The sequence below is a fragment of the Dendrobates tinctorius genome, unplaced genomic scaffold (genome assembly GCF_039654945.1).
Source record: "Dendrobates tinctorius isolate UK_male_01 unplaced genomic scaffold, ASM3965494v1 ptg000332l, whole genome shotgun sequence".
Taxonomy (NCBI): domain Eukaryota; kingdom Metazoa; phylum Chordata; class Amphibia; order Anura; family Dendrobatidae; genus Dendrobates; species Dendrobates tinctorius.
The window spans coordinates 2093159-2381516 of NW_027361998.1; the positions used below are offsets into that span (position 1 = coordinate 2093159).

The 288358-nt window shown below is 46.0% G+C and overlaps 2 protein-coding genes across 3 annotated transcripts; one reads left to right on the top strand and one right to left on the bottom strand.

Annotated features, from left to right (window-relative positions):
• Positions 1-5866: 5866 nt before the first annotated feature.
• Positions 5867-142240, top strand: EFR3B (EFR3 homolog B). 2 transcript variants are annotated; one of them, XM_073561921.1, is made up of 24 exons: positions 5867-5937; positions 61898-61971; positions 63882-64009; positions 77356-77506; positions 79423-79544; positions 83287-83436; positions 88383-88526; positions 91008-91142; positions 91312-91390; positions 99846-99981; positions 100248-100409; positions 103608-103719; positions 103956-104007; positions 106902-107074; positions 114820-114895; positions 116229-116390; positions 116642-116773; positions 119063-119130; positions 125670-125797; positions 128870-128961; positions 129724-129772; positions 129960-130066; positions 130475-130524; positions 132047-142240. In XM_073561921.1, exons 1-24 carry the CDS (start codon positions 5931-5933, stop codon positions 132150-132152), a joined length of 2595 nt encoding a protein of 864 aa, XP_073418022.1. In that variant the 5' UTR covers positions 5867-5930; the 3' UTR covers positions 132153-142240. The 2 variants fall into 2 exon arrangements, with proteins under 2 accessions (XP_073418022.1, XP_073418023.1); XM_073561922.1 differs by lacking the exon at positions 88383-88526.
• Positions 142241-249794: 107554 nt separating this feature from the next.
• POMC (proopiomelanocortin) lies at positions 249795-258253 on the bottom strand. Its single transcript, XM_073561923.1, has 3 exons — positions 258164-258253; positions 252036-252179; positions 249795-250774 (listed from the first exon to the last, which is right to left on the bottom strand). Exons 2-3 carry the CDS (start codon positions 252162-252164, stop codon positions 250121-250123), a joined length of 783 nt encoding a protein of 260 aa, XP_073418024.1. The 5' UTR covers positions 252165-252179; positions 258164-258253; the 3' UTR covers positions 249795-250120.
• Positions 258254-288358: the final 30105 nt, after the last annotated feature.

A 288358-nucleotide genomic window follows, 5' to 3' on the forward strand; every position in this document is an offset into this window, starting at 1 on the left:
CCTGGGCATCTCCTGTATATAATTATATATGTACAGCTGGTATAACCTGGGCATCTCCTGTATATAATTATATATGTACAGCCGGTATAACCTGGGCATCTCCTGTATATAATTATATATGTACAGCTGGTATAACCTGGGCATCTCCTGTATATAATTATATATGTACAGCTGGTATAACCTGGGCATCTCCTGTATATAATTATATATGTACAGATGGTATATAGCATATACAGTATATCCTTGTATATAGTGATATGGACATGCTGCTATAACCTGGGCATTTCCTGCTGTGTCCTAACACTTAGTACACACTGTCCCGGCACCAGGGGACGCCTCTTCCTTCTGGACCGGAGGTCTCTGTACTTCCCGGCTTTGTGTGTGAAATCTCACTGAAAACAAGGAGATAGTTTGCGAATCTCTCCAGAAGTCTCCAAACTAATAACGTTGAAATAATTGGCTTCTGCTCAACTTGCAAAAGGATGATCTGGTGCCATGTAGTAGGGCTGAGAACAGAGCGCTTACATAGGACTGCTGGGGGAAACCTGATAACTTTTTTAATAAATGTTTAAACGGGGGGCAAGTGGGGGACTTTGGTCACAACACAGGTCACACGGCGAAAGCTCACTGCAGGTGAATTGTGCCACTGTGTGACCCCCTAGGGGACCGCAACCATGGAAAGTAACTGACAGAAAGTTGGGCCCAGTCGGAGTTTGTACAACTTGCTCGTTGTAGTTCCTTGACGTCGCACACTGACCGACAACCTGCGTTACGTTACAATGTGGCAACGGAACATAGTTTTTGGTATCTGTAACTTTTTGTATTTTTGTGGATTTCCTTCCATGCGGCTGTGTAAGGGTTTTTTTTCTAAGTGCTTTTAAGTTTGATCGCTTTTTATTGCATTTTTTTTTAGAGAAGTGTGGCACCCGAAAAACGTCAATTCCAGGTTCAACTTTTTTTTTCTTCTCAGCGTTTTTAATTTACAGTTTCAATCATTTGACATTTTTATATATTGGCCTTTTTTTTAAACAAAACAATTCAAATAGTTTTTTTTAATGGGGAGACGCTGTACTTTGTGAGATATATTACAACACATGAAGAAAAAATCTAGGGAAAGGTGACTGACCCTACTCTACCACTGACTGACCCTACTCTACCGCTGACTGATCCTACTCTACCGCTGACTGACCCTACTCTACCGCTGACTGGCACTACTCTACCGCTGACTGGCACTACTCTACCGCTGACTGGCCCTACTCTACCGCTGACTGACCCTACTCTACCGCTGACTGATCCTACTCTACCGCTGACTGACCCTACTCTACCGCTGACTGGCCCTACTCTACCGCTGACTGACCCTACTCTACCGCTGACTGGCCCTACTCTACCGCTGACTGGCCCTACTCTACCGCTGACTGACCCTACTCTACCGCTGACTGATCCTACTCTACCGCTGACTGACCCTACTCTACCGCTGACTGGCACTACTCTACCGCTGACTGGCCCTACTCTACCGCTGACTGGCCCTACTCTACCGCTGACTGACCCTACTCTACCGCTGACTGACCCTACTCTACCGCTGACTGACCCTACTCTACCGCTGACTGGCACTACTCTACCGCTGACTGGCACTACTCTACCGCTGACTGGCCCTACTCTACCGCTGACTGACCCTACTCTACCGCTGACTGATCCTGTTCTACCGCTGACTGACCCTACTCTACCGCTGACTGACCCTCCTCTACCGCTGACTGACCCTCCTCTACCGCTGACTGACCCTACTCTACCGCTGACTGATCCTACTCTACCGCTGACTGACCCTACTCTACCGCTGACTGATCCTACTCTACCGCTGACTGATCCTACTCTACCGCTGACTGACCCTACTCTACCGCTGACTGACCCTACTCTACCGCTGACTGGCCCTACTCTACCGCTGACTGATCCTACTCTACCGCTGACTGACCCTCCTCTACCGCTGACTGACCCTACTCTACCGCTGACTGACCCTACTCTACCGCTGACTGACCCTACTCTACCGCTGACTGACCCTACTCTACCGCTGACTGATCCTGCTCTACCGCTGACTGATCCTGCTCTACCGCTGACTGATCCTGCTCTACCGCTGACTGATCCTGCTCTACCGCTGACTGACCCTGCTCTACCGCTGACTGACCCTGCTCTACCGCTGACTGATCCTGCTCTACCGCTGACTGATCCTGCTCTACCGCTGACTGACCCTGCTCTACCGCTGACTGATCCTACTCTACCGCTGACTGATCCTACTCTACCGCTGACTGATCCTGCTCTACCGCTGACTGGCCCTGCTCTACCGCTGACTGGCCCTGCTCTACCGCTGACTGGCCCTGCTCTACCGCTGACTGATCCTACTCTACCGCTGACTGACCCTACTCTACCGCTGTCTGGCCCTACTCTACCGCTGACTGACCCTACTCTACCGCTGACTGACCCTACTCTACCGCTGACTGACCCTACTCTACCGCTGACTGATCCTACTCTACCGCTGACTGACCCTACTCTACCGCTGACTGACCCTACTCTACCGCTGACTGACCCTACTCTACCGCTGACTGGCCCTACTCTACCGCTGACTGATCCTGTTCTACCGCTGACTGACCCTACTCTACCGCTGACTGACCCTACTCTACCGCTGACTGACCCTACTCTACCGCTGACTGACCCTACTCTACCGCTGACTGATCCTGTTCTACCGCTGACTGACCCTACTCTACCGCTGACTGACCCTACTCTACCGCTGACTGACCCTACTCTACCGCTGACTGATCCTACTCTACCGCTGACTGATCCTACTCTACCGCTGACTGACCCTACTCTACCGCTGACTGACCCTACTCTACCGCTGACTGGCCCTACTCTACCGCTGACTGATCCTGTTCTACCGCTGACTGACCCTACTCTACCGCTGACTGACCCTACTCTACCGCTGACTGACCCTACTCTACCGCTGACTGGCCCTACTCTACCGCTGACTGATCCTGTTCTACCGCTGACTGACCCTACTCTACCGCTGACTGACCCTACTCTACCGCTGACTGGCACTACTCTACCGCTGACTGACCCTACTCTACCGCTGACTGACCCTACTCTACCGCTGACTGACCCTACTCTACCGCTGACTGACCCTACTCTACCGCTGACTGATCCTGTTCTACCGCTGACTGACCCTACTCTACCGCTGACTGACCCTACTCTACCGCTGACTGACCCTACTCTACCGCTGACTGACCCTACTCTACCGCTGACTGACCCTACTCTACCGCTGACTGATCCTGTTCTACCGCTGACTGACCCTACTCTACCGCTGACTGGCACTACTCTACCGCTGACTGACCCTGCTCTACCGCTGACTGACCCTACTCTACCGCTGACTGACCCTACTCTACCGCTGACTGACCCTACCGCTGACTGATCCTGTTCTACCGCTGACTGACCCTACTCTACCGCTGACTGACCCTACTCTACCGCTGACTGACCCTACTCTACCGCTGACTGGCCCTACTCTACCGCTGACTGATCCTGTTCTACCGCTGACTGACCCTACTCTACCGCTGACTGACCCTACTCTACCGCTGACTGGCACTACTCTACCGCTGACTGACCCTACTCTACCGCTGACTGACCCTACTCTACCGCTGACTGACCCTACTCTACCGCTGACTGATCCTACTCTACCGCTGACTGGCACTACTCTACCGCTGACTGGCACTACTCTACCGCTGACTGGCCCTACTCTACCGCTGACTGACCCTACTCTACCGCTGACTGACCCTACTCTACCGCTGACTGACCCTACTCTACCGCTGACTGACCCTACTCTACCGCTGACTGATCCTGTTCTACCGCTGACTGACCCTACTCTACCGCTGACTGGCACTACTCTACCGCTGACTGACCCTGCTCTACCGCTGACTGACCCTACTCTACCGCTGACTGACCCTACTCTACCGCTGACTGACCCTACCGCTGACTGATCCTGTTCTACCGCTGACTGACCCTACTCTACCGCTGACTGACCCTACTCTACCGCTGACTGGCCCTACTCTACCGCTGACTGATCCTGTTCTACCGCTGACTGACCCTACTCTACCGCTGACTGACCCTACTCTACCGCTGACTGGCACTACTCTACCGCTGACTGACCCTACTCTACCGCTGACTGACCCTACTCTACCGCTGACTGACCCTACTCTACCGCTGACTGACCCTACTCTACCGCTGACTGATCCTACTCTACCGCTGACTGGCACTACTCTACCGCTGACTGGCACTACTCTACCGCTGACTGGCCCTACTCTACCGCTGACTGACCCTACTCTACCGCTGACTGACCCTACTCTACCGCTGACTGATCCTGTTCTACCGCTGACTGACCCTACTCTACCGCTGACTGACCCTACTCTACCGCTGACTGATCCTACTCTACCGCTGACTGACCCTACTCTACCGCTGACTGACCCTACTCTACCGCTGACTGATCCTGTTCTACCGCTGACTGACCCTACTCTACCGCTGACTGGCACTACTCTACCGCTGACTGACCCTGCTCTACCGCTGACTGACCCTACTCTACCGCTGACTGACCCTACTCTACCGCTGACTGACCCTACCGCTGACTGATCCTGTTCTACCGCTGACTGACCCTACTCTACCGCTGACTGACCCTACTCTACCGCTGACTGGCCCTACTCTACCGCTGACTGATCCTGTTCTACCGCTGACTGACCCTACTCTACCGCTGACTGACCCTACTCTACCGCTGACTGGCACTACTCTACCGCTGACTGACCCTACTCTACCGCTGACTGACCCTACTCTACCGCTGACTGACCCTACTCTACCGCTGACTGATCCTGTTCTACCGCTGACTGACCCTACTCTACCGCTGACTGACCCTACTCTACCGCTGACTGACCCTACTCTACCGCTGACTGACCCTACTCTACCGCTGACTGATCCTGTTCTACCGCTGACTGACCCTACTCTACCGCTGACTGGCACTACTCTACCGCTGACTGACCCTACTCTACCGCTGACTGACCCTACTCTACCGCTGACTGATCCTACTCTACCGCTGACTGACCCTACTCTACCGCTGACTGACCCTACTCTACCGCTGACTGATCCTGTTCTACCGCTGACTGACCCTACTCTACCGCTGACTGGCACTACTCTACCGCTGACTGACCCTACTCTACCGCTGACTGACCCTACTCTACCGCTGACTGGCACTACTCTACCGCTGACTGGCCCTACTCTACCGCTGACTGACCCTACTCTACCGCTGACTGATCCTACTCTACCGCTGACTGATCCTACTCTACCGCTGACTGACCCTACTCTACCGCTGACTGATCCTGTTCTACCGCTGACTGGCACTACTCTACCGCTGACTGACCCTACTCTACCGCTGACTGACCCTACTCTACCGCTGACTGACCCTACTCTACCGCTGACTGACCCTACCTTGCTGTGGAGGCTGGAGTGCCGCATGTATGAGAGGCGCACACATCTGGTCCGCAGCGATGGTCGTCTGCCCAATAAAGGTCCCGTGGACGGCGCCTGGTGACCGCTGTGCTCCGGACCTCACAGCGCAGAGCGGTCACTGCGGGAAGCACATGGCGCCCCCTGCAGGAGGAGACGGGCTGTGCAGTCGGTGCCGAGGATGAGGCTCCTCCAGCCTCTCACCTCCCGGCTGCAGGGGGCGGGGGAGCTGATAGAGCAGCGCTGAGGCATGATGGGAGCGGAGAGATTTGCATAGAGCCCTCCCCCTCCCCGGGATAGGACCTGACTGAGGCTCTCCAGCCCCCTCCACTCATCCCAGCCCCCTCCCTGCTGCTGCTGAGCCGAGGAGGAGACACCGACAGCAGCAGCGGCGGCACAAAGCAGCGATGTATGGTAAGAACCGGGCACTGCCCCCCAGACACAGCCGGAACCCAAATATAGGGCACCCCACATGCACCTGTACAGTGTGACACCCTCCAGTGCAGCCCCCCACAACATGTCATCTGTACAGTGTGACACCCCTCCAGTGCAGCCCCCCACTGCATGTCACCTGTACAGTGTGACACCCTCCAGTGCAGCCCCTCACTGCATGTCACCTGTACAGTGTGACACCCCTCCAGTGCAGCCCCCCACTGCATGTCACCTGTACAGTGTGACACCCTCCAGTGCAGCCCCCCACTGCATGTCACCTGTACAGTGTGACACCCCTCCAGTGCAGCCCCTCACTGCATGTCACCTGTACAGTGTGACACCCTCCAGTGCAGCCCCCCACAACATGTCATCTGTACAGTGTGACACCCTCCAGTGCAGCCCCCCACTGCATGTCACCTGTACAGTGTGACACCCTCCAGTGCAGCCCCCCACTGCATGTCACCTGTACAGTGTGACACCCCTCCAGTGCAGCCCCCCACTGCATGTCACCTGTACAGTGTGACACCCCTCCAGTGCAGCCCCTCACTGCTTGTCACCTGTACAGTGTGACACCCTCCAGTGCAGCCCCCCACTGCATGTCACCTGTACTGTGTGACACCCTCCAGTGCAGCCCCCCACTGCATGTCACCTGTACAGTGTGACACCCCTCCAGTGCAGCCCCCCACTGCATGTCACCTGTACTGTGTGACACCCTCCAGTGCAGCCCCCCACTGCATGTCACCTGTACAGTGTGACACCCCTCCAGTGCAGCCCCTCACTGCTTGTCACCTGTACAGTGTGACACCCCTCCAGTGCAGCCCCCCACTGCATGTCACCTGTACAGTGTGACACCCTCCAGTGCAGCCCCCCACTGCATGTCACCTGTACAGTGTGACACCCCTCCAGTGCAGCCCCCCACTGCATGTCACCTGTACAGTGTGACACCCTCCAGTGCAGCCCCTCACTGCTTGTCACCTGTACAGTGTGACACCCTCCAGTGCAGCCCCCCACAACATGTCATCTGTACAGTGTGACACCCTCCAGTGCAGCCCCGCACTGCATGTCACCTGTACAATAACACCCCTCCAGTGCAGCCCCCCACTGCTTGTCACCTGTACAGTGTGACACCCCTCCAGTGCAGCCCCCTAACAGCATGTCACCTGTATAGTGTGACACCCCTCCAGTGCAGCCCCTCACTGCATGTCACGTGTATAGTATGACTCCCTCCAGTGCAGCCCCCTAACAGCATGTCACCTGTACAGTGTGACACCCCTCCACTCGGCAGTGACCTTTCACCTTCACATGGATGTGTCACCTGCGGGACTCTGTATCTTCATGTCTCTGTACATTGTCAGCTTTGGGGGGTCCCTGAGTGGTGAGTGGGGCCGGGGACTCCCATCTGCTCTGTGTCTGCTCCTCACTGACGTCATCACTGTGATAAGATCAATGAGATTTACAGGGGAAGCTATTGGCTGATCATCCCATGATTGTACTACCACCCTCATCATCCTCTTCATCAGTATCTACCCCGGCTGGGTCCTCCGGCTGTGTCCTTGTATGTCCCAGTGTCAGCTCAGCGCTGGGGTTCCATGTAGTGTCGGTCCGGGTGGCGTCATCCTGGACCGCGCAGGGATTAGGACTGAGATGCCTAATTATGGTGACATTGATTGACGCAGCGGCCAGTTCACATCATTCGATTTGCCGCTCGCCTTCTCTTACTGACATACAGATGTAGCAGAGCTGAGTCTGTCATTGGGTGCCATTCTTTTTTTGTTGTTGTTGAGATCTATAAGGTGTTGTTTTGGAATTTCCCTTTAAGAAAGAGTTAGCCATCAAATTCAGTGCTGCTACCTCTGTTCTACTACCTTTGCTCTGCTGCCTCTGCTCTGCTACCTCTGCTGTCTCTGCTCTGCTGCCTCTGCTCTGCTACATCTGCTGTCTCTGCTCTGCTACCTCTGCTGTCTCTGCTCTGCTACTTCTGCTCTGCTGCCTCTGCTGCCTCTGCTCTGCTACCTCTGCTGTCTCTGCTCTGCTACCTCTGCTCTGCTACCTCTGCTCTGCTGCCTCTGCTCTGCTACCTCTGCTGCCTCTGCTCTGCTACCTCTGCTCTGCTGCCTCTGCTCTGCTACCTCTGCTACCTCTGCTCTGCTGTCTCTGCTCTGCTGCCTCTGCTCTGTTACGTCTGCTCTGCTGTCTCTGCTATACTGTCTCTGCTGTTACCTCTGCTCTGCTACCTCTGCTCTGCTGTCTCTGCTCTGCTGCCACTGCTGTGTTACGTCTGCTCTGCTGTCTCTGCTATACTGTCTCTGCTGTTACCTCTGCTCTGCTGCCTCTGCTGTCTCTGCTCTGCTGTCTCTGCTATACTGTCTCTGCTGTTACCTCTGCTCTGCTGTCTCTGCTCTGCTGTCTCTACTATACTGTCTCTGCTGTTACCTCTGCTATACTGTCTCTGCTCTGCTGTCTCTGCTCTGCTGTGCTTAGATACTTTTTTTATTGGTCTTGTTTTGATACTTGGATATTCTATGACACAAGGAGATGATACAAAGTAATCGCCGTGTTCTATTTAACCCCTTGTTGTCTGAAGAGCTGACAATTTGATTCACATTGACGGGAAAGCGTCATAACTAGGTGCAGTTCTCCCGTCTGCACAGGATTATATCACACCCTGTCCTGTGCTCGAATCCAGGAGTTTACAATTTAATTTTTAGTTAACGATGCACAGACCACGCGGATAGAGTCAATGGCGCACAATGACAAACTTCAAAAATTGTGCCCTCTTTCAGATTAACTAAATACAAAACCTGACACAGGATTGACCTATGCTTGTGTGCCCCACCCCCGAGGATCCAATTCTTTGGAACTATAGAGCTTACAATCCAATTACTTGTTTCCAGTAGTTACACTGTAAACGGCATGATGAAGATCGTGCCTGGAGGAAAGCCAATGCTGTAACAATATTTTAAAAAACGGCCCCCTTTCAAATTCACATAAAGTACCAACTAATTCAACATGGCCCAATTCTTTTGTCCGGCCCCCAAGGACCAGGTTTTCTTTATCCATATTTCTTGTAATCTTATTTTGGTTACTTATAGACAGACCACATTCCTATGAACTTTTATAGACCTGGGTGAGGGCTTAGCAAAATAGGCTCCTAACCCTCCATTTCCAAAGGTTGTTCATCCCCGCCCCCAAGGATCATGTTTTCTTGACCCATGGTTCATATAATATAATTTTTAGTTACTAATATACAGGACAGATGAAGATGCAGGTGAAAGTGGCACAAACATTTAAAATAGGGCCCAATCCTACTGCTGCTTTCTCCACCCCAATGTCATCCAATAACAAGGTTGACTGGACCCGCCCCCGAGGAGCCTGCAATCTTATTTTTATTTACTCATACGCAGAGCAGAACACTATGGACAAGTGGGGAGGAGGTTATATCAAAATGTGTCCTAAACACTATCCGTGCCCCAAAGGGCTTAATTTCATGGCAATTGAAATTGTAGCTACTTTTTATGTCTGATCCCATGACCAGAGGAAAAAAGGGGGGAAATGTCATAAATGCTTACTGACCAGCCCTTCCCTCTAGACAATATAGGGCCTCTTCTACGGCACATGCCACTTATATGAAAACAACCTGAGGTTTAGATCTTCCAGTATCATGAATAGAACACTAGACTGATAGTAATGACTGACACCAAGACAAAGAAGAGCTGGAGGGGAAGGGTGGGTGTGACACGCCGGCACAATGCAAGTCTACCTGTACCTGCTCTATGCAATAATGTTTGTTTGTGTGTTAAATTTTGGTTTATTGAATATATTTCTAGGTGTAGAATGCCGGGTATGAGCCGTGCCGGCCTGTCCGCTGCCATCACCACACAATCTATACCGGCTGCACTGGTGACGGGGACCTTTGGATTATGACAGTGTCCTGCACTCAGCAGGGGGGAGTGTGTGAACAATGGCCGGTTGTGCTGAGAAACAGGAATTGGAAATGTTTTGACATAGGGAATTATGGGGAAGTAACGGAGAGTTTACTAATACAAGAAGGAAAGTCCAGAAACGGCGGCCACATATGTAGCGGAGCAGCACCGAAATGTCATTCCCTGAGAGTACGGTATCACTAACACATGGGATCAGTAATGTAATGTATGCACACTGTGACTGCACCAGCAGAATTGTGAGTGCAGCTCTGGAGTATAATATAGGATGTAACTCAGGATCAGTAATGTAATGTATGTACACAGTGACTGCCCCAGCAGAATAGTGAGTGCAGCTCTGGAGTATAATACAGGATGTAACTCAGGATCAGTAATGTAATGTATGTACACAGTGACTGCACCAGCAGAATAGTGAGTGCAGCTCTGGAGTATAATACAGGATGTAACTCAGGATCAGTAATGTAATGTATGTACACAGTGACTGCACCAGCAGAATAGTGAGTGCAGTTCTGGGGTATAATACAGAATGTAACTCAGGATCAGTAATGTAATGTATGTACACAGTGACTGCACCAGCAGAATAGTGAGTGCAGCTCTGGGGTATAATACAGGATGTAACTCAGGATCAGTAATGTATGTACACAGTGACTGCACCAGCAGAATAGTGAGTGCAGTTCTGGGGTATAATACAGAATGTAACTCAGGATCAGTAATGTAATGTATGTACACAGTGACTGCACCAGCAGAATAGTGAGTGCAGCTCTGGGGTATAATACAGGATGTAACTCAGGATCAGTAATGTATGTACACAGTGACTGCACCAGCAGAATAGTGAGTGCAGCTCTGGAGTATAATACAGAATGTAACTCAGGATCAGTAATGTAATGTATGTACACAGTGACTGCACCAGCAGAATAGTGAGTGCAGCTCTGGGATATAATACAGGAGGTAACTCAGGATCAGTAATGTAATGTATGTACACAGTGACTGCACCAGCAGAATAGTGAGTGCAGCTCTAGAGTATAATACAGGATGTAACTCAGGATCAGTAATGTAATGTATGTACACAGTGACTGCACCAGCAGAATAGTGAGTGCAGCTCTGGGATATAATACAGGATGTAACTCAGGATCAGTAATGTAATGTATGTACACAGTGACTGCACCAGCAGGATAGTGAGTGCAGCTCTGGACACACCCAGGAAGAGAAGGAGCGTCGCAGCTGAGCGTCTGCAGGCTGGGGTTTTGCTAAGCTCCTGGGAAGGGAGGTTTTTTTTTCCTGCAAGGACTTTCCATCTGCCCCCTTCCCAGGAAAGAGGACTCTACCTGGGACTGAGCGCCGGGGCTGGGCCCCTGGCTCCCACCCCCTGGCAAGCCAGCTGGGGGTGGGGGGCCTCATCCACCATCAGGAGGCCCAAGGCACAGCCAGTCCCAGGGATGGGGAAAAAGCGGACCCCAGGGGGCCGTAAGGCTCCAGGGTCCGGGACCCCTGAAGTGAAGGCTGTGGCGGGCCCTTCCCCCGGAGGTGCAGCAGCCGGCAGAGGTGAGGCGGGGCCCCCCCTTAACATCTGGGGCTCCAAGGCTGCGGGAGAGCCGGCTACCACCTACGCCTCCCGCATCCATGCCCACCTCTCCGAATATGAGGAGGCCGGGAAGCAGCTGAGGAGACTTCGGGGGGAGTTGGAGGGAGCCAGGACAATATCTAAAAGCAGGCTCCGTACCTCAAAGAAAGCGGAGGTCGCCGCCACAGTCCAGCGGCTGGAAGAAGAGATTCGGGCCCTGGAGGGCCGCCGAAGTGTCATCATGGCCGGCAGCGGCCCCTTCCAGGAGAAGCTGCGGAACGAGGACCGGTTCAGGGCCATGGCTGGTGGGTTTCCTGGGGGGTCAGGAGGCCCCACTCAGGTGGAGGAAAGTGAGGAGAAGGAAGAGCAAGATGGCGCCCACACCACACCCGGGCCACCTCCACCTGAAGACCTGACGGACACCAGCAGGAGTCAGGTAACATGCAGCAGGATAGCCCCTGAGCAATTGGCCCTCCCGCTGGACTCCAGTAACGCGGAGGAAAGCGGGAGCGAGGGGGAGGATGGAGGGAGCGGGAGTAATACCGAGGGGGGCTGCCTCATCCTCAGGCAAGTGTGGCAGATGGAATCCCCAGCACGGTTTGGCACGCTGTTTGGGGATGAAGTCTGCCCGGAGGAAGAGGCAACCGGGAGGAGGAGAAACAGGAGGCGCAGGCGTAAGGCCTCTGAAGGCGTGGAGGAACAACTGGTTTTTGCTCCTCTTCCCGGGGCCCCTCTGTCCCGCTGTGTGCAACGCGCTACCCACCCCGGCTCGGGCCCTGTGGTGGGTCCGCAGCGAGGGAGCGGGGAGAGAGATGACTGTTGTGACCTGACTGTCGCATCTGGTGACAGTTCAGACCAGGGCAGTGACATGGAGGTCGGTGCTGGTTGTCGTGTTGGTGGTGGTGTCCGGGCTCAGCCCTCGGTGGCAGGGGGGGCTGGCCTGGCACCAGGTAAAGTTGGTACAGCCAGGGCCGCACCTCCGGCGGCGAGTGCTGGGGCTTCTGGGCCCCCCACGTACAGATCCGCTAAGTCTGGATCGCTAGTGGGGGTTCAGAAGTCTAGGAAGGGCGAGCAAAAAATCAAACAACAACTGAAGTGGTGCAGGGAGCTGGTCGCTCCCATGGCGGCGCCCGTGGTAAGAGCGGGTTCTCCGGCACGTCGACCCAAAAGGGGGTCCATGCGGGGGGCTCCGCCGCCACTGGGCGACGAGGGGGAGTGGCCGGCCCTGCCCGTGGCAAGTGGTGGGCACGGAGTGGCGGCGGTGGTCTGCGAGGGGGGCGGGGCCTCCCCGAGTGTTGCCCGGCCTGCAAAGGCTGTGGCATGCGGGGGGGGGCATGTCCTCCTCGGCCGCTGTCCCGCTCGCTACGTCCGCGTCACCTGGGGGGGCGTGGCCTCGCAAGGGGTCACTGCTCTGCCCGTGGTGGCCGTGACTGGCGGGGGGGGCATGGCCACGGCAGGCCCGCTGCCCTCTGTCCCACCCACCCTCCCAAGCAGTGCAAGTAAGCTGCCCTCAAAAGCTGGCGGGGGGTTGTCGGGGTCCCCAGCCCACCTACCTTCATCTGAGGGTGCGGGGACTCTGGCGCCCCCTGGCAAGCCGGCAGAGGGAGTGAAGAAGGATGCAGGGCAGGGAGCTGTGCCAGAGGCCGTCCCTGCCCAGAGCAAGGAAATCAAAAGAAACTCTGAAAAAGGAAAAAAAATGGTGCTGGAGAAACCAGGAGCTGCTGCTGCTCCCAGGCACAGCCAGGGAAATGTGCAGTATGTCATCAGCGCTGAGGCACTTAAAGGGGCAGCAGCACTCTTAGCCAGTAAGGGCAATCATGGAGCACCTGGCCAGCTAGGGCCCCCAGCAGGTGGGAGGGAAAATTGTGGCAAAGGAACTGTTAATGCTGATGTAAATAAAAATGTAAATATAAATAAAATTGGTGCTGAGGAGTGCCTGAGTGAATGTGAGAGCGGGGTGACTGATATTTTTGAGGAGTTGTTTGTGGACGTGAATGGGGATGTGAGTGACATGGATGAGGGAGTGAATGTGGCTGAAAGTGCTGGAGTGAATGCTGGGGTGAGTGGGAATAATAGAGTGAATGGGAGAGTGAGTGGGAGGACGAATGGGGGTGCAGGCACAAGTGGTGGTGGGAGGGCTGGCCCATCTGCCCCCCGGCCGCGAGACCCCAACGTAACTATGCGGGGGCCGCGGCTGGGGGTCAGGGTGGTCCTGGGGGGGTCTCCTCGCCTCCGGGCTCCAGGGACGGCGCTTTGCACCACCGTTTCCTGGAGGCCCTTAAAAGGGGAGAAAGGTCGGTAACAGTAGAGGGGAGGACAGTGGACCTGTCTTTCTGGATAGAGAGACACGGCCTTGCTGCCTTCCAAAATCAAAGGGAGGGAGGGACTGTTTGGTCTCTCCCCACAGCTGGGCAGGGGCTGCCAAGAAGGAATGTGGTCCGTCTTAGGTGGGGGGGCAATGAAGCTTCTCCACCCAGGAGCAAGGTGGTGGAGCTCCTCCTTAAGATGGGCTTCGGGGCGAATGACATCTTTGCCCTGATACATCCTTCGGCGTCCCGCTTCTTTGATGTCAGTTTCGTGCAGCCAGAGGGGCTTGAGCTCTTCTGGTCGAACTACGAGCTGGTGCGAGAAGAGCCCGGATGGCGAGACTTCGTTGCGCAAGCGGTGTCTCGCCAAAATTTCGTCAAGCGAGTGACCGTGGTGACTTGTAACGAGTCGCTCGCAGGCGTGGACATAATGACGTGGCTTTCTCGTTACGGGGAAGTCACCGAGGTCCCAAAAAAGAACAGGGACGAATTTGGCATCTGGTCGGGGGGCTGGACCTTCATGGTAAAGCTGAAGGTTTCCGGCGGCATGGTCACCCACATCCCTTCCTCGGCGTTCTTGGGGAGGGACAGGATCCTGGTCTTCTACCAGGGGCAACCGAAGGTCTGCCACAAGTGTGGTGACCCCACCCACTTCAGCGCCAGCTGCAAGGTGCAGAAGTGTGCGTTGTGTGGTGGGGTAGGCCACCTGGCCGCCTTGTGCAAAGACATTCGGTGCCACCTGTGTGGTGACCTAGGTCACCCGCTCAGCCGCTGCCCTCGCTCTTTCTCCAATACCGCTGCAGGCCCGGTGGGGGGAGACCGTGAGGGGGCAACCTCTGGCGGTGCTTCTGCCGTGGCAGGTGGTGGCGGAGGGGGAAGGGCTGAGGGGCCGGTGAGGAAGGGCAATGCTAAGGCAAGGGGCCCCACGTATGAGCGGAGGCAAGAAAAACGCCATGGAGGCAAGGGGCAGGTGGAGCCTCGGGAAACTGGGGTGATGCCTGCCCCTCCCTCTAGGCCCGTGGCAAAAGCCTCTGAGGCCCTGGGGGAGAGTGCGGTGAGTGAGGAGATCAGGAGGATGGAGAGAGAGGAGAAAGCGGCTGACTCAGACGACTCCTCTCGTTATGAAAGTGTCGACGAGGATGTCAGGGGGCAGCCTACAGCATCAGGTGGCAAGCGTGCCAACCGTAAATCGGGAGGGAAGAGGGCTGACAAGTCTTCAAAGTCTCCCCCGCCCCCGACCACAAGAGTGCATACGGAAGGGCCCGCTGACCCCCCTCTGATCAGACTCTCCAACCGGTTCAGCACCCTCGGAGGTTCAGATGATGATCCGCAGGACGAGGGTGCTGGGCCGGGGGTAACACCGGAGGGTCCTTCGGGGGATGGTGGAGTCCGTCCCTCAGGGGGCACTGTTCCTCCTGAGGGGGGGACAGGCTTGGAACCCGGGCGCGAGGACACTGGGGGGGGAGGGATGGACACGTCGGGGGCTTCCCTAAAAAGGAAGGTGTCTGACCCCTCCCCAGGAGGAGGTGATAGCGGGGCAGGGAAGAAACTGGCCATCCAACTCGATCACCCATGATGGCTGAACTCGCCCCGTTGACGCTGGCGTCCATTAATGTCGCCAGCATTAAGTCAGATGCAGCTCGCTTCACGGCCTTTGATTTTTTCTCCCGGATTGAGGCAGAAATTTTATTTTTGCAAGAGACCAGACTAACGGACATGGGGGCCATCTTTAAAGCACGGAGGGAGTGGAGGTGCGGGCCCTCATACTGGTCTCTTGCGGCTGAGCCGTATAGCGGGGTGGCAGTCCTTTTTAAGACTGCAGATGTTGAATGCCGACGGGTTACTGAGTTGGAAATGGGGAGGTGCCTGATCCTAGATGTCTTCATGAGGGGACAAGAGCTCCGGCTCATTAATATCTACGGCCCACAGTCCAAGTGGGACCGTAAATGTCTCTTCCTGAGGATAAAGCCCTTTCTTTTTACGAGCCGACAGGTGGTCTTCGGTGGGGACTTCAACACCGTTACGAGGTCCCGTGACCGGGGGGGTCCCGGAGACCGCCTGGCTTATGACAGCGTCGCGCTTAATAGCATAGCTAGTGAAGCTCGCCTGGTGGATGTCCACATCCGGCACACCCCAGGCCACGGGGGTTTCACCTTACATAGGGGTAGCAGTAGGTCTAGAATAGAAAGGTTTTTTTTGAAGGAGGACGCCATCTTTTCTGCTGTGTCCGCCGTTGAGGTGGAGTTCTCCGATCACTGTTTAATTTTCTTTTCTCTGAATGTTGCAGAGACTCCTCGGATGGGAAGAGGGCTGTGGAAGCTCAATTCGTCCCTGCTGGAAGAAGCGGAGGTGAGACAATCCTTCGAGGATTTTCTTCAGAGCCAGGTACCGCTGTTGGATCTCTGTAGTAGTAAGTCAGAGTGGTGGGAGATCTTCAAAAAGCGGGTGGCGGGGTTCTTCCGTCAGCTCTCGAACCTCAGAAATCTGAACAGGCACCGCTTGTATCAGGCTCTGGGGAGGAAACTCGAGCAGCTTGTCTTGACTGGAGGTGACCGTGAGGAAATCTCCAGAGTGAAATCTTTGCTCAAGAGGTGCCAGTATGATAGACACACATCTTTAGTTTTTGAGAGGGACTTCGGGAAGTACCGCTCGCCCAACCCTTACAGAAACTGTAAGATGTCAGTGAATTGTAAGATGGTGACAGGACTGATTGACAGTACCGGGTCCCTGAACAGATCCAAATCAGGGATCCTGGAGGTGGTCAGATCCTTCTACTCACGCCTCTTGGAAAAGAAGGATCTGGATCGGGATAGGATGTCGGCTTTCCTGGCTGAAACCGTCCCTGAGCCAGGGGGTGATCCCTCTCTTGGTGTTTTGGCAGAAGAAATTAGGGAGGAGGAAGTGAGACTGGCCATTGATGGGCTTCGGCCCAAGAAATCGCCAGGTCCGGATGGCTTAACATCCGAGTTCTATAAGACTTTTAGGGACTCCTTGGTCCCCCTCTTGACAGGGGTATTTAATGAGTGTCTCTCCTCAGGCACTCTTCCCGACTCAATGAGGAAGTCAGCCCTAATTATTCTGTCAAAGGGCAAAGACCCGTCCCGTATCGAGAATTGGCGTCCCATAGCGCTTCTCGATACGGACCGGAAGGTTCTGGCCAAAGTGCTGTTTAATCGGCTGGTGAAGTTTGCACCCCGGCTCCTTTCAGGGGCCCAGCATTGCTCTGTTCCAGGCCGCAGTACTTTTAGTGCTGTGCTCGGTGTCCGGGAGGCAGTGGAGCAGGGTAGGGCAGGCCACTGGAAGGGGTACTTGCTGTCGTTAGACCAAGCGAAAGCCTTTGACCGGGTCAACCATGAGTACCTCTGGTCCGTCCTTTTGAGGTATGGTCTGCCTGGGAGGTTTGTAAAATGGTTAGAGATCTTGTACCAAGGGGCTGAGACTTTTCCGCTGGTGAACGGATGGTCAGGTCGCCCTTTTGAGGTGGGTTCTGGGGTCCGTCAGGGCTGTCTGCTGAGCCCGCTTTTATACGTGTTCGCGATCGATCCCTTCCTAAGGAGGGTAGATCGTGGGCCGTTGGCTGGAGTCGGGATGGACCAGGTGGGCTCTGGGTCCTCTCTGAGGGTGGTGGCGTACGCCGATGATGTTTCCCTTTTCGTGTCCTCGAGGGGGGAGGCGGGTTGGGTCATGTCAGAGGTAGTGCGCTACTCGGAGGCATCCGGGTCCATGATCAACCGGGATAAGTGTGAAAGTCTCTGGCTGGGAGGGGGAGATCCTAGTTTTGATCTCCCGGACACCCTTCCAGGGCCCCAGGCCACCGCTAAAATTCTAGGCATCGAATTTGGCCCCGGGGACTACCCCCAGCAAAATTGGGAGGGCAGACTTAAGATCGCCGCCCAAAAGGTGGACCAATGGAAGGGTTGGTCTTTGTCCCTAAGGGAAAGGGTTGCCCTGGCTAAAGGCTTTCTGCTTCCCTTGTTAATTTACCTAGGCAGCGTGTGCATCTTGCCAGAACCTCTCTGGACACGGGTCTATAGCCTGTTCTTCCAGCTGTTATGGGGGAATAGGCTCAACCTAATCAAGAGAGAGGTCACATACCGCACGAGGAGACTAGGTGGGTTGGGTATGGTCAACCCGGTAGTGTTCTTAGTGAACACCTTTCTTAAAGCCAACATTTCCAACCTCTGGCTAGAGAGGGCTCCTCCGTGGGTAGTCTCCTGCAAGGGTTGGCTTCGGCCCTACTTCCAGGAATGGGAGACAGGAGGGCAAGTGAAGGACCTCCGCACACCTCATGGGCATCTCCCGGCTTATGCTACCCCGGTTCTGAAGGTGATCCTCCGGTGGGGTCTGGGAATGTGGGAAATCAGGACCATGTCGCGGCAATGCCTTGACAGGAGGGTTCTGTTGACCCATTTCCAGAAGCCCCTGGCCCTTAAGGATTGCCCAGGCTGGGATCTGGAGGTGGGGCTCGGGCTTTTAAATTCTAAGCGGATCCCCACGAAGTTTTGGGACTTGACCTGGCGCTGCTTCCACGGGAGGCTGTATGTAAAGGATAACCTGAAGTGCAGGAAATCCGATGATCGGGGTTGTCCCCGTGAGGAGTGTGGCGACGTGTTGGAAAGCATGGAGCACTTCCTGCTTCAGTGTCCCTTTAATACAGAGGTTTACAACAGGGTGGGGGCTTCCATACGTTGGCCGCGGCTGGCGTCCCTCTCCTATGCCGAGTGGGCCTATGGAGCGTTCAGAACTCTGGGTGGCCGAGACCGGGGCACTTTATTCCTAGTCAGTGTAGTGGTTAGGTTCTACATTTGGAATGCACGGTGCTTAGTTTCGACGCGGCAGAAAGCCCTCCCAAGGGAAGAGGTGGTTAGTAACATCCTGGGTGACCTGGTGAAGGTGCGTTCTTTGGAGTTCGAAAGGTTGGGTGTGAGGAGGGCCTCTTGGCTTTGGAGGGGCCTTTCCTTTTAAAAACGCACTCTAGGGAGAGCTAGATTTTGTGTGAATGTGGGTAGGGACAGCATAAGGTGGTGTGGGTGGTGCGGGACAGAAGTAGGGGCAGATAGGGACAGGGAGGGACAGGCACTGAGGGACAGATAGAGTTAGTTATGATAAGGTAGGTAGAGTAGGGGCAGGTAAGGACAGATAGGGACAGTTTCTTTAGGGACAGAAGTAGGGACAGTCTTAGTCGTTGAGGGACAGGGTGAATGTGTTAGTGAGGGACGGGGCCTCGAGAACTCCTTTTTCCTGGTGGTGGGCTACTGCATGGCACACCTAGATTTTTGTTTTGAGATAGAGAAATAATGGATATTGGGCTTGCAGGCACTGAACTTGGGCCTGTAAGTAAAGGTTTGTGGTGTGGTAATATTCGGTAAAGCAAATGATGTAATGACATTGCATTGTAATATTGTATTGTAATATGTATTGTAGTGTATGTATTGTAGTATGTGTTGTTATTCTTTTCCGTAGTCAGAGGTGCATGGGGGGCGTAGTGAGGTTGGGAGGGGGGTGAATGGGGGGGTGAGAGCGGGAAAAAAAAGTAAAAGGACCCTAAACCAAGGGGAAAGTGGCGAATGGATATACCATATACCATGGACCATGGAAATTATGGAAAATGGACCATTTTTGAGCACATCGGGGGCAAATGGGTGAGGGTTTTGCTTGTGGGCATAAACTTTCGTGCTCATCAGGCCTAGACGTGATAAGGCCATGGACATTTATGGACCTGTGGTGTGGGTGGTGGGAAAAATAATAAAAAAAAAAAAATATATGTATGTATAGAGGTGTTAAGCTGGTGTAGGTAATTTTGCCAAAAAAGAATTGGCTAGGTTTATTTAAGGCAGCATGGGCCAAGAATATTATTTTTGTTTTCCTGTATATAGGTATGGGTGGAAGTGTGAATGGGGGTGAAAGATTAAAAACTGTTTTTCATTATTTTATGGGAAAAGTTTTCTGTTGGAAAGTTCCTGCTGGGGGTCCCCTAAGCTGAAAAGTTTGGGGACTATAACAAGTTGCGGTTTTGCACAAGCTTCTGTATGTCCTAAGTGTATGATTAATATGTGTATTTTGGTTTATGTTTTCTTTTCTGGAATGTTGTGTTGTATTGTTTTTGATATTTTATAATAAAAGAGATACAGGATGTAACTCAGGATCAGTAATGTATGTACACAGTGACTGCACCAGCAGAATAGTGAGTGCAGCTCTGGAGTATAATACAGGAAATAACTCAGGATCAGTAATGTAATGTATGTACACAGTGACTCCACCAGCAGAATAGTGAGTGCAGCTCTGGGGTATAATACAGGATGTAACTCAGGATTATTAATGTAATGTATGTACACAGTGACTGCACCAGCAGAATAGTGAGTGCAGCTCTGGAGTATAATACAGGATGTAACTCAGGATCAGTAATGTAATGTATGTACACAGTGACTCCACCAGCAGAATAGTGAGTGCAGCTCTGGAGTATAATACAGGATGTAACTCAGGATCAGTAATGTATGTACACAGTGACTGCACCAGCAGAATAGTGAGTGCAGCTCTGGGGTATAATACAGGATATAACTCAGGATCAGTAATGTAATGTATGTACACAGTGACTGCACCAGCAGAATAGTGAGTGCAGCTCTGGAGTATAATACAGGATATAACTCAGGATCAGTAATGTAATGTATGTACACAGTGACTCCACCAGCAGAATAGTGAGTGCAGCTCTGGGGTATAATACATGATGTAAATCAGGATTAGTAATGTAATGTATATACACAATGACTGCACCAGCAGAATAGTGAGTGCAGCTCTGGAGTATAATACAGGATGTAACTCAGGATCAGTACAGGGTCAGTAATGTAATGTGTGTGCACAGTGACACCTCTGTGTGCGCCTCACCACAACTCCTATTCCTGCCTCTGCTGGAGAAACATTTGTGGCATAGAGAACGCCACGGCTCGTCATGAATTTTGACTCTCTGCGATTGCCATGCCCCCCTTGTTACACAGACGTTTTGCGATGCTCTTAACATGTTTTCAAAAGTGGATGCGATTAGCAAATGAGGTTTAGCGGGATTTAAACATTGGGACTTTTTTGAAAAAGTTGTAGACTCGCTCCAGTAGGGGGCGACGTAAAAAAATGGAGTAAAGTTTCTAGAGTTATGTGTATTATCTGAAAACGTACCAATTTTATTATTATCGGGTGATGCTTTTTATAACTTTTGTGCCATTTATTCGCAGAGGAAAGAGAAGTTAGTGTGGATTTCTCCACAATGCAGATAAGTTACCTGCTGCTTCCATTCCTATTGCTCAATCGCTGCATATGACGTCCAAAAAGAGCTATTTGGTGCCTAACAATTAGGAGTCTACATCTGCGTGATTTACGTAAGAAGGGATCTTTTGGTTAATTAATAGACTAAATCTTTCTGTATGAGTTTGTAATCTGACCTTTTTGTATCTTTTTGTTCTTCAGAACTTTCGTTAATTCTTTAATGTTAAACAAAAATTTGATATTTGTAAACAATTCTGACCTGATACGTCATCGATATATCCATCCGCAGGTGATGTAGGGTTTTCATCAGTAATGGATGATTGGAGGAAGCCATGAATAATATATATATATATATATATCAGGTGAATGTGGTGACTTAGTGGCGGCCATTGCATTGACAGAGCAATAAAGATCCATCTCCACAGCCCGTAGATCAGGGACAGGTTATTGGGAACGGCCGCTCTGGGGGTTCATTTTGCGGCAAAGTCTAATTGACCCATGCGCAAACCTCATGCAAAGGAACTACAAGTTCCAGCAGTATGTATGGCTAGACACAATGCCTTTGATTTGGACTCAATGTTTTGAGCTCATTTAATGCATTCACAGGGTTAATACGTCTGGCAGCACATAATTCAGATACTGTGACTGTACCAGAGAGTGTGTGGGCTGCCGGCCTGTCATCATCTACTGGGGATATATCTGCCAGGGACAGAGCACTGCTGAGCTGTGTATCTAATCCTCTCCTGTGTGATACTGACTGCTGAGCCGTGTATCTAATCCTCTCCTGTGTGATACTGACTGCTGAGCCGTGTATCTAATCCTCTCCTGTGTGATACTGACTGCTGAGCCGTGTATCTAATCCTCTCCTGTGTGATACTGTCTGCTGAGCCGTGTATCTAATCCTCTCCTGTGTGATACTGTCTGCTGAGCTGTGTATCTAATCCTCTCCTGTGTGATACTGTCTGCTGAGCCGTGTATCTAATCCTCTCCTGCGTGATACTGTCTGCTGAGCCGTGTATCTAATCCTCTCCTGCGTGATACTGACTGCTGAGCCGTGTATCTAATCCTCTCCTGTGTGATACTGACTGCTGAGCCGTGTATCTAATCCTCTCCTGTGTGATACTAACTGCTGAGCCGTGTATCTAAACCTATCCTGTGTGATACTGACTGCTGAGCCGTGTATCTAATCCTATCCTGTGTGATACTGTCTTCAGAGCCGTGTATCTAATCCTCTCCTGTGTGATACTGACTCCTGAGCCGTGTATCTAATCCTCTCCTGTGTGATACTGACTGCTGAGCCGTGTATCTAATCCTATCCTGTGTGATACTGACTGCTGAGCCTTGTATCTAAACCTATCCTGTGTGATACTGACAGCTGAGCCGTGTATCTAATCCTATCCTGTGTGATACTGACTGCTGAGCCGTGTATCTAAACCTATCCTGTGTGATACTGTCTGCTGTGCCGTGTATCTAATCCTCTCCTGTGTGATACTGACTGCTGAGCCGTGTATCTAATCCTATCCTGTGTGATACTGACTGCTGAGCCGTGTATCTAAACCTATCCTGTGTGATACTGACTGCTGAGCCGTGTATCTAATCCTATCCTGTGTGATACTGACTGCTGAGCCGTGTATCTAATCCTCTCCTGTGTGATACTGACTGCTGAGCCGTGTATCTAATACTATCCTGTGTGATACTGACTGCTGAGCCGTGTATCTAATCCTATCCTGTGTGATACTGACTGCTGAGCCGTGTATCTAATCCTATCCTGTGTGATACTGACTGCTGAGCCGTGTATCTAATCCTATCCTGTGTGATACTGACTGCTGAGCCGTGTATCTAATCCTATCCTGTGTGATATCATCTGCTGAGCTGTGTATCTAATCCTCTCCTGTGTGATACTGACTGCTGAGCCGTTTATCTAATCCTATCCTGTGTGATACTGACAGCTGAGCCATGTATCTAATCCTATCCTGTGTGATAGTGACTGCTGAGCCATGTATCTAATCCTATCCTGTGTGATACTGTCTGCTGAGCCGTATTTCTAATCCTATCCTGTGTGATACTGACTGCTGAGCCGTGTACCTAATCCTCTCCTTTGTGATACTGACTGCTGAGCCGTGTATCTAATCCTATCCTGTGTGATACTGACTGCTGAGCCATGTATCTAATCCTATCCTGTGTGATACTGAGTGCTGAGCCGTGTATCTAATCCTATCCTGTGTGATACTGACTGCTGAGCCGTGTATCTAATCCTATCCTGTGTGATACTGACTGCTGAGCGGTGTATCTAATCCTATCCTGTGTGATACTGACTGCTGAGCCGTGTATCTAATCCTATCCTGTAGATACGGTCTGCTGAGCCGTATTTCTAATCCTATCCTGTGTGATACTGACAGCTGAGCCGTGTATCTAATCCTATCCTGTGTGATACTGACTGCTGAGCCTTGTATCTAAACCTATCCTGTGTGATACTGACAGCTGAGCCGTGTAATCCTATCCTGTGTGATACTGACTGCTGAGCCGTGTATCTAAACCTATCCTGTGTGATACTGTCAGCTGAGCCGTGTATCTAATCCTATCCTGTGTGATACTGTCTGCTGAGCCGTGTATCTAATCCTCTCCTGTGTGATACTGACTGCTGAGCCGTGTATCTAATCCTATCCTGTGTGATACTGACTGCTGAGCCGTGTATCTAATCCTCTCCTGTGTGATACTGACTGCTGAGCCGTGTATCTAATCCTCTCCTGTGTGATACTGACTGCTGAGCCGTGTATCTAATCCTATCCTGTGTGATACTGACTGCTGAGCCGTGTATCTAATCCTATCCTGTGTGATACTGACTGCTGAGCCGTGTATCTAATCCTATCCTGTGTGATATCATCTGCTGAGCTGTGTATCTAATCCTCTCCTGTGTGATACTGACTGCTGAGCCGTTTATCTAATCCTATCCTGTAGATACTGTCTGCTGAGCCGTATTTCTAATCCTATCCTGTGTGATACTGACTGCTGAGCCGTGTATCTAATCCTATCCTGTGTGATACTGACTGCTGAGCCATGTATCTAATCCTATCCTGTGTGATACTGACTACTGAGCCATGTATCTAATCTTATCCTGTGTGATACTGACTGCTGAGCCGTGTATCTAATCCTATCCTGTGTGATACTGACTGCTGAGCGGTGTATCTAATCCTATCCTGTGTGATACTGACTGCTGAGCCGTGTATCTAATCCTATCCTGTGTGATACTGACCGCTGAGCCGTGTATCTAATCCTATCCTGTGTGATACTGTCTGCTGAGCCGTGTATCTAATCCTATCCTGTGTGATACTGACTGCTGAGCCGTGTATCTAATCCTATCCTGTGTGATACTCTCTGCTGAGCCGTGTATCTAATCCTATCCTGTGAGATACTGTCTGCTGAGCTGTGTATCTAATCCTATCCTGTGTGATACTGACTGCTGAGCTGTGTATCTAATCCTATCCTGTGTGATACTGACTGCTGAGCTGTGTATCTAATCCTATCCTGTGTGATACTGACTGCCGAGCCGTGTATCTAATCCTATCCTGTGTGATACTGACTGCTGAGCCGTGTATCTAATCCTATCCTGTGTGATACTGACTGCTGAGCCGTGTATCTAATCCTATCCTGTGTGATACTGACTGCTGAGCCGTGTATCTAATCCTATCCTGTGTGATACTGACTGCTTAGCCGTGTATCTAATCCTCTCCTGTGTGATTCTGACTGCTGAGCTGTGTATCTAATCCTCTCCTGTGTGATACTGTCTGCTGAGCTGTGTATCTAATCCTATCCTGTGTGATACTGACTGCTGAGCCGTGTATCTAATCCTATCCTGTGTGATACTGACTGCTGAGCCGTGTATCTAATCCTCTCCTGTGTGATACTGTCTAATGAGCCGTGTATCTAATCCTCTCCTGTGTGATACTGACTGCTGAGCCGTGTATCTAATCTTATCCTGTGTGATACTGACTGCTGAGCCGTGTATCTAATCCTATCCTGTGTGATACTGACTGCTGAGCTGTGTATCTAATCCTATCCTGTGTGATACTGGCTGCTGAGCCGTGTATCTAATCCTATACTGTGTGATACTGCCTGCTGAGCTGTTTATCTAATCCTATCCTGTGTGATACTGTCTGCTGAGCTGTGTATCTATTCCTATCCTGTGTGATACTGACTGCTGAGCCGTGTATCTAATCCTATCCTGTGTGATACTGACTGCTGAGCTGTGTATCTAATCCTATCCTGTGTGATACTGACTGCTGAGCCGTGTATCTAATCCTATCCTGTGTGATACTGCCTGCTGAGCTGTTTATCTAATCCTATCCTGTGTGATACTGACTGCTGAGCTGTGTATCTAATCCCATCCTGTGTGATACTGACTGCTGACCCGCGTATCTAATCCCATCTTGTGTGATACTGTCTGCTGAGCTGTGTATCTAATCCCATCCTGTGGGATACTGTCTGCTGAGCTGTGTATCTAATCCCATCCTGTGTGATACTGACTGCTGAGCTGTGTATCTAATCCTGTCCTGTGTGATACTGACTGCTGAGCCGTGTACCTAATCCTATCCTGTGTGATACTGACTGCTGAGCCGTGTATCTAATCCTCTCCTGTGTGATACTGACTGCTGAGCCGTGTATCTAATCCTATCCTGTGTGATACTGACTGCTGAGCCGTGTATCTAATCCTCTCCTGTGTGATACTGACTGCTGAGTCGTGTATCTAATCCTATCCTGTGTGATACTGACTGCTGAGCCGTGTACCTAATCCCATCCTGTGTGATGCTGTATACGCCGTTCTTAATTCTCTGTTCAGGGGCACCCTTCTTGTGTGGGGCCATTTCCTTGAGTCCCCTTTGCCTTCTGGCCCTGCGCGCTGTCGTTCCTCTCGTCTTTGGCTGCGGCCCCTGTGGCCCCTGCGGCCCGCTCCTCTGATTATCCCTCATCAGATTATGGGCACAGAATCGCTCTAATTGTTCCCACTCTGGATTTATAATGAGACAGTTGCTGCGGGTCCGGTCACCGAGGGGTAAATAACGCTTTCCGGCGGCGTGTGACTGATCCACTTTATGTTTTAAACAAGCAGTCCCATGCAAAACTACAAAGCTGAGCGTTCGGTTGATCTCTCCCTGCAGCTGAGGGTGATAAGCGGCTGCCAGTACTGTACTGTTCTTACCGTTCACAGACATTTCCATCAATCCCTATTTGCTCATACACTAAGAATATCTCCAGGATCTTTGCTTGCTGTCAGTGAATAGAATATTGTTTTTATTCCAAGATTAAAATCCTGATCAGGGCGAAGATTTTGTTGCATTGTATCCAGAAGTGACGATCAGTGTCGTAGCTAAAGTCCGATGTGCTCCGCTGCAAAATTTGGACCTTGTCTCCCACCTCCATGTTGGTCAGATGTATTGGCCCGTTTAGCGTTCTAGATCCCATAAGTGTTCACCCCCCCATATAGTAATGACTCCCATCCCAGTATAATGTTCCCCATCCTGACACCTCACTGTAATAATGTCCTTCATCTTAGTCACATTTCTGGTATAGTGTCCCCCATCCTGATCCCTCTCCGGTAATAATGCCCCGTCCCGGGACCCTTCTTGGAATAATGTCCCCATCCGCGGCTCCTTCTTGGTATAATGTCCCCATCCGCGGCTCCTTCTTGGTATAATGTCCCCATCCGGGGCTCCTTCTTGGTATAATGTCCCCATCCGGGGCTCCTTCTTGGTATTATGTCCCCATCCGGGGCCCCTTCTTGGTATAATGTCCCCATCCCGGGCTCCTTCTTGGTATAATGTCCTCCATCCTGTGCCCTTTCCTGGTATAATGTCCCCATCCTGAGCCCCTTCTTGGTATATTGTCCCCATCCCGGGCTCCTTCTTGGTATAATGTCCCCATCCTGGCCTTTTTTCCTGTACTAACGACCACAATTTTAGGTTCTGTCCTTTAATCATTTCTCCCATCCTGGCCTCTTTGAATATTAATGTCTCCCATCTTGGGCCCCTTCCTGGTATAATGTTATTCACCCTGATCCCTTTCCAGTAATAGTATCCCCCCTCCCATTCCAACACATTTAAAAAAAAAAGAACAATAAATGATCCTTCTTACTTTCCTCTGCACCAGTTCACGCGCGCCGGCTTTTATACATGTGGCGCAGGAGCAGTCAGCTGATATCGGCTTACCTAGCACGTTGCATGATGCCCGTGACTAGCCAGAGAGCTATGCTGTATGTGTTACTAGATGTGTGCCCGATGCTGTCGCATCGGGAGGGCAGTAACATCACGACGGGGGCAGCTTTGTGGCGCTGGGGGTGGCAGCCCACCCACTTCTGTGCAGTCACAACCGGCAGTAAAGATGGTGTTTTGCGGCCTGTGCTGGAGATGGTGTGTGGCGCCACCAGAGGGCGGCCGCACCCGGTCTCCAGCACAGCCCTCAAGCCGCGGTCTTTCCTGCCGGCTGTGACTGCACGGAGGTGGGTGGGCAGGCAGCGGCGGGATCTGGCACGTGTAGTCAGGCGGTGGGTCCTGGCGGGGGTCCGGCGGCGGCATCCCTCTCATTACACCCTCTCATTACACCCTCTCATTACACCCTCTCATTACACCCTCTCATTACACCCCCTCATTATACCCCCTCATTACACCCCCTCAATTACACCCTCTCATTACTCCCCCTTCATTACACCCCCTCATTATACCCCCTTCATTACTCTCCCCTCATTATACCCCCTTCATTACTCTCCCCTCATTATACCCCCTTCTTTACACCCCCTCATTATACCCCCTCATTATACCCCTCATTATACCCCCTCATTATACCCCTTCTTTTCACCCCCTCATTATACCCCCTTCTTTACACCCCCTCATTATACCCCCTCATTATACCCCTCATTATACCCCCTCATTATACCCCTTCTTTTCACCCCCTCATTACACCCCCTTCATTACACCCCCTCATTATACCCCTCTCGTTATTTTCCCTCGTTACACCCCTTTCACAGCCTCATGATCGCAGCGGCAGCCTGGATCTGAGCGGCAGCTGGGATCCCAGCGGCGGTCGGGATTTCAGCGGCAGCCTGGATCTGAGCGGCAGCTGGGATCCCAGCGGCGGTCGGGATTTCAGTGGTGGCCTGGATCTGAGCGGCAGCTGGGATCCCAGCGGCGGTCGGGATTTCAGCGGCAGCCTGGATCTGAGCGGCAGCTGGGATCCCAGCGGCGGTCGGGATTTCAGCGGCAGCCTGGATCTGAGCGGCAGCTGGGATCCCAGCGGCGGTCGGGATTTCAGTGGTGGCCTGGATCTGAGCGGCAGCTGGGATCCCAGCGGCGGTCGGGATTTCAGCGGCAGCCTGGATCTGAGCGGCAGCTGGGATCCCAGCGGCGGTCGGGATTTCAGCGGCAGCCTGGATCTGAGCGGCAGCTGGGATCCCAGCGGCGGTCGGGATTTCAGTGGTGGCCTGGATCTGAGCGGCAGCTGGGATCCCAGCGGTGTTTGGGATTGCAGCTGCGTCCTGGATCTGAGCGGCATCACTTGGGTGTTCCAAAATGGCGGTCGGCGTACTCCCGGTCGGCGCGGTGGATTGTGGGATTCGGGGACATCCAGACGGAAGTGGATGACGGACAATTTAAGGCAATTATATATATACATATAGATATGGCAGTTGCACATTGTGATTAGTATACCCCTCCCAATGAGATTGCTCCATGTCAGGTGACACTGAATGGGAGTGTCTAGGTTACATTGGTGTCACTTGTTTAGTATCCCTATGAATGATTGCCCCTGCTGCTTATATACTATACTAAATGAATACAGATTGTAATCTCTGATACTTGCTTATTATCTTTAATATTTGTACCTGTATTATTATAAGGCGCGAGTTTGTGCTTTGAATAATTAAAAAGAGTGTCATAGGTCAGAGTGGACTTGATTTGTCATTTCTAGAATGGAAACTGAGCTGGTATCTAGGAGATTTCATGAGTGTCACTTGCTTATTATCTCTACTAATCATTGCCTTTTGCTGATTGCATTTGATCTAGTTTCTCTCTGAATGTTGAGTGCCCTATGCAGTAAGACAAACCTCGATCAATGTTGTCAATGACATTTGATACTGAGCTGGTATTTATATTACTGTAGTTATTGCTTATTATCTCTATTAATGATTACCACTGCTAATCTAGTTTTTTTCTATAAACATAGTATATATTAAATTAAATATCTCATAACGATTTTTTTTCATCAACTGAAAAGAATGTAAAGTTATTAATAGCTCATTTTTAAAAAAAATATTTTAAGTTTTTGTAATCGTATAAAATATGAAAAATTATTTAAATAGTTTTAATATCTTCAATTTTTAAACACTAGGGGGAGAAGCTGCTAATATTTACCATGAAAACCTATTATAATGCGAGCTCACATTACGACTGTAGTAAATGTGGGCGGGGTCTGCTCACATGTCTGATGTCGCTACTCCCCTCCCCTTCTGGGTGTTTCCAAAAGAGTAACGGAAAATGAAGTTTAGGGACACGTTCTCTTTAAAGAGTAAGAAAATGATGACGTCAGAGTCATTTGCTTATTATCTTTATTGATCATTCTCATTGCTTAATGTCTACATCTGTTTTTGTCAATGAAAAGGACACGCCTTATTTAGTAATCCTCACATATACACGATGTAATCAATATCATATGATATTGAGCTGGTATCTAGAAGATTAGCATTAGTGTCTCTTGCTTATTATCTATTTTGATGATTTCCTCTGCTGTGTACGGTATAAATTTAGTTTTTCTACAAATAAAAGCTGTCATCTCTCACGTGTAGTACTGGGTTGGTATCTTGAAGCTGAAATTTCTGTCACTTGCTTATAATCACTACTGATAATTATCAGCCTTAACCCTTCTGATTTATAAGGGTATTTTGCACCCCTTAGTTACGAATGGCGCACCGTTATGAGTTACTTAGACATATGTTGTCATTTCTAGAAAGTAGACTTATGGTATTAGGAGTATCTTGGAAAAGATAATGCTGTCACTTGCTAATTATCATTTGCCACTGATAATTATATTGTGTACTTCTAGTTTGTCTATGAAGATAACATGGATAATTTAGTGAAGCAAAGCTGATTGTTTTTTGGCAATGTCTTCTTGAGAATAGATATATTATTCTCCATTACTATCACTTGCTTATTATCCATTTTTTTTATTTTGATTCTTCGGATTATAAAAATATTTGTACTTGGGTTTTCATTTCTAGTCCATAGACCTGCAGTATTGAGGCTACTCTAAAAATGACTTTACTATCACTGATTATCGATTTTTGGTTATGATTATTTACATAGCTATCAAGTAATCATTGAGATGGTATATAGAAGGGGACATTACTGTCACTTGATTATTATCTTTATTATTGTCCCACCAACTTGTCACATTGGCTTATGTAAATCGAGCTTATCTATGAACACAGCATGCATCACCTAGTTAAAAAAAAAAAAAATATATCACTGCGTCAGCCTGCCTTTTTGGAGCACAGAAATGTAATACTCCATGACTGTCACATGCTAATTATCCCTATTATCATTTGTCAGTAATGATCTATCTGATTTTTTTAAAGCATTATGCATCTTCAATCAGTGAGTTCTTTGTTGCATTAGACATGTGTTGTCTTTTCTAAAATGTAGACCATTAGCATTGTACGTGGATGTATCTTGAAGTTAACTTCTTTACTGTCACTTGCTAACTATCAATTTCCACTTTTGATTGTTTACATGAAACCTAAAAATAATACAAAATATTGAGTCAAACAAACATGCAGATTGTGACTCATTGACGTGCGGCACTAAGGCGGTCATTGCTGTCACTTGCTCATTGTCTCTATTATTGATTGTCACCTTGTCACTTATGCTTATATACCATAAGTAAAGTTTGTCTATGAAGATAGGATGCATCATTTAGTAAAACAAAGCTTACTTGGTTGGGTGTCCTTTTTTGAAGAATAGAGATATGATACTCCATTACTGTCACTTGCTCATTATCCCTATTAATCATTAACTGCTCCGGTTTATAGATAACTTGCATTGTTTAGTAAAACAGGGCAGATATTTATATGGAATATTCTATGGCTTACACCCTCTGCACTGTCACATGCCCTATTTTCCCTTTTCTGAAAGGAACATATGTAGATCATGCAATGGTACAAGATTACAGCTGTCATTACGAGATAGTGGCTTCTGCTGGATTAGACAGTAAGAAGCTTAATTTGGAGTGATTTGCTTTGATTTGTCAGATTATCGACCAACACCAGACTTTTAATCCCCATACTCTTGTTAAAAAGCTCCTCTTCTTTTGGTTTTCCTGGCCGTTTTGTGGGTGATTCATAGAATCATAGAATGGTAGAGTTGGAAGGGACCTCCTGGGCCATCTGGTCCAACCCCCTGCTCAAAGCAGGATTCGCTAAATCATCCCAGTCAGATGTCTGTCCAGCCTCTGTTTGAAGACTTCCATTGAAGGAGAACTCACCAGGCTGCTTAGTGTTTACTGCATCAGGGGCAGGAAAAGTGACTGATACCAGGGAACAATAGATTGCATTCAACTAAATGATAAAACAGAGAGGATGAACTGCTGGGTTATTGGCCTGAAGTATTACACACTAACCACTATGAGTAACATTAACCCACTAAACACCAGGGATGAGAACCAAATTAATCATTATCCCATTAGATAGCAATAATATTATTTATTAATTTATTATAATTAAGCCAGTGATTATTTTTTAGAAGCAATGGACCGTCAAGGATAATATTAAACCTACTGGTATACCAGGGTTTTATTAAACCACTAGAAATGGTTACTGAATATTGTTTAACCACTAGAACCACCAGCACTGTTTATTGGACCACCAGGGATAATATTGAACCACCAGAACACCAGTAATGGTTACTTTACCAGCAGCGATTAGTATTAACTTACTGCATCACCACTGGACCATCAGGGATAATAATAAACCACTCAACCACCAGCACTGGTTATTGGACCAGCAGGGATATTATAGAACCACTGGATATTTTTGGACCAACAGGACCAATAAGAATGAGTTCTAGATATTCTTAAGCCACTCACTGGACCACCAGGACAAGTCTGTGGGCCACCGGTGATAGTTTTATTGCAGAAGACCACTGAAAGCGCCAGGAACAGTTACTGGACCATCAAGTATGATATTAAGCCAATTTACCACCGGTTATTGGACTAGCAGGGATATCATCAAACTGTACTACCAGGACTAGTATTATACTACTGGCCCCACGGGAATGGTCACTGGATCACAAGAATAGTTACTGAGCTAGCAGGGATATTCTAAAACCAGTGGACCACCAGTAATCATTACTAGACCACCAGCAATAGTATTAAACCAGGGGCCCACTGGGAAGAGTTAGTGGCCAACAAGTTAGTAATAAAGTACAAGACCTCCAGAAATAGACAATGGACCACCAATAATAGTGTTAAACCATAAGGACACAAGGACGACACTGAATCTCCGGGCATAATAAGAATAATAATCTACTAAACCACCTAGATAGTTACTAAACCACCAGACCACCTGGGATAGTTACTAAGCCACCAGACCACCTGGGATAGTTACTAAGCCACCAGACCACCTGGGATAGTTACTAAGCCACCAGACCACCTGGGATAGTTACTAAACCCCCAGACCACCTGGGATAGTTACTAAACCCCCAGACCACCTGGGATAGTTACTAAACCCCCAGACCACCTGGGATAGTTACTAAACCCCCAGACCACCTGGGATAGTTACTATACCACTAGATCACCTGGGTTAGTTTCTAAACCATTAGACCACCTGGGATAGTTACTATACCACTAGATCACCTGGGATAGTTACTAAACTATTATACAACCTGGGTTCGATTCTAAATCGATTCAATTTCTCTAATAGAGAAAAAGACCAGCACATCCAAGCTAGTGTGAACAGGTACCAACCAAAAAAAGCATATAACTTGAAAAACGATAACGGTTGCACCATGATTTACCAAGAATGATTACACTAGAACATTAGACACATCAGGACAGGGACCCAACTTTTGAAGGAGGCCTTGACAAGGCAGTTGGGCTCACATATATTCGCCAATCTAAGCCCTGAGTTCCTTCCTTTTTAGTGTATTTTTCATAGCAAGTCTGCAGATGAATATTTCATATATACATTATTTAGCGTTTTATTTTTTTTTCCTTTTTTATGGCAGAAATGCAGTTTCAATGTTCTAGAGTAATCAGGAGAAAGATTTGTGTTGATGATTTCTTGCCTGGATACAAGTGTAGCAAACCCTCAGCTGTGAGGCCCCCTTTACACCCCCATCCTTCCCGGTAGGATCACACCCGCTGTCATACAAGTGTTTATACAATGTGGGGCAATCTTTGAATGGCTGACCGGTGGAGTTTGGATGGTTTTTCTGGAAGGTCTCCAGGAGTGAGGCTTCTGGGATCTGCGGCTCAGGCCCTGGCACATTGCTCCAGGTGGATGAAGCTTAATGTGCTGCCCGGCTCCTGCAGGCGCTCCATCCATGTGTATGCCTGCTGCTGGCACTACATACAGGATAATGGGTTTCCTGCCCCTGGGATGAGCGGTATATAATGTGCAGAAATTTCCATGTTGCTGCCTCGTACAAAGGGTTAATCATGTGCTGAGCTGAGGCCTCTGCTGTGATATATTCGGGGGCCGGCTGTACACATTAGTCATAAAGAGCCGCCTCGTGCAGGGCTTGTGGATGTGCTGCCAAAGACCATACAGTCACATGCTGCCAGTCCTGGAACTTGTAGTACTACAGGGTCCATGAGAGGTCCGACAGCAAGTGAGGATTAGGCCGGCATCACACTAGGGAGAAATACGGACGAGCGAGAGGCGCAAAAGCAACGCGTTGCACTCGGACCAATGTTAATCTATGGGGCAGCTCCCCGTATATTTCTCAGCCGTATTTAATGGGCTGAGAAAATGGCAGCATGCTGCGATTGTCAGCATATTCCTCCAAAAATACACCAATGCAAGTCTATGGGGGCGAGAAAAATACGGACCAGACGTGTGACTTGCGAGAAATACGCACCGGTGTCCTTTAACAAAAGCCGGCAATTCATTTTGCGATACAGTGAAATCACACTGACAGGTTTAATAAGGAATAGAAAGAATAGATATAAACGCATACAATATATATATTATACCTATCAAGAAAAATAGGCAGCACTCCAAATCTCCAAATTAAATGTGAAAAAAGTGGATACTTTACTGATCCTCAGGTGGCGACCCGTCTTTATAAAAAAAAAAAAAAAAAAAAAAGCAACAATTTACCTCATACCTCTCCGCTGTTCAGTCAGGTCCCCCCGCTACATTCAATCAGAAGGGGTTAACTAGTTTACAATGGGGACTGGTGCTAATGCGACCAGCCCCACTGTAAACCACTCCCGAATGAATTAATTCATCTCTGCGCGGCCTCGCCGGCTGACCGGAGATGAACTAATAAGCATGGGAAAGTTTCTGAACTTTTTCCCACGCTCATCAGCGCACCTCCGGTCAGCCAGGGGACTACGCGCAGCCTCACTGACGTCAGCGGAGCCCGTACATTGAGATGTTAAGTCTGTATGTCTGTACATGGAGTCGATGCGTAGAGCCCGTGCGTTGGTGTGGTGTGCCCGTATAAGTCACGTGCATATGGCTGATGAGGGCAGATATTCTTGTACGGGCGCTGTACATTGCTGTGATACCACAAGTGGTCACCATATTGAGTGTCATAAGGACTGATTTGCTTGTTCGGACAGGTTTCGTGCGGTATGCCCTGGTGCGCTGGTGGTCGGACACCGTTCCCATGCTGGTATGTGGCAGTGAGTGGGTTAATGCCCTTCCCCCCACGTGTGATTGCAGATGTGGGATGTTGGCCCCCAGTTTACATGCGGCAGTCGTGGAGCAGAGACGAGTGACTCAGAAATGCGTGTAATCTGCGGATTGTGACTGCTCGGAAAGCAAGATGACCGCCACCCTGCTCCTCGTTACTCGTGAACTCGCCGGGTGGCATCGGGTGCAGGTCCCAGGACCTCAGCCCCCTGTATCACCTCAGACACACCAATGATCAGTGACTCCAGCCCACCTACATTGTCCGATGTAGTCTGTGGTAGTCTGAACTCCACCTCCTGACGCACCAGGACCACTGCGGACCGCGATTGGCTGCAGTGGTCAGGTGACTTGACCAGCGGGTCATTGAATGACTCAAATAATGCTGATTGCTGCAGCGGTTCTGCTGCTGGTGAAGCGGTGACGTGTTTGCTTCCTACGTCTACAGAGCAGCTCTGGATCCAGGTTTGTGCCCCGGTAATTTGTTTGTTTTACACATCCAAACCACTAAGGAAACATTGTTTTTTTTGCACAGACAATCCCTTTAAGAAGATTTTCATCTTTAAGTCTCCTCTTTGGCCTTGTTTATCAAAAACTGTCTTTGTTACCCATAGCAACCAATCAGAGCGCAGCTTTCATTTTACCAGAGCTGTTTAACACAAGAAAGCTGCACTTTGATTGGTTGCCATGGGGAGCAAGGAGGTCTTAATAGGAGGAGGAGACTTCTGAAAGCAGTGTAAAAGCTAAACCAATCACAGCACAGCTTTCATTCTATAGTCTGCTCTTGAAAAATGAAAGCTGTGCTGTGATTGGTCGCTAGGGGCAAAAATGACTTGTTTTAGGCCATTTTCATCCATTTGCCCCATTCTCTCCATCTTGCCTTGATTCCTGCCCTGATGTTTTCTTCTGTAGACCAGAGATGCAGCCACAACTCCCGTCAGACAATGGCCGCTCCCCCATGAACGCCTCGCTGGTGTTTTCTACCCTAACGCACAGTCTTTCATTACCATTTGATACTTATTGATGAGCGGCCTCTGATTTAATGTCTGCACCAGGCTGAGCGCTGCTCTGAGGGTAATTTGATCCAAAGCATCTGCCCTGAGAAGGTCGTAAACATCATCAATGTCTGATTTTATGTGACATTTTTGCTCCTTCTTTGCACACTCGCTATCGCTCAGTGAGATTGGATGGAGACGTCTGTGATCAGCAATTGACACATGAATATCCTTTGCTCTACACCCTCCATTGTGGATCTTTCAGGAGGTTTAGGGTTGTTGCCCTGCTGGAAGGTGAACCTACGCCCCGATTACAAGTCTTTTTCAACCTCTAACAGGTTTTCCTCCAGGATTGCCCTGTATTTAGCAACATCCATCCTCCCATGAACTCTGATCAATTTCCCTGCATCTGCTAAAGAAAAGCCTCCATCATGCATGACTGTGGGGATGGTGTTTTAAGGGTGATGTTCAGTGTTAGTTAATTGCCACACACAGAATTTTACATTTAGCCCCAAAAGTTCTCCTTTGGTCTCATAATGACCAGAGCATCTTCTTCCACATGGCATTTAGGAGACCCAGAAAGCATGTGGAATAAAGAGCTGTGGTCAGATGAGACCAAAGTAAAACTTTTTGGGACGAACGCTATGTGTGGCAGAAAACTAACACTGCCCATCACCTTGAAAACACCATCCCCACAGTCACACATGGTGGTGTCTGCATCATGCAAACATTGAATTTGTGAAATTTGAACAGCATTGCTGCTTTATAGAAGATACCTGTAAAATGAAGGTACCTTTTGTGATGGGACCCTAAATCTAATCATTATCAATCACACCACTCCCAAGCTAAAAGATACAAATGTTAAGGGGTTGTTTGGTACTTTTGTAATGATGGTCTATTCTTAGAATAGGTCGTCAGTGTCAGATTGTTGGGTTGTGACACTCGGCACCCCCACCAATCACCACCGGTAGACAACATACTTTTAGTGCCACTAACCTGCCCTACTCACAGATGCCAATGAGCACTGGGGTTTCCGTTTCATTGCTGCAACTTAATATGAGAGATGTGATGATGATGATTCCGCCATATGTATAAGGCTCCCATCAGAGCGACTGCCTGATGACTGGAATGAGTTTTTTTTGGGTCTCTGCCATAAAAGTATGTTAGGGACATCTAAAAAAGTTCATCACCCCTACTCCTAGAAATGGCACCCAGGTAGTCTGAAGGCGACCGCTGCAGTTTTATAGAGGAAAGCACGCCGGGTTGACTGGAGTAAATCCAGGGCAGATCCTGACACTTCCCATAAGTGACCAGTGTCATTCTAACTTCCATCCACGTCGGTCATCAGACGTGAAGTGCAAGACGAGCGAATGTGTAATATTTTCTATTTACAGCTCATATCGCTTCCTCTTATGGTTTTATGGTTTGATACCTGGCTCTTTATGAAGAGGAAATTGGTCACTTGAGCTGTTACTGCTCCATTACACAACCTTGTGTCACATCTCGTTATGTGCTACTAATTCCTGGTAAAGTGGCCACATGAGCACCCCTGATCCTCCAAGGAGAGAACGCCGTGATGCTATATTATACTTATGCTATGAGACTTATACCGTAACATTGTGACAACTGCTTATTCCTGGGATGGATGGAGACTACTATAATAATGCAATCTATGTTCAAGAATACAACTACAACTGCTATAATACTGCCCCCTATGTACAAGAAAATAACTACTATAATACTGCCCCTATGTACAAGAATATAACTGCTATAATACTGCCCCCTATGTACAAGAATATAACTACTATAATACTGCCCCCTATGTACAAGAATATAACTACTATAATACTGCTCCTATGTACAAGAATATAACTACTATAATACTGCCCCTATGTACAAGAATATAACTACTATAATACTGCCCCCTATGTACAAGAATATAACTACTATAATACTGCCCCCTATGTACAAGAATATAACTACTATAATACTGCCCCTATATACAAGAATATAACTACTATAATACTGCCCCTATGTACAAGAATATAACTACTATAATACTGCCCCCTATGTACAAGAATATAACTACTATAATACTGCCCCCTATGTACAAGAATATAACTACTATAATACTGCCCCCTATGTACAAGAATATAACTACTATAATACTGCCCCTATATACAAGAATATAACTACTATAATACTGCCCCTATGTACAAGAATATAACTACTATAATACTGCCCCCTATGTACAAGAATATAACTACTATAATACTGCCCCCTATGTACAAGAATATAGCTACTATAATACTGCCCCCTATGTACAAGAATATAACTACTATAATACTGCCCCCTATGTACAAGAATATAACTACTATAATACTGCCCCCTATGTACAAGAATATAACTACTATAATACTGCCCCCTATGTACAAGAATATAGCTACTATAATACTGCCCCCTATGTACAAGAATATAGCTACTATAATACTGCCCCTATGTACAAGAATATAACTACTATAATACTGCCCCTATGTACAAGAATATAACTACTATAATACTGCCCCTATGTACAAGAATATAACTACTATAATACTGCCCCTATGTACAAGAATATAGCTACTATAATACTGCTCCAATGTACAAGAATATAACTATTATAATACTGCCCCTATGTACAAGAATATAACTACTATAATACTGCCCCCTATGTACAAGAATATAACTACTATAATACTGCTCCTATGTACAAGAATATAACTACTATAATACTGCCCCCTATGTACAAGAATATAACTACTATAATACTGCCCTTATGTACAAGAATATAACTACTATAATACTGCTCCTATGTATAAGAATATAACTACTATAATACTGCCCCTATGTACAAGAATATAACTACTATAATACTGCCCCCTATATACAAGAATATAACTACTATAATACTGCTCCTGTGTACAAGAATATAACTACTATAATACTGCTCCTATGTATAAGAATATAACTACTATAATACTGCCCCTATGTACAAGAATATAACTACTATAATACTGCCCCCTATATACAAGAGTATAACTACTATAATACTGCTCCTATGTATAAGAATATAACTACTATAATACTGCTCCTGTGTACAAGAATATAACTACTATAATACTGCTCCTATGTACAAGAATATAACTACTATAATACTGCTCCTATGTACAAGAATATAACTACTATAATACTGCCCCCTATGTACAAGAATATAACTACTATAATACTGCCCCTATGTACAAGAATATAACTACTATAATACTGCTCCTATGTATAAGAATATAACTACTATAATACTGCTCCTGTGTACAAGAATATAACTACTATAATACTGCCCCCTATATACAAGAATATAACTATTATAATACTGCTCCTGTGTACAATAATATAACTACTATAATACTGCCCCCTATATACAAGAATATAACTACTATAATACTGCTCCTGTGTACAAGAATATAACTACTATAATACTGCCCCCTATATACAAGAATATAACTACTATAATACTGCTCCTGTGTACAAGAATATAACTACTATAATACTGCCCCTATGTACAAGAATATAACTACTATAATACTGCTCCTGTGTACAAGAATATAACTACTATAATACTGCCCCCTATGTACAAGAATATAACTACTATAATACTGCTCCTGTGTACAAGAATATAACTACTATAATACTGCCCCCTATATACAAGAATATAACTACTATAATACTGCTCCTGTGTACAAGAATATAACTACTATAATACTGCTCCTATGTACAAGAATATAACTACTATAATACTGCCCCCTATATACAAGAATATAACTACTATAATACTGCTCCTGTGTACAAGAATATAACTACTATAATACTGCCCCCTATGTACAAGAATATAACTACTATAATACTGCTCCTGTGTACAAGAATATAACTACTATAATACTGCCCCCTATATACAAGAATATAACTACTATAATACTGCTCCTGTGTACAAGAATATAACTACTATAATACTGCCCCTATGTACAAGAATATAACTACTATAATACTGCCCCCTATGTACAAGAATATAACTACTATAATACTGCTCCTGTGTACAAGAATATAACTACTATAATACTGTCCCCTATGTATAAGAATATAACTACTATAACACTGCTCCTATGTATAAGAATATAACTACTATAACACTGCCCCCTATATACAAGAATATAACTACTATAATACTGCCCCCTATGTACAAGAATATAACTACTATAATACTGCCCCTATGTACAAGAATATAACTACTATAATACTGCTCCTATGTATAAGAATATAACTACTATAATACTGCTCCTGTGTACAAGAATATAACTACTATAATACTGCCCCCTATATACAAGAATATAACTATTATAATACTGCTCCTGTGTACAATAATATAACTACTATAATACTGCCCCCTATATACAAGAATATAACTACTATAATACTGCTCCTGTGTACAAGAATATAACTACTATAATACTGCCCCTATGTACAAGAATATAACTACTATAATACTGCCCCCTATATACAAGAATATAACTACTATAATACTGCTCCTGTGTACAAGAATATAACTACTATAATACTGCCCCTATGTACAAGAATATAACTACTATAATACTGCTCCTGTGTACAAGAATTTAACTACTATAATACTGCCCCCTATGTACAAGAATATAACTACTATAATACTGCTCCTGTGTACAAGAATATAACTACTATAATACTGCCCCCTATATACAAGAATATAACTACTATAATACTGCTCCTGTGTACAAGAATATAACTACTATAATACTGCTCCTGTGTACAAGAATATAACTACTATAATACTGCTCCTATGTACAAGAATATAACTACTATAATACTGCCCCCTATATACAAGAATATAACTACTATAATACTGCTCCTGTGTACAAGAATATAACTACTATAATACTGCCCCCTATGTACAAGAATATAACTACTATAATACTGCTCCTGTGTACAAGAATATAACTACTATAATACTGCCCCCTATATACAAGAATATAACTACTATAATACTGCTCCTGTGTACAAGAATATAACTACTATAATACTGCCCCTATGTACAAGAATATAACTACTATAATACTGCCCCCTATGTACAAGAATATAACTACTATAATACTGCTCCTGTGTACAAGAATATAACTACTATAATACTGTCCCCTATGTATAAGAATATAACTACTATAACACTGCTCCTATGTATAAGAATATAACTACTATAACACTGCCCCGCCTAATAAGTCTGTCCCCTCTCTCCTTGGTGGAGGCCTGACATTAGAGCTTGTCTGTATAGATTTTCCATATGTTCACATCTGCTGGTTCTATATATCCGTCCCGCCTTGTCTGTCTGTGTATATTTTTCTCTTTCCTCCTCTTCCTCTGATGATGAATTCTCTTCATCACGTCCCGTTTCTGACTCATCCAATCAGATCTTTGGATAATTAGGCTTCAGATATTTAATTATACGTGATACTAGTGACTGTGGCGTTTCTGCCTCCTATACTTCTTCCTCTGAAGCCAGGCACTGCGGGTATGTAGACCCCATGGTGACATCAGGGGACGGTGCCAGCTCTGTCGGTGCTGAGTTGCTGCCGAGCTGTTCAGACCCCTGAGAGCTCGTACACATCAGCTGACGTTCACTGTTTTGCTGCTGAATGCACCAGACGCGCCCACCTGGCACCACCGCACGTGCTGGCATTTTTTTTTAGTGTTTTTTTTTTTTTAATCCGTCACATTCTTGTGCTGAATGTATTCAGCACAATTATTGTTATTGTTGAGAGGCTTTGTTACTGGAAGCAGACAGATGGTCCATTGTTTGTCTGGTAAGTCACAGTGGGGACACATGTCCCCATATTTAAGCAAAATAAAAAAATGGTTTTAAAAAACCTTTCCAGTTTTGGCCAATGTCTCATTGATCTCAAATCAACTGCAATATCCTGTACTCATCCTGAGTTACATCCTGTATTATACTCCAGAGTGGCACTCACTATTCTGCTGGTGCAGTCACTGTGTACATACATTACATTACTGATCCTGAGTTACATCCTGTATTACAGTATACCCCAGAGCTGCACTCACTATTCTGCTGGTGCAGTCACTGTGTACATACATTACATTACTGATCCTGAGTTACATCCTGTATTATACCCCAGAGCTGCACTCACTATTCTGCTGGTGCAGTCACTGTGTACATACATTACATTACTGATCCTGAGTTACATCCTGTATTATACCCCAGAGCTGCACTCACTATTCTGCTGGTGGAGTCACTGTGTACATACATTACTGATCCTGAGTTACATCCTGTATTATACTCCAGAGCTGCACTAACTATTCTGCTGGTGCAGTCACTGTGTACATACTACATTACTGATCCTGAGTTACATCCTGTATTATTCCTCAGAGCTGCACTCAGTATTCTGCTGGTGCAGTCACTGTGTACTTACATTACATTACTGATCCTGAGTTACATCCTGTATTATACTCCAGAGCTGCACTCACTATTCTGCTGGTGGAGTCACTGTGTACATACATTACATTACTGATCCTGAGTTACATCCTGTATTATACCCCAGAGCTGCACTAACTATTCTGCTGGTGGAGTCACTGTGTACATACTGTACATTACATTACTGATCCTGAGTTACATCCTGTATTATACTCCAGAGCTGCACTCACTATTCTGCTGGTGCAGTCACTGTGTACATACATTACATTACTGATCCTGAGTTACATCCTGTATTATTCCTCAGAGTTGCACTCAGTATTCTGCTGGTGCAGTCACTGTGTACATACATTACATTACTGATCCTGAGTTACATCCTGTATTATACTCCAGAGCTGCACTCACTATTCTGCTGGTGCAGTCACTGTGTACTTACATTACATTACTGATCCTGAGTTACATCCTGTATTATACTCCAGAGCTGCACTCACTATTCTGCTGGTGGAGTCACTGTGTACATACATTACATTACTGATCCTGAGTTACATCCTGTATTATACCCCAGAGCTGCACTCACTATTCTGCCGGTGCAGTCACTGTGTACATACATTACTGATCCTGAGTTACATTCTGTATTATTCCCCAGAGCTGCACTCAGTATTCTGCTGGTGCAGTCACTGTGTACAGTGTACATATATTACATTACTGATCCTGAGTTACATCCTGTAATACTCCAGAGCTGCACTCACTCTTCTGCTGGTGCAGTCACTGTGTACATACATTACTGATCCTGAGTTACATTCTGTATTATTCCCCAGAGCTGCACTAACTATTCTGCTGGTGGAGTCACTGTGTACATACTGTACATTACATTACTGATCCTGAGTTACATCCTGTATTATACTCCAGAGCTGCACTCACTATTCTGCTGGTGGAGTCACTGTGTACATACATTACATTACTGATCCTGAGTTACATCCTGTATTATACCCCAGAGCTGCACTCACTATTCTGCCGGTGCAGTCACTGTGTACATACATTACTGATCCTGAGTTACATTCTGTATTATTCCCCAGAGCTGCACTCAGTATTCTGCTGGTGCAGTCACTGTGTACAGTGTACATATATTACATTACTGATCCTGAGTTACATCCTGTATTATACTCCAGAGCTGCACTCACTCTTCTGCTGGTGCAGTCACTGTGTACATACATTACTGATCCTGAGTTACATTCTGTATTATTCCCCAGAGCTGCACTCACTATTCTGCTGGTGGAGTCACTGTGTACATACCGTACATTACATTACTGATCCTGAGTTACATCCTGTATTATACTCCAGAGCTGCACTCACTATTCTGCTGGTGCAGTCACTGTGTACATACATTACATTACTGATCCTGAGTTATATCCTGTATTATACTCCAGAGCTGCACTCACTATTCTGCTGGTGCAGTCACTGTGTACATACATTACTGATCCTGAGTTACATCCTGTATTATTCCTCAGAGTTGCACTCAGTATTCTGCTGGTGCAGTCACTGTGTACATTACTGATCCTGAGTTACATTCTGTATTATTCCCCAGAGCTGCACTCACTATTCTGCTGGTGCAGTCACTGTGTACATACATTACTGATCCTGAGTTACATTTTGTATTATTCCCCAGAGCTGCACTCACTATTCTGCTGGTGGAGTCACTGTGTACATACCGTACATTACATTACTGATCCTGAGTTACATCCTGTATTATACTCCAGAGCTGCACTCACTCTTCTGCTGGTGCAGTCACTGTGTACATACATTACATTACTGATCCTGAGTTATATCCTGTATTATACTCCAGAGCTGCACTCACTATTCTGCTGGTGCAGTCACTGTGTACATACATTACTGATCCTGAGTTACATCCTGTATTATTCCTCAGAGTTGCACTCAGTATTCTGCTGGTGCAGTCACTGTGTACATACATTACATTACTGATCCTGAGTTACATCCTGTATTATACTCCAGAGCTGCACTCACTATTCTGCTGGTGCAGTCACTGTGTACATACATTACATTACTGATCCTGAGTTACATCCTGTATTATACCCCAGAGCTGCACTCACTATTCTGCCGGTGCAGTCACTGTGTACATACATTACTGATCCTGAGTTACATTCTGTATTATTCCCCAGAGCTGCACTCAGTATTCTGCTGGTGCAGTCACTGTGTACATACATTACTGATCCTGAGTTACATTCTGTATTATTCCCCAGAGCTGCACTCACTATTCTGCTGGTGCAGTCACTGTGTACTTACATTACATTAGTGATCCTGAGTTACATCCTGTATTATACCCCAGAGCTGCACTCACTATTCTGCTGGTGCAGTCACTGTGTACATACATTACTGATCCTGAGTTACATTCTGTATTATTCCCCAGAGCTGCACTCAGTATTCTGCTGGTGCAGTCACTGTGTACAGTGTACATATATTACATTACTGATCCTGAGTTACATCCTGTATTATACTCCAGAGCTGCACTCACTATTCTGCTGGTGCAGTCACTGTGTACATACATTACATTACTGATCCTGAGTTACATGCTGTATTATACTCCAGAGCTGCACTCACTATTCTGCTGGTGCAGTCACTGTGTACATACATTGCATTACTGATCCTGAGTTACATCCTGTATTGTACTTCAGAGCTGCACTCACTATTCTGCTGGTGCAGTCACTGTGTACATACATTGCATTACTGATCCTGAGTTACATCCTGTATTATACTCCAGAGCTGCACTCACTATTCTGCTGGTGCAGTCACTGTGTACATACATTACATTACTGATCCTGAGTTACATGCTGTATTATACTCCAGAGCTGCACTCACTATTCTGCTGGTGCAGTCACTGTGTACATACATTGCATTACTGATCCTGAGTTACATCCTGTATTGTACTTCAGAGCTGCACTCACTATTCTGCTGGTGCAGTCACTGTGTACATACATTGCATTACTGATCCTGAGTTACATCCTGTATTATACTCCAGAGCTGCACTCACTATTCTGCTGGTGCAGTCACTGTGTACATACATTACATTATTGATCCTGAGTTACATCCTGTATTATACTCCAGAGCTGCACTCACTATTCTGCTGGTGCAGTCACTGTGTACATACATTACATTACTGATCCTGAGTTACCTCCTGTATTATACCCCAGAGCTGCACTCACTATTCTGCTGGTGAGTCATGTGTCTACATACATTACACACGGTTTCTGGTCCTTCTTGTGGATGGTAGTAGAGCAGCCACCGTTTCATTTTTTTTTTTAAGTCACGAGTACATGTGAAATTAGAAATAGTAATATTGTTTATCAGAGAAATCTCCTTTCCTTCCCTCCTGTACTGAATTATTCATTCTCAAAATTCTAAATTAAGGGGTACAATGTGACATTAGTGAATAAGACGTTCCCTTTACTGAGATAGGAGATGGGAGTTGGTGCTCGTGAAGTTCTATGGAGAAGTGTAACTTGTCTCAGGAGAGTATGTAGCAGAATGTCTGTCTCCAGCTCCTTCATAGAACTGTACCAGCCCCAGCCTTCCTCTGCGGCCTCAGTAATGGGAGTTTCTGTCTTCACTGAATATGGACTGAGAATGATCCAGATTTCTCTGCTGAGATTTGTGACTTAGTTTCTTATTTTCATGTTTACGACTCATTTATGAAATAATAAGTGATCGCAGCATTTTGGATATTTCCTATAAATCTGTTCTCCGCTCACTGAATGCGGCTCCTGATCCAAGTCCCTTCCCCCGGACTGGCCGGAGAGCTTTCCATCCGCTGACAGTGACCTAAATCTCACTAAAAGGTTTATAAGCATCGAAATAATATGAAAGAGCAAAACCCGGTCACATGGGCCCCTGACCCTAAAATACCTGTAGTCACCAGCCTGTGCCCCTAACTACTACCACCAGCATGCTGTAAGTAGTTGCACCCCAGTTGCTGCGCTATGGCTTTCAGAACCTTAATTCTGCACAGCTGTAAGAAGCAGCGCAGAGCATTTAAGGAAAGAAGTGTGATATTGTCGGTGTCATGAGAATGATATCACTGTTGTCCAGGCTGACAAGTGAGAGGTCACAGACTGAAGTGGTTTCCAAGCAGCACAGAGTATTACAGGAGCGCGCTAAACGAAAGGGATGAAGTAGAGTGACAGGCGCAGGGTCAGCAGCAGCACAGAGTATTTGAGAAGAGTGTGAAGATGGTAGGAGAGGTTGTAGACTGAGCGTTGTATAGCTGAAGCTGACGGAGTCACCCAGCAGCACAGAGTATTTGAGAAGAGTGTGAAGATGGTGTGAGAGGTTGTAGACTGGGCGTTCTATAGCTGACGGAGTCAACCAGCAGCACAGAGTATTTGAGAAGAGTGTGAAGATGGTGTGAGAGGTTGTAGACTGAGCGTTCTAGAGCTGACGGAGTCACCCAGCAGCACAGCGTATTAGAGAAGAGTGTGAAGATGGTGTGAGAGGTTGTAGACTGGGCGTTCTATAGCTGACGGAGTCACACAGCAGCACAGAGTATTAGAGAACTGTGTGAAGATGGTGTGAGAGGTTGTAGACTGAGCGTTTTACATCTGACGGAGTCACCCAGCAGCACAGCGTATTAGAGAAGACTGTGAAGATGGTGTGAGAGGTTGTAGACTGGGCGTTCTATAGCTGACGGAGTCACCCAGCAGCACAGAGTATTAGAGAACTGTGTGAAGATGGTGTGAGAGGTGGAAGACTGAGCGTTTTACATCTGACGGAGTCACCCAGCAGCACAGCGTATTAGAGAAGAGTGTGAAGATGGTGTGAGAGGTTGTAGACTGGGCGTTCTATAGCTGACGGAGTCACACAGCAGCACAGAGTATTAGAGACGAGTGTGAAGATGGTAGGAGAGGTTGTAGACTGAGCGTTCTACAGCTGACGGAGTCACACAGCAGCACAGAGTATTAGAGAAGAGTGTGAAGATCGTGTGAGAGGTTGTAGACTGGGCTGTTGTGAGTTCATTTTTCCCTTCACCATTGAGGTCTGATGAACTCCCTCCTCTGGTGAAGGAAGGTAGTGAGGCTGATTACCAAACACCTGGACAGCTAGATGATGACTGGGTGGCTGGAATTGAGGACTGGATATAAGGCTGCCGACGCCCTTCTTCCTGGCTGGTGATTTTCCTGCTGGATTCTTGGAGACCAGTCTGATTCCTGCAACTCTAAGCTAAGTTTTTCTGCTCTGCTTTGTAATCTTCAGTTTTGTTTTTGTTTTGCCTTGTTTTTTGGGAGTTCTGCCATCCCCGGCCGGGGGTGAGCTGAATTCCATTTTTGTCTCTGATCTGTTGATCTTTTGCTCTGTCTTCAGAATATACCTGAGTGCTGATATAGTCTTTTGAAGCCTAGCGACTTCAGGGCCTGTTTTTCCTATCAGTCGGTTGGCTCATTTTGATAGGGTTTTTGCGGATGGCAGACAGCAGTTTTCCTATCCTGTCCTATGTAGTTAGCTTGGGCCCCAACATTTGCTCAACCTATCTTTCTATCTCTGTTAGTGTTTTCATCTTGCTTCCCCGTCATTATATGTTGGGGGCTGCCTATTGCTTTGGGGTCTGCTCTGAGGCAGTTTAGTTTTTCCCCTTTCTGTCTTTAGGCTATGTAGTTCTCCAGCTGTGATTGAGGGGTCTAGGGCACCGTAGGAACCTCCCACGGCTACTGCTAGTTGTTGTGGATAGGTTCAGGGGTCTGCAATCCGATAGCTGCCAACCTCTCTGATTTTTCTGGACTTAGCTGGTATTTTTTGTTTTTTCCTCCTTCGGTGACTCATCATAACAGAATCACCAGCCATACCGCAGATCCTAGGGTACTAAATAGCAGGAGAGAATTGTAAAAAAAAAAAAATATCTCTGAGGCCGTAGGGGGAATTTTTCTCTCAATGGAGATGAAGCAATTGACTGATAGTGTGCAGCAGCTCGCTGCTGAAGTGCGGGGAATTTCCGCCTATCTTGCTCATTCACATGCTGCTGAACCAAAGATTCCCACTCCTGATGTGTTTTTTGGGGATCGGTCTAAATTCTTGAATTTCAAGAATAATTGTAAATTATTTTTTGCCTTGAAGCCTAACTCGTCGGGGAACTCTGCGCAGCAGGTTAAAATTGTCATCTCTTTGCTGCGCGGCGATCCCCAGGATTGGGCGTTTTCTTTGAAACCTGATGATCCTATTCTGAATAATGTGAACGCATTTTTTCAGGTCTTGGGGTTGTTGTATGATGAACCTAATGCTATTGTTCAGGCTGAAAAGACCCTGTTGGCATTAAGCCAGGGTCGGGATTCGGCAGAGTTGTACTGTCAAAAATTCCGAAAGTGGGCGGTCCTTACTACCTGGAATGATGGTGCCTTGGCTGCCCTCTTTCGGAAGGGTTTGTCAGAAACTGTAAAAGATACTATGGTGGGATTTCCTGTTCCCTCTGGTCTCGACGATTCTATGTCATTAGCCATTCAGGTGGATCGGCGTTTACGTGAACGCAAAACTACACGAGAGATGTTGCCACCTGTTGAACAAATGTCTGAACCTATGCAATGTGATACAGTTTTGTCTACGGCGCAACATCAGGAGTTCACTTCTGCTCCGGTTTTGCGGCAACCTGATGTCTCACTCCCGTTTCAGGTGGAGGTGGACGCTTCTGAGATTGGTGCAGGAGCGGTGTTGTCCCAAAAAGATCCTGTGACATCTAAAATGAATCCTTGTGCTTTCTTTTCCCGAAAGTTCTCCCCATCCGAACGTAACTATAATGTGGGGAATCAGGAACTGTTGGCCATGAAATGGGCATTTGAGGAGTGGAGACATTGGTTGGAGGGAGCGAAACACCAAGTCGTGGTCCTTACTGACCACAAGAATTTGATTTACCTGGAGTCGGCCAAGCGCTTGAATCTTAGACAGGCTAGGTGGGCCTTGTTTTTCACACTTTTTGATTTTGTGGTCTCTTTTCTTCCAGGCACTAAGAATGTCAAGGCTGATGCCCTCTCTAGGAGTTTCCTTGCTGATTCTCCTGTTGTGACTAAGCCTGCTACCATCTTAGGCGAGGGGGTAGTTCTTTCTGCCATCTCGCCCGATTTGAGACGTGCTCTGGAAGAGTTTCAAGAGGACGAACCTGAGCGCTGTCCCAGTGGAAAGTTGTATGTTCCTGACCAGTGGAGGAAGAGAGTGATGTCTGAAGTTCATTGCTCTGCATTGGCTGGTCATCCAGGTATTTTTGGTACTAGAGATCTGGTGAGTCGGTCTTTTTGGTGGCCCGCCTTGTCTCATGATGTCAGGAATTTTGTGCAGTCCTGTGGGACTTGCTCCCGGTCTAAACCTTGTTCTCGCTCTAGTGGCTTGTTGATGCCTTTGCCGGTGCCCAGGAGGCCATGGACCCATATTTCAATGGATTTTATCTCTGATATGCCTGTCTCTCAGAGAATGACTGTTATTTGGGTGATTTGTGATAGATTCTCTAAGATGGTCCATCTTGTACCACTCCCTAAGTTGCCATCTTCCTCTGAGTTGGTGCCCTTGTTTTTGCAACAGGTGGTTCGCTTGCACGGGATTCCTGAGAACATTGTATCTGACAGAGGAGTTCAGTTTGTGTCTAGATTTTGGAGGACTTTCTGTTCCAAGCTGGGAATTCAGTTGTCCTTCTCCTCTGCGTTTCACCCTCAGACCAATGGGCAGACGGAGAGAACAAACCAGACTTTGGAGTCGTATTTGAGATGTTTTATTTCTGCCGATCAGGATGATTGGGTTTCATTTTTGCCCTTGGCCGAATTTGCTTTAAATAATAGAGCTAGTTCTGCCACTTTGATGTCACCTTTTTTTGTAACTTTGGTTTTCACCCTCGATTTTCTTCAGGGCAGGTGGAGCCTTCTGCCTGCCCAGGTGTTGACACTGTGGTGGAGAGAATGCACCAGATCTGGGACCAAGTAGTGGATAAGTTGTCTCTCTCCCAGGAAAAGGCCCAGCGGTTTTCCAACCGGCGTAGGATCGTTGGTCCCCAGTTTAAGGTGGGTGATATGGTTTGGTTGTCATCAAAAAATATCGCTATGAAGGTGGCTTCTCCTAAGTTTAAGCCTAGATTTATTGGACCTTACAAGATTTTGGAGATTATTAATCCGGTCTCTTTTCGGTTGGCTCTTCCTGTCACATTTAAAATTCATAATGTGTTTCATAAGTCCTTGTTGAAGAGGTTTGTTGAACCAGTAGTTCCTGTGGTGGCACCTCCTGAGCCTATATTGGTTGAAGGTAACATGGAATATGAGGTAGAGAAGATACTGGATTCCCGTCTGGCTAGACGGAGGCTCCAGTATTTGGTTAAGTGGAAGGGTTATGGTCAGGAGGATAATTCCTGGGTCTCTGCCTCTGATATTCATGCCGAAAGATTGGTGCGTGCCTTTCATCGGGCTCACCCGGATCGCCCTGGTGGCATGGATGAGGGTTCGGTGACCCCTCCTCAAGGTGGAGGTACTGTTGTGAGTTCATTTGTTCATTTTTCCCTTCACCATTGAGGTCTGATGAACTCCCTCCTCTGGTGAAGGAAGGTAGTGAGGCTGATTACCAAACACCTGGGCAGCTAGATGATGACTGGGTGGCTGGAATTGAGGACTGGATATAAGGCTGCCGACGCCCTTCTTCCTGGCTGGTGATTTTCCTGCTGGATTCTTGGAGACCAGTCTGATTCCTGCATCTCTAAGCTAAGTTTTTCTGCTCTGCTTTGTAATCTTCAGTTTTGTTTTTGTTTTGCCTTGTTTTTTGGGAGTTCTGCCATCCCCGGCCTGGGGTGAGCTGAATTCCATTTTTGTCTCTGATCTGTTGATCTTTTGCTCTGTCTTCAGAATATACCTGAGTGCTGATATAGTCTTTTGAAGCCTAGCGACTTCAGGGCCTGTTTTTCCTATCAGTCGGTTGGCTCATTTTGATAGGGTTTTTGCGGATGGCAGACAGCAGCTTTCCTATCCTGTCCTATGTAGTTAGCTTGGGCCCCATCATTTGCTCAACCTATCTTTCTATCTGTGTTAGTGTTTTCATCTTGCTTCACCGTCATTATATGTTGGGGGCTGCCTATTGCTTTGGGGTCTGCTCTGGGACAGTTTAGTTTTTCCCCTTTCTGTCTTTAGGCTATGTAGTTCTCCGGCTGTGATTGAGGGGTCTAGGGCACCGTAGGAACCCCCCACGGCTACTGCTAGTTGTTGTGGATAGGTTCAGGGGTCTGCAATCCGATAGCTGCCAACCTCTCTGGTTTTTCTGGACTTAGCTGGTATTTTGTTTTTTCCTCCTTCGGTGACTCATCATAACACTGGGCATTCTAGAGCTGACAGAGTCACACAGCAGCACAGAGTATTAGAGAAGAGTGTGAAGATGGTGTGAGAGGTTGTAGACTGGGCGTTCTAGAGCTGACGGAGTCACACAGCAGCACAGAGTATTAGAGAAGAGTGTGAAGATGGTGTGAGAGGTTGTAGACTGGGCGTTCTAGAGCTGACGGAGTCACACAGCAGCACAGAGTATTAGAGAAGAGTGTGAAGATGGTAGGAGAGGTTGTAGACTGGGCTTTCTAGAGCTGACGGAGTCACACAGCAGCACAGAGTATTAGAGAAGAGTGTGAAGATGGTAGGAGAGGTTGTAGACTGAGCGTTCTACAGCTGACGGAGTCACACAGCAGCACAGAGTATTAGAGAAGAGTGTGAAGATGGTGTGAGAGGTTGTAGACTGGGCGTTCTAGAGCTGACGGAGTCACACAGCAGCACAGAGTATTAGAGAAGAGTGTGAAGATGGTAGGAGAGGTTGTAGACTGAGCGTTCTAGAGCTGACGGAGTCACACAGCAGCACAGAGTATTAGAGAAGAGTGTGAAGATGGTAGGAGAGGTTGTAGACTGGGCGTTCTAGAGCTGATGGAGTCACACAGCAGCACAGAGTATTAGAGAAGAGTGTGAAGATTGTAGGAGAGGTTGTAGACTGAGCGTTCTAGAGCTGACGGAGTCACACAGCAGCACAGAGTATTTTAGAATAGTGTGAAGATGGTGTGAGAGGTTGTAGACTGAGCGTTCTAGAGCTGACGGAGTCACAGCAGCACAAAGTATTTAAGAAGAGTGTGAAGATGGTGTGGGAGGTTGTAGTCTGAGCGTTCTAGAGCTGACGGAGTCACAGCAGCACAAAGTATTTAAGAAGAGTGTGAAGATGGTGTGAGAGGTTGTAGACTGAGCGTTCTAGAGCTGACGGAGTCACCCAGCAGCACAGCGTATTAGAGAACTGTGTGAAGATGGTGTGAGAGGTTGTAGACTGAGCGTTCTACAGCTGACGGAGTCACACAGCAGCACAGAGTATTAGAGAAGAGTGTGAAGATGGTAGGAGAGGTTGTAGACTGAGCGTTCTAGAGCTGACGGAGTCACACAGCAGCACAGAGTATTTTAGAATAGTGTGAAGATGGTGTGAGAGGTTGTAGACTGAGCGTTCTAGAGCTGACGGAGTCACAGCAGCACAGAGTATTAGAGAAGAGTGTGAAGATGGTGTGAGAGGTTGTAGATTGGGTGTTCTATGGCTGACGGAGTCACATCAGCACAGAGTATTTGAGATGAGTGTGATGATGGTAGGAGAGGTTGTAGACTGGGCGTTCTATAGCTGACGGAGTCATAGAACAGCACAGAGTATTTGAGAAGAGTGTGAAGATGGTGTGAGAGGTTGTAGACTGGGTGTTCTATAGCTGACGGAGTCACACAGCAGCACAGAGTATTTCAGGAGAACAAGCGCCAAACAAAAAAAGCATATAAACAACAAATAGTAAACTTACTATATGTTGTTTAAAATTTATCGGAGGTGACAGATGCAGAGCTGGTGTTAGGAGCGGGGAGCACAGCAGCACACAGGGGTCTGACTTGGTATTTGGTTTAATAATAATAATCTTTATTTTTATATAGCGCTAACATATTCCGCAGCGCTTTACAATTTGCACACATTTTCATCACTGTCCCCGATGGGGCGCACAATCTAAATTCCCTATCAGTATGTCTTTGGAGTGTGGGAGGAAACCGGAGTGCCCGGAGGAAACCCACGCAAACACGGGGAGAACATACAGACTCCTTGCAGATGTTGTCCTTGGTGGGATTCGAACCCAGGACCCCAGCGCTGCAAGGCTGCAGCGCTAACCACTGAGCCACCGTGCTGCCCTAGTTTTTTGATGTGGAAGCAGAAATGTGGCGCTGAGTCTGCGTCACTTCGCCAGGTTTTCTGTCCCTGCCCTGCAGTGTTTGTTCCGCCACGGATTGCTGACTCCTCTGGTCCGCTCTCCTCTATGGAGCCAAAATAGCGATATAAGAGACATAGCGCGAGGTTCTTAAAGGGGTATGCGGAAAATAAACACATTGCCTGCCCCTGGATTCAGCGTGATCGCGGGGGCCTTTAATATGGATCGATATGTGCTGCTGGCAGTCGTCATATAGTGATACTCCCACAACCTACTGACACTTTGTTTTTGTTCCTCAGATCTCTGCTTGCTGTCAGTGAATGTGCACATAGGTGATTATTAGTGATGTCTTCAGCCCAACTGTAAACTGATAATCTGAAAACATTTCTACAACTTCAAAAAAATTATTATTTTTTTCTTCACAGACGGGAAAAAATATTGCCTTTTGTTTGTACTGATGACTGACAACGCCGAGCAATGGTGTCCAGTGTGGATATCGGTCGCACAAATCTCTCCGCATCTCGGAGGTTTTGTTACAATGTATCCGTCTCGAATCCGGAACACAGGGAAATGGATACAATTGTAGCAATCTCTGGGCTGTATCAGACCTGTACAAGTTGTAATACCAAAAAGGAAGGACGTGATATAAAATACATATGAATCCCCTAAAATTTAATATAATAATCTTGAGCAATATTAAAAAAAGAGACAAATATATATAACGGGTTATGTATAAAAATCTACGACCAACCAGGAAAATAAAAGAGTGATAACCACTCAAAAATGAGTGAATGAGAAGGTGGTCCCGGGAGAGGTGCGGACGCACGCCCCGACGCGCGTTTCGGAAGATCCTGGTCCCGGTCACTTTTTATTTACAGTATTTTGTGTTTTCATGTAGTTTTTATGTCTTATGTGTGGTGGACCTTTTTATAGCACTTCTTTTTGCCAATACTTCAAATAAAGGATTTTTTTGAATCAGTCAGATTTCCCTGTCTGTATATTTATCCATTTATTTAATTATTTATAAATGTATTTTATTCCTCAGTTTTTTCTTAAACCATCTCCCAGTTTTTAGGTTCACTGTACAAGTTGTGAAGTAAAGGAAGTTGCTATTCACTGACGGAAAGCAGAGATCTTGTTGAGAAATTCATTATACAAAATTGAAACATGTGAATGTCATAAGAGGGTCCAAAGGGAATATTGTACTAATGAATCCACAGAAAGGGCCATGATGTCCAATAATGGAGTCCAACACATTGGACCGCCTCCGAAATGTAAGCCAGAGGGGAGAACAGCTTGCAGAGCGCCCCCAGGTGGAGGCATATAGCACTGTGATGGGGGCCGTCTATTGGGGTTATGGACGTCCTCTTATGCTCCGCATTGATGCAATGATACAGGATCGGCTGAAGGCCGCCGCAGGGACGTATCTTCACCGTGTGTGCGGATAGACCCCACAAGATGTGACCGATCACACGTCCCTGGAATGCACTAGGTAACATACACTCACGGCCCAAAGTGTTATACACAGGTTTATTTCCTGTGTGTGTATTGGAACGACACAAAAAAACAGACAAAAATAAGGCAAATTGGACATAATCTCACTTAAAACCCCAAAAAGGGCCGGACAAGATTGTTGGGACTCTCCTTAATATTTGGTTGCACACCCTTTGGAATAAATAACTGCAATCATTCGCTTCCTATAACCATCCACAAGCTTCTTTCACCTCTCAGCTGGAATTTTGGACTCTTCTTTTGTAAATTGCTCCCGGTTTCCTATTTCGTCTTCTCCCAACAGCATTTGTAAGATCTCTCCACAGGTGATCAATGGGATTTAGATCCAGACTTATTGCTGACACTCCAGAACTCTCCAGCACTTTGTTTCCATCCATTTCTAGGGGCTTCTTGTAGTATGTTTGGGGTCATTGTCCTGCTGGAAGACCCATGAGTTAGAACAGAAGCGCAGCTTTCTGACACTACTTTGGGACCCAAAATCCTTTGGTAATCTTTAGATTTCAAGATGCCTTGCACACAGTCAAGGCATCCAGTGCTAGAGGCAGCAAAACAACCCCAGAACATATTTGAGCCTCCACCTTATTTGACTGTAGGTACTGTGTTCTATTCTTTGTAGGCCACATTCCATTTTCAGTAATCAGTAGAATGATGCGCTATACCAAAAACTCTTATCTGGTCTCATCTGCCCACAAGATGCTTTCCCAGTACACTTTTGGCTTACTCATGTACATTTTGGCAGTCTGCAGTCTAGCTTTTCATGTCTGTGTCAACAGTGGGGTCCTCCTCAGTCTTCTGCCATAGCATTTCATTCACATGTGGATGGATAGTTCGTGCTGACAGTGACGCGCCCTGAGCCTGCAGGACAGCTTGAATTTCATTGGACCTTGATTGGGGCTGCTTATCCACCATCCAAACTATTCTGCATTGCAACCCTTCATCAATTTTTCTCTGCCGTCCACATCCAGGGAGGTTAGATACAGTGCCATGGGCTGTAAACTTCTTGATTATGGTATGCTGCACTTTGTGGACAAAGGAACAACAAATTCTCTGGAGATGGACTTGTAACCTTGAAATTGTTGATATTTATCAACAATTTTGTTTGTCAAGTCCTCAGACAGTTCTCTTCTTCTCTTTCTGTTCTCCACGCGTAGTGTGGCACACACAGACACACAATGCAAAGACTGAGTCAGCTTCTCTCCCTTTGTATCTGGTTTCAGGTGTGATTTTCGTATTTCCCACACCTGTTACTTGCCATACGTGAGTTTGAACGAGCATCACTTGCTTGGAACAAGGTTGTTTACCCACAATTTTTTGAAAGATGCCAACAATTTTGGCTGTCACTTTTTGGGGGTTTTGTGTGAAATTATGTCCAGTTTTCCTTTTTTCCCCCTCAGTTTTTTTTTTGTGTTTTTCCAATACACACAAAGTAAATACTCATGTGTAACTGCATTAATTCTTTGGAAGAAATATTTAATTTTCCGGAACAATTGCAAGGATGCCAACACTTTCAGCCATGACTGCATGGTCAGGTGGTCATTATATTCTACAGCCAGCCATGGGAAGGAACAGGTTACGATTTTGGTGGAGATGTCGGTGCTCCGATTTTGGAACATTTTGATTCCTCTGTGTTCTAGTAGGCGATGACTCACAGCCGGACTCGGGCATTGTGCGACACTCCGCACTGGAGATAACACACATTTATACCCGCTGATCACAGCTCCAGCCGCCTGCAGAGACAGCAATGACGGCTAATTATAATACTATCTCTGCTACCAGTGACATTCACGCCCCGGTCTCTGCACAAAAGACCATGTGCCACTGTATCAGGGGGAGAACATTATTAGCGCCATTAACCCTGAGCATTCCAATATAAAATCCCCCCACCCCACACACTAATAGGGACAAAGTTACAGAAGCGTCCACAGTGTGCACTCAGCAGTTGCCCAAAACAGCGCGTCATCCTCAGATCCCCCATAACAGTGCGTCATCCACAGCTCCTCATAACAGTGCGTCATCCACAGATCCCCCATAACAGTGCGTCATCCACAGCTCCTCATAACAGTGCGTCATCCACAGATCCCCATAGCAGTGCATCATCCACAGCTTCCCCATAAACAGTGCATCATCCACGGATCCCCATAACAATGCATCATCCACGGATCCCCATAACAGTGCATCATCCACAGATCCCCCATAGTGCATCATCCACACATCCCCCATAACAGTGCGTCATCCACACATCCCCCATAACAGTGCGTCATCCACACATCCCCCATAACAGTGCGTCATCCACAGATCCCCATAACAGTGCGTCATCCACAGATCCCCATAACAGTGCGTCATCCACAGATCCCCATAACAGTGCGTCATCCACAGATCCCCATAACAGTGCGTCATCCACACATCCCCCATAACAGTGCATCACCCACAGATCCCCATAACAGTGCGTCATCCACAGATCCCCCATAACAGTGCATCATCCACAGATCCCCCATAACAGCGCGTCATCCACAGATCCCCATAACAGTGCATCATCCACAGATCCCCCATAACAGTGCATCATCCACAGATCCCCATAACAGCGCATCATCCACAGATCCCCCATAACAGCGCATCATCCACAGATCCCCATAACAGTGCGTCATCCACACATCCCCCATAACAGTGCAGCACCCACAGATCCCCATAACAGTGCGTCATCCACAGATCCCCATAACAGTGCATCATCCACAGATCCCCATAACAGTGCGTCATCCACAGATCCCCCATAAACAGTGCATCATCCACGGATCCCCATAACAGTGCATCATCCACGGATCCCCATAACAGTGCATCATGCACAGATCCCCCATAACAGTGCATCATCCACGGATCCCCATAACAGTGCATCATCCACAGATCCCCATAACAGTGCGTCATCCACACATCCCCCATAACAGTGCGTCATCCACACATCCCCCATAACAGTGCGTCATCCACAGATCCCCATAACATTGCATCATCCACAGATCCCCATAACAGTGCTTCATCCACACATCCCCCATAACAGTGCGTCATCCACAGATCCCCATAACAGTGCATCATCTACAGATCCCCATAACAGTGCGTCATCCACAGATCCCCATAACAGTGTGTCATCCACAGATCCCCATAACAGTGCGTCATCCACACATCCCCCATAACAGTGCATCATCCACGGATCCCCATAACAGTGCATCATCCACAGATCCCCATAACAGTGCATCATCCACACATCCCCCATAACAGTGCATCATCCACAGATCCCCATAACAGTGCGTCATCCACACATCCCCCATAACAGTGCATCATCCACAGATCCCCATAACAGTGCATCATCCACAGATCCCCATAACAGTGCGTCATCCACAGATCCCCATAACAGTGTGTCATCCACAGATCCCCGTAACAGTGCATCATCCACAGATCCCCATACCAGTTCGTCACCCACACATCCCCCATAACAGTGCATCACCCACAGATCCCCATAACAGTGCATCATCCACAGATCCCCATAACAGTGCATCATCCACAGATCCCCATAACAGTGTGTCATCCACAGATCCCCCATAACAGTGCATCACCCACAGATCCCCATAACAGTGCATCACCCACAGATCCCCATAACAGTGCATCATCCACAGATCCCCATAACAGTGCATCATCCACACATCCCCCATAACAGTGCATCACCCACAGATCCCCATAACAGTGCATCATCCACAGATCCCCCATAACAGTGCATCATCCACAGATCCCCCATAACAGTGCATCATCCACAGATCCCCCATAACAGTGCATCATCCACAGATCCCCCATAACAGTGCATCATCCACAGATCCCCCATAATAGTGCGTCCTCCACAGATCCCCGATAACAGCGCGTCATCCACAGATCCCCCATAACAGTGCGTCATTCACAGATCCCCCATAACAGTGCGTCACCCACAGATCCACCATAACAGCGCGTCATCCACAGATCCCCATAACAGTGCATCATCCACAGATCCCCCATAACAGTGCGTCACCCACAGATCCACCATAACAGCGCATAATCCACAGATCCACCATAACAGTGCGTCCTCCACAGATCCCCCATAACAGCGCATCATCCACAGATCCCCCATAACAGCGCGTCATCCACAGATCCCCATAACAGTGCATCATCCACAGATCCCCCATAAAAGTGCATCATCCACAGATCCCCATAACAGCGCATCATCCACAGATCCCCCATAACAGCGCATCATCCACAGATCCCCCATAACAGCACGTCATCCACAGATCACCCATAACAGTGCATCATCCACAGATCCCCCATAACAGTGCATCATCCACAGATCCCCATAACAGCGCATCATCCACAGATCCCCCATAACAGTGCGTCCTCCACAGATCCCCGATAACAGCGCATCATCCACAGATCCCCATAACAGTGCATCATCCACAGATCCCCATAACAGCGCATCATCCACAGATCCCCCATAACAGTGCATCATCCACAGATTCCCCATAACAGTGCATCATCAACAGATCCCCCATAACAGTGCATCATCCACAGATCCCCCATAACAGTGCATCATCCACAGATCCCCCATAACAGCGCATCATCCACAGATCCACCATAACAGTGCATCATCCACAGATCCCCCATAACAGTGCATCATCCACAGATCCCCATAACAGTGCATCATCCACAGATCCCCCATAACAGTGCATCATCCACAGATCCCCATAACAGTGCATCATCCACAGATCCCCCATAACAGTGCATCATCCACAGATCCCCCATAACAGCGCGTCATCCACAGATCCCCCATAACAGTGCGTCCTCCACAGATCCCCCATAACAGTGCATCATCCGCAGATCCCCATAAATCATAATTATCAGTGGCCGGCTGCTCTTTACACTTTCACAGTTTAATAGTCTTGGCTATGATTGTAGTAGTGAACATCGGCATAGCTAGTGGTGATTATTGCAGTCTTGCCTTGGCCATAGCCATGGCTGTATTCATGGTTGCTGCTGTGAAATGACCAATGCTCACAGTCGGCTATGGTCATAGTTATGGACAGCGTTGATGTGGTTGGATAGCATTGTAGTCATGGTCATAGTTCCAGTTCTATTCATGGTTGTAGCCATAATTCTAGCTCTAGTCAGGGTTGTAGTCGTAGTCAGGGTTCTAGCTCCAGTCATGGTTGTGGTCGTAGTCAGGGTTCTAGCTCCGGTCATGGTTGTGGTTGTAGTCAGGGTTCTAGCTCCGGTCATGGTTGTGGTCGTAGTCAGGGTTCTAGCTCCAGTCATGGTTGTGGTCGTAGTCAGGGTTCTAGCTCCGGTCATGGTTGTGGTTGTAGTCAGGGTTCTAGCTCCGGTCATGGTTGTGGTCGTAGTCAGGGTTCTAGCTCCGGTCATGGTTGTGGTCGTAGTCAGGGTTCTAGCTCCGGTCATGGATGTGGTCGTAGTCAGGGTTCTAGCTCCGGTCATGGTTGTGGTCGTAGTCAGGGTTCTAGCTCCAGTCATGGTTGTAGTCGTAGTCAGGGTTCTAGCTCCGGTCATGGTTGTGGTTGTAGTCAGGGTTCTAGCTCCGGTCATGGTTGTGGTCGTAGTCAGGGTTCTAGCTCCGGTCATGGTTGTGGTCGTAGTCAGGGTTCTAGCTCCGGTCATGGATGTGGTCGTAGTCAGGGTTCTAGCTCCGGTCATGGTTGTGGTTGTAGTCAGGGTTCTAGCTCCGGTCATGGTTGTAGTCAGGGTTCTAGCTCCGGTCATGGTTGTGGTCGTAGTCAGGGTTCTAGCTCCGGTCATGGTAGTGGTCGTAGTCAGGGTTCTAGCTCCGGTCATGGTTGTGGTCGTTGTCAGGGTTCTAGCTCCGGTCATGGTTGTATTCATGGTCATAGTTCCAGCTCCAGTCATGGTTGTGGTCGTAGTCAGGGTTCTAGCTCCAGTCATGGTTGTGATCGTAGTCAGGGTTCTAGCTCCGGTCATGGTTGTGGTCGTAGTCAGGGTTCTAGCTCCGGTCATGGTTGTGGTCGTAGTCAGGGTTTTAGCTCCGGTCATGGTTGTCGTAGTCAGGGTTTTAGGTCCGGTCATGGTTGTGGTCGTAGTCAGGGTTCTAGGCTCCGGTCATGGTTGTGGTCGTAGTCAGGGTTCCAACTCCGGTCATAGTTGTGGTCGTAGTCAGGGTTCTAGCGCCGGTTGTGGTTGTAGTCAGGGTTCTAGCTCAGTTATGGTTATACTCATAGCGGAGGGAAGTCCATGTTCGTGTGGCTATAGTGCTACTATGAACCATGTGCACTATATATTTTTTATATATATATATTTTTATATATTTTCCTTTTTGATAAATTAATATTTTGTGACACTGTCTGTCATAGATGTATATATTTTTGGTTACTTTCTGAATTTGTCATATTGTTTGTTATAGTACACTGAGGAAGGTCTTTATTGTGGGCTGCATTAAAACTTTATCTACTCATCATCCAGTTTTGCGTGCCAAGTCTATTCTCCTCACTATGGGTCCACTGTTGCCGGCAGCTCACCCGCGGAGGCGGACATGCGGCACGTCTCTCCAGACCGCAGCATGTCAATTTCTCTTGCAGAGACGCGCGTCACCTTAGATTGTGTTGGATGCGGTGAATCCGCACGGTGCAGTGATCATTACTCTACTCCATAATGCACCTAATTTCCGTAATTTTAATGTCTGTGTTTTCTCTTCAGGCCTGTGCTGCTGTGGAGCGCTGCGTCCTCGCTACAAGAGACTTGTGGACAATATCTTCCCGGAGGATTCAGAGGTGAGAGTTAAGGGTAATTTATGTATTTTTATGTTGATTTCCCCTTATGGTAGCAAACAGCACCACTCTTGTCACATGGCTTGTGTCTGACAGCACCACTCTTGTCACATGACTTGTGTCTGACAGCACCACTCTTGTCACATGGGTTGTGTCTGACAGCACCCCTCTTGTCACATGAGTTGTCTGACAGCACCCCTCTTGTCACATGGGTTGTATCTGCAGCGCCACTCTTGTCACATGGGTCGTGTCTGACAGCACCACTCTTGTCACATGGGTCGTGTCTGACAGCTCCACTCTTGTCACATGGGTTGTGTCTGACAGCGCCACTCTTGTCACATGGGTTGTATCTGACAGCGCCACTCTTGTCACATGGGTCGTGTCTGACAGCACCACTCTTGTCACATGGGTCGTGTCTGACAGCTCCACTCTTGTCACATGGGTTGTGTCTGACAGCGCCACTCTTGTCACATGGGTTGTGTCTGACAGCGCCACTCTTGTCACATGGGTTGTGTCTGATAGCGCCACTCTTGTCACATGGGTTGTGTCTGACAGCGCCACTCTTGTCACATGGGTTGTGTCTGACAGCGCCACTCTTGTCACATGGGTCGTGTCTGACAGAACCCCTCTTGTCACATGGGTTGTGTCTGACAGCACCACTCTTGTCACATGGGTCGTGTCTGACAAAACCCCTCTTGTCACATGAGTTGTCTGACAGCACCCCTCTTGTCACATGGGTTGTATCTGACAGCGCCACTCTTGTCACATGGGTCGTGTCTGACAGCACCACTCTTGTCACATGGGTTGTGTCTGACAGCACCCCTCTTGTCACATGAGTTGTGTCTGACAGCACCCCTCTTGTCACATGAGTTGTGTCTGACAGCACCACTCTTGTCACATGAGTTGTGTCTGACAGCACCCCTCTTGTCACATGAGTTGTGTCTGACAGCGCCACTCTTGTCACATGGGTCGTGTCTGACAGCACCACTCTTGTCACATGGGTTGTGTCTGACAGCACCCCTCTTGTCACATGAGTTGTGTCTGACAGCACCCCTCTTGTCACATGAGTTGTGTCTGACAGCACCACTCTTGTCACCTGGGTCGTGTCTGTAATGTAGCTGAATTCACTAGAATGTGGCTGGTCTACAGTTACCAGACACAACCTGTATACATGAGTGGCGCTGTTCTTTGAAATAAGATAGCAGACACTTATATTATTGCCTGCTGATAAATCCCGGCTGCTTCTCTTGGGTTGGAGGACGTGACTGAGACATCTGTGAGAGATTTTGTCACTGGTGACATTGCAAGGTCAGAGGAGAAAAACCTTCATACAGTCAATGCCAGGAGCTAAGCACAAATCCGCTGAGTGAGCTCCAGAGATCCAGGCCGCAGGGAAATCACTGCACGAAAGGGAAAAGAGCTAAATGATCTAATAGGGAAAGAGGAGTGAGCTAATAGTCACGGCGGCAGCAGCTGCTGTAACATACTGCACTATATGGTATTACATAACATTACATTATAATATGAGATACAGCTTTCATATTACTAGTGTAAGAAATGACTGAGGTCTGTTGTCTCTTTGTGTCGGATGAGTGTTTCGGATGTGATGTACACACAGAGGATCGTTCGTAGAAATACATGACTATTACAGTACGTTCCCGTCTTACCAAAATACTGGGTGCATGGGGACCTATGTATGTACCAGGAGCCTTAGGAAGAAAATATCCTATACCTCTAAATCAAGTGTCAATTGTATCTTTGAGAGAAGTTTGTCACATAAGGCACCAAGGATTTCATAAGTTCCTTATGGAATGTAATTAGACCCATGGAATATATAAGGCTTTTATACTCTTTATCGTGTGCAAATGTTTATATTGTATTAGTCTGTAATTGTATATATTGTGACCTTACAGGATGGTCTGGTCAAAGCAAACATGGAAAAGTTGACCTTCTACGCACTTTCAGCCCCGGAGAAATTGGATCGTATTGGTGCCTACCTCTCGGAACGACTGAGTCGAGATGTGTCCAGGCACCGCTATGGGTACGACAACCGTCCTTGACATTTTTGCACTGTAGTTAAGAACTGCATATTGACTGCAGGTGCATGTTTCGAAATCATATGGGGGCCACATTACCCAAGAGTGTATGTAACTTAGAGGAAGCCCGCGTGGATGCTATAGGGGAGGGGAACAGCCCAGTCATGATTTTCACTTCAAATAGAGTGAATGTTAATGATGGGTGAGAGGCAGATTCTAGCTTCCAGGAATGTAAGATTTCGATTTGATCTTTCTCAAGGGATTATTCTGCTGAATGTCAGTGCACAGAAAATGGCGCAGTAATAATGTGTAATAACAGGTAAAAGCATTCTAGTCCCACTACCTTCAGGAGGAGGAGGAGATGTACCTGTTATTCTCTATAGTTTAACAAGGCAATTATCAGTCATCCGCAGCAGATACTATATATGTGACAAGAACTACATAATCTGTACTTAGAGATATCGATGTGGTATCTGCAGTGTTATATAGGACAGTTACTCCTGACTGCACTGCCGTCTGTGGGAGGCAGAAACACTAACAGTGACTCTTTACTGCACTGTTATCTATGGAAGGCAGAAACACTAACAGTGACCCCTGGCTACACTGCTCTCTTTAGGAGGTGGAAACACTAACCGGGACAAATGGCTGCACTGTTATCTATGAGAGCCAGTGACAATAACAGTGACCACTGACTGCACTGTTATCTATGGGAAGCAGAAACACTAACAGTGACCCCTGGCTACACTGCTCTCTTTAGGAGGTGGAAACACTAACCGGGACAAATGGCTGCACTGTTATCTATGAGAGCCAGTGACACTAACAGTGACCATTGACTGCACTGTTATCTATGGGAAGCAGAAACACTAACAGTGACCTCTGGCTACACTGCTCTCTTTAGGAGGAGGAAACACTAACAGTGATCCCTGGCTGCACTGCTCTCTGGGGGATTCAGAAGCACAGTGACTCCTGGCTGCACTGCTCTCTGGGGGATTGAGAAGCACAGTGACTCCTGGCTGCACGGCTCTCTGGGGGAGGCAGAAACACTAACAGTGACCCCTGGCTGCACTGCTCTCTTTAGGTGGTAGAAACAACCGAGAAAAATGGCTGCACTGTTATCTATGAGAGCCAGAGACACTAACAGTGACCCCTGGCTGCACTACTTTCTGTGGGAGGCAGAAACACTAACAGTAACCCCTGGCAGCACTGCACTCTATAGGAGGAGGAAGCACTGACCTGGAAAAATGGCTGGACTGTTACCTATGAGAGGCAGAAACATTAACAGTGACCCCTGAGTGCACTGTTATCTATGAGAGGCAGAAACACTAACAGTAACCTCTGATTGCACTGTTATCTATGGGAGGCAGAAACACTAATAGTGACCCCTGTCTGCACTGTTATCTATTGGAGGCAGAAACATTAACAGTGACCCCTGTCTCCACTGTTATCTATAGGAGTCAGAAACACTAACAGTGACCCCTGTCTGCATTGTTATCTATGGGAGGCAGAAACTCTAACAGTGACCCCTGTCTGCACTGTTATCTATAGGAGTCAGAAACACTAACAGTGACCCCTGTCTCCAATGTTATGTATGGGAGGCAGAAACACTAGCAGTGACCCCAGTCTGCATTGTTATCTATGGGAGGCAGAAACACTAACAGTGACCCCTGTCTGCACTGTTCTCTATGGGAGGCAGAAACACTAACAGTGACCCCTGTCTCCAATGTTATGTATGGCAGGCAGAAACACTAGCAGTGACCCCTGTCTGCATTGTTGTCTATGGGAGGCAGAAACACTAACAGTGACCCCTGTCTCCACTGTTATCTATAGGAGTCAGAAACATTAACAGTGACCCCTGTCTCCACTGTTATCTATAGGAGTCAGAAACACTAACAGTGACCCCTGTCTCCAATGTTATCTATAGGAGTCAGAAACACTAACAGTGACCCCTGTCTGCACTGTTATCTATGGGAGGCAGAAACACTAACAGTGACCCCTGTCTGCACTGTTATCTATGGGAGGCAGAAACACTAACAGTGACCCCTGTCTGCATTGTTATCTATGGGAGGCAGAAACACTAACAGTGACCCTTGTCTGCACTGTTATCTATGGCAGGCAGAAACACTAGCAATGACCCCTGTCTGCACTGTTATCTATGGCAGGCAGAAACACTAGCAATGACCCCTGTCTGCACTGTTATCTATGGGAGGCAGAAACACTAGCAGTGACCCCCTGTCTGCACTGTTATGTATGGGAGGCAGAAACACTAACAGTGACCCCTGTCTGCACTGTTATCTATGGGAGGCAGAAACACTAGCAGTGACCCCTGTCTGCACTGTTATCTATGGGAGGCAGAAACACTAACAGTGACCCCTGTCTGCACTGTTATCTGTGGGAGGCAGAAATGCTAGCAGTGACCCCTGTCTGCATTGTTATCTATGGGAGGCAGAAACACAAGCAGTGACCCCTGTCTGCATTGTTATCTATGGGAGGCAGAAACACTAACAGTGACCCCTGTCTGAACTGTTATCTATGGGAGGCAGAAACACTAGCAGTGACCCCTGTCTGCATTGTTATCTATGGGAGGCAGAAACACTAACAGTGACCCCTGTCTCCACTGTTATCTATAGGAGTCAGAAACACTAGCAGTGACCCCTGTCTCCACTGTTATCTATAGGAGTCAGAAACACTAACAGTGACCCCTGTCTGCACTGTTATCTATAGGACGCAGAAACACTAACAGTGACCCCTGTCTCCAATGTTATCTACGGGAGGCAGAAGCACTAACAGTGACCCCTGTCTGCACTGTTATCTATAGGAGTCAGAAGCACTAACAGTGACCCCTGTCTCCACTGTTATCTATAGGAGTCAGAAACACTAACAGTGACCCCTGTCTCCACTGTTATCTATAGGAGTCAGAAACACTAACAGTGACCCCTGTCTCCACTGTTATCTATAGGAGTCAGAAACACTAACAGTGACCCCTGTCTCCACTGTTATCTATAGGAGTCAGAAACACTAACAGTGACCCCTGTCTCCAATGTTATGTATGGGAGGCAGAAACACTAGCAGTGACCCCTGTCTGCATTGTTATCTATGGGAGGCAGAAACACTAACAGTGACCCCTGTCTGCACTGTTATCTATGGGAGGCACAAACACTAACAGTGACCCATGTCTGCACTGTTATCTATGGGAGGCAGAAACACTAACAGTGACCCCTGTCTCCACTGTTATCTATAGGAGTCAGAAACACTAACAGTGACCCCTGTCTGCACTGTTATCTATGGCAGGCAGAAACACTAGCAGTGACCCCTGTCTGCATTGTTACCTATGGAAGGCAGAAACACTAACAGTGACCCCTGTCTCCACTGTTATCTATAGGAGTCAGAAACATTAACGGTGACCCCTGTCTCCACTGTTATCTATAGGAGTCAGAAACATTAACAGTGACCCCTGTCTCCACTGTTATCTATAGGAGTCAAAAACACTAACAGTGACCCCTGTCTGCACTGTTATCTATGGGAGGCAGAAACACTAACAGTGACCCCTGTCTGCACTGTTATCTATGGGAGGCAGAAACACTAACAATGACCCCTGTCTGCATTGTTATCTATAGGAGGCAGAAACACTAACAGTGACCCCTGTCTGCACTGTTATCTTTGGGAGGCAGAAACCCTAGCAGTGACCCCTGTCTGCACTATTATCTATGGGAGGCAGAAACACTAACAGTGACCCCTGTCTGCACTGTTATCTATGGGAGGCAGAAACACTAGCAGTGACCCCTGTCTGCATTGTTATCTATAGGAGGCAGAAACACTAACAGTGACCCCTGTCTGCACTGTTATCTTTGGGAGGCAGAAACCCTAGCAGTGACCCCTGTCTGCACTATTATCTATGGGAGGCAGAAACACTAACAGTGACCCCTGTCTGCACTGTTATCTATGGGAGGCAGAAACACTAGCAGCGACCCCCTGTCTGCACTGTTATGTATGGGAGGCAGAAACACTAACAGTGACCCCTGTCTCCACTGTTATCTATAGGAGTCAGAAACATTAACAGTGACCCCTGTCTCCACTGTTATCTATAGGAGTCAGAAACACTAACAGTGACCCCTGTCTGCACTGTTATCTATGGGAGGCAGAAACACTAACAGTGACCCCTGTCTGCACTGTTATCTATGGGAGGCAGAAACACTAACAGTGACCCCTGTCTGCATTGTTATCTATAGGAGGCAGAAACACTAACAGTGACCCCTGTCTGCACTGTTATCTTTGGGAGGGAGAAACCCTAGCAGTGACCCCTGTCTGCACTATTATCTATGGGAGGCAGAAACACTAACAGTGACCCTTGTCTGCACTGTTATCTATGGGAGGCAGAAACACTAGCAGTGACCCCCTGTCTGCACTGTTATGTATGGGAGGCAGAAACACTAACAGTGACCCCTGTCTGCACTGTTATCTATGGGAGGCAGAAACACTAGCAGTGACCCCTGTCTGCATTGTTATCTATGGGAGGCAGAAACACTAGCAGTGACCCCTGTCTGCACTGTTATCTTTGGGAGGCAGAAACCCTAGCAGTGACCCCTGTCTGCACTATTATCTATGGGAGGCAGAAACACTAACAGTGACCCCTGTCTGCACTGTTATCTATGGGAGGCAGAAACACTAGCAGTGACCCCTGTCTGCATTGTTATCTATAGGAGGCAGAAACACTTCCCCTGACAAAGCTGCATGTGCTGCAGCGATACGCGTGGGGTATGGTTCTGGGCAGGGCGCCCACTTATCTGATCCTTTCTACGGTCTCTAGCCTGCTGAGGTTTTGTTTACATTGTTCAGCTTGTTCATCCTGGGGTATTATCCCATTATAGGGATGTATATGTGTTGATCTGGTCATTCTTGGACATTACCCTATTATAGGGTTTTTTTAGCACCCTGGGGATTATTTAGGTGGCTTATTATGGCCCATATATCCATATTAGTTTGTTGAGATGGATTCATGCTTTATTTGCTGAATAGTGTTAGGACCTTATGGTCCCTATGAGCCCAACAGTAGGGTATAGGTGTATTCCGTGGTTGGATTAGTTGTGATATGCAATTATATTACACATGATTTTGTGCCCTATTCTTTATTATTGTATATTGTGGGATGTCTCTGTGTGTGTTTTTTAATGTTTTTATGTATAACTCTTTTGCATTAATAAACTTCTAAATATTATATGGGGATAGTGTGCGTTATTATGCAGTGGTGCTTTTTCTTTTTTCTTTTGTGTCAGTGTTTATTCCACTGTAGCGGCACCTACCCTCTATACATTGTACAATATATTGCACAGATTGTGCGCCCCGGCCTTGTTTTTTGTTAGCAGAAACACTAACAGTGACCCCTGTCTGCACTGTTATCTGTGGGAGGCAGAAATGCTAGCAGTGACCCCTGTCTGCATTGTTATCTATGGGAGGCAGAAACGCAAGCAGTGACCCCTGTCTGCATTGTTATCTATGGGAGGCAGAAACACTAACAGTGACCCCTGTCTGAACTGTTATCTATGGGAGGCAGAAACACTAGCAGTGACCCCTGTCTGCATTGTTATCTATGGGAGGCAGAAACACTAACAGTGACCCCTGTCTCCACTGTTATCTATAGGAGTCAGAAACACTAGCAGTGACCCCTGTCTCCACTGTTATCTATAGGAGTCAGAAACACTAACAGTGACCCCTGTCTGCACTGTTATCTATAGGACGCAGAAACACTAACAGTGACCCCTGTCTCCAATGTTATCTACGGGAGGCAGAAGCACTAACAGTGACCTCTGTCTGCACTGTTATCTATAGGAGTCAGAAGCACTAACAGTGACCCCTGTCTCCACTGTTATCTATAGGAGTCAGAAACACTAACAGTGACCCCTGTCTCCACTGTTATCTATAGGAGTCAGAAACACTAACAGTGACCCCTGTCTCCACTGTTATCTATAGGAGTCAGAAACACTAACAGTGACCCCTGTCTCCAATGTTATGTATGGGAGGCAGAAACACTAGCAGTGACCCCTGTCTGCATTGTTATCTATGGGAGGCAGAAACACTAACAGTGACCCCTGTCTGCACTGTTATCTATGGGAGGCACAAACACTAACAGTGACCCATGTCTGCACTGTTATCTATGGGAGGCAGAAACACTAACAGTGACCCCTGTCTCCACTGTTATCTATAGGAGTCAGAAACACTAACAGTGACCCCTGTCTGCATTGTTATCTATGGCAGGCAGAAACACTAGCAGTGACCCCTGTCTGCATTGTTATCTATGGAAGGCAGAAACACTAACAGTGACCCCTGTCTCCACTGTTATCTATAGGAGTCAGAAACATTAACAGTGACCCCTGTCTCCACTGTTATCTATAGGAGTCAAAAACACTAACAGTGACCCCTGTCTGCACTGTTATCTATGGGAGGCAGAAACACTAACAGTGACCCCTGTCTGCACTGTTATCTATGGGAGGCAGAAACACTAACAGTGACCCCTGTCTGCATTGTTATCTATAGGAGGCAGAAACACTAACAGTGACCCCTGTCTGCACTGTTATCTTTGGGAGGCAGAAACCCTAGCAGTGACCCCTGTCTGCACTATTATCTATGGGAGGCAGAAACACTAACAGTGACCCCTGTCTGCACTGTTATCTATGGGAGGCAGAAACACTAGCAGTGACCCCTGTCTGCATTGTTATCTATAGGAGGCAGAAACACTAACAGTGACCCCTGTCTGCACTGTTATCTTTGGGAGGCAGAAACCCTAGCAGTGACCCCTGTCTGCACTATTATCTATGGGAGGCAGAAACACTAACAGTGACCCCTGTCTGCACTGTTATCTATGGGAGGCAGAAACACTAGCAGTGACCCCCTGTCTGCACTGTTATGTATGGGAGGCAGAAACACTAACAGTGACCCCTGTCTCCACTGTTATCTATAGGAGTCAGAAACATTAACAGTGACCCCTGTCTCCACTGTTATCTATAGGAGTCAGAAACACTAACAGTGACCCCTGTCTGCACTGTTATCTATGGGAGGCAGAAACACTAACAGTGACCCCTGTCTGCACTGTTATCTATGGGAGGCAGAAACACTAACAGTGACCCCTGTCTGCATTGTTATCTATAGGAGGCAGAAACACTAACAGTGACCCCTGTCTGCACTGTTATCTTTGGGAGGGAGAAACCCTAGCAGTGACCCCTGTCTGCACTATTATCTATGGGAGGCAGAAACACTAACAGTGACCCCTGTCTGCACTGTTATCTATGGGAGGCAGAAACACTAGCAGTGACCCCCTGTCTGCACTGTTATGTATGGGAGGCAGAAACACTAACAGTGACCCCTGTCTGCACTGTTATCTATGGGAGGCAGAAACACTAGCAGTGACCCCTGTCTGCATTGTTATCTATGGGAGGCAAAAACACTAACAGTGACCCCTGTCTGCACTGTTATCTATGGGAGGCAGAAACACTAGCAGTGACCCCTGTCTGCATTGTTATCTATGGGAGGCAGAAACACTAACAGTGACCCCTGTCTCCCCTGTTATCTATAGGAGTCAGAAACACTAACAGTGACCCCTGTCTGCACTGTTATCTATAGGACGCAGAAACACTAGCAGTGACCCCTGTCTACACTGTTATGTATGGGAGGCAGAAACACTAGCAGTGACCCCTGTCTGCACTGTTATCTATGGGAGGCAGAAACACTAGCAGTGACCCCTGTCTGCACTGTTATCTATAGGAGGCAGAAACACTAGCAGTGACCCCCTGTCTGCACTGTTATGTATGGGAGGCAGAAACACTAACAGTGACCCCTGTCTGCACTGTTATCTATGGGAGGCAGAAACACTAGCAGTGACCCCTGTCTGCATTGTTATCTATGGGAGGCAGAAACACTAGCAGTGACCCCTGTCTGCATTGTTATCTATGGGAGGCAGAAACACTAACAGTGACCCCTGTCTCCACTGTTATCTATAGGAGTCAGAAACACTAACAGTGACCCCTGTCTGCACTGTTATCTATGGGAGGCAGAAACACTAACAGTGACCCCTGTCTGCACTGTTATCTATGGGAGGCAGAAACACTAACAGTGACCCCTGTCTGCACTGTTATCTATGGGAGGCAGAAACACTAACAGTGACCCCTGTCTGCACTGTTATCTATGGGAGGCAGAAACCCTAGCAGTGACCCCTGTCTGCACTGTTATCTATGGGAGGCAGAAACACTAACAGTGACCCCTGTCTGCACTGTTATCTATGGGAGGCAGAAACACTAGCAGTGACCCCCTGTCTGCACTGTTATTTATGGGAGGCAGAAACACTAACAGTGACCCCTGTCTGCACTGTTATCTATGGGAGGCAGAAACACTAGCAGTGACCGCTGTCTGCATTGTTATCTATGGGAGGCAGAAACACTAGCAGTGACCCCTGTCTCCAATGTTATCTATGGGAGGCAGAAACACTAACAGTGACCCCTGTCTGCACTGTTATCTATAGGAGTCAGAAGCACTAACAGTGACCCAGGTCTCCACTGGTATCTATAGGAGTCAGAAACACTAACAGTGACCCCTGTCTCCACTGTTATCTATAGGAGTCAGAAGCACTAACAGTGACCCAGGTCTCCACTGTTATCTATAGGAGTCAGAAACACTAACAGTGACCCCTGTCTCCACTGTTATCTATAGGAGTCAGAAACACTAACAGTGACCCCTGTCTCCACTGTTATCTTTAGGAGCCAGAAGCACTAACAGTGACCCCTGTCTCCACTGTTATCTATGGGAGTCAGAAGCACTAACAGTGACCCCTGTCTCCACTGTTATCTATAGGAGTCAGAAACACTAACAGTGACCCCTGTCTGCACTGTTATCTATGGGAGGCAGAAACACTAGCAGTGACCCCTGTCTGCACTGTTATCTATGGGAAGCAGAAACACTAACAGTGACCCCGGTCTCCAATGTTATCTATGGGAGTCAGAAGCACTAACAGTGACCCCTGTCTCCAATGTTATCTATGGGAGTCAGAAACACTAGCAGTGACCCCTGTCTGCACTGTTATCTATGGGAGGCAGAAACACTAGCAGTGACCCCTGTCTGCACTGTTATCTATGGGAAGCAGAAACACTAACAGTGACCCCTGTCTGCACTGTTATCTATGGGAGGCAGAAACACTAACAGTGACCCCTGTCTCCACTGTTATCTATAGGAGTCAGAAACACTAACAGTGACCCCTGTCTCCAATGTTATCTATGGGAAGCAGAAACACTAACAGTGACCCCTGTCTGCACTGTTATCTATAGGAGTCAGAAACACTAACAGTGACCCCTGTCTCCACTGTTATCTATAGGAGTCAGAAACACTAACAGTGACCCCTGTCTCCAATGTTATCTATGGGATTCAGAAGCACTAACAGTGACCCCTGTCTCCACTGTTATCTATAGGAGTCAGAAACACTAACAGTGACCCCTGTCTGCACTGTTATCTATGGGAGTCAGAAACACTAACAGTGACCCCTGTCTCCACAGATATCTATAGGAGTCAGAAACACTAACAGTGAGCCCTGTCTCCAGTGTTATCTATGGGAGTCAGAAGCACTAACAGTGACCCCTGTCTCCACTGTTATCTATAGGAGTCAGAAACACTAACAGTGACCCCTGTCTGCACTGTTATCTATGGGAGTCAGAAACACTAACAGTGACCCCTGTCTCCAATGTTATCTATGGGAGTCAGAAACACTAACAGTGACCCCTGTCTCCACTGTTATCTATAGGAGTCAGAAACACTAACAGTGACCCCTGTCTCCAATGTTATCTATGGGATTCAGAAACACTAACAGTGACCCCTGTCTCCACTGTTATCTATAGGAGTCAGAAACACTAACAGTGACCCCTGTCTCCAATGTTATCTATAGGAGTCAGAAACACTAACAGTGACCCCTGTCTCCAATGTTATCTATGGGAGTCAGAAACACTAACAGTGACCCCTGTCTCCACTGTTATCTATAGGAGTCAGAAACACTAACAGTGACCCCTGTCTCCAATGTTATCTATAGGAGTCAGAAACACTAACAGTGACCCCTGTCTCCAATATTATGTATAGGAGGATTCTTTCTCTTTGGGAAGACCCAAATAACACGCCAGCCTGGAGACAGCCCTACTTGTGGTGCATGTCCCAGTTTTTGGAAGCCCACCATACCCTGGAGAGGGAGTCTCATCACCTCCTAACAGTTAACCCTTTTCCCTCCTCTCCTCCTTTCCCCTTAGTCTCTGTTTCGGCCCCTCGGCCTCGTGCCCAGCTCATACTCATTATTATACCCCTATGTAGCCCGTGTGATAATCTCCAGGCGTGCATCTCTGTTTCCTCCCCCCTTGTGAATCCTGTGCCATGCCAGTTCTACATCCCTAGATTTAATGCTTCCTACTTAATAAATGGCCTCCCATCAGCTGTGCCGTCCTAATGCCCTCAGATTGTGGATTAGTGCGGGAATCCCGGGCTCGGCGGGCACATCTGCTCCGCAGCTCATCCACACCAGCCTGCCCTCCGCTGCTGCTCTCTGCATTTTTGGGAAGAGAACCCAGCGGCATTCGAGGTGTCCTGTCCGTGCCCTGCGCCCAGATCTGCCACAGTCCGGGAAGATGAGTTGCTGGTGCAGGTACTTGTTCACACACTACACCGTCCCTCATTGCAGACAGTGCGGAGTACAAGCCGCAGCCAGGGGTGCGGAGAGCGAATGGGCAAAAGTGCGGGGAGGAGGAATAGGGACCGGGAGAGAGGATTACACTACTGTGTATGTATGGGGGATCACAACTGAACTCCTGGTGTTTCCTCCCTCTACTAATGTACCTATACCCGACATTGCCATTTCTGTGTGTGGTTCCACTATTACTCCCCAGCAACATGCCCGCTGTCTTGGGGTCATACTTGATTCCGAGCTTTCCTTTGCCCCCCACATTCGATCACTGGCTCGCTCTTGTCATCTGCACCTCAAAAACATTTCTAGAATTCGACCTTTTCTTACTTTTGACTCTGCAAAAACTCTTACTGTTTCTCTTATTCATTCTCGTCTCGACTATTGTAACTCTCTTCTAATCGGTCTCCCTCTTACCAAACTCTCCCCTCTCCAATCTGTCTTGAATGCTGCAGCCAGGATCATATTCCTCGCCAATCGTTACACCGATGCCTCTACCTTGTGCCAGTCATTACACTGGCTACCCATCCACTCCAGAATCCAGTATAAACTTATTACCCTCACCCACAAAGCCCTCCATGGCTCAGCACCACCCTACATCTCCTCCCTTGTTTCAGTATACCACCCTACCCGCGCCCTCCGTTCTGCTGATGACCTGAGGTTAGCATCCTCAATAGTCAGAACCTCCCACTCCCGTCTCCAAGACTTTACACGTGCTGTGCCAATTCTTTGGAATGCACTTCCCAGGTCAATACGATTAGTCCCCAATCCCCACAATTTTAAGCGTGCCCTGAAAATGCATTTATTCAGACTGGCCACCCGCCTCAACACATTAACCTAATCTATCCCTGTGTGGCACAGCCAAAAGTTTTACCATAACCAGGTTCCCCGCATCATGTTCCCACATGCTTTATGCATCCATTAGCCCTCTGTGTCTGTACTGTTACATACCTAACATTATGGCTGGTCCATACAATCAGGGCAACTGTTACCACCCACCTTTCGTGTCTCCTCTTTCCTCATAGACTGTAAGCTTGCGAGCAGGGCCCTCACTCCTCTTGGTATCTGTTATGATCTATGTGATTATTGTTATGCTGTAATGTCTATTGTCTGTACAAGTCCCCTCTGAAATGTAAAGTGCTGCAGAATATGTCGGCGCTATAGAAATAAAATTTATTATTATTATTATTATCACTGAGCATGATGTTGCAGAGCAGAGAGTATATGTGAAGAATATCACCTGCAGTCCCATGTAACGCCACAGATAACACAGTGATAACGCTCTGAGTGCAGATAATGTAGTAGATGTCACCTGCAGTCCTATGTAACACCACAGGCAATACAGTGATCACTATCTGAGTTGCATCACTTCACACTCTAGTCACATCAAGAGCTGCATATAAGAAACAAGACACCACAGCTTCTTTACTGGATCAGTAATGTAATGTATGTACACAGTGACTGCACCAGCAGAATAGTGAGTGCAGCTCTGGGGTATAATACAGGATGTAACTCAGGATCAGTAATGTAATGTATGTACACAGTGACTGCACCAGCAGAATAGTGAGTGCAGCTCTGGAATATAATACAGGATGTAACTCAGGATTAGTAATGTATGTACACAGTGACTGCACCAGCAGAATAGTGAGTGCAGCTCTGGAGTATAATACAGGATGTAACTCAGGATCAGTAATGTATGTACACAGTGACTGCACCAGCAGAATAGTGAGTGCAGCTCTGGAGTATAATACAGGATGTAACTCAGGATCAGTAATGTAATGTGTGTACACAGTGACTGCACCAGCAGAATAGTGAGTGCAGCTCTGGAGTATAATACAGGATGTAACTCCGGATCAGTAATGTATGTACACAGTGACTGCACCAGCAGAATAGTGAGTGCAGCTCTGGTATGAAACAGAATATAACTTAGGATCAGTAATGTAATGTATGTACACAGTGACTGCACCAGCAGAATAGTGAGTGCAGCTCTGGAGTATAATACAGGATGTAACTCAGGATCAGTAATGTAATATATGTACACATTGACTGCACCAGCAGAATAGTGAGTGCAGCTCTGGAGTATAATACAGGATGTAACTCAGGATCAGTAATGTGTGTACACAGTGACTGCACCAGCAGAATAGTGAGTGCAGCTCTGGGGTGTAATACAGGATGTAACTCAGGATCAGTAATGTAATGTATGTGCACAGTGACTGCACCAGCAGAATAGTGAGTGCAGCTCTGGAGTATAATACAGGATGTAACTCAGGATCAGTAATGTAATGTATGTACACAGTGACTGCACCAGCAGAATAGTGAGTGCAGCTCTGGAGTATAATACAGGATGTAACTCAGGATCAGTAATGTAATGTATGTACACAGTGACTGCACCAGCAGAATAGTGAGTGCAGCTCTGGGGTATAATACAGGAGGTAACTCAGGATCAGTAATGTAATGTATGTACACAGTGACTGCACCAGCAGAACAGTGAGTGCAGCTCTGGAGTATAATACAGGATGTAACTCAGGATCAGTAATGTAACGTATGTACACAGTGACTGCACCAGCAGAATAGTGAGTGCAGCTCTGGGGTATAATACAGGATGTAATTCAAGATCACTATTTTGCCTCTTCTCATCTTCCACCTTTCCTTTCTTAGTTATGTCTGCATCGCCATGGAGGCTCTTGACCAGCTCTTGATGGCCTGTCATTGCCAAAGTATTAACCTGTTTGTGGAGAGTTTTCTGAAGATGGTAGCCAAACTCCTCGAATCAGAGAAGCCAAATCTCCAGATCCTGGGGACTAATTCTGTGAGTACGTGGCCATGTGCTGTCTGTGTGATCACCCACCGGTGGAGCTGGGGGGAGAAGAGCAGCCGCTAGACCTCCGCAACATCTAATTTTAAGTGAATTGTATCCTGTCAACATTAAAGTCTTCGGCCTCAATAGGCTTAGATGCCCCAAGATACCAGATACTGACGTACCTAACACTAGATACACTGGTCTATATAGTATATACAGATACAGAGCTCAGCGGACAGTATCACGTATGATGGAATTAGATACACTCTCAACTTGTCTGCAATATATGAGGATATTCTAGAATTAAAGGCTCCTCCATTTTTTATGTGCCTCCTCTGTATATGCCCCTCCCCTTTATGTGCCCCTCTTCCCTATATGCCAATCCCCTTTATATGCAGCCCCTCTTTCTATGCCTCTCCCCTTTATATGCTTCTCTTTCTATATCTCTCCCCTTTATGTGCTCCTCCTATCTCTATGCCTGTCCCCTTTATATGTCCTCCTCTCTCTATGCCCCTCCCCTTTATGTGCTCCTCTATGCCCCTCCCCTTCATGTGCTCCTCCTCTCTCGATGCCCCTCCCCTTTATGTGCTCCTCCTCTCTCCATGCCCCTCTCCTTTATGTGGTCCTCTATGCCCCTCCCCTTCATGTGCTCCTCTCTCTATGCCCCTCTCCTTTATGTGCTCCTCTATGCCCCTCCCCTTCATGTGCTCCTCCTCTCTATGCTCCTCTCTTTTATGTGCTCCTCTATGCCCCTCCCCTTCATGTGCTCCTCTCTCTATGCCCCTCCCCTTTTATGTGCTCCTCCTCCTCTCTCTATGCCCCTCCTCTTTATTTGTCCCTCATCTCTCTATGCCCCTCTACTTTGTGGTCCTTCTTTCTCTATGCCCCTCCCCTTTATGAGTACCTCCTCTCTATGCTCCTCCTCTATGCGCTTCTCCTTCATGTGCTTCTCTATGCCCCTCCCCTTTATGTGCTTCTCCTCTATGCTCCTCTCCTTTGTGTCCCTCCTCTTTATGCTCCTCCCCTTTATGTGCTCCTCCTCTATATGCCTCTTCTTTGTGCTCCTCCTCCTCTATGCTCCTCGCCTTTGTGTCCTTCTCTATCTATGCCCCTCCCCTTCATGTGCTCCTCCTTTCTCAATGCCCCTCCCCTTTATGAGTCCCTCCTCTCTATGCTCCTCTATGCTCTGCTCCTCCCCTTTATGTGCTTCTCCTCTATGCGCCTCTCCTTCATGTGCTCCTCCTCTCTCTATGCCCCTCCCCTTTATGAGTCCCTCCTTTCTATGCTCCGCTCCTCCCCTTTATGTGCTTCTCCTCTATGCGCCTCTCCTTCATGTGCCCCTCCTCTCTCTATGCCCCTCCCTTTTTGTTCTTCTCCTCTGTGCTCCTCTCCTTTGTGTCCCTCCTCTCTATACTGCTCCCCTTTATGTGCTCCTCCTCTATACGCCTCTCCTTTGTGCTCCTCCTCCTCTATACCCCTCCCCTTTATGTACTCCTCCTCTCTATGCTCCTCCCCTTTGTGTCCTCTCTCTATGCACCTTCTCTCTGCCCCTCCCCTTTATGTGCTCCTCCCCTCAGTCTGTGGTTGGACGTTTCTGGAGAATCTCCCGTTTCTCTGCGGGGCATCAGTCACCCCTGTCCTCAGTCCTCTCTCCATGCTCTGCTTTACTGTGTTGTACACAGCAGCCAATCTGAAGAGCTGGCCCTGCAGTGTAAAGCATGAGGGAGGGACGGAGTCGCAGACGATGGATCTCTGGCATCAATCTCTTATTGTACAAGGCTGTTATTTCTCCGGACATTTGACACATTGCTCTGCACATTAAAGACTGAGTTGATGCAGAAGTTAATAACTTTTTTTTCCTTACATGTACAGTTCTCTCGGCCGTTGTGCGTCTGTAAATGTGGAGTTGTTATTTTATCCCTAAGTTTGTCAAGTTTGCCAACATCGAGGAGGACACGCCGTCCTACCACCGCAGCTACGACTTCTTTGTGTCCCGCTTCAGCGAGATGTGCCACTCCAGCTACGAAGATATGGAGATCCGGACAAAGTAAGTGCCGGGGCGGGCCATGTCTGATCCCCGCCTCGCAGTCCGGTGCCGACGGTGTGACGGCTGCTCAACGACCGGTCCATGTGGACTGATGGTGTCCAGTGTATGTGCCCGGGGGTCACAGGGTGGGATGTTACATGTCCTGGTGTCCAGTGGTCTATAGTCACAAGCTTTAGGGTCCAGGTCCAGCCGTCCGTCTCTCTATGGGGATAGAAAGCAGGGTGGAGGCCCAAATACTGAGCCTCAGGCCGTGTCACACGTCCCGTGTTTTTCTCGACAGCACACTGACCCACACATCAGTGCGACCCCGAGCAGCCCCCAATCTCATGTGCTGTATGGATCCAACTCAACTGTTAGGGTACCGTTACACTTAGGGATGCACCAGCGATCCCGACAACGATATGGATCGCTGGTGCATCGCTAAGTGGTCGCTAGTGAGCTGCCACACAGGCAGATCTCACCGGCGACATCGCAGGGGTCGGGGGTCGCTACTTACCTGTCAGACGCGGCGATCCTGACGTCCTCCCGTCCGTGTCCGCTCGTCGGCGCCACAGGAAGCCCAACAGGAAGCGCCCGACGAGAAATGGTCCAGGACGTTCTCGCGCGATCAGCGATAACCAGCGGGGAGTCGGTCGGAGGTAAGTATCAGACATAGCGATATCGCTATGTGTAACGGGCCCTTTACACTCTACCGGGGTCCGCTAGACTCGGGGGAAACTCAGAAGACAACAGCAGTGATTGTTCTCAGATTCCAGAGCAGATTTATGCGTTTTTAACAGATACATCGTTGTGAATCAATTGATAGAACAGTTCAGATAGTTCCATGCTCTAAAGAGAACATGGAGGAGAAAACTGTGGCAGCAAGTAGGATAGAAAGTAGCTGACTCCTGAGAAGTAAAACCGATGGTGTGAACACAGCCCAAGGCTCAGACATGCAGAATTTGGGTGTCAAAATGTCTCATATTCATGGGTGAATTAACCATTCCTCAGAGTGTGGTGGATTCTATTATCTATATATTATCTATCTATTATACACTCACTGGCCACTTTATTAGGTACACCATGCTAGTAAGGGGTTGGACCCCCTTTTGCCTTCAGAACTGCCTCAATTCTTCGTGGTAGAGATTCAACAAGGTGCTGGAAGCATTCCTCAGAGATTTTGGACCATATTGACATGATGGCATCACACAGTTGGCGCAGATTTGTCGGCTGCACATCCCTGATGCGAATCTCCCGTTCCACCACATCCCAAAGATGCTCTATTGGATTGAGATCTGGTGACTGAGGAGGCCATTTGAGTACAGTGAACTCATTGTCATGTTCAAGAAACCAATCTGAGATGATTGGAGCTTTATGACATGGCGCATTATCCTGCTGAAAGTAGCCATCAGATGTTGGGTACATTGTGGTCATAAAGGGATGGACATGGTCAGCAACAATACTCAGGTAGGCTGTGGCGTTGCAACGATGCTCAATTGGTACCAAGGGGCCCAAAGAGTGCCCAGAAAAAATTCCCCACACCATGACACCACCACCACCAGCCTGAACCGTTGATACAAGGCTGGATGGATCCATGCTTTCATGTTGTTTACGCCAAATTCTGACCCTACCATCCGAATGTCGCAGTAGAAATCGAGACTCATCAGACCAGGCAACGTTTTTCCAATCTTCTACTGTCCAATTTCGATGAGCTTGTGCAAATTGTAGCCTCAGTTTCCTGTTCTTAGCTGAGAGGAGTGGTACCCAGTGTGGTCTTCTGCTGCTGTAGCCCATCTGCCTCAAAGTTTGACGCACTGTGCGTTCAGAGATGCTCTTCTGCCTACCTTGGTTGTAACGGGTGGCAATTTGAGTCACTGTTGCCTTTCTATCAGCTCGAACCAGTCTGCCCATTCTCCTCTGACCTCTGGCATCAACAAGGCATTTCCGGCCACAGAACTGCCGCTCACTGGATTTTTTTTCTTTTTCGGACCATTCTCTGTAAACCCTAGAGATGGTTGTGCGTGAAAATCCCAGTAGATCAGCAGTTTCTGAAATACTCAGACCAGCCCTTCTGGCACCAACAATCATGCCACGTTCAAAGGCACTCAAATCACCTTTCTTCCCCATACTGATGCTCGGTTTGAACTGCAGGAGATTGTCTTGACCATGTCTACATGCCTAAATGCACTGAGTTGCCGCCATGTGATTGGCTGATTAGAAATTAAGTCTTAACACACAGTTGGACAGGTGTACCTAATAAAGTGGCCAGTGAGTGTATATTTATCTATCTATCTATTATCTATCTATCTATTTATTTATCTATTATCTATCTATTATCTGTATCTACAATCCATGCCTAAACGACTGCAGATGGTGATAAAATGTAAGGGTGACATGACAAAATACTAATTGTAATAAAATATCCACAATAAAACACTTGAATCCACTTGAATATTAAGATTTTGTGGTTTCATTGAACTTGTAAAGATTTTTTTTGCCGGCACTGTATCTCTATTTTCTATCTATTATCTATCTATCTATTATCTATCAATCATCTATCTATTATCTATCTATTATCTATCTATAATCTGTCTATTATTTATCTATATATCTATTATCTATCTATCCATCTATTATCCATCTATCTATTATCTTTCTATTATCTATCTATTATCTGGCTATTATCTATTTATTGTCATGATCCAGGTTGGATCATGACAGATTTTGCACAAGTAACCTTTTTTTTTCCTTTAAGCTGTTTGCTTAAAGTTAGTTTTGCCCCCGGTGGCCATTAGGGTCATTACACTGTGGTTGTTTTACTTCTAGTTTTGCCCCCGGTGGCCGTTAGGGTCATTGCACTCTGGTAACTTTAGTTTAGTTGCCCCCGGTGGCCGTTAGGGTCATTGCACTCTGGTTACTTTAGTTTAGTTGCCCCCCGGTGGCCGCTAGTGTTATTGCACGTAATAATGAAGCAGGTGTGATTCCCTGGCTGCTACCTATAAAGTAGTAGCAGGTGGTTTCACGCACTGTTGGTGATATTGCTCATTTCCAACCAAGTCTGGTGAAGGAAGGAACTACAGAGAGGAGTTCCTGGCAGCTCAGGGGAGCTCTGGTGTAATAGCTTCAGGCGGAAGCTGAATTCAGGTGTTGAGCTTCAGGGGTGAAGCTGAACTTTGGTGTCGTACTCTGTTGCTGGGAGCAATAGTAACAGAGCAAAGCTAAGTGGTGTTTTTCCCTGTTTGTTACTTTCCTTGTGTGTGTATTAGTGCAGCGGTGGGATTAGTTTCTGCACCGTCCAATTGACTAGAAAGGGATAGGTGCAGGGCGAGCTAGGGATTTGAGATATCCAGCTCGTCGCCAGGAGCGGAACCTGCCTAGGGATCGTCAGGAGTGTAGGGACACTGACTTAGGGGAGTGCAGGAGGTCTCCACGTCCCCGTTCCCTATTACAGGGCCCTCCATTGTAACTGTTTCCCCGGTGTTTCCCTTAACTCTGTTTAAATTCGCCCTGCTGGAGGCGGTGTATCCAGGGTCACGGGTGTTATAGAAATTCGCCCTGCTGGAGGCTGTGTATCCAGTCACACGTGACATTACATTTATTATCTATCTATCATCTATTATCTGTCTGTTATCTATCTATCTATCTATCTATCTATCTATCTATCTATCTATGTATCTATCTATCTATCTTCCCTGTGACCCGACCTGTAATACGTGATCTTTCACGTATTATTTAATCTCTCTTATATTCTTATTCCTTCAAGCATCCGGATGGCAGGAATTAAAGGTCTTCAGGGAGTTGTCAGGAAAACGGTTAACGATGAGCTTCAGGCCAATATCTGGGAGCCTCAACACATGGACAAGATTGTTCCTTCCTTACTGTATAACCTCCAGCACGCGGAAGCCATAGAGAGGTAATGCATGACACCAGCTGGGGACGTAGCGTAGCCATCACTGCCGCACTGTAACACACAAGCCTGATACGTACACCCCGTTCTTCCATAGGACACCTACAGGGATATGATGAAAGGCGCAGGTTACACGCTGACATCCTCCGTCTATTGCCTTCTCTATAGTCTATAGTTATCTCGTGATGGCTTTACGGAGCTCCTTCCTGGCATTGACCTCTAGGCTTGATCAGATCACAGATTTTGCCATCTTTAATGATATTTGTACCTATTATTTTCTATTATTTTTTTTTTTTAACAACCTACACCCATGTACCCCTTTTGCTGCACTTGTCCTGTGATAATTATGGGTTACATCGTGTCTTTTCCCCATTTACATCCACATCTGTTTCCAGATTTTTGGTGGCCACTGCTTGGAATCAGGACTTTCTGAGGAGTCACACCAATGTCAGGTTCGGCATATCTCAGAAAATACGATGCTCATTACTCCTCATTTTGGAAGATAGTGTTGTTTTATATACACAGTACGGACCAAAAGTTTGGACACACCTCATTCAAAGAGTTTTCTTTATTCTCATGACTATGAAAATTGTAGATTCACTCTGAAGGCATCAAAACTATGAATTAACACATGTGGAATTATATAATTAACAAAAAACTTTGAAAGTGTCCCCAAGTGCAGTGGCAAAAACCATCAAGTGCTACAAAGAAACTGTCTCACATGAGGACCGCCCCAGGAAAGGAAGACCAAGAGTCACCTCTGCTGCGGAGGATAAGTTCATCCGAGTCACCAGCCTCAGAAATCGCAGGTTAACAGCAGCTCAGATTAGAGACCAGGTCAATGCCACACAGAGTTCTAGCAGCAGACACATCTCTGCAACAACTGTTAAGAGGAGACTTTGTGCAGCAGGCCTTCATGGTAAAATAGCTGCTAGGAAACCACTGCTAAGGACAGGCAACAAGCAGGAGAGACTTGTTTGGGCTAAAGAACACAAGGAATGGACATTAGACCAGTGGAAATCAGTGCTTTGGTCTGATAAGTCCAAATTTGAGATCTTTGGTTCCAACCACCGTGTCTTTGTGCGACACAGAAAAGGTGAACGGATGGACTCTACATGCCTGGTTCCCACCGTGAAGCATGGAGGAGGAGGTGTGATGGTGCTTTGCTGGTGACACTGTTGGGGATTTATTCAAAATTGAAGGCATACTGAACCAGCATGGCTACCACAGCATCTTGCAGCGGCATGCTATTCCATCCGGTTTGCATTTAGTTGGACCATCATTTATTTTTCAACAGGACAATGACCCCAAACACACCTCCAGGCTGTGTAAGGGCTATTTGACCAAGAAGGAGAGTGATGGGGTGCTACGCCAGATGACCAGGCCTAGTCACCAGACCTGAACCCAATCGAGATGGTTTGGGGTGAGCTGGACCGCAGAGTGAAGGCAAAAGGGCCAACAAGTGCTAAGCATCTCTGGGAACTCCTTCAAGACTGTTGGAAGACCATTTCCGGTGACTACCTCTTGAAGCTCATCAAGAGAATGCCAAGAGTGTGCAAAGCAGTAATCAAAGCAAACTGTGGCTACTTTGAAGAACCTAGAATATAAGACATATGTTCAGTTGTTTCACACTTTTTTGTTAATTATATAATTCCACATGTGATAATTCATAGTTTTGATGCCTTCAGAGTGAATCTACAATTTTCATAGTCATGAAAATAAAGAAAACTCTTTGAATGAGAAGGTGTGTCCAAACTTTTGGTCTGTACTGTATCTACTTTGTGCAGAACCTGAACCAGCAGCTAGCTGTAGGGCAAATGAAACCGTCAGGTCCTACAATGAAACATCGTACGTTATGTCTTTTTGTAGACATTGAACCAGCAGAGGACTAAAATAAGAAGTAAAATTCTGTAGGTCCCATAATGAAACCTATCATAGGATAGTGTGTGCAGACACTGAATCAGCAGACAGCTATAGTACAATGAAACTGCCATTTACACAACAAAGTCGATTACAGTTAGTTTTGCATAGACGCTGAACCAGAAAGGGAGTCCTATGCTAAAAATGCAGGGTATGCTTTACGCAGACACTGAACCAGCAGGCTACTGAGGGCATGTGAAGTCCTGCAGTCACCACAATAAAAACATTAGATTATACTATATGCAGACATTCAACCAGCAGAGAACGAATGCGAGAAGTAAAATATTGCCGAACCAGATCAGAGTATAATTTGTGCAGACACTGAACCAGAAGGGGATCAAAATGTAAAATCCTGCAGTTCCTGTGCTGAACGATGTCAGACTACAGTATGCTTTTTGCAGACATTGACTCAGCAAGCTACTGTGGGGAATGTGAAGTCCTGCAGTCCCTACAACAAAACACATTAGATTTTGCAGACACTGAACCGGCATGGGAATAAATAAAAAAGTAAAATATTTCAGTTTCTATGATGAACCATGTGACACTGAACCAGCAGAAAAGGGGATAAGGGATGTGAAATCTGTGCGTTACAGATTCATATATGGTCACATACTGTACATGAGCAGCATGCTTTGTGTGCAGACACTGAAGCAGCAGGAGAAAAATAGGAGGTGTTAAATCTGTGCATTACAGATGTACAGTTAGGTCCATATATATTTGGACAGACAACATTTTTCTAATTTTGGTTCTAGACATTACCACAATGAATTTTAAACAAAACAATTCAGATGCAGTTGAAGTTCAGACTTTCAGCTTTCATTTGAGGGGATCCACATTAAAATTGGATGAAGGGTTTAGGAGTTTCAGCTCTTTAACATGTGCCACCCTGTTTTTAAAGGGACCAAAAGTAATTGGACAGATTAAATAATTGTAAATAAAATGTTCATTTCTAGTACTTGGTTGAAAACCCTTTGTTGGCAATGACTGCCTGAAGTCTTGAACTCATGGACATCACCAGACGCTGTGTTTCCTCCTTTTTGAAGCTCTGCCAGGCCTTCACTGCGGTGGTTTTCAGTTGCTGTTTGTTTGTGGGCCTTTCTGTCTGAAGTTTAGTCTTTAACAAGTGAAATGCATGCTCAATTGGGTTGAGATCAGGTGACTGACTTGGCCATTCAAGAATATTCAACTTCTTTGCTTTAATAAACTCCTGGGTTGCTTTGGCTTTATGTTTTGGGTCATTGTCCATCTGTAGTATGAAACGACGACCAATCAGTTTGGCTGCATTTGGCTGGATCTGAGCACACAGTCTGGCTCTGAATACCTCAGAATTCTTTCGGCTGCTTCTGTCCTGTGTCACATCATCAATAAACACTAGTGACCCAGTGCCACTGGCAGCCATGCATGCCCAAGCCATCACACTGCCTCCACCATGCTTTACAGATGATGTGATATGCTTTGGATCAGGAGCTGTACCACGCCTTCGCCATACTTTTCTCTTTCCATCATTCTGGTAGAGGTTGATCTTGGTTTCATCTGTCCAAAGAATGTTCTTCCAGAACTGTGCTGGCTTTTTTAGATGTTTTTTAGCAAAGTCCAGTCTGGCCTTTTGATTCTTGATGCTTATGAGTGGCTTGCACCGTGCAGTGAGCCCTCTGTATTTACTTTCATGCAGTCTTCTCTTTATGGTAGATTTGGATATTGATACGCCGACCTCCTGGAGAGTGTTGGTCACTTGGTTGGCTGTTGTGAAGGGGTTTCTCTTCACCATGGAGACTATTCTGCGATCATCCACCACTGTTGTCTTCCGTGGGCGCCCAGGTCTTTTTGCATTGATGAGTTCACCAGTGCTTTCTTTCTTTCTCAGGATGTACCAAACTGTAGATTTTGCCACTCCTAATGTTGTAGCAATTTCTCGGATGGGTTTTTTCTGTTTTTGCAGCTTAAGGATGGCTTGTTTCACCTGCATGGAGAGCTCCTTTGACCGCATGCTTCCTTCACAGCAAAACTTTCCAAATGCAAGCACCACACCTCAAATCAACTCCAGGCCTTTTATCTGCTTAATTGAGAATGATATAAGGAAGGGATTGCCCACACCTGTCCATGAAATAGCCTTGGAGTCAATTGTCCAATTACTTTTGGTCCCTTTAAAAACAGGGTGGCACATGTTAAGGAGCTGAAACTCCTAAACCCTTCATCCAATTTTAATGTGGATACCCTCAAATGAAAGCTGAAAGTCTGAACTTCAACTGCATCTGAATTGTTTTGTTTAAAATTCATTGTGGTAATGTCTAGAACCAAAATTAGAAAAATGTTGTCTCTGTCCAAATATATATGGACCTAACTGTATATGGGGTCACATACATGAGCGTGCTTTGTGCAGACACTGAAGCAGCAGGAGAACAAAAAGGGGTGTGAAATCTGAGCTTTACAGATGCATACATGGTCACATACATGAGTTTGGTTTTGCAGACACTGAAGCAGCAGGAGAATGATAAGGGATGTGGAATCTGTGCATTACAGATGCATACATGGTCACATACATGATTGTGCTTTGTGCAGACACTGAAGCAGCAGGAGACTAATAGGAGGTGTTAAATCTGTGCATTACAGATGCATACATGGTCACATACATGAGCGTGCTTCGTGCAGACACTGATGCAGCAGGGGTCTGCAGAGACATGCGCCATTACCACGCACGTTCTGCTACAAAGCTCTAGAGGAAGCATGCACAATAGCGTGCGCAGCTCTGGATGTGACTGGAGCATAAGGCCAGATGTAACTCATGATCAGGACAAGGTGGGTAAAGCAAAATACTTGTAAATGACACGGAGCGGATCGTGGAGACCGTCAGTACTAATACTCTGTGCTGTTTTGTTTTGACCTGACCCTGGTCTCAGCTGCTCAGGTACTGACCAGCCCATATGTTCTGCCTTCCGCTATTCCTCCGCACTCTTTGCTCTCATTCTTGTCTTTTTTGCTTCTGCTTGTTCGGCCTCTCTTCTTCTGTACATGTTTATTTCTTGCATCCGTAGCCCTTCTGTGTATATGAACCTGTGTGCCTTACCTGTCTCATCCTTCACCATTGTCCTGGGTGAAGCTAAGACCTGGCAGCCACAGAGTACTGGAGGGATTATCCTGAAAGGAAAAGGGGCTGTCCAAGGTGGAAAAGTCTTGAGGTACGTCCTCAGGTCCTCAGGACTGTCTTGTGTACGTCTCCATTTTTGGGGGTCATCGTTGGTGTGTTCCTTTTAGTTTCTCTTGGTACATTTTGGCTTTGGATTCTGCTGTAGACCCATTCTTGGTCTTGTTTCTTCACACACTTGTAAGCTGACCATACGCTTAAGATCGAAGTCTTCCATCAAGGCGAATTGAACCATTTTTTTTTGTCAATTGTGGCTTTGAGTTCTTATGCAAAAGTTGCTGGACTCACAGATGTTGCCTTCCTTGCACTTGTCAGGTCGTAAACATACGTGATGGGATGCAAAAGAATTAAGGCTATTGCCTAGTGTGATCCGTCAAATGCCACACTCATGGCCAGCCTCAGCAGCCACAGTGAGAGGATATAGGAATGTCATATTGTTCACGGAGTTTGACCTATTGTCTTTTTCCCGCTGAGATCAAGGCAGGTCGAAAGTGATTTTGTCATGCTCTGCTCCTCAAGAACGAGGGGATAAGTGGCACATCACAATATAACCAAAGGTCTACCCCAAGAACCATGCAAAGAGGCCATATGAACCATGGATCATGCCGAAAGGCCAAATGAAATGTATGAAGAAAGGACGTGACAAAGAGGTCCATAGACCATGCAAAGAGACCATATTCAGACAAAGACTTCCCCAAACACAATGCAAAGAGGCCACATGAAGAGGTCTGCTCCATGGACCATGCCAATAAGCCAATTGAGATAAAAGGTCTGCTCTATTCACTGTATGAAGAGAGGACATGGCAAAGAGGTCTGGTCCATGAACTATGATAAGAAACGACACGAAGACAAGAACTGCTCCAAACACAGTGTGGATGAGGAACACAAAGAAGAGGTCTTCTCCATCTCCAAGCACTTTGTGGATGAGGAACACAAAGAAGCGGTCTTCTCCATCTCCAAGCACTTTGTGGATGAGGAACACAAAGAAGAGGTCTGCTCCAAGCACTGTGTGGAAGAGGAACACAAAGAAGAGGTCTGCTCCAAGCACTGTGTGGATGAGGAACACAAAGAAGAGGTCTGCTCCAAGCACTGTGTGGATGATGAACACAAAGAAGAGGTCTGCTCCAAGCACTGTGTGGATGATGAACACAAGAGGTCTGCTCCAAGCACTGTGTGGATGAGGGACACGAAGAAGAGGTCTGCTCCAAGCACTGTGTGGATGAGGGACACGAAGAAGAGGTCTGCTCCAAGAACTATGCCCACATGAAGAGGAGACCATGGCCATCCCTATATTCTGAAGTAATGACTACTTTGATAGATATGAAGGATTCTGCTAAGACTAGGACATAGTACTGGGATTATTTTGGGGGTCGCTGTCCGTAAAAATATCTATCTTGTGACCGGTCATCCATACAATCCGCCTTCTACCTATGTGTATGGTCAGCTTACGATTGATCACCTTCTGCTTTGGATGATTGTTTGGTGCTCCTTTTGCCTTCCTGCCATCTTATTTCCTTAATCTCCTTCCTTCTCTTACTGACATATTATTGCATAAAAATTCCCCTCAAATTTCCCTTTTCCTGTTTCATTTCCATTTTCTTTGTATCTCTAGAACCTTTCAGAAGTCCTTGAGTCCTCCTCATCCGTCAAGTTCTCAAAATTCTTGGTAGCCACTTCTTGGTTTGCGAGAGCGGTCGTCGGCTTAGAATTTTGATCTGCTTTACAGATGAGAATGAGGAACTTTTGAACACCCGAGTGTTCAGTCTTGCCTGGAATCCCCCCCCCACCGGGGGTCTGCACCCACTGTGCACCCCCAGGAGGTGCTTACCCCATTGCTGCTGTCCTCCTTTCCTGCATCAAAAGCATGGAAACAAAATGCCGACCATCATCTTGCTCCATGTCTTAGCCTAATTACCTGCTCTGTAGGTTACAGGAATGTCTCCCGGACCCCCGCAGAGCCAGTAATTGGCCGCATGAAAAATGAAAGAGCAATTCTGCCATCCAGTGAAGTTCAAAGTGCATGATCTGCGCCACGAGATGGAGGGGCCGAGATCAAAAACGGGGGGGGGTATAAAGGTTGTCGGCTAATGTGGAAGGCAAACAAATGGTCCGAAAGAACCCCAGAAAAAGGGTGTACGGGATTACGTCTCGTGGCCCTTAGTCAGCCCTGCCCAAGAGATTGCACTGATTTTAGGGGGTCCCAATAATCACTGAAGGTGATCTCTATATTCCGTAACTATGGAGGCATCTGCACCCCTTTAAATTGGCAGGATCTGACTTAAGACTTAAGGTGGACCTTGAACAAAGCCTCTCTTCCTTGTGCTGCAGTCATACGCTTGTGGAATTGCCCTTTAAGTCCATATGTGCATTTATGCCAACATGCTGCATGGTGCCAACCATCGAAAAGCATATATATATAAAAATTAAAAAAAATAATAAAAAAACAACGCTGGATTATTGGGAGTTCACAGCGACACCTACCTAGCGGTGATGATTTTTCTTTCGATACTTTTAGTCGCTCGCCATCTCCACTGCAGAATGCGGATAAAGAGAAGGAAATCCCGGCAGAACTGGCCGAGCGATGTCTTAGGGAGCTGCTGGGTCGGGCGGCTTATGGGAACATCAAGAATGCCATTAAACCCGTCCTTATGTGAGTATGCCGCGACTTATTCATCACCTGGAGATTCAGCCCAGTGCGTCCAAACCCCCTCCCCGACCGCAGCCTTAGTGTCCGGCACAACATGATGACGCGTCGGGGGTCTGACTCTTCATTACAGCATGACGCGTCGGGGGTCTGACTCTTCATTTCTATTTTACAGGCACCTTGATAACCATTCCCTGTGGGAGCCCAAGGTGTTTGCCATACAATGTTTTAAGATCATCATGTATTCAATACAGGTGAGAATCGGGTGGCATTAGCGCTAACAGAAGGAGTACGGGATTCAAAGGGTTAAATGTCATTTAAAATTTTAAGTATTCTTCTAAATTATTATTATTTTTTTTAAATAAAGATTTATTGTTAAAAAGTGGAGACCTCTAGCTAGCACAGGTGTAAGGCTTGTTAAAGTATCACGTCTCTCCTGTAACCTAATCATTTCCGCCAATCATGTTTAAAGGGATTTTTCTCCCACAAAAAAAGTTCATTATAATTAATAGATCTAGGAATAATAATAACTTCCACAACTGGATGTGATTAAATAAAATGTTCCTTTGCTGAGATAATCTTATAAATGTGCCCCTGCTGTGTACTATGTTATGGTCGTGCCTGACCATACAGGAACATGGTCTGATCATACCACAACTACTGGGCTGGGGGGGGGGGTGAGAAAAAATATACAGACATTAAAGCATAGATAATTCTTTCTTTGAAATAAAACTTTGCTTAAAAATAGGCAGAGAAATGTCTAGCCTCACAAAAAGAATCAGCTGTGTTCCCCTGTAATGTTAGAGTACTCACCTGCCCAGGAGCTGGGATCAGACCATGTGATGTTTGGTCAAACGCGACCATAACACAGTACACAGCAGGGGCACATTTATAAGATTATCTCAGCACAGGAACATTTTATTTAATCACATTCAGTTGTGGAAGTTATTATTATTTGAAGATCTACTGTTTAAAGTGAATTTTTGTTCTTGACAAAACCCCTTTAAGTATTCATATTTGTATTTTACTAACGGCTACAATACCGCCTCCTATATAAAAGGGAAAGACTACTATATTACTGCCACTTACCGTAGGTACAAGTACACAGTTATAATACTGCCCCTATTTACAAGAATATAATTACGGTAAATATTGCTCCCTATGGGCAAGAATATAACTACTATAATACTGTCCCCTATGTACAAGAATATAACTACTATAATACTGCTCCTATGTACAAGAATATAACTACTATAATACTGCCCCCTATGTACAAGAATATAACTACTATAATACTGCCTCCTATGTGCAAGAATATAACTACTATAATACTGCTCCTATGAACAAGAATATTACTACTATAATACTGCTCCTATGTGCAAATATATAACTACTTTAATACTTCTATGTACAAGAATATAACTACTATAATACTGCTCCTATGTACAAGAATATAACTACGATAATACTGCCCCTATGTACAAGAATATAACTACTATAATACTGCTCCTATGTACAAGAATATAACTACTATAATACTGCTCCTATGTACAAGAATATAACTACTATAATACTGCTCCCTATGTACAAGAATATAACTACTATAATACTGCTCCTATGTACAAGAATATAACTACTATAATACTGCCCCTATGTACAATAATATAACTTCTATAATACTGCCACTATATAAAAGAATATAACTACTATAATACTGCTCCCTATGTACAAGAATATAACTACTATAATACTGCCCCTATGTACAATAATATAACTTCTATAATACTGCCACTATATAAAAGAATATAACTACTATAATACTGCTCCCTATGTACAAGAATATAACTACTATTATACTGCCCCTATATACAAGAATATAACTACTATAATACTGCTCCCTTTGTACAAGAATATAACTACTATAATACTGCTCCTATATACAAGAATATAACTACTATAATACTGCCCCTATGTACAAGAATATAACTTCTATAATACTGCCACTATATAAAAGAATATAACTACTATAATACTGCTCCCTATGTACAAGAATATAACTACTATAATACTGCTGCCTATATACAAGAATATATCTACTATAATACTGCCCCTATGTACAAGAATATAACTTCTATAATACTGCCACTATATAAAAGAATATAACTACTATAATACTGCTCCCTATGTACAAGAATATAACTACTATAATACTGCCCCTATATACAAGAATATAACTACTATAATACTGCTCATATGTACAAGAATATAACTACTATAATACTGCTCCTATGTACAAGAATATAACTACTATAATACTGCCCCTATGTACAAGAATATAACTACTATAATACTGCTCCCTATGTACAAGAAAATAACTACTATAATATTGCCCCCTATGTACAAGAATATAACTACTATAATACTGCCTCCTATGTACAAGAATACAAGAATATAACTACTATAATACTGCTCCCTATGTACAAGAATATAACTACTATAATATTGCCCCCTATGTACAAGAATATAACTACTATAATAGTACAAGAATATAACTACTATAATACTGCTCCTATGTACAAGAATATAACTGCTATAATACTGTCCCCTATGTACAAGAATGTAACTACTATAATACTGCCCCTATGTACAAGAATATAACTACTATAATACTGCTCCCTATGTACAAGAATATAACTACTATAATATTGCCCCCTATGTACAAGAATATAGCTACTATAATACTGCTCCCTATGTACAAGAATATAACTACTATAATACTGCTCCCTATGTACAAGAATATAACTTCTATAATACTGCCACTATATAAAATAATATAACTACTATAATACTGCTCCTATGTACAAGAATATAACTACTATAATACTGCTCCTATGTACAAGAATATAACTACTATAATACTGCCCCTATGTACAAGAATATAACTACTATAATACTGCTCCCTATGTACAAGAAAATAACTACTATAATATTGCCCCCTATGTACAAGAATATAACTACTATAATACTGCCTCCTATGTACAAGAATACAAGAATATAACTACTATAATACTGCTCCCTATGTACAAGAATATAACTACTATAATATTGCCCCCTATGTACAAGAATATAACTACTATAATAGTGCCTCCTATGTACAAGAATATAACTACTATAATACTGCTCCTATGTACAAGAATATAACTGCTATAATACTGTCCCCTATGTACAAGAATGTAACTACTATAATACTGCCCCTATGTACAAGAATGTAACTACTATAATACTGCCCCTATGTACAAGAATATAACTACTATAATACTGCTCCCTATGTACAAGAATATAACTACTATAATATTGCCCCCTATGTACAAGAATATAACTACTATAATACTTCCCTATGTACAAGAATATAGCTACTATAATACTGCTCCCTGTGTACAAGAATATAACTACTATAATACTGCCTCCTATGTACAAGAATATAACTACGATAATACTGCTCCCTATGTACAAGAATATAACTACTATAATACTGCTCCTTATCTACAAGAATATAACTACTATAATACTGCTCCATATGTACAAGAATATAACTACTATAATACTGCTCCCTATGTACAAGAATATAACTACTATAATACTGCGCCCTATGTACAAGAATATAACTACTATAATACTGCGCCCTATGTACAAGAATATAACTACTATAATACTGCCCCTATGTACAAGAATATAACTACTATAATACTGCCCCTATGTACAAGAATATTACTACTATAGTACTGCTCCCTATGTACAAGAATATAACTACTATAATATTACCCCTATGTACAAGAATATAACTACTGTAATACTGCCCCTATGTACAAGAATATAACTAGTATAATACTGCTCCTATGTACAAGAATATAACTACTATAACACTGCCTCCTAGCTGTGAGGTTGTGTGTTTGTAGCTCTCCTGATGTCTGGAGCAAGCCCAGGGGGAGGCCACCCTGGGCGGGGTAACTCCCCAAGCAAGGCCCAGGCTTCTAGGCCTACACTTGGAAGTAACACTCAAGTTGTGTCTAAGGCGGATGCAAGTCCCAAAGTTGTTTCTGAGGGAAAGAAAGCTCAGAATGGAAGTAGCAGCAGCAGCAAGAAAGATGAAGCTGTGAAAGTGCAAAAAGTAACGGAACAAGGAAAAGCCATGGCTGTGGGTAAGAAAGTTCCAGTTAAGCAGTCGGCCAGCCAAGGCAAGCAGAGTGAAGGACAACTAGGAGAAATCCAAAAGAAATCTACTGGTGAGAAGCTGAATGGAGGAAAGCAGCCTGCAGCTCAGGAGGTGCCATCACCATCTTCAGGTGTGCAGCTGACTCCCAGCAGACAGAGGAGAACCTCACTGGAGAGACAGACGCTCCAGGAGAACCTGCAGCAGAAGCATGTGGTGGCCAGCATGGCGAGCTCTGGGCGCACAAGGTCGCAGTCAGGTGGCAGCAGTAAAAGTGCTGTGGAGCCTGGAACCACGAAAGCAGTGGTGGTGAAAGTTAAGGAGACGTCTGGTTTCAAGCATCCAGGGACTTTGCTGAAAGCAGGATCCCAGGAGGAGACGCCATGTGCACCTGAGCTTCAGGTCGCAGAGGAGATCCCAGGACTGGTCAAGAGGCTCGGGGAGTTACAGCAGCACAAAGACTTGCTGCAGAAGCAAATAGAAATGGGCTATAAGGTAAAGGCTGCTAATCCTGGTGGGGATCACACCTTTTGTGATCAGACTCTGAACATGCTTGGTATACAGCTGGCAAAAGTGATAACGGACATGGACTGTGTCCTAGAGAAGATGGGGCCCCTGGCAGAGACTTATAGGAACCAGGAACTGTTTATGTCACACAAGCAGGACTCTGCAGGTTCCAGCTCAGACATTGTCCCAGGTGAGCCCCAGAAGCCGGTGCGGCCAGTGCTGCAGCCTGCAAGTTTCTGCTTCCAAAAGGGTCAAATACTGCAGCCGCAGCAGCCTGCGGCAGACCCCAAGCAGCAGCATGTTATGCAGATTCCAGCAGGTGTACCACAAGTCTCAGAATGCCCAGCAGAGCAGCCTGCAGCAGATTCCAAGCAGCAGCATGGACTGCACTTTCCAGCAGAGGGACTACAAGTCTCAGAATGCCAAGCACAACAGTTGGGAAGTGGACATGTGCCGGTCATTACTGATGGTGCCCAGCAGGGCTCTGATGCTGGAGATAACCGCACTGTATCTGGGGGGTCGGGGGCTTGGGGGAGCACAGTATCTTTGGTGGACGCTGCACAGTCTGATAATGACATTGATGCTGATGATAACAATGTGCATGATAATGTCTGTGATTTCCCCCCTTTAATTTCGAGCACACAAGGTGTGGCTGCCCCTTCTGCTGCAGACCTTCACCCCGTCAGTCAACCCAATGTGACCCCGCACGGTCCCCCCAGTAATGCCTGGAGTCGTGGTGCTCCGTCCTTTACCTCTGGTACCAATTATACAGGCCAGGCGTTTAAACGGAGAAACGTCGTGCGTTTCCGGCACAGAGGTGCCAAGGAGGACCTGCCGGACAGGAGGTTTGTCGTCAGGGAGCTCTTGTGCCACCAGATGGCGTTTGTGCCAGTCAGCATCCTGGCAGTGATTAATCTTCCAGACAGGCAGGGCTATGATGTCAGCTTTAAGCTCATGTCTGACCTGGACAGATTCTGGTCTAGTTTCCCCAAGTTTAGAGACACGGAGGGCTGGAGTAAGTTCTGCTTTATTCCTATCTCTAAGCCAGATACTGTCACCGTAAATGTCATCTTCTGGAATGAGTCTGTTCCCCCGCAGGACATTGTGGTGTGGCTCTGGAGGCATTGTGACCTGGTCTCGGACCTCACCAAAAGCAGAGACAGCGATGGTATCTGGACGGGAGGGTGGCGGGTTTTGGTGAAACTGCGCCAATGCAATAACGTCACTGCCCATTTACCCAACTCCTTCTTTATTGGGAGGGAGAGGGGTGTGTGTTTCTATCCTGGGCAGCCTCGTAAGTGCTTTAAATGTGGCAAGGCAGGTCACCTGGCAAATACCTGTACTGTGGTGAAGTGCAGCCTGTGTGGGGAGGTCGGCCATCTAGCTGCAGACTGCCAGAACATCAGGTGCAACCTCTGTGGGAAGATCGGTCACCCTCACAGGGACTGTCCAGACGCCTGGCACAATATCTTTAAGGACTTTCCTGACGAGGACTTGGTGGCAGGGGCAGAGATTCTGGAGGAGGCAGCTTTACTGTCAGGGGAAATACTGACCAGACCAGAGGTCCACCAGGGGTCTACTCAGCTAACACCAGAGCAGCAGGGTTCAGAGAGAGAACAGGGGAGTATGGAGGTTGTACCTCAGGGGCAGCGGTCACAGGAGGGCATTACTTCAGTGCTACCATCTGTGTCTGAAGGGTATAGCAATAATCAGAAAAGGAAGAAAAAGGACAAGGCCTCCCGTAAACCTGAGGGGTATGACACTGGCCAAGGAGCCGGGAAGAAATTCCAGAGTTCTGCAGGTGTAATGGTCGTATCTAACAGGTTTGATGTTCTGTCTGAGTCTGACGGCAATTTTGAAGATGACCTTAAGAGAATTGACGCAGAGTGTGATAGGGACGTAGAGGACTGTCCTCCGCCAAAGCGGAAGCCCTTACCTGAGGGCACTCGGGTAGAGTCTGAGATGGAGACCGGTGGTGAACAGAATAACTCCGACTCAGATCTGTGACGCTGTGAACCAGATAATGTCCAAACTCAGATAGGGAAAATCATTAGGAGAAATTAGGAAATGTTAAGATAGGGAAGGATGAGTCACTGGGTAGGAACATGATGAGCTCTGTTTGCAAAGTGTTTTTTTTTTTTTTCTCTCCTCAAACTAGGAGTATGGACTCAAAGTTAATTTGATGTATAAACTAGATATGTAATGAATGTATGTACAATCCTAGTGAATTCAGTTTTGAATTATTGGAGGAATGTTATTTGTATTTGTTTGGTTTTTACAATAAAAATTGCCCCCTGTGTACAAGAATATAACTACTATAATACTGCTCCTATATACAAGAATATAACTACTATAATACTGCTCCTATGTACAAGAATATAACTACTATAATACTGCCCCCTATGTACAAGAATATAACTACTATAATACTGCTCCCTATGTACAAGAATATAACTACTATAATACTGCCCCTATGTACAAGAATATAACTGCTATAATACTGTCCCCTATGTACAAGAATATAACTACTATAATACTGCTCCTATGTACAAGAATATAACTACTATAATACTGCTCCCTATGTACAAGAATATAACTACTATAATACTGCTCCTATGTACAAGAATATAACTACTATAATACTGCCCCTATGTACAAGAATATAACTACTATAATACTGCTCCCTATGTACAAGAATATAACTACTATAATACTGCTCCTATGTACAAGAATATAACTACTATAATACTGCCACTATGTACAAGAATATAACTACTATAATACTCCCCCTATATACAAGAATATAACTACTATAATACTGCCCCTATGTACAAGAATATAACTACTATAATACTGCTCCTATGTACAAGAATATAACTACTATAATACTGCTCCTATGTACAAGAATATAACTACTATAATACTGCCCCCTATATACAAGAATATAACTACTATAATACTGCCCCTATGTACAAGAATATAACTACTATAATTCTGCTCCTATGTACAAGAATATAACTACTATAATACTGCCCCCTATGTACAAGAATATAACTACTATAATACTGCCCCCTATGTACAAGTATATAACTACTATAATACTGCCCCTATGTACAAGAATATAACTACTATAATACTGCTCCCTATGTACAAGAATATAACTACTATAATACTGCCCCTATGTACAAGAATATAGCTATTATAATACTGCTCCTATGTATAAGAATATAACTACTATAATACTGCTCCTATGTACAAGAATATAACTACTATAATACTGCCCCCTATGTACAAGAATATAACTACTATAATGCTGCCCCTATGTACAAGAATATAACTACTATAATACTGCTCCTATGTACAAGAATATAACTACTATAATACTGCCCCTATGTACAAGAATATAACTACTGTAATACTGCTCCCTATGTACAAGAATATAACTACTATAATACTGCCCCATGTACAAGAATATAACTACTATAATACTGCTCCTATGTACAAGAATATAACTACTATAATACTGCCCCTATGTACAAGAATATAACTACTATAATACTGCTCCTATGTACAAGAATATAACTACTATAATACTGCCCCCTATGTACAAGAATATAACTACTATAATACTGCCCCCTATATACAAGAATATAACTACTATAATACTGCCCCCTATATACAAGAATGTAACTACTATAATACTGCTCCCTATGTACAAGAATATAACTACTATAATACTGCTCCTATATACAAGAATATAACTACTATAATACTGCTCCTATGTACAAGAATATAACTACTATAATACTGCTCCTATGTACAAGAATATAACTACTATAATACTGCCCCATGTACAAGAATATAACTACTATAATACTGCTCCTATGTACAAGAATATAACTACTATAATACTGCCCCTATGTATAGAAGTATGACGTTTTCAGCCCCGGCTCTTGTACAATATTGATTATGTGTGTCCGTATATCACACAGCCGCAGCATTCTCACCTGGTGATACAGCAATTATTGAGCCACCTTGATGCCAACAGTAAAAGTGCTGCCACTGTCCGGGCTGGAATTGTTGAGGTTCTATCTGAAGCTGCTGTAATTGCAGCCACTGGTTCTGTGGGTATGTATTTCAGTTTTTCGGTATTTCGGTTTTTTAGTATTTCGGTATTTTGGTATTTCAGCATTTTTTTATTTTTTTTTAGTATTTCAGTATTAATATTTCAGTATTAGTATTTCGGTATTTTAGTGTTTCAGTATTTCAATATTTCAGTATTTCCGTGTGTGTAGTGATGGAGCAGGGTTACACCTGTCCGTTGGTCCTTTCTTTTGCTGAATGTTCTCAGCCTCACACGTAGCTCTCACTGCTCGTCTCTTTGTTGTGTGCAGGCCCCACCGTGCTGGAGGTGTTTAACACGTTGCTCAGGCAGCTCCGGCTCAGTATTGACTATGAGCTGACCGGCACCTACGACTCATCGGTCAACATCGGGACTAAGATTATCAAAGAGCACGAGGAGAGGATGTTCCAGGAAGCTGTCATCAAGACCATAGGTGACTGACCTCTAGTCTGCTCATCATGTGACTGACATCTAGACCGCCTGTACATAATGTGACTGACCTCTAGTCTACCTGTATATCATGTGAATGACCTCTACTCTACCTGTACGCCGTATGACTGACCTCTACTCTGCCTGTACATCATGTGACTGACCTCTAGTCTACCTGTACATCATGTGACTGACCTCTAGTCTATCTGTACATCATGTGACTGAACTCTATTCTACCTGTACATCATGTGACTGACCTCTAGTCTATCTGTACATCATGTGACTGAACTCTATTCTACCTGTACATCATGTGACTGACCTCTAGTCTATCTGTACATCATGTGGCTGACCTCTAGTCTACTTGTACATCATGTGACTGACCTCTAGTTTACCTGTACATCATGTGACTGACCTCTAGTCTATCTGTACATCATGTGACTGAACTCTATTCTACCTGTACATCATGTGACTGACCTCTAGTCTATCTGTACATCATGTGGCTGACCTCTAGTCTATCTGTACATCATGTGACTGACCTCTAGTCTATCTGTACATCATGTGGCTGACCTCTAGTCTACTTGTACATCATGTGACTGACCTCTAGTCTATCTGTACATCATGTGACTGAACTCTATTCTACCTGTACATCATGTGACTGACCTCTAGTCTATCTGTACATCATGTGGCTGACCTCTAGTCTATCTGTACATCATGTGACTGACCTCTAGTCTATCTGTACATCATGTGGCTGACCTCTAGTCTACCTGTACATCATGTGACTCACCTTTAGTTTACCTGTACATCATGTGCCTGACCTCTAGTTGGCCTGCTCATCATGTGACTGACCTCTAGTCTACCTGTACACCATATGACTGACCTCTAGTCTACCTGTACATCACGTGACTGACCTCTTCTCTGCCTGTACATTGTTACTGACCTCTAGTCTCCCTGTACATTGTTACTGACCTCTAGTCTACCTGTACATCATGTGACTCACCTCTAGTCTATCTGTACATCATGTGACTGACCTCTAGTCTACCTGTACACCATGTGACTGACCTCTAGTCTACCTGTACATCATGTGACTGACCTCTAGTCTACCTGTACATCATGTGACTGACCTCTAGTCTACCTGTACATCATGTGACTGACCTCTAGTCTACCTGTACATCATGTGACTGACCTCTAGTCTATCTGTACATCATGTGGCTGACCTCTAGTCTACTTGTACATCATGTGACTGACCTCTAGTCTATCTGTACATCATGTGGCTGACCTCTAGTCTATCTGTACATCATGTGGCTGACCTCTAGTCTACCTGTACATCATGTGACTCACCTTTAGTTTACCTGTACATCATGTGCCTGACCTCTAGTTGGCCTGCTCATCATGTGACTGACCTCTAGTCTACCTGTACACCATATGACTGACCTCTAGTCTACCTGTACATCACGTGACTGACCTCTTCTCTGCCTGTACATTGTTACTGACCTCTAGTCTCCCTGTACATTGTTACTGACCTCTAGTCTACCTGTACATCATGTGACTCACCTCTAGTCTATCTGTACATCATGTGACTGACCTCTAGTCTACCTGTACACCATGTGACTGACCTCTAGTCTACCTGTACATCATGTGACTGACCTCTAGTCTACCTGTACATCATGTGACTGACCTCTAGTCTACCTGTACATCATGTGACTGACCTCTAGTCTACCTGTACATCATGTGACTGACCTCTAGTCTATCTGTACATCATGTGGCTGACCTCTAGTCTACTTGTACATCATGTGACTGACCTCTAGTCTATCTGTACATCATGTGGCTGACCTCTAGTCTATCTGTACATCATGTGGCTGACCTCTAGTCTACCTGTACATCATGTGACTCACCTTTAGTTTACCTGTACATCATGGGCCTGACCTCTAGTTGGCCTGCTCATCATGTGACTGACCTCTAGTCTACCTGTACACCATATGACTGACCTCTAGTCTACCTGTACATCACGTGACTGACCTCTTCTCTGCCTGTACATTGTTACTGACCTCTAGTCTCCCTGTACATTGTTACTGACCTCTAGTCTACCTGTACATCATGTGACTCACCTCTAGTCTATCTGTACATCATGTGACTGACCTCTAGTCTACCTGTACACCATGTGACTGACCTCTAGTCTACCTGTACATCATGTGACTGACCTCTAGTCTACCTGTACATCATGTGACTGACCTCTAGTCTACCTGTACATCATGTGACTGACCTCTAGTCTACCTGTACATCATGTGACTGACCTCTAGTCTATCTGTACATCATGTGGCTGACCTCTAGTCTACTTGTACATCATGTGACTGACCTCTAGTCTATCTGTACATCATGTGGCTGACCTCTAGTCTATCTGTACATCATGTGGCTGACCTCTAGTCTACCTGTACATCATGTGACTCACCTTTAGTTTACCTGTACATCATGTGCCTGACCTCTAGTTGGCCTGCTCATCATGTGACTGACCTCTAGTCTACCTGTACACCATATGACTGACCTCTAGTCTACCTGTACATCACGTGACTGACCTCTTCTCTGCCTGTACATTGTTACTGACCTCTAGTCTCCCTGTACATTGTTACTGACCTCTAGTCTCCCTGTACATTGTTACTGACCTCTAGTCTACCTGTACATCATGTGACTCACCTCTAGTCTATCTGTACATCATCTGACTGACCTCTAGTCTACCTGTACACCATGTGACTGACCTCTAGTCTGCCTGCACATTATGTGACTGATCTCTAGTCTGCCTGCACATTATGTTACTGACCTCTAGTCTGCCTGCATATTATGTGACTTACTTCTAGTTTACCTGTACATCATGTGACAGACCTCTCGTCTACCTGTACATAATGTGACTGACCTCTGGTTTATGTGTACATCGTGCCACTGACCTCTAGTTGGCCTGCTCATCATTTGACTGACCTCTGGTCCACCTGTACACCGTGTGACTGACCTCTAGTCTATCTGTACATCATGTGACTGACCTCTAGTCTGCCTATATATATCTACTATATTTTTGCAGAAAACCGGACCGGTTTATAAAATGAGTGTCCAGCAGGGGGCAGCAGATACACATCTACAAGTAGATTCATGATCGCTCATTGATCGCCATCTTTCTTTTGGAACCATCTGATATTAGTTGTGTGATGTGTTGCAGGATCATTCGCCAGCACGCTGCCTGCGTACCAGAGGTCAGAGGTCATGCTGTTTATTATGGGAAAAGTGCCACTTCCTTCAATGCATTATCCGATGGAGCCTGGAAGACCGGGGTAAGGAATGGGGATGACCCCCGACCTGTGCAGCAGGGTATCGAAAACTGCGCTGCCCATTATAGTGCCAGTTACTATAATAGTGATAATGGTCACATAGTAGTGCCAGAAACTGTGAAGCCCTTTGTGCCCAGGTGTCCTCGGCCTCTGCATACAGTGCTTTATAGAATATATTTTTTTAAATTTTTTTTTGGTGCAAACTACGGTAACTTTTATTCGTCTTATTACCTACTCAGGGAAAACAGGAACCGTCTGATCCAGATCATGCTGCTGAAATCTCTGCTGCAGGTACTGACTTCCACTCTCATCTTATTAGTTATTGCCAGGTACCCACCAGCTGTAGAGCATCTGCCATTGCTAGAAATTTCGGCAGGTGGGTTTATTCCATACTGCCCCCGTATTCTTATTCCTAGGTCCCCCATGTGGCAGCAGATCACTATATGACACAGTATAATTCTGTTATTTACCCAGTTTATTATCAGGCCATTAACACCAGTTCCTGTCCACGCACATTTTTTACTTTAAAGTGATCTGTTTTTTTCTCACTAGAATATTCATATATTTTTTGCATCTTTATGGGGTGTAATTTTTGTTATTTTCATACATTATTTTGTATTTTTTTATGACCACAAAGTACCACTGAAATACATTTGAAAACGTATTCCTCTTTCTGTAACAATTATTTTTTTTATATATCAGACATGTCTTCTTTCCGACGAGGGCCGGCGTACTAACAGCAATTTGGATTGGCGGCATGTTTTTCTTTTAAATTGATTTAATTATTTATTTAGTTTATATATTTTCATTTTATTTTACATATTGTGCCTCTCATGGGGTCAGAAGAAACCTTTGGTGGCATTCTAACATTTAAATACTTAAAAAAATATATATATATTTCCCCTGTAACTGGGGCTATTGTATTGGCCCCAGTTACAGTTGAAATGCATAGCAGAGCTGACTGGGTCTCTTGAGACTTGGCAGTTTCAAAAATCAGCTTCTCTCCATGTCTGACAGCCATTTCATTCCAGTGTCAGTTGAATTCCCACCAAAGCACACTGAATTCTACTTAATGTGCTTCTGATTAGGTGATCACCTGAACCAAATCTTATTTAACGAAGGAAAGTATAAAAACCCTGGTGTGGTGTTCACAATCCTCTTGCAATAGGACAAGCTGGATGGCAAAACAAGTGCTAGTAATATCCCAAAAGTAATAGGAATGAAAAAACAACTTTTAACCATGACAAAGGAGTTGAAAAGAAAAGTCTTGAGTGAGGAAAAGAAGGGCTCAATTCTGGCTTTTCTAGCAGAGGGATACAGTGAGCGTCATGTTGCCTCCATCCTTAAAATTTCTAAGATGGCAGTCCATTACAACAAGGTCAAGCAGCAGACATTGGGGACAACAACGCTACAGACCGGCAGAGGATGAAAATGACTCTCCACTGACCGGGATGACCGTCATCTTATTTGAGTGTCACTCAGCAACCGCAGGATGGCATCAAGTGACCTACAAAAGGAATGGCAAATGGCAGCTGGAGTGAAGTGCACGGCAAGAACAGTTCGTAACAGGCTCCTACAGGCAGGGCTCAAGTCATGTAAAGCTAGAAAAAAGCCTTTCATCAATGAGAAACAAAGGAGAGCCAGGGTGATGTTTGCCAAAGACCATAAGGATTGGACCATAGAGGACTGGAGTAAGGTAATCTTCTCTGAGGAGTCTAATTTTCAGCTTTGCCCAACACCTGGCCATCTAATGGTTAGACGGAGACCTGGAGAGGTGTACAAGCCACAGTGTCATGTACCCACTGTGAAATTTGGTGGAGGATCGGTGATGATCTGGGGATGCTTCAGCAAGGCTGGAATTGGGCAGATTAATATTTGCGAAGGACGTATGAATCAAGTCGCATACAAGGTTATCCTGGAAAAACAGCTGATTCCTTCTGCTCACACAATGTTCTCCCTCTCTGAGGACTAGTTTTTCCAGCAGGACAATGCGCCATGCCACACAGCTAGGTCAATCAATGTGTGGATGAAGGACCACCACATCAAATCCCTGTCATGGGCAGCTCACTCTCCAGACCTGAACCCCATTGAAAACCTTTGGAATTTAATCAAGAGGACGATGGATAGTCACAAGCCATCAAACAAAGAAGAACTTACATTATTGTACCAGGAGCGGCATAAGGTCACCCAAAAGCCGTGTGACAGACTGGTGGAAAGCAGCCAAGACGCAGGAAAGCTGGGATTAACAATCATGGTTATTCCACAAAATATTGATTTCTGAACTCTTCCTGAGTTAAAACATTAGTATTGTTGTTTCTAAATGGTTATGAACTTGTTTTCTTAGCATTATTTGAGGTCTACAAGCACTCTGCATTTTTTTGTTCTTTTGACCATTTCTCATTTTCTGAAAATAAATACAAAATTTACTGCTTGGAAATTTCGGAGACATGTTGTCAGTAGTTTATAGGATAAAAGAGCAATTTACATTTTACTCAAAAATATAAAGAGAAAAATCAGACAAACTGAACATTGTGCAATGGTCTCTTAATTTTTGCCAGAGCTGTATACTGCGTATGTTTCTTAGGCTATGTGCACACGCTGCGGTTTTTGCTGCGGTTCCGCTGCGGTTTTGGCCCTGCGGAACCGCAGCCGTTCCGCAGACATGGTACAGTATCATGTAACCCTATGGGTTTTTAAAAACCGCTGTGCTCACGCTGCGGTTTTTTCCGCGCGGTTTTGCTGCGGTTTATAAACCGCAGCATGTCAACTGTTTGTGCGGATTCTGCTGCGGTTTCACACATTTAACATAGTAGAGGTGTGAAACCGCAGGCCAATCCGCAGGAAAACCGCAGGTCACTTTACCTGCGGTTCCGCGGAGAAAAACCCGCAGGTGATTCCGCCGTGTGTGCACATAGCCTTACTGTGTAGACAGTGATCAGGAAGGTAGAGACTGTTACAAACAGTCCCTGCCTTCTCTCTATTGGGAGCTCAGCTGTGTCTTGACAGCCGACTCCCCACTCACTGTAGGGTATAACGCGGCCCGGACGTTTAAGCTCCTTGGGCAGTCTGCAAGTAGTTTAGTATGGCATTGCTATGTAATTACAATATGGTGGTAGTTTTTTAGATTCACAATTTCTGGGGTATTCTCTGACAACCTCTCTCTTTTGCCTCTGTAACTTTACCAGGTGTCCTTGGGATTCCAGTGCAGTAATATGTTGACTGCCTTACCCAGCTCCTTTTTGGATCCCCTTCTTTCCTCCACCTTGATGGAAGATGCTGAATTAAGATTGTTTGTTTTGGAGATTCTCGTCTCATTGATTGATCGCCATGATAGCAGACACAAATTTTCCACCATCAGGTACCTCAGGGGCGGGTCTATAACAACCGACCATATATGGTCATGATTATATCCTGATTGTCATAGCGATATTATGGTTAGATTAGTATGTGAATATGATGTTTCTATTAGGTGGATCCAAATACTGCTTTATTTGTTATGAAGGATCACAAGTTCATGTCTCTCTAGTGGGATCAAATTCTAAAATTCAAACAAGATCAATAAAATTAGCAGAAAATGAAGTTCAAAGTAAAAAAAAAATGTATAAACAGACTACAAGATAGGGCACATGGGTGCAAGAGGCAATCCCTCTAATCTGTTTATCTTCTTGATAGCTTGATTAGTTTTAGCCTTTGTTACAGGAACTTTTTTTAAGCCCCGCCTCCCAGGAGCCGTAACACATTTAACTAGCAATGGACCCTTTCTGAGGGGAATTAGAGTGTTCAATATGCAATTACTTTTATTCTTCCACTCAGTACAATTAAGACAATAACAATTTATTTTCTCTTAGTAATTTTCAAAAACACTTAAAAATAAAAATCATTGTTGCATCACTCGGTTCTGGGAGTCACAACACTTATTTTCCTAATAGTTTCATTTTTAATAATCAGATTTTTTTGCAGCTCCAGGGGACCGCAATGGGGTGTGGCCTGTGCCCCATCTTATGCAAATTTACACATGAGGATGGGATCCGGGCCGCCTCCTGGTTCCTTGGAGCTAGCAATTTGGATTTTCCTTTTATTTTCCTGTCGAAGTCCCTGTGGTGTTAGATCTTGAGGTTACACTGCTCTGAATCTGGATATACGTCAGTTTGTCATTTTTATTGGTCCCTTTTGGGATACATTTGACTTTTACGTTTTCAGTTTTTGCTAATTTTTGGGGGGGACATGGGCTGTGGGGCAAGGTGGGATCCAAATAGACTAAAAGAAAACTTTGGATGTTTTTTTTCACACCATTCACCGTATATTTTTTGTGGGTCTGAACTCAACACAAACATATTTTTTTTGCTTTTTTTTAACATTTTATTAACCCCTTCACGACCTTTGACGCCACGTAGGCGTCATGAAAAGTCGTTCCAGAACGACCCATGACGCCTATGTGGCGTCATGACTTTAAAGCCCCCCCTGCGGGTCGGGTGACCGGGGTCACTGAAAGGTCACCCGACCCGCAGATACAGGGGGCTTTGTTCTTCGCCACAGGGGGCGTGGCTTCGCCCCCACGTGGATACGATCGCTCTGATTGGCTGTTAAAAGTGAAACAGCCAATCAGAGCGATAGTAATATTTCATCAATGAAAATTGATGAAATATTACAATCCAGCCATGGCCGATGCTGCTGTAGCATCGGACATGGCTGGAAACACCGATTCCACCCCCCCCACCGGCGATCGCCCCCCCCCCGCAACTGAATGACAGCGGCGATCTGCCGCCGCTGTCATCATCTGCCCCCCTCCCATTCCCTCTGCTCCCCGCCAGCTTCCGATAACCCCCTCACCCCATCTCACCTCCCCCGGCACCTTCTAAGTCCCCCTGTCGCTCCCGGTGTCCGGCGGGTCCGGTTCATGGGCGCCGCCATCTTGAAAATGGCGGGCGCATGCACAGTGCGCCCGCCCGAATCTGCCGGCTGCAGATTCCATTCTTTCATTTTGATCACTCTCACAGTGATCAAAATGAAAGAAAAAGTAAATAAACCCCTCGATTATCACCCCCATAGGTAGGCACAACTAATAAAGTAAAGAAAATATTTTTATTTTTATTTTTCCATTAGGGTTAGGGTTGAAAAGAGGGTTAGGGTTAGGGTTGAAAAGAGGGTTAGGGTTGGAAAGAGGGTTAGGGTTGGAAAGAGGGTTAGGGTTAGGGTTGGAAAGAGGGTTAGGGTTGGAAAGAGGGTTAGGGTTAGGGTTGGAAAGAGGGTTAGGATTGGAAAGAGGGTTAGGGTTGGAAAGAGGGTTAGGGTTGGAAAGAGGGTTAGGGTTGGAATTAGGGTTAGGGTTGGAATTAGGGTTAGAATTAGGGTTAGGTTTGTGGTTAGGGATGTGTTAGGGTTAGGGCTGTGGTTAGGGGTGTGTTGGGGTTAGGGTTGGAGTTAGAATTGAGGGGTTTCCACTGTTTAGGCATATTAGGGGGTCTCCAAACACGACATGGTGCAACCATTGATTCCAGCCAATTTTGCGTTCAAAAAGTCAAATGGTGCACCCTCCCTTCCAAGCCATGACATGTGTCCAAACAGTGGTTTACCCCAACATATGGGGTATCAGCGTACTCAGGAAAAATTGCACAACAACTTTTGGGGACTAATTTCCCGTGTTACCCTTGGGAAAATAAAAAATTGGGGGCTAAAAAATTATTTTTGTGGAAAAAAATTATTTTTTCATTTTCACATCTCTGCATTATAAACTTCTGTGAATCACTTGGGGGTTCAAAGTGCTCACAACACATCTTACATACGTTCCTTGGAAGGTCTAGTTTCCAAAATGGGGTCACTTGTGGGGGGTTTCCACTGTTTAGGCACATCAGGGGCTCTGCAAACGTAATTACGACCGCAGACTATTCCATCAAAGTCTGCATTTCAAAACGTCACTACTTCCATTCCGAGCCCTGACGTGTGCCCAAACAATGATTCCCCCCCACATATGGGGTACCAGCATACTCAGGACAAACTGGACAACAACTTTTGGGGTCCAATTTCTCCTGTTACCCTTGTGAAAATAAAAAAATGCGAGCTAAAAAATCATTTTTTTGAGGAAAATTTTTTTTATTTTCATGGCTCTGCGTTATAATCTTCTGTGAAGCACTTGGGGGTTCAGTGTGCTCACTACACATCTAGGCAACTTCCTTATGGGGTATAGTTTCCAAAATGGGGTCACTTGTGGGGGGTTTCAACAGTTTAGGTACATCAAGGGCTCTGCAAATGTAACATGACGCCCGCAGACCATGCCATCAAAGTCAGCATTTCAAAATGTCACTACTTCCCTTCCGAGCCCTGACGTGTGCCCAAACAGTGGTTCACCCCCCCACATATGGGGTATCAGCGTACTCAGGACAAATTGCACAACAACTTTTGGGGACTAATTTCCTGTGTTACCCTTGGGAAAATAAAAAATTGGGGGCTAAAAAATTATTTTTGTGGAAAAAAATTATTTTTTCATTTTCACGTCTCTGCATTATAAACTTCTGTGAAGCACTTGGGGGGTTCAAAGTGCTCACAACACATCTTACATACGTTCCTTGGAAGGTCTAGTTTCCAAAATGGGGTCACTTGTGGGGGGTTTCCACTGTTTAGGCACATCAGGGGCTCTGCAAACGTAATTACGAATGCAGACTATTCCATCAAAGTCTGCATTTCAAAACGTCACTACTTCCATTCCGAGCCCTGACGTGTGCCCAAACAATGATTCCCCCCCACATATGGGGTACCAGCATACTCAGGACAAACTGGACAACAACTTTTGGGGTCCAATTTCTCCTGTTACCCTTGTGAAAATAAAAAATTGCGAGCTAAAAAATCATTTTTTTGAGTAAAATTTTTTTTTTTATTTTCATGGCTCTGCGTTATAATCTTCTGTGAAGCACTTGGGGGTTCAGTGTGCTCACTACACATCTAGGCAACTTCCTTATGGGGTATAGTTTCCAAAATGGGGTCACTTGTGGGGGGTTTCAACAGTTTAGGTACATCAAGGGCTCTGCAAATGTAACATGACGCCCGCAGACCATGCCATCAAAGTCAGCATTTCAAAATGTCACTACTTCCCTTCCGAGCCCTGACGTGTGCCCAAACAGTGGTTCCCCCCAACATATGGGGTATCAGCGTACTCAGGACAAATTGTACAACAACTTTTGGGGTCCAATTCATCCTGTTACTGTTGTGAAAAAAAATTGCGGGCTAAAAATCTTTTTTTTTTTTGAGGAAAAAAAATGATTTTTTATTTTCACGGCTCTGCGTTATAAACTTCTGTGAAGCACTTGGGGGTTCAAGGTGCTCACCACACATCTAGATAAGTTCCTTGGGGGGTCTAGTTTCCAAAATGGGGTCACTTGTGGGGGGTTTCTACTGTTTAGGCACACAGGGGCTCTGCAAATGTAACATGACACCCTCAGACCATGCCATCAAAGTCAGCATTTCAAAATGTCACTACCTCCCTGCTGAGCCCTGACGTGTGCCCAAACAGTGGTCCCCCCCCCCACATATGGGGTACCAGTGTACTCAGGACTAACTGTACAACAACTTTTGGGGTCCAATTTATCCTGGTACCCCTGTGAAAATAAAAAATTGCAGACTAAAAATATTTTTTTTAAGAAAAAAAAATATTTTTTATTTTCACGGCTCTGCGTTATAAACTTCTGTGAAGCACCTGGGGGTTCAAAGTGCTCACTATGCATCTAGATAAGTTCCTTAGGGGGTCTAGTTTCCATACTGTGGTCATTTGTGGGGGAGCTCCAAAGTTTAGGCACACAGGGGCTCTCCAAACACGACATGGTGTCCGCTAACGATTGGAGCTAATTTTCATTTCAAAAAGTCAAATGGCACTCCTTCCCTTCTGAGCCCTGCCGTGTACCCAAACAGTGCCCCCCCCCACATATGGGGTACCACCGTACTCAGGACAAACTGGACAACAACTTTTGGGGTCCAATTTCTGCTGTTACCCTTGTGAAAATAAAAAATAGCGTGCTAAAAAATCTTTTTTGAGGAAAAAAAATGATTTTTTATTTTCACTGCTCTACGTTATAAACTTTTGTGAAGCACTTGGGGGTTCAAAGTGCTCACTACACATCTAGATAAGTTCCTTAAGGGGTCTAGTTTCCAAAATGGTGTCACTTGTGGGGGAGCTCCAATGTTTAGGTACACAGGGGCTCTCCAAACGCGACATGGTGTCCGATAACGATTGGAGCGAATTTTCCATTCAAAAAGTCAAATAGCGCTCCTTCACTTACGGACGCTGCCGTGCGCCCAAAGAGTGGTTTATGACCACATATAAGGAATTGGTGTACTCAGGAGAAATTACTCAACACATTTTAGGATCCATTTTATCCTGTTGCCCATGTGAAAATGAAAAAACTGAGACCAAAAGAAAATTTTTGTGAAAAAAAAGTACTTTTTTTTTTTACCGATCAATTTGTGAAGCACCTGTGGGGTTCAAAGTGATCACTATGCATGTAGATAAATTCCTTGGGGCGTCTAGTTTCCAAAATGGGGTCACTTGGGGGGAATCTCCAGTGCTTAGGCGCACAGCGACTCTCCAAACGCGACATGGCAAGCGCTAAATATTCCAGCATATTTTCCATTCAAAAAGTCAAATGTGCTCCTTCCCTTCCGAGCCCTGCCGTGCGCCCAAACAGTGGTTTATGACCACATATGAGGTATCAGTGTACTCAGGCGAAATTGCCCAACAAATTTTAGGATCCATTTTATCCTGTAGCCCATGTGAAAATGAAAAAAATTAATGATAAAAGAAAATTTGTGGTGCAAAAAATAAAATGTCCATTTTTTCCTTCCACGTTGCTTTAGTTCCTGTGAAGCACCTGAAGGGTTAATAATCTCCTAGAATATAGTTTTGAGTAGCTTGAGGGGTGCAGTTTTTAGAATGGTGTCACTTTTGGGTATTTTCTGCCATATAGACCCCTCAAAGTGACTTCAAATGTGAGGTGGTCCCTAAAAAAAATGGTTTTGTAAATATTGTTGTAAAAATGAGAAATCGCTGGTCAACTTTTAACCCTTATAAATTCCTAACAAAAAAAAAAATTGTTTCCAAAATTGTGCTGATGTAAAGTAGACATGTGGGAAATGTTATTTAGTAACTATTTTGTGTCACATCACTCTCTGGTTTAACAGAATAAAAATTCAAAATTTGAAAATTGCGAAATTTTCAAAATTTTCGCCAAATTTCTGTTTTTTTCACAAATAAACGCAAAAATTATCGACCTAAGTTTACCACTAACATGAAGCCCAAGATGTCACGAAAAAACAGTCTCAGAATCGCTAAGATGCGTTGAAGTGTTCCAGAGTTATTACCTCATAAAGGGACACTGGTCAGAATTGCAAAAAATGGCCAGGTCATTAAGGTCAAAATAGGCTGGGTCATGAAGGGGTTAAACATTTTTTTTTTTGTAGCACTATTAGGAATGTGAGCATGCATGCTATAATTTCATCAAAGAGAAGCTGATGGGGTGATGGTTAGTCCACTCCTTCTGTCTAACCACTTAGTTGCCTTGGTCACCTTTTGACTGCTGCGTCTAAAGGGTTTATTAGACAAGATTGGAGTTATCTCTGATCCCGGTCATTGCAGGAAGAGGGAAATCTGTGATATACACTCACTGGCCACTTTATTAGGTACACCTGTCCAACTGTGTGTTAAGACTTAATTTCTAATCAGCCAATCACATGGCGGCAACTCAGTGCATTTAGGCATGTAGACATGGTCAAGACAATCTCCTGCAGTTCAAACCGAGCATCAGTATGGGGAAGAAAGGTGATTTGAGTGCCTTTGAACGTGGCATGATTGTTGGTGCCAGAAGGGCTGGTCTGAGAATTTCAGAAACTGCTGATCTACTGGGATTTTCACGCACAACCATCTCTAGGGTTTACAGAGAATGGTCCGAAAAAGAAAAAAAATCCAGTGAGCGGCAGTTCTGTGGCCGGAAATGCCATGTTGATGCCAGAGGTCAGAGGAGAATGGGCATACTGGTTCGAGCTGATAGAAAGGCAACAGTGACTCAAATTGCCACCCGTTACAACCAAGGTAGGCAGAAGAGCATCTCTGAACGCACAGTGCGTCGAACTTTGAGGCAGATGGGCTACAGCAGCAGAAGACCACACTGGGTACCACTCCTCTCAGCTAAGAACAGGAAACTGAGGCTAAAATTTGCACAAGCTCATCGAAATTGGACAGTAGAAGATTGGAAAAACGTTGCCTGGTCTGATGAGTCTCGATTTCTGCTGCGACATTCGGATGGTAGGGTCAGAATTTGGCGTAAACAACATGAAAGCATGGATCCATCCTGCCTTGTATCAACGGTTCAGGCTGGTGGTGGTGGTGTCATGGTGTGGGGAATTTTTTCTGGGCACTCTTTGGGCCCCTTGGTACCAATTGAGCATCGTTGCAACGCCACAGCCTACCTGAGTATTGTTGCTGACCATGTCCATCCCTTTATGACCACAATGTACCCAACATCTGATGGCTACTTTCAGCAGGATAATGCGCCATGTCATAAAGCTCGAATCATCTCAGATTGGTTTCTTGAACATGACAATGAGTTTACTGTACTCAAATGGCCTCCTCAGTCACCAGATCTCAATCCAATAGAGCATCTTTGGGATGTGGTGGAACGGGAGATTCGCATCAGGGATGTGCAGCCGACAAATCTGCGCCAACTGTGTGATGCCATCATGTCAATATGGTCCAAAATCTCTGAGGAATGCTTCCAGCACCTTGTTGAATCTCTGCCACGAAGAATTGAGGCAGTTCTGAAGGCAAAAGGGGGTCCAACCCCTTACTAGCATGGTGTACCTAATAAAGTGGCCAGTGAGTGTACAGATACTCTGTGATAGACAGCCTCCTCTGCGTGAGTGGTACATAGCCATGTCAATCATTGATTGGGACCGCCCACTGGACTCCTAAGCCCAGAGAAAGCATGGCTGAAAGTCAGTTATACCGTATGTTCTCCCAGACATCTACATATCAATCTGTTGCCAACACGTAAGACTCCGTGTGATAATTGTATGTATTTTACGTGTCCACTTTGCTGACGTTCTGCGTTGTTCTGCTTCTAGTACTGTTCCGGACATCGCTGTTTTGAAGCTCAAAGTGGACAAGTGTTCCAGACAAGACACTCTCTTCATGAAGAAGGTATGCTCAACTTCTGATAATGTTTTCCTGGATTTTAAAAAAGTTTCTTCTGAAAACGGCGCCACACGTGTCTAAAGGTGGTGTCCGGTATTACAATTTTGCCCTAGCCGACTCATAAGCAACATGCCGCTGTCTTGGGGTCGTACTTGACTCCGAGCTTTCGTTTGCACCCCACATTCGATCACTGGCTCGCTCTTGTAATCTGCACCTCAAAAATATTTCTAGAATTCGACCTTTTCTTACTTTTTACTCCGCAAAAACTCTTACTGTTTCTCTTATTCATTCTCGTCTTGAGTATTGTAACTCTCTTCTAATCGGTCTCCCTCTTACCAAACTCTCCCCCCTCCAATCTGTCTTGAATGCTGCAGCCAGGATCATATTCCTCGCCAATCGTTACACCGATGCCTCTACCTTGTGCCAGTCATTACACTGGCTACCCATCCACTCCAGAATTCAGTATAAACTTATTACCATCACCCACAAAGCCCTCCATAGCTCAGCACCACCCTACATCTCCTCCCTTGTTTCAGTATACCATCCTACCCGCGCCCTCCATTCTGCTGATGACCTGAGGTTAGCATCCTCAATAATCAGAACCTCCCACTCCCGTCTCCAAGACTTTACACGTGCTGCGCCAATTCTTTGGAATGCACTTCCCAGGTCAATACGATTAGTCCCCAATCCCCACAATTTTAAGCGTGCCCTGAAAATGCATTTATTCAGACTGGCCACCCGCCTCAACACATTAACCTAATCTATCCCTGTGTGGCACAGCCAAAAGTTTTACCATAACCAGATTTCCCGCATCATGTTCCCACATGCTTTATGCATCCATTAGCCCTCTGTGTCTGTACTGTTACACACTTAACATTATGGCTGGTCCATACAATCAGGGCAACTGTTACCACCCACCTTTCGTGTCTCCCCTTTTTCCTCGTAGATTGTAAGCTTGCGAGCAGGGCCCTCATTCCTCTTGGTATTTGTTATAATCTACTGTATGTGATTATTGTTATGCTGTAATGTCTATTGTCTGTACAAATCCCCTCTGAAATGTAAAGTGCTGCGGAATATGTCGGCGCTATAAAAATAAAATTTATTATTATTATAAGGAGACACCAACCTAATCAGTCACTCCAAATGTGATGTGTAGAGTTCTGCTGATTTCCTGTTAGCTCTCAGGATCTCAGCCTAACATTTTACGTCTCTCCTTGGTGTTTTTGTATCGTCAGCTGGCTGATACTGATAAACTACATACCAGGCAGTACAGGGGTTCTGGAGACCCTTCTATAAGACATCTGGTCTCTTCCCATGATTCTTTGCTTTCACCCTCCAGCACTCTCAGCAGTTTTATCGGCACATCTACCTGAGCTGCAATGACTCGTGCAACGTCCAGGCCCACTACGAGGCTCTGTACGCCCTGCTGGTGATGATCAGCATTGAACTGGCCAACGAAGAAGTGGTGGTGGATCTCATCCGACTGGTCTTAGCCGTGCAGGTAAGAATGCCGCCTGACCAATCTACCATTAAGACCCTAGGGGACAGCGGTCACCCGATTTGGTAAATCGACAGTGTTAGCTGTCCTGGGAAGACGATGATGATATTGTAATACGAGTTTTCCTTCATTGTGCCATTTCATATGATGAGTAAAGTTTTCAAAAAGTTTTCAAAAAGTTAGAAATTCCTATTTGAGCTTTTCAGCCTCGTAAATGACTGTGTGACTGTGTTTATGGACTGATTTATTTGCAGGATTTGGCTGTGAATAACGAGGACAATCTTCCGGCTTACAATCGCTGTGCTCTGCATGCCTTGTGTGCCGCCTACCTGAACCTGATCAGCCAGCTCACCACCGTACCCGCATTCTGCCAACACATCCACGAGGTGAGAGCCGGAGCGACGCCACGTTCACACTGTACTGCGCTCTTATTCCATGGCTGCTTTTGTTATTGGGGCTGATATTTTCAGACCATAAAAATACCCAGATAGTAATGAGCAGCGGCACAATTCCCAAATGCCCATGTAACTCTACAACAGAAAGAGATTGGGGGCAGAAACATGAGGAAGGGGGGGTGTATGCTCTGGTGGGGAAGATCTGAGGGGTCCACAAATCTAATTTTTATACAGTTTTCCCCCTAATTTAATCTCATTCACAGTGCCTACATAATACTCAAATTATCGAACTAATAGGTAATACTACCATAGAGGCCTACATAGTACAAAGAAAGAGTAATACTGCTATATACACATAATACCTCCATATAGTGACACAGTAACACTGCTTTATACCGCTCACATAATACCTCCATATAGTGACACAGTAATACTGCTATATACATCTCACAAAATACCTCCATATAGTGACACAATAATACTGCTATATACCGCTCACATAATACCTCCATATAGTGACACAATAATACTGCTATATACATCTCACACAATACCTCCATATAGTGACACAATAATACTGCTATATACATCTCACACAATACCTCCATATAGTGACAATAATACTGCTATATAAATCTCACACAATACCTCCATATAGTGACACAATAATACTGCTATATACATCTCAGATAATACCTCCATATAGTGACACAGTAATACTGATATATACATCTCACATAATACTTCCATATAGTGACACAATAATACTGCTATATACCGCTCACATAATACCTCCATATAGTGACACAGTAATACTGCTATATACATCTCACATATTACCTCCACATAATGACAGTAATACTGCTATATAAATCTCACACAATACCTCCATATAGTGACACAGTAATACTGCTATATACATCTCACATAATACCTCTATATGGTGACACAGTAATACTGCTATATACATCTCACACAATACCTCCATATAGTGACACAATAATACTGCTATATACATCTCACATAATACCTTGATATAGTGACACAGTAATACTGCTATATACATCTCACACAATACCTCCATATAGTGACACAGTAATACTGCTATATACATCTCACACAATACCTCCATATAGTGACACAGTAATACTGCTATATACATCTCACATAATACCTCGATATAGTGACACAGTAATACTGCTATATACATCTCACACAATACCTCCATATAGTGACACAGTAATACTGCTATATACATCTCACATAATACCTCGATATAGTGACACAGTAATACTGCTATATACATCTCACACAGTACCTCCATATAGTGACACAGTAATACTGCTATATACATCTCACACAATACCTCCATATGGTGACACAATAATACTGCTATATACATCTCACATAATACCTCGATATAGTGACACAGTAATAGTGCTATATACATCTCACATAATACCTCCATATAGTGACACAGTAATACTGCTATATACATGTCACGGGGTCCTTCTCCGGTATCACACAATCAACAGAGCGAGGGAAGTGTGAACAATCCCAAGACCTTTATTATAGGCAAAATTAGAAGGTCCATAAACAATCCACCACACTGAGGATACAATAGTCCAGAACACGAATGCAGTTCAGTAACAGGATAAAATGTCCAGGGAGATGAGAGTCCAATAATCCAGCAGCCAGAGGATAAAATGGGTCCATACTCTTCCCTTTCTCTCTGACGTGCTGTGTGATGTGATGAGATGAAATGTGGTCTCTCTGTCTCAGGGTCTTTTATACCCCAGAAAGGTAAGCTATTTTTAGAATTACCCAGTGTCCTTCAGTACACCCTCACATTCTGTTCCCTCTTTAGAAGTCAACAAACTAGTTTCATAATACAATGCACATTTAGTATATCAATACACCTCAATAGACAAAGATAAACACACATTATGTATAGTCAGGCTGCAGACAGTAAGTGAGCTAATTCAATTATCAGCCTTTTGGAAGGTAATTGAGACTCTAGACAATATGGGGAATACACAAAATGATACAAGGCAACAAGAAAACATTATGAAAATCAGTGAAATAGAAATATATACAAAATGATATCCACATAGCCTATCACACCATCACAATACATCTCACATAATACCTCCATATAGTGACACAATAATACTGCTATTTACCGCTCACATACCTCCATGTAGAGACAGTAATACTGCTATATACCGCTCACATAATACCTCCATATATTACTGATAACTTTCCCATCTCTTGTCGTAGGTGATAGAAATGAGAAAAAAAGAAGGCGCCTATCTCCTTCCGGAAGACGTCTTCGTGGAGAAGCCCAGGTGACTTTATAAACATGACTTGACAACCAGTATGGTCATGGTGCAAGCTCCACATGTGGTTGTCACAGACAAGAAAACACCTGGCTGCATTTGTTTCCAGAAATGATGCCTCTCTTATTCACAGGTTGTGTCGGGTGTTGCAGCCCAGATCAATTCATTATTATGAAGCTGAGCTGCAGTACCAGACATGGCCTACGGATCAGAATGGTGCTGTTTCTCCAGCACGAGGCACAGAGGGCCTCAATGATATCCTGTTCCCAGTGAATGGTCCGTCGGCTTTGTCCTGATCAGTCAGGATCGTGTGGGGGACACGTTTTCCTCCCCGGTCTTGATGACGTCGCTCTTTTTTGGCCATTGTTTGCAGGCAGCCATTGTTTTACGTATGGATGCGGCCACAGACTGACTCATCCTCTGTCCACTTATCAGGAGAGCCATAATGTCTGATAATGGCCACTTCCCACTCCTCCCTCCTGCAGCACTTAGCGTTCTCCACCTATCACATTCCGCATGGAGAGCCGGCACTAACAGCAGCACACAGTGCAGAGGACACATAATAAAGTCACCCCGGACTACCGCGACCAGCAGGGAGGGAAATAAACTTTTTTAAAAATAATTTTGTGTCCAGTAAGCAAAGTTGTGAAACCCGTTATTGGGGGATCTGCTTCCGCCCCTACTTTTCCCCACTGTATTTGCTGCCCTCAGCTGCACTGAGATCAGCACGTACTCATTTGGAGTACAAATGATGGAAGTGATGGGTCAGCACCTGTATCCTCCTCTGTATGTTCTACTTCTCAGAACAACCTCCTGTAGCAGCTTCTACCCAGAGTCAGAGGAACACAGGAGCTGAGTGTCATTGGCAGGGTGCCCCTCTACAGGGTGTCATTGGCAGAGTGCCCCTCTACAGGGTGTCATTGGCAGAGTGCCCCTCTGCAGGGTGTCATTGGCAGAGTGCCCCTGTACAGGGTGTCATTGGCAGAGTGCCCCTGTACAGGGTGTCATTGGCAGAGTGCCCCTGTACAGGGTGTCATTGGCAGAGTGCCCCTCTGCAGGGTGTCATTGGCAGAGTGCCCCTGTACAGGGTGTCATTGGCAGTGTGCCACTCTACAGGGTGTCATTGGCAGTGTGCCCCTCTACAGGGTGTCATTGGCAGTGTGCCCCTCTACAGGGTGTCATTGGCAGTGTTCCCCTGTACAGGGTGTCATTGGCAGAGTGCCCCTGTACAGGGTGTCATTGGCAGAGTGCCCCTGTACAGGGTGTCATTGGCAGAGTGCCCCTGTACAGGGTGTCATTGGCAGAGTGCCCCTGTACAGGGTGTCATTGGCAGAGTGCCCCTGTACAGGGTGTCATTGGCAGAGTGCCCCTGTACAGGGTGTCATTGGCAGAGTGCCCCTGTACAGGGTGTCATTGGCAGAGTGCCCCTGTACAGGGTGTCATTGGCAGAGTGCCCCTGTACAGGGTGTCATTGGCAGAGTGCCCCTGTACAGGGTGTCATTGGCAGAGTGCCCCTGTACAGGGTGTCATTGGCAGTGTGCCCCTGTACAGGGTGTCATTGGCAGTGTGCCCCTGTACAGGGTGTCATTGGCAGAGTGCCCCTGTACAGGGTGTCATTGGCAGAGTGCCCCTGTACAGGGTGTCATTGGCAGAGTGCCCCTGTACAGGGTGTCATTGGCAGAGTGCCCCTGTACAGGGTGTCATTGGCAGAGTGCCCCTGTACAGGGTGTCATTGGCAGAGTGCCCCTGTACAGGGTGTCATTGGCAGAGTGCCCCTGTACAGGGTGTCATTGGCAGAGTGCCCCTGTACAGGGTGTCATTGGCAGAGTGCCCCTGTACAGGGTGTCATTGGCAGAGTGCCCCTGTACAGGGTGTCATTGGCAGAGTGCCCCTGTACAGGGTGTCATTGGCAGTGTGCCCCTGTACAGGGTGTCATTGGCAGTGTGCCCCTGTACAGGGTGTCATTGGCAGTGTGCCCCTGTACAGGGTGTCATTGGCAGAGTGCCCCTGTACAGGGTGTCATTGGCAGAGTGCCCCTGTACAGGGTGTCATTGGCAGAGTGCCCCTGTACAGGGTGTCATTGGCAGAGTGCCCCTGTACAGGGTGTCATTGGCAGAGTGCCCCTGTACAGGGTGTCATTGGCAGAGTGCCCCTGTACAGGGCGTCATTGGCAGAGTGCCCCTGTACAGGGCGTCATAGGCAGAGTGCCCCTGTACAGGGCGTCATAGGCAGAGTGCCCCTGTACAGGGCGTCATTGGCAGAGTGCCCCTCTACAGGGCGTCATTGGCAGAGTGCCCCTCTACAGGGCGTCATTGGCAGAGTGCCCCTCTACAGGGCGTCATTGGCAGAGTGCCCCTGTACAGGGCGTCATTGGCAGAGTGCCCCTGTACAGGGCGTCATTGGCAGAGTGCCCCTCTACAGGGTGTCATTGGCAGAGTGCCCCTGTACAGGGTGTCATTGGCAGAGTGCCCCTGTACAGGGTGTCATTGGCAGAGTGCCCCTGTACAGGGTGTCATTGGCAGAGTGCCCCTGTACAGGGTGTCATTGGCAGAGTGCCCCTGTACAGGGTGTCATTGGCAGAGTGCCCCTGTACAGGGTGTCATTGGCAGAGTGCCCCTGTACAGGGTGTCATTGGCAGTGTGCCCCTGTACAGGGTGTCATTGGCAGTGTTCCCCTGTACAGGGTGTCATTGGCAGTGTGCCCCTGTACAGGGTGTCATTGGCAGTGTGCCCCTGTACAGGGTGTCATTGGCAGAGTGCCCCTGTACAGGGTGTCATTGGCAGAGTGCCCCTGTACAGGGTGTCATTGGCAGAGTGCCCCTGTACAGGGTGTCATTGGCAGAGTGCCCCTGTACAGGGTGTCATTGGCAGAGTGCCCCTGTACAGGGCGTCATTGGCAGAGTGCCCCTGTACAGGGCGTCATTGGCAGAGTGCCCCTCTACAGGGCGTCATTGGCAGAGTGCCCCTCTACAGGGCGTCATTGGCAGAGTGCCCCTCTACAGGGCGTCATTGGCAGAGTGCCCCTCTACAGGGCGTCATTGGCAGAGTGCCCCTGTACAGGGCGTCATTGGCAGAGTGCCCCTGTACAGGGCGTCATTGGCAGAGTGCCCCTGTACAGGGTGTCATTGGCAGAGTGCCCCTGTACAGGGTGTCATTGGCAGAGTGCCCCTCTACAGGGTGTCATTGGCAGAGTGCCCCTCTACAGGGTGTCATTGGCAGAGTGCCCCTCTACAGGGTGTCATTGGCAGAGTGCCCCTCTACAGGGTGTCATTGGCAAGTTGCCCCTGTACAGGGTGCCATTGGCAGAGTGCCCCTCTACAGGGTGCCATTGGCAGAGTGCCCCCCTTACACGGTGTCAGCCGTAGAGCGCCCCCTTACACAGTGTCAGTCGCAGAGTGCCCCCCTTACACGATGTCAGCTGTAGATTGCCCCCTTCACATGATGATTGTCACTCTCCACTCCTTATTTTCGTGTAGCTCTCTTGTGTGATCTATTATTTCCAGATCTTCAATTTATTGCAGAATTCTTATTCCATTGTATCCTGTGATTAGAAATGAGCGAACCCGAACTGGAAAGTTCTTGGTTCGTACCGAACTTCTAGTGTCTGGTACCCGATCCCAAACATGAACCACTTACTATATGTCCGGTTTCCTGTTCGGGTTCATCATCCTAATAAAGCTTGTTGAAAGGCTACACTGCAGCCAATCAAAATCAAAAGCCTTTAAGACTGTGGGCACTTATGGCTCAATCACAGCCATGTCAAGTATTAGCATGGCTGTGATTGGCTGGCGTATAGCGTGACCCAGCCAGACTGTGTAAAATCAATAATTAGAAAAAACACAGACTTCTCCATCTATTTTAAAACCAGCCAAGGGAAAGCTGACAGCTGTGAGGTGGTGTTATTCTGGGAAGGGGCCAATATCCCTAAAGGTTCACAGTCTATTAATATCAGCTTACAGCTGCATGCTTTCCATACAGGTCCTCAACCTATTAAAAACTTGTCACAGCTGTCTGCATAGGTTTAACTGGTTATTAAATGCGAGGAGGGAAATTACAGGGGTGCCTCCTCTATATTTAATAACCAGCAAAAGCTATGCAGACCACTGCTGGCTGATATTAATAGGTTGGGAAGGGGCCGTGGACATTTGCCCTCAGCCAGACTAATAACGTGAGCCCTCCATTACATGCGCCATTTCTGGTGTTAGCAACGACTCTTCTTGCTTGCGCTGGGGTAATGGTTTTGGGGTTTATGTCAGCTTTTTTATGTTCGCTGACATCAAGCCCAAGGGTTAGAAATGGAGAGGAGTCTGAGACAACCCCATTACTAACCCCGTAGTAAAAAGTAAGAAAGACTCACAAGTCCATTAATTGATCAAAACACTCCCCGACAAATCCCCTTTTACCAATAAATTAAGAAAAAATTAAAAATTAAAGTCATCCTCACCTGTCTGCCGATAATCCATAATGCTGATATTCCACAATGAGCCCCAACTCTGCAACATCCAGATGCAGTGCTGAGCAATGACATTAGCAATGTGACCGCTCAGCACGAGTAGTCGGAGCTCACTGAAAGTAATGTGTGAATCCAGCTGCTGCGACGACCGCTGACGTCACTAAGGTTATCGTAGTTCCTAGCCAATGAACTGTGGTAACCTTGCTGTAGTCACTGCTTGCAGCGTGAGAAATTTCCCCCTTCCCAGAATAATAACACCAGCCCCAGCTGTCTGCTTTCCCTCAGCTGGTTTTTAAAAATAGGGAGACCCCACATCATTTTTTTTGCGACCTTCTTTTTAATAACCAGTAAAGGCCACGCAGACAGCTGTGAGCTGTTATTAATAGTTTGGAAACCTTTATGGATATTGGCCTCTTCCCAGAATAATAACATCAGCTCACAGCTGTCACGTGGACCCGTCCTGTGTGACACGACCCGCAGGCCGGTAACTAAGACAACAAGACAAGGCACGTATAACTGTCCTGTGTGATACGACCCGCAGGCCGGTAACTAAGACAACAAGACACGGGGGAAGGGGAAGCAGTTACAATGGTGGGCCCTGCGATAGGGAACGGGGACGTGGAGACCTCCTGCACTCCCCTGAGTCAGTGTCCCTCACACTCCTAACGTTCCCTATACAAGCTCCTCACCGAGCCGGATACCTGTCACTCTAGCACACCCTACACCTATCCCTTGCTAGGAAGCTGGGTGGTGCAGGCACTGACCCCACCACTGTACTAATACACACCAGGGAAAAATACAAACAGGGGAAACACCAAAACACTTATCTTGCTCTGCTGCAGCACCAGGCAGCAGAGTGCATCACCGGATTAACTTTTCACAGAGGCTCGACACCTCAGAGCCAGCTGCCACCTTAACCATCTCACTCTGCTGCGGACACCGGGCAGACAGAGTTCACACCAGTTCCAGCAGTGGCTCCAACCTTCAAGCCAGCTGCTAACTTCACCAGGTTTCTGCAGTGGCTTCACACCTCAGCCATCTGCTCCCTTCACCGTGGTTGGAATCCCCAAAAGACTCTATCACCAAAATCTGCTCATAGACCATGTGACCCTATATAGAAAAAGGGAATGGTCAAATGATCAGGGGCCAAAAGCTGCTATAATCCCAGTGACCACCGGGGCAAAAGGCAAAGCAAAGAAAACATCAAGTGCAATGACTCTAACGGCCACCGGGGGCAAAACTAGAACTAAAGACACCACCGTGCAATAATCCTAATGGCCACTGGGGGCAAAACCAACCCTGGGCAAACAGCTCAAAGAAGAAAAAGGTTACTTATTCCAAAACCTGTCATAATCCAGCATGGATCATGACAACAGCTGTCTGCTTTTCTTACTAATGTAAATTAAAGGGGTTTTCCCCACAAGCAAAAGTTCATTTTATTCTCTAGATCTTGGAATGAAAATAAGTTCCACAATAGGAAGGGATTAAAAAAAAATCTTCCTGTACTGAGATAATCCTATGCAGGGGCCTCTGCTGTGCACTGTGTAATGGTCGTGTACGACCATACAGGAGCATGATCTGATCATACCACAGCTCCTGGGCAGGGGAGCAATCAAAAAGAAGTATAATTTAAGGGATTAAGTCATTTTTCAATCTAAATTTGTTTGCAGGGCAATTGTCCTGCTCTTACCCCCATTTTGTTCCCTTTTGGAGCCCCTTCGCCCGTAGTACGACCATTTTACAGTATCAAAGTTCTGGGCCCCATTGACTTGTATTGGGTTCAGGGTCAAGGTCAGACCCGAACTGAACTTTTAACTGTATATTCGTCGAACCTGCCGAATCCGAACATCCACGAGGTCCGCCCATCACTATGATGACTTTCAGCTGCAGAAAGGTACAATGTTGTTTCCCACAGTGGCCTGCAGATGGCGTTGCACTGACTTTTCATCTACTGGCTGCAGTATGGAAAACAATAGGATGCTCTATTCTGATGTGTCGGTCGCAGCAGAGAAAACGTCGGACGTCTTTAGCTGCATTTACGATGCAAATTTCACATGTTACTTAAGGAAATAAAGAAGTGTAACTTTGTCCTGTAGGTGGTCGAAGAGCGTGGATCACATCAGCACCGAGCTGCTCTTCCTGCAGAGCAAAGTCAGCGAAGTGCTGGGGGGAAGCGGTTACAATTCGGACAGGCTGAGCACTCCCTATGTTCCCCAGCTGACAGGTACGTCGCGTTTGCCATCACTGGGGTCCCTACATTAAATATCAGCTATTGATGATTTTAAGGAGTTTTCCATATTCATTTTTCCTTTTAAATATATGTCTTTGTGATTAGAATATATATATATTTTTTGTAATGGGGATTCAAAGTTTTACATGTTTACAGTTTTTTTTTTTTTTTTCTGCACATTCAACTTTGGTGTGGTCATAAATGAGTTGAGAGGAAAAAGGACAGATGTGACGACACAGCATTTTATCTTAATTATCCAGACATCTATTTTCAGTAAGCCAGGAGGCATAGACTGTTATCTATATGTTGACTTCTGTATTTATGTTTTTCTTTATTCGTTCGGTCAAGAGTCTGAAATATTGACTCTTCTTGTAAGTTAAATTGATATTTGTCAATTGACGAATGGTTGTTATTTGCCTCTTATATCAGCTCTTACAGTTTATTGTACTGTTATCTTTGGAAAACAGTGATGCAGGGTCACTGAACAATAATGTTTGATGATATGTTGATTACACATTATACCAGGCCATGCAGTTTGTTGACTTGCAAACATTAAACTATAAATAATCAAACAATGCGAGTTAATCTCATCCTCCCTTCCCCTTGACCTGTGAATGATGGATTGTTGAACAGTTGTGAACTATAAAAAAGGGAATATGCCTCTGTAAAAGGATATCCAAGACATCCAGAGATCCAAAGAACCAGAGACTCTTTACAAAACCACAGCATGAACACTCTACAAGATAGAAGCCAAGACATCATGGCTCCATCACAAGGGACACAGATTTCACTTTCTACAGGATGTCAGTCTAGGGGACAGCTTAGACGTTTGGATAATTAAGATAAAATGCTGTGTTGTCACAACAGATAAAATAAAAAAACTCCCCATCACATCGTCCAAGCGATTTCGCTGACAGATTCTAAGTTGACTCATTCTTCAGCCACCAATAGACTATACAAGGCAAACAGTGCACAATTTTTAAGACACCTGACTGCAAAAATGATGAGTAAAAAAAATTGTCCCCAAAGTCTGACAACCCCTTTAATCTTGTAGCAGCCGTAGGGGTCACAAATAGTGATGAGCAAACCCGAACATTGACTTTTCCCGGAAGTCTGTGTTACTGTTTGGGTTCGGCAGACCGAAAAAAGCTTGTTGAAAGACTGCAGCGTAGCCAATCAACAACCCTTTCCTGTGTGGTCACTTCCAGCTCAATTATAGCCATGTCAAGTATTGGCATGGCTGTGATTGGCCAGTGAACCATGTAAATTAAAAAACTATACAAAAAAGTGGGGTCTCCCCTATTGATAGCTCACAGGTAAAGATGGTAGCTGCGGGCTGCAGTGCTCAGCTGTCTGCTTTATCTTGGCTGGTTATCAAAAATAAAGGGATCCCAATGTCGTTTTTTTAAATTATTAAAATAATTAAAAAAATCCCCCAATTTTTGATAACTAGGCAAGCTAAAGCAGACAGCTGGGGGCTGGTATTCTCAGACTGGGAAGGGGCCAAGGATATTGGGTTGATGTTACCTTTGTAATGTTAGCTGACATCAAGCCCAGGGGTTAGTAATAGAGAGGCTTCTATCAGGCACCCCCATTACTAACCCCATAGTCAAATGTAAAAAAGACACACAGAATTATTAACACTTGGGTTTGGTATCAGCGACACAAAACAGCTGACATCAACCCCAAAACCATTACCCCTCCCAATGCACCAAGGCAAGTGGAAGTGCGGAGACTAAGCGCCAGAATTGGTACATCTAATGTATGCGGCATTTTTGAATTTTTGGGGCCACTGAGGGCTGGTGTTTTTAGTCTAGGAGGGGGTCAATATTCATAGTCCCTTCCCAGCCTATTAATATCATCCTGCAATTGTCTGTTTAGCCTTTGCTGATTATTAAATATAGGGGAGACCTCACATCATTGTTTTGGTGGTCCCCCTGTTTTAATAACCAGTAAAACCTATGCAGACAGCTGTGACATGTTTTTAATAAGTTGGGAACCTGTATGGATATTAGACCCTTCCCAGAATAAGAACACAATCCCCAGCTGTCTGCTTTCCCTCAGCTGGTTAGTAAAAATATTTTGTTATTTTCTTTATTTCCTAAGTACATGTACAGTAAGCTACAGACGCACTGCACTAATTATATATCTCACAAACATATTTATTACTATGGACAGGCGCCAGCTGGTGAATACTCTCATCAGCATCACCTGCTGTCAGTGAGACCAAAGTGGCGCTGATGAGAGTAATAGTAATCAGCTGACACCTGACTGGCTGTGACCTTGTCACACCTACTGGCTCACAGCTGTCACCTGTGTGACAGCATGGGAACCACAGCATTGTCACCGGCGGTAACGTTGTTAAGGTTAACGCCAATCAGAGGCAGTGTTTCCCTTGTATTCACACACATGACAGCGTTGGAACCTCCGGATATTCGGACCCTCCATTCATTTGAATGGGGTCCGAGTTTGGGTACCGTTATAAAACCCGATCCAAACTTTTTTGTAAAGTTCGGCCGAACCCTTCAGACCTGAACATCCACGAGTCCACCCATACCTAGTCAGAAAGTTTCTGCTCTCTTTTGCCACAGCTCGCATTTTTCCCATAATTCCTCCTCAATGTTCCTGTTTTTTAAAAGTCTCACAAACTTTGGAAATCCCTTCTTTGCACCCTCTGGTGATAGTCCAGGAAGTTACACGTAATGTAAAAATGTCTATGAACAACAGCAGTAGTCACCGTGCAGTGCAGGGAATCTTGGGAAGAAATGGAAACTGTAAAAGTAAAGGTCCCTTTATATGTTACGTAAGATCTGAGCCCCTGATATGACACCCACTCCACAGCTCTGCCTCTTCTATACATCCTCTATGAGGGTGGAAGTTCACGCCAAGTTTTTTTTTTCTTCTGTTAACCCTTTGTCTCCCATCCGCGTGTGTTCTTGCCATCCATTAATCCCATCCAGCTGCCATCACTCTCTATACGACGTCACCTTCACATTTGCGTCCTTTCATACTCTCCTCTTGAGACGACATCAAGGACGCACATTTATATCATCCATTGTATCCTAGATGAAGACCGTTTGTCTAAAAGGAAGAGCATCGGGGAGACAATATCTCTGCAGGTGGAAGTGGAGTCCAGGAACAGCCCGGAGAAGGAGGAGGTGCGGCCATTGATGTGGAGCATTACAATGCACGTAGACGGATGAGGAGAGATAATGGCTAAGTGGAGGCCGTCTGTAATAATATAGAGACAGCCATTACATTACATAAGAGCAACTTCACTGGCGTTAAAGCAGCACGTGTCCATGTTCATCTACCCCTATGAGCTTTCTTATAGGTGCTCCTACCACCAGCCACCACTAGAGGGAGCTCACTGGGTTCCGGTGAACTCAATAGTAAATAGTAGTGTAGTGAGCTCCCCCTAGTGGTGACTAATTAAATTTAGTAAATTACTCTCCTGTGCTGTAATACTCTGTGCTGTTGAAGGCCTTGCTCCATCATCTATTTAACTCCTAGTTTTTGAACTCTCCCCCCCTCAAGAAAAGCACACTCCCATGCTGAAATTCTCTGTGCTGCTTCGGACTATTTTCCTCCTACCATGTAACTCCCACAAAATGAGCGCTCTCCTCTGCTGAAATACTATGTGCTGTTGAGGACTATTCTCCTCCCACTAAATAACTCCTACCCTATAACCTCCCATAACATCAGGGCTCTCCTGAAATACTCTGTGCTGTAAGTCTCTGGCCCCCAGCTCGTGACCTTCCCCCATTCCCCTCCCAGTCTTTATCAGCATTATTATATACGGGGACAGGTCACTGTCTCCTGTATGATGAGCTCATTCTGCTCCTGAAATACTCTGTTCTGCTGTGACATGAACCCTTAGATAACAAATGTCATATTCTGTCTTTTTATTTTTTTTTTAGAAAGCTCCAGCAGAAGAGATAACATTTGAAACTTTGAAAAAAGCAATAGGTAAGAGTCAGTGCAGCTTGTGGACGTGCGCTCGAAGGTTTCATTCACTGACAGCAGGCACATAAGACGTGATCAGTAAACCTGCATGATTTCTGTAATACAATCTTCCGCCACTGGGGGCGCTGCAGGAAAACTGAACGCTGTCAGCTAACACTTCTCCATGTTCCCCCCCCCCCCCCCCGTGCAGTGGACAGTGTAGCGGTGGAGGAGCAGGAGCGCGAGCGGCGGCGGCAGGTGGTGGAGAAGTTCCAGAAGGCTCCGTTTGAGGAGATCGCTGCACATTGTGGGGCCAGGGTAAGGAATCTTCTTCAGAAAGGTCAACCTGGTTATTCCAAAAAAATTTTTTCTAGCTTTTTTTTCACTGCTTTCCCCATTGAAGAATACAGTGTTGTATGTTTGGATGCCACCATTTTGGGTTCATCTTATGGATTGAAGTGTTTCCGAATCTGTGACAGAGAAAGCCCCCACCTACGTGTAAGACAAAGACCCTGCAATGGCCGGGATCAGAGGTCTCTCCAATCCTGAGCACTACACAGCTGGCACCTGCCGCGGATGGCACAGCTCCTGTGCCCGCACCCTGCCCCCATTCTGTGTCCGATATCCCCCCAATCCTTCATATATTGCTGCAGGCTATAATGTCACTGGATGGCGTCACTACTCACACGGCCGCTCACCTCTCTCCTGTGTTCTCTGATTTCCCAGGCATCTCTGTTACAGAGCAAACTGAACCAGATCTTTGAGCTGACAATACGGTGAGTGATTGTGTGACACTTCATCGATCGATCAATATTTCCATCCATCTATTGATTTATTATCTGTTTACCTGTTAAGAAGAATACTACTCCTAGGATCTAGGGAATCATCGCATAGACCGCAGTGAAACCTGTGCTCACAATTAGTGTTTCTGCCTCCCCTACTGCAGATCCAAAACCTGTGCTCACTATTAGTGTTTCTGCCTCTCCTACTGCAGATCCAAAACCTGTGCTCACTATTAGTGTTTCTGCCTCCCCTTCTGCAGATCCAAAACCTGTGCTCACTATTAGTGTTTCTGCCTCCCCTACTGCAGATCCAAAACCTGTGCTCACTATTAGTGTTTCTGCCTCCCCTACTGCAGATCCAAAACCTGTACTTACAATTAGTGTTTAAACCTCCCATACTACAGATTCAAAACCTGTGCTCACTATTAGTGTTTCTGCCTCCCCTACTGCAGATCCAAAACCTGTGCTCACTATTAGTGTTTCTGCCTCCCCTACTGCAGATCCAAAACCTGTGCTCACTATTAGTGTTTAAACCTCCCATACTACAGATTCAAAACCTGTGCTTACGATTAGTGTTTCTGCCTCCCGTCCTGCAGATTCAAAACCTGTGCTTACGATTAGTGTTTCTGCCTCCCGTCCTGCAGATTCAAAACCTGTGCTTACGATTAGTGTTTCTGCCTCCCGTCCTGCAGATTCAAAACCTGTGCTCACTATTAGTGTTTAAACCTCCCATACTACAGATTCAAAACCTGTGCTTACGATTAGTGTTTCTGCCTCCCGTCCTGCAGATTCAAAACCTGTGCTTACGATTAGTGTTTCTGCCTCCGGTCCTGCAGATTCAAAACCTGTGCTTACGATTAGTGTTTCTGCCTCCCGTCCTGCAGATTCAAAACCTGTGCTTACGATTAGTGTTTCTGCCTCCCGTCCTGCAGATTCAAAACCTGTGCTTACGATTAGTGTTTCTGCCTCCGGTCCTGCAGATTCAAAACCTGTGCTCACTATTAGTGTTTCTGCCTCCCCTACTGCAGATCCAAAACCTTTGCTCACTATTAGTGTTTCTGCCTTCCACACTGCAGAACCAAAACTTGTATCTCAGCAGAGAAAAATTATAGATCAAAAACAAAATAAGGGTTAAAAACAAAATGCTGAATACTGCAGAGACATTGCCATAGGTCAGAAAGCCTTTGGACATCACAGTGGGGTGTCCGCCAATCCTCCTGACCTTCCTCTATGAAACATAATGGACAGGCTTTCTGGAGGAGTGGTCCCGTTCTGGTGGACTTGAGGCACACTTGTGACACAGGGACGGTCAATCATCTGAGTACCTATTATGGCATTTTGTCCTGCAGATAATGGCCACATCTTTATATTTTTAGTCTTTAAATTTACCTTTTGGAACCAATAAAATATCAATATCCACACCAGCCTCTTGCAAAACTTCCACAGAATCTATAGAGTTTTTTTCTATCCTTCTGTCTTATATACAAACCCGCCATATCCCTCTTCTGTTTTACAGTCCTCCACCAAGTCCCTCCGGTACCATCACAGCTGCATACGGCCAGTCCCAAAACCACTCCATCCCTGTGTACGAGATGAAATTCCCAGATCTGTGCGTCTACTGATCTCCAACTCGCCAGCCACAAGCTACTACGTGTCCTGCTCTACAGCATGTTCCTCGCTCTCCGAGTGACCTGCAGTACCGAGACTCTCCACCGGGGTCACCCTTTTCTTCCAGCCGCACCTCGTGCCAGGTCATGTCCGGATATTACGTTCTGTTTGCACTAAACCCTATGGATGTCCTCTCCGTGCGTTATGCTGCATCGTTCTTACATGACTTCCTGTACAGACAGAGAGATTTACAATTATTGTCGAGAGAATCCCTTTAAATGTTCCCGTGGGTCATCCCAGTGTGTGCGCCGCCACCTCCGTCATGGTCCAGTCATGTCTTATTCCTTATCTATGGATGCAGGTATGGTACCACAAGGCCCGGTCCCAGGTGGGCGCTCGGACTGACCAAGGTTCGGTGGAGCGGTAGAGACTGGAGAAGTTGAGTCCAACTTTATTCGGTCGTCCATGACAGCACCACCTGAGAGGGGATCCGCCCTTTAGGAACAGGAAACCTACAGATACAAAAAGGGTGGCACCTCTCCCACGCATCAGTTTGGTTTCCTGTTCCTAGAGGACAGGACTCTCTACAGATCGTCCATCATGGAGTCGTCGTTTGAGTACCCAGGCTGGCTGACCGACCCAGGTAGCGAGGGGGTCTCCTACCTCGGTCAGTGCGGGGTCCCTGGAAGCGCCACGGTGGGGCCGGGTAGGTCACCACGGCAGTGGACGGAGCAGGTGGAGCAGGGGTCCGGTGGATGCCGTCTCCAAAACGCCAGCACCTGGTATGTATGCCCCGGTCCTGCTGCGATTCCCCAGGCCCGGTCCTCCCGGTCGGTGCTGGCCCCTGGCGGACTCATGGCGGCGTGCGCGGGGGGGCTGGGTGGCATTCCGGGCAGGAGGCGCTGCGCGGCTCCTTCGCGCGCGCTCCCGCAGGGCTCTGATGAGCGGCAGAAGTGACGCGGCGGAAGGGGCGGAGCGATAGCACCGAAACCGGAAGTCGGGTGCCGGCCGGCCTCCGGCGCACGCCGCACGTGCATGCCCGTCCGGGGGTCGCGCGGCGACCCGGGTAGCGCAAGGGGGGCCGGAGCATGGGGGAGGGAACGCGAAAGGCCGGGTGGGTGGTGCTATGGCAGGATACCTGCTGACCCGGACACCAGGAGGCCATATAAGGCAGATGGGGACGCCGCTGGGGTGCTTCTGAAGGCCCCAGCAATGGATACAACGGAAGCCCCCTTAGACCAGCAGGACGAGGCGCAGGAACGCCCGCAAAAACAGGCCACGACAAAACCGCATGCGAGTGGCCAGCAGAAAAAACAGACGAACTAGCGACCAGAGCCGCGAAAGTTCCTCCAGAAAGGACCCCCCTGCCTCCCTCCGTGATCCGGTACCTGCTTCATCTGCATGGGTAAGAGATCTCCGTGAATGTACCCTGATGCAGTGTTCCCTTATGTTTTTTTCCAGGGGAAGAAGGCTACGGGAAAACAGAAGCACAGGGAATGTGCCCTCTGTAGTTCCCCCCTCCCAGATGGCAACCCTAAAAAATTATGCCAACCATGCATTCGGCCAACGGTAGGGCTTATTAAAGACAGGGAGTCCAGGGGTAGATTGTCAGGCCCTTATACTCTCCCCCGTTTATGCAGGTAGCGGAAGAGACACCTGACTTCACTTCAAACCTGAGAGAGATGATCAGGGCAGAAATGAAAGTCTTACCTCAAAGAGAACCTTCTAGAAGAAGAGAGGCTAGTGGTTCAGGCTCGGAGACCTCAGTCGCCCCTAGGAAAGGTGACAACTCCTCGGACTCCTCGGCCTCCTCGTCGTCTTCCTCGGATGAAGACTCTAGCCGGTTCTGCTTCCCCTTAGACCAGATGGACAGATTAGTGAAAGCAATACGGTCCACCATGGGGGTAGCGGACAAAAAACGGGAACTCTCAGCACAGGGCATAATGTTCGGGGGTCTAGACCCCAAAAAACGCAGAGCTTTTCCATTAAACGATAAGGTTCAGAGCCTAATTGACAGAGAATGGAAGAGACCGGAAAAAAGGGGCACCATGCCACCAGCCTTTAAGCGGAGATACCCCTTTGATAACCCGGTAGTAAACAGATGGGATAAAGCCCCGAAACTAGACGCAGCAGTAGCCAAAGCATCTAAAAAATCCGCCATACCATTTGACGATATGGCCTCCTTGAAAGATCCGCTAGATAAAAAAGCGGATTCTTTTCTTAAAGGGACATGGGAGATGTCAGCAGGCGCGTTAAGACCAGCGGTAGCTGCCACCTGTACAGCCAGATCCATGATGGTCTGGCTAGATCAGCTGGATTCCGAGCTAAAAGACGGAGCTTCAAGATCATCTATTCGGAAAAGTTTGCCGATCATTCAGAATGCCGCGGCGTTTTTAGCCGATGCTTCTGCAGACTCTGCAAGAATGGCGGCTAAAGCCGTGGGTCTGTCTAATGCAGCGCGAAGAGCGCTCTGGTTAAAATGCTGGCCAGGAGATATTCAAGCCCGGTCCCGTCTCTGTTCCATTCCCTGCGAGGGGGAGTACCTATTCGGCCCCGTCTTGGACGAATTGTTAGAGAAAGCTGGAGATGACAAAAAGAAATTTCCCAGTCTCCCGAACCCCTCTTACAGACGTCCCTTTACCAGGAAAGGTTTTTTCCGGAGAAGGCCGTCCAGAGATCAGGGCAGATGGGATGAGAAAAAAAGGAAAGGTACAGGATTCATGTTTGGAGGGGGGCGCCAGGAAGGTCCAGCTCGGGATACAAAAAAGCCGCCCCAATGACTAGTTGCCCCGGTAGGAGGGAGACTAGCTGCCTTCTACCCATCCTGGTCTCTGATCTCTAATAGCAGCTGGATATTGGGGATAATAGCCGTGGGACTACGACTAGAGTTTTCTAGGGTTCCCCTTGATCAATTTAAAGTCACCCCACTCAGGTCGTCTGCTTCAGAACAAGCTGCCCTGGAGGCCGAGGTTCATGACCTGTGCGCCAAGAAAGTCCTGATAGAGGTTCCAGAGGGAGAATGGGGGAAGGGATTCTACTCCCCTCTGTTCCTGGTCCGCAAACCAGACAGCTCCTTTAGGACAATAATAAACCTTAAGGCCCTCAACAAGTTTTTGGTCATACGTCCTTTTAAAATGGAAACAATTAAATCTGCAATAAAATTGCTGTTCCAAAACTGCTTTATGGTGGTGTTAGATCTAAAAGACGCATACTACCATATACCCATCCATGCAGGCCATCAGCGGTTTCTCAGAGTGGCGGTTCAGTTGGATGGGTCAATTCGACATTTCCAATATGCGGCCCTCCCTTTTGGAGTGGCAGTCGCTCCCCGAGTGTTTACTAAAGTAATAGCGGAGGTCATGGCCCATCTACGTGAATCGAACATTCTGGTGATCCCTTACCTGGACGATTTTCTTATTGTAGGCAAAACGGCGAATCACTGTTTACAACAGCTACAAAAGGCAATGTCTGCCCTAGAACGGTTAGGATGGTTGCTGAACGTCAAAAAGTCTCGGTTGCAACCAATGAAAGTCCAACAATTCTTGGGCCTAACCCTGGATTCTGAAAAACAGGAATGCCGTCTGCCTCCGGAGAAGCTTTGCCTCCATTATCAAATCCTGAACGCCTCCAATAACCCCACAGGAAACCCTCAGGAAAGCCATGTCCCTTCTAGGCTCTCTTTCGGCCTGTATCCCGGCAGTCCAGTGGGCCCAGTTTCTTGCAAGGAAACTACAGAGCGAGGTCTTATTACATCAAAAAGTCCTTGGGGGTTACTTGGAGGGTCAGCTAACCTTGTCCCGTAACACAAGGGAATCCCTAGAGTGGTGGTTGGACAAGGATAACTTGTCTAAAGGGGTGCCCTGGGAGTATAACGTAAGCCGCATAGTCACCACGGATGCTAGTCCTTACGGTTGGGGAGCTCATATGGGTGAAATATTAGTCCAGGACCAATGGCAACATGATCAGTTAGGAATGTCATCTAACCTAAAAGAATTGACAGCAGTAGAACAGGCGGCTAAAAAGCTCCTTGTGTATCTACAGGGCCATCACGTGCGAGTGTTCTCCGACAATCAGGTCACCGTGGCATATATCAATCACCAAGGCGGGACCCGTTCCAGACCCCTGATGATTGTAGCAGAGCTGTTGTTCCATCTAGCAGAACAATACTTTCGATCTTTAACCGCGTTGCATATAAAAGGAAGAGACAACATCACGGCAGACTTTTTAAGCCGCAATCAGCTAAAGCAAGGGGAATGGTCCCTAAACACCTCCATATTCAATCTGATTGTTCAAAAGTGGGGATATCCAGAGGTAGACCTCTTCGCCACCAGAGACAACAGGCAATTGAAACAATTCTGCTCCCTGAATCCCAGAGAGAATCCTCTGGCGGTAGATGCCTTCCTGATAAAGTGGGACTTCAAACTAGCCTATGCCTTCCCTCCCCTATCTCTCCTACCCCTGGTGATGAGGAAAATCAGGAAAGACAGAGCGAGGGTTATAGTCATCGCTCCATTTTGGCCCAGGAGAGCATGGTTCTCATGCCTCAGGACCATGTCGGTGTTCGATCCTTGGGTTCTGCCGGACATCCCGGATCTCCTGTCCCAGGGCCCAGTCTTCCATCCTCAGGTGGCTGGCCTTCATCTGACGGCGTGGAGTTTGAACGGTCATTATTAGAAGAGAAGGGCTTCTCCGCAGACCTAATTAACACCCTACTTAAGAGTAGGAAAATCATTACCACAAAAATTTGTCAGAATTTGGAAAAAATTCCTTCAAGACTCAGGAGTAGTCGCTGGGGATTCAGCGCCTATAATGCAGATATTAGAGTTCCTACAAAAAGGTCTGGACATGGGGCTCTCTACTAGTACCCTTAAAGTACAAGTGTCAGCCTTGGGGGCCCTGTTTAGCTGTAACATCGCTGGTAATTATTGGGTAAGCAGGTTCATTAAGGCGGCAGGTAGATCCAGGCCAATAATGAAGGATAGGTTCATGCCGTGGGACTTGAACCTAGTCCTCACTGCTATGACAGAGACCCCATTCGAACCTATCTCGTCGGCTTCCCTAAAAAACCTGTCCCTCAAGGTAGCCTTCCTGGTAGCTCTGACATCAGCTCGCAGAATAAGCGATATCCAGGCTTTATCTAGGTGTCCTCCTTATTTACAGTTCAAAGAGGATAGGGTAATACTTAGACCTGATCCAGCGTACTTGCCAAAGGTAGTTTCTAGTTTCCATAGGACACAGGAAATAGTTCTTCCATCCTTCCTCCCTAACCCAACCAACGAGAAGGAAAATAAACTACACACCCTGGATGTCAGGAGAGGCCTCATAGAATATCTGACAGTCACCGATCCCTGGAAGAAAGATAATGCCCTATTTATCTCTCATCAAGGCCCCAGAAAAGGTTGTAGAGCATCAAAAAATACACTAGCCAGATGGATTAGAGAGGCGATTTCAATAGCATACACCTCAAAGGGCAGGTCGCCACCCGGGAAGCTGAGGGCGCATTCCACCAGGGCCATGGCGACCTCATGGGCCGAAAGATCAGAAGTCTCCATTGACCAGATATGTAAGGCGGCTACTTGGTCCTCTCCGAGCACCTTTTATAGTCATTATAGGCTAGACCTGGGTGCTTCCACAGACCTCGCTTTTGGTATAAGGGTGCTGCAGGCTGTAGTCCCTCCCTAAAGCTGATATTACTCTCTGTAAATCTCTCAGGTGGTGCTGTCATGGACGACCGAATAAAGTCTTAGTTACTCACCGGTTAACGGTATTTTTCGGAGTCCATGACAGCACCCGTATATTCCCTCCCTTTAGTTTAATTGGGGTGTGCACGTCTATTTCTTGTATATGCTCACTGGTGATAAACATTTATAATTGTAAAGAATACTGTACATAAATCATGCATTAACCTTGGAAGTCCTCTTGTGCTCTGTAATCCAACTGATGCGTGGGAGAGGTGCCACCCTTTTTGTATCTGTAGGTTTCCTGTTCCTAAAGGGCGGATCCCCTCTCAGGTGGTGCTGTCATGGACTCCGAAAAATACCGTTAACCGGTGAGTAACTAAGACTTTCCAGAAGTTGCGTTAGTTGCTCGTCTCATTAGCTGGAGATACATTGTCTTCCAGCGTTCTGCAGCTGAAAAGACGGCGATGAATGGGAAAGTTTGTCAGGAACCGTGGGCGGCTCATTCCCGGCGGCGGATGAATGCACTGTATAAGAATAGGAAAACTCAGCCGGCCTTGGAGAAAGTTCTCGGCACTCGTTATATCCATCTCCTGACACCAAGTCACACACAGTCCTGACGGGAGAAACGGCACGAGTACTATAGGGGACCGTAGGTGGCAAATAAAGGGAAAAGGGTTCAAATATAAAGTGTATAGGTAGGTAAAACTTGGGACCACGGGGTGCCATAACTAATGAGAAGTAGGGCCACCATCAGCATCAAGTTGTTGGACTGGGCTCCTTAGGGGTCAGCATTGGGCATGATTCACCTCTAGAGAAAACTGTGGTCGTCTTTCCTTTCGAAAAGTGTCTTTTTATAGAGTTTAAGCCACCCCTTTAATTATGGCAAGTGGGCGGGGCTAGGTAGTTGTCCTATTACGGCATATGTATTACATATACATAGTAATGTAGCGTAATATACTTAGATATAGTCATCTGGTACTGATCATGATCATTTACAGCTTATATTATACCCCCAGAGCTGTATTCATAATTCTGCAGAGCATTCTCGGCTTTTTTGCATGTTTTGTATCCTGGGAAGTGTTGTTGTTTTTTTTTTTTTTTTACAGTGACCTGATATAGGAAAAAACAACTATCTGCACCCCGCATTAATGTTTTCTCAACACAAGGCGTAATAGTACGTGGTGTATCGGAGGCGAGTGTGTGGAGCGGGCTCAGTAGCTGCATTACAGAGCCAGCAACACCTCCCCCTGAAAAAGCAGTGACCAGAGCTAGCTCGGATCACTGCTGTTTAACCCCTTGAATGCTGCTGTCAATCTCCGCAGCTCTTAGGGAGTACCATCGGCTTCCATAGGACCTTCCTTTTCCCCATGTACTGCAATACTGTAGCATAGAACAAGAGACCAGACAAATTTCCTAAAATAAAGATCTCAGAAAATGGTGATAAAAACTGGGGGGTTTTTTCTCACAAATTCCATGTTTTTTTTTTCAATTAAATGAAAAAACAAACAAAAAACCCCATATATGTTTAGTATCACTGTAATCGTACTGACCTGGAGAATCCTGTTTCCCAGTCATTTTTACCGTAAAATGAATGCTGTAAAAAAAAAGAAAAAAAAAATCACAAAAAAAGTCATTGTCCTGGTGAAAGGTGAACCTAAGCACAGTCTCAAGTGTTTTGCAGTCTTTAACAGGTTCTCCTCCAGGATTCCCCTGTATTTCGCTCCATCCATCTTTCCATCATCCCTGCCCCTGCTGAAGAAAAGCCTACCCACAGCAGGATGCTGCCACCACCATGTGTGATGGTGGGGATGGTCTTTTCAGGGTGATGTACAGTGTTCATTTTTAATTTAGCCCAAAAAGTTCCCCTTTGGTCTCATCTGACCAGAGCACCTTCTTCCACATGCTCGCTGTGTCCCCTACATGGCTTTTTGCAAACCTCAAATGGGACTTCTTATGGCTGGCTTTCAACAATGGCTTCTTCTTTCCACTCTTCCATAAAGGGCAGATTTGTGAAGTATATGACTAATAGTTGTCATGTGGACAGATTCTCCCACCTGAGCTGTGGATCTCTGCATCTCCTCTACTGTGACCATGGGCCTCTTGGCTGCTTCTCTAATTAGTGCTCTCCATGCTTGGGATGTCAGTTTAGGTGGACGGCCATGTCTTGGTAGGTTTGCAGTTGTGCCATACTCCTTCCATTATTGGATGATGGATTTAACAGTGCTCCGTGAGATGTTCAGAGCTTCAGCTATTTTTTTTTAGCCAAATATTGCTTTACTCTTTTCCACAACTTTATCCCTGACATGTCTGGTGGGCTCTTTTCCATGATGTTGTTTGATCTCTAAGGTTCTCAAAGAAACCTCTGAGGCCTTCACAGAACAGCTGTAGTTATACTGAGAAGAAATTTAACCCCTTGCCGTTACATTCACTGAAAATTGAGTGTGGTGGCAAGGGGTTAAAGCAGGTCAGCTAGGTAAGCATTTATGTCCACAAGCTTGCTGATTGTTTGCATTAATATCCAGCAGATTTTTGAATGCAGCTTTGGAGTAAATACAGTAAATCTGTAGAAGGTAGGTAATTTCATGTATTTTGAAAGTGATGGCACCAGCAGAATAGTGAGTGCAGCTCTGGAGTATAATACAGGAGGTAACTCAGGATCAGTAATGTAATGTATGTACACAGTGAGTGCACCAGCAGAATAGTGAGTGCAGCTCTGGGGTATAATACAGGATGTAACTCAGGATCAGTAATGTAATGTATGTACACAGTGACTCCACCAGCAGAATAGTGAGTGCAGCTCTGGGGTATAATACAGGCTGTAACTCAGGATCAGTAATGTAATGTATGTACACAGTGAGTGCACCAGCAGAATAGTGAGTGCAGCTCTGGGGTATAATACAGGATGTAACTCAGGATCAGTAATGTAATGTGTGTACACAGTGACTGCACCAGCATAATAGTGAGTGCAGCTCTGGGGTATAATACAGGTTGTAACTCAGGATCAGTAATGTAATGTATGTACACAGTGAGTGCACCAGCAGAATAGTGAGTGCAGCTCTGGGGTATAATACAGGATGTAACTCAGGATCAGTAATGTAATGTATGTACACGGTGACTGCACCAGCAGAATCGTGAGCGCAGCTCTGGAGTATAATACAGGATGTAACTCAGGATCAGTAATGTAATGTATGTACACAGTGACTGCACCAGCAGAACAGTGAGTGCAGCTCTGGAGTATAATACAGGATGTATCTCAGGATCAGTAATGTAATGTATGTACACAGTGACTGCACAAGCAGAATAGTGAGTGCAGCTCTGGAGTATAATACAGGATGAATATCAATGAAACATGAGCAATGTAAGATATTTACACACTGACACCACTTTGTACATAATTTCTATGTATATATGAAGTAACTCACTGAAAATTACGGACAAGGCATTCCTATTCATTGTCTGACATTGGTGCTGAAGGGGGAAGCAGTTTGTTTCCAGTAAAGGCCACGCTCATTCTCTGTATAGCGCCCACTTGAATAGGGATCATATAATGTTCTGAATTTAAGGGGTTGTGGCCTCAGGACGGTCCTTGTCTCTCAGGAGCAGGTGTAGGCATCCGTTGAGCTCCTGGGCGGCAGATCGGTTTCGGCTTCTGTAGTGAAGATGCGGTGTATGAGTAGTCGGTGGATGACTATGACACAAACCAATCGAATAGGCAACCGGTGATTTTAATACAAAGTCTAAAGAAACTAAGAAAACAATAGTAATTCAATTTTGTAGTTATAAACAACAGTAAAAGTTTTCGCAAATGGAGTCCCACGCCATAAAAAAGTGACCAAAGTAAGTCTCAGGGACGCGGTTTTAGACACGGACACTGGCCTTGTGACTTACACGATTATTTTTCAATTTTCGTATGTTCCCCAGTTGCCAAAAATCAGGGACGGTAAAGAAGAAAGATAGAATGGGGGGGGGGGGAGAGAAGAAAGGGGTCACCGTGCCTCTGATTTGGTGCTTCAGAGACTTGGCTCCTCCTACTGGACTCCAGTTCAAAGAGTCTATGACTATCTTGGATATTCTCAGCTGCAGACCCAGGATGGACTTTAGAGGGTCCATGATATCTGAAAACTTCCCCTCTAATTTTTGTCTTCACCCCATTTGATAAATATATGTATTCTGTGTTTGTGTGGTCCCATATAACACGAGATGCGTCTGCCATGGAGGAGCGATGTATCACCATGTTCGTGATAAGTGTGTGGCCTCCTCCGTTGTTGTCCCCTCCTGGTGTCACGTGTTCCACCCTGTAGATATGGATCCTTGTGAATACATGCCGCTCCACCTGCGGACGACGTGTACACCGACTGGAGACCAATGTACATTCTTTGTAACTTGTGCTCAATAAAGTTTTGTGTTGGGCTCCTGAAGAAGGCTCTGTCTGCTGTCCATTCTTTATCATAAATGAGCCACACATCCTGCTTGTCTCCAAATGCACAAAATATGTGACCCCCCATCATAAAGGAAAATTAAAATCCATAAGACAGCTCCAGAAGAGCTAACACTTCAACCTCCTGTAAAATAGGACTTCTAATAGGGAGGAAGAAAACTAATTATAACTGGAGGAGAGCTGACACTTCAACCTCCTTTGAAGAAGAGGCCCCCTGCAGTGACCAGGTAATTAAACAAAAGGTAAGATCTAATCTGGGAACCAGATACCAAAATGGGAATTCGTTTACTTAGAGGCATCAGCTTCCTTAGATCTAAGGATTTCTGTTAGCCCGACCGGTGCCAGTGGTTATATATGAATATTGAAGTTTTGCATCAATCCGATAATTATGGGGGATAGGTTTTCGGTGTCATATCGAAGATATGAAGATAACAATATCTACCGCCTGAGACCTTCAAGGGCGGAGATACCCTGTATTTTAGGGATCTCATAAAATTCTGAAGGGCCGAGCACATTCCACAATCAGCCCCCACATGAGCTCTTCAAGGGGAGGTATGTGGGCGTAACTTTGATCTAATAAAAAAAAAACGAAATTGGGTTTGGGTCATTGTACATTCTGTAAGTCATACGTTCGTTGTGAGAGTGGTCCACTTTCCCAATCAGAGTGCTTCCCTCTGGAACGCTAAGAGCCATTCTTGCTACATCATGTTTAGTACTTTTTATTTCGTTATTCCTTTTTATTTATACCGTATTGTTTTGTTCTCATTTTGTAACATCTTTTTATATTTTTTATAAATACTGCCTGTCTTTCTGGATTTAATATATAACTTTTCCTAGTTCTGTTCCTCTTGCTCTGTAAACCGCACCCCGGAAGCCATACGCTCCTGTAATGGATGTCCAATCAACATGTATAAACGATTGGTGGTGGCAGCTAGTATTTTCTTCTTGTTATTGTGGATTTGGCAGGGACCTTACGGGGGTATATACATATATTCGATGCGTTGGAATCGGAGGTGTGTTCACCATACACTTACAGTTAGTTCCCCAATAACTGACTTAGTAGTGGAAGCCGCTGCGGACACGTCCGTCACTCAGTCAATTATGTCCTGATGTTGGAGGCAGAGGAGTTGCATTCCGTTGACAAACTGGTAGGATCTGTGTGATCTCCCCAGTGTCATTTGTGACATACTGGTAACAGTGGTGGAATCTGCATGACCCCAGCCCCCTGACTTTGTTCCCTTGCCACTCCTCCTTGGTGACTGCCCCTGTCCTCCATCACTCTTTCTAGATACATTTGCATAAAGTCACGGATTTTGTAGGATTTTTGAGGATTTTGTAGGATTATAGTTGGGTGTAAGAGTAACCAGTTTTAACAAGAAGGTGATGATGATCATTATTTTCATACAGGAGTTGAAACAAAGTTATTACCTGAAACAGAAACAGCTGTGTAGGAGTCTTAAATTGGGTAAGGAACAGACAAACTTTGCTACACAGATGAGGTTGTGGAAGACAATTTTATGTCACAGGTAATAAACTATGTCAAGACTGAGAACAGTAACAAGACACAAGGTAGTTATAATGCATCAGCAAGGTTTCTCCTGGGCAAAGATTTCACAGCAGACTGAGTTTTCAAGATGCACTGATATTTTGAAGACGTACATAGAAATGGGCAACATTGAGGACCATAGATGCAGTGGTTGGCCAAAGAAACAGATCATGTTACTTCCCTTTAAAATTGGAAGATGTCCAGCAGAGCCATCAGCTCAGAACTGGCAGCAATCAGTGGGATTTTGTGCATAATTTATATGTATATATGAATCAAGTCACTGAAAATTAGGGGCAAGGCATTGCTATTCAATATCTGAGACTAGATCTAATAGATTCCAATCAGTGGGATCAGCTATACCCATCTTCGATTCGGAGGCTTCTGGCCAGACGAGGACTTAATGGAAGAAATGTGGCCAAAAATCAAACCTCAACGTGGAAACCAGACAAGTGATCCATCTATACACAAAACCATAGGAACTGCAGCGCAGAAACATGTCAGCAGATCTCAGGACTGAGGAGTCATAATGTGAAATATTCAGCTGTAACAGAAGCAGGTTGTTCCCCGGAGGTTGGAGAGCGGCACAATCATGAGGGTCTGCAGGAGCAGTGACGCACTGTGGAGGGTCCTGCAAGGTTGTTGCTGCATTTCATCAAATTGAGGTTAGGATTTGCTCAGGATTAATGGTGTCCTCAGTGCTGAGAAATCCCGGCAGATCCATCATGTAATATCAGGAGGCGTCTGATCGGCTCCAAATTTATTCTGCAGCCGGACAACGACCCCCAACATCCAGCCAATGTCATTAATAACGAGGAGTCCTGGGGGTGATGATCCGGGAACACAGAGCCCTGATCTCACATCATCCAGTCTGTCTGGGATCACATGAAGAGACAGAAGGATCCGTACAAGCCTCATACACAGGAGATCTGGGGTCAGGGCTCTAAGATGTTTGGAACAACCCCCTGCTGAGATCCTCCATAACTTGTGCACAAGTGAGGAGGAGACCTGAGGAAGGCAATGGGCGGTCAGTAAATATTGATGGGATTTGGATTTGTGTTCTGTGAATTCATTTAATTGTATTGTGCTATTTTTTTAAATATTCACACTTTGCAGCATTTTTTTCACACCTGCCAAAAATGTTGACACAGCACTATATAGTAGATAACAAAGGATGCAGCAATCACAATAGGTGATGTGAAAGGTCACCACCTCCTCTACGATGACTGATAACACCTCTATATACAGTAGATAACACAGAATCTACCATTCACAATAGGTGATGATGTCACAGCTCACCTCCTCAACCTGCACAATGACTGATATCAGCTCTATATACAGTACATAATGCAGGATCCACCATTCACAATAGGTGACGTCACAGCTCACCTTCTCCTCCTGCACAATGACTGATAACACCCCTATATACAGTAGATAACACAGAATCTACCATTCACAATAGGTGATGTCACAGCTCACCTCCTCAACCTGCACAATGACTGATATCAGCTCTATATACAGTAGCTAACACAGGATCCACCATTCACAATAGGCGATATCACAGCTCACCTCCTCCTGCACAATGACTGATATCAGCTCTATATACAGTACATAACACAGGATCCACCATTCATAATAGGTGATGTCACAGCTCACCTCCTCCTCCTGCACAATGACTAATAACACCTCTATATACTGTACATAACATTGTATCCACCATTCACAATAGGTGATGTCACAGCTCACCTCCTCCCCCTCCTGCACAATGACTGATATCAGCTCTATATACAGTACATAACACAGGATCCACCATTCACAATAGGTGATGTCACAGCACACCTCCTCCTGCACAATGGCTGATAACACCTATGTATGCAGCTGTCAGTCACGTCGGGTGATGTGACACTCACTATATAGCAGTTGACCCTTCTCGGTGCCGTTCCCCTGATCTGTTCCCATTTCTCGATGTATCAGTGATTCTCATTACGCCCAGCAGACAGGAGCTCCTGGTTCTCCGCAGAAATCCGCTGTTCTCTTTCCTTATTAATCACTTCTCTTCTTGCCCTTTTCACTATAAATGTTACTCTTGCCACCTGCAGCTTGATATATCTTATATGTGCATCACCCGGGTAGTAAACACGGCTCGGTGAGACGGACGCCGCGCTCGCCATGCGGACATTCTTCATGTTGGCTGACTCAGGGGAGCTGGCGGGGGGAGATATTGTCTTCTGGTGTTTTTCCTATATTGATACGCTTTATCATTAGTCGTCTTTGTCCTTTGTTCTCCATTGTTTTTCGATGTAATGTATCCACCAATCGATGTGCTTTGCGGACTGCACTTAGAGCCGCCGTGTCACTTCATCAACTTCTAGATGAATGTCCATATTCACAGAATAAATGCTCCTGTGATAGCTGATAATAGATTCCAAGCGCCCGTTCTAAAAAGAACAATCCCAAAAACGGGTTTACGGGGTTACACTGACCTGTGATGTGCTGGACATGTGAGCCATATCATTTGTCTGGAAGGCGTCTGAGGAATGAACACATTCACACTTTTTTCCTTGTTGTCCATTTACCTCCTAGATAAAAAAAATGAAGGAACTTTATAAATGGTTTTCATTCACAATTCCCTACACTTTTGCTGCTGTTGGTTCTGAGTAACTCCTGTACATAGCTGGCTGTTCTGCTGAATCTGACTTAGATCTGATAGCACAATGCTAGCCACTTCCTTTTTTTGGTATTAAAGTTAACAGCAGAAAGGAGGATGAGGTTGTACATAACCGATCAGAGTGTTTGAAGGGGGACAAAAACGCCTTGGTTTTCAAGGAGAGCAGATCACACAGGCTGTAGATACAAGTGTCAAAGGTTTAAGGTTGAAAGAAAGAATGATGATCCATAGGAATATTACATTAAAGAATCCATACTCTCACTACTCTTACAGTAAAAAATCCATAGTCTCACTGCTCCAATAGTTAAGAATCCATGGTTTCACTGCTCTTACAGTAAAGAATCAATAGTTTCACTGCTCTTACAGTAAAGAATCCATAGTCTCATTGCTCTAACAGTAAAGAATCCATAGTCTCACTACTCTACAGTAAAGAATCCATAGTCTCACTACTCTACAGTAAAGAATCCATAGTCTCACAGCTCTTACAGTAAAGAATCCATACTCTCACTGCTCTACAGTAAATAATCCATAGCCTCACTGCTTTGACAGTAAAGAATCCATAGTCTCTTTGCTCTGACAGTAAAGAATCCATACTCTCACTGCTCTACAGTAAATAATCCATACTCTCACTGCTCTACAGTAAATAATCCATAGCCTCACTGCTCTACAGTAAATAATCCATAGCCTCACTGCTCTACAGTAAAGTATGCATAGTCTCACTGCTCTGACAGTAAAGAATGCATACTCTCACAACTCTACAGTAAAGAATCCTTAGTCTCATTGCTCTGACAGTAAATAATCTATACTCTCACTGATCTTACAGTAAAGAATCACCTACTGTGATTATGAGTAAACCCTTTTTTCGCTAGACGTAGAGGATTTCCCAATTCTCCATGCCACTGTCCCAACCCTAGATGTAAAAAGCTCATTGTACAGATCTGTACTGTCCCCTCATACTGTGTATATTTGTGCATTGTAATAAGATTGCCCCTTAAGCCTTCGCTTTTCCAAACTGAATAACCCCAAGTATAATACCCCTGCCTTCTGCAGTTCACCCATTCCCTTAATATCGTTGGTCGCTCTTCTGTGCCCCCGCTCTAGTCCAGCTTGGTCCTTCTTATACACCAGAGATCACAATTGTACCCAGTATATAAGAGACTTGTAAAGAGGAAAACTATGTTCTTGTCATCGGCATCTCTGTCTCTTTTACTGAATCCTATTATTTCTTTGTCTTGGCAGCAGCTGCCTGACACTGGTCACCATAGTGGAGTTTGCCGTCCACCCATACGCCAAGGTCTTTTTCAGTGACCGCTTTATCCATTGTTTTACCATTAAGTGCATAATTAGACATTTTATTTCCTCTCCATGACCTTACATTTATCTACATGTAGCCTCTATTGTCATTTCTCAGCTCAAGCCTCCAGCTTATATAAATCCTTCTGTAATATTATATCCTCCTATGTCCTGATTACCCTACAGAGTTTAGTATCATCTGCAAATATTGAAATTCTACTCTCTATGCCCCCTACAAGGTCATTAATAAATATGTTAAAAAGAAGAGGGCCCAATACTGACCCCTGTGGCTCCTCACAGGTATCTGTGACCCATAATAATCACCCTTTGTTTCCTATAACTGAGGCAATTTTTAGCCCAGTTACACATCTTTTTCCCAAAGTCCGATTGCTCTCAGTATTTTTGGATTAGGCCGGAGTCAGACACAACGTATAAAAATACAGACCGTATTTTACGGTCGGAATACGCAGAAATGTTCCCTGAACAGTGATCCGTATGTCATCCCTTGTCAAGGTGTGGCTGCGCATTTTGCACATGTAAGCATCTGTATGCTGAGTTTTTCTCGCAGGCTTGCAAAATGGACATATAATGTAGCCTAATGACAGGTTAAAACCCAAATGAAAGAATAGACATAGACACATAGAATACATATATATATATATATATATATATATATATCCATGTCATTGAAACACATATATATATATATATTTCATAGCAGAATAGCCGCTATATCAATTGCCGACTTCTGTAAAATCAATACAAAACCCGACATGAAATAACACATGGTTTACATGCAGTAAACCATTTCATTTTATTTAGTTTTTTCTGTGTTTGACTAATAATTGGATTAGGGTATGTGCGTAAAATTTGGGACACGTAAGTGTTAAATTAAGGGGTTAATTCCTTGAAAAAAATGCGTGGGCTCTCATGGTAATTTAATCTATAAGATGCACCTTTTCTGGCACTTATCCTCTCTCATCCCACTCCCGTGTAGCAGTGGGATATGGGGTAATATTAATGGGTTAATGTCGCCTTGCTATTCGAAGGTGACATTAAGCTGGGTTAATAATGGAGAGGTGTCAATAAGACACCTATCCATTATTAACCCTAGAATAGTAAAGGGTTAAAAAACACACACAGACATTAATTAAAAATTATTTTAACCCTGCTGTTCTGTTCCCATGTACTATACACTTGTATTGCTCCCGGGTCGCTATGACCCGGTTTATTAAATCTTGATTTTAGATACTCTAACTCAATTATTTTTATACCTTTTGCTTACTAGACTGTATGGGAACATGTTTGGAAATAAAAAAAATAAGGAAAATGAAATTGAAATCTTTATTTTTTTTTTTATTTAGAAAAAACTTAGTAATAAGCAAAACGAAAAATAGCAAACTACACATAAGTGGTAAAAAAACAAAACAAAACAAGCAAATCAAACATTTTGTGAAAAAAAAATTAAAGATAAACACATCAATTTGAACATATTTACATGGTAATATTACTTTATGTATTCTTGCATGAAGAGCAATAAACATGGGCTTTGCATAAGAATTTTTTGCATCCAGAACATGTAATACTTGTTTTATTATCACAAGAATAAGGGCAATAGCTGCACCTTTTTCTTTTTATTCTTGAAGCACCGCTGGTAGAGGCCATGGGGGTAGAAGTGCTTGTGGAGGTCATGGTTTCACTTTCCTGAGCATGTTGCTGGATGCTCTATAATATAATAATAAATTTTATTTCTATAGCGCCGACATATTCCGCAGCGCTTTACATTTCAGAGGGGATTTGTACAGACAATAGACATTACAGCATAACAATAATCACATAGATCACAACAGATACCAAGAGGAATGAGGGCCCTGCTCGCAAGCTTACAGTCTATGAGGAAAGAGGTAGACACGAAAGGTGGGTGGTAACAGTTGCCCTGATTGCATGGACCAGCCATAATGTTAAGTGTGTAACAGTACAGACACAGAGGGCTAATGGATGCATAAAGCATGTGGGAACATGATGTGGGGAACCTGTTTATGGTAAAAACTTTTGGCTGTGCCACACAGGGATAGATTAGGTTAATGTTATGAGGCGATAGGCCAGTCTGAATAAATGCGTTTTCAGGGCACGCTTAAAATTGAGGGGATTGGGGACTAATCGTATTGACCTGGTAGTGCATTCAAAAGAATTGGCGCAGCACGTGTTTAGCCTTGGAGACGGGAGTGGGAGGTTCTGATTGTTGAGGATGCTAACCTCAGGTCATCAGCAGAACGGAGGGCGCGGGTAGGGTGGTAGCCTGAAACAAAGGAGGAGATGTAGGGTGGTGCTGAGCCATGGAGGGCTTTGTGGGTGAGGGTAATAAGTTTGTACTGGATTCTGGAGTGGATGGGTAGCCAGTGTAATGACTGGCACAAGGTAGAGGCATCGGTGTAACGATTGGCGAGGAATATGATCCTGGCTGCAGCATTCAAGACAGATTGGAGAGGGGAGAGCTTGGTAAGAGAGAGACCGATTAGAAGAGAGTTACAATAGTCGAGACGAGAATGAATAAGAGAAAGAAAAGGTCGAATTCTAGAAATGTTTTTGAGGTGCAGATGACAAGAGCGAGCCAGTGATCAAATGTGGGGGGCAAAGGAAAGCTCGGAGTCAAGTATGACCCCAAGACAGCGGGCATGTTGCTGGGGAGTAATAGTGGAGCCACACACGGAAATGGCAATGTCGGGTATAGGTACATTAGTAGAGGGAGGAAACACAAGGAGTTCAGTCTTTGACAGGTTCAGTTTCAGATATAGTGAGGACATGATATTAGACACAGCGTTTAGACAGTCGCCGGTGTTTTCTAGAAAGGCTGGCATCATGTCAGGAGAAGAAGCGTATAATTGGGTGTCATCAGCATAGAGATGGTACTGGAAACCAAATCTACTGATTGTTTGACCAATAGGGGCAGTGTACAAGGAGAAGAGGAGGGGCCTAGAACCGATCCTTGAGGGACCCCAACAGTAAGGGGAAGGTGAGAGGAGGAGGAACCGGCAAAAGATTCAGTAAAGGAGCGGTCAGAGAAATAGGAGGAGAACCAGGAGAGAACAGTGTCCTTGAGGCCAATGGAACGGAGCATAGTGAGGAGGAGCTGATGATCCACAGTGTCGAATGCTGCAGAGAGATCCAAGAGAATTAGCATGGAGTAATGACCATTTGATTTAGCTGTTAGTAGATCATTAGAGACTTTAGTGAGGGCAGTTTCAGTGGAGTGTAAAGAGCGGAAACCGGATTGGAGAAGGTCGAGCAGAGAGTTATCAAAGAGATAGCGGATCAGATGGGAGTGGACCAGGCGTTCCAGGAGTTTAGAGATAAAGGGAAGATTAGAGACTGGTCTATAGTCAGGAGCACAGTTTTGGTCGAGGGATGGTTTTTTAAGTAGTGGATGTATGACGGCATGCTTAAATAAGGAGGGAAAGATACCAGAAGAGAGAGGGAGGTTAAATATTTTAGTTAGGTGAGGGGTGACAGCAGGGGAAAGGGACTGGAGGAGATGTGATGGAAATGGGTCACTGGTGCAAGTGGTTGGGCGAGAAGATGCAAGGAGCCTGCTTACTTCTTCTGTGACTGGTTCAAAATCAGAGAGAGAGCTAGATGCAGTGGGGGAGGGAGGACAGTGCATGGTATGAGGTGATTGGGAGATAATTTCCTGTCGGATCTGGTCAATTTTTTCTTTGAAGTAATTGGCCAGATCGTCAGCTCGGAGCGCTGTGGTTGGGGCCTGCACTCTTGGGTTGAGTAGAGAATGAAAAGTGTCAAAGAGACGTTTCGGGTTATTGGACAGTGAGGTGATGAGGGTGTTGAAATAGGTTTGTTTGGAGAGGTGAAGGGCAGTGTTGTATGTTCGAAGCATAAACTTATAATGGATGAAATCTTCGTGTAGATTGGATTTTCTCCAAAGATGTTTGGCGCACCTGGAGCACCGCTGCAGGAAACATGTTTGCACCGTGTGCCAGGGTTGTCGCCGTCTGTGTCGTGTTGTTTTATGTATAGGAGGTGCAAATTCATCCAGGGCACTTTGAAGTGTTTCATTGTAATGCTTCAATGCAGAATCAGGACATGAGAGGGAGGAGATAGGGGCCAATGAAGACTGCAAGTTCTTCATAAGTTTCTGGGTGTTAATGGCCTGTATGTTTCTATAAATATGGACAGTGGGGGTGACCTGAGCAGCCTGGCAGTTCTTGATAGAGAATGAAAGAAGGTTGTGGTCAGAGAGCTCTGTACTTTACAAGGCCTGCTGCTCCTTCCGTTCTGGGTGTGACCTTTCTTTCCTCAATATACGGCCTAACCAGTGATTTTCCAATAATAATAAAATCTGACAAAAAAAACAACCAGCTTCAAAAACAATAAGAGCTTCTATACTACATCAAAACATACCAGTGCTCAATGTCCAGCCATCTAGCATGCTAATCATTCAGTCAGAGCAGTGAGAATACTACACCACTTGTAAAAACATTGAGTCTTTCAAATGTAAGTAAATGTAAGAGCCAAGGAAAAAAAACTCTTAGCTGAAAAAAGTTTGTCAGCTTCGCAGACAGTATGCAGTGACCTTTAGCTTACAGAATCACACAGTAATAACACCAAGTACATGTAAAAAAATAAAAGTATTGCTTTACAATATACAATCTACCAACAGAATTGAATAAGAAAAGCATAACAAGCTAGATACCTGTAAAAAGCCAAGATACAGCCTGGAACAGAGATGTGTACAGAGCTGCTGTCCAAAGAAACTGAAAGGTCAAATGGCTAAGGGTACCGTTACACCTAGCGACTCACCAGCGATCCCGACCAGCGATATGACGCGGTCAGGATCGCTGGTGCATCGCTAGGTGGTCGCTAGTGAGCTGCCACACAGGCAGATCTCACTAGCGACATCGCTGGGGACAGGGATCGCTACTTACCTGTCAGACGCGGCGATCCTGCGTCCTCCCGCCCGGCTCCACGCGTCACTCGTCGTCACAGCAGGAAGTGACCGAGGAGGAATGGTCCAGGAGCTTCTCGCGCGATCAGCGATAACCAGCGGGGGAGCCGGTCGGAGGTAAGTATCACATGCAGCGATATCGCTAGCAATATCGCTGCTACGTCACAAAATCGGTGACTTTACAGCGATATTGCTAGCGCTATCGCAGTGTGTAACGGGGGCTTAAGTGTGCTAGCATATGTGTACGGATCAGAGACGATAAGAACCCTTCTGAAAACAAGGAGATAAGCCAGGAAGACAGACTTAAGGGGGTTTTACACATAGCGATATCGCTAGCAATATCGCTAAAACGTCACTGGTTTTGTGACGTTATAGCGATATTGCTAGCGATATCGCTATGTGTGATACTTACCTCCGACCGGCTCTCCAGCTGTCCGTCGCTGATCGCGCGGCTCCATTTCTCGCCGTCTGCTTCCTGCTGTGTGAGACGAGCGACGCTGGACGTGGGCGGGAGGACGTCAGGATCGCTGTGTGTGAAAGGTAAATATGAGCTGCGTCGCTGCTGCATCGCTGTGAGATCCTTCTGTGTGAAAGCTCACTAGCAATCATTTAGCGATGCACCAGCGATCCTGACCAGGTCGGATCGCTGGTGCATCGCTAAATGTAAAAGGGCCTTTACTTAGCAAAAAAAATCATTTGGAGGCCTTTATAGCTCAGCTTTACAAAATATGGCCCTCTTACACAGCGCGTTCTGTGCAGAATCTACACGTGTAGTGCACACCTAGTGATCTCACTGGATGCGCTCTACATTTTAGTATAGACTGCGCACCAAAAATAATCAATATAAAGCCATTTTTATGGTGTGCAGATCTCAATGCATACAGCCGGCAGAGCGCATGTACGACCCCATTGAAATAATTTAGGAAATAAATAAATTGATATACAGTAGTAGATGCAATAAATAGCCCCAACCTCAAGTTTTAGAAAGTTATAGAAAAATATCTACAGGGCCACACAAATTCTCTTATGGGTCACTATGACCCGAACATAACAGCAGGGCTAATGAAATAAACACACCAAGTTTTTGACCAAATTTATTCATCTGCTAATCCAAAAAAAAACCATGGATCTGTAAAAAAATAAACTAAAAAAGCAACAATATACATACCTCTCCGCTGTTCAGTCAGGTCCTCCGCTGCAATCCATCAGAAGGGGTTAATTAGTTTACAACAGGGGCTGGTGCTAATGCGACCAATGCGTCTCTTAAAGTGGCAGCACGTTCCTTACTGTCCACCCCCTACAGTATTATGTGGGCTCTGTATGGTAGTATTATGTGGGCTCTGTATGGTAATATTATGTGGTTTCTGTATGTTTCCATTATGTGGGCTCTGTATGGTTGTATTATGTGGGCTCTGTATGGTAGCATTATATGGGCTCTGCATGGTAGCATTATGTTGGCTCTGTATGGTAGCATTATGTTGGCTCTGTATGGTAGCATTGTGTTGGCTCTGTATGGTAGTATGTGGGCTCTGTATGGTTGTATTATGTTGGCTCTGTATAGTAACATTATGTGGGCTCTGTATGGTAGTATTATGTGGGCTCTGTATGGTAGTATTATGTGGACTCTGTATGGTAGGATTATGTTGGCTCTGTATGGTAGTATTATGTGGGCTCTGTATGGTAGCATTATGTTGGCTCTGTATGGTAGTATTATGTGGGCTCTTTATGGTAGTATTATGTGGGCTCTGTATGGTAGCATTATTTGAGCTCTGTATGGTAGTATTATGTGGGCTCTGTATGGTAGTATTATGTGGGCTCTGTATGGTAGTATTATGTGGGCTCTACATGGAAGCATTATGTGAGCTCTGTATGGTAATATGTGGGTTTTCAGGCGTGCTCTCCCTTCTGACTTATTCCTATAACCTACACTTACTTAAAGGGAATCTGTCATCTAATTTTTGGCATATAAGATGCAGCCACCGCCATCAGGGGCTTATCTACAGCATTCTGTAATGCTGTAGATAAGCCCCTGATGAAACCTGAAAGATAAGAAAAACGAGTTATATTATACTTACCGGGGGGGCGGTCCGGTCTGGGTCCAACGCCTCCCATCTTCTAGCGATGACGTCCTCTTCTTTGCTTCCCGTCGCGGCTCCGTCACAGGCGTACTTTATCTGCCCTGTTGAGGGCATAACAGAATACTGCAGTGTGCAGGTGCCGGACCTCTCTGACCTTTCCCGGTTCCTGCGCACTGCAGTACTCTGCAGATATAACATGCCTGCGCTGGAGCCGTGACGGGAAGCAAAGAAGAGGACGTCATCGCTAGAAGATGGGAGGTGCCGGGCCGCTGTTCACATGGGTCAGACACCTGCCAGAACTTCTCAGGAGGAAGGAGGAGACGTGTCAGATGTACTGACTGCTCGGAGGCTGCTCTCTACAGCTATCAGAGGTAGTGACGAGGCAGAAGGATTGGTGACAGCTGGAGATCTGGCCAGTAACTGCTGATGGATCGACTGAAGACCCCCATAATGGGCCGCCCCCCCGGGTGAGTATAATAAAACTTATTTTTGTTATCTTTCAGGTCAGAATGGGGGCTTATCTACAGTATTATAGAATGCTGTAGATAAGCCCCAAAAGGCAGTGGCCGTATCTTATATCGGCCAAACCCGGTGACAGGTTCGCTTTAATGGGGCATTCCTGGGGCTAGACAAATCGCCGGTGCGGCTGCATAGGGCCCAGAAGTGGAGTGAGGCCATTGACCCCAGTGAATATTGCAGCTTGATCTGCATCCTCGGGTGCACATTCAGCTGAAATATATTACAGCGCAGGGGATCCGCCAGTTCCGCTGCAGTACACGCCGCTGACCAATTTGCGTCCAGCAGGTGACCTCGGTGTGCCTATGACTGGGGGGCATATGGCAGTGACAACATGAGCGATGGTGGGGATGCCGAATCAACTCGCTACCTCCATTAAAGTCAGTTGTCTTACATGCTCACCTTTATAGAAGACTCCTGTCCACAGACTCAATTAATCAGTCAGACTCTAACCTCTACAACATGGGCAAGACCAAAGAACTTACTAAGGATGTCAGGGACAAGATCATAGACCTGCACAAAGCTGGAATGGGCTACAAAACCATACGTAAGACGCTAGGTGAGAAGGAGACAACTGTTGGTGCAATAGTAAGAAAATGGAAGAAATACAAAATGCCTGTCACTTGACATCTATCTGGGGCACCATGCAAAATCTCACCTTGTGGGATATCCTTGATCATGAGGAAGGTGAGAAATCAGCCTACAACTACATGGGGGGGAACTTGTTAATAATCTCAAGACAGCTGGGACCACAGTCACCAAGGAAACCATTGGAAATGCATTACGCCGTAAAGGTTTAAAATCCAGTAGGTCCCCCAGCTCAAGAAGGCACATGAGCAGCCCGTCTGAATTGTGCCAGTGAACACCTGGATGATTCTGTGAGTGATTGGGAGAAAGTGCTGTGGTCAGATGAGACAAAAATTGAGGTCTTTGGCATTAACTTAACTTACCGTCTTTGGAGGAAGAGAAATGCTGCCTATGACCCAAAGAACACTGTCCCCACTGTCAAGCATGGAGGTAGAAACATTATGTTTTGGGGATGTTTCTCTGCTAAGGGCACATGATACTTCATCGCATCAATGGGAGAATGGATGGAGCCATGTACCGTAAAATCCTGAGTGGCCACCTCTTTCCCTCTGCCAGGACATTAAAAATGGGTTATGGCTGGATCTTCCAGCAAGACAATGACCCAAAACATACAGCCAAGGCAACAAAGGAGTGGCTCAAAAAAAAAAGCACATTAAGGTCATGGAGTGGCCTAGCCAGTCTCCAGACCTTAATCCGATAGAAAACTTATGGAGGGAGTTGAAGCTCCAAGTTGCCAAGCGACAGCCTCAAAATCTTAATGATTTTGTGATGACTCCTGGAGTGGACCCTCTGGGTCATGGCACCAACTCCCCTTGGGCAAGTTGACCTAGTGAGGACCACTCCCTATACAGGGAGTGTCAGGGGAAAGCCCAAGGGAGTGAGGTTGTTCTGCCCTCTGATATAGGGCAGTCTGTTTGTGTTATGTGCTCTGAATAAAGCAATATGTTTGTATTTTGTGCTGGGTTAATTATAGCACCATCTAGTGGTGGCTGAATTTATAGCAGTGTCTTTGATAGCATTATACAGTCTGTGACTTTAACAGAAGCAATGCACTATGGAATTGAAGCAGTGCTTGTGGGAAGGAAGCAATGTATTCTGGGATGAAGAAGGGCCATTTTGCTTCTGTGTATATCATAGGATGCACGTGTTTACCTGTCCTCCATCTTAACTCTCCAACTTGAATTCGTTATCCGGGTAAAAAGCATATCTGGTAAGCTCAATCTTTCTTATCTTTCTTACAATGCAGTGTGTGTGCAGAGCGTTTATTAGCTGCATTCAGAAGATGTAATTAGACACCTGTGTTTTTTCTATGTAGATTGCATCACACTAAATGCTTCCTGTATCTGTGTTAACTGTGTGATCATCTGACCAATACTTATGTATATCATTGTATTCTTTACAGTTTTACCGCATGTTCTATACTCTTCACAAATAAACAAGTTAGACTACAGAGAACAGTCTGCTTATGTTGGAAGACAGGGCTGTGGTTTATGCTGTATGCTGGATTGCACATCGTGTCAGCGTGCCTGAAGGCAGAATAGTAAAACAGATGCTAGATGCCTGCAAAAGTGAATTCAGGCTGAAAGTGAACGCTATCACCCAGACTGCTCCACTTACAGGCACTACAGCAGCCGCCACACAGCCATAGAGACAAGAGCCCAGGAGTCAGTGAAGGACCACCGGTCGCACGCGGTGAATGCATAGACTGTACGGCACCGCTAACATCCACACTGCTATGCATATGGGTATCAGAGCAGCCACCATACAGCCGCAGAACGCTACCGCAGCTCGCCAAGAAGTGCTACATCTTCCCCGCCATGCGGAAGCTGCCGCGCATAGACTGTTTCCCTCTAATATACTAAGCAGTACTCAGCTAAACGCGCTATGTCTCGAAAAAGTACATCCTCATTCAAAACAAGGTCACGGGCAAGCTCCAGCAAGTCGTCCTTAGCAGAGCTAGCTGCTGTCTCACGCCGAGGCCGAAGCTGCCAAAGCGAGATCCTCCTTCACCGAAAGAGAGATGCATCTAAAGCTGAGACAAGCAGATCAAGATACAGAAACCGCACGCCTGCAGGCAGAGAGAGAAGCGGAAACGGCACATTTGCAAGCAGAGCTAGAAAGACTTGCGGCAGACAAAGAGACAGCAGCTGCAATAGCTAAAGCAGAGTGCTTGGAAGCTATGAAGAATCCTGATTCTGAGAGACACAGCAGCATTCTCGAACCAGATCTAGAGCAGCAAGATCCAGTGCAACGCATCGCAGAGTACGTCCGTCAACATTCCGGCGTAGATGACAGCCCTGGCGCATCATATCAATCAGCCCATGCCGATTACCAGCGATCCAACCCCGAGCTTCACTACCAAAGGCGAGGAGACATCCAGCACAGAGATGTCGACCACAGCTACCATTCCACTGAAAAGAAGGTACAGCTCCCATCCCGTCTTAAAGAGACATCTTCACCAACAAGGTACCGCCCAGATTATCCGGATTCACAAGCGTCTTACAGGTATGGTGATGCACCACACACTAAACATGACTATCACACACCGGCTCATGCCAGCACTGACAGAGCCATCAAGGACCTTGCAAAGTTCTTTGCCCGCCAAGATCTGGTTACAAAGGGACTTGTAAAGTTCACTTGCAAACCCGAGAACTATCGGTCACGGCGAGCCTCGTTCCAGAACGCCATTCATGGTCTGGACCTTTCTTGTGGTGAGAAGTTAGATCTCCTGGTGAAGTGGCTTGGAAGAGAGTCAGTCGAGCATGCCAAAAAACTGAGAGACATTAATGTAAAGCATCCTCGCACAGCCCTACATAAGGTGTGGGAAAGACTCGATGAATGCTATGGGGCAGTAGAAGTCATAGAGAATGCTTTATATAAAAGAATTGAGGATTTTCCTAAGATATTACCTAAAGGTTATCTAAAGCTTAGAGAACTGAGAGATTTGTTGAATGAGTTGCAGGTTGCTCAGCAGGAAGGAGACTTGCCCGGATTGGCATTCTTAGATACCGCTAGGGGTGTCAATCTGATAGTACCGAAACTTCCTTAAAACCTACAAGAAAAGTGGATTACATGTGGTTCAAGTATAAACACAATCATAACGTATCATTTCCTCTTTTTATTTTATTTGTTGATTTTGTCACCAAACAATCTAGGATTAGAAATGACCCTAGTTTTGATTTTACTCTGTCGTGTTCCACTGCCACTGGTGTCAAACCCGATAAGACACCCGTGGCAGTTCAAAAAACTAACATTGATTCCACAGGCCCTCCTGGCGCATCATATCGATCAGCCCATGCTGATTACCAGTGATCCAACCCCGAGCTTCACTACCATAGGCGAGGAGAAATCCAGCACAGCACTAACATTGATTCTACAGGCCCTCCTCACAAGGTGAATAAAGCCCCTCCAGACGAGAGCAAACGTCAGGATGTCAGTAAATATTGTCCTCTACACAAGAAACCACATCCTCTACTAAAATGCAGAGCCTTCAGGGAGAAGTCTTTGGAGGATCGCAAAGGTTTCCTCAAGGAGAACAACATCTGCTTCAAATGTTGTGCCGCAACCTCTCACTTCGCCAGGAACTGTGAAGCTAGCATGAAATGTGCAGAATGGAGCAGCACGGATCACAATACAGCCTTGCACCCTGGATCACCTCCACGAGTGTTGTTGCAAGCAGAGGAGCACGATGGAAAGCAGAAGGACACTGACGAAGACACCCCGGATGTCAGCTCTAAATGTACTGAGATCTGTAGAGGACTCACAGGAGGAAGGTCCTGTTCAAAAATCTGCCTTGTCCGAGTGTATCCCGCAGGCCACAAGGACAAAGCCTTCAAGATTTATGCAATCCTGGATGACCAAAGTAACAGGTCTCTAGCCAGGTCCATCTTCTTTGACAACTTCAGCATTGTAGGCCCTGGTTCTCCCTACACCCTGAGAACATGTTCAGGTACCGTTGAGACGGCGGGGAGAAAAGCAACCGGATACAAAGTGGAGTCCATAGATGGCCAGAACTGCCTATCACTACCGACCATCCTGGAGTGCAACCAGATTCCTGACAACAGGTCAGAAATACCTTCATGGGAGGTGGCGACATATCACCCCCATCTAAAGGGTATAGCCCACCTGATACCTGAACTAGATCCAGGAACCCCAATAGCTCTACTTCTGGGAAGAGATATACTACAAGTCCACAAGGCTAGAGAATGTATAAACGGCTCCGGGAACGCTCCGTACGCACAGAGGCACGACCTTGGATGGGTCATTGTAGGAGACGTCTGCCTAGGAGGAGCACACAAGCCGGCCTTAGTCGACAACATGCTTGCCAATACTCTTGAAAATGGACGTCCGTCTCTCTTCCAGCCATGTAGGAGTAGCTTCCTGGTAAAAGAGTTGCCACACAATGCTCCTCTACCTTGTCCATTAGCTGATCCTTCCTGTGAAGACCACTCATATGACGGCGACCAAGATTACATAGGGTGCACAGTTTTCCACAGAACAAAAGAGGACAACAAGGTAGCAATGTCCAGAGAAGACAGACTGTTTTTGGACATCATGGATCGAGAGATGGAAAGAGATGAGTCAAAGAGTTGGATGGCCCCTCTACCATTTAAACCCCAGAGGCAATGCTTACCCACCAGTCAGAAGTCTTGTAAGGGTTGGCACCATTGCAAACACGCATTTACCGCTCCGAACCTGGAAAATGCCAAAAACACGATAATTCGTACCATACAACGCGAGTGTTACGCCAAAGAAATAGACAACCTCAACAAAGGTCAACCCATTTCTAGAGACAGCGTCTTGAAAAAGCTTGATCCAATAATTGATCAAAACGAGCTGATACGAATTGGAGGTAGTCTTCAGGAAGTCAAGGTGGAGTTCGTGGAAAAACACTCTGTAATAATTCCTGGCCATCATCATGTGACTACTCTGTTCGTACAGCACCATCATGTTTGGGTGAAACATCAGGGCCGATTGTTTACCGAAGGGAAACTATGAACTGCTGGACTATGGATAGTTGGAGCAAAGAGATGTGTGAGTAAACTCATCTTCTACTGTGTGACTTGTCGCAAACTCCGCGGCGCGACTCAAAGCCCAAAGATGGCCAATCTCCCATAAGACAGACTTAGTATGGATCCTCCTTTTACCAACGTTGGACTGGATGTATTCGGGCCGTGGTCTGTGGTTGCACGGCATACTAGAAGAGTCCAAGCCAACGCAAAACTCTGGGCATTTATGTTTACCTGCATGTCCATGAGAGCGTTCCACATCGAAGTGATTGAATCCATGGACACATCAAGTTTCATAAATGCACTCCGACGCTTCATTGCCATCAGAGGCACCGTGAAACACATTCGCTCTGTCAGAGGCACAAATTTCGTAGGAGCAGTGAAAGAACTCCAAATTCCTTCCAACCTAGACATTACCAGTGTGGAAAGATACCTGAGTGAACAGGGATGTACCTGGACCTTCAATTTACCACACTCTTCTCACATGGGAGGTGCTTGGGAGAGGATGATAGGAATAGCATGCAGAATCTTAGACTCTATCTTCTTGTAAGAAGGCAGCACAAGACTCACACACGAAGGTTTGACTACATTCTTGGCAGAAGTTTCGGCCATCATAAGTGCCAGACCATTGACTACACTCTCCAGTGATGCTGAAGATCCAACCATTCTCACTCCCGCCATGTTACTCACTCAGAAAACCGACACTCCTAGTGCTCCACTGGGAGAATTCAGCAACAAGGACCTCTCCAGATGTCAATTGAGACAAGTTCAAAGTCTCTACAATACTTTATGGGACAGATGGAGAAAGCAATACCTCTCCACCTCACAGCCTAGGAAGAAGTGGCAGATCGACAAGCTGAACATCAAACCTGGTGATATTGTGCTTATGAAAGACAGCCAGGCCACTAGGCCTCATCACCAAGGTGTTCCCAAGCAAAGATGAGAAGGTGCGCAAGGTTGAGGTCAAAGTGTGGAAGGCTGGGGAGAGTAAACTATTCCTCAGACCAGTTGCAGAGCTAATCCTATTGCTTTCGCCTAAAGAGCCTATAAGTGGCATCAGTTGATGCCAAGCGGGGAGTGTTCTGCCCTCTGATATAGGGCAGTCTGTTTGTGTTATGTGCTCTGAATAAAGCAATATGTTTGTATTTTGTGCTGGGTTAATTATAGCACCATCTATTGGTGGCTGAATTTATAGCAGTGTCTTTGATAGCATTATACAGTCTGTGACTTTAACAGAAGCAATGCACTATGGGATTGAAGCAGTGCTTGTGGGAAGGAAGCAATGTATTCTGGGATGAAGAAGGGCCATTTTGCTTCTGTGTATATCATAGGATGCATGTGTTTACCTGTCCTCCATCTTAATTCTCCAACTTGAATTCGATATCCGGGTAAAAAGCATATTTGGTAAGCTCAATCTTTCTTATCTTTCTTACAATGCAGTGTGTGTGCAGAGAGTTTATTAGCTGCATTCAGTAGATGTAATTAGACAACTGTGTTTTTTCTATGTAGATTGCATCACACTAAATGCTTCCTGTATCTGTGTTAACTGTGTGATCATCTGCCCAATACTTATGTATGTCATTGTATTCTTTACAGTTTTATATATTCTTCACAAATAAATAAGTTAGACTACAGACTACAGAGAACAGTCTGCTAATTTTGTAAGACAGAGCTATGGTTTATGCTGTATGCTGGATTGCACATAGTGTCAGGGTGCCTGAAGGCAGAATAGAGGTACCATGACTGCTGGCACCAGGTGGCCGGCTCATAGGAGACACGAGTGTGTCTAGCAACAGGGGATGTGCAGAGTACAAGTGGATGCAAAGCGTGGACACGGACACGCAAGGTATTGGATGATACAGGACAAGTGTACGGGAGCACGGAGAGTAGAGGACAATACAAGGCTTGTACACGGGAGTGTGGTAGATACAGGATAGTGCAAGGCGGGTACATGAGAGCATGTATGGCGTGCACAGACAAGCACGCCCGGGTGCAAGCAAAGCAGGACATGTGCGAAGCAGCACGCCTGGGTACAGTTAGATAAAGCGTGCTCAGAGAGCATGCCTGAGTGCATGGTTAGACAGGGGGTGTGCAGAGAGCACGTTTGAGTGCAAGGCTAGACAGAGTGTGCTGAGAAGCACGTCAGGAACAAGGTAGGAGCTGAGCGTGTGCAAAGGAGTATGACAGAGCACAGAGCAGAGGCAGAACGTGTGCAATGAAGCCCGATAAGGCAGAGTACAGGAACGGAGCACAAGGCAGAGGACCCAAATACAGCGCACAGCCATGCAAGGACCAAGCAGACAAAGCCAGGAAGCATAACAATGATCAGGAACCTCCCATAGAAAGAGGTAGCCTGATAAAGGGTAGAAGCACAGAAACTACCGGGTCAGGTCCTCCAGGACCATAGAGAGGGCAAGGCTGCAGCTAGAACCGAGAAGAGTGCACATGCTCACTAGCAACGTTGTGCAGCCATGGAAGTAAGTACGAGAGGTGCGCATGCACACCCGACAGGACCCCCAGAGTGGTCGCGGCGCCGGAAGTGGTGACGTCGGGCGCAGGGTCCTGCCCCCAGGTGAGAGCGGCGAGACAGGCGGCGTGACGGTTTTAGAGATGATCTGCAAAGAGGAGTGGACCAAAATTCCTCCTGACATGTGCGCAAACCTCATCATCAACTACAAAAAACGTCTGACTGCTGTGCTTGCCAACAAGGGTTTTGCCACCAAGTATTAAGTCTTGTTTGTCAGAGGGATCAAATACTTATTTCTCACTGCAAAATGCAAATAAATTTATATAATTTATACAAAGTGATTTTGCGGATTTTATTTCTGATATTCTATCTCTCAATGTTAAAATTAACCTACCCTTAAAATTATAGACTGTTCATGTCTTTGTCAGTGGGCAAACTTACAAAATCAGCAAGGGATCAAATATTTATTTCCCCCACTGTATGTCAGGTGTTTGGTGTGAATGCAACTGTAAGTTGCCAGGTACATCATCCCTAGTCTGATATAGTATCCCATACCATGTATACTGTTATTAGTGCTTGCTTCCTGTGACCGCTTCGGCGGTGTCCGTATCTTGATATCGTGTCTGCGGTACTGGTACCTTCCCGTCCCTTATTACATAACATCCTCTCTATGTATGGTGCTGTCCTTTATTATATAGCATCCTGTTATGTGGAGCGCCGTCCATTATTACAGAGTATCATCACGTCATCTACAGCACCGTCCCTTACATCGAGTATTCTCGTTATTTTTGCTATTCACAGCGCCCTCTCTTTATTGCATAGTGTCCTCTCCTGTAAAATGACAGCTGACGGAGCAGCATCTGACCAGAAGACCAGTCCCTCAGCCCAGGGGTGGATTAAGGGTAGCCAGGGCCCCGGGCTGTTCAGGCTCTGTGGGCCCCCCGATCATGTAACGGGGTCAGGAAGTCACTAGTTTTCATGACGCATAGGGTGCGTCAAGGGGCGGGAAGGGGTTAAATACTGAGGTAAAGAAACTCTGCAAATACGCAACGTGTGCACGAGGCCTCACAAATACTGAGGTAAAAAACACCAAATGCTCAGTGTGTCCATGAGGCCTTACAATACTGAGTGAATAACTCACCAAATACTCAGCGTGTGCACGAGGCCTTATAAACACTGAGGTAAAAACTCACCAAATACTCAGCGTGTGCATGAGGCCTTATAAATACTGAGGTAAAACCTCACCAAATACTCAGCGTGTGCACAAGGCCTTATAAATACTGAAGTAAAAACTCACCAAATACTCAGCGTGTGCACGAGGCCTTACAAATACTGGAAGGCTTCCACCCAATATCTAGTCCTGACTCATCAGTACCTAACATCGAAACCAGCTAATAGTCTGCAATCACCTGCTGACCTGGACCCATGACCTGTCAGACAAGTTACTTCACATGAGTCACACAGAGGCTTCTGCTTCATGAACTTCCCCAGATAGAAGAATCAGCCTCCAATGTGCAGCCTTTGGCCGGATACACAGTAAGAGACGCTCCTCGTCACAGGCTGTGCCCAACATGGCAGCAGAGGGGTTAACGCCACAGATAAGTCCGCCGTCTCCTCACACACTGGACACGACGCTGCATCTGGCGACAAACAAGCGCACAATGCGCAATGTTAGTCATGTCCCAGATGTTCAGCATGTGGAGGACCAAGGGGGGACAAAAAAGACCCCAGGATTGGAACAGGAGCATGGGAAAGTGGATGGCGGTCGGAGGGGTAGGGTTTATATAGGGATAGGAGTAAGTATATATATATATATATATATATATATATATATATATATATATACACAGACACATATTACTACATGCGGGCAATCCTCAGGTTGTATAACTTTCAACTGGTCAAAACATTTCTCTCAGTAGGCCAAGAAAGAAATGTGGCAGGAATAAAGTACACCTCATAGTAACTTATGTGTGAGGCAGAGGCGACAAGACCCGCCATCTCATGCCCACCTTACTAGAGGTGCCCACTGTCCACATATAACAAAGTTGATGGAAACAGATGACTGCCACTATGATGATTGGTTACCGGCCGACCAACCACACCCTTTTCACAACTAGTCACACCCATGTCCATGCCCCACCCACACCCATTTAGCACTGCTGATCACACTGACTGGTACTGAGGGCACAGTGGCAGGCATTATGGGCACAGTGGCTGGTACTATGGGTACATTGACTGGTACTGAGGAAAAGAAAGAAAGAACAGAGAGAAAGAAAAAAGAAAAAGAGAGAGAAAGAAAGAACAGAGAAAGAAGAGACAGAGAGAGAAAGGAAAAAAGAACAGAGAGCAAGAAAGAGGGGACAGAAAAAAAGAACAGAGAGAAAAAAGAAAGAGAAGAAAGAAAGAACAGAGAGGGAGTGAGAAGGAAAGAGGGGAAAGAAAGAAAGAAAAAGAAAGAGGGGAAAGAAAGAACAGAGAGAAAAGAAAGAAAGAAAGAAAGAAAGGGGAAAGAAAGGAAGAACAGCGAGGGAGAGAGAAAGAAATAGGGGAAAGAAGGAACAAAGAGAGAAAGAAAGAGGTGAAAGAAAGAACAAAGAGAAAAAAAGAAAGAAATGGGAAAGAAAGAACAGAGAGGGAGAGAGAAACAAAGAGGGGAAAGAAAGAACAGAAAGTGAAAGAAAGAAAGAACAGAGAAAGAAAGAAAGACAAGGAAAGAGGGGAAAGAAAGATTCTATAAAGATACTATACCAGCCCGGCTCACATTGTAGTGCCCACCTGAGCCTCCTGGTGCAGGACATATTATGATCCACTCACATGGCCGACATCCCCGAGTCCAAGGCGATCCCGCTGTCCGCGCTGTCGGAGGAGGATATGGTGATGATCTGAAGCATTCCCTGAAGTGCCTCCATGGTTCCATAACAATCTCCTCTGGTCAGCTTCCAGCACGTCCCTTCTGATGGAATGTCACGTGCAAGTTTTCTAGTGCTCCTCGGGGCTCCACCGTATACTCCTGTGTCCGCGGGAAAAGTAAGCTCTCGGTCGGGGCAGTGGGGCAGACACTCAAAATCTGGGATGGTTGGGAGGTATGAATGCTCCCCATCATACACCTTGTACAGGCATGGTTCCGCACACCTCATTCACACACTGTTCCACTTTGTATGCTCCGTACACCTCGCACACACACGGCTCCACTCAGTACACACCTGGCTCCGCTCCGTAAACCTCGTACACATGCGGCCACGCTCTGTACACCTTGTACACACATGGCTCTGCTCTGTAAACCTTGTACACATGCGGCTTTGCTCCATACACCTCGCACACACGCGGCTTCGCTCCTTTAACACATGGCTCAGCTTTGTACACTTTGTACACACAGGGCTCCATTCCATACACCTCGTACATACGCGGCTCTGCTCAGTACCCCTCGTACACATGCGGCTTCACTCCGTACACCTCGTACACACACGGGGCTCTGCTCCGTACACCTCGTACACACACGCGGCTCCGCTCCGTTCAAACGTGGCTCCGCTCACCTCGTACACCTCACACACGTGGAGCCCCGCTCCGTACACCTTGCACACGTGCAGCTCAGCTCTGTACACACAGGGCTCCATTCCGTACACTTCGTACACACACGCGGCTTCGCTCTGTACACCTCGAAGACACACACGGCTTCGCTCCGTACACCTCGTACACACGCGGCTCCGCTCCGTACACCTCGCACACGTGCAGCCCCGCTCCGCCCCGCTCCGCACACCTCGCACACATGCAGCTCAGCTCTGTACACACAGGGCTCCGTTCTGTACACCTCGCACACATACGCGGCTTCGCTCCGTACACACATGCAGCTCCACTCCGTATACCTCGTACACACATGCGGCTCCACTCCATATACCTCGTACACACATGCGGCTCCGCTCCGTACACCTCGCACACACACAGCTCAGCTCTCTACACACAGGGCTCCGCTCCGTACAACTCGTAAACCTCTCGCGTGCGGCTCCGCTCCGTACACCTCTCGCGTGCGCGGCTCCGCTCCGTACACCACGTGTGGCTCCGCTCCGTACACCTTGTACACACACGGCTCCGCTCCACACACCCCGTACACACACGGCTCCGTACACCTCGCACATTCGCAGTTCTGCTCCGTACACCTCGCACACACACGCAGCTACATCCACGCTGTAAACCCCTCCTGACCCCACACATACTTCCCTCATCCAGCACCATGACAACGAGTACAGCAGAGTCCCGCATACAATACATTGATGGCTGTGTGCACAGGACCTGTGATGAGGTCACAGGAGGGGAGGAGTCAGGGGTCACATGATCAGGGGCCTCCGACTGAAACCCCTGATCATGTAACCCCTGACTCCTCCCTCCTGTGACCTCATCACAGGTCCTGTGCGCACAGAGCAGGGATTTATCAGTGAGGGGCTGGCGCTGCGGTGGCCGGTGGGTCTGAGAGGGGGAGGAAAGGGTCAGTACATGGGGGGCGTGGCGCTATGGTGGCGGATTATAATGGCGCAATTGTCCCTGGGCTCCTAGGCCCCCCCACACCACTGGGCCCTGGGCTGCTGCCCAGATTGACCTCATTATAATCCGCCACTGCCTCAGCCGCATCCAGCACAAAAGAAGCTTTCCCATGCTCCATCAGCCGTCATTTCAATTTATATCTAAAAAGAGTGGATGATATATATAATAAAGAACAGGGAGGCATAAATAAGAAAAATAACAAGAATTTGAAATGTAAGGGACAGCTCTGTACATAACAAGAGCGAACTATGTGATAAGGGATGGCGCTATACATAAACAGAGGGTACTGTGTAATAAGGGGCGGCAATGAGAGGAGACCGTAAGAAAATATGTATATCTGTAGCTTGGTCGCCATAAAAGGAGGGAGCCCCAGATACATTTCTTGCACAGGGGCCCCAAGCTGTCTGTGTCCACCCCAGATGCACAGATACAGCAGAGAAATATAGGTATCAACAGTGGTGAAACCAGAGCTTGAAAAAGCAAGTGTTTTTTTATTTTAAAATGTCAAAAAAATTATTAAATACATATTAAAAAAATTCTAGTGTGCAGATGGCTAGAACTAACACTAGTTGGCTACATGTAGCATAGACGATCCTACGCGTTTCGGCATACAGCCTTACTCATGGATGAATATAGATATAGTACAATGCTAAAGATTTCCCTGTCTTCTTACATTATATGAGTGATATCTATTGCACATTCTACAATAGGCCAGAAACCGGACAGTATATTGCTCCATATAGAATAATGAGCCCCATATTTTGCTCCATACAGAATAATAGGCCCCATATATTACTACATACAGTATTATGGGCCCCATATATGATATTCCAGTGTACTATGGGCCCCATATATGATGCACCCAGTGTATGATGGGCCCCATATATGATGCCCCAGTGTATGATGGGCCCAATATATGATGCTCTAGTGTATGATGGGTCCCATATATGATGCCCCAGTGTATGATGGGCCCCATGTATGATGCTCCAGGTGTATAATGGCCCCATATATGATGCTCCAATGTATAACGGGCCCCATGTATGATGCTCCAGTGTATAATGGCCCAATATATGATGCTTCAGTGTATAATGGGCCTACTATATGGTGCTGCAGTGTATGATGGGCCCCATGTAAGAAGCTCCAGTGTATGATGGGCATCATATATGATGCTCCACTGAAGTACAAGATGGGCCTCATATATGATGCTCCAGTGTATAATGGACCTACTATATGGTGCTGCAGTGTATGATGGGCCCCATGTATGAAGCTCCAGTGTATGATGGGCATCATATATGATGCTCCACTGAAGTACAAGATGGGCCTCATATATGATGCTCCAATGTATAACGGGCCCCATGTATGATGCTCCAGTGTATAATGGCCCAATATATGATGCTTCAGTGTATAATGGGCCTACTATATGGTGCTGCAGTGTATGATGGGCCCCATGTATGAAGCTCCAGTGTATGATGGGCATCATACAGTATATGATGCTCCACTGAAGTACAAGATGGGCCTCATAAATGATGCTCCAGTGTATGATGGGCCCCATATATGATGCTCCAGGGTATGATGGACCCCATATATGATGCTCCAGTGTATGATGGGCCCCATATATGATGCTCCAGTGTATAATGGGCCCATATATGATGCTCCAGTGTATGATGAGCCCCATGTATGATGCTTCAGTGTATGATGGGCCCCATATATGATGCCCCTGTATATAATGGGCCCCATATATGATGCCCCACTGTATGATGGGCCCATATATGATGCTGCAGTGTATAATGGGCCCCAAATATGATGCTTCAGTGTATTAGTATTAGATAGTATTATGTGGGCTCTGTATGTTTGTATTATGTGGGCTCTGTATGCTAGTATTACAGTGAGTTCAGAAAGTATTCAGACTCCTTTACATTTTTCACTCTTTGCTTCATTGCAGCCATTTGGTAAATTCTATAAAGTTCATTTTTTCCTCATTAATGTACACTCTGCACCCCATCTTCACTGAAAAAAAGCAGAAATATAGAAATTTTTGCAAATTTATTACAAAGCAAAAACTGAAATCTCACATGGTCATAAGTATTCAGCCCCTTTGCTCAGTATTGAGTAGAAGCAACTTTTTAGCTAGTAAAGCCATGAGTCTTCTTGGAAATGATGCAACACGTTTTTCACCCCTGGATTTGGGGATCCTCTGCCTTTCTTCCTTGCAGATCCTCTCCAGTTTTATCAGGCTGGATGGTGAACGTTGGTGGACAGCCATTTTCAGGTCTCTCCAGAGATGCTCAATTGCGTTTAGGTCAGGGCTTTGGCTGGGCCAGTCAAGAATGGTCACAGAGTTGTTCTGAAGCCACTCCTTTGTTATTTTAGCTGTGTGCTTAGGGTCTTTGTCTTGCTGGAAGGTGAACGTTTGGCCAAGTCTGAGGTACAGAGCACTCTGGAAGAGGTTTTCAGCCAGGATATCTCTGTACTTGGCAGCATTCATGTTTCCATCAATTGCAACCAGTTGTCCTGTCCCTGCAGCTGAAAAACACCCCCACAGCATGATGCTGCTACCACCATGTTTCACTGTTGGGATTGTATTGGGCAGGTGACGAGCAGTGCTTGGTTTTCTCCACACATACCGCTTAGAATTATCACCAAAAAGTACTATATTCATCTCATCATACCAGGGAATCTTCTTTTTTTTCATATTCTGGGAGTCCTTCATTTAGTTTTTTTAGCAAACTCGATGCGGGTTTTCATATGTCTGGCACTAAGGAGAGGCTTCCGTTGGGCTACTCTGCCATAAAGGCCTGACCAGTGGAGGGCTGCAGTGATAGTTGACTTTGTGGAACTTTCTCCCATCTCCCTACTGCATCTGTGGAGCTCAGCCACAGTGATCTTTGGGTTCTTCTTCACCTCTCTCACCAAGGCTCTTCTCCCATGACTGCTCATTTTCGCTGGATGGTCAGGTCTAGGAAGACATCTGGTCGTCTAAAACTTCTTTAATTTAAAGGGAACCTGTCACCCCACCAGGGCGTTTTTAAGCAAAAGAGCCACCTTCAACAGCATTAAGGCTGCACTCTGTGAAGGTGGCTCTTCTGTTTCTGACCCCTAGTAATGCTGAAATATCGACATTTCATTTATGAGGACCTATTTATAAAAGTCGATATTTAAGCGTTACTAGGGGTCAGGACCAGAAGAGCCACCTTCACAGAGTGCAGCCTTAGTGCTGCTGAAGGTGATTCTCTTACTTAAAAATGCCCAGGTGGGGTGACAGGTTCCATTTAAGGATTATGGAGGCCACTGTGCTCTTAGGGGCCTTGAGTACTGCAGAAATTCTCTTGTGACCTTGGCCAGATCTGTGCCTTGCCACAATTCTGTCTCTGAGCTCCTTGGCCAGTTCCTTTGACCTCATGATTCTCATTTGGTCTGACATGCACTGTGAGCTGTGAGCTCTTATATAGACAGGTGTGCGCCTGTACAAATCAAGTCCTATCAGTTTAATTACACACAGCTGGACTCCAATGAAGGAGTAGAATCATCTCAAGGAGGAGCACAAGGAAATGGACAGCATGTGACTTACATATGAGTGTCTGAGCAAAGGGGCTGAATACTTATGACCATGTGATATTTCAGTTTTTCTTTTTTAATAAATTTGTGAAAATTTGTACATTTCTGTTTTTTATCAGTCACGATGGGGTGCAGAGTGCACATTAATGAGAAAAAAATTAAATTTTTTGCATTTACCAAATGACTGCAATGAAACAAAGTGAAAAAATTAAAAGGGTCTGAATACTGTTCGAACCCACTGTATGGGGGCTCTGTATGGTTGTAGTATGGTGGTGCGCATGGCTCTCTGCCAGCTCTGTGAAACGTGGTCTTCCGGTGACTACCTCTTGAAGCTCATCAAGAGAATGCCAAGAGTGTGCAAAGCAGTAATCAAAGCAAAAGGTGGCTACTTTGAAGAACCTAGAATATAAGATATATTTTCAGTTGTTTCACACTTTTTTGTTAATTATATAATTCCACATGTGTTAATTCATAGTTTTGATGCCTTCAGAGTGAATGTACAATTTTCATAGTCATGAAAATAAAGAAAACTCTTTGTATGAGAAGGTGTGTCCAAACTTTTGGTCTGTACTGTATATATATTTTATATGTGTCTATATCTATTCTTTCTATTCTTTATTAAACCTGTCAGTGTGATTTCACTGTATCGCAGAATGAATTGCCGGCTTTTGTTAAGGGACACCGGGTGCGCATTTCTCGTAAGTCACACATCTGGTTCATGTGTAATCCGTATTTTTCTCGCCCCCACTGACTTGCTTAGGCGTATTTTGGGTGTAATACGCCGACAATCGCAGCGTGTTGCAAGTTTCTCGGCCTGTAAAATATGGCTGAGAAATATACGGCTGTTGGGAGCTGCCCCATAGAGAAACATTTGTCCGTGTGTAATGCGTGGTTTTTGCGCCTCTCAGGCTGGTTTCACATTTGCGTTTTTTTTCGCGGTATTTTAGCGCTAAATAGCGCATGCGTTTTTTTTTCCTATACTTTGCATGGGATGCGCTTATGTGCGCATACACATGTGTTTGTACGCGTTTTTCCGCGCATGCGTTTTTTTGCGGTATGCGCTCGGGCGCACAAAATGCAACCTGTTGCATTTTTTGGGCGTCCGACTTGCCTCAAAAAAACGCATGCGCGCAATGCGTTTTTTTTACAGCAAGACACCCATTATAAGTCTATGGTGAGCATATGTGCGCATTGGCATGCTTATGTATGCGTTTTTTTGCAAATGCGTTTTTTTTTTTTACCATTAGTTTAGACAATGGAATTTAGGGGTTTGGGTTAGAGTTAGGGTTAGTTAAGGGGGTTTAGGGTTAGGGTTAGGGTCAGGGTCAGGGTTAGGGTTAGGATCAGGGTATGGTTTGGTTAAGGGTTAGGGTCAGGGTTAGGGTTAGGATCAGGGTATGGTTTGGTTAAGGGTTAGAGTCAGGGTCAGGGTTAGGGTTAGGATCAGGGTATGGTTGGGTTAGGGTTAGGGTTAGGGTCAGGGTTAGGGTTAGGGTCAGGGTCAAGGTTAGGGTTAGGATCAGGGTATGGTTTGGTTAAGGGTTAGGGTTAGGGTTAGGGTCAGGGTTAGGGTCAGGGTTAGGGTTAGGGTTAGGGTCAGGGTTAGGGTTAGGGTATGGTTTGGTTAAGGGTTAGGGTTAGGGTCAAGGTTAGGGTTAGGATCAGGGTATGGTTTGGTTAAGGGTTAGGGTTAGGGTATGGTTTGGTTAAGGGTTAGGGTTAGGGTCAGGGTCAAGGTTAGGGTTAGGATCAGGGTATGGTTTGGTTAGGGTTAGGGTCAGGGTTAGGGTTAGGGTATGGTTTGGTTAAGGGTTAGGGTTAGGGTCAGGGTCAAGGTTAGGATTAGTAAAGTCATGGTTTGGGTTAGTGTGAGGGGCCACCTAATGTTTGGAAAAAACGCAAACGCGGTAAAAGCGCACTAAAAACGCATACAAACGCATAAAAACGCTGCGTTTTTTTCATGCATGCTCATAAAAATGCTTGAAAAAAACGCAGCAGTTGTATGCTTTTGTATGCGTTTTTTCAATGCGTTTTTTTGCGGGAAAAACGCGCTGCAAAAAAAAGCAAGTGTGAAACTAGCCTCACTCATCCGTATTTCTCGCCAGTGTGACGCCGGCCTTATTCTTACTTTCTGTCTAAATCTTTGCTGATTCCTTAATTTGTTTTTTTTTACTCAATTTAATTTCCACTGTAAGAAGATTATAGTGTAGAGAAAAAGAAGAGAACTTCAAACTCTTTCCAATACTTGGAAGAGAAGAAGTCTTGGGACCCTGGATGGGCAGAATGTGGGTCGCCCTCCCAGGGCTGTGGGGTACTCGGTACCGGGCCGGTCTCTCAGAGGGAAGAGTCACAGCAGCGGTGACCGGGTCCGTGGCCCTGGGCGCCCATGTAAAAGGGGGATGAAGTGATGGAATAAAGTTTATGAGTGAATGATTCGTGACGCCACCGGTGGTGTTCGGCAATGAAGATGTTAAGCCGACGCTGCAGACAGATCCTCTGGGACAGATGGTGTGGTGCAGCAATGATGCTGTAGTCCCAGGGCAGAGTAGATGAAGAGGGTGGGTGTTCAGGAAGAAGGTGCAGTGTTTGGCACAGAGATGTAGCAGTGCTGGAGAGTTTGCAGGAAGAAGGCAAGGACACAACAGGGTGCAGTTTCTTTACCTTTACTTTGCTTGGCAAATGCAGTCCAGGGTCCAGATTACAGATGGCACAGGAGCTAATTAGCCTGGAAGCAACTCAGGAATCTCTTTAGGCAGCTAGGTTGTGTAGTCTCCTTCCTAGCGCTTACTTGAGGTACATCCAGTACTGTGTTACGCTGACGTTCCTCCTTCTTGTTCCCTCTCAGATCTTCCTCGTATGGCAGACAGCTGTAGCCTTCTATCTCTTCTCTTGGCTCACCCGTCGCTGTTGTGCCTCCGAGTCTTAGGTGGGAATAGGGCATTTACAGCTTCCTATTCCTCAGGTTTCTGTTGCAGGACCTTCAGTATCCATACAACCGTGGAGACCAGGCTCCAGATCATGCGCTCCAGCTGGGAACGAGCTCTCAACTCCGCTCAGTCTCCCAGCTTCTCTCTCCAAGTCTACACACTTCGGCCTCCTCACACTAGTGATGTGTCGTTCGTGAACGATCCGATTCAAAGAGCCGGCTCTGCAGGGTGAACGAGCTGTTTTTTTTTTTCTGGCGCCTGGCAGCAGCTTATCAGACCCAGCTTACTGAAGCCTGACTGTGACTCATCTGGGGGAGGAGCAGTCAGGAGAGGACTGAATAAAGATCTACTTTCCTGTCCCCTCATCCATGGCGTATACATACAGTATATAGTATGTGCAGGAGGAGAGACTCAGCACATTGTTTGGTATGTCATCTTCTCATAGTGTTAGGCTAGGCTCACATTGCATTAATGTGAGAACTAGCGAGAGACTCGGACGATTCTCGTGTGAGTCTCTCGCATGGAAACCTGGCACTGCCACCAGCACTCGGACCGGAGCGTGCGGTTACACGTACTTCTATGCAGCCGCACGCTCCAGCCTGAGTGCCGGCGGCAGCGCCAGGTTTCCATGCGAGAGACTCACACGAGAATCGTCCGAGTCTCTCGCTAGTGAGTATGAGCCCTAAGGGTAGGGTAAGTAATATAAAGTGATTTTAGGTAAAACCTGTGGAGAGATCAGATCCAGCTCCAATCATTATATAGGGTTAAGCTGGTGTCACACTTTCATATTTTGGATGCACACGGATCCGTTTTTGTCTCCATTGACTTTCAGCGGTGATGGATGGGACTTGTATGTGCATCCAGATGTCACCGTTTTCCCACAGATCCGCATGTCTGCATATTTTATCAGATGCGCAAAAACGCAACTTGTTGCAGTTTTGTGTCATCTGAAAAACACGCAGGCGCAGGGAGACGCACGGATCCGCGGCTACACGTGTGGAATTAACATGGAGCTCTATGGAGCACAGATTCAGGAGAACACGGGTCCGTGTGCTTCCGTGTGCAGGGATCCGTTTTGCAGCACTGAGCATGCTCGGAAGCGAGGAATGTGCTGTATGGGACCAGTCTGCAGATATAATATAGACTATGTCCGCATGCTGCTCTGTCATACAGTGATCTTTCCCGCCTCACTAGAAGGACTTGTGCCCTGTGCTACAGTGTGGTAATGATAATAAAATGTATTGGGAGCATGTATATAACATGGGGGCACCTGGTTAGGGGCTGCACGAGTGGGGCTGCGTTCACACTAGCGCTGTGGTACGGTGCGCTGTGATGTGTAGCAATCCTGATCCAGATTACATCCCTATACTTAACATAGGGACGCACGGACCTGCGTTTGCATCAGGATCAGGAGGCATCATGTGCACCGACACATATCACAGCACTTACTAATTCACAAAGCACATGAACAAAAAATGCCACAATACATGGTAAGACTACAACCGAGGAGGAGCCGGGCCTGACCACAAGAGCTGACAATCTGAGGAGACAGCAATGCTGAATAACAGTCTACACTGCGTCACTAGATCCTTATACAGGAGTATAATGAGGCCTCACTGTACAGGAGAGACCGGAGCGAGGAGCGGGGGCCTGATCACAAGAGCTGACAATCTGAGGACACAGCAATGCTGAATAACTGTCTACACTGTGTCACTAGATCCTTATACAGGGGTATAATGAGGCCTCACTGTACAGGAGAGACCGGAGCGAGGAGCAGGGGCCTGATCACAAGAGCTGGCAATCTGAGGAGACAGCAATGCTGAATAACAGTCTACACTGTGTCACTAGATCCTTATACAGGGGTATAATGAGGCCTCACTGTACAGGAGAGACCGGAGCGAGGAGCAGAGGCCTGATCACAAGAGCTGACAATCTGAGGAGACAGCAATGCTGAATAACAGTCTACACTGCGTCACTAGATCCTTATACAGGGGTATAATGAGGCCTCACTGTACAGGAGAGACCGGAGCGAGGAGCAGAGGCCTGATCACAAGAGCTGACAATCTGAGGAGACAGCAATGCTGAATAACAGTCTACACTGCGTCACTAGATCCTTATACAGGGGTATAATGGGGCCTCACTGTACAGGAGAGACCGGAGCGAGGAGCAGGGGCCTGATCACAAGAGCTGACAATCTGAGGAGACAGCAATGCTGAATAACAGTCTACACTGCGTCACTAGATCCTTATACAGGGGTATAATGAGGCCTCACTGTACAGGAGAGACCGGAGCGAGGAGCCGGGGCCTGATCACAAGAGCTGACAATCTGAGGAGACAGCAATGCTGAATAACAGTCTATACTGCGTCACTAGATCCTTATACAGGGGTATAATGAGGCCTCACTGTACAGGAGAGACCGGAGCGAGGAGCAGGGGCCTGATCACAAGAGCTGACAATCTGAGGAGACAGCAATGCTGAATAACAGTCTACACTGCGTCACTAGATCCTTATACAGGGGTATAATGAGGCCTCACTGTACAGGAGAGACCGGAGCGAGGAGCAGAGGCCTGATCACAAGAGCTGACAATCTGAGGACACAGCAATGCTGAATAACAGTCTACACTGCGTCACTAGATCCTTATACAGGGGTATAATGAGGCCTCACTGTACAGGAGAGACCGGAGCGAGGAGCAGGGGCCTGATCACAAGAGCTGACAATCTGAGGACACAGCAATGCTGAATAACAGTCTACACTGCGTCACTAGATCATTATACAGGGGTATAATGAGTCCTCACTGTACAGGAGAGACCGGAGCGAGGAGCAGGGGCCTGATCACAAGAGCTGACAATCTGAGGAGACAGCAATGCTGAATAACAGTCTACACTGCGTCACTAGAGCCTTATACAGGAGTATAATGAGGCCTCACTGTACAGGAGAGACCGGAGCGAGGAGCAGGGGCCTGATCACAAGAGCTGACAATCTGAGGAGACAGCGATGCTGAATAACAGTCTACACTGCGTCACTAGATCCTTATACAGGAGTATAATGAGGCCTCACTGTACAGGAGAGACCGGAGCGAGGAGCAGGGGCCAGATCACAAGAGCTGACAATCTGAGGAGACAGCAATGCTGAATAACAGTCTACACTGCGTCACTAGATCCTTATACAGGGGTATAATGAGGCCTCATTGTACAGGAGAGACCGGAGCGAGGAGCAGGGGCCTGATCACAAGAGCTGACACTCTGAGGAGACAGCAATGCTGAATAACAGTCTACACTGCGTCACTAGATCCTTATACAGGGGTATAATGAGGCCTCACTGTACAGGAGAGACCGGAGCGAGGAGCAGGGGCCTGATCACAAGAGCTGACAATCTGAGGAGACAGCAATGCTGAATAACAGTCTACACTGCGTCACTAGATCCTTATACAGGGGTATAATGAGGCCTCACTGTACAGGAGAGACCGGAGCGAGGAGCAGGGGCCTGATCACAAGAGCTGACAATCTGAGGAGACAGCAATGCTGAATAACAGTCTACACTGCGTCACTAGATCCTTATACAGGGGTATAATGAGGCCTCATTGTACAGGAGAGACCGGAGCGAGGAGCAGGGGCCTGATCACAAGAGCTGACAATCTGAGGAGACAGCAATGCTGAATAACAGTCTACACTGCGTCACTAGATCCTTATACAGGGGTATAATGAGGCCTCACTGTACAGGAGAGACCGGAGCGAGGAGCAGAGGCCTGATCACAAGAGCTGACAATCTGAGGAGACAGCAATGCTGAATAACAGTCTACACTGCGTCACTAGATCCTTATACAGGGGTATAATGAGGCCTCACTGTACAGGAGAGACCGGAGCGAGGAGCAGGGGCCTGATCACAAGAGCTGACAATCTGAGGACACAGCAATGCTGAATAACAGTCTACACTGCGTCACTAGATCCTTATACAGGGGTATAATGAGGCCTCACTGTACAGGAGAGACCGGAGCGAGGAGCAGGGGCCTGATCACAAGAGCTGACAATCTGAGGACACAGCAATGCTGAATAACTGTCTACACTGTGTCACTAGATCCTTATACAGGGGTATAATGAGGCCTCACTGTACAGGAGAGACCGGAGCGAGGAGCAGGGGCCTGATCACAAGAGCTGGCAATCTGAGGAGACAGCAATGCTGAATAACAGTCTACACTGCGTCACTAGATCCTTATACAGGGGTATAATGAGGCCTCACTGTACAGGAGAGACCGGAGCGAGGAGCAGAGGCCTGATCACAAGAGCTGACAATCTGAGGAGACAGCAATGCTGAATAACAGTCTACACTGCGTCACTAGATCCTTATACAGGGGTATAATGAGGCCTCACTGTACAGGAGAGACCGGAGCGAGGAGCAGGGGCCTGATCACAAGAGCTGGCAATCTGAGGAGACAGCAATGCTGAATAACAGTCTACACTGCGTCACTAGATCCTTATACAGGGGTATAATGAGGCCTCACTGTACAGGAGAGACCGGAGCGAGGAGCAGGGGCCTGATCACAAGAGCTGGCAATCTGAGGAGACAGCAATGCTGAATAACAGTCTACACTGCGTCACTAGATCCTTATACAGGGGTATAATGAGGCCTCACTGTACAGGAGAGACCGGAGCGAGGAGCAGAGGCCTGATCACAAGAGCTGACAATCTGAGGAGACAGCAATGCTGAATAACAGTCTACACTGCGTCACTAGATCCTTATACAGGGGTATAATGAGGCCTCACTGTACAGGAGAGACCGGAGCGAGGAGCAGAGGCCTGATCACAAGAGCTGACAATCTGAGGAGACAGCAATGCTGAATAACAGTCTACACTGCGTCACTAGATCCTTATACAGGGGTATAATGAGGCCTCACTGTACAGGAGAGACCGGAGCGAGGAGCAGGGGCCTGATCACAAGAACTGACAATCTGAGGACACAGCAATGCTGAATAACAGTCTACACTGCGTCACTAGATCCTTATACAGGGGTATAATGAGGCCTCACTGTACAGGAGAGACCGGAGCGAGGAGCAGGGGCCTGATCACAAGAGCTGACAATCTGAGGAGACAGCAATGCTGAATAACAGTCTACACTGCGTCACTAGATCCTTATACAGGGGTATAATGAGGCCTCACTGTACAGGAGAGACCGGAGCGAGGAGCAGGGGCCTGATCACAAGAACTGACAATCTGAGGACACAGCAATGCTGAATAACAGTCTACACTGCGTCACTAGATCCTTATACAGGGGTATAATGGGGCCTCACTGTACAGGAGAGACCGGAGCGAGGAGCAGGGGCCTGATCACAAGAGCTGACAATCTGAGGAGACAGCAATGCTGAATAACAGTCTACACTGCGTCACTAGATCCTTATACAGGGGTATAATGAGGCCTCACTGTACAGGAGAGACCGGAGCGAGGAGCCGGGGCCTGATCACAAGAGCTGACAATCTGAGGAGACAGCAATGCTGAATAACAGTCTATACTGCGTCACTAGATCCTTATACAGGGGTATAATGAGGCCTCACTGTACAGGAGAGACCGGAGCGAGGAGCAGGGGCCTGATCACAAGAGCTGACAATCTGAGGAGACAGCAATGCTGAATAACAGTCTACACTGCGTCACTAGATCCTTATACAGGGGTATAATGAGGCCTCACTGTACAGGAGAGACCGGAGCGAGGAGCGGGGGCCTGATCACAAGAGCTGACAATCTGAGGAGACAGCAATGCTGAATAACAGTCTACACTGCGTCACTAGATCCTTATACAGGGGTATAATGAGGCCTCACTGTACAGGAGAGACCGGAGCGAGGAGCAGAGGCCTGATCACAAGAGCTGACAATCTGAGGAGACAGCAATGCTGAATAACAGTCTACACTGCGTCACTAGATCCTTATACAGGGGTATAATGAGGCCTCACTGTACAGGAGAGACCGGAGCGAGGAGCAGGGGCCTGATCACAAGAGCTGACAATCTGAGGACACAGCAATGCTGAATAACAGTCTACACTGCGTCACTAGATCCTTATACAGGGGTATAATGGGGCCTCACTGTACAGGAGAGACCGGAGCGAGGAGCAGGGGCCTGATCACAAGAGCTGACAATCTGAGGAGACAGCAATGCTGAATAACAGTCTACACTGCGTCACTAGATCCTTATACAGGGGTATAATGAGGCCTCACTGTACAGGAGAGACCGGAGCGAGGAGCCGGGGCCTGATCACAAGAGCTGACAATCTGAGGAGACAGCAATGCTGAATAACAGTCTATACTGCGTCACTAGATCCTTATACAGGGGTATAATGAGGCCTCACTGTACAGGAGAGACCGGAGCGAGGAGCAGGGGCCTGATCACAAGAGCTGACAATCTGAGGAGACAGCAATGCTGAATAACAGTCTACACTGCGTCACTAGATCCTTATACAGGGGTATAATGAGGCCTCACTGTACAGGAGAGACCGGAGCGAGGAGCAGAGGCCTGATCACAAGAGCTGACAATCTGAGGACACAGCAATGCTGAATAACAGTCTACACTGCGTCACTAGATCCTTATACAGGGGTATAATGAGACCTCACTGTACAGGAGAGACCGGAGCGAGGAGCAGGGGCCTGATCACAAGAGCTGACAATCTGAGGAGACAGCAATGCTGAATAACAGTCTACACTGCGTCACTAGATCCTTATACAGGGGTATAATGAGGCCTCACTGTACAGGAGAGACCGGAGCGAGGAGCAGGGGCCTGATCACAAGAGCTGACAATCTGAGGACACAGCAATGCTGAATAACAGTCTACACTGCGTCACTAGATCCTTATACAGGGGTATAATGAGGCCTCACTGTACAGGAGAGACCGGAGCGAGGAGCAGGGGCCTGATCACAAGAGCTGACAATCTGAGGACACAGCAATGCTGAATAACAGTCTACACTGCGTCACTAGAGCCTTATACAGGAGTATAATGAGGCCTCACTGTACAGGAGAGACCGGAGCGAGGAGCAGGGGCCTGATCACAAGAGCTGACAATCTGAGGAGACAGCGATGCTGAATAACAGTCTACACTGTGTCACTAGATCCTTATACAGGAGTATAATGAGGCCTCACTGTACAGGAGAGACCGGAGCGAGGAGCAGGGGCCTGATCACAAGAGCTGACAATCTGAGGAGACAGCAATGCTGAATAACAGTCTACACTGCGTCACTAGATCCTTATACAGGGGTATAATGAGGCCTCATTGTACAGGAGAGACCGGAGCGAGGAGCAGGGGCCTGATCACAAGAGCTGACACTCTGAGGAGACAGCAATGCTGAATAACAGTCTACACTGCGTCACTAGATCCTTATACAGGGGTATAATGAGGCCTCACTGTACAGGAGAGACCGGAGCGAGGAGCAGGGGCCTGATCACAAGAGCTGACAATCTGAGGAGACAGCAATGCTGAATAACAGTCTACACTGCGTCAATAGATCCGTATACAGGGGTATAATGAGGCCTCACTGTACAGGAGAGACCGGAACGAGGAGCAGGGGCCTGATCACAAGAGCTGACAATCTGAGAAGACAGCAATGCTGAATAACAGTCTACACTGCGTCACTAGATCCTTATACAGGGGTATAATGAGGCCTCACTGTACAGGAGAGACCGGAGCGAGGAGCAGAGGCCTGATCACAAGAGCTGACAATCTGAGAAGACAGCAATGCTGAATAACAGTCTACACTGCGTCACTAGATCCTTATACAGGGGTATAATGAGGCCTCACTGTACAGGAGAGACCGGAGCGAGGAGCAGAGGCCTGATCACAAGAGCTGACAATCTGAGAAGACAGCAATGCTGAATAACAGTCTACACTGCGTCACTAGATCCTTATACAGGGGTATAATGAGGCCTCACTGTACAGGAGAGACCGGAGCGAGGAGCAGAGGCCTGATCACAAGAGCTGACAATCTGAGGACACAGCAATGCTGAATAACAGTCTACACTGCGTCACTAGATCCTTATACAGGGGTATAATGAGACCTCACTGTACAGGAGAGACCGGAGCGAGGAGCAGGGGCCTGATCACAAGAGCTGACAATCTGAGGAGACAGCAATGCTGAATAACAGTCTACACTGCGTCACTAGATCCTTATACAGGGGTATAATGAGGCCTCACTGTACAGGACAGACCGGAGCGAGGAGCAGGGGCCTGATCACAAGAGCTGACAATCTGAGGACACAGCAATGCTGAATAACAGTCTACACTGCGTCACTAGATCCTTATACAGGGGTATAATGAGGCCTCACTGTACAGGAGAGACCGGAGCGAGGAGCAGGGGCCTGATCACAAGAGCTGACAATCTGAGGACACAGCAATGCTGAATAACAGTCTACACTGCGTCACTAGAGCCTTATACAGGAGTATAATGAGGCCTCACTGTACAGGAGAGACCGGAGCGAGGAGCAGGGGCCTGATCACAAGAGCTGACAATCTGAGGAGACAGCGATGCTGAATAACAGTCTACACTGTGTCACTAGATCCTTATACAGGAGTATAATGAGGCCTCACTGTACAGGAGAGACCGGAGCGAGGAGCAGGGGCCTGATCACAAGAGCTGACAATCTGAGGAGACAGCAATGCTGAATAACAGTCTACACTGCGTCACTAGATCCTTATACAGGGGTATAATGAGGCCTCATTGTACAGGAGAGACCGGAGCGAGGAGCAGGGGCCTGATCACAAGAGCTGACACTCTGAGGAGACAGCAATGCTGAATAACAGTCTACACTGCGTCACTAGATCCTTATACAGGGGTATAATGAGGCCTCACTGTACAGGAGAGACCGGAGCGAGGAGCAGGGGCCTGATCACAAGAGCTGACAATCTGAGGAGACAGCAATGCTGAATAACAGTCTACACTGCGTCAATAGATCCGTATACAGGGGTATAATGAGGCCTCACTGTACAGGAGAGACCGGAACGAGGAGCAGGGGCCTGATCACAAGAGCTGACAATCTGAGAAGACAGCAATGCTGAATAACAGTCTACACTGCGTCACTAGATCCTTATACAGGGGTATAATGAGGCCTCACTGTACAGGAGAGACCGGAGCGAGGAGCAGAGGCCTGATCACAAGAGCTGACAATCTGAGAAGACAGCAATGCTGAATAACAGTCTACACTGCGTCACTAGATCCTTATACAGGGGTATAATGAGGCCTCACTGTACAGGAGAGACCGGAGCGAGGAGCCGGGCCTGATCACAAGAGCTGACAATCTGAGGACACAGCAATGCTGAATAACAGTCTACACTGTGTCACTAGATCCTTATACAGGGGTATAATGAGGCCTCACTGTACAGGAGAGACCGGAGCGAGGAGCAGGGGCCTGATCACAAGAGCTGACAATCTGAGGAAACAGCAATGCTGAATAACAGTCTACACTGCGTCACTAGATCCTTATACAGGGGTATAATGAGGCCTCACTGTACAGGAGAGACCGGAGCGAGGAGCGGGGGCCTGATCACAAGAGCTGACAATCTGAGGACACAGCAATGCTGAATAACAGTCTACACTGCGTCACTAGATCCTTATACAGGGGTATAATGAGGCCTCACTGTACAGGAGAGACCGGAGCGAGGAGCAGGAGCCTGATCACAAGAGCTGACAATCTGAGGACACAGCAATGCTGAATAACAGTCTACACTGCGTCACTAGATCCTTATACAGGAGTATAATGAGGCCTCACTGTACAGGAGAGACCGGAGCGAGGAGCCGGGGCCTGATCACAAGAGCTGACAATCTGAGGACACAGCAATGCTGAATAACAGTCTACACTGCGTCACTAGATCCTTATACAGGGGTATAATGAGGCCTCACTGTACAGGAGAGACCGGAGCGAGGAGCCGGGGCCTGATCACAAGAGCTGACAATCTGAGGAGACAGCAATGCTGAATAACAGTCTACACTGCGTCACTAGATCCTTATACAGGGGTATAATGAGGCCTCACTGTACAGGAGAGACCGGAGCGAGGAGCAGGGGCCTGATCACAAGAGCTGACAATCTGAGGACACAGCAATGCTGAATAACAGTCTACACTGCGTCACTAGATCCTTATACAGGAGTATAATGAGGCCTCACTGTACAGGAGAGACCGGAGCGAGGAGCGGGGGCCTGATCACAAGAGCTGACAATCTGAGGACACAGCAATGCTGAATAACAGTCTACACTGCGTCACTAGATCCTTATACAGGGGTATAATGAGGCCTCACTGTACAGGAGAGACCGGAGCGAGGAGCAGGGGCCTGATCACAAGAGCTGGCAATCTGAGGAGACAGCAATGCTGAATAACAGTCTACACTGCGTCACTAGATCCTTATACAGGGGTATAATGAGACCTCACTGTACAGGAGAGACCGGAGCGAGGAGCCGGGGCCTGATCACAAGAGCTGACAATCTGAGGACACAGCAATGCTGAATAACAGTCTACACTGCGTCACTAGATCCTTATACAGGGGTATAATGAGGCCTCACTGTACAGGAGAGACCGGAGCGAGGAGCAGGGGCCTGATCACAAGAGCTGGCAATCTGAGGAGACAGCAATGCTGAATAACAGTCTACACTGCGTCACTAGATCCTTATACAGGGGTATAATGAGGCCTCACTGTACAGGAGAGACCGGAGCGAGGAGCGGGGGCCTGATCACAAGAGCTGACAATCTGAGGACACAGCAATGCTGAATAACAGTCTACTCTGCGTCACTAGATCCTTATACAGGGGTATAATGAGGCCTCACTGTACAGGAGAGACCGGAGCGAGGAGCAGGGGCCTGATCACAAGAGCTGGCAATCTGAGGAGACAGCAATGCTGAATAACAGTCTACACTGCGTCACTAGATCCTTATACAGGGGTATAATGAGGCCTCACTGTACAGGAGAGACCGGAGCGAGGAGCGGGGGCCTGATCACAAGAGCTGACAATCTGAGGACACAGCAATGCTGAATAACAGTCTACACTGCGTCACTAGATCCTTATACAGGGGTATAATGAGGCCTCACTGTACAGGAGAGACCGGAGCGAGGAGCGGGGGCCTGATCACAAGAGCTGACAATCTGAGGAAACAGCAATGCTGAATAACAGTCTACACTGCGTCACTAGATCCTTATACAGGGGTATAATGAGGCCTCACTATACAGGAGAGACCGGAGCGAGGAGCAGGGGCCTGATCACAAGAGCTGACAATCTGAGGACACAGCAATGCTGAATAACAGTCTACACTGCGTCACTAGATCCTTATACAGGGGTATAATGAGGCCTCACTGTACAGGAGAGACCGGAGCGAGGAGCAGGGGCCAGATCACAAGAGCTGACAATCTGAGGACACAGCAATGCTGAATAACAGTCTACACTGCGTCACTAGATCCTTATACAGGGGTATAATGAGGCCTCACTGTACAGGAGAGACCGGAGCGAGGAGCAGGGGCCAGATCACAAGAGCAGACAATCTGAGGAGACAGGAATGCTGAATAACAGTCTACACTGCGTCACTAGATCCTTATACAGGGGTATAATGAGGCCTCACTGTACAGGAGAGACCGGAGCGAGGAGCAGAGGCCTGATCACAAGAGCTGACAATCTGAGGACACAGCAATGCTGAATAACAGTCTACACTGCGTCACTAGATCCTTATACAGGGGTATAATGAGACCTCACTGTACAGGAGAGACCGGAGCGAGGAGCAGGGGCCAGATCACAAGAGCTGACAATCTGAGGACACAGCAATGCTGAATAACAGTCTACACTGCGTCACTAGATCCTTATACAGGGGTATAATGAGGCCTCACTGTACAGGAGAGACCGGAGTGAGGAGCAGGGGCCTGATCACAAGAGCTGACAATCTGAGGAGACAGCAATGCTGAATAACAGTCTACACTGCGTCACTAGATCCTTATACAGGGGTATAATGAGACCTCACTGTACAGGAGAGACCGGAGCGAGGAGCAGAGGCCTGATCACAAGAGCTGACAATCTGAGGAGACAGCAATGCTGAATAACAGTCTACACTGTGTCACTAGATCCTTATACAGGGGTATAATGAGACCTCACTGTACAGGAGAGACCGGAGCGAGGAGCAGGGGCCAGATCACAAGAGCTGACAATCTGAGGACACAGCAATGCTGAATAACAGTCTACACTGCGTCACTAGATCCTTATACAGGGGTATAATGAGGCCTCACTGTACAGGAGAGACCGGAGTGAGGAGCAGGGGCCTGATCACAAGAGCTGACAATCTGAGGAGACAGCAATGCTGAATAACAGTCTACACTGCGTCACTAGATCCTTATACAGGGGTATAATGAGGCCTCACTGTACAGGAGAGACCGGAGCGAGGAGCAGAGGCCAGATCACAAGAGCTGACAATCTGAGGACACAGCAATGCTGAATAACAGTCTACACTGCGTCACTAGATCCTTATACAGGGGTATAATGAGGCCTCACTGTACAGGAGAGACCGGAGTGAGGAGCAGGGGCCTGATCACAAGAGCTGACAATCTGAGGAGACAGCAATGCTGAATAACAGTCTACACTGCGTCACTAGATCCTTATACAGGGGTATAATGAGGCCTCACTGTACAGGAGAGACCGGAGCGAGGAGCAGGGGCCAGATCACAAGAGCTGACAATCTGAGGACACAGCAATGCTGAATAACAGTCTACACTGCGTCACTAGATCCTTATACAGGGGTATAATGAGGCCTCACTGTACAGGAGAGACCGGAGCGAGGAGCAGGGGCCTGATCACAAGAGCTGACAATCTGAGGAGACAGCAATGCTGAATAACAGTCTACACTGCGTCACTAGATCCTTATACAGGGGTATAATGAGGCCTCACTGTACAGGAGAGACCGGAGCGAGGAGCAGGGGCCTGATCACAAGAGCTGACAATCTGAGGAGACAGCAATGCTGAATAACAGTCTACACTGCGTCACTAGATCCTTATACAGGGGTATAATGAGACCTCACTGTACAGGAGAGACCGGAGCGAGGAGCAGGGGACTGATCACAAGAGCTGACAATCTGAGGACACAGCAATGCTGAATAACAGTCTACTCTGCGTCACTAGATCCTTATACAGGGGTATAATGAGGCCTCACTGTACAGGAGAGACCGGAGCGAGGAGCAGGGGCCTGATCACAAGAGCTGACAATCAGAGGAAACAGCAATGCTGAATAACAGTCTACACTGCGTCACTAGATCCTTATACAGGGGTATAATGAGGCCTCACTGTACAGGAGAGACCGGAGCGAGGAGCAGGGGCCAGATCACAAGAGCTGACAATCTGAGGAGACAGCAATGCTGAATAACAGTCTACACTGCGTCACTAGCTCCTTATACAGGGGTATAATGAGGCCTCACTGTACAGAAGAGACCGGAGCGAGGAGCCGGGGCCTGATCACAAGAGCTGACAATCTGAGGAGACAGCAATGCTGAATAACAGTCTACACTGCGTCACTAGCTCCTTATACAGGGGTATAATGAGGCCTCACTGTACAGAAGAGACCGGAGCGAGGAGCCGGGGCCTGATCACAAGAGCTGACAATCTGAGGACACAGCAATGCTGAATAACAGACTACACTGCGTCACTAGATCCTTATACAGGGGTATAATGAGGCCTCACTGTACAGAAGAGACCGGAGCGAGGAGCCGGGGCCTGATCACAAGAGCTGACAATCTGAGGACACAGCAATGCTGAATAACAGTCTACACTGCGTCACTAGCTCCTTATACAGGGGTATAATGAGGCCTCACTGTACAGAAGAGACCGGAGCGAGGAGCCGGGGCCTGATCACAAGAGCTGACAATCTGAGGACACAGCAATGCTGAATAACAGACTACACTGCGTCACTAGATCCTTATACAGGAGTATAATGAGGCCTCACTGTACAGGAGAGACCGGAGCGAGGAGCGGGGGCCTGATCACAAGAGCTGACAATCTGAGGACACAGCAATGCTGAATAACAGTCTACACTGCGTCACTAGATCCTTATACAGGGGTATAATGAGGCCTCACTGTACAGGAGAGACCGGAGCGAGGAGCAGGGGCCTGATCACAAGAGCTGACAATCTGAGGACACAGCAATGCTGAATAACAGTCTACACTGCGTCACTAGATCCTTATACAGGGGTATAATGAGGCCTCACTGTACAGGAGAGACCGGAGCGAGGAGCAGGGGCCTGATCACAAGAGCTGACAATCTGAGGACACAGCAATGCTGAATAACAGTCTACACTGCGTCACTAGATCCTTATACAGGAGTATAATGAGGCCTCACTGTACAGGAGAGACCGGAGCGAGGAGCGGGGGCCTGATCACAAGAGCTGACAATCTGAGGACACAGCAATGCTGAATAACAGTCTACACTGCGTCACTAGATCCTTATACAGGGGTATAATGAGGCCTCACTGTACAGGAGAGACCGGAGCGAGGAGCAGGGGCCTGATCACAAGAGCTGGCAATCTGAGGAGACAGCAATGCTGAATAACAGTCTACACTGCGTCACTAGATCCTTATACAGGGGTATAATGAGACCTCACTGTACAGGAGAGACCGGAGCGAGGAGCGGGGGCCTGATCACAAGAGCTGACAATCTGAGGACACAGCAATGCTGAATAACAGTCTACACTGCGTCACTAGATCCTTATACAGGGGTATAATGAGGCCTCACTGTACAGGAGAGACCGGAGCGAGGAGCGGGGGCCTGATCACAAGAGCTGACAATCTGAGGAAACAGCAATGCTGAATAACAGTCTACACTGCGTCACTAGATCCTTATACAGGGGTATAATGAGGCCTCACTATACAGGAGAGACCGGAGCGAGGAGCAGGGGCCTGATCACAAGAGCTGACAATCTGAGGACACAGCAATGCTGAATAACAGTCTACACTGCGTCACTAGATCCTTATACAGGGGTATAATGAGGCCTCACTGTACAGGAGAGACCGGAGCGAGGAGCAGGGGCCAGATCACAAGAGCTGACAATCTGAGGACACAGCAATGCGGAATAACAGTCTACACTGCGTCACTAGATCCTTATACAGGGGTATAATGAGGCCTCACTGTACAGGAGAGACCGGAGCGAGGAGCAGGGGCCAGATCACAAGAGCTGACAATCTGAGGACACAGCAATGCTGAATAACAGTCTACACTGCGTCACTAGATCCTTATACAGGGGTATAATGAGACCTCACTGTACAGGAGAGACCGGAGCGAGGAGCAGGGGCCAGATCACAAGAGCTGACAATCTGAGGACACAGCAATGCTGAATAACAGTCTACACTGCGTCACTAGATCCTTATACAGGGGTATAATGAGGCCTCACTGTACAGGAGAGACCGGAGTGAGGAGCAGGGGCCTGATCACAAGAGCTGACAATCTGAGGAGACAGCAATGCTGAATAACAGTCTACACTGCGTCACTAGATCCTTATACAGGGGTATAATGAGACCTCACTGTACAGGAGAGACCGGAGCGAGGAGCAGAGGCCTGATCACAAGAGCTGACAATCTGAGGAGACAGCAATGCTGAATAACAGTCTACACTGTGTCACTAGATCCTTATACAGGGGTATAATGAGACCTCACTGTACAGGAGAGACCGGAGCGAGGAGCAGGGGCCAGATCACAAGAGCTGACAATCTGAGGACACAGCAATGCTGAATAACAGTCTACACTGCGTCACTAGATCCTTATACAGGGGTATAATGAGGCCTCACTGTACAGGAGAGACCGGAGCGAGGAGCAGGGGCCTGATCACAAGAGCTGACAATCTGAGGAGACAGCAATGCTGAATAACAGTCTACACTGCGTCACTAGATCCTTATACAGGGGTATAATGAGGCCTCACTGTACAGGAGAGACCGGAGCGAGGAGCAGAGGCCTGATCACAAGAGCTGACAATCTGAGGAGACAGCAATGCTGAATAACAGTCTACACTGTGTCACTAGATCCTTATACAGGGGTATAATGAGACCTCACTGTACAGGAGAGACCGGAGCGAGGAGCAGGGGCCAGATCACAAGAGCTGACAATCTGAGGACACAGCAATGCTGAATAACAGTCTACACTGCGTCACTAGATCCTTATACAGGGGTATAATGAGGCCTCACTGTACAGGAGAGACCGGAGCGAGGAGCAGAGGCCTGATCACAAGAGCTGACAATCTGAGGAGACAGCAATGCTGAATAACAGTCTACACTGTGTCACTAGATCCTTATACAGGGGTATAATGAGACCTCACTGTACAGGAGAGACCGGAGCGAGGAGCAGGGGCCAGATCACAAGAGCTGACAATCTGAGGACACAGCAATGCTGAATAACAGTCTACACTGCGTCACCAGATCCTTATACAGGGGTATAATGAGGCCTCACTGTACAGGACAGACCGGAGTGAGGAGCAGGGGCCTGATCACAAGAGCTGACAATCTGAGGAGACAGCAATGCTGAATAACAGTCTACACTGCGTCACTAGATCCTTATACAGGGGTATAATGAGGCCTCACTGTACAGGAGAGACCGGAGCGAGGAGCAGAGGCCAGATCACAAGAGCTGACAATCTGAGGACACAGCAATGCTGAATAACAGTCTGCACTGCGTCACTAGATCCTTATACAGGGGTATAATGAGGCCTCACTGTACAGGAGAGACCGGAGTGAGGAGCAGGGGCCTGATCACAAGAGCTGACAATCTGAGGAGACAGCAATGCTGAATAACAGTCTACACTGCGTCACTAGATCCTTATACAGGGGTATAATGAGGCCTCACTGTACAGGAGAGACCGGAGCGAGGAGCAGGGGCCAGATCACAAGAGCTGACAATCTGAGGACACAGCAATGCTGAATAACAGTCTACACTGCGTCACTAGATCCTTATACAGGGGTATAATGAGGCCTCACTGTACAGGAGAGACCGGAGCGAGGAGCAGGGGCCTGATCACAAGAGCTGACAATCTGAGGAGACAGCAATGCTGAATAACAGTCTACACTGCGTCACTAGATCCTTATACAGGGGTATAATGAGGCCTCACTGTACAGGAGAGACCGGAGCGAGGAGCAGGGGCCTGATCACAAGAGCTGACAATCTGAGGAGACAGCAATGCTGAATAACAGTCTACACTGCGTCACTAGATCCTTATACAGGGGTATAATGAGACCTCACTGTACAGGAGAGACCGGAGCGAGGAGCAGGGGACTGATCACAAGAGCTGACAATCTGAGGACACAGCAATGCTGAATAACAGTCTACACTGCGTCACTAGATCCTTATACAGGGGTATAATGAGGCCTCACTGTACAGGAGAGACCGGAGCGAGGAGCAGGGGCCTGATCACAAGAGCTGACAATCTGAGGAGACAGCAATGCTGAATAACAGTCTACACTGCGTCACTAGCTCCTTATACAGGGGTATAATGAGGCCTCACTGTACAGAAGAGACCGGAGCGAGGAGCCGGGGCCTGATCACAAGAGCTGACAATCTGAGGACACAGCAATGCTGAATAACAGTCTACACTGCGTCACTAGCTCCTTATACAGGGGTATAATGAGGCCTCACTGTACAGAAGAGACCGGAGCGAGGAGCCGGGGCCTGATCACAAGAGCTGACAATCTGAGGACACAGCAATGCTGAATAACAGACTACACTGCGTCACTAGATCCTTATACAGGAGTATAATGAGGCCTCACTGTACAGGAGAGACCGGAGCGAGGAGCGGGGGCCTGATCACAAGAGCTGGCAATCTGAGGACACAGCAATGCTGAATAACAGTCTACACTGCGTCACTAGATCCTTATACAGGGGTATAATGAGGCCTCACTGTACAGGAGAGACCGGAGCGAGGAGCAGGGGCCTGATCACAAGAGCTGACAATCTGAGGACACAGCAATGCTGAATAACAGTCTACACTGCGTCACTAGATCCTTATACAGGGGTATAATGAGGCCTCACTGTACAGGAGAGACCGGAGCGAGGAGCCGGGGCCTGATCACAAGAGCTGACAATCTGAGGAGACAGCAATGCTGAATAACAGTCTACACTGCGTCACTAGATCCTTATACAGGGGTATAATGAGGCCTCACTGTACAGGAGAGACCGGAGCGAGGAGCCGGGGCCTGATCACAAGAGCTGACAATCTGAGGAGACAGCAATGCTGAATAACAGTCTACACTGCGTCACTAGATCCTTATACAGGGGTATAATGAGGCCTCACTGTACAGGAGAGAGCGGAGCGAGGAGCGGGGGCCTGATCACAAGAGCTGACAATCTGAGGAGACAGGAATGCTGAATAACAGTCTACACTGCGTCACTAGATCCTTATACAGGGGTATAATGAGGCCTCACTGTACAGGAGAGAGCGGAGCGAGGAGCGGGGGCCTGATCACAAGAGCTGACAATCTGAGGAGACAGGAATGCTGAATAACAGTCTACACTGCGTCACTAGATCCTTATACAGGGGTATAATGAGGCCTCACTGTACAGGAGAGACCGGAGCGAGGAGCAGGGGCCTGATCACAAGAGCTGACAATCTGAGGAGACAGCAATGCTGAATAACAGTCTACACTGCGTCACTAGATCCTTATACAGGGGTATAATGAGGCCTCACTGTACAGGAGAGACCGGAGCGAGGAGCAGGGGCCTGATCACAAGAGCTGGCAATCTGAGGACACAGCAATGCTGAATAACAGTCTACACTGCGTCACTAGATCCTTATACAGGAGTATAATGAGGCCTCACTGTACAGGAGAGAGCGGAGCGAGGAGCGGGGGCCTGATCACAAGAGCTGACAATCTGAGGACACAGCAATGCTGAATAACAGTCTACACTGCGTCACTAGATCCTTATACAGGGATATAATGAGGTCTCACTGTACAGGAGAGACCGGAGCGAGGAGCAGGGGCCTGATCACAGGAGCTGACAATCTGAGGAGACAGCAATGCTGAATAACAGTCTACACTGCGTCACTAGATCCTTATACAGGGATATAATGAGGTCTCACTGTACAGGAGAGACCGGAGCGAGGAGCAGGGGCCTGATCACAAGAGCTGACAATCTGAGGAGACAGCAATACTGAATAACAGTCTACACTGCGTCACTAGATCCTTATACAGGAGTATAATGAGGCCTCACTGTACAGGAGAGACCGGAGCGAGGAGCAGGGGCCTGATCACAAGAGCTGGCAATCTGAGGACACAGCAATGCTGAATAACAGTCTACACTGCGTCACTAGATCCTTATACAGGAGTATAATGAGGCCTGACTGTACAGGAGAGAGCGGAGCGAGGAGCGGGGGCCTGATCACAAGAGCTGACAATCTGAGGAGACAGCAATACTGAATAACAGTCTACACTGCGTCACTAGATCCTTATACAGGGATATAATGAGGTCTCACTGTACAGGAGAGACCGGAGCGAGGAGCAGGGGCCTGATCACAAGAGCTGACAATCTGAGGAGACAGCAATACTGAATAACAGTCTACACTGCGTCACTAGATCCTTATACAGGGGTATAATGGGGCCTCACTGTACAGGAGAGACCGGAGCGAGGAGCAGGGGCCTGATCACAAGAGCTGGCAATCTGAGGACACAGCAATGCTGAATAACAGTCTACACTGCGTCACTAGATCCTTATACAGGGGTATAATGAGGCCTCACTGTACAGGAGAGACCGGAGCGAGGAGCAGAGGCCTGATCACAAGAGCTGACAATCTGAGGAGACAGCAATGCTGAATAACAGTCTACACTGCGTCACTAGATCCTTATACAGGGATATAATGAGGTCTCACTGTACAGGAGAGACCGGAGCGAGGAGCAGGGGCCTGATCACAAGAGCTGACAATCTGAGGAAACAGCAATGCTGAATAACAGTCTACACTGCGTCACTAGATCCTTATACAGGGATATAATGAGGTCTCACTGTACAGGAGAGACCGGAGCGAGGAGCGGGGGCCTGATCACAAGAGCTGACAATCTGAGGAAACAGCAATGCTGAATAACAGTCTACACTGCGTCACTAGATCCTTATACAGGGATATAATGAGGTCTCACTGTACAGGAGAGACCGGAGCGAGGAGCGGGGGCCTGATCACAAGAGCTGGCAATCTGAGGACACAGCAATGCTGAATAACAGTCTACACTGCGTCACTAGATCCTTATACAGGGGTATAATGAGGCCTCACTGTACAGGAGAGACCGGAGCGAGGAGCCGGGGCCTGATCACAAGAGCTGACAATCTGAGGACACAGCAATGCTGAATAACAGTCTACACTGTGTCACTAGATCCTTATACAGGGGTATAATGAGGCCTCACTGTACAGGAGAGACCGGAGCGAGGAGCAGGGGCCTGATCACAAGATCTGACAATCTGAGGAGACAGCAATGCTGAATAACAGTCTACACTGCGTCACTAGATCCTTATACAGGGGTATAATGAGGCCTCACTGTACAGGAGAGACCGGAGCGAGGAGCAGGGGCCTGATCACAAGAGCTGACAATCTGAGGACACAGCAATGCTGAATAACAGTCTACACTGCATCACTAGATCCTTATACAGGGGTATAATGAGGCCTCACTGTACAGGAGAGACCGGAGCGAGGAGCAGGGGCCTGATCACAAGAGCTGACAATCTGAGGACACAGCAATGCTGAATAACAGTCTACACTGCGTCACTAGATCCTTATACAGGGGTATAATGAGGCCTCACTGTACAGGAGAGACCGGAGCGAGGAGCCGGGGCCTGATCACAAGAGCTGACAATCTGAGGAGACAGCAATGCTGAATAACAGTCTACACTGCGTCACTAGATCCTTATACAGGGGTATAATGAGGCCTCACTGTACAGGAGAGACCGGAGCGAGGAGCAGGGGCCAGATCACAAGAGCTGACAATCTGAGGACACAGCAATGCTGAATAACAGTCTACACTGCGTCACTAGATCCTTATACAGGGGTATAATGAGGCCTCACTGTACAGGAGAGACCGGAGCGAGGAGCAGGGGCCTGATCACAAGAGCTGACAATCTGAGGAGACAGCAATGCTGAATAACAGTCTACACTGCGTCACTAGATCCTTATACAGGGGTATAATGAGACCTCACTGTACAGGAGAGACCGGAGCGAGGAGCAGGGGCCTGATCACAAGAGCTGACAATCTGAGGAGACAGCAATGCTGAATAACAGTCTACACTGCGTCACTAGATCCTTATACAGAGGTATAATGAGGCCTCACTGTACAGGAGAGACCGGAGCGAGGAGCAGGAGCCTGATCACAAGAGCTGACAATCTGAGGACACAGCAATGCTGAATAACAGTCTACACTGCGTCACTAGATCCTTATACAGGGGTATAATGAGGCCTCACTGTACAGGAGAGACCGGAGCGAGGAGCAGGGGCCTGATCACAAGAGCTGACAATCTGAGGAGACAGCAATGCTGAATAACAGTCTACACTGCGTCACTAGATCCTTATACAGGGGTATAATGAGACCTCACTGTACAGGAGAGACCGGAGCGAGGAGCAGGGGCCTGATCACAAGAGCTGACAATCTGAGGAGACAGGAATGCTGAATAACAGTCTACACTGCGTCACTAGATCCTTATACAGGGGTATAATGAGACCTCACTGTACAGGAGAGACAGGAGCGAGGAGCAGGGGCCTGATCACAAGAGCTGACAATCTGAGGAGACAGCAATGCTGAATAACAGTCTACACTGTGTCACTAGATCCTTATACAGGGGTATAATGAGACCTCACTGTACAGGAGAGACCGGAGCGAGGAGCAGGGGCCTGATCACAAGAGCTGACAATCTGAGGAGACAGCAATGCTGAATATCAGTCTACACTGCGTCACTAGATCCTTATACAGGGGTATAATGAGACCTCACTGTACAGGAGAGACCGGAGCGAGGAGCAGGGGCCTGATCACAAGAGCTGACAATCTGAGGACACAGCAATGCTGAATAACAGTCTACACTGCGTCACTAGATCCTTATACAGGGGTATAATGAGGCCTCACTGTACAGGAGAGACCGGAGCGAGGAGCAGGGGCCTGATCACAAGAGCTGGCAATCTGAGGACACAGCAATGCTGAATAACAGTCTACACTGCGTCACTAGATCCTTATACAGGGGTATAATGAGGCCTCACTGTACAGGAGAGACCGGAGAGAGGAGCAGGGGCCTGATCACAAGAGCTGACAATCTGAGGACACAGCAATGCTGAATAACAGTCTACACTGCATCACTAGATCCTTATACAGGGGTATAATGAGACCTCACTGTACAGGAGAGACCGGAGCGAGGAGCAGGGGCCTGATCACAAGAGCTGGCAATCTGAGGACACAGCAATGCTGAATAACAGTCTACACTGCGTCACTAGATCCTTATACAGGGGTATAATGAGGCCTCACTGTACAGGAGAGACCGGAGCGAGGAGCAGGGGCCTGATCACAAGAGCTGGCAATCTGAGGACACAGCAATGCTGAATAACAGTCTACACTGCGTCACTAGATCCTTATACAGGGGTATAATGAGGCCTCACTGTACAGGAGAGACCGGAGCGAGGAGCAGGGGCCTGATCACAAGAGCTGGCAATCTGAGGACACAGCAATGCTGAATAACAGTCTACACTGCGTCACTAGATCCTTATACAGGGGTATAATGAGGCCTCACTGTACAGGAGAGACCGGAGCGAGGAGCAGGGGCCTGATCACAAGAGCTGGCAATCTGAGGACACAGCAATGCTGAATAACAGTCTACACTGCGTCACTAGATCCTTATACAGGAGTATAATGAGGCCTCACTGTACAGGAGAGAGCGGAGCGAGGAGCGGGGGCCTGATCACAAGAGCTGGCAATCTGAGGACACAGCAATGCTGAATAACAGTCTACACTGTGTCACTAGATCCTTATACAGGGGTATAATGAGGCCTCACTGTACAGGAGAGACCGGAGCGAGGAGCAGGGGCCTGATCACAAGAGCTGACAATCTGAGGAGACAGCAATGCTGAATAACAGTCTACACTGCGTCACTAGATCCTTATACAGGGGTATAATGAGACCTCACTGTACAGGAGAGACCGGAGCGAGGAGCAGGGGCCTGATCACAAGAGCTGACAATCTGAGGAGACAGCAATGCTGAATAACAGTCTACACTGCGTCACTAGATCCTTATACAGAGGTATAATGAGGCCTCACTGTACAGGAGAGACCGGAGCGAGGAGCAGGAGCCTGATCACAAGAGCTGACAATCTGAGGACACAGCAATGCTGAATAACAGTCTACACTGCGTCACTAGATCCTTATACAGGGGTATAATGAGACCTCACTGTACAGGAGAGACCGGAGCGAGGAGCAGGGGCCTGATCACAAGAGCTGACAATCTGAGGAGACAGGAATGCTGAATAACAGTCTACACTGCGTCACTAGATCCTTATACAGGGGTATAATGAGACCTCACTGTACAGGAGAGACAGGAGCGAGGAGCAGGGGCCTGATCACAAGAGCTGACAATCTGAGGAGACAGCAATGCTGAATAACAGTCTACACTGTGTCACTAGATCCTTATACAGGGGTATAATGAGACCTCACTGTACAGGAGAGACCGGAGCGAGGAGCAGGGGCCTGATCACAAGAGCTGACAATCTGAGGAGACAGCAATGCTGAATATCAGTCTACACTGCGTCACTAGATCCTTATACAGGGGTATAATGAGACCTCACTGTACAGGAGAGACCGGAGCGAGGAGCAGGGGCCTGATCACAAGAGCTGACAATCTGAGGACACAGCAATGCTGAATAACAGTCTACACTGCGTCACTAGATCCTTATACAGGGGTATAATGAGGCCTCACTGTACAGGAGAGACCGGAGCGAGGAGCAGGGGCCTGATCACAAGAGCTGGCAATCTGAGGACACAGCAATGCTGAATAACAGTCTACACTGCATCACTAGATCCTTATACAGGGGTATAATGAGACCTCACTGTACAGGAGAGACCGGAGCGAGGAGCAGGGGCCTGATCACAAGAGCTGGCAATCTGAGGACACAGCAATGCTGAATAACAGTCTACACTGCGTCACTAGATCCTTATACAGGGGTATAATGAGGCCTCACTGTACAGGAGAGACCGGAGCGAGGAGCAGGGGCCTGATCACAAAAGCTGGCAATCTGAGGACACAGCAATGCTGAATAACAGTCTACACTGCGTCACTAGATCCTTATACAGGGGTATAATGAGGCCTCACTGTACAGGAGAGACCGGAGCGAGGAGCAGGGGCCTGATCACAAGAGCTGGCAATCTGAGGACACAGCAATGCTGAATAACAGTCTACACTGCGTCACTAGATCCTTATACAGGGGTATAATGAGGCCTCACTGTACAGGAGAGACCGGAGCGAGGAGCAGGGGCCTGATCACAAGAGCTGGCAATCTGAGGACACAGCAATGCTGAATAACAGTCTACACTGCGTCACTAGATCCTTATACAGGAGTATAATGAGGCCTCACTGTACAGGAGAGAGCGGAGCGAGGAGCGGGGGCCTGATCACAAGAGCTGGCAATCTGAGGACACAGCAATGCTGAATAACAGTCTACACTGCGTCACTAGATCCTTATACAGGGGTATAATGAGGCCTCACTGTACAGGAGAGACCGGAGCGAGGAGCGGGGGCCTGATTACAAGAGCTGACAATCTGAGGAGACAGCAATGCTGAATAACAGTCTACACTGCGTCACTAGATCCTTATACAGGGGTATAATGAGGCCTCACTGTACAGGAGAGACCGGAGCGAGGAGCAGGGGCCTGATCACAAGAGCTGACAATCTGAGGACACAGCAATGCTGAATAACAGTCTACACTGCGTCACTAGATCCTTATACAGGGGTATAATGAGACCTCACTGTACAGGAGAGACCGGAGCGAGGAGCAGAGGCCTGATCACAAGAGCTGACAATCTGAGGAGACAGCAATGCTGAATAACAGTCTACACTGCGTCACTAGATCCTTATACAGGGGTATAATGAGGTCTCACTGTACAGGAGAGACCGGAGCGAGGAGCCGGGGCCTGATCACAAGAGCTGACAATCTGAGGAGACAGCAATGCTGAATAACAGTCTACACTGCGTCACTAGATCCTTATACAGGGGTATAATGAGGTCTCACTGTACAGGAGAGACCGGAGCGAGGAGCCGGGGCCTGATCACAAGAGCTGACAATCTGAGGAGACAGCAATGCTGAATAACAGTCTACACTGCGTCACTAGATCCTTATACAGGGGTATAATGAGGCCTCACTGTACAGGAGAGACCGGAGCGAGGAGCGGGGGCCTGATCACAAGAGCTGACAATCTGAGGAAACAGCAATGCTGAATAACAGTCTACACTGCGTCACTAGATCCTTATACAGGGATATAATGAGGTCTCACTGTACAGGAGAGACCGGAGCGAGGAGCGGGGGCCTGATCACAAGAGTTGGCAATCTGAGGACACAGCAATGCTGAATAACAGTCTACACTGCGTCACTAGATCCTTATACAGGGGTATAATGAGGCCTCACTGTACAGGAGAGACCGGAGCGAGGAGCCGGGGCCTGATCACAAGAGCTGACAATCTGAGGACACAGCAATGCTGAATAACAGTCTACACTGTGTCACTAGATCCTTATACAGGGGTATAATGAGGCCTCACTGTACAGGAGAGACCGGAGCGAGGAGCGGGGGCCTGATCACAAGAGCTGACAATCTGAGGAAACAGCAATGCTGAATAACAGTCTACACTGCGTCACTAGATCCTTATACAGGGGTATAATGAGGCCTCACTGTACAGGAGAGACCGGAGCGAGGAGCAGGGGCCTGATCACAAGAGCTGACAATCTGAGGACACAGCAATGCTGAATAACAGTCTACACTGCGTCACTAGATCCTTATACAGGGGTATAATGAGGCCTCACTGTACAGGAGAGACCGGAGCGAGGAGCAGGGGCCAGATCACAAGAGCTGACAATCTGAGGAGACAGCAATGCTGAATAACAGTCTACACTGCGTCACTAGATCCTTATACAGGGGTATAATGAGGCCTCACTGTACAGGAGAGACCGGAGCGAGGAGCAGGGGCCAGATCACAAGAGCTGACAATCTGAGGACACAGCAATGCTGAATAACAGTCTACACTGCGTCACTAGATCCTTATACAGGGGTATAATGAGGCCTCACTGTACAGGAGAGACCGGAGCGAGGAGCAGGGGCCTGATCACAAGAGCTAACAATCTGAGGACACAGCAATGCTGAATAACAGTCTACACTGCATCACTAGATCCTTATACAGGGGTATAATGAGACCTCACTGTACAGGAGAGACCGGAGCGAGGAGCAGGGGCCTGATCACAAGAGCTGACAATCTGAGGAGACAGCAATGCTGAATAACAGTCTACACTGCGTCACTAGATCCTTATACAGAGGTATAATGAGGCCTCACTGTACAGGAGAGACCGGAGCGAGGAGCAGGAGCCTGATCACAAGAGCTGACAATCTGAGGAAACAGCAATGCTGAATAACAGTCTACACTGCGTCACAAGATCCTTATACAGGGGTATAATGAGGCCTCACTGTACAGGAGAGACCGGAGCGAGGAGCAGGGGCCTGATCACAAGAGCTGACAATCTGAGGAAACAGCAATGCTGAATAACAGTCTACACTGCATCACTAGATCCTTATACAGGGGTATAATGAGGCCGCACTGTACAGGAGAGACCGGAGCGCGGAGCCGGGGCCTGATCACAAGAGCTGACAATCTGAGGAAACAGCAATGGTGAATAACAGTCTACACTGCGTCACTAGATCCTTATACAGAAGTATAATGAGGCCTCACTGTACAGGAGAGACCGGAGCGAGGAGCCGGGGCCTGATCACAAGAGCTGACAATCTGAGGAGACAGCAATGCTGAATAACAGTCTACACTGCGTCACTAGATCCTTATACAGGGGTATAATGAGGCCTCACTGTACAGGAGAGACCGGAGTGAGGAGCGGGGGCCTGATCACAAGAGCTGACAATCTGAGGAAACAGCAATGCTGAATAACAGTCTACACTGCGTCACTAGATCCTTATACAGAAGTATAATGAGGCCTCACTGTACAGGAGAGACCGGAGCGAGGAGCCGGGGCCTTATCACAAGAGCTGACAATCTAAGGAGACAGCAATGCTGAATAACAGTCTACACTGTGTCACTAGATCCTTATACAGGGGTATAATGAGGCCTCACTGTACAGGAGAGAGCAGAGCGAGGAGCCGGGGCCTGATCACAAGAGCTGACAATCTAAGGAGACAGCAATGCTGAATAACAGTCTACTCTGCGTCACTAGATCCTTATACAGGGGTATAATGAGGCCTCACTGTACAGGAGAGAGCAGAGCGAGGAGCCGGGGCCTGATCACAAGAGCTGACAATCTGAGGAAGCAGCAATGCTGAATAACAGTCTACACTGCATCACTAGATCCTTATACAGGGGTATAATGAGGCCTCACTGTACAGGAGAGACCGGAGCGAGGAGCGAGGGCCTGATCACAAGAGCTGACAATCTGAGGACACAGCAATGCTGAATAACAGTCTACTCTGCGTCACTAGATCCTTATACAGGGGTATAATGAGGCCTCACTGTACAGGAGAGACCGGAGCGAGGAGCGGGGGCCTGATCACAAGAGCTGACAATCTGAGGACACAGCAATGCTGAATAACAGTCTACACTGCGTCACTAGATCCTTATACAGGGGTATAATGAGGCCTCACTGTACAGGAGAGATCGGAGCGAGGAGCAGAGGCCTGATCACAAGAGCTGACAATCTGAGGAGACAGCAATGCTGAATAACAGTCTACACTGCGTCACTAGATCCTTATACAGGGGTATAATGAGGCCTCACTGTACAGGAGAGACCGGAGCGAGGAGCAGAGGCCTGATCACAAGAGCTGACAATCTGAGGACACAGCAATGCTGAATAACAGTCTACACTGCGTCACTAGATCCTTATACAGGAGTATAATGAGGCCTCACTGTACAGGAGAGACCGGAGCGAGGAGCAGAGGCCTGATCACAAGAGCTGACAATCTGAGGACACAGCAATGCTGAATAACAGTCTACACTGCGTCACTAGATCCTTATACAGGGGTATAATGAGGCCTCACTGTACAGGAGAGACCGGAGCGAGGAGCAAGGGGCCTGATCACAAGAGCTGACAATCTAAGGAGACAGCAATGCTGAATAACAGTCTACTCTGCGTCACTAGATCTTTATACAGGGGTATAATGAGGCCTCACTGTACAGGACAGACCGGAGCGAGGAGCAGAGGCCTGATCACAAGAGCTGACAATCTAAGGAGACAGCAATGCTGAATAACAGTCTACTCTGCGTCACTAGATCTTTATACAGGGGTATAATGAGGCCTCACTGTACAGGAGAGAGCAGAGCGAGGAGCCGGGGCCTGATCACAAGAGCTGACAATCTAAGGAGACAGCAATGCTGAATAACAGTCTACTCTGCGTCACTAGATCTTTATACAGGGGTATAATGAGTCCTCACTGTACAGGAGAGAGCAGAGCGAGGAGCCGGGGCCTGATCACAAGAGCTGACAATCTAAGGAGACAGCAATGCTGAATAACAGTCTACTCTGCGTCACTAGATCTTTATACAGGGGTATAATGAGGCCTCACTGTACAGGAGAGAGTAGAGCGAGGAGCAGGGGCCTGATCACAAGAGCTGACAATCTGAGGAAACAGCAATGCTGAATAACAGTCTACACTGCGTCACTAGATCCTTATACAGAAGTATAATGAGGCCTCACTGTACAGGAGAGACCAGAGCGAGGAGCCGGGGCCTGATCACAAGAGCTGACAATCTGAGGACACAGCAATGCTGAATAACAGTCTACACTGCGTCACTAGATCCTTATACAGGGGTATAATGAGGCTCTCACTGTACAGGAGAGACCGGAGCGAGGAGCCGGGGCCTGATCACAAGAGCTGACAATCTGAGGAGACAGCAATGCTGAATAACAGTCTACACTGCGTCACTAGATCCTTATACAGGGGTATAATGAGGCCTCACTGTACAGGAGAGACCGGAGCGAGGAGCCGGGGCCTGATCACAAGAGCTGACAATCTGAGGACACAGCAATGCTGAATAACAGTCTACACTGTGTCACTAGATCCTTATACAGGGGTATAATGAGGCCTCACTGTACAGGAGAGACCGGAGCGAGGAGCAGGGGCCTGATCACAAGAGCTGACAATCTGAGGAGACAGCAATGCTGAATAACAGTCTACACTGCGTCACTAGATCCTTATACAGGGGTATAATGAGGCCTCACTGTACAGGAGAGACCGGAGCGAGGAGCAGGAGCCTGATCACAAGAGCTGACAATCTAAGGAGACAGCAATGCTGAATAACAGTCTACTCTGCGTCACTAGATCTTTATACAGGGGTATAATGAGGCCTCACTGTACAGGAGAGAGCAGAGCGAGGAGCCGGGGCCTGATCACAAGAGCTGACAATCTGAGGAAACAGCAATGCTGAATAACAGTCTGTACTGCGTCACTAGATCCTTATACAGGGGTATAATGAGGCCTCACTGTACAGGAGAGACCGGAGCGAGGAGCCGGGGCCTGATCACAAGAGCTGACAATCTGTGGAAACAGCAATGCTGAATAACAGTCTACACTGCGTCACTAGATCCTTATACAGAAGTATAATGAGGCCTCACTGTACAGGAGAGACCAGAGCGAGGAGCCGGGGCCTGATCACAAGAGCTGACAATCTGAGGACACAGCAATGCTGAATAACAGTCTACACTGCGTCACTAGATCCTTATACAGGGGTATAATGAGGCTCTCACTGTACAGGAGAGACCGGAGCGAAATCCGGGGCCTGATCACAAGAGCTGACAATCTGAGGAGACAGCAATGCTGAATAACAGTCTACACTGCGTCACTAGATCCTTATACAGGGGTATAATGAGGCCTCACTGTACAGGAGAGACCGGAGCGAGGAGCCGGGGCCTGATCACAAGAGCTGACAATCTGAGGACACAGCAATGCTGAATAACAGTCTACACTGCGTCACTAGATCCTTATACAGGGGTATAATGAGGCCTCACTGTACAGGAGAGACCGGAGCAAGGAGCAGAGGCCTCATCACAAGAGCTGACAATCTGAGGACACAGCAATGCTGAATAACAGTCTACACTGCGTCACTAGATCCTTATACAAGGGTATAATGAGGCCTCACTGTACATGAGAGACCAGAGCGAGGAGCAGGGTCCTGATCACAAGAGCTGACAATCTGAGGAGACAGCAATGCTGAATAACAGTCTACACTGCGTCACTAGATCCTTATACAAGGGTATAATGAGGCCTCACTGTACATGAGAGACCAGAGCGAGGAGCAGGGTCCTGATCACAAGAGCTGACAATCTGAGGAGACAGCAATGCTGAATAACAGTCTACACTGCATCACTAGATCCTTATACAGGGGTATAATGAGGCCTCACTGTACAGGAGAGACCGGAGCGAGGAGCCGGGGCCTGATCACAAGAGCTGACAATCTAAGGAGACAGCAATGCTGAATAACAGTCTACACTGCGTCACTAGATCCTTATACAGGGGTGTAATGAGGCCTCACTGTACAGGAGAGACCGGAGCGAGGACCGGGGGCCTCATCACAAGAGCTGACAATCTAAGGAGACAGCAATGCTGAATAACAGTCTACACTGTGTCACTAGATCCTTATACAGGGGTATAATGAGGCCTCACTGTACAGGAGAGACCGGAGCGAGGAGCAGGGGCCTGATCACAAGAGCTGACAATCTGAGGAGACAGCAATGCTGAATAACAGTCTACACTGCGTCACTAGATCCTTATACAGGGGTATAATGAGGCCTCACTGTACAGAAGAGACCGGAGCGAGGAGCCGGGGCCTGATCACAAGAGCTGACAATCTGAGGACACAGCAATGCTGAATAACAGTCTACACTGCGTCACTAGATCCTTATACAGGGGTATAATGAGGCCTCACTGTACAGAAGAGACCGGAGCGAGGAGCCGGGGCCTGATCACAAGAGCTGACAATCTGAGGACACAGCAATGCTGAATAACAGTCTACACTGCGTCACTAGATCCTTATACAGGGGTATAATGAGGCCTCACTGTACAGGAGAGACCGGAGCGAGGAGCAGGGGCCTGATCACAAGAGCTGACAATCTGAGGACACAGCAATGCTGAATAACAGTCTACACTGCGTCACTAGATCCTTATACAGGGGTATAATGAGGCCTCACTGTACAGGAGAGACCGGAGCGAGGAGCAGGGGCCTGATCACAAGAGCTGACAATCTGAGGACACAGCAATGCTGAATAACAGTCTACACTGCGTCACTAGATCCTTATACAGGGGTATAATGAGGTCTCACTGTACAGGAGAGACCGGAGCGAGGAGCAGGGGCCTGATCACAAGAGCTGACAATCTGAGGAGACAGCAATGCTGAATAACAGTCTACACTGCGTCACTAGATCCTTATACAGGGGTATAATGAGGCCTCACTGTACAGGAGAGACCGGAGCGAGGAGCAGGGGCCTGATCACAAGAGCTGACAATCTGAGGAGACAGCAATGCTGAATAACAGTCTACACTGCATCACTAGATCCTTATACAGGGGTATAATGAGGCCTCACTATACAGGAGAGACCGGAGCGAGGAGCAGGGGCCTGATCACAAGAGCTGACAATCTGAGGAAAAAGCAATGCTGAATAACAGTCTACACTGCGTCACTAGATCCTTATACAGGGGTATAATGAGGCCTCAATGTACAGGAGAGACCAGAGCGAGGAGCAGAGGCCTGATCACAAGAGCTGACAATCTGAGGAAAAAGCAATGCTGAATAACAGTCTACACTGCGTCACTAGATCCTTATACAGGGGTATAATGAGGCCTCACTGTACAGGAGAGACCGGAGCGAGGAGCAGGGGCCTGATCACAAGAGCTGACAATCTGAGGAGACAGCAATGCTGAATAACAGTCTACACTGCGTCACTAGATCCTTATACAGGGGTATAATGAGGCCTCACTGTACAGGAGAGACCGGAGCGAGGAGCGGGGGCCTGATCACAAGAGCTGACAATCTGAGGAGACAGCAATGCTGAATAACAGTCTACACTGCGTCACTAGATCCTTATACAGGGGTATAATGAGGTCTCACTGTACAGGAGAGACCGGAGCGAGGAGCGGGGGCCTGATCACAAGAGCTGACAATCTGAGGAGACAGCAATAGTGAATAACAGTCTACACTGCGTCACTAGATCCTTATACAGGGGTATAATGAGGTCTCACTGTACAGGAGAGACCGGAGCGAGGAGCAGGGGCCTGATCACAAGAGCTGACAATCTAAGGAGACAGCAATGCTGAATAACAGTCTACACTGCGTCACTAGATCCTTATACAGGAGTATAATGAGGTCTCACTGTACAGGAGAGACCGGAGCGAGGAGCAGAGGCCTGATCACAAGAGCTGACAATCTGAGGAGACAGCAATACTGAATAACAGTCTACACTGCGTCACTAGATCCTTATACAGGGGTATAATGAGGTCTCACTGTACAGGAGAGACCGGAGCGAGGAGCAGGGGCCTGATCACAAGAGCTGACAATCTAAGGAGACAGCAATGCTGAATAACAGTCTACACTGCGTCACTAGATCCTTATACAGGGGTATAATGAGGCCTCACTGTACAGGAGAGACCGGAGCGAGGAGCCGGGGCCTGATCACAAGAGCTGACAATCTGAGGACACAGCAATGCTGAATAACAGTCTACACTGCGTCACTAGATCCTTATACAGGGGTATAATGAGGCCTCACTGTACAGGCAAAGACCTAGAACGATGACTGTGGAAAACAGATTTCTATTTAAAAAAAGAGCCGTTTTTTAAAGAGACGGCTTTTTGTGGTGAGCGGAGCCGAATGAGCCGGATCACCAAAAAGAGCTGAACTTCCCATCACTACCTCACAGAACTGACTCATTTCCCTTTCTGGCCCCCAGAGAGCAGCTCTTCCCCCAGTTTTGGTTCAGAGCTCCCTCTGCTGGCCTGGAGTGGGAACTGTGTTGCATGTTATGGTTAACTGCCAGAGAGACCCTTCATTGCTTCCAAGCCTGACATCACCCTCCCTGGAGGAAGGCAATGCCAGTGTGGTGACCATACTCCTGGGGGCGCCACAAATGCAAGAAGAGAATCTAATATGAGCTGAGGACGACCCTGATTGTAGAGTCAGGATAGTTCTGCTTCTGACCCCAATATTACAGTCTAGTTCGTGTTTTGTGGCTACCACTTGCCATTGACGCACATGACATTTTTGTTGGGGCAGTGGAAGGGTATGTACAGGCTGACCGTGTTTCCCTCTGGAAGAAACAAGTTCTAGTGTCATTATGTTATGTGAATTGTGTCCTGCGCCTTTGTGAATTTCGTGATGTAATACAGGAGCTTCTCACAAAATTAGAATATCATCAGGTGAATTTATTTCAGTTCTTCAATATAAACAGTGACTCTCCTATATTCTATAGAGTCATTGCACACAGAGGGATCTATTTCACATGTTTATTTCTGTTAATGTTGATGATTATGACTCAGTAATTTAGAGCAATTCACAATAAACACCTGTAAAGGCTCCTAAGCGTTTAAAAAGGTCCCTTAGTCTGTTTCAGTAGCTCCACAATCATGGGGAAGACTGCTGACCTGACAGATGTCCAGAAGGCAGTCACTGACACACTCCACAATCATGGGGATGACTGCTGACCTGACAGATGTCCAGAAGGCAGTCACTGACACACTCCACAATCATGGGGAAGACTGCTGACCTGACAGATGTCCAGAAGGCAGTCACTGACACACTCCACAATCATGGGGAAGACTGCTGACCTGACAGATGTCCAGAAGGCAGTCACTGACACACTCCACAATCATGGGGAAGACTGCTGACCTGACAGATGTCCAGAAGGCAGTCACTGACACACTCCACAATCATGGGGAAGACTGCTGACCTGACAGATGTCCAGAAGGCAGTCACTGACACAGTCCACGAGGGGAAGCCACAAAAGGTCATTGCTAAAGAAGCCGGCTGTTCACAAAGTGCTGTATCCAAGAATATTAATGGAAAGTGGAGTGGAAGGAGAAAGTGTGGTAGAAAAAGGTGCACAAGCAACCGGGATAACCGCAGCCTGGAAAGGATTGTTAAGAAAAGGCCATTCAGATATTTGGAGGAGATTCACAAGGAGTAGACTGCTGCTGGACTCATTGCTTCACACCACACACCACACACAAATAAATTCACTTTTTGATAATATTCTAATTTTGTGAGAAGCACTTGCATGTTCCAGTGTAATGTATAGCAATACAGGATTGTGAAGTATAATATGCAAAGTACACACTACAGGGTGTGATAGTGTAGGGATGTATAGTTTAAGGTTTGCATAAGATAGGTAGGATAAGGTCGTTGATTGCAGTTAGGTAATGGCATTAGGGTAAGAAAGTGTTCATGCTTGAGACTAGCCCATAGTGGGAGAGGCTCAGTGTTAGAGCAAGTGACTGCTTCATGTAGTTAGTTAAAGAGGTACAAGTAGAAGTTATATTAGGAAATGAGCAGTGCTGCACTTGTGGATGAACTGCCTGTATAGATAATGCCAGCACCAGTACGTGGTTCCTCATCCTCCTCCATGCAGGGACACCGACATGCTCACTGCTCCGGCCATGCAGTGTTGTCCACATTGTGGCTCTGCTTCCTGGTTGGTGCACGTTGCTTCCCGTCATCCACAACCAGTGCGCGTGAGTGCCCCTGTTCTTAAAGGGGCAGCGTGCGCACTTTTAAAATGTCCCAGCCAATAGCTGGGAGGCATCTGGTATATAAGGCACCCAGTAGGGAGGTGCCTGAGCAACCCCTGTAGTTCTCTACATCGAGTGTGTGTGCAACTGTATGTTGCCAGGTCCCTGGTCTTCAAATCCTGTGCAGTCTGTTTGTGTTCCTGTAAATCTGTTTTGTCTGAACATGACCCTGTATCATGAGTTGTCTGAACTAGAATCTGAAGCCACACCAGCGGTACCTGAACATGAAGCTGCACCAGCAGTACCTGTACCCAGAAGCTGCACCAGCAGTACCTGAACCTGAAGCTGCACCCGCAGTACCTGAATCTGAAGCCACACCTGTGGTACCTGAACCCTGAAGCTGTACCCATGGTCCTGAAACCGTTCCGACAGTGCTTGAACCAGCACCAGTGTCTCCTCTGGTTAGCGTTCCTGAGTCCGTACGGTAGGAGCTTGTCTAGTATCTGAATCCAGCTCTGCCTGTTAGTCTGTGTTAGTATCTGTTCTGCTCGCTGATCCAGAATCTGTGTTGTCTGAACAGGGTCCAAGTCCTGTCCTGCCAGTTCCTCTAAGCTCGTGTCTGTGTCAATGAACCGATCCTTGGGGTCAGCAGCTGCAGTATTGAGGACTGCCTAGCTATGTCCCTCCTAGGTAAACCCAAATCTTGGCACAGTGGGTCCAGTATCACTGTGTGTTACGCTACCAAGGAGATGAGACTAAGGGACAAGGGAGTAGGGCAGAAGAATCAGAGTGGCCTCCACAGTGAAGGGGTCCTTGGATAGGACGACGTGTCATGAGAAACCCTGAGCTTGTAAAATGCTGAAGGTAACAGATCTAAACATGACTGAGTTTGTTGGACTAGTGGGGGTCCCGAGCGGTAGATACAAGGTGCCAGTAGAGGAAGACATAGGCCATGGAGCTGCTGAGCAGGTAGAGGGACTCTCTGATCAAGACTGTGGCGATAAGCTAGGCTGTGACGAAGTAATGCGACACAGTGTGCTCTACTGGCCCTGGAGTAGACTACAATGGATGGAAGCTGTGTTTATGAATATGCTTTACACTGTGAAGGAAATGTCCATAAGACTTAGTACCCGCAATTCCTTGTATACAACCCTTACCAAGATACCGTTCAGTAAAGACTGTGTTTTAGAACGGGAGTCTCCTTTACTGAACTGCGGAATCTATGGTCCTGGTCAGCCAACACCACCAGCTACAGGCGTTCTGCGCGTGCCTAAGGCCCTCTCAGCAATAACATCCACATCTAGCCTGGACCCACACTTTCATGGATCATGCCAGGAGATAAAAGGAAGAGACCAGTGCCTCTCCCAAGGCTACCGCCCCGTGCCGCGCCATACTTGGCCTAGTCTGCAGGATGGAGTCTTGCATCTGCAAAGACCGTGCAGTGCAAAGAAGTGACATGAAAGATGGCGACCGTTGAATGGTCTAAGATGGCGCCGAGCAAAAACTGCAAGATGGCTGTGATTAGCGCAAAACGGCGAGATGAATCTGCCCATGGTGGGCAAGCGAGATGCAAAAAGGCATAAAGTGGAGTCCAACCCTACATCAAGCACTCCTATCGAGGGGAATACCACAACCAAAGCACCCATCGTCGCAGATTGAAGTTGACGAAAAGATTAACTCAGAAAGGTGCGGCCTGAGGAAACGGGCAAGGATATTTGAGAAACGGGATGGTGAGTCAGGGTGGACTCTACCCAGTGAAAGTCAGAGCCATGATGGGTCTCAGGTGGCGGAAGAGACGACGCCATTCGAGGGTTGTAAGTCATCGAGAGAACAGCATTTTGAGATAATGAAGTAGTGGCAGATTCGATTGGCGCGTACCGAGACCTCCGAGGAGAAAACTGGCTGAGGATAATTGCACCAGTTGATGGAGATGGAGGACAAGAAGTTGAGACCAAGCGGCTTTCTGCAGAGGATCGAGGTTGAGCAGGAGCTGGGGCCATAGACAGCGGCCTGGTTTGCGGTTCGCGATAGGTCAAGTGCCTGGAGACCTCGCAGGCCCAGATGCCAGAGGTGAAGTCCAACCTCGGGTGAGCACTTCTTGCCACTCGGAGGAAGTGGATTGCGGGGGTGGTCCGGGCAAAGACGGAAAGGGAGCAGTGGGTCTGGTCCCAACTGGACAATGCCGATGGAGGTAGAGGCTGTGAATGGCTATGGGAGTTGATGGCTCTCATGAAGCAGGGGCTGAAAGACGACTCCGTGGAGGGAGGAATCGTTTCCCCAGCACAAGCATAAAGGTAGCCTCTCAGCAGGTTTTTAGACATTGTTCCACGTCGGCTAATTAAAAGATGAGTTGGGGATACCGTCAGGAAAAAGGCAGTTTACAAGGTTCCCGTCTAGAGGTTGATAAACCAGGTCTTGGGAATCAATTTGCCCCAACTCTAATAGCCACACATTGTGAATATCGAGGGGTGCCACAAGACTAATCTTTTTACTCACCTTCTTGATTCAACTTATTGGGCTGTTTATAAAAAATAGCCCTGAAAGCTTCGCCCTAGTTTACTCTTGGCGGAGCAATGTGCAGAATGTAGATGGGCATATTACCTATTACATGGAGAATTCCCGATCTCCTCTCATTACATTCTCGTCCTCTGTAATAATGATATATATGGATTTATTGCTGTCATTTTGTACTTGAGAAGGAGACATTTATAGACTAGCAGGATAGAGTTAGACGGCTCCGACACTGCCGTTGAACCACAATCCTTTCACGATCGGCTACGGATCCCACAAAGTACAACTTGAACAATTTGTATCGGTTTCTGAGAAATTATATCCCTGACGATGTCATTAAGAGCTGCAATTGAGACAAAGTGGATGAGTGGCGGTTACTTTATTTCTTCTGAAGAGGAAAATACCATAAAAATGTCATCCTAATCTGGACTGTAGGGCAGTGTTTGGGCGGCAGGTTGAGGACTATGGTCAAATGGATTGTACATTCTGTTCATTGTGACGGGCCTGGATAAAAGAATGGGCAAGATCAAGATATAGTATAAGGGAATGATACACAGTCATATAATGGTTCTGTATGGAGCTGGGGTAAGGTTTTGATTGAGTGATACGTGGGGTTGCTAACATAACTCTGTATAACTATGACTTGAGGTGGAGGAATATGTCAGGAGATAAGCTAAAGTAAATTGACTCTAAAGGAGCCCATAAATCTTCAATAGTCTGACAGCTGCAGTGTCTCTCCCGACTTCACCATACACGGGAATGTTTGACTGGTTGTGTATTTGTTTCCTATGAGGAGAGGAAAACAGGCATCTGTAAGACTCCTCTCCCGTTAGAAGATAGGAATTATGCAAATTATGGAATTTGCATACTTCTGGCCACATTCCGACTAGACGTGTCAGGTCTCACTCAATACACTTGTATTGAGCCAGGTCATGCACGTCTAGTCAGAATGTGATCGCATATAGACAAATCACTCACTCCCAGTCAAGCGTCTGCCCGCTCCCGGCACCGGAGAATCCTTACAGCGCACAATGCGGTCTGTGAGGAATCACAGTGACTGCAGACTTGTATAATCGCCTTTAGAAGCAGAAGACATTAACCCTTGAAATTCTAAAATTCTTGGAGATGGCAAATTCCTCAAAGTTAACCCTCGAGGAACGTATCAGTGATATTGATATAAGTGGGACTGTTGTCAGAATTTAGAAAAAACAAACATAATTTATGCGAAGATCTAAACCACATTAAATCTTGTACCACTTGAGGCTTAAGCGCGGTGTCATGTTATTGCAATCACACATAGGAATAGCAGAGATGTATATGAAATTTAGTATCTTGCAGGAGTGTAACCACACGCAGGAATTGCAGAGATTTATATGCAATCTGGTATCTTGCAGCAGGAGTGCTACTACACACAAGCACAATTGTCATGAAAATTGCTCAATTGACTGACAATTGTTGGATGCGGCAATGCCTGTTTTCCCTACTAGACAGGTTATTGGGCACTTTCCAATAAGTGTATAGTATATAGACTGTACGTACACTGCTCAAAAAATAAAGGGAACACTTAAACAACAGAATATAACTCAAACTGTAAATCAAACTTCCACTGTCCACTTAGGAAGCAACACTGATTGACAACCAATTTCACATGCTGTTGTGCAAATGGAGTAGACAACCGATGGAAATTATTGGCAATTATCAAGACACCCTCAATAAAGGAGTGGTTCTGCAGGTGGGGACCACAGATCACATCTCAGTATCAATGCTTTCTGGCTGATGTTTTGGTCACTTTTGAATATTGGTTGTGCTATCTCACTCATGGTAGCATGAGATGGAATCTTCAACCCACACAAGTGGCTCAGGTAGTGCAGCTCATCCAGGATGGCACATCAATGCGAGCTGTGGCAAGAATGTTTGCTGTGTCTGTCAGCGTAGTGTCCAGAGGCTGGAGGCTCTGCCAGGAGACAGGCCAGTACACCAGGAGATGTGGAGGGGGCCGTAGGAGGGCAACAACCCAGCAGCAGGACTGCTAACTACGCCTTTGTGCAAGGAGGAACCGGAGGAGTACTGCCAGAGCCCTGCAAAATGACCTCCAGCAGGCCACAAATGTGCGTGTCTGCACAAAAGGTTAGAAACCAACTCCAAGAGGATGGTCTGAGTGCCCGACGTTCACAGATGGGGGTTGTGCTCACAGCCCAACACCGTGCGGCTCTCCAAAGAAATGCCACCCCACACCATTACTGACCCACTTCCAAACCGGTCATGCTGAAGGATGTTGCAGGCAGCAGATTGTTCTCCACGGCATCTCCACACTCTGTCACGTCTGTCACATGTGCTCAGTGTGAACCTGCTTTCATCTGTGAAGAGCACATGGTGCCAGTGGCGAGTTTGCCAATCCTAGTGTTCTGTGGCAAATGCCAAGCATCCTGCATGGTGTTCGGATGTAATGTGCACCATATTGGGGTATTTTTCTAGGACTGTTTTATATGTTACCTGTCTGTTTTGTCGTTCAATAAAGTATTGCCACACTGTTTTACTCTCACCCTGTGTTGTCTGAGTAGCATTATGCCCACAGTGAAAGGAGAGTGGGCGTTCAGTGGAATGACCCCTGATCCATGCAGTTTCAGCTAGCGGACCAGGGCGACCGCCGAACCCCCATGTCTCCACAATCACCCCATAATCTGTTGTTTCCTCTGTGTACAGTCTCCATAGCTGTTCTCCATCAGATAACTCTTTAGCTCTGTCCATCTCCCCATCAACTCTGACCACCTTCCCCTTTCTCTGCTGAAGAAAAGCTTTGCCACAGCATGATGCTACTGCCACCATGTGAGACGGTGGGGATGCTGTTTTCAGGGTGATGTTCAGTGTTAGTCTCAAGTGTTTTGCTGCCTCTAACAAGTTTTCTTTCAAGATTTTCCTGTATTTAGTGCCATCCATCTTCCCATGACTTCTGACCAACTTCCCTGCCCCTGCTGAAGAATAGCCTCCCCACAACATGATGCTACCACCACCATGTATAATCGTGTGGATGGTGTTTTCAGGGTGATGTTCAGTCTTATGTTTTTGCCACACTGAACTTGAAAGTATCTGCTGGTTGCTCAGTTGCAGACTGAAATTGAACAGAAGATAAGTAGGCACCTGGCAAGAGCAGAGTCTAGTAAAAAATTAGGCAAACTCCTGGAAAAACACATGGTAACAGGACCCTCTAAGCTACCTCCTGAATACTCAGGCAGCACATAGCTGCATGATGTGGCCTTAAAAGACCATGGGTGATGACATCAAAGGAGCATCTGAAGTTACTCTCCTAACACAGGTTTGACAGTCTTGTAGAGTTTCCAGACTAGTTCTGGCCTCTGTATGACTTTTTATATTTATATCTTCATTACATATTCCCTGGTTACTGATACTCCTCCCTTAATATCATTTGCGTTGCTTCTCTTCTGTCTAAAATTTGAAACTGAAAAGAAAAAATATAAAGCCATTTCCTCCGCATCTAGTAATCAGCTTCAGATCTGCCCCTACTGTAAGGCTCCTGACAGCAGTAGTTGCCCTTCTCCGCCCGTGCTCTGCCTGCACTGTGTCACCAGATACCGTAAACCTCACGTAAACTGGAGAAAATGATGTTTCTTTTCAGTTTCAATTACTTTTACTTTGTAGAGAAGACTTGTACTTATTGCATATGAAGACCAAGGCAACCTTGGGCTCGATGATTAACAATCCTAGTCTTTCTATCATCCTTTCCTTTACGTCAATAATTAACTTGTGACTAATAATTGTTTCAGGTCTCATGTTATCATCTGTACGGACTTCCTGACCTTGAAAACTTGTTGTATGGCATCTTATAACTTTGTGTCTTAAGAAACCTTCAAACCCATTGTTTCCTACGTGACGTTGAATGGGGGATCAGGAAAGGTAAATAATAATAATAATAATAATAATCTTTATTTATATAGCGCCAACATATTCCGCAGCGCTTTACAGTTTAACAGTTTCAAACACAAAAGCAAAATAAGACGACGCTGCTCATGAGAGCTTACATTCTACAATGAGGTGGGGGAGATACAAAGTACAGATGTGCATTTACAATGATGGTCCAGCCATCTTGAGGGAGTGGGGGATACATAGAGATAGTGAATGGGCTACACACACACACTTACACATAAAATGACTTTGATTAGGGAATGTGATAGGCTGCTCTGTACAAATGTGTTTTGAGAGAGCGCCTAAAACTGTGAAAGTTATGGATGGTCCTAATTTTTTGGGGTAGAGCATTCCAGAGGATTGGCGCAACACGGAAGAAGTCTTGGAGTTGGGAGTGGGAGGTACGGATTAGTGCAGAGGTTAGTCGAAAGTCATTTGCAGAGTGCAGCGATCGGCTAGGCCGATAGACAGAAATGAGGGAGGAGATGTAGGGGGGTGCCGCACCGTGGAGAGCTTTGCGAGTGAGAAAAAGTGCTTTGAATTTGATCCTATAATGCATGGGCAGCCAGTGTAACGACTGGCGAAGAACGGATGCGTCCGAGTACCGATTAGCCAGATGGATGACCCTGGCTACTGCATTAAGGATGGACTGGAGACAGGAAAGTCGAATGAGAGGGAGGCCAATTAATAGAGCATTTCAGTAGTCCAGGTGGGAGTGGATCAATGCGACAGTGAGGGTTTTTGTTGTCTCCATGGTGAGAAAAGGGCGGATTCTAGAGATGTTCTTTAGGTGTAAGCAGCAAGAGTGGGCAAGAAATTGTTTATGGGACGTGAAGGAGAGCGTGTCAAACATAACACCCAGACAGCGCGCCTGCTGTCGGGGTGTTATTATGGTGCCACCCACAGAGAGGGAAATGTCAGATTTAGGGAGGCTAGTAGACGGTTGGAGCAACAGAAGTTCAGTTTTGGAAAGGTTGCGTTTCAGATAGAGAGTGGACATGATGTTGGAGACTGCGGACAGACAGTCACTGGCGTTCTGTAGTACAGCGGGGGTAAGGTCAGGTGGTGACGTGTATAGTTGTGTGTCATCAGCACTGAAACTGGTACTGAAATCAAATATGCTGATGGTCTTTCCAATTGGGGCCGTTTAGAGAGATAAGAGAAGGGGGACATGGACTGAGCCCTGAGGTACCCCAACAGTGAGAGGAAGAGGAGATGAAGTGGAGCCAGCGAACAAAACACTGAAGGAGCGGTCAGAAAGATAGGAAGAGAACCAGGAGTGAGCAGTGTCCTTAATGCCTAGTGACTGGAGCCTAGAGAGTAGGAGATGGTGGTCAACAGTGTCGAAAGCTGGAGAAAGGTCGAGAAGAATGAGCAGAGAGTGGTCACCATTACATTTTGCTGTCAGAAGGTCATTGGTCACTTTGATGAGTGCAGTTTCTGTCGAATGGGACGATTTAGGGATGATTTAGTGAATCCTGCTTTTGAGCAGGGGGTTGGACCAGATGGCCCAGGAGGTCCCTTCCAACTCTACGATTCTATGAATGTAGGGGGCGGGAGCCGGCCTGTGAAGGGTCTGAGTGAGTGGAGAGGTAACAGGTAAGGCGGGAGTAGACCAGGCACTCCAAGAGTTTAGAGATGAAGGGGAGATTGGAGACTGGTCTGTAGTTGTTTGTGCAGGATGGGTCGAGAGCGGGTTTCTTTAATAATGGAGTATTGATAGAGTATTTGAAGGAGGAGGGGAAAATGCCCAAGGAGAGGGAGAGATTAAAGATTGTAGTTAGGTGAGTTGTGACGACTGGAGAGAGAGGGATTGGTGGAGATGTGACGAGAAGAAGAAAGGAGCCTGGAGACTTCTTCTGTGATGGGATCAAATGTGGAAAGTGAGCCAGGGGAGATGCAGGAAGGGATGGGAGTCACGGCACCTGGTGGCTGGAAGCGGATTTCCTGACGGATATTGTCTATATTCTCTATAAAGTGGGAGGCCAGGTCATCAGCACAAATATCTTTGATAGGGGTTTGTGCTTTTGGCCTGAGGAGGGAGTGAAAGGTAGCATAGTAACATAGTTATTAAGGTTGAAGGGAGACTTTAAGTCCATCTAGTTCAACCCATATCCTATCCTAACATGCCCTAACATGTTGATCCGGAGGAAGGCAAAAAAACCCCATGTGGCAAGCAGTAAGCTTCACATTGGGGAAAAAAATTCCTTCCCGACTCCACATACGGCAATCAGACTAGCTCCCTGGATCAATGCAATATTAAGGAAACTAGTGTATATACCCTATGATATTATACTTTTCAAGAAAGGCATCCAGTCCCTTCTGAAATTTTAGTAGGGAATCACTCATTACAACATCATATGGCAGAGAGTTCCATAGTCTCACTGCTCTTACAGTAAAGAATCCGCGTCTGTGAGTATGCTTAAACCTTCTTTCCTCCAGACGTAGAGGATGCCCCCGTCACAGGTCTAAGAGTAAAAAGATCATTAGAAAGGTCTTTGCACTGTCCCCGCATATATTTATACATTGTAATAAGATCACTCCTAAGCCTTCGATTCTCCAAACTAAATAACCCCAAGTGTAATAACCTGTCTTGGTATTGCAGACCCCCTAGTTCCCTAATAACCTTGGTGTCAAACAGTTTCTTGGTGTTGCTGGATAGTGAGGAGATCAGGGTGGTGAAGTAGGTCTGTTTGGCGAGATGAAGGGCAGAGTTATAGGTTTTTAACAAAAATTTGAAATGGATGAAGTCTTCTGGTGTGCAAGTTTTCCTCCATAAGCGTTCAGCACTCCTAGAGCATCGCTGGAGAAATCGAGTTTGCGATGGGACCCTGGGCTGTTTTACTCTGTGCTTGAAGGTTCTGAGGGTGAGGGGAGCTACTTGGTAAAGGGTGCTTCTGAGAGTGTCATTGCAGTGGTGTACAGCCAGATCAGGACAGGAAAAAGAAGAAATTGGGGACAGTAATGAGTGTAGGGAGTCTGAAAGTGTATGAGGGTTAATGACTTGTAGATTTCTGAATGTGTGGTAGGTAGGAGTATGCTGGAGTGGGCAAGGATTTGTGAGCATGAAGGACAGAAAGTTGTGGTCAGAGAGTAGAAGCGGGGAGTTATCAAGGTAGTAGATTGAACAGAGCTGGACAAAGATCAGGTCAAGGGTGTTACCGTCTTTGTGTGTTTGAGAGGTTGAGAGCTGTGAGAGGCTGAGAGAAGTGGTTAGTGATAGAAGCTGGGATGCAGATGTGGAAGTGGGGCTGTTAATGGGGATGTTGAAGTCTCCCAGGATAAGGGTTGGGAGTTATGAGGGCATGAATTGCAGCAGCCAGGCAGAGAAATGTTCAAGGAAGGGGTGGGTGAGCCTGGGGGCCGGTATATGACCGCTACTCTGAGGGAGAGGGGACGAAAGAGCCTGATGGTGTGGACCTCAAAAGAAGGGAATGAGAGTGATGGAACTGGGGGGATGACCTGGAAAGTGCATTGTGGGGACAGGAGTATGCCGACTCCACCACCAAGTCTGTTTGTGGGTCTCGGGGAATGGGAGAATTGTAAGCCACCATGGGAAATGGCAGCAGGGGAGACAGTGTTAGTATCCTGAATCCAGGTTGTTCAGAAAGTAATAGTGCAGGAAAGGAAGTTTGTTACATACAGACTGTGGATTCCAGAGGGCACAATTAAAAGAAGGAGATGAGGGAGCAAGGGTAGACGGTGGACCAGGGTTAGGGGAGATGTCCCCCAAAATCAGTAGGAGTAGGAAGATAAAGAGCAAGTAGTTATTGGAATTGTCAGAAGTTTTTTTGTGCAATGTGTTTGGGCAAGATGGGCTGAGGTTTTTCAGGAAGGTGAGAAGTGCATGGGAGCTGTACATGGGAGAGGGAAGTATAGAGGGGCTGATGTGTATAAGTCGTGATGAGGGGGGATGGGGTTGTGAATGTGGATAGCAAGGGAACACAGGAGGATAGAAATAAAGCACATGGCTAAATGGGAGAGCAAAGTGTGGGTTACCTGTCTCCTGCCCTGACTAACTGCCATGGATTTACTGCTTCATCTAGATGCTTAGCTGCTGGGATGCTTTGCTGAGGGGATGCGTGCACCCCACACTGCGTGCACCACTTAGAATGCTTCTAAATTTATAGGCCACACTACAAGGTCAGGAGAGAATTGTGGGAGCTGGTTTGGGATAATTTAGCAGCTGCTCCCACACGCCAGGGGGTGGATAGATGATCAAAGACACTAGTCCTGGCTCCATTTCTATGCTGTAACACCTTTCCCAAGATAATATCTACATTGATGTCAGCCATGGATATACAGCAGTGACTATTGAGTACAATGCAACAGATGAATTATAGAAATGATTCAGCAACCAGAGTTCTATGTTCTATACCATTAAAGTTGATGCAGGTGTCGGGGTCGTAAACGACAATGAATCCTCATTCACCAGTCATTCCAAATCATTGTGCGAGCGCAAAACATCTGGTACCGATTAAGAATGACTCAGACACGCAGCTGATTCAGTCTTAGCTAATGTCCTGCATCCACACCTGTCAGGGGCAGTACAACAACTGACTTTTATTTACAAATACACAATACTATATTGAGTGTTAGGGGAAGGCGTGCATTAGGCGGGGTTTATGCAGTATACATCTAGTGTCCAGTCTCTCTCTGATTCGTCAAAACGTCTCCCGATGGTTACTCCTTCTTCACATTCCTGAGTTATCTTTTTTAGGAGAAATGAAACTTAACTTAACTCTTTAGACACTGAATTTAAGTGAAAGTGAACACTGGCAGCCATCTTTAATACAGTTACATTTGCATTAGCAAGCAATTAGGAAAAACTTATTGTTTCACAGTATAAAAATATAAAAGTTATATAAGAAAATATATTTTCACCTTGACAATCCCCCCTAAACACTAAGTTTTTCCCTTAATGAAAGATCCTTCGAGACTGTCCATGTGATGGGAAAAGGGGAGGTGGATTTCTTCATCCAGACACCTCAGAAGCTCTCCCCTAGCGAGAGGCCTCCAGGCAGCTGAACCCTTCACTAACCTCACATGGAGTTCTCCCGCTGTCCCTAAACTAAGTCTCTCAACATCATCTGAGAATGGGGGGTTTTGTCTACTCTCTTGAGGGGAATATACTTAGGGATCTCCCCTAGATCAGTACCATCGTACTCTGGTGGGTCTACTTCTTGATTGAGGAAGGTGCCAGTCGGAGTTGCTTTGGCAATAACCTTTTTATACAAGGGAATAACACAACAAAGAGTTATTGATCCAATTACAAGGAGGGCAATCAGTACTATACAAGCTTGTTGAAGGAATCCCTTGAGTCCACCCAACCAGCCGGAAAAGAAAGATGTGTCTACTCCAGCATTAGTTTTCAATTCTGCTGCTAACCCAGTTATCTTTTTAAGGGCTATCTTTTAACTCCTCCTTTCTCAGCTAATATCATATCAAGGGCTAGTCGATTTTGGAGTGTCATTCTAGTGTTAGGGCCCAATTCTTCAACTATACCTTGGAAGGCATCTTGGCTGAAATTGACAAACCTTTGTTCACTGTAATATATGTAATTGATCCATTCAACATTTTTATTAATCTGCACCTGTGGGATTATAGAAGCAAAGCCAGCATAGATCTGGTTCTGGGCTTTAAATTGGTCAGGCACCCCCCTTGGCACTCCAATAGCATCAATATATACTAGTGGATCTTCTTCATAACTCATATGGAGCTGATCGAGGCTTCTCCTTTTCCTGGTAGGTTCATCAGGTATCTTTGGATCCCAGGGTAGAATCTTGAACTGCATAGCTAGTTTAACAAGGGTGCATTGGCCTGTCCAGGCATTTGGCAACCTAGGACGGAGCTTACCATCTCCACATAACCAATAAATGTCATACATATATTGTGTATGTTTGATTAACAAGTCAGTATCTAGAGAACTATTCTCTTTGCAGAAACCTGTCTCGAAGATCCCTACTGGTGTACCTGTGGTGTCGTGGGAATTATAGCAGGTGTAATTGTCAGCTAATACAGTTACTTCTCCTGGGACCTTTAGTTTGGGTTCCTTATGAATTAGTGGGACGTAATCTGGGCAATCAGTGGGCTTCAAACCTTTCAACAAATTCATGACACAGGCAGTGGTGTTTAGGTATGCTCTGAGTATTCAACTGGTCATTCGGAATAACAAAGGTAGCTGGAGTCAAACGACCCAGAGTACAAGCACCTTTTACCCCTACTGGCAACCATTTATATGCATTGTCTCCACATACCCAGAACATGTCACTAGGTAGGTCCCATAGGGCTGAATGTTGTAATACCAGTCTATGAACTAAATCTATGAACGCAGATACATTCTGAAGCATACACCAATTTGGAAGTTGTCCTAAAGGGCTACAATACCCTACATCGGGATTTCTACAGGTGGGAGTTCCTTTCTCATATCCAGATGACTCGTTGCAAGGTATATTACCTGAAATATTAAAACAAGTTTCATTATTGCCCTGGGGAAATAAATTGGAATACTTCCAGGACGTGTTATGCAACCTTCTTTCTAGCAGTATTGGTTTGAAGGCATCAGTAGAGTGGGAAGTTACATTAAAACTAACTTGTAGGCCATACATTGGAATTTGCCCCAGGTAGGTTAACCGAGTTCTATTCCTGGGTACCCAAGCCCCCCCTTTATATGCCAGATATTGAAGGTATGTGTTACTTCCTGAAAGATTACCCTGCCACCAAGGGTATCCTACCCATCCCACAATAGGTATACCAACAGTTGTGTTCCATAACTTCACATTATTTGTGGCATTATTAGCGAGTGTATCAGAACAACTGGTCCAGGCAAATAATTCCTCGGGTGGCACAGGAATAACAAGGAACGGAATACTAGTGGCCGATATTGGTGAATGTGTGCAGATCCAGCAATCTGCTGGAGACTGAGTGTCTTTTGACCAATCATTTAGTAATTTTTCATGATGTTGTATAAACTTATTATTCAAGGACATTGGAGAATTTAGATTGTCCCACGCAGCTACCATTATTACAGATAATGCAACAAAACCAAACCAAAACATTATGCACTCTTATGCTTTGTTAATTCCTGTGGCTAGTTTGCAATGCGATGCGTGGATCCAGGTTGGTCGTCCTTCCAACTTAACAGAAGTAGGCGTTGTTAGGAGTACTTGGTAAGGTCCTTGATATCAGGGTTCAAGGGTCTTTCTGGAGTGTTTCTTGACATATACGTAATCACCAGGTTGTAGACAGTGAGTTCCTTCCACACTATCTGGATCTGGAATGGAAGAGAAAACTAGAGAATGCATTTGAGTTAAATGCTTTTGCAACTGGATTACATAACTTGTCAAATTATCCACATTGAGTGTTAAGACCTGTGGGTAGTACAACCCTGTGTTCGGTGGTCTTCCAAACAGTATCTCGAAGGGTGACAGTTTAGCTTTCCCCGTGGGTGTGTACCTTACTGAGAATAATGCTAATGGGAGACACTCTGGCCATGGTTTATGGGTTTGTTCCATAGTTTTCTGTATTTTCAATTTTAGTGTCCCGTTCATTCTCTCTACCTTCCCTGAACTCTGTGGGTGGTAGGGTGTATGAAATGCTTGTTCTACACCTATCATTTGCATTACATTTTGCATTACCTCAGCAGTAAAGTGTGTACCTCTGTCTGATTCAATTGTTTCAGGGACACCGAATCGTGGTACTAGTTCCATCACCAGTTTCTTTGCAGTAGCTCGAGCTGTAGCCGTTTTCACCGGGTAGGCCTCTGGCCATCCAGAGAAGAGATCTACACATACTAGGATATTTGCATACACTCCTACCTTGGTAGCTGTATGTCGTCAATCTGCCATCTCTGAAACGGGTAGAGAGGCCTAGGTGTCGCTTTCTTAGGGACTTTTACTGTTTTACCTGGGTTGTGCTGTGCACAGATGAGGCATGATTGTACAAGTTTCGCGGCTGCGCAACTGAAGCCAGGAGCGATCCAGAAGGCATCTACCATGGCACACATGTGACTTTTTGAGGTGTGATTGGGGCCATGTGCTGCTTGCGCCATGATTGGGAACAGGGACTTTGGTGGGCACATTTTATCCTTATTCTCCCATACTCCATTTGAGTTCAGCTCAGCTCCCAGTCACCCCCGGTGTACCTTCTCTGTTTGGGCAGCCTTTTGCTGGAGGGATTTCAGGACATCTAGACCCAATGTGGCTGGAATACGCTGACTCCCCGCCACCGTCCACTGCTCTCTCTAGGCCGCCTTGTGCTATTTTAGCAGCCTCGTTCGCCCTTCTATTGCCCTCTACCTCCACGGAGTCACCTTTGTGTGTGCTTTTACCTTGACAATGCCAACCTGGACTGGTAACATCAATGCCTCCATCAATTGTTTCACCAGCTCTGCATTTTTAATGGGCTTCGAATCTGTGAAAATATTAGCGACTTTACCTGCAGCGGCTCTACACGCCTCAGTGAGTGCCTTCAACTCTGCCTCCTGCGCCGACATGTGAGGAGAGAGTGGTTCCGCTCGGATTACCTCATGTGAGGATACTACTGCATATCCAGTGTAGAATCGTCCATCCTGGTGGTATCTGGGGCCATCTACAAAAAAGAAACTCAAAGTCTGCATTAGGAACAGGTTTTTCATGAATGTGTGCAAACCCAACTGTCTCCTGACTCATCAGTTCTATGCAGACATGTTCATGCGTCATGTCAAAGTATCTTTCCTCACTCGCTAATACGGTCACCAATTCCCCCTTTTCTGAATCCACAGGCAGGAGGGTGGCTGGATTCAGAACGTTACATCTTTTGAGGAGTGACATACTCAGGAATTAGTAGAGCACACTCAAGTCGGAGCTGTCTGGCCATAGACAGATGTTTTGGTTGAACTTGTAGGAGTATGGCATGGATGTCATGTGGGGAATAGATTGTCAAAAGAAACGTCAGTGTCATCTCACATGCCTTTCCTATTACGTCTCCACTTTTTTCCTTGTGCTCCAGCATACATGACAGGTCGTTTTATTGTCCTTGTTTGCTCAATTTCTTTAGCTACCTTAAGGAGGTCTTTCGGATCTACATGTCTCCATTCAGGTCTGGCTGTCTGTACTGCGTCTCGTAAGCCTTTGTTCATACCGTCAATGAATGCATTCACCAGTATTCTAACATCAAGTGGATTTATGCAAATGTACCCCATGTCTGCCCATTTCAGCTGTAACCGTCCAAGGTATATCTCTACTCTCTCTCCTCTTTGCTGTGTCACATTAGTCAGGAGTACAGACTGCTCTGATTGTTCCACTGCAGCCCATTGTCTTAGTGACTCACAGTACGTCTCCCCAGATCGTGCAGATTTATCATCCATGCCCCAAGCCTGATTCTTTGTCACATCTGTGTGTCTGTAAAACGGGAATGGTTGGTCTTCAGGGGCAGGCAGCTGCTTCAGCAAAGCTAGCTGGTCAGAGGGGCTCCAGGGATAATACACCTGTATCTTTCTTATTCTAGTCACACTTCTAGGTCCTGATGGGGTTGGCCGTCTGATGTCTACTGTCAGCTTACTCCTCAAGGGCCAATGTCCCCACTACCCACTATCCACACTATTATGTCAGCTTCTTATGATCTTGTCTGGATAGGATTTAGTGCAATTCTCTTAGGTCAGTAGCACAGGTCACACAAGTAGCTATTCAGTCTGGATTTGTCTGAGTCTGACCACAGTGTTTACAAGTCCATCGGTTTTGTCTGGGTCTCTGATTACACTTTGTCAATCAAACATTCATAATACACCTTCCATACTGCTGCACATTCTCAAGCATCATTTATTCACTTGCTATTTTCTTCCCTTGTCTGTGCCTTTTTGTACATCCAAACATTCACACTCTGGTATTTTTGCCTTTTTCAATATTTGTCCCACTTGTTTTACTGCTTCCTTCCTTCTCTGTCTCTTGTAATTTGACACAATTTGCTATACAAATCAATCACACAACTAGAAGCAGGTTCAAACACATTAATGACCAAGCAATCACTTACAATTCCCTTCTAAATTAGGCACCATATCTTACTTTTAACTTCCAATCTTCAATTAAGTACTGTTGCTTTAAAATGCACAAATCTTTCAGCGTGTACCTTACGGATAGAATTACAGAGAATTTTGAGCACAACTCACACTCAGCAGAGATAAGAGCGAAGGGAGAAGAAACTGCGCAGCTCCATCCTTCACCCCTCCCGTCAGAATGCAGCGTCGTCCTTCACAGAATTCTGTAGTTCTTTAGACTTATCAAAATCAATTTCTACAAAGAAACTCAAAATCACGGGATTTCACTGTAAGGGCAGATAACTGTATAATGAGATTAACCATGCCTTGCCCTTTTTCTGGCCAAATGCATTCAGGAAACTTTACAATGTAATGCCACATATAACACGAACTATATCATTACTCAATTCATTCAGTCTCAGATGTAGATTTGAAATATCTAAATATCTATAACGCATCTGTCCGGGATTCCACCACAACTAGAAAGGTCACAAATCTCTTGATACAAAAATGATGTGTGATGATTCATTCATACGTGCTCATTCACTGATTTTTTTTTTTTTTTTATTTTATTTTTTTTTTTTTTTTTTACTCATCTCTCATCTTATTCAGAGGTTCTCATAGACATATATACAAGGATTCACACAGCCTGCCTATCTTGCACTTTGGATTTGATTAATACTTTTTCCAGGTTCTTTGCTGCACTACTTCCATATCTATCCTCAATTATATCACATAACCGGTCTCCTTCTTCAGGTATCTTTCCCTGACTGTTCCCCATCAATCTTTTTCCATCCTTCATTCTTCAAGCCTCGCGCAACTCGCAGATGAGCTTGTGCTTGTTCTAACAATCCTTTATCTTTCAACATGCCTCGTTTGTTCTCTATGAGATTATGCCACATAGCCGGCTGTAATCTCCCTGACGAGGGCAATCCTACATGCTTATACAATCTCTCAACATTCTTGACTGCCTTCTTGCCTTCCCGTGACGCTACTATTGCCTTGACCTCCACAGCATCCTCATCTAACTTGTGGGGCACAGACTTCTTCTGCTTTAAGATACGCAGCATGACTCTTACAGAATACTATGGTTCTCTGCAGAAAAACCACTGGTAGCGATATCAACACTGATGTTCCACAGTACGGAGCCTCACGTTCGACGTACTAGGAAAAGAGCCTCGCGCTCAATATTTCCTTTCCCTAACCTTGAACAGCAGTGATTAACAGATTATCCTGCCACGATATTCCAACAGTCGGGAGGCGGTCTCCTAGTGAGAGCCCTCCACAGAAATACAGGTGGTCCCTTCTCGGGACGTCTTAATTACCTAGCTGGTACAATATCACAGAGGCTGCGTCTCCTATCCCTTCCTCTAGGTTGCCCCACAATCTGCAACTAGCTCAATTTATCACTCCACTTCACTACTAGACAATAGTCACGGGTAGGGTGGTTGAATGGAGTACAATGACCGGTGGAGGAGGTGTGGTGTACACGAGGACGCGCAGAATGCGACGTCTCTCAGTTGCTGGTTCAGAGCGTGGCACAGGATCGCACTCGGTCTCACCACTCGACCGGTCTCCCCTCAGACCCAAGGAGACCACAGACAAACCAATAACGGCTGAGACACTAGCAAGTGTGACACATACAGTGTATATGATCTCACTTACCGTGTTTTGGAGGGTGATCAGTCCTCGAGGTCAGCCACTACAGGTATCATCCACAGACATCCAAGCATGGGTCCAGAGGAGCCTCGGATCACTGTCCACGCCCCACGTTGGGCGCCAAATTGTCGGGGTCGTAAACGACAATGAATCCTCATTCACCAGTCATTCCAAATCATTGTGCGAGCGCAAAACATCTGGTACCGATTAAGAATGACTCAGACACGCAGCTGATTCAGTCTTAGCTAATGTCCTGCATCCACACCTGTCAGGAGCAGTACAACAACTGACTTTTATTTACAAATACACAATACTATATTGAGTGTTAGGGGAAGGCGTGCATTAGGCGGGGTTTATGCAGTATACATCTAGTGTCCAGTCTCTCTCTGATTCGTCAAAACGTCTCCCGATGGTTACTCCTTCTTCACATTCCTGAGTTATCTTTTTTAGGAGAAATGAAACTTAACTTAACTCTTTAGACACTGAATTTAAGTGAAAGTGAACACTGGCAGCCATCTTTAATACAGTTACATTTGCATTAGCAAGCAATTAGGAAAAACTTATTGTTTCACAGTATAAAAATATAAAAGTTATATAAGAAAATATATTTTCACCTTGACACAGGATAACAAGGCAGTAGTTGATAGACAGCAAGCAGAGTCCTATGAGCTATGCCTGTGTGAAGAGAGAAGATGGATGTTAATTCCTTGCCTGCTTCGTCTAGATGCTTAGCTGCTGGGATGCTTTGCTGAGGGGATGCGTGCACCCCACACTGCTTCAATAGCCAGTACACGGTAAGGCAGCCTTTCTGGCGACTACTTATCTTAGGTGTAGTTCCCTGACTTACCTGAGGGTAAGGGGGTGCCAGAGAGCTACACGTTCCAAAATTGGAACTGAAGGTGGAAACAAAAGTTGTGGGTGGTTATATGATCCACGACCACTAATAATTAGTAAATTTGTGATAATTGGTGGGATATAATAAATCCCTGACAACTGGGGGCAACCTTACACTCCCAGTTCATGAGATATAGATATTGTTGTCATGTTTCCTTTCGCGATTTTACCTTTCTATAGAGATGAAACATGGCGTGGACAGCATCATCCATTGGAGTGATATTGGGAGGGGTTGGAATATCCTTGATGTGAGTGAATTCGTTATGTTTGTCCTTTTCGCTACAATGCCGAAAATATATCTCCCATAAATATCGGATCAAGGCAAACCCCAATATTCATCACTGACCACTGGCTCCCAAAAGTCTGCGATCAGTGCTTTGAACACAGGAAGCTCATATGTAATGTCTCAACTTTATAGCAACTTTTATCTATGTAATCACTGCCCGCATTCTTTTGGGAATAAATGATAAAATCTATTAGCTCTGTCTCCATGCTCTAGGAAACGAACTATGCGCTTTTTTTAGATAATCGCTACTAATTTGGGGTTTGTCACGGACCCTCTTAATTAACTCTTTGATTAAGTAAAGCGTGGCTGGTGGCAGCGTGGTGTGCATGGCTGGCTAGGCTAGCTGGCAGTACAGACGGGTCTTACATGCTGAATGAGGGGCTGAGGCCACAGCATTGATAATTCCCTTACTGCAGTAGTCTATCGGCCCGTGCACAACAAGCAGCCCGTCCGGCGACTAATTATCCTAGGTGCAGTTCCCTGACTGACCTGAGGGTAAGGGGGGCGCCGGAGAGCTGCGAGTTCCAAAGTGGAACTGAGAAAGTGGGATATACATAAATCCCCACAGTTCTTGGAAGGTTGTTAGCAGTGGTGGGGCAACCAAAATACCCCCCCTGCGATAAATTGTTAGAGCAAGATTAGCTTGCTGTGTTTTTGCCACATGGTGCCAGTGGTGGGATAACTAAGATAAGCTCCCACTGTGCCTGTGATAGCCGTGTGCCGGCAGTGCATCACGTACCTCCATCAGCTGACAAACCCGTGTCGGTGGTGGGATCGTGACCTATTGGTGGCACAGGGTCCACTGTCCGTCACAATTTGGCGACAGCGGTCCGCCCGTTCGTCACATATTGGTGGCAGTGGAGCCTGTGCCACCAATACGTCACGATCCCACCACCGACACAGGTATGTCAGCGGACGGAGGGACGCGACGCACTGCCAGCGCACGGCTATCACAAGCACAGTGGGGGCTTATCTTAGTTATCCCGCCACCGTCACCACGTGACAAAATACAGCAAGCTAATCTTGCTCTAACAATTTACTGCAGGGGGGTATTTTGGATGCCCCACCACTGCTAACAACCTTCCAAGAACTGCGGGGATTTATGTATATCCCACTTTCTCAGTTCCACTTTGGAACTCGCTGCTCTCTGGCGCTACCCCTTACCCTCAGGTCAGTCAGGGAACTGCACCTAGGATAATTAGTTGACAGAAGGGCTGCTTGTTGTGCACGGGCCGCTAGACTACTGCAGTAAGGGAATTATCAATGCTGTGGCCGCAGCCCCTCATTCAGCATGTAAGACCCGTCTGTACTGCCAGCTACCCTAGCCAGTCACGCACACCACGCTGCCACCAGCCACGCTTTACTTAATCAAAGAGTTAATTAAGAGGGTCCGCGGCAAACCCCTGAAATTAGTAGCGATTATCTAAAAAAGGCGTATAGTTCGTTTCTTAGAGCATGGAGTCAAACTGATAATTTTGCGATTTATTCCCCAAAGTTGGGCAGTGATTACAAATGCCAAAGTTGTAATAAATTGAGACATTACATATGTACAAATACAAATATAAAACAAAGTGGATGAAAGAACAGAAAGTAACAATCACATGTGCGTAGTTGGTATTAGACAGACCATGTGGCTGGAGGATGGGCTCTTAACCAAACGTCCCCACTCATCAGCACGTCTCTCTGGCAGGAGGACTCCAGCTGAACTCGTCTTACATACATTTCACCTTGTTGCTTGCTGATCTGTGATGCCACTGTAGGTTACTAGCAGGTGCGTAGGATGCAGTGATAAGCAGGAGGCAGTGGCAAGCAGGATGCAGTGACGAGCAGGAGGCAGAGCAAGTGTTAACAGATGTTTTTATATATCAAGAGAAAAAGATAACAACGCTTTCTCCACTCAGGGAGTTGAGAAATACAAGATGCACAGAAGAATTTCGCGGGCAAATATGTGGAAGTACAGCATAATGCGGTGACAGCCTGACTTCATCTGTCAACAATGGTACAAAAACAGAGTTGCTAATGGCGGGAAAGAAAAACGTAGGGTTCAACTTATCAGACTGTCGTCTGGAGGGAAGTGGTTGGAAAATCCCACGATGGCGCTGCAGATGGTGCGTCACATAGTGGAAGCGGTCCTGGATGTACTGGAGGCACTGTCTCTTAGTGGCAGCTAAGAGTCCGGGAACTTTCGGTGGGCCGCTGTATGTCCGGGTACCAGTGGCTGTTGTTCCAGCGTATGAGGTGAAGGGATCCAGTATCAAGGCCGCAGCTGCGGCTGTAGAATTGAAGTCTCTGACGGAGGCTATGCACCCTACGATGTCAGCAGTCGCGCGTTGTGCAGTACGGTCAGCTTTTCCTGCTTGCGGTCGCATAGGTTCAGCATCTGGTAGCGGTAAGCAGTCAGTGGTTGTTTCTGGATGCAGGGAAGTACACACTCAAGCGTAGTCTGAAGTCTGTTCGATTACCTGCAGGGAGGGAGCTAACATACACCTGCCGCACCTTCTGTCTTCCCGCCAAAAGCCCCGGGTTCCCGCGTATAGCCCTTCTTATAGCAGACCCGCCCTTGGCAGCAGGGGTCACAGGTCTGTCCCGGTCAGTGTCACAATCCATGTTTGGATCTGTGGCAGATCTGGGCTCACATGTAATCTTTTTTTTCCTTCAGCCTCAGGCTTAATGTTAGTTTTTGCCCCCAGTGGCCGCCGGTATTATTACAACCTTAGTGGCTGCTAATGGGTTTTTGCCCCCGGTGGCCGCTGGGGTTATTACAACCTTGGTTGCTGCTAATGGGTTGCCCCCGGTAGCCGCTGGGGTTACTACATGTTTAAATTAGCCAGCAGGTGTTAACCCTCCCCTCCTTCCTATAAAAGGGTGTCAGGTGCTCTGGATCACTGTTGGTGATACTGGTCATTTCCTAACCAACCTTGGAGGAGAGAGGAGCTATTTTGAGCAGTGCTTTGCAGCTCATTTAGAGCTTTGGTGTTTCAGCTGTTCAGTTGGAAGCTGTATCCGGGTGCCGAACTCTGTTGCCTCAGGAGCATTGGCAACAGAGAAATCTAAGTTGTTTGTTTTTCCCTGTTCGTTATTTTCCCTGGTGTTATAGTAGTACAGCGGTGGGACCAGTGTCCGCACTAACCAGTTCCCTAGTAAGGAATAGGTGCAGGGCTAGTGAGGGACTAGGTATCCTAGTCGGCGACAGGTTGAAAGAACCTGTATAGGGAACGTGAGGAGTGTTAGGGGCACAGCCTCAGGAGAGTGCAGAAGGGGTCCACGTCCCCGTTCCCTATTGTAGGGCCCACCGTTGTAACTGTGTCCCCGGTGTTCCCTTGTTTGTCTTGCTGTCTTAGTTACCGACCTGCTGGTCGCGTCACACAGGGCAAGTCAGTATGTGACAGTCAGGTTCTCTGTCCCCCTGCAACTCAAGTTGCAGTCGCAATAGTTCCAGCCCAGAGACAGTGTTATCTTTATTGTTCCGGTCCTTCCTCCCACATTCCCCCACTCTATTTGCTCGCCATTCCATGGGTGAGGATTTGCGGGGAGCGTTAGAAAACTTTTGCCTTTTCTGGATTCGCTTCTGCCATACGAATTGGTCTTGTTCATAACGCACAGGGAGTTTGCCAGCTGTTGACCGTTTGGAGCGTCGTAAGCTGGGAGGAGCAGTGGAGCTCTCTGGGGAGGTGGAATTCGGCTGTATGACGGGGGATCCAAAGATGTACTTTTCTGTAGGGCGGTCACTTGGTGTGAAGACGTCCACTTCTTCTTCCTCTTCTTCTTCTAGAACTGCTGGAGACGGCTCCTGGGTCTCGAGAACTTCCTCTGGTCGTGATGGGTCCTTAGACAAGCAGGGCCATAGCATATTTTGGCTCACAAAGTAAAGCGACTCCCTTTGTTCTCAGACTGGATTTCATAGACAGGACCCTCAGAACTGACTCGTTGCTTTACCTGATAAGTTTCCTTCTCCCAACGGTGTTCGAGTTTGTTCTGAGGACGTTTCTCTCTCACCAGGTTCTATCTACTGGCTAACACGGTACAAAGATATACATCTCTCTCACCAGTACTCGATCTCCTACTTGAAGCTCATCTGCCCGGGAAGGGGGCCTGTCTGAGTGTTCTAGCTCCCGTAGCCTTGTCTGCACCAGCCGATGGAGAGTCTGTAAACGGTGCCGGTGATCTCGGACCCAAGAAGAGACCCCCGCCCCTGGACGTTTCTTTTCAGGATCCAACTCCAGCTTGGTGATCCCTTTTCCTTCACGACTGAACAGCAGTGAGTAGGGGGTATAGTCAGTAACTCGATGTACATGATTATTGTTCACCCATACTAATTCGGAGACATATTCAGGCCAACAGGCTTTTTGGTCTTTCTCCGGGGTTCATAGCATTTGAATCAGAGTATGATTGAATCTCTCACAGGCTCCATTCCCCTGCTGGTGGTATTGCGTGATCCGAGACTTGTCTATGCCATACAGGTGATGCAACTCATCCATTACCTTCCCCAAGAAGCAGGCACCTTGAGCCGAATGAATCCGCTTGGGACAGCCGTAGATTTGAGTAAAATTCTTGCAGATGGCTTAAGCCTCAGACTCTGCAGTTTGATCACGAGTGGGAGTCACTACAGCATACTTTGTGAAGTGGTCAATCATCACTAGGCAATGTTCATATCCCTGGTGAGCTGGTCCGATGGTGAGATAATCTATCATCAGAAGTTCTAGGGGGGGCAGATGTCACTATAGTTTGTACTGGAACTCTTTGTTCAGGCGGCTTCACCAGGTCACACTTCCAGCATTTTCTGCAGGCCTCCTCAACTTCTGTCTGCAGTCGAGGGTGGTAGATGAATCGTTGTAACCACCGGAAAGTTTTCTCGTGGCCAAAATGCGCTCCTCCTTCATGTGCTTCACGAGCAATTTCAGAAAGTATGGTTTCAGGTGCTACTACTTGCCATGTGGCAGCCAGCTCCATCTGGAGCTGTATCTTCTGATATAATAACCCATTCTTCATCTGCAAGTGCTCCCACTGGTGAAGAATCCGTAGAGTTTCGAGAGAGACAGCGCACCTCTGGCCGTACTGGGCAGTCTTCCTTGAGTTGCACACTTTTGCAGTTAGGCGATCTCCGTATCTTCCTGTTGTAACTGAACCCATTTATCCCTAGACCACCCCAAAATGCCTTCCGTCGTCTTTGCTCGCAGCTGTTCCTGCATTGCCACCACCATCCTGGTGGGCTCCATGAAACGTGGAATTTCTTCATTTTCCAGCTCCTCATCTTTGCTCAGTCCAGGGGCTGCATGGTGGATCCTGGAAAGAGTGTCAGCATGGCTGTTCTCCGCTCCTCTCTTGTAAGCGATTATATACCTGAACTTCGCCATTCTTGCCACCCATCGCTGTTCTAGGGCCCCTAATTTAGCATTTTCTAGATGTGCCAACGGGTAGTTGTCCGTGCGTACTAAGACTTTGGAGCCCGACAAATATTCCGCGAACCTCTCCTTCATAGCCCACACCAACGCGAGCAGCTCTAACTTAAAGAAGCTGTAGGTATCAGGATTACGTTCGGAATCGCGAAGGGACCGACTAGCGTACGCGGTCACCCTCTCGCTTCCATCCTGCACCTGAGACAACACAGCTCCCAGTCCATGCAGACTCCTGGCAGTGTGGAGGATAAACGGCTGAGTAAAATTTGCATAGGCCAAGACAGGGGCCTCGGTTAATGCCTTCTTGAGATCTTGAAAAGCCTTCTCTTGCGGTTCTTGCCAGTGGATTTTCCAACTCTTTACACTGGACGGCGCTCCTTTCAATAAGTCCAGCAGTGGCCGGGCTCGGCGAGCAAAGTTCTTCACAAATCGATGGTAGTATCCTGTTAGGCCCAAGAATGCACGAACATCCTTCACCGTTTCTGGAGTAGGCCAATCCTGAATGACCGCGATCTTTTCCTGAGATGGCCTCACGCCTTCTGCTGAGACTACATGCCCCAGGTACTCGATCTGGCTACGAAATAGAAGGCACTTCTGCGGCTTCACTTTTAATCCGTGTTTCTGGAGACGACTGAGTACCTGCTCTAGGCGCCATAGATGTTTTTCGATCGAAGCCGCATAAACAATTATGTCGTCCAGGTAGATCAAGGTGGCTTCAAAGTTCAGGTCGCCCAGACACCTCTCCATCAGCCGTTGGAACGTCCCGGGTGCATTGGCCAAGCCGAAGGGTATCCGATTGAAGTCAAATAACCCCATGGGTAGTATGAAAGCTGTCTTTGCCCACTCCTGATCTGACATGGGCACCTGCCAGTATCCGCTGGCCAGGTCCAGCATGGAGAAATACTTCATAAAGCAGACAGGGACTCTTCAATGCGGGGAAGCGGATACAAATCACTTATGGTACAGGCATTAAGCTTCCGATAATCCACGCAGAAATGCAGAGTGCCGTCCTTCTTCCTCACTAGGACGATTGGAGCTGCCCATGGGCTTTAACTTTCTTGAATGACACCCTTTTGCAACATCTCTCCCAACATCGTCTTCACCTCCTGATACAGCTGTGGAGAAATCTGCCGGTAACGTTCTCTAATGGGTGCCGAGTCTTAAGTTGGAATTTCATCAGTGATGGTCGTGGTACAACCGAAATCATCCTAGTGACGGGCAAACACCTCTCCGTCTATCGCCCCAAGAGGGTTTTCACTTGCTGCACTTGAGACTGAGTGAGCTCAGAGAGTTCTGCCCGCATCTGCTCCAGGATTATTTGCCCCTCTAGAGTATGTTCTGGCTCTTGAAACCATGGTTGAATTCACTGACACTGTCCAGGGGTCCCCCCGACAAAATTCCAGTTGCAGCATCTGGGAGAGCAGAATGTCTTCAGGCAATCCTATTACCTTGGCCACTTCACTTCGGGGCCACATGGTGATATCTTAATTTTATAAGTTTACACATCGAATGGGCACAGTCCTGTTATGAATGGGTCACCGAGGAGAAAAAAGCAAAACAAGCTAAGCCACAGAAAACCAGAGTGGTTGGTAACTATGCAGATTGCAGATCCCTGATCTTATCACACAACTAGCAGTAGCCGTGGAGCGTGCCTACGATGAACCTAGATGCCTCGTCACGGCCGGAGGACTACATAAGCCTAAAGCAAGAAAACGGAAAACTAACTGCCCCAGAGCAGACCCCAAAGGAATAGATAGCCCCCACACATGTATTGATGGTGAAACAAGATGAAGGCACAAACACAGGCAGGAAAATAGGCTGAGCAAACGATGGGGCCCAAACTAACTAGACAGGAAAGGAAAGGGAAGACACTATCTGCAACCTGCAAAAAACCCTACAAAAATAATGTCCAACACTTCTGATAGCAAAATTAACCCTGAAGTCACTAGACATCTCCCACTATATCAGCACTCTGAAATATTCTGAGACAGAGCAAAAAGAGACCGAACTAGTAAGGGACAAAAAGCCAATTGGCAAAATACTGATAAATAAGAGTGGAAATTCAGCTCAGCCCCCAGCCGGGGCTGGCAGACCACACAAAAAACTGAATAGACCAACAAAATCAAGTGTGAACTTTAGCAGAAAAACTTAGCTTTAGATGACTGGAACAGAGCTGAAAACCAAGAGCTGACAAGCCAAAAGGAATCACCAGCAACTGAATAGGGCGTCGGCTGTCTTAAATCCAATCTGAGAATCCTGAGATCCAATCGTCATCCTCATTCTCAGGTGGCAGATTTCCACCGATCAAACCAGCTGCACCACCTCCCGTCACCACCAGAGGGAGTCCAGAAGGGGAACTCACAACTGGTGAACCAGATAATGAACTCACAACAGTACCCCCCCCTTGAGGAGGGGTCACCGAACCCTCATCCACGCCACCAGGCCGATCAGGATGGGCCCGGTGAAAAGCACGAACCAATCTATTGGCATGAATATCGGAGGCAGAGACCCAAGAATTATCCTCCTGACCATAACCCTTCCATTTGACCAAATACTGGAGTCTCCGTCTAACCAAACGAGAATCCAATATTTTCTCTACCTCATATTCCACATTGCCTTCAACCAACACAGGGTCAGGAGGTGCTGCCATAGGAACCACTGGCTCAACAAACCTCTTCAACAGAGATTTGTGAAATACGTTATGGATCTTGAACGTAACTGGAAGAGCCAATTGAAACGAAAAAGGATTAAGAATTTCCAAAATCTTATAAGGACCAATAAATCTTAGCTTAAATTTAGGAGATGCAACCTTCATAGGAATATTCTTAGATGACAACCAAACCCTATCACCCACTTTAAACCAGGGACCAATGGTCCTATGCCGGTTGGAAAATCGCTGGGCCTTTTCCTGAGAGAGTGACAACTTATCCACCACTTGGTCCCATATCTGCTGCATTCTCTTAACCACAGTGTCCACACCTGGGCAGGAGGAAGATTCCACTTGCCCTGAAGAGAATCGAGGATGAAACCCAAAATTACAGAAAAAGGGTGACATCAAAGTGGCAGAACTAGCTCTATTGTTCAGTGCAAATTTGGCCAAGGGCAAAAATGAGACCCAATCATCCTGATCAGCAGATATAAAACATCTCAAATAAGACTCCAAGGTCTGGTTTGTTCTTTCAGTCTGTCCATTGGTCTTGGGATGAAACGCGGAGGAGAAGGATAACTGAATTCCCAGATTGGAACAAAAGGCTTTCCAGAATCTGGAAACAAACTGGTCTGCTCTGTCGGACACAATGTTCTCAGGAATCCCATGTAACCGAACCACCTGTTGTAAAAACAAGGGCACCAACTCAGCAGAAGATGGCAACTTTGGGAGTGGTACAAGATGGACCATCTTCGAAAATCTATCACAAATCACCCAGATAACAGTCATTCTCTGAGAGACAGGAAGATCAGAAATAAAATCCATTGAGATATGGGTCCATGGCCTCTTGGGCACCGGCAAGGGCATCAGCAACCCACTAGAATGAGAACAGGGTTTAGACCGAGAACAAGTCCCACAGGACTGTACAAAATTCCTGATGCCACGAGATAAGGCAAGCCACCAAAAGGACCGACTCACCAAATCTCTGGTACCAAAAATACCTGGATGACCAGCCAATGCGGAGCAATGAATTTCAGACATCACTCTCTTTCGCCACTGGTCAGGAACATACAATTTTCCCATAGGGCAACGCTCAGATTTATCCTCCTGAAATTCCTCCAGGGCGCGTCTCAAATCGGGCGAAATGGCAGAAAGAACTACCCCCTCACCTAGCATGGTAGTAGGCTCAGTCACACTAAGAGAATCGGCAAAGAAACTCCTAGAAAGGGCCTTAACATTCTTAGTGCCCGGAAGAAAAGAGACCACAAAATTAAAACGCGTGAAAAACAAGGCCCATCTAGCCTGTCTAGGATTCAAGCGTTTGGCCGACTCCAGATAAATCAAATTCTTGTGATCGGTGAGGACCACAACTTGATGTCTAGCTCCCTCCAACCAATGTCTCCACTCCTCAAATGTCCACTTCATGGCCAACAATTCCCGATTCCCCACGTCATAGTTGCGTTCAGATGCGGAGAACTTTCGAGAAAAGAAGGCACAGGGATTCATCTTAGAAGTCACAGGTTCTTTTTGGGACAAAACAGCTCCTGCACCAATCTCAGAAGCATCTACCTCCACCTGAAATGGAAGTGAGACATCAGGTTGCCGTAAAACTGGAGCTTAAGTAAATCTCTGCTTAAGCTCCTGAAATGCTGAGACAGCCTCAGGAGACCAATTCAGCACATCAGCGCCCTTCTTGGTCAGATCAGTCAATGGTTTGACAATACCAGAAAAATTACCTATAAATTTACGATAGAAATTAGCAAAACCCAAAAACTTCTGGAGGGCCTTCAAAAAAGTAGGCTGAACCCAATCATAAATGGCCTGTACCTTGGCCGGGTCCATTTCAATAGTCGATGGAGATAAGATAAATCCCAAAAATGAAATCCTCTGTACACCAAAGAGGCATTTCGATCCCTTAACAAACAGGGAATTCTCTCTCAAAATCCGGAACACAGTCTGGACATGTTCCACATGAGAATCCCAATCACTAGAAAAGATCAAAATATCACTGACAAGCCAGAAGGAATCACCAGCAACTGAATAGGGCGTCGGCTGTCTTAAATCCAATCTGAGAATCCTGAGATCCAATCGTCATCCTCATTCTCAGGTGGAAGATCTCCACCGATCAAACCAGTCGCACCAAGGTAATACAGTGATCAATGACATTATACACAGGAGCTCTGTATATAATGTATAAGTAATACAGTGATCACTGGTGACATTATACACAGGACCTCTGTATATTGTATACAGTGTATAGTGTCAGTGTACAGGTAACACACTGACTCACCAGTGACGTCTCTAGGTGAAGTCCTTCATCTTTACTTTTCATCTTTCATCCAGCACACATCGCCATCACGTCTTCCAGCCAGGACTCGTCTCTGCAGGAAATAACACAGTTATCTAGAGCTCTGCTTGCAGAACACATTACTTATTTTTTTCCCAACATCTACATTACACCACATGAAGAAAAAAAGGCGACATAGTATCACTCTGCACAGCAACAGGACCACCCCCCATTTAAAACAGTATACTCAAAAAATAAAATAAATACATCACTGTAGTAATAATATCCCTTAATTAGCCCCTATGGTAATAATATCCCCCATCCTGGCCCCTGTGTGTCTCATTCCTGACTTCAGCCATATGTTCTCTCATCCTGCCCTCATGAGTATCCATTCTGCCCTATATGATGTCCCCATCCTGCCCCATCTGTCTCCATCGTATCCATCCTGCCCCATGATCCTGCATGATCTGTCTCCAACCCTGCCCCATCTGTCTCCAACCCTGCCCCATCTGTCTCCAGTCCTGCCCCATTTGTCTCCAATCCTGTCCCCAGTGTATTCAATCCTGCCCGTGTCTCCAGTCCTGCCCCCATGTCTTTCATCCTGCCCCCTGTGTCTTCAATCATGCCCCCATGTTTTTCATCTTGCCCCCTGTCTCCAATCATGCCCTGAATCTCCATTTTGCCCCGTACCTCCATTCTGCCCCGTGTCTCCAATCATGCCCCGTATCTCCATTCTGCCCCCTGTGTCTCCAATCATGCCCCATGTCTCCATTCTGCCCCCTTGTCTCTAATCATGGCCCCGTGTCTCCATTCTGCCCCATGTCTTTCATCCTGCCCCCTGTGTCTTCAATCATGCCCCCATGTTTTTCATCTTGCCCCCTGTCTCCAATCATGCCCTGAATCTCCATTCTGCCCCGTGTCTCCAATCATGCCCCATATCTCCATTCTGCCCCCTGTGTCTCCAATCATGCCCCGTATCTCCATAATGCCCCGTGTCTCCAATCATGCCTTCATGTCTCCATTCTGCCCCATGTGTCTCCATCCTGCCCCCAGTATCTCCAATACTGCCCCGTGTCTCCAATCATGCCCAGTATCTCCATTCTGCCCCATGTCTCCTTTCTGCCCCATGTCTCCCATCATGCCCCGTATCTCCATTCTGCCCCCTGTGTCTCTAATCATGCCCTGTGTCTCCATTCTGCCCCATGTCTTCAATCATGCCCTGTATCTACATACTGCCCTGTGTCTCCAATCATGCCTCCTTGTATCCATTCTGCCCCTGTGTCTCCATCCTGCCCCCAGTATTTCCAATACTGCCCCCGTGTCTCCAATCATGCCCCGTATCTCCATTCTGCCCCTTGTCTCCATTCTACCCCGTGTCTCCAATCATGCCCCGTGTCTCCATTCTGCCCCGTGTCTCCAATCATGCCTCATATCTCCAAACTGCCCCGTGTCTCCAATCATGCCTCCGTGTCTCCATTCTGCCCCCTGTGTCTCCATCCTGCCCCCAGTATTTCCAATACTGCCCCCGTGTCTCTAATCATGCCCTGTGTCTCCATTCTGTCCCGTGTCTCCATTCTGCCCCGTGTCTCCAATCATGTCCCGTGTCTCCATTCTGCCCTGTGTCTCCAATCATGCCCCGTAACTCCATTCTGGCCCTTGTGTGTCTCCATGCTGCCCCCTGTGTCTACAATCATGTCCCCCGTGTCTCCAATCACACCCCCTGTGTCTCCATTCTGCCTTGTGTCTCCAATCATGCTCCGTATCTCCATTCTGCCCCGTGTCTCCAATCATGCCCCCGTGTCTCCATTCTGCCCCGTGTCTCCAATTATGCCTCCGTGTCTCCATTCTGCCCCAGTATCTCCAATACTGCCCCCGTGTCTCCAGTCATGCCCAGTATCTCCATTCTGCCCTGTGTCTCCATTCTGCCCCCTGTATCTCCAATCCTGCCCCCTGTGTCTCCAATCATGCCCCGCATCTCCATTCTGCCTCTGTATCAACAATCATGCCCCGTCTCTATCCTGCCCCCAGTGACACACTACTCCAATCTGCCCGTGTCCCTTCAATCTGCCCTGGCAGGATGGAGACACATGGTCCCTGTGTGTCTGTCCTGCAGAGGAAACATATTGGCCTCTTTTAATAATTAAATTAAAAAAAAACAAAAAACTTTCTTCTTACCTGGCCGCGCTCCTGCGGTGAAGATGCAGCTGCTGCTGTGAGCTGAAAGACCTGTGGTGACGTCATCATCATGTGATCAGAGGGTGGAGCTGATCAATGCTGAAGGCCTGTGATCAGAGGCGTATCTAGGCTTTCTGGCACCCGGGGCAAGAATTCGGTTCGGCGCCCCCCCCCCGCGTACATATGCGACTTGAACACTTAGCCATGTACCCACGAGCTGCTCCTCCTAATGCTCTCAATGTTCAGTAAAAAACTGAGAGAAGCAGGAAGAGAAGCTCGTTGTCACAGGACCATACCTATGAAAATCGCATATGAGTGAAGTGTCCGTGTGATGACTACGGCAACCTGCAGAGCTGAATCCTGACACTGCAGCTTCTGAATTCTCACAACGAATGCACTGCACACTTTTAGGATTCTCCCTTGCTGATGTACCGTCATGTCAGCACAAGTATGTGATTTATATACTTCTGGCCACATTCCAACTAGACGTGCCCGGCCTCGCTCTGTTCATTTTCATTGAGTGAGGCCACACATGTCTTGTCAGCATGTGACCGCATGTATGTAAATTACCAGCACGAGAGAATCCTGACAGCGTTCAGTGAGCACTGTGAGAATTCAGAAGTCTGCAGTCACATAGAATGACTGCAGACTCAGCACAAGCCTGGACAACCCCTTTAATGTTCCTAACAAATAAAAACATGAGAATAAGTCAGTATCACAAATAACATTTACATCCAGGTACCTTATAGATGACGTCGTCTCTGCAGTCAGTCTCCTTTTCTTCTAGACCCCATGATGAGTTTTCTCATCCACATCTCGTCTCTGTAGATGTCCATCTTCTCCGGTCTTCTGCAGAAAATCTCCACACGATGCCCTTAAAGATAGAAGTGTTATTATAATGCTCCTGAATAAAAATATCTGCAATATACTGTCTCCTCACACTATTCCCCTCTAGCATCCCACCTGTTCACCATACTGTCTCCTCATATATTTACCCCCTCACTCTCTATACTGTCTGCTCACACATACCCCTGACTCCCCATACTGTGTCCACATACATTAACCCATTCACTCCCCATACTGTCTGCACCAATCCCCCATACTGTTTCCTCATACATACTCTTTATTTTGTGTCCTCAAATCTCCCCACACATTAAATCCCCCCATCCCCAATCCCCCACACACATTAAGTACCCCCATCCCCATTCCAAATCCCCCCCACACATTAAAAAATCCCCCCACACATTAACCCAATCCCCACTCATTAACCCCCATCAGCACTCCAAATCCCCCCACCCCCACTCCAAATACCCCCACACATTAACCCCAACCCCACTCATTAACGCCCCCATACATTAACCCCCTTCCCCATTCATTAACCCCCGCGCACATTAACCCAATCCCCACTCATTAACCCCATCACCACTCCAAATCCTCCCCACACATTAAATAACCATCTGCACTCCAAATACCCCCACACACATTAACCCCCATCCCCACTCATTGATGCCCCCACACATTAATCCCCATCCCCATTCATTAACCCCCCCACTCATTAACCCCCATCACATTAAATAACCCCCATCTCCACTCCAAATCCCCCCACACATTAACCCCATGGCATCCCCACTCATTAACCCCCACACACATTAACCCCCATCCCCATTCATTAACCCCCATCCCCACTCTAAATACCCCCACACATTAACCGCCATCCCCTCTACAAATCCCCCCATCTCCACTCATTAACTCCCCCTCATCTCCCATCTTCGGTGGTTCTTCAGCTCCACAGTGGAGCACACTTACCACCAGCGTTTGCTTTGGGCGCCGGGGAGTGACGTCAGCAGCGTGATCACATGACCTGATCACGCTGCTGACGTCGCTCTGGCCCGGCGGTCAGAGCTTCAATTGTACAGGCGTCTGTATAGAAGCTAGTACAATTGCTCCCTGGGAGCCGGCACGCGCTTCTTCTCTGCGCCGGCTGTCAGCTTGACAGCTGACACAGAGAACCGCCGACTCTCAGGCGGGGGGCGGCGGAACGCAGCCGCCAGGGAGGACACTGCGGACCGCTGCATTAGGCGGCCCGACTGCGCCCCCCTGCTGGCTGCGCCCGGGGCAACTGCCCCGGCTGCCCCCCCTAGATACGCCACTGCCTGTGATAATGATGACGTCACCACAGGTCCTTCACCGCTCCACTTCTGCAGCTCTCATCTGATGTCGGCTCTTCTGATGTGTGCGTGGCAGGCCTGGCCGCAGCGTACAGCACTTGGGGCCAGGCCGCAGCACCCAACACTTGGGGCCTGATGACTAGAAGCACAGGAGCGGGGCCCCTAACATGCGGGCCCCCCTTCTGTACTGCTGTTCACCTGGCCCCATACAGCAGTAAGGGCTGTCATGCCCTGATGGCGGCCCTGCTCCCGCGTGCGCGCCTCACTCCCTATTTCAGAAAACGTCAGGCGAGGATTCACCCGCACGCGCTCCTGCAGGGCCTGCTTCGTCAGGGTATCACGCAGTCCAGTCACTAAGAGGTCTCGCAACGTTACGTCTATGGGGCCCACTCCCACACCTTCCTTCCTAACAATGGCGGTATGTAGCTCTTGCAGAGCATTCATATATTGGGTCACTGTTTCACTCTCCCTCTGCATACGGCTGAACAGGCGAGTCCTCAGTTCCCCTACATCAGTCGGGTCCCCATGAGTGTCCTCTAGGATCTGCAGAACCTTGCCAAAAGTATCGCGTTCCCTAGGGGTCCATAACATTACTGAGTCCCGGGCTTCCCCATCTAAGGCCATAATGGCCACCTCAGCCTCTAAAGCAGGGGTCATTGAGTGCATTCTCATCATGCCCCGTATCCGCTCGGTCCAGCTCCACAGCATGGTGTTACTACTGGTGTACTTTGGCAGATTATTCAGCATGGCCCCCAATGATATGCTAGACCTTGGGCTGACCCCAACTCCTTGGTCTGCCGCCTCCGTGCTGTTGGACTGCATCCTGCAATTGTAGGTTACTAGCAGGTGCGTAGGATGCAGTGATGAGCTGGCGGCAGAGCAAGTGTTAACAGGTGTTTTTATATATCAAGAGAAAAAGATAACAATGCTTTCTCCACGCAGGGAGTTGAGATATACAAGATGCACAGTATTGCGCGGGCAAATATGTGGAAGTACAGTTTAATGCGGTGACAGCCTGACTTCAGTAAAAAAACAGAGTTGCTAACGGTAGGAAAGAAAAACGTAGGGATCAACTTATCAGACTCTGTCGTCCGGAGGGAGATAGTTGGAAAATCCCACGATGGCGCCGCAGAGGTGCATCACGTTGAGGAAGTGGTCCTGGATATACTGGAGGTATTCTCTCTTAGCGACGGCAAAGAGTCCGGGAACGTTCGGTGGGCCGCTGTATGTCAGGGTACCAGTGGCTGCTGTTCCAGCGTATGAGGTGGAGGGATCCGGTATCAAGGCCACAGCTGCGGTTGTAGAGTTGAAGTCTCTGACGGGGGCTATGCACCCTATGCTGTCAGCAATCACGCATTGCGCAGTACGGTCAGCGTTTCCTGCCTGCGGTCACGTAGGGTCAGTGTCCGGCAGCAGTAAGCGGTCAGTGGTGCTGTTTCTGGTTGCAGGGAAGTACGTACTCAAGTGTACTTTGAAGTCTGTTGGATTACCCACAGGGAGGGAGCTAACCTACACCTGCCGCACCTCCTGCCTTGCCGCCAAAAGCCCCAGGTTCCCGCATACAGCCCTTCTTACAGAAGACCAGCCCTTGGCAGCAGGGGTCACAGGCCTGTCCCGGTCAAGTTCTCTGTCCACCCTGCAACACTAGTGGCAGTCCCAATGATTCCGGTCCAGAGATACCGTTATCTTTATTGTTCCGGTCCTTCCTCCCACACCACTTTTACTCTATCTTTCATCTTTTTACAATTAATTTACTATTAATCATATGAGATCAATCGTTTTCAAAAGTATTGATCTTCACTTTTTAAGGGATTTAGAGGGTTGTAGATTATTCTCCAAAATCACGTCAGAGATAAACTAATCTGTTACAAATTCTAATTTGCCTACTTCGTGAAAATGTTGCCAAAAATTTGATTTACAGCTAATCAAATCACAAATATTGCATCTGCCCTTGAAACATGGGGAATAGCAAGGGGACAAGTGGATTAGTCAGGCAGCAGAGTTTAGGATAGATTGGAGGGGTGCGAGACTGTTAGAAGGGAGGCAACAGAGCAGGAGGTAGCAGTAGTCAAGGTGGGAGATGATAAGTTCATGGACTAGGGTTTTTGCAGACTCTTGATTAAGTAATGTACGGATCCGTGCAATTTTTTTGAGTTGTTGGCAGGAAGTGGAAAGGGCATGGATATATGGTTTGAAAGAGAGTTTAGAGACCAAATTTACCCCGAGGCAGCGCGCTTGTGGAACCCCCTCATCTACGCCTTGTAGATGAAGGCCACAAAGAGCATGTTTTCCAGTTGATGGCAAGCGCTGCATTAGGTCACCGCTCCTCCTCTTCCTCCACCTTAACATCACACACAGTACAGTCCTCAGTGGTGGCACCCCAATTAACTTTGTTTCCTCCTGCGTCATAACTCTCCAATGACCCAACTGACTGTTGGGAACCGCAGATGGCTGAGTCTGCAGAGCTGTTCACACATTGCATGCCATGGGCGTCAGAAGTGTACTCAAAAGATTCACAGAGTCAAGAGGAGGAAATCGGCACCAATGCCCAAAATTATTTTCAGTTGAATTTGGGGCCAGATGAAGTAGGGTCTGATTAGTATCTAGACCCTCATCACTAGACGTTAACCACCAAGGGTGGAGGTGATCCTGTTGAGACTAAGATACCAGAGGAGCACGCAGACTGTACTGTGCTGTCAGGGCAGGAAGAGGAGTTGGGTGAATCTCAGGGCGAAGAGTATGAGAACAGAGTATGACAATGAGGTTGTAGATCCCACACGGTGTGATCCCAGAGGCACACAGCTGAGTAGCTCAGCAGAGGAGGAGGAGGAAGATGAGGAAGTTATGTTGTGGCTTTCCACACAGACATGAAGTGATGCAACCATGACAAGCTCTGCATCCTCAAGCCCAACTCAGGCTGTGGCTAGCAGCGGTAGTGAGTCTGAAGTTCGCAGGGGTGGCAAGGGTTTCCTAGCCTGGACCTTTTTTGAGACCGAAAAGGATGACCCAACTCATGTTATCTGCTGCTAACTTTGTTAAAAAAAAAAGACTCAGTAGAGGCAAGAATTCCAATAATTTGCTATTATGCGCACGAACCGACAAATGCGCGATCAACATGCATTAGTCTTGGAATCTCAGTGTGCGGCCTAGCGGGCCTCGTCGACCACCGGCCGCCCCATCAGCCGAATCTGCTGCTTCTTCCTTCTCACCGTGGCAAGTGTTTTCACACAGATGTCTGGCTGCAGAACCTCAATTTGTTTACCGGCTGCAGTCGGGGTGAGTTAGAAACTCGTCAGCTGTTACGGAAGTGGACATGCCTGCTGCTTTTGGCTGATCTCAGACACCGACCACACCACATCTTTCTCTCCACCGTAACATCTCTGCCTCTACCTCACCCACAGTCCAGCAGTTTGTCCTGTTCTCTCTACTCCACCTTTTCTTAGCACTGCAGCGAGCCCTCAGTCCCACAGTTGTGGTCATGTAAAAGACCAAGCCCTGTCCCATGCATCCATGCTGCATAATTATACTATTTGACCTCTGGATTAGTTGGGCGGTTGGTGAGTTGTGACGTGGGGGGTGGGGAACAAGGGCAATTTGAGTGCCACATCTGTGGACTATACTGGGTGTGATGTTAAGGTGGAGGAAGAAGAGGAGAGACCACTTGCCATCCACTCGAGTACATGATCTTTCTAGCCCTCATATACAAGGCGTAGTGCTGTGCAGCTGCCAAAGAAAGCAGTGGAGTAGCCCGTCCAGTAACAGAAGTTGTCAGTTGTCTTTGGATAGAACAAAACAGAGTTTGTTCAGTAGAGCTTTCAGTAACATTACCACCTAACCCACGTACACGTCAAACACCAAGCCTATTCCCCCTTACACCACAACCTCCCTTTTTCCCACTCATGTTGGATGTACCCTTCCCCTCTTTTAACAAGTTCTTTCACAACCCTAGGCCCACAGCTGCGAGTCACCTGAACCAAAATGAATAATCAGCATTTATTTGCTGAGATAGTGTGTCTGGATCACAGAATTAGCACAAAGGATTTAGATTCTGAAATGTGAACTCCTAGTGCAAAAACATGTCCCAGTTTTATACGGAGAGGGACATATGATTTCGGCAGCAAATGACAGAGTCCCTTGTGTCTGGACATTGTGGATGGTTTCTGCACCCTGATTGGCTGCTAGAATCTCCACACGTTAAGTTAATTAAAAAAATACAGTCCGACGATCCTCTGACCTCTCCACACGCCCTCCCCTCATCAAACAAGTCCCCCTTTCCTCGCCGCTCTTCATACAGCACCACTATCCTAGACAAAGTCCTAACAAAAGGATTGGTGGAAACTCCATGGTATACCAAACCTTGGCCAAATTTTGCCGATTTTGAGGAAAATATTCGGGGATTCCGAACACAAATCCGAATGTGCTACGTTCGTGCCAAATTTCAGATTGGCGAACATTTTCCAAACAAGTTCACTCATCTCTAATAAGTACCACCTAAGAAAATTGAAGTGAACATTGCCTTTACAGATAACTTTTTAAAAAGCCTCTTTTTAAAAAACTCTTTTTGAAAAACCTCTCTGTCACAGTCAGGGATGAATCACCTCCAAATCATCCTGATAATATAAAATCCTGACCACCACTAGGAGGAGCCTAGGAGTTTATTGCATACAGTATGTACATTGCGCTGTATAATAATACAGTATGCAGTAAACTCCTAAGCTCTGGTGGTGGCTGTAGGTAGACAGAATGTTGTCATGTAACTACATCAATCCTTGTGGGGATATTTGGCGACAGTGCTGAGGTCACACACTTCCACAGTTCCCTAAGGCTGAGACTCTACTATTTTGATGGGTGATCTATCACCTTAGAAATGGCCTACACACCCAGAAAATAGCCCTCTATAGGCTGTGAACATTGATTCCTTGGAGTACTACACTCCGTTTTCTGCTCCAAAACTCCTAATTCAACAAATATAAGACTCTCAGTTGCCACCTTTGGGCACACATATAGAAGGACACTCCCAATACCTAACCGAGCCAAATTGGTACATTTACCCTTTTTTAAAGGGTATCTTTTAGCCCAAACTAACAGTATAAACTAAGCATACAGCTTTGTACACCAAAGTCATTATTCTAGCTGAGCCTTATCTTACATCTATATTATATGCACCTTTTTGTTTTTGCTTTGTGGGCAGAGTCTAGCGTTTCCAGATGTTTTAGCCTGATTTGTCAATTGTGACTTTTCAAAATATTAGCAAAATTTGTCTCAAATATACTTTAGTTCATCCCTAGAGTATTTTTAAGTATGCCAAAATTTTGGCACAATTTTTATGACTTTAGGCACCAAAAGTCACAAAGACAGTTCAAGACAGTCATTTTTTTCTACTTTGAGCCAAATTTATAAATAGCAAGTGCCATTTTCTTGAATTTGGTACCAAAAACAGCAACTTATATCACAAGACAAAAAAGGAAAGTAGCTAAAAACAAAACAAAAAGCACAAATATTGAATCAGAGCCTGTGCACCAATATATGCGTCAAAAGTTTGGTGCAAGTTTCTGGTACAAAGTATTCCAAGTATCAGGTGGTTTAAACTGAGACTAGACAGTCTTAAAAGTAGATTAATTTATCATCAGCATGAGCCATTATGATATATTTGGCATATTTTAGGATTGTCTAGTCTATCCTTGCACTGACTAAGAATTAACCCCATTGAATTAAAAGATTTGGATACTTTTGGCAAGAACTTTTTGGGGGGTTAAAATAATTTTAGTTGTAGTACCATCCTAGTACTTTCTCCATTTCTTAAAATTACTGTCATAAATGCTGTACTGGAAGGGGGCAAAGGAGGAGAAGAAATATATGGACTTCTCAGGAGAAATACGTAAATGATCTTTTTTTAAATATTCATTGGCTAAAGGGTTGTGCCTATGATAACTCACACGGAAAGGCTAGTCTGATCTCAAAGAGAGCACTTGGGGAAGTTGCCCTACTAGTTGGACTAAAAGCCAAACATCCTTCAGCACTGGAAGAAGAATAGGAGGGGGACATATAGAAACATTTTATTGGGGTATCATTTAGCTGAAGGGTTGGGACTAAGATGATGGCAAAGTAAAACTGGCCAGGTCTGCATTAAAAAGAAAATTGTGGAATAAGTAGTTTCTGGCTAGAGCTAAAACCACTTAAAACATCTGCTTTGCTCAAAAATAGTGTCACACGTGCCTTAGTATAGGAAAGAGGGAAGAAAGAGGAGAGGAGAACCTGGACTCCACCATGGAAGATATATAGATGACTTTTATTTGGCTTTTGGTTCACTGAAAGGTTGGGATTTTGGAGTTTGCAATGTACTGCTTGTCTGGGGTGTAATTGTGGAAAATTGTCCTCTACCAAACCCACTGGAAGCACTGGAACAGTAGAAGCAAAGAAAATGGCCTCCTCCAGGCGGGTGACATGGACACCTTTTTTTCACGACAGATTTGGAAATGAAAGATATACTGTATTTCGACATTGATTTTTTTTGGGGGGTCGGGATGAAGGCGAGAAAGAATAGACTGGTAGCCAGTAAGATTGTAAACGTTTATTCTTCCATTCATTTACATTATTGTACATTTTGGACAGATATGAAAATCATTTAGCAAACAGAAGACTAGAGATTCACGGATAGAAACATCTACCATTTCCTTATGTACAATGCTGCCGCCGCCGGTCTTTTCTTTTCAGACTTTGCTAACTTTGTACAGAACATTCAGAAACCAAATGTAACAGAACATAAATTAAGGGATGGGATATGCGGCTAACTACAAAGTAGATTCATGGCAGTTGATCACAGGGTAGATATTGAACCCTAGAACTGATGTGCTGGATGCTTTATGTGGAAACTCTTCTATCCTATTGACCCTTTTTGTGGGCATTTTTGATAATAGCATTTTTGAAAAGAGTCATTAGAGGAGTCTGACTGCGCTCAGGGGTCATGAATCCTCCATATCTTTTGTTTTTGGGTGGACCCTCCCATCGAAAATGATGCATTTTATACTTTCGATCCTTTTTAAATGGGCTTTCCATCATCTCGCTGCCGTCCATGTCTTCTTCAGAATTGATATCGGGATAGTCAAATTCTACCGATAACTCTCTTCTGTACTCTGTTGGGTAAATTTCTGATGACTCTTCCTCAGCATCACTTGGGAAAACCTTGATAGGTCTTCTCTTCTTGCCGACTGGTTTGCCCCATCGGAAGTGTTCCATAGAGTAAGACCTCTTAGTGTCTTGCCTGTCCAAAGCTTCCTCCTCCAAATTTCCATCTTGTGTGTTTTGGTTGTCATTATTTGGGTACAAGTTAAATAGTGGGTAATTGGCTATATCTTCCCTTTTGTAACCTGCATTATTGCTGTCGCTGCCGGTGCCGTTCTTTCTACCAAACTTATTCCAGCGGAAATGGCTCATGACATACTTCCTGATGTTCTCAGACAGTGGTTGCATGTGCCCGTTCCCGGGAAACACTGGTGACTCTGCAGACAAGTCCATCTTGCAGGCTTTAATACATTCCTGTGGAAAAAAACCCAAAACATTAACATGGTAATAGGAAAAAAGATGGAATCCATGTTGGTGCTCAAAAAGTTGACGTAAGTCATAAAATGAATGCAAGTTAATCATCAGCAAGACATTTGTCCGGAAGTCAAACTATAGGTAGGAGTAGTATTGGATAGTTTTCAAACACCTTCCTGCCACATAAGACACCAATGCAGGCTACACCAATTATAGACTTGCAGCAGGGTCCAACCAACTCTCTCCACTTCTCGAATCTTGGTGGACAAGTTCTATATTGTCCTGGGACATAACTATAGTTGCCGAATGGGTTGCAATCGCAGCCAGGCCCCAAAAAGTCCCTATGGCCCATATAAAAAGTCTATTAATATCATAGACCAGTGATAGTTGGAGGGATCTGTTGGAGATTTTGCATTGGGGTCCATGAGATCGAAGTTATGCTACTGCTCGCGACCACAAAACAAGAATGCTGAGCTCCAGAGAGAATGAAATTGGTCAAAACCATTTTGGAAGAATTCAGAAAACCTACATGGACATTTTTGGCTCTCAACCTATTCTAGAAAATAAGAATGGTCATTATCGGGCAATAAAATGAAGAAAATGGCCGTCAGAAAAACTCTATGACTATAGCCAAGTTTGACTCCAATCAGGCCGAATTCTACCTCTAACTTCTTGGTCTGAGATGGTCTTTTAGACGTATAAAGAAAACAAAAATGTTGTGTTTGCAAACTAAACCATTATTGGTTGTTAATGTAAAATTTTTGAGCAAATCAGGAGAATTTTTGGGCAGAAGACAAGAACCTAGTTTATGGGTCATCCTTTAACATCTAGTAACAAACTACAGTAGATATCAGGACTCTTGGCCCAAGAGAACCAGTTACTGGGCACTTACCTTCTGCAGAAGTATTCAAAAACTGGCCAATTAGAATTTTGGTCTTTCTCAATATTATGACTTAAACTGAGAACCTTGAAAATCCCATTTGTGGGTATCGGTAAAATATATAATATCTACCGGGTGCAGTGAAGTCGAGAGACTAATTGGTCTTCATGGTAAGGACTCGCAAATGTTTTTGACCTTGTACTTCCCGAAAATTGAACAGCGTAGGAAAAATGATCACATTTGGTCCCCATGCCAAATATGTCTAAGGGCGTAATTTCATTTGTACATATTATGGCTTCACTATGTCGTAGAGGACACATAGAGGTGACACTGTACAGATATTTGACGGTATATCACATTAAGTCTTTGGACGGGTCTTACCAGTATCCCATCCTCGGTGCTCAGGTCTGTACATTTATTGCTCTCCCAGCACTGACTTTGGACTTCACCAACATGATATATAAAGACCCCGAATATTGTCAGGATACAGCTCCACCCTGGCCGTAACATTGTCAGGTAGGAAGGCTGAAACGAGAGAGAGAAATTATGTTATAGAAATGTATCAACGTCTTAGGGCAAATGCAAAAAAGAGAAACAGATGAAAACTTCACATTTTCTTTTTTTTTTATAGACCAAATCAATAACATATTGGTAACGAGGAGAAAGCTCCATCATGACGGGCTGAAAGTTTGGTGTCGAATTGTAAATGGAGACTTACAGACGATGAGGTTTTTAGCATAGGATGGGGGGCATAAGGAAGATTGTGGGGGGCTATGCTGAGAGTGGACGCATTTCCCATATCGTGGTTGATTTTCTAGAAGGATCATGGTTTCGATGGCGCATACATAACACATCGGAGAGGAAGAAAAGGATCCGCTGTTCTCTATAGTTCTTTCTTTCCACCTCAAGATTGGAAGGTGTTAACCTCTCGAATTAAAGATATTTTCCCCCTAATACAAGTAGGGTCAAACTTCCCCAATTCCGCATGCAAATGCTACAATTTTTACAAATTTTAATTTTTTTTTAACCTTTTCGTTATATCGCCACAACTTTAACACTCCTGGCTTTGGTGTGCACCTCTACAAGCCTTGTGTCCCACAATTACCCAGGGCATGGAGTACAGTCAGCTGTACAGTTAGTCTGGACAGATTTTATAGGGAGAGGAAATGACCAGGTCAGGAACAGGCGTAAGATAAGACTGAATATTTCTAGCCAGTATAGAAATTGTCGTTAACTCCTTCGGTACCAAAGGAACTAAAATCCATTAAAAACAAAATGGAATATCTGCGATTCACAATACGTAGCTATTTTCTAACCCCAGATCTCCCAGGAGGATGTGACCCACTTGTGACATGTTTTCAGTAAAATTTGACTACCTCCAATTTGCAGAAAATATATTCCCCGCAAATCAAATAAATAAAAAAAATCACCAAATTTATCAAATCTGAAAATTCAATAGATAGTGAAAGCTTATTATTAATCGATATTGGATGGGTGGGGGTCCGGCACCTCGCACCCACACAAATAAGCTGTTTGCAGCACTGTAACTTTTAGACATCGAGCTTCACAGGAAACGTTTCCCGCACTTTCATAAACTTTTACAACAAGTGCACAACTGAATAAAGGAGGTAAAAAGGCTGCGCCGACCCAGATGGCATTGACAGGTGGATAAGAATGGAACTCAAGGACCTTCTGACCCCCACTATTGTATCGATATCTCCCGGCAATATTCTTATCTCACGTCTCTAATTCTTTCCTTCCTTCGCTTCTATATTGTATGGAATAATGCACAGAGCGGGAGATGAACTTACACTTAATGGACCATTAATGTTTATTTGCTCCCACACTCTTCATTGTCGCCGGTCACCCGCTTCAAGGTTATTGACATTTTTTTTGTCTATATATCTTTATTTAAGTTAATAGAAATATGTCAAATATTCGATAAAGAGCAAAGTATTTTTAGATTTTTTTTTTTTAATACAATAATATTATGATAATCCTAAAAAAAATTGTTTTTATTACAATGATGCTATTAATTAAAATTAATCGATTGATTTACAAAAATAAACATTCTGTTCACTTTGTGAATAAATATTGCAACTGCAAATTATTATTAGATTTTCTAATATTTTAGCATTTTATTATTTGTATTCATTACTTTTATTAATTGCAAAATGTAAAGTAGGCACAGATGTATAAATATAGTTCTTGTGGAATGATCACTACCACTACCACTACCACTTTATTAATTCCTAATATTACCTTTTTTTAGATTTATTTTTTCTTTATTTCTCTTTGCACCTACGTGAAATACTTTTCCAAACTGTTAAATATCATATTTGTTCAACTGTTTTTTCAGTATAGAAAAAAAAGCATATTAATTCTTAACTTATGAGACCCTCAAAAGAGCAGGGCACTTATATCCTAATAATAATTGTCACCTATTCACTTACAAATTGGAGGGTGTCTGACCACTGGGACCCCCACTGATCTGCAGAACATGGCACTTATATCCTTGCTACAGTGTAATGGAAGTGCGCATTATCTACAGGCAGGGCAGGCGTTAAGGGCAAGCAGACAGGATAGCTGCCTAAGGACCGTGAGTAGGGGAGGGTCCGGCGCTGCCCCCTCCCTCCGCTTCCTGCGCATTAAATTTATTAGTTGAAAGGAATGATGAAGGAGACAGTGTCAGATGATACTCCCTCTCCCATCTCTCCCCCTCGGCATCTGATGTAGCTTCATCGTGCACCACACTGTGCCAGCAGTGGAGCTGACGAGACTCCTCTGCAGAAGCCATAGCAGTGGGGGAATGGGAAGAGATAAGTATTGTATTCATTATTTATTTTTATAATACTGTGGGGCTGAATTATACTGTGTGTGTGGGGGAGCAGCATTATACTGTGTGTGGGAGAACAGCATTATACTGTGTGTGGGGGGTTGCATTATACTCTGAGGGGGGTTGCATTATACTCTAAGGGGAGCACCATTATACTGTGTGTTTGGGGGTTGCATTATACTATGTGTGGGAGAACAGCATTATACTGTGTGTGGGGTGTTGCATTATACTCTGAGAAAAGCTGTATGATGCTCTATTGGGGGCTGCATTATACTCTGAGGGGGTCTGTATTATACTATTTGAGGGGGCTGCATTATACTCTATGAAGGGGGCTGCATTATACTCCATGGGGGGCTGCATTATACTCTATGAGGGGGCTGCATTATACTCTGTGATGGGGCTGCATTATACTCTATGAAGGGAGCTACATTATACTTCATGAGGAGGCTGCATTCTACTCTATGGGGAGCTGCATTTTACTCCATAAGGGGGCTGCATTATACTCTATCAGGGGGTGGCGCTATACTCTGTAAAGCTGGCTGCATTATACTCTGTAGGGTGGCAGCATTACACTCTATGAGGGGGCTTAATTATACTCTGAGGGCGGCTTCATTATAATTCATGAAGGGGCTGCATTATACTCTATGATGGGGGCTGCATTATACTCTATGAGGGGGCCTGCATTATACTCCATTAGGAGGGTTATGTTATACTCTGAGTGGGCTGCATTATACTCTATGTGGGTAGCTGCATTATACTTCATGAAGGGGCTGCATTATACTCTTTGAGGGGGGCTGCATTATACTCTATAAGGGGGCTGCATTATACTTCATGAGGGTTTGCAGTATACATTGGGGGACTGCATAATACTCTATGAGGAAGACTGCAATTTACTCTGAGGGTTGCTGGATTATATTCTATAAGGAGGGCTGCATTTTACTGTATGGGGGACGCATTATGCTCTGTGAGGGTGGCTGCATTATACTCAATAAGGGGGGCTGAATTATACTCTGTGAGGGGGCGAAATTACACTTCATGAAAGGGCTGCATTCTTCATTAGGGGGTTGCATTATACTCTATTATGAGGGCTACATTATACTCTATTACGAGGGCTTACAAACAAGGAGAACCTGAGTCATAATGTATCTCAAAATATAAACATTTTGTGCAGTCCTGTTTATAGTGGGCATTTTATGGCTTGTTCTACCTCTCTTAATGATATTGATATTTTTGCGAGCGCTGCTTTCTATATTCATTTATATATTTATGTATGCTTTGCTGTACCTGATCCTCTTTGTGACCGCAGTTTCTTTCATTGTCCTTGTGGATCACACTTTTTTATCCATATTTGATAAAAAAAAATAATTTATGTGTATTAAATTATTTTATATGTGGTATATATTTACCCTAAATAAAATGTTTATAATTGATTGTTTGGAGTCTGTATATTTGCGGATTATGGTTGTACTTTATAACTGGTGATCAATATATTTTAGGACGAGGGCTGCATTATGCTTCATGAGGGGGCTGCATTATACTCAATGAGACCTGCATTATACTGTAGTGAGGACTATGGGGAATGCATTATACTATATGAAGGAGGATGGGGTGCATTATACTATGAGTGCATTGTATTATATAGAGGACTATGGGGGTGCATTATACAATATGGAGGACTATGGGATGCATTGTACTATATGGAGCACTATGGGGAATGCATTATACTATCGGGAGGATATGGGGAGTGCATTATACTATATGGAGGACTATGGGGAGTGCATTATACTATAGTGAGGATATGAGGAGTACATTATACAAAAAGGAGGATATTGGGAGCATATTATACAATATGGAGGACTATGGGGTGCATTATACTATATGAAGGACTATGCGAAGTGTATTATACTACACAGGGGACTATGAGGGTGCATTATACTATATAGAGGACTATGAGGAGTGCATTATACATTATGAAGGACTATGGGCTGCATTATACTTTGCAGAGGGCTATGGGGTGTATTATATTATATAGAGGACTATGGGAAATGCATTATACAATATGAAGGACTATGTGCTGCATTATACTTTGTGGAGAACTATGGTGTGTATTATACTATATGGAGGGATATGGGGTACATTATACTATATGAAGGTCTATGGTGCACATTATACTATATGGAAAACTATGGGGTGCATTATTCTATACGGAAGACTATGGGGTGTATTATACTATATGGAGGGCTATGGTGAGTGCATTAAAGTATGTGGAGGGATATGGAGAAGATTATACTGTATGAAGGACTATGGGGTGCATTATGCTATGTGGAAGACTATGGGGTATTTTATACTATATGGAGGACTATGGGGCATATTATACTATATGGAGGACTATGGGGTGTGCATTATACTATATGGAGGACTAAGGGGTGCCTTATACGTTGTAGAGGACTATGGGATGTGCATTATACTTTATGGAAGACTATAGGGTGGGAATGTTTGGATTGTTTAAAAATCATTGCAGCACATCACCTGGTGAAAACTGCAGATGTGCTGCTGATGAGATGATACTGTATGGGGACAGATTGATCTACTAATGATTGTTCTGTGCCCATTATTCTTCCTCAGCCGGTGGAAAGACGTCGGGAAACAAGCATCGAACGACTTCAATATTGTCGATCACACTCGCTTAACGGCCTCAACTCAGCACTTGTAAATGCAACCAAAATTTTTTTTGTAATGGAGCAATGTGTCAGCATTTGGGGCCCCACTTTGTCTAAAGAGAGCTGCACTCAGCCTGTAGATAATGAATGGATCCGCGGTCGAGCATGCGCACTGCTGCTACATTGTTCTGCTGATCGGTGAGGGTCACAGCAGTCGTACCCCCTCCGATCAATATGTTGATAGGTGGTAATTAATCTTTAACTGGACAACTCCTTTAATTCTTTATGAAAAAAAATATAAAAACATAAACTTATCACATAAAATAAGATAATATAATATATAATAATATCATGAAAAATAATCAAATAATAATGGACCTACCTTATTCTATTGTATTTCCATATGTGCAGCTTTAAGCTTAAATACAGGTGAAATTTTTTTTTTACCAAAAATTATAAATAAAAAAAAAGTAAAAAACATAATAAAGTTGCAAAGTTTACTCCTATCACTTCCCTCCTTCCTCTTCCTCTCCCATATCCTGGCCGAACCTGATGGACACAAGTCTTTTTTTTTTTCTTTTCTTTTCACAGTACTAACTATAAAACTATGTATCAACAAAGACTACAATCTAACAAACAATAGGAAAATAAAAGAAATACTTGTTATAAAACCCTGGAATTCAAAATAAGAAATAGATGAAATAGTAAGAGTTTTTTTTTTTTCCTTAGCCTTAAATAACAGATTTGGAAACTTTAAGAGAAAAATCAAACAAAATGTAAAAGATATTTTTCACCCCCCCCCAAAAAAAAAATGATAAGGATGAAAAACACAACAAAAATAACAACAAATAAAGAAATATAATAATGACTAAAAATAGGATAAAAAATCAGGATCTATGAGATTTGTTTTTTTGTTATTTTAAAATTCAAATAAACGAGACGTAATTGTAAAAAGTAAGATGATGTGAATCCCTCGGGGACAGATCCCGCAGCACATGCTCTGGCTTTCTTACCTGTTGCTGTGTCCGTGTTTTTGTACGACCTCGGTGTCCTTCGTGCTTGTTGTGGCTGAGCTGCCACCAGTTCTGCTCTTTTTATACCTCTGACTGTAGAACAGGGAGGTGAATTCATTAACAAATGACGTTTCCTCGCAGTCCTGGACGGCATCAGACACGGTATAAAGTTGCATAGAATAGACGCAACAGACAATTAGCAGCCTCTATGCATCTGATACCTCCGCACACTGCGGGGATTAGTCTCTCCTATGTTATACGGTACACATTTTCCTGCTGCTTTTGATTGAATGTCCATAACTCAGGTTAGCGGAGAATTACAGGCATTAACTTCTTTAGAGTTGGAATTAGCTGTCAAATGGCAGATGACATGTGAGCGCCACCACGGGCTGTTCCCAATCAGGTTGAACCAATTTTTAATCCAGCTATGGATTTTATAATCCATGAGTCACTCCCTGGGATTTTATTTCACCGTACAACCCAAAATTAAAAGAATGTCTGACATTGTTCTGCGCCGATTATTAATGTAATACTTTTTATAGGGGGTCTTATCACTATTTTTTACCCGTAGAGACGTGATAAAGTAATGCGCACCTGCAGCCACCACTAGGGGGAGCTCAGTAGCTTACTGCATACAGTGTTATCATTGAATTAAATGTGCAAACAGTACGTAGCAAGCTCCTAAGCTCCTCCTAGTGGTGACTACAGGTAATAACAACATATTAAAGTTTGGGAGAAATGTTAGAGCAATATGTAGTAAATTACATCTAGTAGCTACTGCGATCAACAAGAATTTCACTACTGCCGAATGGTCAATTTTCCACCAAGTTAAGTACTGACTGTTCAAGAGGCCATCCAGTGCCCAGTGTTTGAGTGGTCAGGATCTGTCCAAATGACCACCAGGGATCCAGTACTGCATCCACCAGCTTCGGGGTATTGACTGCACCACTGACCTCTAGTGACCCGGTACTGCATCCACCAGCTTATGGGTGTTGACTGCACCACTGACCACCAGGGATCTGGCACTGCATCCACCTGCTTCAGGGTGATGATTGCACCAATGACCACCGGCGATTTGCCACTGCATCCACCAGCTTCAGGTTGTTGATTGCACCAATGACCACAGGGGATCAGGTACCGCATCCACCGGCTTCAGGGTGTTGACAGCACCACTGACCACCAGAGATCCAATACTGCATCCACCAGCTTTAGGGTATTGACTGCACCACTGACCATTAGAGACCCAGTTCTGCATCCACCAGCTTAAAGGTGTTGACTGCACCACTGACCACCAGGGATCTCGCCCTGCATCCACCTGCTTCAGGGTGATGACAGCACTAATGACCTCCGAGCATCTGATCCTGCATCCACAGGCTTCAGGGTGTTGACTGCACCACTGACCACCAGGGCTCTAGTACTGCATCCATCAGCTTCAGGGTGTTGACAGCACGACTGACAAGTAGGGTCTCGGTACTGCATCCACTAACTTTATGGTGTTGACTGCACCACTGACCACCAGGTATCCGGTACTAGATCCACCAGCTTCAGGGTGTTGACTGCACCACTGACCACCTGGGATCCAGTATTGCATCCACCGGCTTCAGTGTGTTAACTGCACCAACGACCACTGGAGATCCGGTACTGCATACACCGGCTCCAGGATGTTGACAACCCTACTGACCACCAGGAATCTGGTACTGCATCCACCAGCTTCAGGGATCCAGTACTGCATCCACGGGCTTCAGGGTTTTGACTGCACTACTGACCACGAGGGAACCGGTATTGCATCCACCGGCTTCAGGGATCCAGTACTGCATCCACGGGCTTCAGGTTGTTAAATGCACTACTGACCACCAGGGATCCGGTATTACATCCACGGGCTTCAGGGTGTTGAATGCACTACTGACCACCAGGGATCCGGTACTGTATCCACCAACTTCAGGCTGTTGAATGCACTACTGACTACCAGGGATCATGTGCTGCATCCACCGGCTTCAGGGTATTGACCATATCATTGACCACCTGGGATTTGATAGCACATATTTATCTACAAGTTCATGGTGTTGACTGTACCATCAATGATTCACAGCTAAATATTCAATTTACCATCAAGCTCATTATATTTACTGTACCACTGACCACCATGGACCAATTGTTAACTCTTCATTTTATCACCAACCTCACGATGTGGATTGTACTATTGACTATGAAGGATCTGATGCCAAATGCTGAAATTACCGCCAAACTTACAGTGTTGTGTCCCAGTTACCTCCCGGGATGTAGAGAAAATTACTCAAATTTCCACCAGGCTAATGACGTTGACTGTTCCACTTGTCAATAGTTTCCTGGTGCCGAATGTTTGGTTCACTAGCAAGATCATGATGTGACTGTACCACTGACCATCAGGGATCCAATGCTAAAGGTTTGATTGACCATGAAGATCATTATGTTTACTATACCACTGACCACTTGGCCATCAGTCATGAATCTTCAGTTGACCACTAAGCTGACGGTGTTGATTTTACCATTAATTAACAAAATGTTTGATGTCACGAAGTTGACTGATTTGGTGCCAAATACTCTATCCACTACCAAGCTTAGATCGATGAGTCTGATATCAAATATTTGATCTACTACCTGATCGTTAGGACCCAATTATGGTCAGAAAATGTTGGGAATTTGTCGTGTGCCATTCATTTTGGTATCAGTTGACTGAATAATGATCTCTGGAATTGTGTCATAATCTAATCCTATATCAATACTTATGAATCGGGGAAATTTCCATCCAAGCCATCCACCAAAACGCTATTACCGTAAGTATCCTCAACCCTCCAAAAGAACAGAAACCCGTCTTGAAAGTACCTGGAAAACACAAAGACACAAGGCACAATGTCCATTTTTGGAGCCATCAAAGCTTTTAATACAAAATGTTCCTCAAGGATTCTCCTTTTTTATTAGTTTTCAAGATGACAAATTGATTTTCATTTATGGCCAAAGAGCCGCCACTCAAAGGGAGGCTAAGTGCGTGTATCCGATCTGACAATAGGATGAGTCAGAAGGGGAAGGAGAAGTCTACGGCCGCTCGCTTCATGTTAGTATATAATGCTCTCCGTACGTAATAACAGGACTCTCATATAAGGAGGTCGCTAGGAAAGATTAGCACTGACAATGGTCTGAGATGTAAGGTTGCCTTCTCAGGAGGAGAGCATTCCGACATCTCCATATATTCACCAGACCGGTGCTTGTATACATTGAGAGGTCACAAAATAGGAAATGAAATGGAATAAATATGGAAACACTTATAGAGTTAAAGAAATCTATAGAAATTTGATTTGGGCAGATTCACTCAATTGAGCAATGGGGACTTAATGTAAATCAAATAGACATGCTTCTTCTCACCTCTCCTCGGATCTCCACCCACCATTCCTGGCGCAGCAGGTCCTCCAAACGGCGAGAGAGAGAGAGAATTTTTTTTTGTTCGGCACCCAGACAGAATTTCGGGTTAAATCAGTGTCTGGAGGATCTGCCGGCCAAAAAAAGTTGCAAGCTCCGTTTGGAAATCTTTGAGGATGTTAACGGACAGCAACATTATGGTGGATCCTCACAAAAACGGATGCAACGGACGGCAATCCGTCAAAATCCGCCGATAATAGAAGTCAATGGGGAAAAAAACGGATCCGCAAAAAAAATTGCGGATACGTTTTTTTCAAAACCTGGCGGATTTTGACTGATTGTAAAAAACGGAAGTGTGAAAGAGGCCTAAGTCTCAGGAGTTCATGGGTGGCACCACCTGCATCATTGACATTGTTGACTTGGTCATGTTGGATGTGACGCACATTATTGGCATCCATGCCATGCGTCAAGCCCCACATGACGGCGTGGACCTTGGTCACTGCCGGAAGCCTCCAAACTAGAAAGACTAAGATGAGCGATTGGAGGTGGCAGTGGGACTTATACGAGAAGAGCCTAAAGCTGGGGTTTTAAGGAGACTTTGGCCACAACAACTCTCAAGTCACCAAGGTTGGATCAGTGCAACTGCTACATCAAAGCGCAAGTGACTTGGGTTTCATTATGACCTCAAGGGTATTTTGACTGCAACAAGAAAGTTTCAAGAAGTCCAAACCTGTTGGATTTTTTTTTTTACTTAGTCATTGTAATAACTATACCATCGTAGTCGCAATGCGAACCCAATTTATTTGTATTGTGCTGAGGTGTAGACTTGGTCACTCGATAGGTGTAGTGTCCAAAGTGATTGTGTGGCCCTTGATTGGTCAACTCTGCTTGCTATAGTTCTACATGACTTACTTTTCAAGATCTCTGCTTACTCTTGTTTACATGGATCCACCATTGGTCGGCTCCAAGGGGCTCCGATATCGGGCAAGACCCCAACCTTCTGAGTCAGCGTCTGGTAGATCAGTAGGAGGATCTGCCCGTAATTCACCTTCACGATACTAGACGTGGTCCTTGAGTTTGGGTGGACAACGTAGTTTCACACAATTGAAAACAATGTTTGTAACTTTTTGATCCTTTCGGGCAGATGGAAAAGAAGGAAAACTTTTCATTTCTAAGCTGCTTCATTTTTCCATCTTATTGGGTTACAGAAGATGACAATGGTCACGGGAGCAGATGTAGACGTTATCTGCCAGGCTCTGGGATCGTAGATTAAAAATCTGAGAACGGATCACTTACAATGCTGCAATTCTTGTTGTTTTGACTTTTTAACCTATTTTTTTTTTTTTTTACATATTTCAGACTTCCAGCCCACGTAATTAGCCCTCATGGACAAAGGGCAAACCTGTCAGTGTCTACAATAGTCGGGAAACATTAGATTTCAGTATTCAGGTCCTTCCTCTGCGTCTTCATTTCATATTGTTCACGGAGGGATTCCTAACACATCAGCAATCTGAGATGTCGACTTGTTCATCAAAAGCTTGGAGAGATGCAAGTCTTAATGTCTAGAGAAAGGCTGAAGATCGAGGAACGTAACGCACCAGTCCACGTCACACAGATAAGAGGCGCACTAATCACTAATGAGGTGCTAATTACTATTCTATTCTATCACTATTACCACCCACTTGGTCCTACATCTGTCAATTATGTGAACTCGTCACCATGGCTGTGTTCCCTCCTGATCTATAAATGACCCAATGATATCATCAGCCGCAAAAGGAAACTTAATTTAGAACCCCCCCATTAAATATACAACTAGAGAATTCTAAGAAAACACATAGGTTCCTTATTTTAGGATAAGTTCTGATTCTGAAGGACCCAGTAAGTCCATGTGCAGTTTTTCATTTATCCTATGGGGGTGCTGTAATGAAATTGCACATTTGCTGTTTGTTTTTTCCCAGTGCAACTGATAACTGGGGTCTAAAGCAGCAGTAAAACCTACAAACAGCTCATTTTAAAGCAATCCCCAACTCCCTCAGTATAAGAGGCGAATATATAATCTTTACTATTCTACAAAAATCTTCTATGTTTCACACACAGAAACCAAAGAATCACTAGTAAATATGTCTGGCTAGTAATGTACATAGTGGGCAGTATTATAGTAGTTATATTCTTGTAAATAGGAGCAGTATTATAGTAGTTATATTCTTGTAAATAGGAGCAGTATTATAGTAGTTATATTCTTGTAAATAGGGGCAGTGTTATAGTAGTTATATTCTTGTATATAGGGGGAGGTATTATAGTAGTTATATTCTTGTACATAGGGGGCAGTATTATAGTAGTTATATTCTTGTACATAGTGGGCAGTATTATAGTAGTTATATTCTTGTAAATAGGAGCAGTATTATAGTAGTTATATTCTTGTACATAGGGGCAGTATTATAGTAGTTATATTCTTGTACATAGAGGCAGTATTAGAGTAGTTATATTCTTGTACATAGGGGGAGGTATTATAGTAGTTATATTCTTGTACATAGGGGGCAGTATTATAGTAGTTATATTCTTGTATATAGGGGGCAGTATTATAGTAGTTATATTCTTGTACATAGGGGGCAGTATTATAGTAGTTATATTCTTGTACATAGGAGCAGTATTATAGTAGTTATATTCTTGTACATAGAGGAAATATTACAGTAGTTATATTCTTGTACATGGGGAGCAGTATTATAGTAGTTATATTCTTGTACATAGGGGGCAGTATTATAGTAGTTATATTCTTGTACATAGGAGCAGTATTATAGTAGTTATATTCTTGTACATAGAGGAAATATTACAGTAGTTATATTCTTGTACATGGGGAGCAGTATTATAGTAGTTATATTCTTGTACATAGGAGCAGTATTATAGTAGTTATATTCTTGCACATAGAGGAAGTATTATAGTAGTTATATTCTTGTACATAGGGTCAGTAATATAGTAGTTATATTCTTGTACATAGGAGCAGTATTATAGTAGTTATATTCTTGTACATAGGGTCAGTAATATAGTAGTTATATTCTTGTACATAGGGGAAGTATTATAGTAGTTATATTCTTGTACAGAGGGTCAGTATTATAGTAGTTATAGTCCTGCACATAGGGGCAGTATTATAGTAGTTATATTCTTGTACATAGGGAGCAGTATTATAGTAGATATATTCTTGTACATAGGGGCAGTATTATAGTAGTAATATTCTTATGCATAGGGGCAGTATTATAGTAGTTATATTCTTGTACATAGGGTCAGTATTATAGTAGTTATGTTCTTGTACATAGGGGCAGTATTGTAGTAGTTATATTCTTGTACATAGGAGCAGTATTATAGTAGTTATATTCTTGTACATAGGGGGCAGTATTATAGTAGCTATATTCTTGTACATAGGAGCAGTATTATAGTAGTTTTATTCTTGTACATAGGGGGCAGTATTATAGTAGCTATATTCTTGTACATTGGAGCAGTATTATAGTAGTTATATTCTTGTACATAGAGGCAATATTACAGTAGTTATATTCTTGTACATGGGGAGCAGTATTATAGTAGATATATTCTTGTACATAGAGGCAGTATTACAGTAGCTATATTCTTGTACATAGGGGCAGTATTATAGTAGCTATATTCTTGAATATAAGTGCAATATTATAGTAGCTATATTCTTGTACATAGGGGCAGTATGATAGTAGTTATATTCTTGTACATAGGGGGCAGTATTATAGTAGTTATATTCTTTTACATAGAGGCAGTATTACAGTAGTTATATTCTTGTACATGGGGCAGTATTATAGTAGTTATATTCTTGTACATAGGGGCAGTATTACAGTAGTTATATTCTTGTATATAGGGGCAGTATTATAGTAGCTATATTGTACATAGGGAGCAGTATTATAGTAGTTATATTCTTGTACATAGGAGCTGTATTATAGTAGTTATATTCTCGTATGTAGGGGCAGTATTATAGTAGTTATATTCTTGTATATAGGGGCAGTATTATAGTAGCTATATTGTACATAGGGAGCAGTATTATAGTAGTTATATTCTTGTACATAGGAGCTGTATTATAGTAGTTATATTCTCGTATGTAGGGGGAGTATTATAGTAGTTATATTCTTGTACTTAGGAGCAGTATTATAGTAGTTATATTCTTGTACATAGGGTCAGTATTATAATAGTTATATTCTTGTACATAGGGGCAGTATTATAGTAGTTATATTCTTGTACATAGGGTCAGTATTATAGTAGTTTTATTCTTGTACATAGGGGGCAGTATTATAGTAGCTATATTCTTGTACATAGGAGCAGTATTATAGTAGTTATATTCTTGTACATAGAGGAAATATTACAGTAGTTATATTCTTGTACATAGGGGCAGTATTATAGTAGTTATATTCTTGTACATAGGGGCAGTATTATAGTAGTTATGTTCTTGTACAAAGGGGCAGTATTATAGTAGTTATATTCTTGTACATAGGAGCAGTATTATAGTAGTTATATTCTTGTACATAGGGTCAGTATTATAATAGTTATATTCTTGTACATAGGGGCAGTATTATAGTAGTTATATTCTTGCACATTGGGTCAGTATTATAGTAGTTTTATTCTTGTACATAGGGGGCAGTATTATAGTAGCTATATTCTTGTACATAGGAGCAGTATTATAGTAGTTATATTCTTGTACATAGAGGAAATATTACAGTAGTTATATTCTTGTACATGGGGAGCAGTATTATAGTAGTTATATTCTTGTACATAGGGGCAGTATTATAGTAGTTATATTCTTGCACATAGAGGCAGCATTATAGTAGTTATATTCTTGTACATAGGGTCAGTATTATAGTAGTTATATTCTTGTACATAGGGGCAGTATTATAGTAGTTATATTCTTGTACATAGGGTCAGTATTATAGTAGTTATATTCTTGTACATAGGGAGCAGTATTATAGTAGATATATTCTTGTACATAGGGGCAGTATTATAGTAGTAATATTCTTATGCATAGGGGCAGTATTATAGTAGTTATATTCTTGTACATAGGGTCAGTATTATAGTAGTTATATTCTTGTACATAGGAGCAGTATTATAGCAGTTATATTCTTGTACATAGGGGCAGTATTATAGTAGCTATATTCTTGTACATAGGAGCAGTATTATAGTAGTTATATTCTTGTACATAGAGGCAATATTTCTAGTAGTTATATTCTTGTACATGGGGAGCAGTATTACAGTAGTTATATTCTTGTACATAGAGGCAGTATTACAGTAGCTATATTCTTGTACATGGGGAGCAGTATTACAGTATTTATATTCTTGCACATAGGGGCAGTATTATAGTAGCTATATTCTTGAACATAAGTGCAATATTATAGTAGCTTTATTCTTGTACATAGGGGCAGTATGATAGTAGTTATATTCTTGTACATAGGGGGCAGTATTATAGTAGTTATATTCTTTTACATAGAGGCAGTATTACAGTAGTTATATTCTTGTACATAGGGAGCAGTATTATTGTAGCTATATTCTTGTACATAGGGGCAGTATTACAGTAGTTATATTCTTGTACATAGGGGCAGTACTATAGTAGTTATATTCCTGCACATAGGGGCAGAATTACAGTAGTTATATTCTTGTATATAGGGGCAGTATGATAGTAGTTATATTCTTGTAAATAGGGGGCAGTATTATAGTAGTTATATTCTTTTACATAGAGGCAGTATTACAGTAGTTATATTCTTGTACATAGGGAGCAGTATTATTGTAGCTATATTCTTGTACATAGGGGCAGTATTACAGTAGTTATATTCTTGTACATAGGGGCAGTACTATAGTAGTTATATTCCTGCACATAGGGGCAGAATTACAGTAGTTATATTCTTGTATATAGGGGCAGTATTATAGTAGCTATATTGTACATAGGGAGCAGTATTATAGTAGTTATATTCTTGTACATAGGAGCTGTATTATAGTAGTTATATTCTCGTATGTAGGGGCAGTATTATAGTAGTTATATTCTTGTATATAGGGGCAGTATTATAGTAGCTATATTGTACATAGGGAGCAGTATTATAGTAGTTATATTCTTGTATATAGGAGCTGTATTATAGTAGTTATATTCTCGTATGTAGGGGGCAGTATTATAGTAGTTATATTCCTGCACATAGGTGCAGAATGACAGTAGTTATATTCTTGTATATAGGGGCAGTATTATAGTAGCTATATTGTACATAGGGAGCAGTATTATAGTAGTTTTATTCTTGTGTACATAGGAGCTGTATTATAGTAGTTATATTATCGTATGTAGGGGCAGTATTATAGTAGTTATATTCTTGTACATAGGGGCAGTATTATATTAGTTATATTCTTGTACATAGGGGCAGTATTATAGTAGTTATATTCTTGTACTTAGGGGCAATATTATACTAGTTACATTCTTGTACATAGGGGCAGTAATATAGTAGTTATATTCTTGTACATAGGGGGCAGCATTATAGTAGTTATATTCTTGTACATAAGGGGCAGCATTATAATAGTTATATTCTTGTACATTGGGACAGTATTATAGTAGTTATATTCTTGTACATTGGGGCAGTATTATAGTAGTTATATTCTTGTACATAAGGGGCAGCATTGTAGTAGTTATATTCTTGTACATTGGGGCAGTATTATAGTAGTTATATTCTTGTACATAAGGGGCAGCATTATAGTAGTTATATTCTTGTACATAGGGGCAGCATTATAGTAGTTATATTCTTGTACATAGGGGCAGCATTATAGTAGTTTTATTCTTGTACATAAGGGGCAGCATTATAGTAGTTATATTCTTGTGCATTGGGGCAGTATTATAGTAGTTATATTCTTGTACATAGGGTCAGTATTATAGTAGTTATATTCTTGTACATAGGGGGCAGCATTATAGTAGTTATATTCTTGTACATCGGGGCAGTATTATAGTAGTTATATTCTTGTACATAGGGGACAGTATTATAGTAGTTATATTCTTGTACATAGGCGCAGTAATATAGTAGTTATATTCTTGTACATATGGGGCAGCATTATAGTAGTTATATTCTTGTACATAAGGGGCAGCATTATAATAGTTATATTCTTGTACATTGGGGCAGTATTATAGTAGTTATATTCTTGTACATTGGGGCAGTATTATAGTAGTTATATTCTTGTACATAAGGGGCAGCATTATAGTAGTTATATTCTTGTACATTGGGGCAGTATTATAGTAGTTATATTCTTGTACATAAGGGGCAGCATTATAGTAGTTATATTCTTGTACATTGGGGCAGTATTATAGTAGTTATATTCTTGTACATAGGGTCAGTATTATAGTAGTTATACTCTTGTACATAGGGGGCAGCATTATAGTAGTTATATTCTTGTACATCGGGGCAGTATTATAGTAGTTATATTCTTGTTCATAGGGGCAGTATTATAGTAGCTATATACTTGTACAAAAGAGCAGTATTATAGTAGTTATATTCTTGTATATAGGAGCAGTATTATAGTAGTTATATTCTTGTACATAGGGGCAGTATTATAGTAGTTATATTCTTGTACATAGGGGGCAATTTTTATTGTATAAAACCAACAAATACAATTAAAATAAACAGAATTCTTCCTTAATACAAAACATAAATTCTCATGAATGCATCAGACAATAATTATAGAACTAAATTAATACATTAGGAATAAAGGTAACTTAGACTTCATTCCTGTTGAAGGAAGAATATGAAATAAACACTTTTAGTAACACGATCATGTTATTATCCCACAGACACATTCCTCCATAGTCTCTCATTACTCTGACTTTTCTTTATCTCTATCTCTCTTATCCATCTGAGCTCGGACAGTATCTTTGTGGCTGCGGTGACGGGATGGAAGGGCTCGCTGTGGAGGGACACTCGGGTTCTCATGTGCCAGTGGTAATACTTAATGGTGGTAATGATCAGGTACATTGTCCCCCTGTCGATGTTACCGTCAGTGGATGGGACACCATAGATAATGTCAGGGTAATTCAGGGACAGCAGTCTGGGGATTTTCAGCTTGGTCGATACTTCCGTCCATATTTCCCTACCTCCCCAGCAATCACAAATAAAATGCTCCATGGTTTCCTCCTGCTGACAACCAAGGGGACAGTTCCGATCCGAAACACTTAAATATTTTAAGTTCCCCCTCACAAAGAGCTTCCCATGTAGCGACAGCCAAGCAATGTCAAAAAACTTTGCTGGAAGTCGCCTCCCGTTGAGGAATCGGAGACTGTCCTGAAGGGTCCTGGTGGCACAATCTCTTAGGGCCAGTGGAGAGTAAAAGAAAGTCCTACATATATGAGCACACAGATCTTTCCTCGTATTACTCTCAATGTAAGATTTCTCCAGTCCCCACTTCCTGACACACTTCAGACCATATTCCAGATACTGGGGGAGGTGGTCACCTGTCCATCTCCTCCTCTTGAGACTGCCGCCTCGCACCCAAGATTCCGCAAAAGGCAATATCCAATACCTGATACTATTCGCCCACAGGGAGCCACTGTTTGAATCCATGCTCCCAAAATTTACTTTCAGAAACAAGGAGTCAAAGAAAACCCTTGGATTTAACATATCCAGCCCGCCCTCACTCCGCTGTAGGTACGTTATACCCCTCTTTATCAGGTTCATCCTGTTCCCCGACAAGAGCTGGAAGAACAGGCTGAGGAGCCTCGCCGAGAAGGATTCTGGCAAAGGAAAAACGACAGAGACATACAAGAAGACGGGGACAAGGTAAGTCTTCAACATAGCAACCCTTTCTCTGTAAGTCAGACTCCAGTTCTTCCATCGCTGAACCTTTGCATTTCCGGTCTCCAATTTTTCCTCCCAATTTAGGCTGGCATTATCGTCCCTCCCAAATTTAACCCCTAAGATCTTAATATGGGTGGAGGCCTTAACAAACTGCGGCTGATCAAAGTCTGGGTCAGATTGCAATGTCCACAGAGCTTGACTCTTCTCAAGGTTGACCAGAGACCCGGAGGCCTCTGAGTAACTTCTGATGGCCGCAGACAACATCTGCACCTCATGAGGATTAGATATCACCAGCGTCACATCATCCGCGTAGGCAACCACCTTCAGAGGCAAGCAGTGGGGGACCGGCACCCCCCAAAAGTTACACTCCTGCAGTGACCTCAAAAACGGGTCTATGGCAAAAACATACAGGAGTGGACTCAGCGGGCAGCCCTGTCTCACCCCCGCCTCAACTCCAAAAGTGCCACCCTGCCAACCATTAATCAGAGGAAAGCTCACCGCCTCTCTGTACAAAGTCTTCAGCCAATCCACAAATTGTCCTGGAATACCGTACTTTGACAAAGTGGCCCACAGATAGTCATGATCAACTCTGTCAAAGGCCTGGTCCAGACTGACAACATATCTCCCACACCGCAGAGCTTTACATCTCTCAAACATCTCCCGTATCGAGATGACTGCTCCAGAGATGTTCCGCCCTTTTACCGTGCCAAACTGAGAGCCTACCAACAGTGCCGGGGACAAACAGACTAATCTAGAAAACAGGATCTTTACCAGAATCTTCCTGTCCACATTCAAGAGGGCAATCGGCCTCCAGTTCTTGATGTCGCTCAGCTCCTTACCTTTAGACAGCAGAATTAATGAGGACACTCTCATGGATGGAGGCATCAGGTGATTTTCTAGACAATTTTTGTAAACATCCACAAGAATTGGAGCCAGGAGGTCTTTGAATTTCTTATAAAATTCTGCTGTTATACCATCCGGACCTGGTGCCTTCTTCAGATGTAACTTATCAATGGCCTCCTTAACCTCCTCCACCGTTAATTCTGCTGTCAAAGGAGAAAAGTCCAGATCATTAATATCAGGTGTTGGAGTTACCTCCAAGAATTGAGTCATTTTATGTTTATCCAAAGCCTTCCTCTGAAACAAGTCAGTATAATAAGATTTCACAACCCCCAGGATACCCTCCCGAGATTCCTGCAATACACCCTGGGAGTCAATGAGACCTGTGACCAATTTATTGGCCACCCGCTCCCGGCAATTCTCAAAGGGATCAGGTGCCCCCAAGACCCCATAATCCCGTTCGAGAACCAAGGAGGTATACCTGCTGTACTGATACTGCCTTATCTCAGATTTCAAACGGTCGATCTTCTCTTTGTTACCCCCGCCCTCCGAATAGAGTGACTCCAATTCTTTGCGCAGCCTTAGGTACTGGCTATACTTACTCCTGCCTTTCTTAACTGACAGTCTCTTCAAGAGGTATCTGATATCATCCTTGACGTCCTCCCACCAGTCGGCCATGTTGTCATAGAAGTCCACTCTCTGTAGATGACCCTGCAAAAGGGAATGGACACAACTCTGGACAGAGACATCATGGAGGAGACTAGAATTGAGTCTCCATAACCCCCTACCAACATCAGCTCGCTTAGTGGCCCCCAGGCAGAAATATAGGGCAAGATGGTCTGAGTATGGGACGACTCTCTCACTCATGGCACCAATGACTTCCATGGGACTTACAAAAGCCAGATCTATTCTACTGCCTCTATTGGAGCAGGAATAGGTTAATTTGGGCTTTCGTCCTCCCCGTTTAAAGACGTCCCCTAATCCGGCCTGCAGGACTATGTTATTCAAGATCCTACCATCCCTCGTCACGGTTCTACCTGAGGAGCTGTCACCTGATGTCAGTATGGCATTAAAGTCCCCCACCATTATCACTGGAAGAGAGGTGAACAGATAAGGCTTGACATCATTAAATAACTGTATCCTGTCAGTCACTGTCTGTGGCCCATAGATGTTAATAAGCCGGAGACGCCTCCCATGGACAGTGACTTCCAGGACCAGACACCTTCCCATTACCACCTCCGTCATCCTATGTACTGTCACATGCCCGGTGTTAAACAGAATGGCGACCCCGGCGTACGGCTCCATAGCCAGTGACCAAAAAGAGGGACCAGACCGCCATTCCCTTTCAGCCTCCCTCATGAGCCCCTGAGTCGTCAGCCGCGTCTCCTGCAGAAAGAGGACATCTGCGCCCAGGTATCGGAGATGGTCATAGACAGCGTGCCTCGTCCTCCTCACCTTAATGCTGTTCACATTACTGGATGTTACTTTTAATGAGAAATCTGCCATCACAATACCACAACAGAGGAACAGAGATGCAAAAGCCGCCATCATAAGTCTGGGTCACAGATGTTCTGACTACCACCGGTCTCCATGTCAGACTGTATCTCAGTGTCAGCAGGTACAGGCTTCCGTTTTGTAGGGGGAAGGTCCGCTACGTCCCTGTCATACTCAGTCTCTATTCTTTTTATCTCTTCCTCCAAGTCCCCATTAGACTCAGACAAAACATCAAACTTATTGGACACAACCATCACACCTGCCGAACTCTGGACTTTTTTCCTGCCACCCTGGCTAGTGACATACTCCTCCTCAGGTTTACGGGAGGCCTTGTCCTTTTTTTTCCTTTTAACCTGATTACAGCCACTTTCTTCAGCTAGAGATGGTGATACTGAAGTGGTGGCTACATGTGGCTGCTGGACCTGAGGGACGACCTCCATGCTCCCCTCTGTACAAAGCTGCTCTGATGTTACCTGAGCGGACCCCTGGTGGACCTCTGACCTGGTCAGTACTGTCCCTGACATTAAAGCCTCCTCCTCCTGAGCCTCTGTCCTTGTCACTAACTCCTCATCAGGAAGGAGCTTGCATATATTGTGCCAGGCATCAGGACAGTCCCTGTGAGGGTGGCCGACCTCCCCACAGAGGTTGCACTTGATGTTCTGGCAATCTGCCGCTAAGTGGCCGACTTCCCCGCACAGGCTGCACTTTACCACGGTACAGGTGTTTGCCAGGTGACCCACTTTACCACACTTAAAACACTTTCGTGGCTGTCCAGGGTAGAAGCAAACTCCCTTCTCCCTCCCGATAAAGAAGGAGTTGGGTAAGTGAGCCGTGATATTGTTGTGCTGGCGCAATTTCACCAGCACCTTCCATCCACCAGTCCATATACCGTCCTCATCCCTGTTTTTGGTGAGGTCGGAGACAAGGTCACAATGCCTCCGGAGCCACACCACAATGTCCTGCGGGGGAACAGCCTCATTCCAAAAGATGATATTAACCGTGGCGGTATCCGGCTTAGATATTGGAATGAAGCTGAACTTGTTCCAGCCATCAGCGTCCCTGAACTTGGGGAAATTGGCCCAGAATCTGTCCAGATCAGACATAAGCTTAAAGCTGATATCATAGCCCTGTCTGTCTGGCAGATTGATGACTGCCAAGATATTAACCGGCGCAAACCCCATCTGGCGGCACAGAAGCTCCCTGACCACCAGCCTCCTCTCCAGCAGATCCTCCTTGGCACCTCTGTGCCTGAATCGCACCACATTCCTCCTTTTGAAAGCCTGCCCGGTGTAATTGGCGCCGGAGGTAAAGGACGGAGCGCCGCGGCTCCAAACATTACTGGGAGGGACCTGTGGGGCCACACTGGGCTGACTGACAGGGCGAGGGTCTGCAGCGGAGGGGCCTGTTGCACCTTGTGTGCTGGAAACCAAAGGGGGGAAATCACAGACATTTTGCACATTATTATCATCATCATCATCATCATCATCATCATCATCATCAATCTCAATAGCATCATCAGGATGCGCAATGTCCACCACAGTCTCTGTACCCCCTTCAGTCCCCAACCCCACATGAACAGTATCAATATCCCCAGAATTATCGCTCTCCTGGACACAAACAGTAGATGCAGTCTCATGTCCACTGTCTTGCTGTTGTGCTGGGCATGCTGGGATTTGTGGTACCGCTGGGATCTGAGCCTCTTGCTCCTGCTTGGTGTCTGCCGCAGGTAGTTGCGGCTGCTGGTGTAGTATCTGACCCTCCTTAAAACAGAAGCTAGCGGGCTGCAGCACTGGCCGTACCTGCTGCCGGGTCCCCCCTGGGACAATGTCTGTGCGGGAACCAGCAGAGTCCTGCGCGCAGGACCTAAACCGCTCCTGGTTCCTATATGTCTCTGCCAGGGGCCCCATCCTCGCCAGCACACAGTCTATGTCCCGCACCACAGTCGCCAGCTCTACCCCCAGTGCATTCAGTCTCTGGTCATATACAGAGTGATCCCCAGGATTAGCAGCCTTCAACTTGTAAATACAGTCAATTTCCATTTGCAGAAGATTCCTCTGCTGCTGCAACTCACCCATCCTCCTGACCAGTCCTGGTATCTCCTCTGCCAGCTGTAGCTCCGGGGCACGCGGCGGCTCCTTCTGGGGACTTGCTTTAGGGGTAGACACATTGGTTTTTAATGTCGCTGGTTTTGTGACTCCAGCCTCCGCAACACTTTTACCGCTGCCACCAGCCTGCAATCTCGTGCGTCCAGAGCTCGCCATGCTGGTCACCACATGTCCCAGCTGAAGGTTCTCCTGGAGTGTTTGCTTCTCCAGAGATGTCCGTCTGTGTCTGCCTGGAGTGAGCTGCACACCTGAGGCTGATGATGGACTCTGCCTCACCTTCTGTGCAGCCACCTGCCCTCCAGCACTCAGGTTCTCAGCAGAAGATGCCTTCTGGGATTTCCTTCCAGGCTCTGGACACTGTTTGCCTTGACCGGCCGACTGTTTAACAGAAACATCCTTGCACACAGACAAAGCTTTCTCCTGTTTCTTTACTGTGCTGAACTTCAACACAGGATCTTTCTCCATGCTGCTGGAACTTCCATTCTGAGGTTTATTTCCTGCAGAGGCAACTCCGGGATTTCCATCCACATGAGAAGGATGGGAGTTTCCTCCCAGTGTAGGCCTGGAAGCCTGGGCCTTGCTTGGGGAGCTTCCCCGCCCAGGGTGGCCCCTCCCTGGGCTTGCTCCAGACATGAGGAGAACCACAGACACACAACCTCACAGCTAGGAGGCAGTATTATAGTAGTTATATTCTTGTACATAGGGGCAGTATTGTAGTAGTTATATTCTTGTACATAGGAGCAGTATTATAGTAGTTATATTCTTGTATATAGGAGCAGTATTATAGTAGTTATATTATTGTACATAGGAGCAGTATTATAGTAGCTATATTCTTGTACATAGGGGGCAGTATTATAGTAGTTATATTCTTGTACATAGGGACAGTGTTATAGTAGTTTTATTCTTGTACATAGGAGCTTTATTATAGTAGTTATATTCTTGTATATAGGAGCAGTATTATAGTAGTTATATTCTTGTACATAGGAGCAGTATTATAGTAGCTATATTCTTGTACATAGGGGGCAGTATTATAGTAGTTATATTCTTGTACATAGGGGCAGTGTTATAGTAGTTTTATTCTTGTACATAGGAGCAGTATTATAGTAGTTATATTCTTGTACATAGGGGCAGTATTATAGTAGTTATATTCTTGTACATAGGAGCAGTATTATAGTAGTTATATTCTTGTACAAAGGAGCAGTATTATAGTAGTTATATTCTTGTACATAGGGGCAGTATTATAGTAGTTATATTCTTGTACATAGGGGCAGTATTATAGTAGTTATATTCTTGTACATAGGGGCAGTATTATAGTAGTTATATTCCTGTATATAGGAGCAGTATTATAGTAGTTATATTCATGTACATAGGGGGCAGTATTATAGTAGTTATATTCCTGTATATAGGAGACAGTATTATAGTAATTATACTTTTGTACATAAGGGGCAGCATTATAGTAGTTATATTCTTGTACATAGGAGAAGTATTATAGTAGTTATATTCTTGTACGTAGGGGCAGTATTATAGTAGTTATATTCTTGTACATAGTGGCAGTATTATAGTAGTTATATTCTTGTACATAGGGGCAGTATTATAGTAGTTATATTCTTATACAAAGGAGCAGTATTATAGTAGTTATATTCTTGTACATAAGGGGCAGCATTATAGTAGTTATATTCTTGTACATAGGAGAAGTATTATAGTAGTTATATTCTTGTACGTTGGGGCAGTATTATAGTAGTTATATTCCTGTATATAGGAGCAGTATTATAGTAGTTATATTCTTGTACATAGGAGCAGTATTATAGTAGTTATATTCTTGTACAAAGGAGCAGTATTATAGTAGTTATATTCTTGTACATGGGGCAGTATTATAGTAGTTATATTCCTGTATGTAGGAGCAGTATTATAGTAGTTATATTCTTGTACATAGGGGGCAGTATTATAGTAGTTATATTCCTGTATATAGGAGACAGTATTATAGTAATTATACTTTTGTACATAAGGGGCAGCATTATAGTAGTTATATTCTTGTACATAGGAGAAGTATTATAGTAGTTATATTCTTGTACGTAGGGGCAGTATTATAGTAGTTTTATTCTTGTACATAGTGGCAGTATTATAGTAGTTATATTCTTGTACATAGGGGCAGTATTATAGTAGTTATATTCTTGTACATAAGGGGCAGCATTATAGTAGTTATATTCTTGTACATTGGAGCAGTATTATAGTAGTTATATTCTTGTACATTATAGTAGTTATATTCTTGTACATAGGGGGCAGCATTATAGTAGTTATATTCTTGTACATAGGGACAGTATTATAGTAGTTATATTCTTGTACATGGGAACAGTATTATTGTAGTTAAAGTCATAGCAGAAAATGTTGACACCCTTGAAATTGTTGGAGAAAATGAAGTATTTCTCCCAGAACATTATTGCAGTTACATGTTTTGTTATACAGTCATGGCCAAAAGTTTTGAGAATGACACAAATATTAATTTTTACAAAGTCTACTGCTTCATTTTTTCTAATGGCAATTTGCATATACTCCAGAGTGTTATAAAGAGTGATCAGCTTAACAGCAATTACTTGCAAAGTCAATATCTGCATAGAAAATGAACTTTATCCCCCAAAACACATTTCAACATCATTGCAGCCCTGCCTTAAAAGGACCAGCTAACATCGTTTCCGTGATTGCTCCATTAACACAGGTGTGGGTGTTGATGAGGACAGGGCTGGAGATCAATCTGTCATGATTAAGTAAGAATGACACCACTGGACACTTTAAAAGGAGGCTGGTGCTTGGCATCATTGTTTCTCTTCTGTTAACCATGGTTATCTCTAAAGAAACACGTGCAGTCATCATTGCACTGCACAAAAATGGCCTAACAGGGAAGAGTATCGCAGCTAGAAAGATTGCACCTCAGTCAACAATCTATCGCATCATCAAGAACTTCAAGGAGAGAGGTTCCCTTGTTGCCAAAAAGGTTCCAGGGCGCCAAGAAAGACCAGCAAGCGCCAGGACCGTCTCTTAAAAGTGTTTCAGCTGCTGGATCGGGCTACCAGCAGTGCAGAGCTTGCTCAGGAATGGCAGCAGGCAGGTGTGAGTGCATCTGCACGCACTGTGAGGCGGAGACTCTTGGAGCAAGGCCTGGTCTCAAGGAAGCCAGCAAAGAAGCCACTTCTCTCCAGGCAAAACATCATGGACAGACTGATATTCTGCAAGAGGTACAGGGAGTGGACTGCTGAGGACTGGGGTAAAGTCATTTTCTCTGATGAATCCCCTTTTCGATTGTTTGGGACGTCTGGGAAATGGCTTATTCGGAGAAGACCAGGTGAGCGCTACCACCAGTCTTGTCTCATGCCAACTATCAAGCCTCCTGAAACCATTCATGTGTGGGGTTGCTTCTCAGCCAAGGGAATGGGCTCTCTCTCAGTCTTGCCTAAAAACACAGCCATGAATAAAGAATGGTACCAGAATGTCCTCCAAGAGCAACTTCTCCCAACCGTCCAAGAGCAGTTTGGCGATCAACAATGCCTTTTTCAACATGATGGAGCACCAAGCCATAAAGCAAAGGTGATAACTAAATGGCTCAGGGAACAAAACATAGAGATTTTGGGACCATGGCCTGGAAACTCCCCAGATCTTAATCCCATTGAGAACTGGTGGTCAATCATCAAGAGATGGGTGGACAAACAAAAACCTTCAAATTCAGACAAAATAAAAGCATTGATTTTGCAAGAATGGACTGCTATCAGTCAGGATTTGATCCAGAAGTTGACTGAGAGCATGCCAGGGAGAATTGCTGAGGTCCTGAAGAAGAAGGGTCAATACTGCAAATATTGACTTGCTGCATTAACTCATTCTAACTGTCAATATAACCTTTTGTTACTCATAATATGATTGCAATTATATTTCTGTATGTGATAAAAACATCTGACAAACACATAAAAACCAGAGGGCAGCAGATCATGTCAAAATATAATATTTGTGTCATTCTCAAAACTTTTGGCCATGACTGTACATATGTTTATTTCCTTTGTATGTTTTGGAACAACACAAATAAATGAGAAATAAAACCAAACTGGACAATATTTCACAGAAAACCCCAAAAATGAGCCGGACAAAATTGTTGGCACCTTTCCAAAATTGTTTGTAAACAACGTTGTTCCAAGCATGTGATGCTCGTTTAAACTCACCTGATGCAAGTAACCGGTGTGGGCAATATGAAAATCACACCTGAAACAAGGTTAAAATGGGAGAAGTTGACTCAATCTTTGCATTGTGTATCTGTGTGTGCCACACTAAGCATGGGGAACAGATACAGGAGAGGAGAACTGTCTGAGGACTTGAGAACCAACATTGCCAAAAAATATCAAAAATCTCAAGGTTACAAGTAATAATAATAACAACAACAATCTTCAGAGATCTTGATGTTCCTTTGTCCATGATGTGCAACATAATCAAGAAGTTTACAAATCAAGGCACTGTAGCTAAACTTGCTGGACATGGATGACAGAGAAAAATTGATGAAAGGTTGCAACGCAGGATACTCCGGATGGTGGATTAGCTGCCCTAATCAAGTTCTAAAGAAATTAAAGCTGTCCTGCAGGCTCAGGGTGCATCACTGTTAGCGTGATCTATCCATACACATGTGAATGAGATGTAATGTTATGGCAGGAGACTCAGGAGGACCCCATTGCTGACATAGAGACATGAAAAATCCAGACTGAAGTTTGACGAAATGTACATGAGTAAGACATAATCCTTCTGGAAAAGTGTCTTTTGGACAGATGAGACCAAGCTAGAACTTTTTGATAAAGCACATCATTCTACTGTTTTTCAAAAATGCAATGAGGCCAACAAAAAAAAGAACACAGTACCTATAGTCAAATATGGTGGAGGTTCAAATATGATTTGGGGTTGTTTGGCAAGCTCTGGTACTGGGTCTTGACTGTATGCAAGGCATCATGAAATTTGAAAGATACCAAAGAGATTTGGGTGACAAAGTAGTGACCAGTGTCAGAGAGACGGGTTTGCTTCATAGGTTATGGATCTTCCAGCAGGAGAATGACCTCACCATACAAACCCCCCCCCCCCAGAAAAGGATGGAAACAAAGAACTGCAAAGTTCTGAAGTGGCAGCTATGAGTCCTGATCTAAATTTCAATGATCATCTGTGGAGAGATATTTAAATTGTTGTTGGGAGAAGACGACTTCACATATGAGAGACCGGGAGCAGTTTGCAAAAGAAGAGTCGTCCAAAATTCCAACAGAGTGGAGTAAGAAGCTGGGGATGGTTATAGGAAGTGATTGATTGCATTTATTTATTCCAAAGGGCGTGCAACCAAAGTTGAAGTTGTTAACAATTCTGTCCAATTTGACTTTTTTTGTTTGTTTTAGTATTGCTCCAATGCAAAGTAAATAAACATATGTATAAAAAAACAGGTGTAATTGCAATAGTTTTGTGGGAGAAATACTTCATTCTTCACTGTTTTATGAGTTTGTTGTATTGTGACAGATATTGGTGCCTAAATGGTGTTACCATGGAACCTCTCCACCCTTTTTGAGAATATTACATTGTTTAATTGGCCATTACTCGACTTCGTATAAAGGTATTTATATCATTTTCTCAATAGTTTACTCATTTTCCCTTTATTATTTAATTTTTGGCTGTTTTTCAAGTTTACTTACTTTAATTTTTGTTTTCTTCTATAACGCAGACTTACTTTTGGTTTTCCGGATATTTTAGCCTAAATTCACCATTTGCAACTTTTTTCGAAATGTCACAGAACACTTGGTGAATAGCAAAATCAATCACATTTTTTAAAAATTAATGTGCCATATTTTTAAGAAATGCCGCCACAAAATATTACAAGAGAAGTAAAAGAAGAAAAAAAGGGCATAATTGATTTTGGGAACAAACGTATCAACACATGTTTTTATAGAAACAAAGAAATATCACGAGAAATAAGAGAAAAAAAAAGGAAACGATGCTTCTATTTTTTCGGAAGCTGAATGTTACTTTTACACGGTTGTTTCGTTTTTCATGATACTTTAACCCATGCAAGAAAAAAAAAAATGATTCCATTGTAGCATTTTATAGTCTTCCAGACTTGGGGGGGGGGGGATACAAAAAAGCAGTTTTACCTTGTTGTGGGATATAACGACCATAATGACCATACTTTCCTACAGATTTTTTTTTATGAAAGTTTTAATTTTGTGCAAAAATTCTGAAAATGTTAAACTTTTACAGAGTCGACAGTCTCAGGTATTATATAAATCGGAAAGGAGATTATTTGTTTCCTGCGTTCGTCTGGATTAGATGAAGTGTCTGCTCTGCTGACGAGGGATGATACACGGATAAGCTAATTGGGAGAATCACAAGAGGATTACTCTTCCTTATTCCATAATTCTGCTTCCGTATGGTGATCACCGGGGACACGGAGGACAAGAAACCTTCTCATTCAGAGAGGACGCCTTCTTACTGGAACGAGGTCCCTAAGAATTCATCATTGGCCCCATGACGGACGACAGAAGGTTGGATCCGTAATCGAATAACTAACTTATAATTTAATAGTTGCATATTTTATAAAATATGTTGAGATTCACTCTAATTTGGAAAATGTTACTTTTAGTATTTACTCTTGATAATTTGACCTTCTACATTAAAAAAATAAGTCGCCAGCCAAAATGAATTTACAATTTACTTCCTAGTAATAATAATAGTAAATATATGTATTTAATATATGTTTATTACTACTTTTTTATTTATTATTTTTATTTTTATAGAATTATAACAGAATATTGCAAAAAATAAATGTTATTTTATTGAATGGCACTGTAGAAAATAAAAGTGAAAAACTGCCATGACCTCCCATCCCCCGTAAAAAAAGGGGTTTACAGGTTTTTATGTCATTCTGGAAAATAAGAATTCCCTATAATTTTATGCTCCATAATTAGAATAATCCCACATAAAATATACTATATTGATAGTAGATGAATATTTGAAAATATCCCACAATGATAGGGTTACTATTGTGTCTGAATTAAAACAAAAATCCTAATTAATGCATAACACAAGACTTTTTCTGAAAATGCTATTTTTGCATAGATTATTTACCCAGTTAATTTGAATTAATTTATTTCTATATTTGAGTCTGTACCAATGGGCACAATGGCAAAATGTATACGTCATATAATATTATAATATATATCTGAAGTTCCCTAAATTCAGGGTTTTCTGAATTCATTACATTTCTTAAAGGGGCTTACATACATCACTGGAGGGATCAGAGGTTCCCCACCCCTGCTCTACAGGAAGTAGGGGAGGGTCTTTGTTTCTCTACAGGAAGTGAGGACAAGCCTTCCTCTCTCTACAGGAAGAGGGGATGGGACCTTGTTTTTCTATATGAAGGGCAGTGGATCTTAACTCTCAATGAAGATAGGTGGGTCATTATTACGCTACACAATATATGGGTTGTTTTTTGTCTCTATAGAAAATGGTGTGAGTCATTGTCTCTCTACAAGACGTGGGTGTGGGTTTTGTCTCCCTATCGTGTGTGGGTGTGGGTCATTGTCTTTATACAGGAAGTGGGGGCACGCCATTGTCTCTACAGGATTTGGGTGTGGGTTTTGTCTCTCTATAGTGTGTGGGTGTGGGTCATTGTCTTTATACAGGAAGTGGGGGCACGCCATTGTCTCTCTACAAGATGTGGGTGTGGGTTTTGTCTCCCTACAGTGTGTGGGTGTGGGTCATTGTCTTTATACCGGAAGTGGGGGTGCGTCATTGTCTCTCTACAGGATGTGGGTGTGGGTTTTGTCTCCCTATAGTGTGTGGGTGTGGGTCATTGTCTTTATAAAGGAAGTAGGGGCGCGTCATTGTCTCTCTACAAGACGTGGGTGTGGGTTTTGTCTCCCTATAGTGTGTGGGTGTGGGTCATTGTCTTTATACAGGAAGTGGGGGCGCGTCATTGTCTCTCTACAGGATGTGGGTGTGGGTTTTGTCTCCCTATAGTGTGTGGGTCATTGTCTTTCTACAAGAAGTGGGGGGCATCATTGTCTCACTACAGGACCTGGGTGTGGGTTTTGTCTCCCTATAGTGTGTGGGTCATTGTCTTTCTACAAAAAGTGGGGGGCATCATTGTCTCTCTACAGGACCTGGGTGTGGGTTTTGTCTCCCTATAGTGTGTGGGTCATTGTCTTTCTACAAGAAGTGGGGGGCATCATTGTCTCTCTACAGGACCTGGGTGTGGGTTTTGTCTCCCTATAGTGTGTGGGTCATTGTCTTTCTACAAAAAGTGGGGGGCATCATTGTCTCTCTACAGGACCTGGGTGTGGGTTTTGTCTCCCTATAGTGTGTGGGTGTGGGTCATTGTCTTCATACAGGAAGTGGGGGCGCGTCATTGTCTCTACAGGATGTGGGTGTTGGTTTTGTCTCCCTATAGTGTGTGGGTGTGGGTCATTGTCTTTATACAGGAAGTGGGGGCACGCCATTGTCTCTCTACAGGATGTGGGTGTGGGTTTTGTCTCCCTATAGTGTGTGGGTGTGGGTCATTGTCTTTCTATAGGAAATGGGAGCAAGTCATTGTCTCTCTACAGGATGTGGGTGTGGGTTTTGACTCCCTATAGTGTGTGGGTCATTGTCTTTCTACAAGAAGTGGGGGGCATCATTGTCTCTCTACAGGACCTGGGTGTGGGTTTTGTCTCCCTATAGTGTGTGGGTCATTGTCTTTCTACAAGAAGTGGGGGGCATCATTGTCTCTCTACAGGACCTGGGTGTGGGTTTTGTCTCCCTATAGTGTGTGGGTCATTGTCTTTCTACAAGAAGTGGGGGGCATCATTGTCTCTCTACAGGACCTGGGTGTGGGTTTTGTCTCCCTATAGTGTGTGGGTCATTGTCTTTCTACAAGAAGTGGGGGGCATCATTGTCTCTCTACAGGACCTGGGTGTGGGTTTTGTCTCCCTAAAGTGTGTGGGTCATTGTCTTTCTACAAGAAGTGGGGGCATCATTGTCTCTCTACAGGACCTGGGTGTGGGTTTTGTCTCCCTATAGTGTGTGGGTGTGGGTTATTGTCTTTCTACAGGATGTGGGGATGTGTTTTTAGTTTTTTCCAGGAATTGTTGGAGGATATTTATTTTTCTATAGGTAGTGGGGGCCAGATTTTGCCTGTCTATAGTTTGTGGCTAGGACATTATCTCCTTGCAGTATGTGTGGTGTGTCCTGGTCTAACACTACACGAAGTGTTGGTGGATCTTTATTTCTATAGGAAGTAAGGATGGGAATTTCTTTCTCTTCATGGAGCGATGGTGGGCGTTTTCTTTTTGCAAAAAGTGTGAGTGTTTTTTTATCTGTGTAAAGATTGTAGTGGTGGATCATGTCTCCGTACAACACATATCTCAAACTCTGGCCCACAGAGTGACCATATTTGGCCCGAGATGCTGGCAGGTCCCCCAAATATATTTGTGTCAAGTATAACACGGCACTACCGCAGGGTGCACAAGTAGGTTACCCAGACCCAAGTGAACTAATAAAGTAACTTGGCACGCAACTGAATGATCCTTTAAAGATGGAGTTTATTTTAGTGCAGTCTCAGAGACGTTTCGGCCTACAATCGGCCTTCGTCAGTCTGCTATAGTGAATTAATTGCAAATACAAAAAATAAAATTACAATAAATCCTCATAATTGCTACAATAATTTCCAATATACATTTACAATAATATGTCCAGACGTGCAATGTAATGTATCAGACAATCACATCGGTAAACCGTTTTTCAATAGTAATACATCAGGAGAACCAGGTGCGAAGGGGGAGGAGAGAACGAGAAAAATAACGAGAACAATAACCTACCCGACTGCTGTCAATATAATGACGGAATAGAGAGCAAAGAATTGTATGGACTCCTATAATAAATTAAACAAGGTGGTTCAGGAACACCATAGGAAGCAATTTAGCAGTTGAGAGGTGAAAAGTCGTAGTTACTCACCGGTTAACGGTATTTTTCCGAGTCCATGACAGCACCACCTGAGAGAGCCCTAAGGCCCTTTCTGGTGCCCTGATAGGAGATAAACAAGGCATTATCTTTTTTCCAGGGGTCGGTAACTGCCAGGTACTCTAAAGGCCCCTTTACATTTAGCGATGCACCAGCGATCCCGACAACGATACGACCCGGTCAGGATCGCTGGTGCATCGCTAAATTGTTGCTAGTGAGCTGCCGCACAGGAAGATCTCACAGCGATGCAGTGACGCAGCAGCGGTCGTTACTTACCTTTCAGACGCAGCGATCCTGACGTCCTCCCGTCCGCGTCCACGCGTCGCTCCTCGGCGCCAGCAGGAAGCCCAGCAGGAAGTGCCCGACGAGAAATGGAGCTGCGCGATCTCGCGCGATCAGCGACAGACAGCGGGAGAGCCAGTCGGAGGTAAGTATCACACATAGCGATATCGCTAGCAATATCGCTGCTGCGTCACAAAATCGTTGATGCTTTAGCGATGTTGCTAGCAATATCGCTATGTGTAAAACCCCCTTTAGAGACATCTCCTAACATCTAGAGTGTGTAGTTTCCTTTCCTTATCATTCGTGGGATTAGGGATTAAGGATGGAAGGACTATCTCCTGAGTTCTATGGAAACTGGAGGCTACTTTAGGCAGGTATGCTGGATCGGGTGAAAGAATTACCCTGTTGTCCCTGAATTGTATGTAGGGAGGAAGTCTAGATAACGCCTCGATGTCACTTACTCTACTGGGTGATGTCAACGCTACCAGAAGAGCTACTTTAAGAGACAGGTTTTTTGTGGAGGCTGATGAGATAGGCTCAAATGGGGCCTCCGTCATGGCCATGAGGACTAGGTTTAGATCCCATGGCATAAATTTATTTCTTACTACCAGTCTGGACCTGCCTGTTGCCTTAATAAACCTATTGATCCAATAATTACTGGCGATGTTGCAGTTACAAAGGGCCCCTAAGGCTGACACCTGTACTTTAAGGGTGCTGGTGGAAAGCTCCATGTCCAGACCATTTGTAAGAATTCTAGGATCTGCGCTATTGGTGTGGACTGCCCAGCTACTACCCCTGAACCCTGAAGGAATCTTTTCCATATCCTAACGTAGCTTTTGGTTGTAATTGGTTTTCTGCTTTTGAGCAGGGTGTTAATTAGGGCTGGGGAGAAACCTTTCTCCTTTAGTAGTGCCCGTTCAAAATCCACGCCGTCAGATGTAGGCCAGCCACCTGAGGATGGTAAACTGGGCCCTGGGATAGGAGATCTGGGATGTTTGGTAGGACCCAAGGGTCGGACACCGACATGGTCCTGAGACATGAGAACCATGCCCTCCTGGGCCAAAACGGGGCGATCACTATAATCCTCGCCTTGTCCTTCCTGACTTTCCTCATCACCAGGGGTAGTAGAGACAGGGGAGGGAAGGCGTATGCTAGCCTGAAGTCCCATTTGATCAGAAGAGCGTCTACTGCCAGAGGGCTTTCTCTGGGATTTAGAGAGCAGAACTGAGGCACCTTCCTGTTCTCTCTGGTGGCAAAGAGGTCCACTTCTGGCTGCCCCCATTTTTGTACAATCAGGTCGAAGATGGAGATTTTAAAGACCATTCCCCTTGCCTTAGAAGGTTGCGGCTTAGGAAGTCTGCTGTGGTGTTTTCTTTTCCTTTTATGTGCAGAGCTGTTAAAGACAGGAGATGTTGTTCTGCCCATTGAAACAGCCGCTCTGCTATCTTCATCAGGGGTCTGGAACGAGTCCCACCTTGGTGGTTGATGTAAGCCACGGTGACCTGATTGTCGGAGAATATTCGAACATGGTGACCCTGTAGATACACAAGAAGGTTTTTAACTGCCTGCTCTACGGCTGTTAGCTCTTTCAGGTTGGAGGACATTTCCAACTGATGTTACTCCCAAAGGTCCTGGATTAAGACCTCCCCCATGTGTGCCCCTCAACCCGTAGGGCTTGCGTCTGTGGTGACTACCCGGGTTACGTTATATTCCCAGGGCACCCCTCTGGCTAGATTGTTTTCGTCTAGCCACCAATCAAGGGATTTCAAGGTATGTTGGGACAAAGTCAACTGGCCTTCTAGATAACCGCCCAGGGTTTTTTGTGGTAAAACCTCGCCCTGTAGCACCCTTGTATGGAACTGGGCCACCGGACTGCAGGGATGCAGGACAAGAGAGAACCTAGGAGGGACATTGCCTTCCTAAGAAACATGGTGGGTTTCTTGGAGGCGTTCAGGACCTGATGACGTAGGCAAACTAATTTTTCGGGTGGAAGACAACAGTCCTGATTCTACGAATCTAGGGTTAGGCCCAAGAACTGCTGAACTTTCATGGGCTGTAGACTGGACTTCTTAATGTTTAGTAGCCACCCTAACCGTTCCAGAGCTGATTTTGCTTTTTGCAATTGATCCAGACAATGGTCTGCCGTTCTGCCTATAATAAGGAAGTCATCCAGGTAGGGGATTACCAGGATGTCGGCTTCTCGTAGATGTGCCATAACCTCCTCTATAACTTTAGTGAACACCCGGAGGGCGACTGCTATACCAAAGGGAAGGGTGACATATTGGAAATGCTGTACCGACCCCTCTAAATGAACCGCCACTCTAAGGAAACGCTGATGAGACGCATGAATAGGTACATGGTAATAGGCGTCTTTTAAATCCAACACCACCATAAAGCAGTTTTCAAACAGTAACTTTATTGTGGAATTGATCGTTTCCATTTTACATTTCCGAATGAACAGGTATCTATTGAGTGCCTTCAGGTTGATTATGGTCCTGTAAGAACTCTCCAGTTTACGGACCAAAAATAGGGGGGAGTAGAAGCCTTCACCCTTCTCTGCCTCTGGTACCTCTATCAGTAACTTTTATGGCATAGGTCATGGATTTTGGTCTCTAGGGCAGCCTGTTCCGACAGGGAAGACCTGAGCGGGGTGACCTTAAAAGTGTTCTGGGGGCACAGGCAAATTCTAGCCTTAGACCTAAGGCTACCAACCCCAGGATCCAGTTACTGTTTGAGATACGTGACCAGGCTTGGTATAAGGCTGATAGTCTACCTCCCACGGGAGCCGCTAGTCATTGGGGAGGTTTCTTGGCCTCACGGGAAGCTTCCTGGCGTCCCCCTCCAAACATAAACCCGGTACCTTTTTCCTTTTTATCTTCCCATCTGCCCCGGTCTCCGGATGATCTTCTATGGAAAAATCTCTTCCTAGTAAAGGGACGTCTATAGGAAGGGGTGGGCAGGGAAGGAAATTTCTTTTTATCGTCGCTGGCTTTCTCCAGGAGTTGATCTAGGACTGGTCCGATTAGATATTCCCCCTCACACGGGATGGAGCAAAGCTGGGACCTGGCCTGGAAATCCCAGGGCCAGCACTTCAGCCATATAGCCCTTCGGGCTGCATTTGATAGACCTGCTGCTTTGGCCGCCATTCTTGCAGAATCTGCCGAAGCGTCGGCTAAAAAGGCTGCCGCATTCTGGATGGTAGGTAGGGTCTTCAAAATAGATTCTCTCGAGGCTCTGTCCTCTAATTGTGAATCCAGCTGGTCCAGCCAGAC

Bases quoted from the DNA above. Each gene is read 5' to 3' on its own strand.
- EFR3B (XM_073561921.1), top strand. The intron at 61,972-63,881 runs GTGAGAGTTAAG...GTGACCTTACAG, and splicing joins TCTTCCCGGAGGATTCAGAG to GATGGTCTGGTCAAAGCAAA. The intron at 104,008-106,901 runs GTACTGACTTCC...TAACTTTACCAG, and splicing joins TGCTGAAATCTCTGCTGCAG to GTGTCCTTGGGATTCCAGTG.
- POMC (XM_073561923.1), bottom strand. From the start codon at position 252,164: ATGTTACGGCCAGGGTGGAGCTGTATCCTGACAATATTCGGGGTCTTT. The intron at 250,775-252,035 runs GTAAGACCCGTC...TTTTTTCCACAG, and splicing joins GCACCGAGGATGGGATACTG to GAATGTATTAAAGCCTGCAA.